This window comes from Mesoplodon mirus, assembly GCF_964341445.2.
Source record: "Mesoplodon mirus genome assembly, chromosome: 3".
NCBI classification, from domain to species: domain Eukaryota; kingdom Metazoa; phylum Chordata; class Mammalia; order Artiodactyla; family Ziphiidae; genus Mesoplodon; species Mesoplodon mirus.
The window spans coordinates 89,767,867-90,056,224 of NC_138978.1; the positions used below are offsets into that span (position 1 = coordinate 89,767,867).

Consider the following 288,358-nt stretch of genomic DNA (forward strand, 5'->3'; position numbering starts at 1 on the left):
TATCTTCATGCCGTTGTCATGCGCTGGCATCACTCTGACCAGTAAATAGAAGTGCCCACCGTTCTGGTAACCTTATTAAGTGATTTCTAATCGTTTTTTATGTGTTAATAGTTAGTTTTCACTAAGAGGTAAGTCTCCCCTATAATCCTCATCTCCAAAGAGAAAACTGAAGCACAGAGAGGCAACTGCCAAAGGCCAATGACTGGTAAGTGCCAGGCCTGGGACGTGAGACACAGGCATGTGCCGGCCCCCACTCACTCCTACTTCCCACTACCCGTAACTCTACTAAGACTCTGGGCATGATTTCAGTGACTACTGTCATCCTGTTTTGATTGTCACTGTTTTTATAGCCCTTTAGCAATGTCACCTAAGTACTTGTTAAACTAAACACCTCTTAGTGTTAGCCCAAAAAGTACCTGAGGAATTCCCCTTTTGAAATGGACTTTAGATTGATAAAATTTGAAGTGCTGTGTAAGCTATATTGATAAAGTGTCGTTTTAACCTCAGAAATGGAAATAAAGGAACTTGCTCCACATTTTCTGCATTTGTTAAGAACCACAAAATTTTAAAGCTGGCCAGCCAAGGAACTGGCATAATATCTGTGCTGTTAATATAGGACAGACCCTACAGGACTTCCCAACTTCAGCACTATTGACATTTGGGGCCTGATCATTCTTTGTGGTTGAGGGCTTTCCTGTGCATTAAGATATTTAGCAGCATCCCTGGTCTCTACCCAATAGATGCCAGTTATAAAAATGTCTCCATTTTGGGAGGAGGGCAGCGGAAAGGCTCAAATCTTCCTGAGTTGAGAGCCACTGAGACAGAGTACACTCTGAAAATGTAGATACGAAATGGAGAAAATAAAAGCATCATTAGAGCTGGTATAACTTTAATTTTCCCAAATGGTCCTGAGGCAGAGGAAGAAGAATGAAAACAATGAAACAAATGCCACTGGCCCAGCTGCAAGATCGGCCCCCAGAAAAATGCCACAAATCTATCATGTTTCTACCATCTGCAGACTGAGAATGCACCAACCCCCTTACATTGCATGTTGTGGAAATATCAATCTTGAGTATGTAAGACTTTCATGATTGCATTGTGTGACTGAGTCATAAAATGTCACTGTTATGTTTCCAGAAATTCTGAAGAAGACACTCTCATGATTTCCTGACCTTCAGGTTCTCTTTGGGCTCTACCTTTCAACTTAATCTAATATGTCATCTGTTTTTTTCTGCCTATTTCTTCTTGAGCTATTCTCAGGTAATGATCGTAATTCTTCTCCATTTTGGTATTAGCTCAAAGATTTAGATCTCCTCCTTCCACATATAGAGTCTTCTAAGAGCTTCCAAGTATAACTTCATCTGTTCCACCATTCTCTATGAATGTCTCAATATCCTAACTTTAATATTTCAACATTTCACCCCCCTTCTGCTACCACTTTTTTTTTTTTTTTGCTTTATAACAAATTTAATCAGTTATACATATACATATGTTTCCGTATCCCCTCCCTTTTGCGTCTCCCTCCCACCCTCCCTATCCCACCCCTCCAGGTGGTCACAAAGCACCGAGCTGATCTCCCTGTGCTATGCGGCTGCTTCCCACTAGCTATCTACCTTACGTTTGGTAGTGTATATATGTCCATGCTGCTCTTTCACTTTGTCACAGCTTACCCTTCCCCCTCCCCATATCCTCAAGTCCATTCTCTAGTAGGTCTGTGTCTTTATTCCTGTCTTACCCCTATGTTCTTCATGACATTTTTTTTTCTTAAATTCCATATATATGTGTTAGCATACAGTATTTGTCTTTCTCTTTCTGACTTACTTCACTCTGTATGACAGACTCTAGGTCTATCCACCTCATTACAAATAGCTCAATTTCATTTCTTTTTATGGCTGAGTAATATTCCATTGTATATATGTGCCACATCTTCTTTATCCATTCATCCGATGATGGACACTTAGGTTGTTTCCATCTCCGGGCTATTGTAAATAGGGCTGCTATGAACATTTTGGTACATGTCTCTTTTTGAATTATGGTTTTTTCAGGGTATATGCCCAGTAGTGGGATTGCTGGGTCATATGGTAGTTCTATTTGTAGTTTTTTAAGGAACCTCCATACCGATCTCAATAGCGGCTGTACCAATTCACATTCCCATCAGCAGTGCAAGAGTGTTCCCTTTTTTCCACACCCTCTCCAGCATTTATTGTTTCTAGATTTTTTGATGATGGCCATTCTGACTGGTGTGAGATGATATCTCATTGTAGTTTTGATTTGCATTTCTCTAATGAGTAAACATGTTGAGCATCCTTTCGTGTGTTTGTTGGCAGTCTGTAAATCTTCTGTGGAGAAATGTCTATTTAGGTCTTCTGCCCATTTTTGGATTGGGTTGTTTGTTTTTTTGTTATTGAGCTGCATGAGCTGCTTATAAATTTTGGAGATTAATCCTTTGTCAGTTGCTTCATTTGCAAATATTTTCTCCCATTCTGAGGGTTGTCTTTTGGTCTTGTTTATGGTTTCCTTTGCTGTGCAAAAGCTTTTAAGTTTCATTAGGTCCCATGTGTTTATTTTTGTCTTTATTTCCATTTCTCTAGGAGGTGGGTCAAAAAGGATCTTGCTGTGATTTATGTCATAGAGTGTTCTGCCTATGTTTTCCTCTAAGAGTTTGATAGTGTCTGGCCTTACATTTAGGTCTTTAATCCATTTGGAGCTTATTTTTGTGTATGGTGTTAGGGAGTGATCTAATCTCATACTTTTACATGTCCCTATCCAGTTTTCCCAGCACCACTTATTGAAGAGACTGTCCTTTCTCCACTGTACATTCCTGCCTCCTTTATCAAAGATAAGTTGACCATATGTGCGTGGGTTTATCTCTGGGCGTTCTATCCTGTTCCATTGATCTATCTTTCTGTTTTTGTGCCAGTACCATACTGTCTTCATTACTGTAGCTTTGTAGTATAGTCTGAAGTCAGGGAGCCTGATTCCTCCAGCTCCATTTTTCGTTCTCAAGATTGCTTTGGCTATTCGGGGTCTTTTGTGTTTCCATACAAATTGTGAAATTTTTTGCTCTAGTTCTGTGAAAAATGCCAGTGGTAGTTTGATAGGGATTGCATTGAATCTGTAGATTGCTTTGGGTAGTAGAGTCATTTTCACAATGTTGATTCTTCCAATCCAAGAACATGGTACATCTCTCCATCTATTTGTATCATCTTTAATTTCTTTCATCAGTGTCTTATAATTTTCTGCAAACAGGTCTTTTGTCTCCTTAGGTAGGTTTATTCCTAGATATTTTATTCTTTTTGTGGCAATGGTAAATGGGAGTGTTTTCTTGATTTCACTTTCAGATTTTTCATCATTAGTATATAGGAATGCCAGAGATTTCTGTGCATTAATTTTGTATCCTGCAACTTTACCAAATTCATTGATTAGCTCTATTAGTTTTCTGGTAGCATCTTTAGGATTCTCTATGTATAGTATCATGTCATCTGCAAACAGTGACAGCTTTACTTCTTCTTTTCCGATTTGGATACCTTTTATTTCCTTTTCTTCTCTGATTGCTGTGGCTAAAACTTCCAAAACTATGTTGAATAAGAGTGGTGAGAGTGGGCAACCTTGTCTTGTTCCTGATCTTAGTGGAAATGGTTTCAGTTTTTCACCATTGAGGACGATGCTGGCTGTGGGTTTGTCATATATGGCCTTTATTATGTTGAGGAAAGTTCCCTCTATGCCTACTTTCTGCAGGGTTTTTATCATAAATGGGTGTTGAATTTTGTCGAAAGCTTTCTCTGCATCTATTGAGATGATCATATGGTTTTTCTCCTTCAATTTGTTAATATGGTGTATCACGTTGATTGATTTGCGTATATTGAAGAATCCTTGCATTCCTGGAATAAACCCCACTTGATCATGGTGTATGATCCTTTTAATGTGCTGTTGGATTCTGTTTGCTAGTATTTTGTTGAGGATTTTTGCATCTATGTTCATCAGTGATATTGGCCTGTAGTTTTCTTTCTTTGTGACATCCTTGTCCGGTTTTGGTATCAAGGTGATGGTGGCCTCGTAGAATGAGTTTGGGAGTGTTCCTCCCTCTGCTATATTTTGGAAGAGTTTGAGAAGGATAGGTGTTAGCTCTTCTCTAAATGCTTGATAGAATTCATCTGTGAATCCATCTGGTCCTGGGCTTTTGTTTGTTGGAAGATTTTTTTTTTTTTTTTTTTTTTTTTTTTTTTTGCTGTACGCGGGCCTCTCACTGTTGTGGCCTCTCCCACTGCGGAGCACAGGCTCCGAACGCGCAGGCTCAGCGGCCATGGCTCACGGGCCCAGCCGCTCCGCGGCATATGGGATCCTCCCAGACCGGGGCACGAACCCGTATCCCCTGCATCGGCAGGCGGACTCTCAACCACTGCGCCACCAGGGAGGCCCTGTTGGAAGATTTTTTATCACAGTTTCAATTTCAGTGCTTGTGATTGGTCTGTTCATATTTTCTATTTCTTCCTGATTCAGTTTTGGCAGGTTGTGCATTTCTAAGAATTTGTCCATTTCTTCCAGGTTGTCCATTTTATTGGCATAGAGTTGCTTATAGTAATCTCTCATGATCTTTTGTATTTCTGCAGTGACAGTTGTTACTTCTCCTTTTTCATTTCTAATTCTATGGATTTGAGTCTTCTCCCTTTTTTTCTTGATGAGTCTGGCTAATGGTTTATCAATTTTGTTTATCTTCTCAAAGAACCAGCTTTTAGTTTTATTGATCTTTGCTATCGTTTCCTTCATTTCTTTTTCATTTATTTCTGATCTGATTTTTATGATTTCTTTCCTTCTGCTAACTTTGGGATGTTTTTGTTCTTCTTTCTCTAATTGCTTTAGGTGCAAGGTTAGGTTGTTTATTCGAGATGCTTCCTGTTTCTTAAGGTGGGATTGTATTGCTATAAACTTCCCTCTTAGAACTGCTTTTGCTGCATCCCATAGGTTTTGGGTCGTCGTGTCTCCATTGTCATTTGTTTCTAGGTATTTTTTAATATCCTTTTTGATTTCTTCAGTGATCACTTCGTTATTAAGTAGTGTATTGTTTAGCCTCCATGTGTTTGTATTTTTTACAGCTCTTTTCCTGTAATTGATATCTAGTCTCATAGCATTGTGGTTGGAAAAGATACTTGATACAATTTCAATTTTCTTAAATTTACCAAGGCTTGATTTGTGACCCAATATATGATCTATCCTGGAGAATGTTCCATGAGCACTTGAGAAAAATGTGTATTCTGTTGTTTTTGGATGGAATGTCCTATAAATATCAATTAAGTCCATCTTGTTTAATGTATCATTTAAAGCTTGTGTTTCCTTATTTATTTTCATTTTGGATGATCTGTCCATTGGTGAAAGTGGGGTGTTAAAGTTCCCTACTATGAGTGTGTTACTGTCGATTTCTCCTTTTTTTTTTTTTTTGTTTTTTTTTTTGTTTGTTTGTTTTTTTTGTTTTTTTTTTTTTAATTTTTTATTAGTTTCTGCTTTATAACAAAGTGAATCAGTCATACACATACATCTGTTCCCACATCCCTTCCCTCATGCATCTCCCTCCCTCCCACCCTCCCCATCCCACCCCTCCAGGCGGTCACAAAGCACCGAGCTGATCTCCCTGTGCCATGCGGCCGCTTCCCACCATCTATCTACCCCACGTTTGGTAGTGTATATATGTCCATGCCTCTCTTTCGCTTTGTCACAGCTTACCCTTCCCCCTCCCCATATCCTCAAGTCCATTCTCTAGTAGGTCTGTGTCTTTATTCCCGTTTTACCCCTAGGTTCTTCATGCCATTTTTTTTTTTTTAAATTCCGTATATGTGTGTTAGCATACGGTATTTGTCTTTCTCTTTCTGACTTACTTCACTCTGTATGACAGACTCTAGGTCTAGCCACCTCATTACAAATAGCTCAGTTTCGTTTCTTTTTATGGCTGAGTAATATTCCATTGTATATATGTGCCACATCTTCTTTATCCATTCATCCGATGATGGACACTTAGGTTGTTTCCAGCTCCGGGCTATTGTGAATAGAGCTGCAATGAACATTTTGGTACATGTCTCTTTTTGAATTATGGTTTTCTCAGGGTATATGCCTAGTAGTGGGATTGCTGGGTCATATGGTAGTTCTATTTTTAGTTTTTTAAGGAACCTCCATACTGTTCTCCATAGTGGCTGTACCAATTCACATTCCCACCAGCAGTGCAAGAGTGTTCCCTTTTCTCCACACCCTCTCCAGCATTTATTGTTTCTAGATTTCTTGATGATGGCCATTCTGACTGGTGTGAGATGATATCTCATTGTAGTTTTGATTTGCATTTCTCTGATGATTAATGATGTTGAGCATTCTTTCATGTGTTTGTTGGCAGTCTGTATATCTTCTTTGGAGAAATGCCTATTTAAGTCTTCTGCCCATTTTTGGATTGGGTTGTTTGTTTTTTTGCTATTGAGCTGCATGAGCTGTTTATAAATTTTGGAGATTAATCCTTTGTCAGTTGCTTCATTTGCAAATATTTTCTCCCATTCTGAGGGTTGTCTTTTGGTCTTGTTTATGGTTTCCTTTGCTGTGCAAAAGCTTTGAAGTTTCATTAGATCCCATTTGTTTATCTTTGTTTTTATTGCCATTTCTCTAGGAGGTGGGTCCAAAAGGATCTTGCTGTGATTTATGTCATAGAGTGTTCTACCTATGTTTTCCTCTAAGAGTTTGATAGTTTCTGGCCTTACATTTAAGTCTTTAATCCATTTTGAGCTTATTTTTGTGTATGGTGTTAGGGAATGATCTAATCTCAGACTTTTACATGTCCTTGTCCAGTTTTCCCAGCACCACTTATTGAAGAGGCTGTCCTTTCTCCACTGTACATTCCTGCCTCCTTTATCAAAGATAAGTTGGCCATATGTGCATGGGTTTATCTCTGGGCTTTCTATCCTGATCCACTGATCTATCTTTCTGTTTTTATGCCAGTACCACACTGTCTTAATTACTGTAGCTTTGTAGTATAGTCTGAAGTCAGGGAGCCTGATTCCTCCAGCTCCGTTTTTCGTTCTCAAGATTGCTTTGGCTATTCGGGGTCTTTTGTTTTTCCAAACAAATTTTGAAATTTTTTGTTCTAGTTCTGTGAAAAATGCCAGTGGTAGTTTGATAGGGATTGCATTGAATCTGTAGATTGCTTTGGGTAGTACAGTCATTTTCACAATATTGATTCTTCCAATCCAGGAGCATGGTATATCTCTCCATCTATTTGTATCTTCTTTAATTTCTTTCATCAGTGTCTTATAATTTTCTGCATACAGGTCTTTTGTCTCCTTAGGTAGGTTTATTCCTAGATATTTTATTCTTTTTGTTGCAATGGTAAATGGGAGTGTTTTCTTGATTTCATTTTCAGATTTTTCATCATTAGTGTACAGGAATGCCAGAGATTTCTGTACATTAATTTTCTATCCTGCTACTTTACCAAATTCATTGATTAGCTCTAGTAGTTTTTCGGTAGCATCTTTAGGATTCTCTATGTACAGTATCATGTCATCTGCAAACAGTGACAGCTTTACTTCTTCTTTTCCGATTTGGATTCCTTTTATTTCCTTTTCTTCTCTGATTGCTGTGGCTAAAACTTCCAAAACTATGTTGAATAAGAGTGGTGAGAGTGGGCAACCTTGTCTTGTTCCTGATCTTAGTGGAAATGGTTTCAGTTTTTCACCATTGAGGACAATGTTGGCTGTGGGTTTGTCATATATGGCCTTTATTATGTTGAGGAAAGATCCCTCTATGCCTACTTTCTGCAGGGTTTTTATCATAAATGGGTGTTGAATTTTGTCGAAAGCTTTCTCTGCATCTATTGAGATGATCATATGGTTTTTCTCCTTCAACTTGTTAATATGGTGTATCACATTGATTGATTTGCGTATATTGAAGAATCCTTGCATTCCTGGAATAAACCCCACTTGATCATGGTGTATGATCCTTTTAATATGCTGTTGGATTCTGTTTGCTAGTATTTTACTGAGGATTTTTGCATCTATGTTCATCAGTGATATTGGCCTGTAGTTTTCTTTCTTTGTGACATCCTTGCCTGGTTTTGGTATCAAGGTGATGGTGGCCTCGTAGAATGAGTTTGGGAGTGTTCCTTCCTCTGATATTGTTTGGAAGAGTTTGAGAAGGATAGGTGTTAGCTCTTCTCTAAATGTTTGATAGAATTCGCCTGTGAAGCCATCTGGTCCTGGGCTTTTGTTTGATGGAAGATTTTTAATCACAGTTTCAATTTCAGTGCTTGTGATTGGTCTATTCATATTTTCTATTTCTTCCTGAGTCAGTCTTGGCAGGTTGTGCATTTCTAAGAATTTGTCCATTTCTTCCAGGTTGTCCATTTTATTGGCATAGAGTTGCTTATAGTAATCTCTCATGATCTTTTGTATTTCTGCAGTGTCAGTTGTTACTTCTCCTTTTTCATTTCTAATTCTATTGATTTGAGTCTTCTCTCTTTTTTTCTTGATGAGTCTGGCTAATGGTTTGTCAATTTTGTTTATCTTCTCAAAGAACCAGCTTTTAGTTTGGTTGATCTTTGCTATCGTTTCCTTCATTTCTTTTTCATTTATTTCTGATCTGATCTTTATGATTTCTTTCCTTCTGCTAGCTTTGGGGGTTTTTTGTTCTTCTTTCTCTAATTGCTTTAGGTGCAGGGTCAGGTTGTTTACTCGAAATGTTTCCTGTTTCTTAAGGTGGGATTGTATTGCTATAAACTTCCCCCTTAGAACTGCTTTTGCTGCGTCCCATAGGTTTTGGGTCGTCGTGTCTCCATTGTCATTTGTTTCTAGGTATTTTTTAATTTCCTCTTTGATTTCTTCAGTGATCACTTCGTTATTGAGTAGTGTATTGTTTAGCCTCCATGTGTTTGTATTTTTTACAGATCTTTTCCTGTAATTGATGTCTAGTCTCATAGCATTGTGGTCGGAAAAGATACTTGATACAATTTCAATTTTCTTAAATTTACCAAGGCTTGATTTGTGACCCAAGATATGATCTATCCTGGAGAATGTTCCATGAGCACTTGAGAAAAATGTGTATTCTGTTGTTTTTGGATGGAATGTCCTATAAATATCAACTAAGTCCATCTTGTTTAATGTATCATTTAAAGCTTGTGTTTCCTTATTTATTTTCATTTTGGATGATCTGTCCATTGGTGAAAGTGGGGTGTTAAAGTCCCCTACTATGATTGTGTTACTGTCGATTTCCCCTTTTATGGCTGTTAGTATTTGCCGTATGTATTGAGGTGCTCCTATGTTGGGTGCATAAATATTTACAATTGTTATATCTTCTTCTTGGATCGATCCCTTTATCGTTATGTAGTGTCCTTCTTTGTCTCTTCTAATAGTCTTTATTTTAAAGTCTATTTTGTCTGATATGAGAATTGCTACTCCAGCTTTCTTTTGGTTTCCATTTGCATGGAATATCTTTTTCCATCCCCTTACTTTCAATCTGTATGTGTCTCGAGGTCTGAAGTGGGTCTCTTGTAGACAGCATATATATGGGTCTTGTTTTTGTATCCATTCAGCCAATCTGTGTCTTTTGGTGGGAGCATTTAGTCCATTTACATTTAAGGTAATTATTGATATGTATGTTCCTATTCCCATTTCCTTAATTGCTTTGGGTTGTTATTGTAGGTATATTCCTTCTGTTGTGCTTCTTGCCTAGAGAAGTTCCTTTAGCATTTGTTGTAGAGCTGGTTTGGTGGTGCTGAACTCTCTCAGCTTTTGCTTGTCTGTAAACGTTTTAATTTCTCCATCAAATCTGAATGAGATCCTTGCTGGGTAGAGTAATCTTGGTTGCAGGTTTTTCTCCTTCATCACTTTAATTATGTCCTGCCACTCCCTTCTGGCTTGTAGAGTTTCTGCTGAGAGATCAGCTGTTATCCTGATGGGGATTCCCTTGTGTGTTATTTGTTGTTTTTGCCTTGCTGCTTTTAATATGATTTCTTTGTGTTTAATTTTTGACAGTTTGATTAATATGTGTCTTGTCATATTTCTCCTTGGATTTATTCTGTATGGGACTCTCTGTGCCTCCTGGACTTGATTAACTATTTCCTTTCCCATATTAGGGAAGTTTTCAACTATAATCTCTTCAAATATTTTCTCAGTCCCTTTCTTTTTCTCTTCTTCTTCTGGAACCCCTATAATTCGAATGTTGGTGCGTTTAATGTTGTCCCAGAGGTCTCTGAGACTGTCCTCTGTTCTTTTCATTCTTTTTTCTTTATTTTGCTCTGCAGCAGTTATTTCCACTATTTTATCTTCCACCTCACTTATCCGTTCTTCTGCCTCAGTTATTCTGCTATTGATTCCATCTAGAGTATTTTATATTTCATGTATTGTGTTTTTAATCGATGCTTGATTCATCTTTATTTCTTCTAGGTCCTTGTTAACTGTTTCTTGCATTTTGTCTATTCTATTTCCAAGATTTTGGATCTTGGAAATAGAATCTTGGATCGTCTTTACCATCATTATTCTGAATTCTTTTTCAGGTAGACTGCCTATTACCTCTTCATTTGTTAGATCTGGTGGGTTTTTATCTTGCTCCTTCTCCTGCTGTGTGTTTTTCTGTCTTCTCATTTTGCTTATGTTACTGTGTTTGGGGTCTCCTTTTTGCAGGCTGCAGGTTCGTAGTTCCCGTTGTTTTTGGTGTCTGTCCCCAGTGGCTAAGGTTGGTTTAGTGGGTTGTGTAAGCTTCCTGGTGGAGGGGACTAGTGCCTGTGTTCTGGTGGATGAGGCTGGAACTTGTCTTTCTGGTGGGCAGGTCCACGTCTGGTGGTGTGTTTTGGGGTGTCTGTGGACTTTTTATGATTTTAGGCCACCTCTCTGCTAATGGGTGGCGTTGTGTTCCTGTCTTGCTAGTTGTTTGGCTTAGGGTGTCCAGCACTGTAGCTTGCTGGTCGTTGAGTGAAGCTGGGTGCTGGTGTTGAGATGGAGATCTCTGGAAGATTTTTGCCGTTTGATATTATGTGGAGCTGGGAGGTCTCTTGTGGACCCGTGTCCTGAAGTTGGCTCTCCCACCTCAGAGGCACACCACTGACTCCTGGCTCCTCAATTTGGGATGATGTGTTGTCTATTCATGTATTCCACAGATGCAGGGTACATCAAGTTGATTGTGGAGCTTTAATCCGCTGCTTCTGAGGCTGCTGGGAGAGGTTTCCCTTTCTCTTCTTTGTTCTCACAGCTCCTGGGTCTCAGCTTTGGATTTGGCCCCGCCTCTGCGTGTAGGTCGCCGGAGGGCGTCTGTTCTTCTCTCAGACAGGACAGGGTTAAAGGAGCAGCCTCTTCGGGGACTCTGGCTCACTCAGGCCAGGCGGGAGGGAGGGGCACGGAGTGCGGGGCGAGCCTGCAGCGGCAGAGGTCGGCGTGACGTTGCACCAGCCCGAGGCGCGCCGTGCGTTCTCCCAGGGAAGCTGCCCCTGGATCCCGGGACCCCGGCAGTGGCGGGCTGCACAGGCTCCCAGAAGGGCGGTGTGGACAGTGACCTGCGCTCGCACACAGGCTTCTTGGCGGCGGCAGCAGCAGCCCCAGCGTCCCACGCCCGTCACTGGGCTCCGCGCTTTCAGTCGCGACTCGCGCCCGTCTGTGGAGCCCCTTTAAGCAGCGCTCTTAATCCCCTCTCCTCGCGCACCAGGAAACCAAGAGGGAAGAAAAAGTCTCTGGCCTCTTCGGCAGCTCCAGAGTTTTCCCGGACTCCCTGCCGGCTAGCTGTGGCTCATTAGCCCCCTTCCGGCTGAGTTCTCGCCGCCAGCCCCAGTCCTCTCCCTGCGCTCTGACCGAAGCCCGAGCCTCAGCTTCCAGCGCCGCCGGGGCGAGCAGACAAGCCTCTCGGGCTGGTGAGTGCCGCTCGGCACCGATCCTCTGTGCGGGAATCTCTCCGCTTTGCCCTACCGAGGTATGTGGGGGGTTTCTTGCCTTTTGGGAGGTCTGGGGTCTTCTGCCAGCGTTCAGTAGGTGTTCTGTAGGAGTTGTTCCACGTGTAGCTGTATTTCTGGTGTATCCTTGGGGAGGAAGGTGATCTCCGCGTCTTACTCTTCCGCCATCTTTAGGAAGCTCCTAGCCATTCATTTCTTTTTCCTCACAGTCTGCTACCACTTTTAACCTCTACCTTTTTTTCCATCATCAATATTTTATTCAACCATTCATCACTCATTTGATGATTATATTTCAGGCACAGTGTTAAATGCCAGGGATACAAAATTATTAAGCTGCCCCTTAAGGAGGGGCACCTGCCATCTAGTACTGAACAGGAAACAGAAAAATGACAATGCATTGTATGTAGCAAGTGATAGGATGCAGGTGTCAGTGAAGGGCTCCAGAAACCTAGAAAAAGAAATAATTCTGCCTTAAGGTAGTTCAAGAAGATTTCTTGGAGAAGGTAGCAATTAATCTGGGTATAGAGGGATGAATAGGAGTTTGCTAGGCAAAGAGCCCGCCAGGCAGAATGAATAACATACACAGAGACCAGATCTGTGAATGAGTCTGAATAGTTTCTATTCTCGCTTTCTAGATACTCCTCACCAAAGATGGGAGGCTTTTCCCTTCCCCTACGTGTGGATGCACTCCATGTCAGAAGGACTGCCACCACATCACTGAAGTCAGTTTCTCTAGCCATGCTATTATTCTTGCTCCCGGCTCTGCCACTTTCCCCCCACTGCTTCCTCACCCCACTTCTCTCTCCCTTTCTGTTCACATCCTGTTGCCAGAGCATGTCATTTCCATCTCTGTCTCGTCCACCCCTCATCTCTTGTCCTATGACCATTATTGATATTCAGACACAACTTATCTCTGTCCTAGAATTGGGCAAAAGCCTCCTGACTGGCCCTTGGCTTGTAGTCTCTCCCCTTTCCAATCTACCTAATCCTAAACTGCAATTTAGGGAAGCAGTTTAGATTTTGGATCACTTGCTCACGCCCCAGCTTCAGGGCAGGCAGGGAAAACAAGTGTCTAGTATTTGCAGACATTAATGGCAGATGAACTCTGCAGCGAGGAACAAGTGGAGATGGCAGTGACATAGCAACCAACGGTCTGGCAACCATAGCTTAAATATCAGGCCCTGGGACTTCCCTGGTGATCCAGTGGTAAAGAAATCCACCTCCCAATACAGGGGACGCAGGTTCGATCCCTGGTCGGGGAACCAAGATCCCACATGCCATGGGGCAACTAAGCCCGCGTGCCTCAAAGAGAGCCTGTGTACCTCCAACTACAGAGTCCAGGTGCCCTGGACCCCGTGTGCCACAACTAGAGAGAGAGAAAAAAAAAAAAACCCGCATGCCACAACTAGAGAGAAAAAAAAAAAAAAAAACCCACATGCCACAACTAGAGAGAAGCGCACGCACCGCAACTAGAGAGAAACCCAAGCAGACCGTGCCGTAACGAAAAGATCCTACATGCCTCAACAAAGATCCCGTGTGTCGCAACTAAGACCTGATGCAGGCAAAAAAACCATAAGGAAAATAAATAAATTATATAAATAAATATTTTTAAAAAATCAGGCCCCTGGCCTTGAAGACATGGTTCATTTCCTCCCTACTTCCCATTCTCAGTCTTTGCTGTGGTCCACCAGGCCCCACATGTTTGGCCCTCACTCCTTGTGCTTCCTCAGATGTGACAAGCACTCTCCCACCTCAGGCTTTCTGTGCTTACTTAGTGCTCCCTCCCTTATTTCTTCTAAATCACTTCTCAAATGGGCACCTGGTGACTGGAAAGCTTGGGTGCAGGGAACATGGGAGCCTTGCTGGGGGGAGGGCAAGAGGGCCTGATGGGGTGGCAGGCAGGATGGGAGGGTTATTGGTTATTAGGGCTAACAGGCTGTAGAATGTTCCAGAAATTTGGATAAGTCTCAAAGAAAGGAAGCACGCCTATAGTGAATTGGGTGGGTGGGCCGGGAACTCCCCCTTCGGACAGTCCCCTCATTGGGGGTGGGCTTCTGGAGTGCGGCCGGGCCTTGGGGTCACCCCTCAGCTGCCAGGAGAGGAGAGTCCACATGCTGCTTTGTGGCTCCCAGCATAGGGTCTGGGCACCCCTCCAGAAACTCTGAATCACTGTGTCTCCAGAGGAAGCAAACTGGAGGCCATACCACCCACTGACGACGTGGTCACCGAAAGGAACAAAACGCTAATCGAATCGGTCTCCTCTGATGATTAGAAATTAGGTTTCACACGTGATTCCAAATTTCTAGCTGGGAAACGAGTGGCTCTACCCTCCGGAGCCCTGGGGCCTCTCAGCAGCAGTCAGCTGAAGCCCGGGCGAGGCCGCCTGTCAGGCTGATGCCTTTGCCACAGTTCCCACCTCTCCCCAGCGTCCACCACCCAGTTGGCTGCCTTCAGCAGGTGCATTCTTGCCTGGCCCTTGGATCCTGAATGGATAGATGGACGGAGGAGGGCAGAAAGGGACAGAAATGAGGCCAGAGGTATTTTATTTATTTAATTATTTTTTTTTAAAAAAGGCTGCAATCTTTTTAAAGTAAGTTATTTATTTATTTATTTATTTATTTATTTATTTATTTATTTATTTATTTTTGACTGTGTTGGGTCTTCGTTGCTGCGCAGGGGCTTTCTCTAGTTGCGGCGAGCAGGGGCTACTCTATGCTGTGGTGCGCAGGCTTCTCATTGCAGTGACTTCTCGCTGCGGAGCACGGGCTCTAGGCTCGCAGGTTTCAGTAGTTGTGGCACATGGGCTCAGCAGTTGTGGCACACAGGCTCCATAGTTGTGGCTCGCGGGCTCTAGAGCGCAGGCTCAGTAGTTGTGGCGCATGGGCTTAGTTGCCCCGCGGCATGTGGGATCTTCCCGGACCAGGGCTCGAACCCGTGTCCCCTGCATTGGCAGGCGGACTCTTAACCACTGCGCCACCAGGGAAGTCCCAAGGCCAGAGATATTTTAGAATTTAGAATAAGAAAAGGTGTCATTTCAAACAGTGGGACAGGAGGGATATCTGAAGAATGGTTGAGGTGGAGCAGCCCTTCGGAGAGCTGACAGCAGCAGGAGCTGGCCCACGGGAGGGCCCGGCATGTGCACAGGGCAGCAGGGGCTCCTTTTCGGCTCAGCCACCTCAGTGCACAGCCCCCACCCCACAATGTCACCTTTCCTGAGAGGTCTCCCCAACTACCCTCTAGAGAATAGCAGTGCCCCATCATTTTCCAGAGTTCTTACCCTACCTACTTATTTATGTGTTTGTTTATTTTCTGTCTCCCCTCCCTGACAGCAGGGACTTTATCCATTTTGTCCTCGGCAGTATTGCCAGGGTCTAAAAGAAGATCTGGCACACAGTCCTGACTGAATAAACACAAGCTGAAGACCTGATAGAAAAGTCAAGTTCCCTTTCCTCTCTCCCTAGCACGCTCTATATGTCCCAGCTATGGGATATGACTGAGACTTTCCTACCTCTAGGTGCTGAGGAAAGGGAGGATTTGACTGGCTTGGAAGCCGCCTCCTCTTGGCAGCAGTCATTGGCTCAGAAGTGGGCACCTCCACAAGTCATTGGCTCAGAAGTGGGCACCTCCACAAAGCAAACAGGGCAGACAGTGGTTGGGTCAGGTCTGGAAAGGTGGCCCAAGTTGGTCTGATCCAGCCAAAGCCCCTTCGGCTTTGTGCTTAAGGAACGGGAAGCTCTCCGTTCTCTGCGTGGGCATGACTTGCCTTGATAAGAGTGGAATGGCTGCGGGTACTTTGTTAACAGGAGAAACCCCTGCCTGAGGACCAGGTCCGAAGCTAAGCCGAGACCATGATAGACAAGCAGAGCCAGAGCCCGTACCACAATGTAAACCTCTCCTTCCAATCCTGTCAGATCTTTACAACTTCTAGACTCTTTGTTCTGTGAACTAATGAATTCCATTATTGTTTAACTCAGCTCGAGGTCAATTTTTCTTTTTTGTGTAATCTAAAGCATCTTAACTAATACACTGTCCTTAAAACACTACCATGCCATGATGATGTTTTGAGAAGGACATTGATAAATTAGAATATTTATTACCAAATGAATGAATTCACCCTCAAGTATTATGGAGTACAACTACTTTAGAGAGTGACCTAATGATAAAGGATATAAAACCTATCTCATTTGAGGGAAAATGGTAAGAAACGGGGAGTGGTTAGCCTCAAGATGAAAAGACTTAGAAGGACCATGATGAATGTCTTCATAACATGTGTAGTCGAATGTGTTTGAAGGGGGTGACACATTGAGACGTGGATTTAGCTCAGACCTGCTGGAATACAAGATATCTTAATTCTGTTTCAAATGCCAATCCCTTCGTCTAAGACACCAAGAGAAAATATAGTCACCGAGAACAAAGCAAGAAGAAACAAAATCTTGCAGTTAGCTTGGACTTCAACTCTAGACCACCGGTGTTTTCTCTCAAAAGAGAAGAGCTCTTACCTAAATTAGCCTGGCCTGGAGAGGCTAAGATCAAGACAGGACAGAAGGCCTCCTCTGGTTCCTTCCACTCTAAAGCCCAAACCCTTGTTGTGAGTCTTATTACTCCAACAGGAAGAGAGGATACCCACGCCCATCCAAGCCACATGGGGAGCCCAATGCAGGAGTAAAAAAGGCTTATCTTGATCTATGTCTTGTCCTCCCCCTTTCCCTTTTTGAGCCTTCAGATGGCTCACAGCCTTGATCAATAGTACAACTGCAACCTCATGAGGGGCCTTGAGCCAGGGGTACCCAGCTAAGCCATGCAGGGATTCCTGCCCTGCACAAACTGTGAGAAGATAAATTTTTGCTGCTTTTAAGCTGCTAAGTTTCTGATGTTTCAGAAGATAATTTGTTACACAGCAATAGATAACCAGCACAAATGCGTACATAAAATTCCCTTATATAAATTCAAGTTATTTCCAACTTTTCCCACTTACAGTATGGCATTGAATATCTTTGTATATATATAGTCTTATGAATTCCTGAAAGTAACTGTGTAAGATAAATCATTAGACATGGAATTGTTTACTCCTATTTTGAAGTACAATACTGTCAAATTATCCCCCCAAAATGTTGTACACCAATTCATACTCCCAATAAAATGCGTCTGAGAGTGTCCTTTGCCCCACAACCTTGCCATTTCCAAGTCTTATAGATCTTTACCATTTACCAATTTGAAAGGGAAAAAAGTATCATGTATTGATTGCTTCCCCCATGCTGACCCCAGCCCAGGGCTTTACATACCTTTTTCCATTTGATCCCTACAGTAACTCTATGATATAGGTGCTATTATTACTCCATTTATTACCCCCAATGATGAAAACAAGACCTCATCAAGATTCCATAATAAAGTAGCAGACCAGGTAGTCTCAGGAAGTCTGACTTCAGAATCTGAGCTTTTAATGATTGGTGAGATTGAGCCTACATCATGTGGCCAATAGGCCCTTAATATTTCTTTCTCTGTGTATTTCATTTTCATATTCTTTCCTTCAGTGATGAATATCTTCTGTTTGCCTCTCTTCCCCTTCTCCATTCTGCTCTCACCCTAGAAATTTGACCTCCATGGGTTTCATCAACATGGCCCTGGTGCCCTCTGGCTCCCTGCTGGGTTCAGCCAGTGGAGAGGCTGGCAGGAGATTGGAGGTGGGAAGGGAATAAAGTCAAAGTGTTTACTCCCTTGGCCCTCTACTGGGAGGTTGCCTCTGACGGGTTGTGTCTTCAAAACAGAGTTCATTGCTCTTCTAACTTGACCCTCTCTCAGTCTGGGTTCCTGTAACCTTTCCCTCTGACTTTTCACACAGAAAAGGTATATCTGATAACTTCACTGGTTGTTCCTAACTTTACAAGTAGTCCCTTGCAAATGAACACTCCTCACTTTATCCTGTTTTGTGCATGCTGTCATTTTCAGTTCTCTGTTATGTTGTCTTTTCTCACTGAATTGGAGGTACTTTCTCTATATTGAGATCATAACACTTTGCTTATCACTTGGTGTGGAACATCTATCCCAGCTTGTTGCTTCTTAGTTTTCCTTAATATAGTTTTTGTGTAAATTTTATATCCTCACCCAAAGCTCCATTCTAGAAAATGTGGCCTTGACCTTGACAAATCCACTGCAACTTGCTTCCCTACATTGGGGCAAAGTAAAATGTCTATAACCTGATCCACTTGTGGCCCAAATATCATCTTCCCCTCCTTAAAAAGTTACTTTCTTCTGCAAGTATTTGGAAAGGTTTTGTCTTGTGCTCCTCCTGAGTTGTCTATCAGGAGCTGTTTGTTCTTCAATGTCACGTGCTTCCCTCTGCTCCCAGCTCTGCTGGGGACCTCAGGAAATCTCACAGCTGCTCCCTGCCTGGAATTCCTAGGCATAGTCCCTCCCCTCAGTGGGTCCCTCCACTTGCACCGGTGGAGGTGTGAGTGTGGGGCGGGCCACACTTTATTATACACTCCCTTTATTTTCTAAAATACCATCACACAAGCCAGTACAGATGGTCAGACTGTGCTTTGTGGGCAAGAGAGAAGTGGAGGGTGGATTTCCATTAAGGTGAAGGGAGTTATAATACAAGGTGGTGGAGGAAGGGGATTAAAACTGAGGGTTAAAAGTGATTTTCCCAAGAGTCCACTTAGGAAGTTAAGTTATTCATAAAGAGTGCCTCATGGGCATGCCTGGTCTCTAACATCACTCCCTATCTTTGCATCTTTCTTCTAATCTTCTTCTAACCTCTTTTCCATGTATTCCTCTCCTTCTCAAAGAAACCCTGCTACCTGTCCACTGGGTCAGTCTTGTCCCAGAATCCTTTCCCTACCTCCACCGGCAAATCTTGTTCAGCACATCAAAGGGAGAGCGGGGCCCTAGCAGCATACACCACGGGAGTGATCTGTTGCCTTTGCAAGTTCCCCAGAAATGTAGGGGGCGGGGTTCAATACTCCAACCCCACCCAGGAGTCTTGGTGGACAGCCAAGCCCAGCCTCCTTTGAGGTGGTCCAACCTGTAATACACGGCACACCCATCTTCATTTTTCCATGATTGAATGTGTTCATTTCTTTCCTTAGTCTCCCGTTATCAGATTGTGTCCCCTCGGGCTTCACGAATAGGAAATGGGCTCTAAATGGCTACTCCCTTAGGCAGACACTCCACAGCTGCTTTGATAGCACCTCTTGTGAAAAGATGGGATTTCTTTTTTAACCAAGCTCACCCTGGCCCTTAGCTTGGGGAAAAGGAGAGAGGAAGGCTTAGGGAGAAGAGGGGGAAGGCGAGTGGATAGGGAGAGGAACATTCTACACTGTCCCTTTAAAGGACAGAAAGACCAACAGTCAGAGTCTAATAGTTTTTGCTACAACAATAGAATAGGACACTTTGGGCAGTAAGCTCCCTCTCCTCGGGAGGGTGAGCTTAGACATAGGTCATTATAGAAGGATGACATAGAAAAGATTCCTGTCTTTTTAGGAGAAAACACGAAGTCTTTCTCTTCCCGTGGCCTTTAAATCAGCTTTATACTATTTAAGATATAAGTGTGAAGTCCGAGTTGGACTTAGCTGACTATTAAGGAGGAAATAATTGCTAAGGGAAAGGGGGTCAGGGACCTGCGGGTGGGGGAGACATACAAACAGGTCGTGTCACTATTGAAGGGAGAAGCTGTTGGGGTGTGTGTGTGTGTGGAGGGGTGTTGCTCAAAGCTAGACCCTGGTAGGCTGGGCTGAGCAAAAAGATGCGTGGAGAGGTGGAGAGAGGGAAGAGATGTCTTGCTGTAGAGATAAGGACCAAAGAGTAAAGTCCTCAGATAACCTGGGGAAGCCATGCACTTGTGTGCTTTGTGGATACTCTGGAGAGGAAGATGATCTCCATGGCCTGGGCACGCAGGGCCGGAGCACAGAGAGAAATCACAGGGGCGTGTACAATATGAGGCTACAAAAATTACCTCAGCTAGGGAGTAGGCAGGGGGACAAGATGGAGGCAGTTAATTTTTTTAATCAGCTTTATTGAAGTATAATTTATGTACAATAAAAGTCATCCTGGGGGAAGAGGGAATGGGGAGTTATTGCTTAATGGGGACAGTGTAAAGAAAAACTTTCAGAGTAAAGAAAAACTTTTTGTGATGTTTGTGCAACACTGTGAAGATAAGTAATGCTACTGAACTGTACATTTAATGGTTAAAATGGTAAGTTTTATGTATATATTTTACCACAGTAAAAAAAAGTCACCAATTTTAAGTATACAATTTGATGAGTTTTGACAAAGGTATATGGTCATTTAACCACCATCTTAATCAAAAAATAGAAAATATTCATCACCCCCAAAAGTCTCCTTGTGCCCCTTAGGAGTAAATCCCCTTCCCTCATGGCAAACACCATCTACTTTTTGTCACTATAAGTTTGCCTTTTCTAAAATTTCCTGTAAATGTAATCATAAAGTATGTAGTTCTTTTATGTCTTGCTTCTTTCATTTAACATAATGCTTTTGAAATCCATGCATATTGTTGTGTGAAGCACGAGTTTGTTTCTTTTTATCGCCAAGTGGTATTTCATTGTATGGATGTTCCACACTTTGTTTATCCATTTCCCAGTGGACGAATGTTTGGATTGTTTGTTGAGTTGTTTTAAATGCCAGCATGGATTAAATGCTAAGCTCCTGAGGAAAGAATTTTTGCAGTCACACAAGGATGAGATGTAAATGCTGACTACCTGTGGTTATGAATCAAGGTCCATAGATAAATCCTTTGCATTTCTTATGACAGCTTAACATCTTGAACCTGCAATCATGGCCTGCAAATGATTGCCAAATCTCAGATTTTCCAGTTCCCTAGTTCCCAGATTTTATTCTATGAGCCATGCTCCACGTGGGCAGCTCTGCGGCTGGGGGTCTATGTTGACAGACTCTAAGAACTCTGTGTAGCAGCAAAGACATTCTCCTGTTGGGACTTTCTACATTACTTCCCTAGTAATTGTGCGGAGATCCAAGGAGAAGTGCGCCAGTAATAGTTTTACACCATATTATATGTGACATAATAAATTTTGTTTTATATAATGTGATATATAATTTTATCACTTACCTACATACCTGATGCTCTTATGCTTACATAAGAAAAAAATTTCATTATATGTTCACAAAGTTATCATCATTTGTTCAAAATTACTTTTTTTTTCTATTCCTTCCCACTCACAGACTCCATAAATGACTCCCTCCCCTGGCTTTGGTGTCTCAAGAAATGTCTTCAGACTCTACCTGTAGGTACCTGGCCTTTAGGGGTCCTTGGCTGGGATCTGGTTTTAGAGTTTTGCTGTGACACTTCACCCTAGTTCCCACCTCCAGCTTGTCCTGTGAACTAGACATTTTAGACTGAACTTCTTTTTGCAGAGTGGCCTGGGATGAGAGGAGGTCCAGTAAGCTCCTTGCCTCTTCTGGCCCTTCAGCCCCAGGTGCCAAATGGCAAACCTGGCTCCCTGACCCTGTCCACCTCATAGATTTTCTTCAGCTCTCTGTTGAGAAGCTTGTGGCATTTAATGGAAGACTCCTCAGGCTTGGACTCTATCTTCCAGTGGCCCCAGAAAGGCCTTAAGTACCCAGTGATGAAATGTCCAAGATCCCACAGCCTTCTGCTATGGCCCTATGCTGGCCAAAAGGAGAACCCATCCACCCTGGCCTGGGCTGCTCCACCTGTGAAAAGTCACCAGCAACATCTTTAGTTTTCTTTCTCCTACAGATATGCTCAAATCAGGACTCACAAAATTTGAGGCTGGAAGGAAAGATAGTGCAGGGTTGGTGACCATGATGGAAATCTGTTGTTTTCCTCGGCCCAGTATCACTCTTGCTCCCTTCTTTTGGTAGTGACACTCCCATTCTTTAGGGAACTGTTCCCTCCTTATTTCTCTGTATGGTTCTGGTACAGGAACCTGTCCTAATGCCCTACCCCACACCCAAACCCCACATGCAGAGTAGTGACCCAGCCTGGCCGCTCAGAGCTGTTCCCTGTGATTCTTTTCCCTCACTCATAATGGAGATGTGATCCCAGAATTCCTAGCAACTGTGTCCCCCACAGTATGGAGAAGATTGAGAAAATGAATCTTGTAAACAGGGAAATGTCTTGATATTTCTTTGGGTACTCCCCCTTCACAATGAATGCAGTCTTGGTTCAGTTATCTGTTAAGATCCCTACTCTCACCTGCCCAAGACATGGGTATATGATCCAATAGAGGCCAATCAGACTCTCTCACAGGAAAATTTGAATCTTGAGCTGTGTGACACAAGAATTTAAATGTTGGAGCTGAGTCATCCTAACAGAAACACCCTGGAGAGACTGTCCATTAGTTCTTAGATCTAAATCCCTAGATTTGCCCTGCTTTCTGACCTCCCAAAGACCCAATTGTTCAACTTTTTTCTTCATTTCTCTGAGCTATTACATAATTTTTTAATAAATTATCCTTTTTACTTATCCTTTTTACTTTGTTAACCAAAGTAGATTTCTGCCATTTGCAACCCCAAAACCTTTAAACTAATAAATCTTGTGTTGCCTGTTGCCTCCATCTATTAATGTCTCCCCCAGTCATCACCATTGTGGGCTCCATGCCATCTACTATTATCCCATCACCAATCTGTGACAAACAGGGTTGGAAAATAGACTATGTCTCACAAGAGATTTAGGGGAAATGCTGTGACTCAGAGAGGTAGTTGCTAAAGCTCATTTTTGGGAAGCAATTCTCCATGGATCTTTCATGTTTCTGTACATCTTGCAAGCACAAGGACTGATTATTGTTGTTATGGATTATCTTTTTAAGGATGTTTGTATAACAAACAATTTTGGAAGATAGAGACAGTACATGTTTGCTTTTGTCCATTATAAGAGGTCTGGGTGCCGTAAACTCAGGGTTTCTCTCTTGTAACACAATCTGTCACATGTATAGGTATCATCTGGCCTTCACGGAATTGCCCGTGGGAGCTGGGGCTTGCAAAACTGGCACAAGTGCTGAGACCTGGTTACTGCTAGTGCTGTGAGTAGCAAAACCCTTTGTCTATGATCCAGCCTTGTGTGTTCTCCCAGCATCCATGAAATTGTGGCAGGCTGGCTTAGATTGTAAGGATGGTAAAATCTCAGACTCTTCACAGTTCTTGACAGTCTTGGTGACCACAAGGGGTTGTAGAGAGACATGTGAATGAGGAAGGATGAGAACCTCATAGGCCACCTGATTTTGAGGAAGTCCCTGGGAATTAGGAGTGAACATGTTGAACAAGTTTTATGATCAATCAGGCATTTAATAGTTCTCCAATGTTTTTGTTTTTGTTTTTTTGCCAATTATAAGGAGGAATTGAAGTGTTGCAGGCTGAGTACTGGGAAGTAGGTTGAAGGTCAACTGTGTGAAACAGTGCCTGGGGTGTTGCTGACTCTCCTCTGTGCAGGGGACTTTCTCATCAATCTGGTGGTCAGTTTCAGGTCTGTCCCCACTGTGATAATTAGTACTAATATTCACCCTGGATGGCAACAGCTGGACTGTTTTATGGCTCAGTCACTCCTACAGTCTCTCATGCCAACCTTAGACCCATTCAGACAACAGCAAAGTGTCTCAGGGTATTTTGCAGCTGGTGCTGGCTGCTATAATGGAGTTGTGGCTCTTTTCGGGGAAACTCCCTTGGGAATCCATAGATGAGGCATTAACTAACATTTGAGTTCTTCCTGCCTGGGATTGGGTTTCTAATGCTGATGCAGGTGACCTACTGGAGAATGAAAAACTGACACAAAGAATTCTACATATATTCTTACTGTCAATTCTCAGCCCTGGAAAATTTACATTGGAACTAAATGAAGCCAAAGGGATATTTTTTTAAAGTGGAGCAGCAAATACCTCAGGTTGAAGTAATCTCTTAAAAAAAAAAAATTGCCACTGTATGAGCCAAGCCCAAGTCTGCAGAAGGAAGGAAATCCAGTGACACCAGCCAGAAAAGAATGTGGCCATGGCTGCTGAGCCAAAGGGCTCCCAAAGCCAGAGTAGGCAGTATCAACCATGAGGGTCTTTACCCACTTTAAATTGTTGAACCAGCCGAAAGCATTGCAAGTTCACTTGATGGAGCCATGAACAGCCATCACCCTGTTTGAAACTAAAAATAAATGTAAAGCCTTACTGGCCTAGAAGGCTCCTTCCCTCTGTACCCCTCCTCCCCTCTTCCCCCTCTACCCTCACCTCGGCTGCTGATAGTATAGATTTGTGTGTGTGTGGTATTAAATTTTTTTTATATCTTTATTGGAGTATAATTGCTTTACACCAAAGAAGACATACAGAGTACAGATATTTGATGGACATTCCATGCTCCCTACCATCCACAGACATCTAGCACTGGAATGACCTCCTCAAAAATTGACTCAAAAAATTTCTAATTCTACTTCCTTCACATTCTCCTGGTCCATACACTTTAGTAAGGCAGTTTGGTCACTGAATGCTGCTATCCTCAGAAAGGGGTCACTTCCTCTTGGCTGCTTTCTGGGTAATGATCAGGACAAAAGGGGTGGGGGTTGATATAGACTCACTTTGAAAAACTGAGATTTTTTTCCTGACCACTCCTGGGCATGATATGTCTTTCTCTCCCCTAATAACAATCCCAGGCCAGCCTGGTTGGTACACCCTCCAGATGGCAGCTCAGCCAAAATGGAGCCTGGGAGATTCAAACTTAATTCTGATTCAGCCACCTGGATTCTGTAGTTGGATGGACTTGGTCCTAGATCATAAGGATAATTGCCACTTGGCTGATCACACTATCACCAAATCCCCCTGCAGTGGTCCACAGGCCAATGAGGGGGCCATCATGGGTTTATAACTTTTATTAAAATGTCCAAGTCTTGCACCTTTTTTTTTTCTGAATGGAAAGTCTGGGTGTGATTAGGGGATAACTGCAAAAAAGGTGAAATTATCAGTACTGCAATTGGACACATTAATTTTGAAGCAATGGAGGGCTGACAACAGCAGCACTTGGGATTGGGAGCACTTTAGACCCCAAGAGACACAGAGCAGAGATGGATTTGAATGATCTTTGTTTTCAGAATCACCCCTGGAGCCTTCTTCATGAAGTAAAACCTCCTGGTAAGTTTCTCCCAAACCACTGCATGTGCATTAGATTTTACTGACTCCTGGATCTGTCATCCTCTACCAGATGCCTCTGACCATGATTTGACCACCATTTCCTCTAACCTTACTGAGAAGTCAATCAGAAACAACAGAGGATATCCCCAGTTCCTGTATCTTTCAGAAAAAAATCTGTTAACACCTCCAGATATTTTCCCTACCCTCAGTTTCTTAACTAAGCTATTTCCTCTGATAGGCAAATGCCACCCAGCTGACAGTGTGAACAAATGGGACAGCTTGTACTGACTGCCCTCAGGCAAAAATAAACGAATGAAACTACATCAAACTAAAAAGCTTTTGCACAAAGGGAACTGTCAACAAAATGAAAAGGCAGCCTACTGAAGATATTTACAAATGATATATCCAATAAGAGGTTAATTTCCAACATAAACCAAAAACTCAGTCAACTCAACATCAAAGACAAACAACCTGATTAAAATATGAGCAGAGGACCTGAATAGACATTTTTCTGAAGAATATATACAGACAGACAACAGACACATGAAAAAGATGTCAACATCACAAATCATCAGGGAAATGCAAATTAAAACCACAGTGAGATACCACCACTCACCTGTCAGAATGACTACCTTCAAAAAGACAACAAATAACAGGTGTTGGTGAGGATGTGGAGAAAAGGGAACCCTCATGCACTGTCAGTGAGATTGTAAATTCCATAGCAGCCACTGTGGGAAACAGTATAGAAGCTCCTCAAAAAATTAGAAATACAATTACCATATGATCGAACAATTTCACTTCTGGGTATTTACCCAAACAAAACAAAGACACTAATTTGAGAAGATATACACACTCCAGTGTTCATAGCAAAATTATTTACAATAGCCAAGACATGGAAGCAGCCAAAGACTCCATCGATAGATGAATGGATAAAGATGATGTGGTATATGTACAGTGGAATATTACTCAGCCACACAAAAGAGAAAGCTTGCCATTTGTAACAACATGGATGGATCTAGAGGGTATTATGCTAAGTGAAATAAGTCAGACAGAGAAAGACAAATACCATATAATCTCACTTACATGCGGAATCTAAAAAATCAAACTAACTAAACAAAATGAAAAGAGACTCATAGGTACAGAGAACAAACGGGTGGTTGCCAGAGGGGAGGGCCATGGTGGAGGGGTGAAATAGGTGAAGGGGATTAAAAGGTACAAACCTCCAGTTATAAAGTAAGCCATGATGATGTAATTTACAGCATAAGAAATATGATCAATAATATTGTAATAATTTTGTGTGGGGACAGATGGTTACAGGCGTTCATTTCATAATATATGCAAATGTCAAAGCAATATGTAGTACTTCTGAAACTAATATAATATTGTATATCAACTATATTTCAATTTTAAAAAGCAACATACGTTTAATGTAGAGAATAAAAAAACACTTCATTGAAACAAAAAATATTTCTAAGATCCTACTGCATTTATGCATTAGGAATGCAATACCAAACAAAAACGGACATGGTCTCTGTTCTCATGGGGTTTAGAATTGAACAGAAAGTACACAGAAGAAAAGTCATTCATTTATTCATCCAAGAAATATGTGTTGAGCATCTGTTTTTATAGACAAGTGAAATTTGCTTATAATGCCAGTATTTACACTTCACTGTTACATTTTGTTAAGTAAGTAGGCAGACAGCAGGTAGAAAGGTAGAAAGATACATAGATAGATAGATAGATAGACAGATAGATAAAAGATGATAGATGATAGATACATAGAGCGAGCACATATTCAGATTATGTGGACAGCCACATTCTGGGTCCCAGCTAGCCCTAAAAGAGCTGTGTCAGGTCAGAGCCCTGAATCTCTTGTTTTCCTCTGGGTCCATCTAAAACGTTTGTCTCAGGATAGCCTCATCCACCAAAGGGTAGACAGCAGAAGCAAAAAGAACTACAGTCCTACAGCCTGTGGAATGAAAACCACATTCACAGAAAGACAGACAAAATGAAAAGGCAGAGGACTATGTAGCAGGTGAAGGAACAAGATAAAACACCAGAAAAACAACTAAATGAAGTGGAGATAGGCAACCTAAAGAAAAAAGAATAAAGAGAAATGAAGACAGCCTAATAGACCACTGGGACAACATTAAACGCAAGAACATTCACATTATAGGGGTCCCAGAAGGAGAAGAGAGAGAAAAAGGACCCAAGAAAATATTTGAAGAGATTATAGTGGAAAACTTCCTTAACATGGGAAAAAAAATAGCCACCCAAGTCCAGGAAGCGCAGCGAGTCCCATACAGGATAAACCCAAGGAGAAACATGCCGAGACACATAGTAATCAAATTGAAAATAACTAAAGACACAGCAAAATTATTAAAAGCAACAAGGGAAAAATGACAAATAACATACAAGGGAACTCCCATAAGGTTAACATCTGATTTCTCAGCAGAAACTCTACAAGCCAGAAGGGAGAGGTGCAATATATTTAAAGTGAAGAAAGGGAAGAACCTACAACCAAGATTCCTCAACCCAGCAAGGATCTCATTCAGATTCAACAGAGAAATCAAAAGCATTACAGACAAGCAAAAGCTAAGAGAATTCAGCACCACCAAACCAACTCTACAACAAATGCTACAGGAACTTCTCTAAGTGGGAAACACAAGAGAAGAAAAGGACATACAAAAACAAACCCAAAACAATTAAGAAAATGGTAATAGGAACATATATATTGTTAATTACCTTAAATGTGAATGGATTAAATGCTCAAACCAAAAGACACAGGATCACTGAATGGATACAAAAACAAGACCCATAAATATGCTGTCTACAAGAGACCCCCTTCAAACCTAGGGACACATACAGACTGAAAGTGAGAAGATGGAAAAAGATATTCCATGCAAATGGAAATCAAAAGAAAGCTGGAGCAGCAACACTCATATCAGATAAAATAGACTTTAAAATAAAGAGTGTTACAAGAGACAAAAAGGACACTCCATAATGATCAAGGCATCAATCCAAGAAGAAGATATAACAATTATAAATGTATATGCACCCAACATAGGAGTACCTCAATACATTAGACAAATGCTAACAGCTATAAAAGAGGAAATCAACAGTAACACAATGATAGTGGGGGACTTTAACACCTCACATACATCAATGGACACATCATCCAGACAGAAAATTAATAAGGAAACACAAGCTTTAAATGACACAATAGACCAGATAGATTTAATGATACTTATAAGACATTCCTTCCGAAAACAGCAGATTACACTTTCTTCTCAAGTGCACACTAACATTCTCCAGGAAAATTCACATCTTGGGTCACAAATCAAGCCTCAGTAAATTTAAGAACATTGGAATCATATCATGCATCTTTTCCGACCATAATGCTATGAGATTAGAAATCAATTACAGGGGAAAAAATCGTAAAAAACACAAACACATTGAGGCTAAACAATACATTACTAAATAACCAAAAGATCACTGAAGAGGGCTTCCCTGGTGGCGCAGTGGTTGAGAGCTCGCCTGCTGATGCAGGGGACATGGGTTCATGTCCCGGTCCGGGAAGATCCCGCATGCTGCGGAGCGGCTGGGTCTGTGAGCCATGGCCGCTGAGCCTGTGCGTCCGGAGCCTGTGCTCCACAACGGGAGAGGCCACAACAGTGAGAGGCCCATGTATTGCCAAAAAAAAAAAAAAAAAAAAAAAAAAGACCACTGAAGAAATCGTAGAGGAAATCAAAAAATACCTAGAGACAAATGACAACAAAAACACAGTGATCTAAAACCTATGGGTTGAAGCAAAAGCAGTCCTAAAAGGGAAGTTTATAGCAATACAATCCTACCTCAAGAAACAAGAAAAATCTCAAATAAACAATCTAACCTGACACCTAAAGGAGCTAGAGAAAGAACAAACAAAACCCAAAGTTAGTAGAAGGAAAGAAACCATAAACATTAGAGTAGAAATAAATGAAATAGAAACAAAGAAAACAATAGCAAAGATCAATAAAACTAAAAAGCTAGTTCTTTGAGAAGATAAACAAGATTGATAAACCTTTAGTCAGACTCATCAAGAAAAAGAGGGAGGGCCTCCCTGGTGGCGCAGTGGTTGAGAGTCCGCCTGCCGATGCAGGGGATACAGGTTCGTGCCCCGGTCTGGGAGGATCCCATATGCCGCGGAGCGGCTGGGCCCGTGAGCCATGGCCACTGGGCCTGCGCATCCGGAGCCTGTGCTCCGCAACGGGAGAGGCCACAACAGTGAGAGGCCCGCATACCGCAAAAAGAAAAAAAAAAAAAGAAAAAAAAAAAAAAAGAAAAAGAGGGAGAGGACTCAAATCAATAAAATTAGAAATGAAAAAGGAGAAGATACAACAGACACCACAGAAATACAAAGCATCATAAGAGACTACTACAAGCAACTCTATGCCAAACAAAATGGACAACCTGGAAGAAATGGACAAATTCTCAGAAAGGTATAACCTTCCAAGGCTGAACCAGGAAGAAATAGAAAATATGAACAGACCAATCACAAGTAATGAAATTGAAACTGTGATGAAAAATCTTCCAACAAACAAAAGTCCAGGACCAGATGGCTTCACAGATGAATTCTATCAAACGTTCAGAAGAGAGCTAACATGCATCCTTCTCAAACTCTTCCAAAATATAACAGAGGGAGGAGTACTCCCAAACTCATTCTACAAGGCCACCATCACCCTGACACCAAAACCAGAAAAAAACACTACAAAAAAAGAAAATTACAGACTGATTAACATAGATGCAAAAATCCTCAACAAAATACTAGCAAACAGAATCTAACAACACATTAAGAGGATAATACATCATGATCAAGTGGGATTTCCCAGGGACGAAAGGATTCTTCAATATATGCAAATCAACATGATACTCCATATTAACAAATTGAAGAATAAAAACCATATGATCATCTCAACAGATGCAGAAAAATCTTCTGACAAAATTCAACACCGATTTATGACACAAACTCTCCAGAAAGTGGGCATAGAGGGAACCTACCTTAACATAATAAAGGCCATATATGACAAACCCACAGCAAACATCATTCTCAATGGTAAAAAACTGAAAGCATTTCCTCTAAGATTAGGAACAAGACAAGGATATCCACTCTTACCACTTTTATTCAACATAGTTTTGCAAGTCCTAGCCATGGCAATCAGATAAGAAAGAGAAATAAAAGGAATACAAATTGGAAAAGAAGAAGTAAAACTGTCACTGTTTGCAGATGACATAATACTATACATACAGAATCCTAAAGATGCCACCAGAAAATTACTAGAGCTAATCAATGAATTTGGTAAAGTAGCAGGATACAAAATTAATGCACAGAAATCTCTTGCATTCCTATACAATAACAACGAAAGATCAGAAAGAGAAATTAAGGAAACAATCCCAATCACCATTGCAACAAAAAGAAAAAAATACCTAGGAATCAACCTACCTAAGGAAGTAAAAGACCTGTACTCAGAAAACTATAAGACACTGATGAAAGAAATTAAAGATGACACAAACAAATGGAGAGATATATCATGTTCTTGGATTGGAAGGATCAACATTGTGAAAATGACTACACTACGCAAAGCAATCTACAGATTTAATGCAATCCCTATCAAATTACCTATGGCATTTTTTACAGAACTAAAACAAAAAATCTTAAAATTTGTATGGAGTCACAAAAGACCCCGAATAGCCAAAGCAATATTGACAGGAAAAAAACAGAGCTGGAGGTATCATACTTCCTGACTTCAGACTATACTACAAAGCTACAGTAATCAAGACAATATGGTCCTGGCACAGAAACAGAAATACAGATCAATGGAACAGGATAGAAAGCCCAGAGATAAACCTACGCACCTGTGGTCAACTAATCTTTGACAAAGGAGGCAAGGATATACAAGTGGAGAAAAGACAGTCTCTTCAATGAGTGGTGCTGGGAAAACTGGACAGCTACATGTAAAAGAATGAAATTAGAACACTCCCTAACACCATATACAAAAATAAACTCAAAATGGATTAAAGACCTAAATGTAGGACTGGACACTATAAAACTCTTAGAGGAAAATATAGGAAGAACACTCTATGACATAAATCACAGCAAGATCCTTTTTGACCCACCTCCTAGAGTAATGGAAATTAAATCAAAAATAAGCAAATAGGACCTAATGAAACTTCAAAGCTTTTGCACAGCAAAGGAAACCATAAATAAGATGAAAAGACAACCTTCAGAATGGGAGAAAATATTTGCAAATGAATCAATGGACAAAGATTAATCTCCAAAATATATAAACAGCTCATGCAGCTCAATTAAAAAAACCAAAGAACCCAATCAAAAAATGGCCAATGACCTAAACAGAGATTTCTCCAAAGAAGACATACAGATGGACAATAGGCACATGAAAAGCTGCTCAGCATCACTAATTATTAGAGAAATGCAAATCAAAAGTACAATGAGGTATCACCTCACACCAGTTAGAATGGGCATTATCAGCAAATCCACAAACAACAAATGCTGGAGAGGGTATGGAGAAAAGGGAACCCTCTTGCCCTGTTGGTGGGAATGTAAATTGATACAGCCACTGTGGAGAACAGTACGGAGGTTCCTTAAAAAGCTAAAAACAGAATTACCACATAACCCAGCAATCCCACTCCTGGGCATATACCCTGAGGAAACCATAATTCAAAAAGACACATGCACCCCAATGTTCATTGCAGCACTATTTACAATAGCCAGGTCATGGAATCAACCTAAATGCCCATTGACAGACAAATGGATAAAGAAGATGTGGTACATATATACAATGGAATATTACTCAGCCATAAAAAGGAATGAAGTTGGGTTATTTGTAGAGACGTGGATGGACCTAGAGACTGTCATACAGAGTGAAGTAAGTCAGAAAGAGAAAAACAAATATCGTGTTTTAACGCATATATGTGGAATCTAGAAAAACGGTACAGATGAATGAGTGTGCAAGGCAGAAATAGAGACACGGATGTAGAGAACAAACATATGGACACCAAGGGCGGGAAGTGGAGGTGGGGGGTGGGATGAACTGGGAGATTGGGATTGACATCTATAGAGTAATATATATAAAATAGATAACTAATTAAAAAAAAAGAAAAATAAATAAATAAAATAATTTGGGTATCTCAACCCACAGTGAGAAATACATTTACTCAACCCAATACATGCAAGCACACACTCACACATGCTTATATAGATGAATTTGAAACAAAAGTTTCACAAAAGTTACCCTTAGTATAAATGATCCATACTGATACATTCTTTCTCTACTCTGTCATTCTATTAAAAAACTGATTGTGATCCCTTAATGGTTCAACACCTATAGTTTGAAAAACATTGATCTAACCTTTGTCCAGCTTTTCTTTTTTTTTTTAACATCTTTATTGGAATATAATTGCTTTATCATGGTGTGTTAGTTTCTGCTTTAAAACAAAGTGAATCAGCTATACATATATATATATCCCCATATCTCCTCCCTCTTGCTTCCCCCTCCCACCCTCCCTATCCCACGCCTCTAGCTGGTCACAAAGCACCGAGCTGATTTCCCTGTTTGGCCAGCTTTTCTATTTAAACCTCGAAGTCACAGAGGATCTGGTTATGGCCATTTCCTTGGACAACAGAAATAAGGTTAATCCTCTTTAGGTGGCTACATTTAGAGGCCCATAGGCCCTGTTCCCAGAATCAGGAAGTCATGCTTAGTGGTTTAAAGTGATGGACTCTTCAGCAAAGCCCCAGCGTGACCCTTGCACAAGTGATTTCAAGGCACTAATACCCTCTCTTAGAGTGGGAGCCTACTTTCATTGATTACAAGTGATTTTCTGGCACAGCTGTTGCTAAAGAGAAAAAATAACATCAGGTCTCTTCTGACCTCAACAACAATAATAGTCAGGCACTGCTTTAAAAAATTATGTAGTATTTGAAATAAAAATAGCAGTTACCTTTGGGGCATGGTGACTGGAAGGGAAGAGGAAGAAGACTTCTGTTACTTGACTTCTGGTTACTTGGGTGTGTTCAGTGTGTGAAAGTTCAGTACACACCACTTAATCCCCAAAACATCTCTATGATCTTAAATGCCCATCAAGAACTGAATTTTAAATACACTGTGGAATATTCACACAATGGAATACTATACAGTAATGTGCGTGAAGAGTTTATAATTACATACAATGGAAGAATCTCTGAACATAGTGTTAAGGAAAGATGCCAAATACAAAATAGTATGTGTTACATGACTCCATTGACATGAGGTACAAGGCATGCAAAACTAATCTGTGCCATTAGGCATTAGAAAGGTCGGGACTTCGGGACATAATGACAGGAAGAGAGCACAGGAGTATGTCTGGAGTCAGGGAAATGTTCTGTTTCATGATTGAGGTGCTGGTTACATGGGTGTGTTAAGTTTGTGAAACTTCAGTGTAGCTTAAAAACTGCAACAGCTTAAAGAGAAAATAGTTACTATTTCCATTCACAGATGGGGAGTCTGAGTTTCTGAGAGTTGATGATTTAGTCAAGGTCACACATTCTTTAAGCGGCAGAGCCAGGTTTCAAACCAGGCTACCTGCCTCCAGGCCCAGGTGCATAACTTTCTGAGGATTCCCTTTACTCCACATGCTCAGCAGCATTTGGTGTTGTCAGATTCTTGGATTTGGGCCATTCTAATAGGTGTGTAGTTGTATCTTTACCACTCTAGGTAGCATATATCTTGGTATATGTTCCATACGTATTTGAAAAGAATATGTGTTCTGTTGTTAAGTGGAGTGTTTTGTAAATGTTCGTTTGATCTTGCTGGTTAATGGTCTCGTTGAGTTCTTCTGTATCCTTCCTAGTTTCCTGTCTACTTGTTCAATCAGTTGTTGAGAGATGGGTGTTGAAATCTCCAACTGTAATTGTGAACTTGTCTATTTATTTTTGCAGGTCCATCAGTTTTGGCTTCACATATTTTGTAGCTCTGACATTTGTGCAGTGTTTGTTTTAATACACAGACTGTGAAGAGAGACTTAGTTAAAATAAGGACACGAACTTTGTTCTATGGAGTGATAAGCTGATATGACTATGCCAGGCACTTGGGAAGGACAAGCACTGAAAGTACATAGGGCAAGGGCAAGTGCTTACTTCACTGGATAAATCATCACTTCCCAGACACCTCTCAATATTGCTATTTTCTGACTGAAATCTCTGAAATGAATCTCTTATAATAGAAGTCTCCAAGTTCTGCCATGTCATTTATTATATTATCTTTTTTTTTTTTTTTTTTTTGGCTGGGTTGGGTCTTTGTTGCTGTGCATGGGCTTTCTCTAGTTGTGGCAAGCAGGGGCTACTCTTCGTTGCGGTGCCCGGGCTTCTCATAGCAGTGGTTTCTCTTGTTGCGGAGCACGTGCTCTAGGCACGTTGGCTTCAGTAGTTGCAGCATGCGGGCTCAGTAGTTGCAGCACGTGTGCTCAGTAGTTGTGGCTCACAGCTCTAGAGCACAGGCTCAGTAGTTGTGACGCACAGGCTTAGTTGCTCTGCAGCATGTGGGTTCTTCCCAGACCGGGGTTTGAACCCATGTCCCTTGCATTGGCAGGCAGATTCTTAACCACTGCACCACCAGGGAAGTCCCTATTATATTATCTTGAAATGGAGTCAGCCCCAAGTTTCTTAGTAAGGGTTCTTAAAAATGAGTTTCTAAATTTATAATTTAAACAATCAAAAACTAATTTAAAAAGTATCACTGTCATATGATATATAACTTTCCCCAGACTACTTCTCCTACTTCCACACAAGTATATTATCACTTACACTGAAAAAGGTATAATCCTAAAGATGTGAACATATTTCAGAGGGGTAGATTTCCTTCCTTTCCATGTGTAGGGAAGAAATTTTCCTCTACCCTTTTAGGTTCTTCTGGCTGGTCTAAGAATTAAATTGACATAATACAAATTAACCGAAGGAAATCACATAAAAGTTTAATAACATGTATACAGCGGAGAGACCCAGGAAAACTGAGTAACTTGCCAAAATAGCCTAAACTCTCACCTTAAATACCATCTTCAGTTTAAGACAAAAGAGGATGTTGGGGGTAGGGGTTTGGGGATTCATAGGGGAGGAAGGCAATTCATATGGAGATGAAAAAGCAAATCTTTGGTAAATAAATGTTTGCTGGGCCATGCAGAGACAGTGGGACACAGCGTGGACTCTGATCTCTAGGTCCTGCCTGGTTTCCCCACACACACTTAGCCCATATTCTTTGCAGATATCTCTGGTGATAGCTCTATTCCGAAAACAAGCTCTTTATTTAAATTCCTTGGGCAGCTAAGGGGGAGGCAAAAAGAAAGACTAAGAAAGACTTCCTGAGTCTTCTATTTTCTGATTGTCTTTGGCTTGAAAAAGTCTGCATGCCAAAGAGACATTTTGAGGGGGCAAATTTTTCTTTCTTATCCATGATAATGACACAATAAATGTCTTTCATACAAATGTGTATGTGCAATGTGCCATCCTTGTGACTTTTTTGCTTTCTCATTTACTATAATATTCTTTAGGAAATGAGTTTAAACTATGGATAGAGTATTTGTATTGAACTTGAATTGAAGTCAGAAGAAAGTTTTGGATAGCTGGGGTTGGAGGCCTTTGGTATCTACCTTAGTGAGGTCTCTCTCCCTAACTTCCCTTAGAAAAACCCATCTCTCTGGGCTTACTGTGGTCAAGGGGGACGGCCTGGACTAAAAGGAGCAGATACGCTGTATCAGACATGTCTTATATAAACAGCCGTGCTGCCATGATGAAAGCCTTGCAAGCTTAAATCAGCTTTGTCAGGGCTTCTCTGATGCTGATACCCCTGGGGACTTGTCCCATGAAGGGTTGTTAACTCTCCAAGTGGCAACCTTTGTTCAGAAGAGGCCAGGAACCTATGGATAAATGCTTCCGTCTTCCTCCCCTGAGTGAATAGGGTTTTTTTTTTTTTAGCTTTTTAAAAATTTTATTTATTTAATTTATTTTTTTGGCTGCACCCGGTCTTAGTTGCGGGATCTTCATTGAGGCATGCAGAATCTTTCGTTGCAGCATAGGCTCTTCATTGTGGCATGCAGGCTTCTCTCTAGTTACGGCATGCGGGTTTTCTCTCTCTAGTTGTGGCGCATGAGCTCCAGGACACATGGACTCTGTAGTTTGCAGCACGCGGGCTCTCTCGTTGAGGTGCGCAAACTCAGTAGCCGTGGTGCAAGGGCTTAGTTGCCCCACAGCATGTGGGATCTTAGTTCCCCGACCAGGGATTGAACCCACGTCCCCTGCACTGGAAGGCGGATTCTTTACCACTGGACCACCAGGGAAGTCCCAAGTGAATAGTTTTGAGGTATGCTTCATGATTCTCAAAAGAGTCTCAAAATAACTGGCCACCCTTAGGAGTAACCAACCCATAGGGATAATGCATTCCTGTATTGGTTTTCTCTTCTTCCCTTTTTTACTCTCATCCCTCTTTCTGTGTTCCTAGGTATCACATTTCTACATCAACTAAGGGTACACAAGCCTTTGTCTCAGGCTCTACTGCTGACAACAACCTTCCAGCACTCCTCTTTAGACCTGTTATTGAGTAGCTATTAATGTGGTAGCAGTGATGATTGTTATAGGTCTTATTTACTAACATCATTTCAGCTATATTTTCTTCCAATTAAATTATCCTATTCTTAGCAAAGTTCCCAATAGATTACCATTCACAATCAATGTTCATTTTTACTGCATTTCTTTATGTTGTGTTTCATTTCTACACCTGAAACTGAAGAATCTCTCACAAATGGAATAAGTAACATAAAAGAGGTCTGAGTAATGCCTGGTATGGTGGGTTTGTTTCTGCAGGGATGTTTCTGCATGGACCCCCATGAATATCCTAACTATGTGGACACAGAAAATCTGAGTTTCTGGGTTGTATGAAGACCACAGTGGGAGCAGCAGACTTTCAGGGACCTACTCTACAAGGCTTCCTGCTCACCTCACTCTGCTCTTCCTCACTTGTCTGCTCCTCTTGGGATCTAGCTGTTTTTGAAACTAGCCTATTTTTGTCCCTTGTTTCTCTCTCCTCTACCTTGTAGCACCTGCTTGCTCACAGTTTCCATTTTATGATAATAGCTAGGGCTTGTTCTGACTCAAGGCCTCTCTACTCTTGTTTCCTCCCTTGTCGCCCTGACAGTTACTACATCATGGCTGCTCCGTGTGCTTCCTTTCAACATCTACTTCTGCTATCCTCAAAACCTATTTCACTATTTCCCAATGAGATGGGAGGGGAGAGGGAAAGGGGGGGAGAGGGAAAGGGAGAGAGAGGGGGAGGGAAGGAGAGAGTCCCATTTCATCTTTTTGTGCTGAGTCATGTCATAAGCTGCTGATCAGCCCATAAAACAGCTCTCTCTGATAAAGCTTAGAAAACCCAAAATGTTACATTTGTAACCCTTATTATAATCTCAAAAGATTCAGAAAATATACAGTTTGTATAGGCATCCTAAAGCATTTTTTTATTGTGGAAAAATAGACATAACATAAAAAATTACCATCTTAACCATTTGTAAGTGTACGGTTCAACGGTGTTAAGTACATTCACATTGTTGTGCAATCATCTACCCATTGTCGGCAAGGGGGAAAATTCTCCCTCTACCTCTCTTGAATTCTTGTGGTTGGACTAATAATAAAATTAACAAAAGGTAGATTAGCAGGAGAAAAAGAAACAAATTTTAATTTATGCACATGGAAGTTCCATAGAAAGGGACTTAAGAAGTGGCCAAAGTAGGCAGCTTTTATAGTTTTTAGAAAAATTTTTTTAATTTGTGAGGACTTGACAGGACAAAGAAACTTAGGTTTTGGGTGGTTAATTAGTGAAGAATCTAAATAGAGTTTGGGCTTGAGGTAGTAAATTAAAGTAAGTAACAAGGTTTGTTATTAATACAGGTTTCTTGGCTCCAAATTCCCTATCTTTGGTGATAAGGGTATCCTCCTACCTCCAGATGTAGAGAATACACCCTGCATATGAGAGATTTATTTCCTGCTTTTTTTAGCTGGACAGAGGAGGGTCAGAGTTTCCTTCTTGAATTGGCTGCTTTTCAAGCAACTTCAATTCAAAATAATCAATATGCCACTGTGGCATGTTTTGGGGTGCCCCCCCCGAGTCCTAACACCATCTTTAGAGTTTCTTCATTAACCCAAACTGAAACTCTGTACCCATTAAACAATAATTTTCCATTTCCCCTATCCCATAGCATTTTGCCTGCCTTAGCTGAGTTTATCCCATTCTGACTTGGGAGAGCGTTAGTCTGTCATTAACCTTCTTTTTTTTGTGTGATTGCCTGAGCGTTCTCCCTTTAGGAACTAGAAACTGTGAGTTTAGTAAAACAATGCTAGCTGTGTTGGATTGGGGCACTGGTTTCTCAGTGAGTGGGTAGACATCTAAGCTGAGGAGTCATGGGCTGAAAAAGAAAAGAGAAACAAAAAAAAATATTTTTATTCTCAATAACAGGCATGATGAGTTCCATTTTTCAACTAAGAATACTGATGTCCAGAACATTTAAGTAATTTGCTGGTGGTCACAATGTCAGAGTGGCTGAGTCCAGACCAGGGGCTTGTTTCCCTTTCATTCCAAGCATCCCTGCCTTTTGGTTCCATTCCATCCAAGAGGCCATATTTTCAAAGTTTTGGATGACTACTTGGTGCTGGGCTCCAAGGGAGACAGAGATAAAAGAAGCCAGAGGGCCTCCCTGGTGGCGCAGTGGTTGAGAGTCCGCCTGCCGATGCAGGGGATACGGGTTCGTGCCCCGGTCTGGGAGGATCCCATATGCCGCGGAGCGGCTGGGCCCGTGAGCCATGGCCGCTGGGCCTGCGCATCCGGAGCCTGTGCTCCGCAACGGGGGAGGCCACAACAGTGAGAGGCCCGCATACCGCAAAAAAAAAAAAAAAAAAAAAAAAAAAAAAAGAAGCCAGAGATTTTGCTTTCAAGGCGATCAGTCTTAAAGCCTCATTTAAACATTAGTGGCTCCAGGCCAATTCTTAACTGCTCCTGCTGTCATCTACCCAGACCTCAGTTGAAAGAATCACTGGAGGAGGTAAAACAGTGAAAAGGTGAATTGTCTTTAGACAGTGTTGATGAATGACTCCGTGAAATATAATGTAAGGAAATGGTCTGTAGTCCACGCTACAATAAACAAGGAATGACATATTTAAGAGCCAGTCTTTCTAGTGCACTTAAAATGTCATTTGATTTAAAAAGTTAAATGTACTACAGGTTTTGGGGGAAATGTATATTATTCAGCTTTCAAAGCCCTTTAATCCTCTGGACTCAATGGCTGTGTTTAAGGAAGTGCAGTCCTGACAAGGCTGTGTCTGTCAAGCAGGCTGTGGGGAGCTGCTTGGGTCACTGCTTGCCTTACTTTTTCAGCAGATGTTTTGTTTGGCATACGGTCTCTCTTGTGGAAAATGGCTCACCCTGCAGGTCCTTATGTAACTCTTCCCCTCAAGGCAAACCCGGTCCCCACCTTTTCACACTTTGGCTCTTGTAGCCCACGGTTTATTTCAATCTTTCACTTCCTATAGGGTTCAGAGCCAGAGCCACAGCTGCCATGAAGAGCTCCTCTCCCAGTCCAACCTGTGGGGATTTCCTCCTTAGACATACTTAATTAAGTTAACTGTACCTTTCACTTAAAAACATAGGGACAGCAGAGCATAACGGCTAAGACTTCAGGCTCTTTCCTCAGGCTTCTGGATTCAAATTTGCTACTTACTGGGCAAGTTCTTTAATCTATCTCAGCTTCAGTTTTTTCATCTGAAAATGGGGATAACCTCAAAGGTAAAGTTAACCCTTGTAAAAGTGCTTGGAACAACCCAAATGTTCACCAACAGACAAATGGACAAAAAAAAAAAATGTCATAGAAACATATAATGGAATATTTATTATTCAGCCTTAAAAAGGAATGCAATTCTGATGCATGCTGCAACATGGATCAACCTTAAACCATTACACTCAGTGAAATAAGCCAGACACAAAAGGACAAATATTGTATGAGGTCCCTAGAATAGTAAAATACATAGAGACAGAAAGTAGAGCAGGAGTTACCAGAGGCTGGAGGGAGGAAAGAAAGGGGAGTTATTTTTTATTGGATACAGGCTTCAATTTGGGTTGATGAAAAAGTTCTGGAGATGGAAAGTGGTAATAATTGCACAGCAATGTGAATGTATGTAATGTCACTGAACTGTACACTTAAAAATGGTTAAAGTGGTGAATTTTGTTATGTATATTATACCACACAAAGGTTAAAAAAAGTATATTATACCACAATAAAAATGTTTTCAAAGGAACAGGGTCTGATACATAGTAAATTTTCTGTTTTATTTGTGGTATCTCTTACATTGTTACCTAATGTTCTCTTAACTCTTGCATTTTGATTCTGCACTCAGTTTGATGCCACCTCTCCAACTGCAGAGCAAGGACCGTGTCACACTTTGGCTTGTCCTTTACTGTACCTGCTGATGTATCTCGCATATAGTTGGACCCTGTGAATCATTGACTGATTCGTGCAGATTCCAAATAACCTGTGTTAAAATAATGTGACCCATGCTTTCATGCTAATGGAGTGGATCTCAATGTTTTCTCTGTGGGAGGCTGTTAGCATGGTGACTAAGAGCCAGGATTTGGAGTCAGTCTATCCTAGATTTGAGTTTCAGTTTTGCCATTTATTAACTCTGTGCCTTTGGAAAGTCAATCAGTCTTCTCAGCTTCTGCTCACCTGTGATAGGATAAATAATATCTATTTTCCCATATGCTCTGTGATGATAAAAATGAAATAACATGTGTGAGAACATGGCCCAACCTGAGAACCAAATAATTAGCAGTTAATACAAATATTTCTTTTTCTTTTTCTTTTTTTTTTTTTTTTTTTTTTTGCGGTACGCAGGCCTCTCACTGTTGGGGCCTCTCCCGTTGTGGAGCACAGGGTCCGGACGCCCAGGCTCAGCGGCCATGGCTCACGGGCCCAGCCGCTCCGTGGCATGTGGGATCTTCCCGGACCGGGGCACGAACCCATGTCCCCTGCATCGGCAGGCGGACTCTCAACCACTGCTCCACCAGGGAAGCCCTCAGTTAAAGCAAATGCCAATCCCTGGACTACTGTGGGCATTTCTGCAATGAAGAACAATGTCTTAAGAGCATAACATCTCAGGAGGATTGTGGGACTTTCTTTGCTCCCCAGGCCCAGCAGTCTCAGATATACCAGGAAGATTCTAAAAGCCCAGCAGAGTGAGAAAAGAGGCTTTCTCAACTCAGAGGTAGCTGCCTCTTAATACAGGCAACCACTTTTTGGAGTGAATGGTTGCTCAGAATCCTTAGTGGAAGCAATGCAGGCAAAGATAGAGCCAAAAGCCTGGGTCTCTCTCTAAAGTCCGGAGTAGATTGAGAGACAGGAGCAGTAGAGCTATTGGCCCACCCAGCATTAAAGGGCAGTGAACATGTAAAGACCAGGTACTTTGCTCAGAGACTGAACTTGGTTTAAAAAAATGGTGGCCACTGTGGATGACATTGAAGACATCCAGGAGAAGCAGCAGAGTGGAAGCCACAAAGATGAAGCCCTGAAAACAGTTTTTTTCTGTAGCAGGAACCAGATCTGGGCAGGTTGAATCTTGTCCTCCCTGAAACACCTTAGGGGGTTTATTCCAGAGTGAGCATTGAGGCATTCTCTCTTAGCCCAGGGGAAGGGCAAGTGGTCATACCTCAAGGTGATTGTTGGCAAACAAAGGAAATTCTCCTGGAATTGGCATTCCAGGAAGTCTAGAAGTCTTGACCAACTAAAATGTAATCGTGGACTGGAATGTGAGACCTTGATTTTACAGCACCTGATGTGACTCCAGAATACAAAGCAGAGACAGAGAGCAAGCCAAGAAGGAAGGAGGGTAGCAAACACTCTTGTGGTTCAAGAGACCACACTTGAAGTGGAGCAGTTATGAAAAAAGAGGGCCAGAAATCTATAAACACACTCTTACACAAAGTACTTACCACCTGATGGGCAGCCACTGTCACCCATCCTCTGCCATCTGTCAACATTCCTTTCACTGTCATGCACCTGATGGTACAAAGGTACTCTGTTATGTATCAGTTACTGGCTCAAACAGGGACAAATTCTATTTTCCTGCCCATGGAAAATATTTGAAACTAATCTTCCAAATAACTTTGCATTTCAAAGCCTCTTTGTCTGAGTTATGAATCTTCTATCAGTCATTACCTACAACTTGAGAAATGTCACCCTAATCCAACTTCAGGAGATGTTTATCTGTGTCACTAAGGACTTGTCTTGAACAGTGAGGAAATACACACACACACACACACACACACACACACAGATACCAATAGACCATATAGTATATAACTGTAACTATGAAATAAAAGTTCAGGAAAAAAGAATCTAAAGATTCACCAAAATGTTTACAAAGGTTATAGTCATTTTCTTCTTCATATTTAATACGTATTTGTATCCCCCCCACGCCCCCTCCACCCCCCAATGCAGGAGCCGCTTCTCCATTCCAAGCAAAACATCTCTCTCTGAGCCAGGGGTGGTAGAAGTCTTTGTGGGATCAGCAATGGCTGTGTATTACTTAAATGGTGGCCTTGAAGCCCACGGGGAGCAATGAGCTCCTTAGAAGAAAGGTGTGATAATTCAGGTGATCCTAAATTATATTTTAATTTCATAATAGAAACAATAAAATTCTAAGAGTTTCAAAAACACATTCGTACTCTTTTCAAGCAAATGTTAAATTACTAAGATAACTTAGGTTTTATTCTCTTCTACTACATGTGATTAGCACTGGGAATACTGTCAATTGAATTCAGCATCTATTCATCATTTACTATATACAACACAGTTTGAAGGAGTGCAAAGCTGAACTGAAATCTAGTGGAAGAGAAAATACAAGTACATAAATAACAATATCACAGATCAGAAAACAATCAATTCAGCAAAGGCAGTTATAATGCTATAGGATGCTCATTATAACTTTTTATACTTTCTGAATCCTTCAGAGTCATTAGGAGGTTTACAAATATAACTATTTGGGTTTTCTAAGCAGTCAAGTATTTTATCATTACATTAAAGAAATTTATGAAAAAAATTCACTGGAACAATTAAGGTTTTCTATGAGCAACATTTCTTTTATTCGACTTAATTTTCAGAGTTCAGGGTCTCAGAGAGTCTATGATGATCATTTTGAGCTGCTATAAGAATTTTAACTAGTTCTTTGATTTGCTAACATTTTCTTTTCAGTAGTTGTGCTCAGATATACTATTTGCCTTTGGTTCTATACCTGCAAACTTTTTTTCTATGTGAAACGTATCCTACTAAGATATGCTTGAACCTCCATTTCACAATTTAAGGAAAGTCTGATGCCCTCCCCAAGGTTTCTGTCAAGTCCTGGGGTTAGACAGCCTGGGCATGCTACTGACAACACCACTTAACACTGTCATCTTGGGTGGGTCACTGCATTTCTCTGAGCCTCTATTTAACAATAGACCTTGAGTGGTTTGACATTGTTCATATTATTTATTTACTGTTGGTTGGTTGGAGACCTGAAGTGGTGGTGGTGGCTTCACTGGGGGAACTACAATAACAAAAAAAGATGCAAAGTCAGTGATTTCTGTCCCTACAAGTTCTTAGAGCTCCCTCTTCACCCTATATGGCAGCAGGCTATGACCATTATCTTGCTATCTCTCTCTCTCTCTTGCTCCTCCTATTTCTCCTCCTCACCCCACCCCTCCCCTTCTGGGTTCCCTGAAGAACTCCAAACTCTCCTATTTTGAAAAACAATTCTATTTCTTGAACACTTTCCACAAATTCAGTTTTGAATTTACCTTTGCAAAACAAAACCCATTAAGGTACTTAACTCAAACAAAAAAATTCAAATACAGGATCAAGTATTCATAAAACATTGTTGTAGAAGAAAAAATAGCAACTTTTAATCTGCATGGGTGTAGGTGTCAAGTGGACATTGTCAAGTGTGTACAATATTCACTTTTTGTAGATAATCCATGTTCATAAAAGGATATCTGCAAAATAATTTGTAAATAATTTATCCTGGATATATCTTAAACTTTTCTAAAGATGTTTTCCATTTAAAAATAATTTTAAAGGAAGAATTTATTACTAAAAGATCTCTTATTTCAAAGACTTTCAAATCTTGACCCCAGCCACACTTCTAGACTTATCGTCAGTCAATTTACTTAACAAATATTCATTAGGTCCACTCTGTGCCAGGTGCTTCTTGCTCCCTGAGGACACAATGGTGAGCAACACCAGATCCAGTCACTGACCTCGCTGAACTTCATCTGGGACATGCTTTCTTGCACTCCCACTGAATTCTGAACCCCAAGCCACTCATCACTCTCCAGATAGGCTTTATGCTTTCTTCTCTCTAGGCTTGTCCTCAACTGGAATGTATTTTCCTTCCCCATAGTCACCTGTTGGTTATTCAAAAGGTCAGACGTAAGGCTTGCTTCCCCCAAAATGGTTCCCAGATTCCCCCAACTCAGATTAATTCACTTATACTCCAAAGGCCATTTGTACTTCTGTTATAACTCATCATGGTACAGAGAAAAGACCATAAATTTTGAAGCTAAAAAACACTGGGTTCAAGGACTACTTCTGTTCACTTACCACACAAATGAGACCAAAATACATAGTTCTTCAAAGCCTCTTTCTCCATCTGTAAAATGGAGATAATAATGTCTATCTCACAGATTAAATAATACCTTCAGCAATAATATAATGGCACAAAAGATGATCCATCTTTTATGTTACCTGTTCATAGAAATGGCTGATTATTTTATCCCTTTAGAATTGTTAAAGGGAAATAGGCCATAATAGATATAGTCTTTCCCCATGGCAATATAGCTTTTCCTGTTTTTTTAGTTGAATTTGCTGTCATATATTTAATTCCTACCCTGAACCAGCCATATGCATATAATCTCATTTAATCATCCCCAATCCTATGAAGTATACACTATCTCCCATATTGATACTGTCTATTAGCAATCGACATTGATTTCCACCCTCTTCTATGCTTTCCCCTGTATTCAAGGGACTGGAAGCTCAAGAACTATATTTCTGGATGTGATTTAAATGCCTCAATAAGATACACTCAAAATATTTTGGAAAGGGAGGGGAGATCAAATGCATTCTTCCAAAGAGGTGTAAACAGACATGGCAGCTTTAGCAGATACAGGATTTTGCAGGTCTGGCCAGACTCTTTGTTCTGCTAGTAGTGCCCAGGCTTGAGGCTATTTTTTCCAATAACTCCAGATAGAGAAAATTTGGAGAAGAACTCTACTTGGCCCATTTTGTGTCCCATATCCATCCCTTGATAAACTACTATGGCCAGGAAAACGAAGTTCCCTAAGAATATGGCAGCTTCCATTCAAATAATGTGGCCACCGAAGGTAAAGGTATAGTTCCCCCAAATAAGTGGAATAACACAGACAAGGCCACTGAGGAATCATCTTATCCAAAGTCTCCCCCAAATCAGTCTTGTATGCAGGTAGTTTATTTGAGAAGTAATCCCAAGGAGCAAGATTGAAGGTCTGGAGGAGTGAAACAGGGAAGGAAAAAAATAACCCCCAAATTCCATGATGTATTATTGATTTAGCAACCATGCTGGGTAGCTGGTGCACAATTCTGCCAGTGTGTATTATTATTTTAGCATGCTAACTTGCCTGAGGGAAGGGACGGTTTCAAATTTCTTGCCATAATGGCTCTTCACAGGTTGGGAAACCAATATGAGGGTTCTCCCAGCTACTAACTGTATACATCCCAACTGCATACTCAGAAACCAGAGAAATAACCACAGGGTAGATCCAATAGATCCACTGAACCCATCTGAGACATACTGAACTCCATTTCTAACCTGGCCTCCCTATGACCCCTTTCAACTGGAGGATAATGAAGATACTTCAAGACCCTTGAGTCAGTATGAACACGGAACCATAGTCCCTATATTCAGCAGTTCTTTAAAAGTCTGAGGATTCCCTTTTTGTCAGTATATATTAACCCTGATAAACCTTAGATCCCCTTTGGGAAGGATCATAGGAATGTTTACCATATGTACTTGCAGTAGCATTGCACTGTCTTTCCTCAAGGGGATCCACCTCTCCTTCAATGAGTGGGCTTTGGGTCTGTGAGATGACATATTTGGAAACAGGGTAAGGGACTCTTTTCCTCTGAAGTGAAAGCTGGTGAAGGTTTTTCTGTTCACCAGCTTTTGATTTTTTCTTTTTTTGCAAGTCGAATAACATGATTGGCTCTCCATCTCCCTCTCCCCAGGGAATACCATGACTTATTAGTTATTGCTACTGATTCCTGAGGGTCAAGGCATATTGACTCCTATTACAGGTAGCTTTGATGCCCATTAAGGTTTATATCCCCTTTATTCTGAGTTAAGCGCTGCCATTGGTCTCTGCCATTCCAGAATCCTATCATCTCCTTGATGTTAGTAATCTCAATTCCCTTGCAACACCTTCTTCTCTCAACCCCAGCCTAAATGGGTTACTTATCGCAGAGCTTCTTAAATTAACTGGTGCTCCTTAGCAATGTATTCCTCGTTGCTTTAGTGAAAGAAGTGTCCTCTTGGTTCTCCCAGAGAACATTGTCAAGTGCCAGTTTTTCTGATCATACATAATAAGTTTATTCTAATATTTTTACCTCTTTGAATCTTTGGCTTCTTTCCTCAGTACTTTGCCAAGGCAGTTCCAGCATCTCCACCTCATTTATAGTAGGCTCTTATCGTGCACAAGCTTCAAAGATCCATCTTAGCAGCATGTTAGACGGGCTCCTTGTGTCATTGCCAGAACATTGAGCTCTAAGTCATGGAGGAGTGCTCCCGTGTCAATAAACTATACTCCACGCAGCTTTATATCCCCACCTGCCACCACCATCCCAGATCCAGTATCCTCAAGATCCCTATACATGTGTTCTCCTGAAATATTCATACTCACCAGGTCCTGAAACTTCTTTGGCACGTAGTCTACTCCCTCCCAAAGCAAGAACTGTATTTCTGCTCTGGGACTAGCTGAGCTCTTACTATAGTAATCGGTCTGAAGGCAATGAGGGAAAGCAGATCAGATCTTGAGGAAGATAAGCGTAACATTGAGAAGAACCTGCCTCAGGTATGATTTTTTTCAAGTGTCTCCAGACAAGGGAATGTTGCTTTCTTCTACAAAGGTCAAGAACTAGTGAAGAGAGGGTTGGTGCCAGTTGCCACTATGGAAAAAAGCAGTCTATCCCATTTACTGTAGATCTGTGAGAAGTCGGTTTGGCTCTCTAGGACATTGGCATGGACATCCAATACTCCTGGTAAGGTTTGTGCCATGTGGGAAGTTAAAAAAAGAATATAAAATCCTAACATAAGAACAAACTAAATATATATAATCAAGCTTATAAAATACTCCACAAAAGAGAGGACACCAAACACATAGGACTAAAATATATCTTGCAGTGGAGTCATTTTATTCAGACATGGGAGTCAAGGTGAAGACCCTGAGTAAGCAGAAGGGTTTGACTACATTTTTTACATTTTGGTTAAAGACGGACTCTTGGAAATGGAAGTGCTTTTCATTGAAATTACAGTCAAAGTTTCCTTGACAGCACTTCTAGAAGCAGTCCCCCTTAATAAGCCCTCTAATCTATAGTAACTCCCAACCACGTGGAGAAGGCAATGTGTTTGTGGATGTCTATGTATGTAAACAGGTGAGCAGCTATGAATAAAATTTAGTGAATTTAGAATTCCGTGTAAACAGTAATTTGCTTGAAGTCATTTAAAATCTAGCTTAAGGAAGAATTTGTATACAATTTTTATACACAATCTGTATTTTAACTGAAAGCATTCAATATTGAGGAATTTGCTGAATTTGCCTGAAAACATTCTTTTCAATAATTTAGTTGTATTGAAAGCAGTTTAAGAAAAGCTATTTGGACTTATTGTTTTAGGAACATTTGTGCCCTCCACAGAAGAATTCAGTATTGTGATGCCATCTTAAGCTTTTCCCTGCTAGGAGGGAACCAATCCCCTACTGTGTGACACTGGGGTAGGGCTTACCTAGGTAATTAAATTTTTTGCTTGGAGCTGGAATGGGGTGAAATAAACTTTAAGTTATGGAATTTGGAATAAACAGGGGAGCCAAGACAGTGTCTTGGACAAAGATGGGTCAAGGAACCAAAGGAAAGACCTAAATGTTAACACATAGTAAAGGAGCAATCTTGCTTATGGTAAAGGAGGGAGTTTGTAAGGTCACCAGTCCGATTGGAACAGAAATACCAGAATTGCTTAATCTGGTTTTTAATACAATGTAAATATTGTCCTCCCTTTTAGTGAAAGCAGTTTGATCGGAGATCATCCAAGATGTCTAATCACTGACATCTGCAAAGGGTGAAGAGTTCAGGGACAACAATCAGTATTTGTCCTATAATCTTGCATATTTTTATAACATGCTTTATATATGTTTCTCATTGTTCACGTGTATACTACTTGTCTCCCAACTAATCTGAAAGTCTTTCAAAGGGAAGGACCAGAGTACTAATTTTTCAATAAACAACCCCATGCCTATTACTGTCTCTTATAAAATAGTCATTTGACTAAATATTTTTCATAATTCAGAATATTGCAAAAATATTCTAGTTTTGCTTTTAGATTAAAGTTGATCCTGTTGCTAAGAATTGTTACAGACATTCTGCATTGAAATTAATTTGCCTATGTATCAGAAAGTGTGTCTTGACTTTGGAGCAGAAAGACCATGGTATTCATTTACTTATCAGGCATATAAATTCAACCTCTATAAGATCATCTTAAATGCACAAGAAGAAGAATACTATTTACCCTGGAGGATTATTATGACTATTCAATGAGGTAAATGCTGATTAACAAACACTTTTAAAATACCTATTATGTGTTAGAATTATCATACTGGGCAGTGAGGATAGAATGAAGGGAACATTTGATAAGGTACTTCACATTCCATAGCACAGGGATTTAGAACCCTTGTACCTCACATGGTCTAAAGAATTTTAGAGCTCAGAGGGAATGAAAAGATCATCTTGATAAGTATCTTCACCTGTCAGACAAGTAAACAAGGCCAAGGGAGGGTAAATGAATTGAACAAAATTACAAACAGTTCAGCTGTAGGGTTAGAATTATTATCTAGGTCTCCTTGTTCCTGGTCCTTTGTTTGTTCTGCTATACCTTGTCAACTTTAATAACATAATGGCCAGTTATTTTACCAGAAAAAGCAAGTTTACTTGGGAATTGAAAGAGGAATTGCAATTTGGGATATGAGAACTGTGGCAGACTATAGGCAAATCCATAGAACAAGGAAGGGAATCTTGCTTTTATAGGGAAAAGGGGGAGCTGGGATGGGCTGTATAACCAAAGAGTCCATTGGAGAGAGCTGGGAGTACAAAGTTAGAAGCTTCTCATTAGTTGGGCTGCTATAGTCTCTGATTGACTGGGCTGTTGGGTGGAGAGAAGTTTTCTTCTGCCTGCTGGGTGGTAAAGTAGTCGACACTTTCCTGTCAGAGATGTAGCTGTACATCTCTTCCTGTTTGGAGTAATTTATGATGCATGGCTGAGAGGGAGAGCTCACCGTACAGGCCTGTTCCAACTCCAATTTTAGCTGAAGTTTCTTTAATTAATTCTACATTTCCTCCTTTTGGTCAAGATCTTTCCTCTCAGGATTGCTGGTTTGTCCCTTCGTGCCAGGAAGGACCTTCCCTAGTATCATGTCCCATATCAGAGGGAAAGTACACAAGTCAGAAACCTCATGAGGCTGCATCAGAGTAACAAGGAAAGTAGTAGGGAGAACTCTTAGGAGGTTTTTGTTAAAAGTCCGTTTTAAGTCAAGGTTGTAAATGTTCGAAATTATCTCGAAGCGATGAGCTAGCATCACCTTACTAGGCATGTCATTTTTACAAAGGCTTGACAAGCAATAGATGCAGAACTTAACAAGTATAGAGAGCAGAATTTAAAACATCATAATAAACCCAGTTTGCAAGATAGTTCTAAACCGGGAACCCAGACCAAAAGGTAGCCAGGTGAATAAATCAAAAGACAGTAGGTTGTCTGGTAAAAGTTGCTGTAACCAGTGTGTTGCTCTTTAATTTTATGTAATTGGGTCTCTACTATCTCAGAGGCTTTTATCCAAGTGCAACAAGAGGTGTTTGCTATTGCACAGACACCTGCTTGCTCAGCAGATATGTTATCAGGGGCTATGTGGGTATCTAAAACCACTTTAGCCAATGACTTAGCAAGGATCATTGCTGACCTGAAATTGTGTTGGCTACAGAGTAAGCTAACTTTCCTAATATCAGGGAGAGGCTCTTGATCGTTTGTTCATTGGCACTCACTCCAATCCATGGAAGAAAGCTCTCCCTGTGGAGACAAAGCCAGAATAATGTCACCTCCCAGAAGTTCTCACTTCAGGCAGTTATAGAGGCTTAATGGTACAGACCAATGAGAGGCTTCTGTTCAGTTATGTAGGGAAAACAGAACAGTGAATACAACAGAGGCACGTTGTCCTTGTATTCTCCAGCTATCAAGGCAATGTGTTGCCCAAGCATAAAGACCACTCCCCAGACTTCCACATGTGAAGGTATAACCAGTGGGGGTACATAAGGTGCCTGCATAAGGTATGGTACCTATGGATCCATTCACTGGCATAGAGGGATTAACATTACTTAACCAAGGCTTAGCCATTATGTTGTTATACTCTGAGAGGTTACCTAGATGTACAGATATGTCAGCAAGTTTACAAATAATCCAACTTGCATTGCCAACTCTGGAGAACCTTTCATATAAATATTCAAAAGATCTTGTTTTCCCATTCCAGGATTGGGTCAAGTTGAAGCAAGGAATAAGTTTAGGTAGGCACTGACTCTATAAAATGGGACCACAGAACAATCTGGACAGATAACAGCCTCTGAAACCCCAGTGAAATTACTTCTAGGGTGAACCAAAGGGTCATTGCAATCTTGGACAGAGTAAACCAAAGTGTCATTGCTATCTTGGATGGACTGAGGTTTCCAATGGCAGATCCAGCAATTGGAGAGGTTTCCTTCTTTCAGAAAGGACTGGGAAATATGGACAAGGGCCTTGTCCTTCCATGGAAGGGAGTGAGAAAATAAGTTAAAAAAGATTATTGAAAGAAAGGTATACAGGCCTGGTACAGACATCTTGGGAAAGCTGTCAGTCTCAGATGTCATCTGCTTCAGATCCTACTGAGCTTTATCTTCAGGTTGCCATGAAGTGTGCAGGTCCAGTTGGGGTTTTGTGTCTCCTTTGGTGTGACATGTGGATCTAGGAGTCTATTCCCTGGAGTTTGGTGGCATAGGGATTAGTTAATGGAACCTGATAATTGCCCTTCCAGCAATGCTGGACATAGTCCTCTTGGAGGTGCCTTTTCCAGTATACAAAATCTCTAGGTTATAGGGTGGATGTTTGGGGTCTTTGTCTTCTGGGAGCATGTTGTAAAAAGAGTGCTCTACTGGAGCAAGATTGTTTTTAGTAGAAGCAATTTAGGCATTTACAGTGTAGAAGTCTGTCTCCCCTTAACAGTTGTAGATGAAAAGATGTAGAACTAAGTGCATTGGGCACCCCATTACAAGGAGAACAGCCTCCCATTGAACCTATGTATGTAGGTTGCAATGTATGCAAATACATACATTGTCATGAAAAACAAGAATATTGAACAAGAGCTTCAGAACTCTTGAGAGATCAGGTAGGGAGAAAAAAATAATTGCTTCCACCTTTGCTGTGAAGATATAGTTTAGCAAATTGCTGTAAGTTATAGATAGCTTACAGGAGAAGAGAAAGAGGGGTCCTTTACATCTGGAACATAAAACATTAAGGTAATCAGATTTCTACTGAAGTTTTAGAAATTCTTACCCAGTTCAGTGTTATAATCTTAAAGTTATCAAAAAAACCCCTGTATTCCAGAATGTCTCTCAGAATCCTTTCCATGAATTTTTCTGAAGATGAAACCCATTTGCAAAAGCATCTGAGTAAAGAAATAACTCTGTAAATGACAAAAAGACTTGAAGATGCCCATTATTAAAGATATGTTGAGAGTTCATTATAATGAGATTGACAAGGGGATCTGCTTATTTCTGTGACATACATTTTAAAATTATGGCCAGTAAGATTATATCAGGACAACTTAAAGTTTTAGGGATTTCACACAACTTTAGAACACTTATATTGACATGTACCTATACAAATATAAGGTAAAAAGTTTTAGGAGGACCTTCAAGATGACAGACGAGTAAGACGTGGTGATCACCTTCCTGCCCACAAATACATAAAAAATACATCTACATGTGGAACAGCTCCTACAAAACACCTACTGAATGCTGGCAAAAGACCTCAGACCTCCCAAAAGGCAAGAAACTCCCCGCGTACCTGGGTACGGTAAAAGAAAAAAGAAAAAACAGAGACAAAAGAATAAGGACAGAACCTGCACCTCCGGGACGGAGCTGTGAAGGAGGAAAAGTTTCCATGCACTAGGAAGCCCCTTCTCTGGCGGAGACGGGGCGGGGTGGTGGGGGGATGTTTTCAGAGCCATGGAGGAGAGCGCAGCATCAGGGGTGCAGAGGACAAAGTGGAGAGATTCCCGCACAGAGGATCGGTGCCGACCAGCACTCACCAGCCTGAGAGGCTTGTCTGCTCACTTGCTGGGGCAGGTGGGAGTTGGGAGCTGAGGCTCGGGCTTCGGAGATCAGATCCCAGGGAGAGGTCTGGGCTGGGGTTGGCTGCGTGAACACAGCCTGAAGGGAGCTAGTGCGCCACAGCTAGCCGGGAGGGAGTCCAGGAAAAAGTCTGGAACTGCCTAAGAGGCCATTGTTTCTGGGTGCGTGAGGAGAGGGGATTCAGAGAACCGCCTAAACCAGCTCCAGAGATGGGTGCGAGCCGCGCTATTAACGCAGACACCAGAGATGGGCATGAAACGCTAACACTGCTGCTGCAGCCACCAAGAAGCCTATGTGCAAGCACAGGTCACTATCCACACCTCCCCTCCAGGGAGCCTGTGCAGCCTGACACTGCCAGGGTCCGGTGATCTAGGGACAACTTGCCCAGGAGAACACACGGCACGCCTCAGGCTGGTGCAACGTCACGCTGGCCTCTGCCACCGCAGGCTTGCACCGCATTCCATACCTCTCCCTCCCCCTGACCTGAGTGAACCAGAGCACCCTAGTCAGCTGCTCCTTTAACCCCCTCCTGTCTGGGCAACGAACAGATGTCAGAGGGCAACCTACATGCAGAGGCAGGGCCAAAACCAAAGCTGAACCCCAGGAGCTGTGCAAACAAAGAAGAGAAAGGGAAATTTCTCTGTGCAGCCTCAGGAGCAGTGGATTAAATTTCCACAGTCAACTTGATGTACCCTGCATCTGTGGAATACCTGAATAAACAATGTATCATCCCAAAATTGAGGCAGTAGACTTTGGGAGCAACTGTAGACTTGGAATTTGTTTTATGCATCTAATTTGTTTCTGAGTTTATGTTTATCTTAGTTTAGTTTTCACTGCTGGTTATCATTGGTGGATTTGTTTATTGGTTTGGTTGCTCTCTTTTTTCTTTTCTTTTTTTTATTACTTCTTTATTATTTTATTTTAATAATATATTTTTTTTAATTTTTTAATTTGAACAACTATTTTATTTTATTTTTTTCTCTTTCTTTCTTTTTTTCTTCTCCCTTTTTTTCTGAGCCATGTGGCTGACAGGGTCCTGGTGGTCCGGCCTGGTGTCAGGCCTGAGCTTCTTTGGTGGGAGAGCCAAGTTCTGGACATTGGACCACCAGAGACCTACTGGCCCCCTGTAATATCAAATGGCAAGAGCTGTCCCAGAGATCTCTGTCTCAACGCTAAGACCCAGCTTCACTCAATGACCAGCAAGCTCCAGTGCTGGATGCCCCAGGGCAAACAACTAGCAAGACAGGAACACAACCCCACCCATTAGCAGAGAGGCTGCCTAAAATCCTAATAAGTTCACAGATACCCCAAAACACACCACAGAAAGCAGCCTTGCCCACCAGAAAGACAAGTTCCAGCCCTACCCACTGGAACACAGGCACCAGGCCCTTCCACCAGGAAGCCAACACAAGCCACTGAACCAACCTTACCCACTGGGGGCAGACACCAAAGACAACGGGAACTACAAACCTGCAGCCTGTGAAAAGGGTACTCCAAACACAATAAGTTAAGCAAAATGAGAAGACAGAGAAATATTCAGCAGATGAAGGAGCACGATAAAAACCCACCAGACCAAACAAATGAAGAGGAAATAGGCAGTCTACCTGAAAAAGAAATTTAGAGTAATGATAGAAAAGATGATCCAAAATCTTGGAAATAGAATAGAGAAAATATAAGAAACGTTTAATAAAGACCTAGAAGAATTAAAGAGAAAACAAAAAATGATGAACAACACAATAAATGAAATTTAAAATTCTCTAGAAGGAATCAATAGCAGAATAACTGAGGCAGAAGAATGGATAAGTGACCTGTAAGATAAAAATAGTGGAAATAACTACTGCAGAGCAGAATAAAGAAAAAAGAATGAAAAGAACCGAGGACAGTCTCAGAGACATCTGGGACAACATTAAATGTACCAACATTCGAATTATAGGGGTCGCCAAAGAAGAAAAGAAAAAGAAAGGGTCTGAGAAAATATTTGAAGAGATGATAGTTGAAATCTCCCCTAACATGGGAAACAAAAGAGTCAATCAAGTCCAGGAAGCACAGAGAGTCCCATACAGGATAATTCCAAGGAGAAACATGACAAGACACATATTAATCAAACTATCAAAAATTAAATACAAAGAAAAAATACTGAAAGCAGCAAGGGAAAAGCAACAAATAACATACAGGGGAATCCCCATAAGGTTAACAGCTGATATTTCAGCAGAAACTCTGCAAGCCAGAAGGGAGTCCAGGACATATTTAAAGTGAGGAAAGGGAAAAACCTACAACTAAGATTACTCTACCCAGCAAGGATCTCATTCAGATTTGATGGAGAAATTAAAATATTTACAGAGAAGCAAAAACTAAGAAAATTCAGCACCACCAAACCAGCTCTACAACAAACACTAAAGGACCTTCTCTAGGAAGGAAACACAAGAGAAGGAAAAGACCTACAATACCAAACCCAAAACAATTAAGAAAATGGTAATAGCAACATACATATCGATAATTACCTTAAGTGTAAATGAATTAAATGTTCCAACCAAAAGACATAGACTGGCTGAATGGATACAAAAACAAGGCTTGTTTACATGCTGTCTACAAGAGACCCACTTCAGACCTAGAGACACATACAGACTGATAGTGAGGGGATGGAAAAAGATATTCCATGCAAATGGAAATCAAAAGAAAGCTGGAGTAGCAATTCTCATATCAGACAAAATAGATTTTAAAGTAAAGATTATTACAAGAGACAAAGAAGGACACTACATAATGATCAAGGGATGAATCCAAGACGAAGATATAACAATTGTAAATATTTATGCACCCTACATAGGAGCACCTCAATACATAAGGCAAACACTAACAGCCATAATAGGGGAAATCGACAGTAACACAATAAGAGTAGGGGACTTCAACACCTCACTTTCACCAAAGGAGAGATCAACCAAAATGAAAATAAATAAGGAAACACAAGCTTTAAATGATACATTAAACAGATGGATATAATTGATATTTACAGGACGTTCCATCCAAAACCAACAGAATACATTTTCTTCTCAAGTGCTCATGGAACATTCTCCAGGATATATCATATCTTGGGTCACAAATAAAGCCTTGGTAAATTTAAGAAAATTGAAATCATATCAATTATCTTTTCCAACCACAACAGTATGAGACTACATATCAATTACAGGAAAAAAACTGTAAAAAATACAAACACATGGAGGCTAAACAATGCGCTACTATACAACCAAGAGATCACTGAAGAACTCAAAGAGGAAATAAAAAAATACCTAGAAACATATCACAGTGAAAACATGACAACCCAAAATCTATGGGATGCAGCAATCGCAGTTCTAAGAGGGAAGTTTATAGCTATACAAGCCTACCTCAAGAAACAAGAAAAATCTCAAATAAACAACCTAACCTAACACCTAAAGCAATTAGAGAAAGAAGAACAAAAAAACCCCAAAGTTAGCAGAAGGAAAGAAACCATAAAGATCAGATCAGAAATAAATTAAAAAGAAATGAAGGAAACAGTAGCAAAGATCAATAAAACTAAAAGCTGGTTCTTTGAGAAGATAAGCAAAATTGATAAACCATTAGCTGGTCTCATCAAGAAAAAAAGGGAGAAGACTCAAATCAACATAATTAGAAGTGAAAAGGAGAAGTAACAACTGACACTGCAGAAATACAAGGGATCATGAGAGATTACTACAAGCAACTGTATGCCAAAAAGTGGACAACCTGGAAGAATTGGACAAATTCTTAGAAAAAAACAACCTTCTGAGATTGAACCAGGAATAAATAGGAAATATAAACAGACCAATCACAAGCACTGAAATTGAAACTGTGATTAAAATCTTCCAACAAACAAAATCCCAGGACCAGATGGCTTCACAGGTGAATTCTATCAAACATTTACAGAAGAACTAACACTTATCCTTCTCAAACACTTACAAAATATAACAGAGGGAGGAACACTCCCAAACTCATTCTTTGAGGCCACCATCACCCTGATACCAAAACCAGACAAAGATGTCACAAAAAAAGAAAACTACAGGCCAATATCACTGATGAATATAGATGCAAAAATCCTCAACAAAATACTAGCAAACAGAATCCAACACCACATTAAAAGGATCATACACAATGATCAAGTGAGGTTTATCCCAGGAATGCAAGGATTCTTCAATATAGACAAATCAATCAATGTGATACACCATATTAACAAATTGAAGGAGAAAAATCATATGATCATCTCAATAGATGCAGAAAAAGCTTTTGACAAACTTCAACACCTATTTATGATAAAAACTCTCCAGAAAGCAGGCATAGAGGGATCTTACCTCAACATAATAAAGGCCATATATGACAAACCCATAGCCAACATTGTTTTCAGTGGTGAAAAACGGAAACCATTTCCTCTAAGATCAGGAACAAGACAATGTTGCGCACTTGCACCAATATTAGTCAACAAAGTTTTGGAAGTTTTAGCCACAGCAATCAGAGAAGAAATAGAAATAAAAGGAATCCAAATCGGAAAAGAAGAAGTAAAACTGTCACTGTTGCAGATGACGTGATACTATACACAGAGAAACCTAAAGACGTTACCAATAAACTACTAGAGCTATTCAATGAATTTGGTAAAGTAGCAGGATACAAAATTAATGCACAGAAATCTCTGGAATTCCTATACACTAATGATGAAAAATCTGAAAGAGAAATTAAGAAAACACTCCCATTTACCACTGCAACAAAAAGACTAAAATACCTAGGAATAAACCTACCTAAGGAGACAAAAGAGCTGTATGCAGAAAATTATGACAGTGATGAAAGATATTAAAGATGATACAAACAGATGGAGAGAAATACCATGTTCTTGGATTGGAAGGATCAACATTGTGAAAATAACTATACTACCCAAAGCAATCTACAGATTCAATGCAATCCTTATCAAACTATCAATGTCATTTTTCACAGAACTAGAACAAAAAATTTCACAATTTGTATGGAAACGCAAAAGGCTCCAAAGAGCTAAAGCAATCTTGAGAAAGAAAAACGGAGCTGGAGGAATCACACTCCCTGACTTCAGACTATACTACAAAGCTACAGTAATGAAGACAGTATGGTACTGGTACAAAAACAGAAATACAGATCAATGGAACAGGATAGAAAGCCCAGAGATAAACCCACGCACATATGGTCAACTAATCTATGACAAAGGAGGCAAGGATATACAAAGGAGAAAAGAGAGTCTCTTCAATAAGTGGTGCTGGGAAAACTGGACAGCTACATGTAAAATAATGAAATTAGAACACTCCCTAACACCATACACAAAAATAAACTCAAAATGGATTAAAAACCTAAATGTAAGGCCAGACACCATAAAACTCTTAGAGCAAAACACAGGCAATACACTTTATGACATAAATCACAGGAAGATCCTTTTTGACCCACCTCCTAGAGTAATGGAAATAAAAACAAAAATAAACAAATACGATCAAATGAAATTTAAAAGCTTTTGCATAGCAAAGGAAACCATAAACAAGACGAAAAGACAACCCTCAGAATGGGAGATAATATTTGGAAATGAAGAAACTGACAAAGGGTTAATCTCCAAAATACACAAGCAGCTCATGCAGCTCAATATCAAAAAAACAAACAATCCAATCCAAAAATGGGCAGAAGACCTAAACAGACATTTCTCCAAAGAAGATATACAGATTGCCAACAAACACATGAAAGGATGCTCAACATCACTAATCATTAGAGAAATGCAAATCAAAACTACAATGAGGTATCACTTCACACCTGTCAGAATGGCCATCATCAAAAAATCTACAAACAATAAATGCTCAAGAGGATGTGGAGAAAAGGGAACCCTCCTACATTGTTGGGGGGAATGTGGATTGATGCATCCACTATGCAGAACAGTATGGAGGTCCCTTAAGATACTAAAAATAGAACTACCAGTAATCCCACTACTGGGCATATACCCTGAGAAAACCATAATTCAAAAAGAGTCATGTACCACAATGTTCACTGCAGCACTATTTACAATAGCCAGGACATGGAAGCAACCTAAGTGTCCATTGACAGATGAATGGATAAAGAAGTTGTGGCACATATATACAATGGAATATTACTCAGCCATTAGAAGAAATGAAATTGAGTTATTTGTAGTGAGGTGGATGGACTTTCACTCTCTGTCACTCTATATGACAGATAGAGAGTGAAGTAAGTCAGAAAGAGAAAAACAAATACCATATGCTAACACATATATATGGAATCTAAAACAGAAAATGTTTCTGAACAACCTAGAGGTAGGACAGGAATAAAGAAGCAGATGTAGAGATGGACTTAAGGACAAGTGGAGTGGGAAGGGTAAGCTGGGACGAAATGAGAGAGTGGCATGGACATATATACACAACCACATGTAAAATAGATAGCTAGTGGGAAGCAGCTGCATAGCACAGGGAGATCAGCTGGGTGCTTTGTGACCACCTAGAAGGGTGGGATAGGGAGGGTGGGAGGGAGACACAAGAGGGAGGGGATATGGGGATATAAGTACACATATTGCTGATTCACTTTGTTATACAGCAGAAAGTAACACAGCAATGTAATGCAATTATACTCCAATGAAGATGTAAAAAAAAAAAGTTTTAGTATTCCTTCTTGACAAGCTTCCCATGTAATTCTGCATATAACATAATATTGATTAGTAACATTTTACCAGGTGAGAGACAAATTCTTTAAGATTTTTGGCCCTCTGTATGAACCCAAGGTTAGTTCAAGGACAAGAAGACTTCATTTAGAACCCAGCTTTTGGGAAATTTTTCAAAAACATCAAAAAGTTTTGGACACTTGACCAAACAGGACCATAGATCATTATGAAATGGTACTTAATTTATCTATTTGATGAAAGTAACAATAAAAGATTTCAAAGGCAAACACAAATACCTTACATAGTTGTAGCAAATCTTAGCTCTTTGAATATTGAGAAGATTCAGTTTCCTTTAGTAATCAAACACCTGATTAAGACCACATGAAGGGTGGGAATTCCCTGGCAGTCCAGTGGTTAGGACTCTGTGCTTTCACTCCTCAGGGTTGGGGTTCAATCCCTAGCTGGGGAACTAAGATCCCACAAGCCATAAGGCCCGGACAAAAAAAAATACCACATGAAGGGCAAGAAATTATTTTCATAAAACACAAATCTTTGTTTTCTAAGCAGATTACTTAATAGGTAAAGAAAAATCCTTCACAATCTGTCATCAGGAGCGGACCAGAATAAAAGTATATTTCCTTCATAGTAAATTTTCCAATGTGGCACCAAAAATGTTTACCAATATACCCAAATATCTTTAGTTTCTTTGTAAAGAAAGCCAAAAGTTGATGAATCTATTTTTAGTAATGTTTCAGTATTTTAACTTATTTGGAAATGATCTCGATATTTCCATATATAGAGATCTAGACTACTCATCATTTAATTTAATCTTAGCAAGACTCCAAAGTTTCAAGTTACCAAAAAGTTTTCGGGAATTTACTTTTCAAGTACATATACCTCAAAACATAATTATTATACCAAAAACTCTTATTCTATTTTCCTCTACCTAAATCATTTGTTTCTAACAATTATGTTTAGATTATTCACAAAAACTTTCATATGACATTAAAACAGTTAGCCATCTTAAGTTATTTTTCTGGCTGACAAATTTTGTAAAAAAAATAACACGAACTTCTCTGGTCAATACATCCAGATAGAATTAAAATTGTATGCCTGCAATTACTTTCAGATTTGATAACTCCAAAGACATGCTTGTTTTTAATTAAACCAACAACTAAATTAAGTTTACTTGCCCAGGTAGTCAAAGTTTTTTGTTTGGTTTTTGTTTTTGTATGCTGTAAGGATCCTTTTAGAGATGTTTTTTGGAGTCAGTTTGTCTTTCAGAAGCTTCTGCATAAAAATTAAGAAATAGATTCCATTGTCTCCTCTCTTTTAAGGATGTCCCTTAAGGTAGACTTATTTAAAACAAAGTTTCCCCGTTTTGAAAGGAATGGGTGACTTACCAAATGCCTTCAACAAACAGACTGACAGAAACAGAAAGCAAGTTTTCTCCTAGGAGTTTTGGAGTATATTTGTCTATTATGAAAAATCAAGGGTAATTGCTATTTTAATCTTTCCTTCTAGTTGTTTATTTGCTCGTTAACTTAGGAGCAGAATTAGGGGTTTTGCATTTGGATTCTCAGAGGGTCCGATTTTAAGGTGTCAGGTTTTTTTTTTTTTTTTTTTTGTGGTACGCGGGCCTCTCACTGCCATGGCCTCCCCCGTTGTGGAGCACAGACTCCGGACGCACAGGCTCAGCGGCCGTGGCTCACGGGCCTAGCTGCTCCACAGCATGTGGGATCTTCCCGGACCGGGGCACGAACCCGTGTCCCCTGCATCGGCAGGCGGACTCTCAACCACTGCGCCACCAGGGAAGCCCAAGGTGTCAGGTTTTTACGGAGGAGGAGAGAGGAAGATGGCACGGGGGTAGAGTTTGAGCACAAGATGCCTTCTGGGGAAGACACACAAGATGTCACCTGAGACAAAGAGGTTGGGGAAGGGGATCATGAGAAGCATGAGGCTTTGAACACCATTTTGTTCTTCTCTAGTTTTTTAGATGTTTTGGCCAGTTTAGAAGCAGTATCTTGCTGGCAGGTGTGAGAGCAGCAAACCACTTCCAGATACCACTCTGTCTTGGTGAAAGAGTTCCCAGTCACTATCCAACCAGCTTCGACTCTGCCAAGTTCAAGGCCCTCACAGGATGGAGCCAGATGGAAGGTTGGACCTAGAAAAGGAGAAAAACTGCTTCTATAGGTGTGTGTGTGGTTACATGTGGTGGCTCCAATTCCATATCCTCTGTGAGGCTAAGATTTCTCTCTCTCTGTGTGTGTGTGTGTGTGTGTGTGTGTGTGTGTGTGTGTGTGAGAGAGAGAGAGAGAGAGAGAGAAAGGGAGCATTTTTACGTCTCTATATCCACTGAATTTTCTTTGTTTGTGCCAGTGATAACCCAGCAACCTGGAAAATCCAGCAGCCATTAGAAGTGAATCTCAGGTATTTGAGGCAAATGCTAAACTCTCTCACATCATTTCTGTCCAGCCTTTCTTTCTGTTCTTCGTTTCTGTGTCTGCTCAGCTATTGACTCCTTCTGTGTTGTGGTTAAGAGCTCCAACTCTGAGGTCACATAAACCTAGGTTCCAGTTCTGGCTTCCCCAGTTACTGTGTGACCTTGGGCAAGTTCCTTATTGTCCCTAAGCTTTAGTTTCCCTAAAAATAAATAAAATATGTTCCTATAAGTGGAGGCTCTAGTAATTACTCAGTCTTTCCCTTTTCACCCCTCAGACCAGATAACAAAATCTTGATAGTGAACTTTAACACTCTTCTTTACCAGGACACCGACTGCAGCTACTCTCTCAAGGGCTGCTCCATATACACACCTCATCCAACCTCATTCTCTAGGGCACCACGAGAAGTTTAGCCATGAGGTCAGTGCCCATCTTAGGGCAGCAGGCAGCTAATCCTCATCTCCCTTCCTCTCCCCTTTCCTTCTCACTCCATACACTGTTCCTAGTGTGGATAGAAGTTTGTTGGTCTTTTTTTTCTACATTTATGGAACAATTTTATGGAAACTCTTAATTTTAGATGCACATGAATATAATGTTACACATTTCTATCTCTAAAAAAAAAAAACTAACAACTGAAATGGCATTAAATTGTTTTGTCCTAATGCTTATGTTTTTCTCTGGGTCTATGCGTGTGGATGGGAATGAAACAGTCCCCCAGCCTGGGACTCAGTGATCTCCTGAGGTTCTTTTAGAGATATGAAAAGCAAGCTTATGACAAAATAATGAGTTCTAGCCTTACATGATGTGCAAGGTATGTGCCCAGGCTTTGTTGATAAGTCCAAGATGTTGTTGGCTGGTATTCCAAGAAAAAAGAGTGTAGTTGTCTATATTTCTTTACATTTAACCTTTTTTTAAGGATTTTTTTTAATGCTAGTTTCTTTCTTGATTTCTGAGTTCAACAGTAAGGCTCCTGATTAGACATGTATATTTTGTATATCAACACTGAATGCATTTTATCATGACATTTTTCTGAACTTTAATTTTGAAACAATTTAGATTTACAGATGTTACAAAGATAAGTTACATAGTGCAGAGATTAAGTTACAAAGATAGTACAGAGAATTCTTGCATATGTTTCACCCAGCTTCCCCTAATGTTATTACATTGCGTATTCTATTTATCAAAGCCTAATAAATCAACTTTGGTACAGCATTATTAACAAAATCACAAACTTCAATTGAATTTCACCAGTTTCCCCACTTCTGCTTTTTCTGTTCCAGGATTGAGTGGGATTCTATACTGCATTTAGTCATCATATCTCCTTAGTCTCCTCTAATCTCTTATGGGTTCTCAGTCTTTCCTTGTGTTTCATGAACTTGATGCTTTTGAAGAGCACTGGCCAGATATTTTCCAGAATGTCCCTCAATTTGAGTTTGTCTAATGTTTTCTCATGATCTGACTGGAGTTGTGGAGTTTTTAGAATACCACAGAGATGAAGTGTCCTTCTCATTGCATCATATCAAGGATACATGATATCAGCATGTACTAATCAACTTATTACTGGTGATCACTTGGTTACAGTGGTGTCTGCCAGGTTTCTACACTGTAAAATTACTATTTTTTTTCCATTTCCATACTGTATTCATTAGAAGCTATTTTCTAAGTCCAGTCAACACTCAAGATCTGGGGAAATAAATGACACCTTTTGGAGGGAGGAGTATTAAAGAATTTGTGGACATATGTTAAAACCACTAAAGCATTTAATAAATATTTGGGGGGAGATATGGTGAGGCTGTGCAACTATTCTGTTTCTCCTTAAAGTTTCACCCACTATTTTAGCACACATCCTTGAATCTTGCCCACAGTAGTTATTACTCTGGTGTTCAAATAGTGATTTTTCTATTGCCCTCATTCCTTCTATATTTATTATTTGGAATTTTGGAATTTTTCTGTAAGGAAGAGTTTTCCCTTCTCCATTTATTTATTCAATTATTTATTTATATCAGTATGAATTAATAGATACTTATTTTATTCTTTGAGTTATAATCCAATACTATTGTTATTAATTTTATTGCTCAAATTCCTCCAAGTTTGGTCAATAAAGCTCTTTTTATTTCTGTATCATTTATATCTATCTATCTATCTATCTATCTAACAACTATGTGAGTTTATGCTGATATCTTTGACTCATTCAACTCCACAGGGTTCATTCTAGCCTTTCCTCCCTTACTTATTTGTAATTTACTTTCTCCGACAATGAGAAACATGATTTCCATTATCTACAATTTACTTACTTTTGTTCAACCCTAGTATACTTGTAATGCAGTATTGGAATTGCTAAACTGTACTCTTGTGTGACACACATTTACCAAGTAAAATATATCAGTGTTTTCATCAGTTCTTTTTGTCTTTAGTCTTACAGTTTCCAGTAAAAACACTCTTCTCCCAGATGGGTCAGCTCTTCTCCTATCCCCATGGAGCTGAGTCATTTATTTTTCATACATTCTTTCCCCTGCTCTAATGCCTTCTGGTAAAATAGTAAACATTTTTAAGCAATAAAGAATATTAGGAATCAACTTGTCCAAAATTTTTCTATTGTATAATTTTTTTTGTATTTTTAAAATTTATAAAATACACACACATTTTTGTTTAATGGTAGAGAAAGGTATAACGTGAAAACAATTCTCCCTCAGTTGTTTGTATGTGTGAATATGTAAGGGTTTGACTATTTCTGTAGTTCTTTTTATCTCCATTGGTATGTCCATATCTGGCCTAGTAGTTAATAATGGTTCCAAGCCCCACTCTCAGAGTTAATTGGTATTGACTCTTTTATTTCACATATCAGAGTTTAAGGTCACACAAGTTTTGTTATGACAAACCGAGCTGGATCTCAGACTCAAGACTACCAGATCATTTTTCTTTCTACTTCCTGGTGTTTTTGTTCAAAGGCATGTACTCAGATCAATCTGCAACCCAAATATAGATGAGTGTGAAATGGACAACTTGTAAAACACCCATGAGGTGGTAAGTAGACCGTTTTGACCTCAGCTGCGGTAGCTGTGGATAAAGGGGCAGTCATGTGTTGGGGGAGTATGATTTTTATCTTCCGTGTTATGCCATGAAGGGCTATAAAAAACCTTTCCACTCTGGCCGCAGCAGGGGTTTAGTAGGGATTCATAGAGCAGCTCACAGACAGAAGGCACCAGCAAGGATTTTCTCATGGAAGTCCCTGTTTTGCAAAGATCGGAGCAGTAGCAATTAGAAGCACAATATGCTAGAACAATAAAAGAACCATTGATAAAACCTGTGCCCTTGAAACTGAACTTTGACGAACAGGACCGGAATAGAGCATCACCCTAGTGCCTCTTGGATGAAGCCTACACCAGCATCTAGAGGAGAGGCGCTGCTGCAACTCTAAAGCTATGCTATGATTATAGCTGTGAGTACTTGAAATATGGCACAGACATTTAAACTAGCATTATTTCCATTGCACAATTTAGTTTTTGTGGACTAATCCTTTTATCATTTGAATAAAATGAACTCCTTCATGTACTGCTAAAGACAGATGCCTGAACTGGGTGGACTCAGGTAACACACGTAGTTGCAGCCCTGGTTTGGGCCCAGTGTGAGCAAACGAGGAGAACATTCCCAGCACAGAATGGTGCCCAAACAGGCCCCAGTTCTATGAAGACATGCCACTCCTTATATGTAAGAGAAAAATAAAAACCATAGCAGCAAAATCTGGGCATCCTCACAAGTGTAGCAATATATGCATCTTTTGGGGTTAACAAACTAGTTAGTTATGTTTTGAAATTAACCATACATCCCACAGGACATTCTTAAATATTCTAAAGGTTGTTTGAGGGATGGTTAAGATAAATTATTTCCCTTCCATGTTTTCAGATACCCTAGGTCTTCTTTTTTTTTTTTTTTTTTTCGTGGTATGCGGGCCTCTCACTGCTGTGGCCTCTCCCGTTGCGGAACACAGGCTCCGGATGCGCAGGCTCAGTGGCCATGGCTCACGGGCCCAGCTGCTCCGCGGCATGTGGGATCTTCCCAGACCGGGGCACGAACCCGTGTCCCCTACATCGGCAGGCGGACTCTCAACCACTGCGCCACCAGGGAAGCCCCCTAGGTCTTCTTAAGATAAATTATTTCCCTTTGCTATTTTTAGAAACTCCAGGGCTTTCTCAGGACATAATGGTCTTAACACTGGAACAAATTCCAGGGATGTTAACTTCTCTTTGAACCTGAATTTACCTTAAGTTATTGCCCTTAAAAAAGAATTAGCTTGTTTGTTTGTTTATTCGTTCATTCATTTAGTTGGAGTTATAATTTATAGACCATAAAAGACACAGATCTTAAGTGTTCAGTTTGATGTTTTGACATCTGTAAACACCCATGAAACCCTGACCCCAAACAAAATATAGAACACTTTAATCACCCCGGAAAGTTCTGGTCGATTTTACCCCACTTCCAAATGCAACCATTTTCTGACTTCTATGATACGTTTATAGTATTTTGCCTGTTCTTGCACTTCATATTCATTGAATCAAGTAGCGTGTGTGTGCGTGTGTGCACATGCATGTGTGCATGTATCTTCTTTCAGTTTCTGAGATTCATCCATGTTGCTGTACTTGTCAGTAGTTCTTCATTTTTGTTGTTGAGTAGTGTTCTAGTGTATGGCTATATCACAGCCTATTAACTCATTCTCTTGTTGATGGACACGAGGGTTTCCAGTTTTAGGCTGTTATGAATAAGGCTGCTACGGATGTTCTCGAATGTCTTTAAATTTTCTCTTTTTAAAAAACTTCTTTTTAAAAAATAATTTCAAACTTACCAAAAGTAGCAAAAACTGAAGTTGCACAAAACACTTATATACGCTTTATCCAGATTTATCTATTGTAACTATTTAAACTTTGCTTTATCATTTGTGTGTGTGTGTGTGTGTGTGTGTGTGTGTGTTTTCCCTGAACAATTTGAAGGTCCTTTGCTCCAAAATTATGGCCTTTTACTCCTAAAAAGTTCAGTCCATACTTCCTTAGAATGTGGATCTTCTCTAATATAGTCACAGTATAGTTACCAATTTCAGTGACTTTAACATCAGTGTAATACTCTAATCTAGCAATTGTATTCCAATTTTGTCAATTATTGACCCAATAATGTCCTTAACAAAGTCCCCTACTCCCCCAATAAAAAAATCCAGTTTAGGATCAGCTATTGCTTTTAACTGTCACCTCTCTTTAGCCTCCTTTAATCTGGAATATTTCTAAAGCCTTTTTTTCTCTTTATAACATTACATTTTTGACAAATTGGTACCCCCCTCTCTTTAAAAAAAAGTGTTCCTCATTTCAGGTTGTTCTGATGTTTCCTCAGAATTAGATTTATATTATGCAGTCTAGACCAGAATACTGCATGGGAGATGCTATATCTTTCTCAGGGTAGCACAGTTAGAGGCATGAACTGTCCATCTGTCCCCCAATGGTGATGTTAATTTGGATTGCCCTGTCAAGATGTTGTCTAATTTATTCAGTGTAAAATTACTAGTTTCCTCTCTGTTGTAAATCATAGGTGGACTATGCAGAGATAATTTAGAATCAAGAAAATATCCTACTCCTTATGAAAATTTCCTCCTAGAGTTAGCATCATTGGTGATTCTTACCTGATACAATCTTTACTGTGATTGTTGCAAAATGATCATTTTCCAACTTGCTTACTCTTCCACATTTACCAGTTGGCCCTCAACATTCAACTGTAATCAAGAGCTCTTTCCTCTGCACTATTATTTATTTATTTATTATAGGTACAAACTCATTAATTTCTATTTTTTCAATGGTTTACAATTCATTACTCTACATATTTTGACACACAAATTATCCCAGATTTGGCTAAGAAAAGTCTCTTCAAGATGGCTGTTGTGTTCTTGTGACATTCTTTCCCTCATGATTTTTTTAATCACTTTCTTATTTTCTGGTATAACTAGATGTTTCAGGTTTATCTAACATCTACTTTGCTCCATTCCTGGTATTAGCCATTTCTTTGAGGAGCCCTGGTTCGTCTTATTGAAGAATGGTATTAAAGACCAAGACCTAAGTACTAGGTATGATCATTGCTGCCAGTATCTTTGCTTCTTGGTCCTTTCAGTGGACAGAATTAAATACCTATACCTACATACTTACACACATGCACTGATATATGCACACACACCCCATATGCATATTTTAGAAATCATAAATTCATACCTGAGATATCCAGTTCCAATCCATGCCCTTAGGGTTCTTTTTTGTCTTCTTCTATTCCGTATTTGTATGTCCTTTCTTCCTCTGTGAGATCTCCAGCTCCCAGGAACATCAGTACATTTGTTCAATCCTGTAATATATTCTAAAATAGCTTCAGTATTTTCCCATACTACTACAATAAACAAATCTCTAAAATGAGCTCAGGATTCACTTGTAATTCTTTCCTAGCCCCCACCCTGTCCAAGACTCAGGGTGTGTAGTCAAATATTTGTTCATAAGTATCTAGGCTTCCTTCTTCCTTGGCTCTTTCCTTCCTTTTTCTTCCCTCAGTGTGGTTATGGTATTCATTTCAAGTACAATTAGATTCATTTGTTTTATTTTGCTTTAAGTTTTTGATTTTCTCCCCGTTCTTAGTGGTTGAATTTAATTTTTGAATATGTAGAACATAAACATGCTTTCAAGTATCAAAATTATGCAAAAAGGTATCCTCAGAGAAGGGATACTCTCTTCACATTCCTTCCACCCTATTTCCTCCTATCCTTGTATGCCACCACTTTTACTGTTACCTGGTTTCTCCTTCAGTGTTTCTTTTTGTAAAGATAAGCAAAAATGGGCTTCCCTGGTGGCGCAGTAGTTGAGAATCTGCCTGCCAATGCAGGGTACACGGGTTTGAGCCCTGTTCCGGCAGGATCCCACATGCCGCGGAGCAACTAAGCCCGTGCGCCACAACTACTGAGCCTGCACTCTAGAACCCACGAGCCACAACTACTGAGCCCGCGTGCCACAACTACTGAAGCCCGTGCGCCTAGAGCCCGTGCTCCGCAACAAGAGAAGTCACTGCAATGAGAAGCCTGCGCACCGCAACGAAGAGTAGCCCCCGCTCACCACAGCCAGAAAAAGCCAGCGCGCAGCAACGAAGACCCAACGCAGCCAAAAATAAATAAATTAAAGGAAAAAAAAGATAAGCAAAAAAAGTATGTATCCTTGTTTTCCCTTTTTTCGTACATAAAATATAATATCCTATGTAAGCCCTTCTGCTTTTTCTAAACTTAGTCATACCTCCTAAAATTACTCCATTTCAATTCACAGAGATCTTCTCTATTATTTTTTTTAAAGCTGCATAGAATTTCTTTGTGTGCCTGTATCAGAGATTCTTCAATCAATGTCGTATGCTTGAATCTTTGGCTGGTTTCCATTATTTTGCAATTTCAAATAATGCTGCAAGAAAGAATTTTGTGCACATGGATTTTTGTATTTCTGGAAGTGGATCCACTTCCTTGGGCATTTAAGTTCCTAGAAGTAGGATTTCTGGGCAAGGGGTAAATGCATGTATAATTTTGTGTTTGTATTTGTATTGCCCAACTTCCCTCATTTTTTTTTTTTCCATTCCCACGGTGATGTATGAAGGTGTCTGTTTTCCTCATATTATTGCCAGAGGGTAACTTGATAAGCTTTTGAATTCTTGCCAATGTTATTGGTAAGAAATTTACTTCCATTAATTTCTCTTATTAAACATCTTTCAATATGTTTAAAGGCCATTTTTTATACCTCTTTTTGTAAATTGTCTGTGTTTTGTCATTTGCCCATTTTTCTATAGGCTTTTTTTCTTTCAGGTTTTATACATTATTTATAAATTAGGGATATTATCCCATCAACTGGAACGTAGGTTGCAAATATTTTCTTCTAGTTTATCACCTGTCTTTTGACTTTACTTATGCTGTTTTTTGGACATATCAAAATTTTAAAATTTTTAGTCCTTATATTTATCAATCTTTTTCTTTTACTGCATCTGGATTTTTAATTATAGTTAGAAAGACTTTTCTGATATCTGTGTTATAGAGGAATTCACTCAAGTTTTCTTGCAGTACTTCTGTAATTTATTTATTTATTTATTTATTTTTATTTAATTTATTTTTTTAGTGGTACGTGGGCCTCCCACTGCCGCATCCTCTCCCGTTGCGGAGCACAGGCTCCAGTCGCGCAGGCTCAGCGGCCACGGCTCACGGGCCCAGCCGCTCCGTGGCATGCGGGATCCTCCCGGACCTGGGCACGAACCTGCGTCCCCCGCATCGGCAGGCAGACTCCCAACCACTGAGCCACCAGGTAAGCCCTGTAATTTATCTTTTACATTTAGATATCTGATCCATTTGAAGTTTATTCTGGTGTATGGTGTGAGAAATGGACTTAAATTTATCTTTTCTCAAATGGTTATCCAGTTGTCTCAACACCATTTATTAAAAAATAATTATATTTGCCCAGTGATGAGAGATAACACATTTATCATATGCTAGACTGTTATATGCAGTTGGCTCCATTTCTGGATTTTCTATACTATTCCATTGGTCTATCTATTCATGTGTCAATACCACACTTTTAATTATAGAGGCATTATAGTGTATTTTAATATCTGAAAGGGTTAAACGCTTTCTTGTCAGCTATTCTTGCATGTTTATTTTCCCATATGAACTTTGGGATTAACTTATCTACTTCCAAACAAAGCTCGTTGGGATTTTTCTTGAAATTGCAGTGTTTACTAAGGGAGAACTCACATATGGATGATGTTGAAACATCCTAACCAAGAATGGGGATGTCTTTCTATTTGCTCAAAACTACTATTGTGTCTTTTGGGAATGTTTTATAATTTTCTTCATATCGGTTTCGAACATTTATTACTAGGTTTATTCTGAAATATTTTTTCTTTTTTGTTGCTATTGTAAATGGGGTTTTCTCATCCATTATATCTTCTAACTGGTTGTTATTTGTGTATATGAATGTTATTGATTCTTGCATGGTAAATTTATATCTTGCTACCTTTTGTAATTCTTTTTTTGTTTGAGATAAATTTACCATTGATTCTCTAGGGCAGAAGTCAGCAAACATTTTATGTAAAGGACCAGAGAGTAAATATGTTAGACCCAATGGTCTAAAGGTCTCTGATGCAACTACTCAACCCTGCCATTGTAGTGCAAAAGCAGCCATAGACAAGTCACAAATGAGTAGACATAGCTGTGTTCCACTAAAACTTTATTTAAAACACAGATGAGGGGATGAATTTCACCTGTGGTCCATAGTTTGCTGACCCCTATTCTAGGGTTTTCCAGGTATATCACCATCTTATCTGCAAATAGATAGATTTACTTCTTATTTTCTTCTGCCTCATTGTTTCCAGTAGTCTAATTACACTGGATAGTAACTCCAGAGAATGTTAAATAATAGTGGAGATAGCAGGCAACTGTTGTTCCTGACTTTAGTGAGAATGCTGCTAGAGTTTCCTCATTTAGGAGCTGACTTTAGGAGTAAGGTTCATATATTTTGTCATGATGAAAAAATATCCATTCATTCTTGTAGCACAAATGAAACTATGAACAAAACTGCTCCAAGATGCTATCAGGGATATTAGGAAACAATTAATTGAGACCAAGAGAATAGAATAAATAGATCATAAGATGAAAATAAACAAAAATTTTAAACAAAACTATCAAAACCTTCTTAATGGTCACGGATTGGTAATCAAGTCAACTTTCCTATGTATAGCTTTCTTTAAAAAGATATATTTAATTGGCAATTTCTTAATTTGTTTAATGAATCTCATTATTTATTTTCTAATAATCCTGCTTTGATTATTAAAACCTCAAGTTAACAACCTTAAACAGAAATATTTGAATTCAAGTGGGTACCAACATTTATACACTACTGTGAATGGGTCTGTCTTCCTGTAACTATATTACAGAGGAAGGAACTGGGAAGAATATAGAAACAAAAAATAGAATTGGGAAAATTATACTGATTTTGTCACTAATTAGTCACAGAACATTGGCCAAGTCACTTCACCTCTCCTTAACTCAGTTTCTTCATCTGTAAATAAGGCCATGGGTCTAGATGTAAAGGTCCATTTATCTGTCAATGGACATTTAGGTTGCTTCCATGTCTTGCTATTGTAAATAGTGATGCAGTGAACATTGGCGTGCTTTTTGAATTATGGTGTTCTCTGGATATATGCCCAGGAGTGGGATTGCAGGATCATATGGTAGCTCTACTTTTAGTTTTTTAAAAACTAAATGCCCATTGACAGATGAATGGATAAAGAAGATGTGGTATATATACACAATGGAATATTACTCAGCCATAAAAAGAATGAAATTATATAATTTGCAGCAACATGGATGGACCTAAGAGATTATCATATTAGGTGAAGTAAGACAGACAGACAGAGAAAGACAAATATCATATGATATCATTTATATGTGGACTCTAAAAAAAGTGATACAAATGAACTTATATACAAAACAAATAGACCCACAGACATAGAAAACAAACTTATGGTTACCAAAGGGGAAAGAAGGGAGAGGGATAAATTAGGAGTTTGGGATTAACATACACATACTACTATATATAAAATAGATAATCAACAAGGACCTACTGTATAGCACAGGGAACTCTACTCAATATTCTGTAATAACCTATAAGGGAAAAGAATCTGAAAAAGAATAGATATAGATACATGTATAACTGAACCACTTGCTATACACCTGAAACTAGCACAACATTGTATATCAGCTATACTTCAATTTTAAAAAAGCATTAGCATCAAAAAAAGGTCCATTGTAGCTTTAGAATCTTCTGCTCATGCTTACCTTTTTATAGCTTTCCCCCTCATAGTTATCATTATGATTTAAATAATCATCTTCTTGAACCTGTTTCACAAAGTAGGACCCAAGTAAATATAGGAATAGACATGAAGGCATAAAGTAAATAAAGTAAACTAAGTCAGTTGAATAAAGTAAAATACCTACATGTTGGTGGTATTTTTCTTTTTAATCAGTGCTAATTTTTAGGCTTTAAAAATTGTTCCACACAATCAAGGATCATGAGCACACAATCAAGGATTATTAGACATCCAAGGAAAATCTCCTATGTGGAAGATAAAGGCATGATAGAAATAACAACTTGGGGAATTCCCTGGTGGTGCAGTGGTTAAGAGTCTGCCTACCAAAGCAGGGGACATGGGTTCAAGCCCTGGTCCAGGAAGATCCCACATGCCGCGGAGCAACTAAGCCCATGCGTCACAACTACAGAGCCTGGACTCTAGAGCCTGCAAGCCACAACTACTGTGCCTGCGTGCCACAACTACTGAAGCCCGCGTGCCTAGAGCCTGTGCTCCACAACAAGAGAAGCCACTGCAGTGAGAAGCCCGCGCACCATAATGAAGAGTAGCCCCCGCTTGCCGCAACTAGAGAAAAGCCTGCACGAGCAACGAAGACCCCATGCAGCCAAAAATAAATAAATTAAATAAATAAATTTAAAAAAAAAGAAATAATAACTTGGAGAAAACAGAGTGTGCAGAGAGAAGACAACTTAAAAATAACTATCATTCGGGCTTCCCTGGTGGCGCAGTGGTTGGGAGTCTGCTTGCCGATGCGGGGGACGCAGGTTTGTGTCCTGGTCCGGGAGGATCCCACGTGCCGCAGAGCGGCTAGGCCCGTGAGCCATGGCCGCTGAGCCTGAGTGTCCGGAGCCTGTGCTCTGCGGCTGGAGAGGCCACAGCAGTGAGAGGCCCGCATACCACAAAACAAAAACAAAAACAACTATCATTCATAGTCTCAGAGAGATAAGAAATGATACCACAACCATCATGTAAGAATAAGAGTCTATAAAAGGAACATTCAGAGAACAGAGAACTTTTCACCATACTAATTCCATTCATATTATTCTGCTCCTTTTTGAAACTTCTAAGGCATTTTTGCCTATGCTCATTTTTACATTAAATAAGTCACCTTACAGTTTTAAAGGTTTTATGTTTCAGTCCTTTTTCCCTAAAGGTCACTGATAGATCTTTGAAACATTTTATGAATAGGCAATTGAGTAAACAGAGGATGAATTAATTTAGATCTACAATTTTATTATAAGCCAATTTACATTTTTCTTATCTAACAATTTATCACTACAGTATGCAGCTACACAGTTGACCGTTGAACAATGTGGGAGTTAGGGGCACTGACCCCCCTGCCCAGATGAAAATCAGTGCTGCTTTCTCTGCCTCAAAAACAAAGGAATTCCACAGCTAGCCGGGAGGGAGTCCGGGAAAACTCTGGAGCTGCCGAAGAGGCAAGAGACTTTTTCTTCCCTCTTGGTTTCCTGGTGCGCGAGGAGAGGGGATTAAGAGCGCTGCTTAAAGGAGCTCCACAGACGGACGCGAGCCGCGGCTGAAAGCGCGGAGACCAGAGACGGGCGTGGGACGCTGGGGCTGCTGCTGCCGCCGCCAAGAGGCCTGTGTGCGAGTGCAGGTCACTGTCCACGCCGCACTTCCGGGAGCCTGTGCAGCCCGCCACTGCCGGGGTCCCGGGATCCAGGGGCGGCTTCCCTGGGAGAACGCACAGTGCCTTGGGCTGGTGCAACGTCACGCCGGCCTCTGCCGCTGCAGGCTCGCCCCGCACTCCGTGCCCCTCCCTCCCCCCAGCCTGAGTAAGCCAGTCCCCGAAGCGGCTGCTGCTTTAACCCTGTCCTGTCTGAGCGAAGAACAGACGCCCTCCGGCGACCTACACGCGGAGGCGGGGCCAAATCCAAAGCTGAGACCCAGGAGCTGTGAGAACAAAGAAGAGAAAGGGAAATCTCTCCCAGCAGCCTCAGAAGCAGCGGATTAAAGCTCCACAATCAACTTGATGTACCCTGCATCTGTGGAATACATGAATGGACAACACATCATCCCAAATTGAGGAGCCAGGAGTCAGTGCTGTGCCTCTGAGGTGGGAGAGCCAACTTCAGGACACTGGTCCACAAGAGACCTCCCAGCTCCACATAATATCAAACGGCGAAAATCTTCCAGAGATCTCCATCTCAACACCAGCACCCAGCTTCACTCAACGACCAGCAAGCTACAGTGCTGGACACCCTATGCCAAACAACTAGCAAGACAGGAACACAACGCCACCCATTAGCAGAGAGGCGGCCTAAAATCATAAAAAGTCCGCAGACACCCCAAAACACACCAACAGACGTGGACCTGCCCACCAGAAAGACAAGATCCAGCCTCATCCACCAGAACACAGGCACTAGTCCCCTCCACCAGGAAGCCTACACAACCCACTAAACCAACCTTAGCCACTGGGGACAGACACCAAAAACAACGGGAACTACGAACCTGCAGCCTGCAAAAAGGAGACCCCAAACACAGTAACATAAGCAAAATGAGAAGACAGAAAAACACACAGCAGGAGAAGGAGCAAGATAAAAACCCACCAGACCTAACAAATGAAGAGGTAATAGGCAGTCTACCTGAAAAAGAATTCAGAATAATGATGGTAAAGATGATCCAAGATTCTATTTCCAAGATCCAAAATCTTGGAAATAGAACAGACAAAATGCAAGAAACAGTTAACAAGGACCTAGAAGAACCAAAGATGAATCAAGCATCGATTAAAAACACAATAAATGAAATGAAAAATACTCTAGATGGAATCAATAGCAGAATAACTGAGGCAGAAGAACGGATAAGTGAGGTGGAAGATAAAATAGTGGAAATAACTGCTGCAGAGCAAAATAAAGAAAAAAGAATGAAAAGAACAGAGGACAGTCTCAGAGGCCTCTGGGACAACATTAAACGCACCAACATTCGAATTCTAGGGGTTCCAGAAGAAGAAGAGAAAAAGAAAGGGACTGAGAAAATATTTGAAGAGATTATAGTTGAAAACTTCCCTAATATGGGAAAGGAAATAGTTAATCAAGTCCAGGAGGCACAGAGAGTCCCATACAGAATAAATCCAAGGAGAAATACGCCAAGGCACATATTAATCAAACTGTCAAAAATTAAACACAAAGAAATCATATTAAAAGCAGCAAGGCAAAAACAACAAATAACACACAAGGGAATCCCCATCAGGATAACAGCTGATCTCTCAGCAGAAACTCTACAAGCCAGAAGGGAGTGGCAGGACATAATTAAAGTGATGAAGGAGAAAAACCTGCAACCAAGATTACTCTACCCAGCAAGGATCTCATTCAGATTTGATGGAGAAATTAAAACGTTTACAGACAAGCAAAAGCTGAGAGAGTTCAGCACCACCAAACCAGCTTTACAACAAATGCTAAAGGAACTTCTCTAGGCAAGAAACACAACAGAAGGAAAAGACCTACAATAATGAACCCAAAACAATTAAGAAAATGGGAATAGGAACATACATATCGATAATTACCTTCAATGTAAATGGACTAAATGCTCCCACCAAAAGACACAGATTGGCTGAATGGATACAAAAACAAGACCCATATATATGCTGTCTACAAGAGACCCACTTCAGACCTAGAGACACATACAGATTGAAAGTAAGGGGATGGAAAAAGATATACCATGCAAACGGAAACCAAAAGAAAGCTGGAGTAGCAATTCCCATATCAGACAAAATAGACTTTAAAATAAAGACTACTAGAAGAGACAAAGAAGGACACTACATAATGATCAAGGGATCGATCCAAGAAGAAGATATAACAATTGTAAATATTTATGCACCCAACATAGGAGCACCTCAATACATAAGGCAAATACTAACAGCCATAAAAGGAGAAATCGACAGTAACACCATCATAGTAGGGGACTTTAACACCCCACTTTCACCAATGGACAGATCATCCAAAATGAAAATAAATAAGGAAACACAAGCTTTAAATGATACATTAAACAAGATGAACTTAATTGACATTTATAGGACATTCCATCCCAAAACAACAGAATACACATTTTTCTTAAGTGCTCATGGAACATTCTCCAGGATAGATCATATCTTGGGTCACAAATCAAGCCTTGGTAAATTTAAGAAAATTGAAATTGTATCAAGTATCTTTTCCAACCACAATGCTATGAGACTAGATATCAATTACAGGAAAAGAGCTGTAAAAAATACAAACACATGGAGGCTAAACAATACGCTACTTAATAACGAAGTGATCACTGAAGAAATCAAAAAGGAAATTAAAAAATACCTAGAAAAAAATGACAATGGAGACACGACGACCCAAAACCTATGGGATGCAGCAAAAGCAGTTCTAAGAGGGAAGTTTATAGCAATACAATCCTACCTTAAGAAACAGGAAACATCTCAAATAAACAACCTAACCTTGCACCTAAAGCAATTAGAGAAAGAAGAACAAAAACATCCCAAAGTTAGCAGAAGGAAAGAAATCATAAAAATCAGATCAGAAATAAATGAAAAACAAATGAAGGAAACGATAGCAAAGATCAATAAAACTAAAAGCTGGTTCTTTGAGAAGATAAACAAAATTGATAAACCATTAGCCAGACTCATCAAGAAAAAAAGGGAGAAGACTCAAATCAATAGAATTAGAAATGAAAAAGGAGAAGTAACAACTGACACTGCAGAAATACAAAAGATCATGAGAGATTACTATAAGCAACTCTATGCCAATAAAATGGACAACCTGGAAGAAATGGACAAATTCTTAGAAATGCACAACCTGCCAAGACTGAATCAGGAAGAAATAGAAAATATGAACAGACCAATCACAAGCACTGAAATTGAAACTGTGATTAAAAATCTTCCAACAAACAAAAGCCCAGGACCAGATGGCTTCACAGGCGAATTCTATCAAGCATTTAGAGAAGAGCTAACACCTATCCTTCTGAAACTCTTCCAAAATATAGCAGAGGGAGGAACACTCCCAAACTCATTCTACGAGGCCACCATCACCTTGATACCAAAACCAGACAAGGATGTCACAAAGAAAGAAAACTACAGGCCAATATCACTGATGAACATAGATGCAAAAATCCTCAACAAAATACTAGCAAACAGAATCCAACAGCACATGAAAAGGATCATACACCATGATCAAGTGGGGTTTATTCCAGGAATGCAAGGATTCTTCAATATACGCAAATCAATCAACGTGATACACCATATTAACAAATTGAAGGAGAAAAACCATATGATCATCTCAATAGATGCAGAGAAAGCTTTCGACAAAATTCAACATCCATTTATGATAAAAACCCTGCAGAAAGTAGGCATAGAGGGAACTTTCCTCAACATAATAAAGGCCATATATGACAAACCCACAGCCAGCATCGTCCTCAATGGTGAAAAACTGAAACCATTTCCACTAAGATCAGGAACAAGACAAGGTTGCCCACTCTCACCACTCTTATTCAACCTAGTTTTGGAAGTTTTAGCCACAGCAATCAGAGAAGAAAAGGAAATAAAAGGAATCCAAATCGGAAAAGAAGAAGTAAAGCTGTCACTGTTTGCAGATGACATGATACTATACATAGAGAATCCTAAAAGATGCTACCAGAAAACTAATAGAGCTAATCAATGAATTTGGTAAAGTTGCAGGATTCAAAATTAATGCACAGAAATCTCTGGCATTCCTATATACTAATGATGAAAAATCTGAAAGTGAAATCAAGAAAACACTCCCATTTACCATTGCCACAAAAAGAATAAAATATCTAGGAATAAACCTACCTAAGGAGACAAAAGACCTGTATGCAGAAAATTATAAGACACTGATGAAAGAAATTAAAGATGATACAAATAGATGGAGAGATGTACCATGTTCTTGGATTGGAAGAATCAGTATTGTGGAAATGACTCTACTACCCAAAGCAATCTACGGATTCAATTCAATCCCTATCAAACTACCACTGGCATTTTTCACAGAACTAGTACAAAAAATTTCACAATTTGTATGGAAACACAAAAGACCCCGAGTAGCCAAAGCAATCTTGAGAACGAAAAATGGAGCTGGAGGAATCAGGCTCCCTGACTTCAGACTATACTACAAAGCTACAGTAATGAAGACAGTATGGTACTGGCACAAAAACAGAAAGATAGATCAATGGAACAGGATAGAACGCCCAGAGATAAACCCACGCACATATGGTCAACTTATCTTTGATAAAGGAGGCAGGAATGTACAGTGGAGAAAGGACAGCCTCTTCAATAAGTGGTGCTGGGAAAACTGGATAGGGACATGTAAAAGTATGAGATTAGATCACTCCCTAACACCATACAGAAAAATAAGCTCCAAATGGATTAAAGACCTAAATGTAAGGCCAGACACTATCAAACTCTTAGAGGAAAACATAGGCAGAACACTCTATGACATAAATCACAGCAAGATCCTTTTTGACCCACCTCCTAGAGAAATGGAAATAAAGACAAAAATAAACACATGGGACCTAATGAAACTTAAAAGCTTTTGCACAGCAAAGGAAACCATAAACAAGACCAAAAGACAACCCTCAGAATGGGAGAAAATATTTGCAAATGAAGCAACTGACAAAGGATTAATCTCCAAAATTTATAAGCAGCTCAGGCAGCTCAATAACAAAAAAACAAACAACCCAATCCAAAAATGGGCAGAAGACCTAAATAGACATTTCTCCACAGAAGATATACAGACTGCCAACAAACACATGAAAGGATGCTCAACATCTTTACTCATTAGAGAAATGCAAATCAAAACTACAATGAGATATCATCTCACACCAGTCAGAATGGTCATCATCAAAAAATCTAGAAACAATAAATGCTGGAGAGGGTGTGGAAAAAAGGGAACACTCTTGGACTGCTGGTGGGAATGTGAATTGGTACAGCCACTATGGAGAACAGTATGGAGGTTCCTTAAAAAACTAAAAATAGTTCTACCATATGACCCAGCAATCCCACTACTGGGCATATACCCTGAGAAAACCATAATTCAAAAACAGTCATGTACCAAAATGTTCATAGCAGCCCTATTTACAATAGCCCGTAGATGGAAACAACCTAGGTGTCCATCATCGGATGAATGGATAAAGAAGATGTGGCACATATATACAATGGAATATTACTCAGCCATAAAAAGAAATGAAATTGAGCTATTTGTAATGAGGTGGATGGACCTAGAGTCTGTCATACAGAGTGAAGTAAGTCAGAAAGAGAAAGACAAATACTGTATGCTGACACATATATATGGAATTTAAGAAAAAAATGTCATGAAGAACATAGGGGTAAGACAGGAATAAAGACACAGACCTACTAGAGAATGGACTTGAGGATATGGGGAGGGGGAAGGGTAAGCTGTGACAAAGTGAAAGAGCGGCATGGACATATATACACTACCAAACGTAAGGTAGATAGCTAGTGGGAAGCAGCCGCATAGCACAGGGAGATCACTCGGTGCTTTGTGACCGCCTGGAGGGGTGGGATAGGGAGGGTGGGAGGGAGACGCAAAAGGGAGGGGATATGGAAACATATGTATATGTATAACTGATTAAATTTGTTATAAAGCAAAAAAATAAAATTAAATTAAATTAAAAAAAAAAAAAAAAAAAAAAAAAAAAAAAGGGAGGGTATATGGGAACATATGTATATGTATAACTGATTAAATTTGTTATAAAGCAGAAAAAATAAAAAATTAAAATTAAAATTAAAAAAATAAAAATAAAAAAATAAAAAATAAAAAAACAAAAAAACAAAAAACAAAACAAACAAACAAAAAAAACCCAAAGGAATTGATCAGTGACTCACCTGAGATGAAAGGTGAAACAGTTTGGATAGAATCAGGACTCAAACCCTACTTCTTTTGATTCCATATATTGTGACCCCTTATCGAAGATAAACTTCCCCCCAAACTTTTTAATTTAAAGACCTGCAAAATGAAAGTACAGGTATATATTTACTGAGAAAAATTTGTATGAAAGTGGACCTACTCAGTTCAAACCCATGTTGCTCAAGTGTCAACTATATTGGTAAAACAGTATGCATTTTCAGTTTTTAAAAAATTATATAAATGAAAATAGTAAAGACTTCATTGGCCTTTTTATAGCTTTTATATTTCATATCTTTCTGGCTTTATTATGGTTTTTCTGATACACCAAATTTTAGCAGCCTTTTAAATTTCCATTCTGGTGGATAGCACAGAGTGGTAGAGAATCCAGGAATCAGACAATGGCCAATAGTCATATAAAGAGACTGGGGAGCAGGATCCTAGGCTGGCCGTGGAATTGTGCAAAGTTCTATTCCTGTGAAGGAGGCCTGAGAAGACTCAGCATAGTGTCCAGTCCCAGCCTGGGTCAGGGCAGCACATTAGTCTTAAAAGACAGATGGTGGTATTCAGCTGAATAATGAATCAAACTTTGCTTTACTGAGGCCCAGGAGCTGTGTCTGGTTGACTGGATCCCATATACAAGTGGGTGACTGAGAATTTAGCCTGTCAGATAGGGCATCAATACTGTAACTACTATTTGAGTCAGGATTTGCTTAAAAATGATTGGAACTGAGCATGCAAGTGTGGGGCACAGTGGACCAGACAGAGAACTGAAGTGAATGTAAATGTAAAAGTAAATACAGAAATAAATGTTATCAGAAACTTGGTGCCTTATAAATCCCTAGCCTGTGTTTGTCCTTACATTGTTAATTTCAAGAGGGTGAGGACTATCTTATTTGCTTTCAAATTTCTTGTAAGTAGGTTCCCAATACATGGGTAGCAGCATAATATCAGTTTATGTTTTCCCCCTATCGTTTTCCCTTTCCCTTTCCCATTCATGGAGCAAGCTCTATGCTTCATTGTTTCAGTTGGGCTTGGTAGGATGGCTTTATGACTTTTGATTGTCAAAGCTTAAACTGAGACTGTCATACAGAGTGAAGTAAGGTCTGAAAAGAACAAAAAGATCTTGCCTGAGACAGGAGGAGAGAGGGGTTCTTTAGCTGCAGAGTGTACCAGGTCAGCTAAATACTAGGTTCGAAGATACTAGCCTCATCCAAAATCTCCTGGCATGGAAGGAACTGTGCAGGCTGAGACAATGATGCTTCAGTCACAGCTAGTACAGACAGAGAACTGATAAATGAAGGGGCCTCTACAATTCCTTAGTGATGTATGAGACCCCAAAACTTTTACACCCCCAAAAGGAGGAAAGCCTGAAAAGACTAAGTTTATCTATTTGTTTTATACTTAAATTTCATTTTAAAAATATAATAAGTTCAAAAATAGTTCTGGGATAACTGGATATCCACACAAAAAAGAAGAAAATTAGACAACTTCATACCATATGCAAAAATTAACTAAAAAAATGGATCAAAGGTCTAAATATAAGAGCTAAAACAATAAAACACTTAGAAGAAGATAAATCTTCATGACCTTGGATTTGGCAATAGATTCTTAGATATGTCACCAAAAGCATAAGCAACAAAAGAAAAAACAGATAAACTGGACTTGGTCAAAATTAAAAACTAATGTGCATTAAGGGACATGATCAAGAAAGTGAAAAGACAACCTAAAGAATGAGAGAAACTACTTGCAAACCATATATCTGATAAAGATCTAGTATCCAGAATATATGAAGAACTCTTACAACTCAACAACAAAAACAACCCAATTTTAAAAAGGACAAAGGACTTGAACAGACATTTCTCCAAAGAAGATACACAAGTGGCCAATAAGCACATGAATATGTACTCACCATCATTAGTCACTAGGAAAATACAAATCATTACCACAATGAGTATTCACACTCACTAGGATGGCTATAATCAAAAAACCAAACAATAACAGGTGTTGGTGAGAATGTCAAGGAATTGGAACCCTCATTCATTGCTGGTGGAAACACAAAATGGTTCAGTTGCTGTGAAAAACAGTTTGGCGGCTCCTCAAAAAATTTAAGCATAGAATTACTATATGTCTAGCAATTTTACTCCCAGGTGTACACCCAAAGGAATTGAAAACAGGTACTCAAGCAAATACTTGTACATGGATGTTCATAGCAGCACTATTCACAGTAGCCCAAAGGTAGAAAGAATCCAAATGTCCTTAGCTGACAAGTGGATAAATAAAATGTGATCTATCCATACAATATAACATTGTTCAGTCATAAAAAGGAAGGCTACAATGTGGATGAACCTGGAAAACATTATGCTATGTAAAGGAAGCCAGACACAAAATGTCACTTATTGTATGATTTCATTTTTATGAAATATCCAGAATAGATAAATCCATAGAGAAAGAAGATTGGTGGTTGCCAGAGGCTATGGGGAGGGGACAGTGGAGAGTAACTGCTTAATGGGTATGGGGTTTTCTTTTGGGGAGATGAAAATATTTTAGATCTAGATATAGGCGGCAGTTGTATAATATTGTGAATGTACTAAATGCCACTGAATTGTTGACTTCAAAATAGTTAATTTTATGTTATGTGAATTTCACCTCATTAAATTTTTTTCTGAAATGTAATAGATGATATATTCATATGGTGAAAAATATAAAAGGTACAAATTTATTCAGTGCAAATATTTCTTCCTGCCTTTCACCACAATTTTACCCTTCCTGCAACTAGTCAATATGATCAACTTCATGAGTATCCTTCCAAAGATATTACATTCATCTATAAGCAAGTAAGTATATATTGCTCACCTCTCCACTCCTTTTATGAATGGTAACACATTTCACATACTATTCTGCTCCTGTTTATTTTTTCTGCTTAATATTATATTTTGATGTCATTCCATAGTAGTACATACAGAATTGCTTCATTATTTTAATGCATGTACAATACTCCATTACATTTATTTAACCAGTTTTTCACTGATAGAAATTAAAGAATATTCCCAATTCCTTTGTTTTACAAAGATGCATTATATCTATGACATTTCACTTATATGAGAGTACATCTACAGAATCAATTCCCTGAAGTGAATTACTAGGTCATAGGGTATGTGCATTTCTGACTATTTTAAAGCTTTTTTAAAACAATTAATTAATTTATTTATTATTTACTTTTGGCTATGTTGGGTCTTCGTTGCTGTGTGCAGGCTTCTCATTGCGGTGGCTTCTCTTGTTGCGGAGCATGGGCTCCAGGCGCACAGGCTTCAGTAGTTGTGGCTTGCGGGCTCTAGAGCGCAGGCTCAGTAGTTGTGGCGCACGGGCTTAGTTGCTCCACAGCATGTGGGATCTTCCTGGACCAGACCTCGAACCCATGTCCCCTGCATTGGCAGGTGGATTCTTAGCCACTGAGCCACCAGGGAAGCCCTATTTTAAAGCTTTTGATCAATTATTTTATAGTTTGCTCTAATTTACCTGCCCCTCAGAAATATTAATTAAAAATTTTCATAATATGTTTTAAAAAATTTGGGATCTTGTCAATCTGGTAGGTGAAAATTGCATTTTAGTGTAGTTTTATTTTGTATCACTTATCATGTGTGACAAAAAGCATCGTTTCATATTAATTTTAATTTTTTATTCTATGAACTATATTTCATATTATTTACCCATTTTCTATGTAGCTATGGTCTTTTTCTTACTGATTTAATGTACTTTTAGGAAAATGAACCACTAGTCTATGAAATAAAGTGCAATTGTTTCCTACAGTTTTCTTTCTGCTCAGTTTATTGTGTTTTTTGTCATGAAGAAATTATTTTTAGTAGCCAAGCATCAATTATTTTCTTCTACAGTTTCTGGATTTTAACACTTGTAAAGGTCTTCCTCATGCCAAGGTTATAAGATAATTATTTCATGAATAATTATTTTATGTTTCCTTCCAATAGTTTTATAGTTTCTTTAAATTTCTTTTTTCTTTTTATTCATTCTTTGATCAATTTGGAAATTATTCTCTTTATTTTGTTTGGAGTATGAGGTATGGATCCAATTCTTTTTATTGAGATGATGCAGGATTAAAGAAAAATAAGACTTGGTTTCTTCCCTTGTAATGGTTACTGCCATTTAAATAAATAAGCATTATAGGAGCTGTGACAGAAATCAGAACAGTGTGCATTGGGGACACCAAAGAGGAAAAGAGAGTCCAGAAAAGGCTTCACAAGGGAATGTATCTCCAATACTTACTGATCAGAATTAATGCTCCTATATACTTCTGGAACTCTCTTTTATCTTGACTTCTCTGATTCTCATGTCTCTGCATTCCCATACTACCTTTTAAAATATTCTCACTGTCCTGGCTCCTTTTCCTTCTTTTATCCTTAAAATGTAGGTGTTTCATAGGATTACACTCCACTTCTCAACTGCCCATTCTTCTTTTTAACTCTTATTCACTTCCAAGGATTCATCTGTTTTGTATATGGAAGACCTCTAAATCCATGTATATTTTTTCTAAATGTGTGTTTGAAACTCTTATTATATTTGGGATTTTATATTTATTTGATTATTTGTTTAGTATCTGTTCACCTACTAGACTGTTCTGGGTTAGGACTATTCTGTTTTTCTCACCTCTGGCCTCAGTTCCTGGCACATAGTAAGTCATTAACAAATATTTTCATATGAATAAATGTTTAGTACTGATCTTTTTTCCTATGAACTAGATCTTAATTTTCTGCTTACCTACTGGGCATTTCCACTTGGCATTTCTCTTAACACTCCAAAATATTTGTTCAGGTTAACAAACATTTGCTGTGTGCCAACAGTATATAGGGCCTAAGGATATATCTATCCTAAAGAAACAAAAAGCACAATTGTGTGTGTGAGTGCTTTTAATCAGTATGACCTGCTCCATCAGTTTGGGGTAAAAGTCACATATCATTTCATATCATTTATTTTTCCAATTAATTGCTCAATTTAGGTCCTTATTAGGAAAACCTGTGTCTTACCCTTGAGGCTGCCTTTCTCACCTAATTCACCAAAAACCACAGGCAGTAATTTAGTCCAGAGAAGTTAAAAGTTGTCTGTCTCCAGGTAAGAGGGAACTACTGCCAAAACTCTTTGGGTACTAGCTGCTGTTGCCATTGCCAGTTGGCCCTCCTCAGCATCCTTGCTCCCCTGTCATGTTGTCCTGGGTGCACAGCTTGTAGAGTGGCTGAAGCATGGACTCCCAAAGTTTTCCTACACTTGGATACTGTTCCCAAAGAACACGGGTATTCCTAGATGGCTGAATTTGAATGGCCTTCATGACTTAGCCAAGTACTGTGCTGGAACCAGCTCTCCTTGTGGCCATGAGGCTGTTTTTGAACTAGTTCACCAGCCCAGGCTTCCTATTTCCCCTGGGAGTTTCTCTTTAGGATCCCGAGCTTATGAGACAGGACTATCTCAGTCTATCAGAAGGTTCTAATAATATGGAACCTCAAAAGGAAAGAGGTTGACATCTCAGTCTTTCTTCCCAGAAGGCAATCCTAGGCAAATTTTCACATTACCAGTTTGGGCTAACTAGGGTTATTTGGAGGAATGGTCTTGTCCAGATGTCCTGTTACATACTTTCCCCAATCCAATGGGTACCAAACTCTCCTATAAATGTGTCAGTAAGAAGCGCTTCTCAAGTGTTTCTTTTCTAAGCAAAGATGAATTGTTCCTTGTGACCAGAGGTGTTTACCTTGTCAGAGAAATGATTGGCTGTTTCTCTTTAAATATGTTTTAAGATCTGCCTCCCCGACACCCTACTATACATTAATAGAATTACATGTGAACATAAGTAGTACAAAGGGGGGAGTGATTAACTTTGCAGGGAGTGGGGGTGGCAGGGGGGGAAGTGGTCAGAAAACAGTTTGGGGTCGGAGACCATCAAAGCTTCATCGTAAAGGATGTTAGGGCAGAACGGGATTGGTATTTCAGGTAGAAGGAATAGCATGCTCGAGGGAAAACCACAGAGGGGAATAGAAGTGCGTCCTGGGGCAGGGGTAGAATATACCTGCTGGAGGGGAAGAGTGCCAGGTTAGGAATTCAGAGAGGTAGGCAGAGCTTATATCATAACTGCCTTTCCGTAAGATGCTAAGGATCTTGGGGTCTATCTTGGTGATGAGGAACCAGTGAGGAATTTATTCATCTGCATCTCAATATCTTTCCTGACAAGCATGTGCCATTTCTGTGCCCCTGCTCTCTGGTAAATATTATTATCCTCTCAGGCACTCAACCAGGAAATTTTGGAGTTAATAAAAATTTTTTCTTCCTACTAAGTAATGATCTCACCCATCCCCACCCAACTTGAATCCACAAAGTCCTTTCCTTCCTGTTTGCTCTGTGCTGCACTCTCTCAGATGCCCACAACATTTTACCTAGATTATTTCAGGAGTGTTCAAACTGGTTTCTCTACTTGATGTTTCGCTCCTTCAATCTGTCCTACACACTGCCACTAGCATGGTCTTCCTTAAATGATAGCTGAGGTCACTACCCTTCCCCCAAAGCTGCAATACTCCCTCTTACATGCAGAATAAAATCCCACCTGGTTAACTTAGTGTTTTAGATCTTCCATTAAACATTTCGTCCTTTTCTCTCATTTCACACCCTTTCTTTTTTTTTTTTTTTTTTTTTTTTTTTTTTTTTTTTTTTGCTGTACGCGGGCCTCTCACTGCTGTGGCCTCTCCCGTTGCGGAGCACAGGCTCCGGACACACAGGCTCCGCGGCCATGGCTCGCGGGCCCAGCCACTCCGCGGCATGTGGGATCTTCCGGGATCGGGGCACGAACCCGTGTCCCCTGCATCGGCAGGCGGACTCTCAACCACTGCGCCACCAGGGAAGCCCTCACACCCTTTCTTGAACCTCCATCCACACCAGAGTTAATCACCTTCCTGAATCTGCTTTGTACCTTCTTGTCTCTGTAGCTTTGCTCCTATTATATCTTCTCCTAAAGCCCTTTTCTTCCATCCATTTTTCAAGGCCTGGCCCAAATCACATCAGCTGCATAACATATTACTCCAAAATTTAGTAGTTTAAAGCAACGACCAGCATTTATTATCTCCTACAGTTTGTGTGAGTCAGGAATTTAGGAGCGTCTTGGTTGAGTGTTCTGGCTTGGGATGGCTCATGAAGCTGCAGTCATCTGAGGCTTGACTGGGGATGGCAGATCTGCTTCCTAGGCTGGGAACCTGGTGCTGGTTCTTGGTAGGAGTCCTCAGTTCTTCCCTAGGGCTATTTGTTCTCTGCGCAGCTGGCTTCCCAAGCAGCAGCAATCTGAGAGACCAAGGCAGGAACCACAATGCCTTTTATGATCTGGTTTCAGAAGTACATACCATCACTTTTGCCATACTCTTTTGGTTACACAGACCAGTCTTAGCATGAGGGAGATTACACAAAGGCATAAATACCAGGAAGCAAGGATCATCTGGGACAGTGTTGGAGGCTGGCTGTCACAACATCTCTTCAAGAGGCTTTCTAGATTCCCTATCTCCATATGCCCCTCTCCTCCCTATTCCCAAAAGTTCAAATTCTTTAAAAATCAGAGCTCCTGAAGATCTCCCAATTAATTCACACTTAAAAAAATCATTGAACATTATAAAGTATAAATCCAAAAAATTGTTTTGGTTAATTATCAAAGGACACAGTGCTAAGGAACCTTCTCTAAAATCCTAGGTTGACAGAAACTTCATTGTTTGGGACTCATATTAGTGAGCAGAACACTCCTTTCTTGCCTGGGGGATTTATACCCTCCAGGTCACTTTGATTTAGAGAATTGGCTTCAATTTTCAGTGCGGGGGGTTTGGACACAATACTCTACATTAATCTTAAATTTATCTTTCAAGAAAATAGAACCACTAGTCTGCTTCTCAAGCCAGGTCTGATATTAACCCCTTTACATACAGATCTGATTTGCTCTGAGCCTATTAACTACTGTTTTATTTAGAATCTACCTAAACTCTTCCCTTCCCCTGATACCATAATGATCCCCATTTCCTCCCTTTTTTGGAGACATACCCACAATTCCTCTGCTTCCTCTGCTGTGTGGTTTCCTTTGCTGCAGCAAGTTAATAAACCTAACTTTGTTGGGTTACAGGTTTGTCCCTGGTGGTCTTTATATGATGGGCTTATGAAGAACTAAAATTATTTGAGCTCATTATTAACTAATTTCATTTTTTAAGAATCACTCATGCTCCTTGAAGAAGGGTATCTTTTAGAATATCTTGCCCAATGAGTCATTCTTATCTTTCCTCTGAACTATAGTCTACTTCTTAAATATATCTTTTCTTTGAAATATAATCTGTTTACTAATTAGACATGTTTTGGACTAACCTTGCATGCCCTTCCTTCAGTGCTACAAACTCCAAGATGATACAGTCACTTTCTCCCAAGGTCCCTAACACTTTCACAGTACTATGCAATTTATTAGTGAATTAGTAACTTTCCCTCTTGTCTTACTGAGTGACTCTTGTAATCTTTATTAGGCAACTACCAATTTATATTGAGAAAACACCTAGGAAACCACTGTTTTGTGGGCTACTTTAAAGTGGGCTACTTTAATATGTGTATTATGCAAGGTTTTATGTACTTATTTTCTGACTGACACACTTGCTTTTTTCTCGTTTCCTCAACTAAAGACAGGGACTTGCTAGTCACTGTACATACCCGAGTCTAAATGCTAAGGATAAGAAATTCTGTATCATAGGGCCTGACAGAAGAATGCTGTAATCTGTAATGCCCTTCTGATTCTGAGAGTAAGGCCAGCATTAATACAATGCACTCTTGTTATGTCTGAATGTCCCTCTGCAAAGAACAGTGTTTCTCAAACTTTTTGTTTGATCAGATCCACATTAAGAAATACATTTTTTTTTTTTTTTTTTTTTTCTGTACGCGGGCCTCTCACTGCTGTGGCCTCTCCCGTTGCGCAGCACAGGCTCCGGACGCGCAGGCTCAGCGCCCATGGCTCACGGGCCCAGCCGCTCCGCAGCATGTGGGATCTTTCCGGACCGGGACACGAACCCGTGTCCCCTGCGTCGGCAGGAGGACTCTCAACCACTGCGCCACCAGGGAAGCCCAAGAAATACATTTTGTATCACCCCTCGGGACACATAGATATAAAAGACTGGTATAAAAATTTCTCAAAACAACTCCTTTACATGTAATGCACTCTGAGATTGTTCTATTGTGTTCTATTCTTCTAGATTTCATTAAAAAAAAAGTGGTGGTCTCCATCTATCAAACCGATAACACAATCCCCTAGAGATTATAATCGATGGTTTAGAAAACACCGCCTTGGCAAAAGGTTTTTGATTTGTAGTCATTCTTTCCACATTTCCGTACACCTCGGAGAGTTCCCCACAGCTGTTTTCATCTAAAGGATTACTGTGCCCTCAGTTTTGTGTAAATGCTCTGTGACGGGGCCGTTTCCCTTCTTCCTGGCTCCTTTAAGAGGGTGGTAACGGCCCATACTGGAGGTGGAGTGGCAGGTCCCACCAATCCCCCGGCGCAGGCCAGGCCCGCTTTTCCAGTTCGTGTGAAAGCCTGCGCGTGTGTGCGCGCGGAGGTGGGGGGTAGGGGTGAGCCAGTGGCGACACACTGACCCAGCAGTAGCCAGGAGCAGCAGAGGGAGGCCCAGGGCCGTTTCCGAGCCCGCGTTCTCGGAGACCCTGCGAGGGTCCACGCGTGCGCAGAGCGCGTCCCGGGACCTTTCCGGCCTCCGCGGCGCCCGCGCGCGTTCCCCACGAGCTAAAGGCCGAGGTGGGCTCCGGCGCGCGGCCGGTGCGGCGGCGCGCGCCAGGGGGCGGTCCTGCGCGGCCGGCACTGCCCGCCCCCCGCGCGCTCCTCTCCTCCCAGTCTCCCCCGCGCTTCCTGCAGTACGGTAGTCGCCGCCGCGTCCCCGTGCCTGTCCGCGTCTCGCTAGCACAGGCTGTGCCATGGCGGCCTTCAGCAAGTACCTGACCGTGCGAAACTCCTCGCTGGCGGGGGCCGCGTTCCTGCTGCTTTGCCTGCTCCATAAGCGACGCCGCGCCCTCGGCCTGCACGGGTAAGAAGGCCCGTGGCCGCGCCGCCTTCCCGGGCCCGAACGTGAGCTCCCCGCGTTCTCTTCTTCTTCGTCCGGCGGACGAGTCCCTTTGCCCCGCGGGGTCAAGTGGAGAGGTGGCCGGCTGCGGCCGCTGCCAGGCTCCAATGTCAGGATGTCCGGTGTCCCCGCGGCGCGGGCGTCCCCCGTGCTCCCTGCGCTCCGCCGGCCTCCGGCTGCTCACTCTGCCCCCGGGTGTGCGAATCTTTTTCCTGCGCCCGCTAGCAAACCCGTGCCTCTGCCCCGAGGCCGTCGCCCCTGATGTCCTCCCCTTTTTTGCATCAACACCACCACCTCCTTTTTGCATCAACTTTATGGGTGTATTTTTGTTTTGCCATCTCATCTCCTGACAGACCGTGGATTTGCTTTGTGGACGTGTATGTGTGATTTGAGGATGGGGATTGGACTCACCAGGCTGGCGGCTGTTGTCTAAGTCATTGGATGAGTGAGATTTGGCACGATTCCTTAGTAGTTGCTGGTGAAAGTCTCGAGGATGGTTCGTGTGAACTATCCTGGGTCCATTTGGCAAAGTTGCTTTCTAAAGTGGTGTCCCCTTCGAGTTGGCCAGTGAACGCCCTAGCATTTCATCGGAAAAGCTGAATCGGTTCCGAGGTATTTGGAGGGCAAGGTTCGTTTTCCCTGACTCGCAGGTGGAACGTGAAAGTGTGTTCTAGATAAGGGTCCAGATCCCTTTTGATGATATGCCGCTGCTTCTCCCTCGAGAATTTTAATGTTTAAATTTAACTTTGGGAGATTATAAGATTAGAGAAGGAAGAGAGAGAATTGAGTTACTGTTGTGGCGTTACAAGACATTTTTTATTTGCTGGGAGTCACTTTCATTCAGCAAATGAGTGAGAAAAGGCTACTTCCAAAGCATTCTTGCTACTATTGGATATTTCATATTAAATCTTAGCATAGTGCTTTCATCCATTTTACTTCATTTCTTTGGGCAGGTACTGTTGCCTTCTGTTCTGATTTGCCTAATATATCTTATTAGTAGTAGATTTTGGACTAAAACACTGACAAGTGGCCTTCCTTCCCATGAAGTTCTTACTAACCTTCCCCTGGCTTCTTTATCTTATTAGTCTGGAGCAGCGGTCTTTCTTTTCCTTCCTAAATCTGCTTAACAAAGTTGAAAATGATTTGCTTCTTTGTCAGGACAGTACAGTACCTATTCACTTTTCCTCTCTTCAGTTTGCTTTTAAAATGATTTATTCTGGAAAATATAAACAAAATTTTCTGTTAGATTGTGTGCTTTCTGATCTCCCAGTTGCAAATGGAAGTTATTTGTTATCTGGGAATATGCCAATAGAAAATGCTGAATGCTATAAAATAACTTTGAATGACATTTTTGCAGAGAAGTGTTTTAGTGCATAGAACAGGTGTTTTAGTATGGGAGAGGGGGATTTGAGGACAGCCCTAACAGCTCTGGCTTGCTTTTATGATGTTTTTAATTAAAAACTTTGTTTTATTGGAGTATTACATACTTGTAGAAAAATACACATAAGTGTAGAGCTTGAAGAGTTTTCACAAGTAGAACTCACTCATGTAATCATCACCCTCATCTGCACCCAGATAAAAATATTATCAGCAACCCAGAAGCTCTTTTCAAGTCCCTTCCAGTCACAGCTAAAGTAGTTACTGATTAATAAGGCCATAGATTATTATTATTATTTTTTTTTTTTTTTTTAAGGCCATAGATTATTGAGCGAGGGAAATTTTAAACATAATCTAATGGGAAATAGTAGCAATAATAGCAAGATGGTATAATGCAATCAGTTTTATTAAATAATTTAAGTGTTTATTCATTATTATGTAAAATGCTTTACAAACCTCTTTTTGAGAAACTGTGTAAACTTTTGGGGGGATTAAATTATGCAGCTGTTAATTTACTGAACAAAAGATTGTTGTTAATCTTTTGCACTGGCAGTAGTGAGGAAAATCTTTATTTTACACATTAGTTTGTGGGAGGAGAATGCAAATTATGAGCAGATAAGCATGTTTAAATTACTGAGGTAAAATGGTTGAATTACTATAAAACCATTAAGAATGGTGTCAAATCTATCTTTGTAGATAATATACTTCCATAATCATTTGGATATCTTTCAGCTGCTATCTTTGGCATCATAGTTTGAAGATCAGAAAATTCTAACTTTATATTTTACTGGCTTTTCGGGTAGCTTTGGTAACAGGGCTAATTAATTTTACTATCTAGTGCCTAATTAAGGAACCTGTGACTGCTTGACCTTTATTTGTCTATGCTATTGACAGTAGATTTGTCTTAGAAGATATTCCTTAGAACCAGATAGTTAATAAAGATAATAAAATCACTTTAAAAGTTACAGTGTCATTTTATTCCAGACATTGGGAGAATGAGTAATTTAATGTTCTGAGTAAGTTTTTAGTTACAAATGATTTGACTGGGTGAAATTTACTTTTTATTATGGAAAATTTTACACATATTCAAAGTAAGCAGAATAATATAATGGACCTCCTATACACTTCACACAAGAAGTACCATTAACATTTTACCATTCTTGTTTCTTATAGCTCCTTGCTCCCCACCCCTTATTTTTACAGATTTTTAGGTAAAATTTATATATATTGAACTGTACACATCTTGTACATTTTTAAAGTAAATGGATACAATAGTATAACACATCCCTTTCATAAATTAGAACATTTTCATCTCCCCAGAAAGTTCTCTTGTATTCATTCTACATGACCACCATACTAACCTTTTTCACCCTAGTTTTGCTTAATCGTACATCTTATTTTGTTTATTATTTATATGGGGAATAGTGGAATCTTTTTACTCATGGATAAAGGAGACCATGTATTTCAGTTCAAAGGAAGTATCTGTTTCAGAATGTTGTATTACTAGGTGCTATGGGTTGGAGAGGTGTGTGTGTGTGTGTGTGTGTGTGTGTGTGTGTTACACATACATTAAAGAAATATATGACATCTTTAAGTGTGAATTAGTTAAAAATGTAAGATGATGACAATGCAGTGTACAGACAGTCATATTAAAAATTTTGAGAAAGAAGAGATTAATGTGTTTGGGAAGTGTTAGGGAAGGTTTTATGAAGGCTGTGAGCTAAGCCTAGAAAGAGGGTAGGAATGAATAACTGGAGATAAATTGAATGTCAGTAGCAGCCTTTATCAGATTTTTGTTGCCTTTTATGGGAGGAAGAAGCTTGGTGGTACTCTTTCAGTCCAAACACAAATATAATCATGTTATTTCTTCATTAAAATCTTTGAGCTATTCTAAACTACAAAATTCTTAGAATGAGTGAATGATGTTCATGATCTGGTCCTTTGCTACTTCTAGTCAGCCAGCCATATGGAATTAACACACTCTGAGTAGGAGAGGCTCTGCCCAGCCGTTGCCCTCTTATTGTAATCACTGTCATCCCCACCACTTTTTCCCACCCTCTGATGTTTATTTTCCTTCAAGACTCAGTTCAGTTAGCACTTTCGTGTCTTTTCCTTATCTCCAAACTGATGTTGTTGTCCTCTGCTCTCAGGCTGCTCTAAGCATTCCCCTACTCAAGTTACCACTCTGTATGGTAGTTTATTTTCTTGGCTTCTACCTGCATCAGACTGTGAGTTTCTGGAGGGCATGGACTGAGTCATCTTTAAATTCCTAGTTTGCACATGTCATAGGATAAACATTCAGTAAGTATTTATAGGGTGGACAAATGATGTAGAATAGTTGAAGAATTTTTAAGGGTAATTGTCTGACAGGCAGTTGGAGATGGGGTACTACTTCAAACATGAGTAAAGGCATTATCTTCAGAGAAGTGATAGTTGTGTACCTGAGATTATATAACAGGAACTGGGGGTAGGAAATCAGTGGGCCAGTATTAGAAGGCAGGGAAGAGACCAGTCTACATTGCCAAACTATTTTATGATCTTAATAAAACCAAACAAAGAACAAAAACAGAACAAAGCAGTTTTCTTTCTCTTCCCATGAATGCTTGTCAAAGTTCAGATTTCTCTTCCTGGATTTCAGAACCTTCCTTTATCTGGTCTCACCTTACCTGGCTAATCTTTTATTCCATTGCCTGCCAGTGACTACTCTCTGTTCCAAATAGGCCAGTTTCTGCACTGTTTTCTTTTTTTTTTTTTTTTTTTTTTTTTTTTTTTTTTTTGCTGTACGTGGGCCTCTCACTGCTGTGGCCTCTCCCGTTGCGGAGCACAGGCTCCAGACACACAGGCTCCGCGGCCATGGCTCGCGGGCCCAGCCCCTGCGCGGCATGTGGGATCCTCCGGGATAGGGGCACGAACCCGTGTCCCCTGCATCGGCAGGCAGACTCTCAACCACTGCGCCACCAGGGAAGCCCTGCACTGTTTTCTGAACAGGCCACACTCATTCCTGGCTTTGGAGCCTTATTCATGATATTAGCCATACCTGGAATATCTATCTCTTCCTGTATCCTCTGTTGTTCAACTCTTATCCTTTAAGGGTTACATCAAGGTCACCTTTTCCATGAAGTAATTTTAAACAACCCCTTTTTAATCTTATGAACCATGTATTTAGGTACTTTTCTCTTTTCATCTATTAATTGTTTGACTGGGTATGATCTAGTTGTTAGCCATCAGAGTGTAGCCATGTCCACCAGCTTATGGGGTCCTCCTTCGTCCTTTTTCAAATCCCCAATCTATAGATGGTAGGAATAACCAAATATTTTTGGAGAGTTTCAGGGAGCTTTTGTTTCTCTTAGTCATGCCTTACTTCTATGCTTCTGCTCTATTTTAGATCCCACTTGTATGTTGTCTCTTGAGCCTGTCATTTTGGTATCTGCCTTGATTCCTCCAAAGCATCAGTCACAAAGCAGGTATTTGTAGTAGAGCTTTACTGAAAATTTGGGAGTAGTGGCAGGGATTATATTGCAACATAGGGAACAGCTTAAAATGGAGAAGTTCTTTTATTTACAAGTTTCTTTTTTTTAAACACAAAGGTGCTTTATTTCAAGTCCACGCCATCTAAATCTACTGAGTACAGTAACCGGGACCGGAGAGGGGACGTATTAGAACCTAAACAATGACATTTATAAGTTTCTTGTACATTCCCACTGTTGGAAATTTGTTAGCTATTTTCCCCTGAGACTCAGCCCTGTGGCCTGTTGCTGGGTCTTTTCTGTACCCCTTGGATGTTTCCATATCTCTAGCTTCTACTCCCTGTACTCTCTCTCTCCCCACTAACCTCCCTACAGCTTTCCTGCATACTGAATTCAGCTTTCCTTCTTGAGATCTGCTCCTTTCATATCAAGCTTTAGAAGGGGCTGGCTTCACTTTTCTCAGTTTCACGGGCTCACTGAATGTTCTGCAAAGTACAGGCGTGTGTCAGGTGAGGGGCTGGAGTTGAATGAGACTCTTAGGATGAACCATGAGTGGATGTTGTAGGGTTCATCACCAAATGGATCCTCAGAATAAAAAGGAGATGCTTAAGCAGCTATAGGTAAAGAAGGCCTTAAAGGATTTGCCAGGAAAAGCAGCTCTATACAGAAACAACTGATGCAGGTCATGTTCTCAGAACTGTGCAGCTGTCTGTGGAATGCTGGGGGTAACTGGGTACTGACTGTTTAATTATTATAATTAAACTTCTCAGCTTTGGGCACATTAGCATCATTGGCCAGGCATTCCATTTTAGGGCTTTTGCAGTTGCTATTTCCCTGCCTGGAATTCTCTTTCCCCATACATCCTCATTGTGTTCCCTCCCATTTTTCTTAGAGCTGTGGTTACTGTTTGTTTAAATAACAATTTTTTTCTTGCTACAAATGTAAATGTTGTCTCCTGAAGTATATTATGAGCTCTTTAGGAGCCAGGCCCCTTCTATATGCATGGGTAAAGCAAGTCTTAGAAATTTATAAAAATAGTATCATTATTTTATGACCTGCTTTTGACACTTAACAATAGAGTAGAAACACTAAAGACAATATTAAGAAATTAAAAATCATGTACTTTGGTGTACAACAGACACTAACACAGTATTGTGAAGCAGTTATACTCCAATAAAGATCTATTAAAAAATCATGCATGTCATCACCATAACACACATATTGTTTTATTTTTATTACCTTTTATTATTTATATGCATATATTTTTACACAGTTATATACATGGTTTGCTATTTTCATTTAAAGCATAGACATCATTCCTGTGTTTCTACATGAACCTCATTACTATATTTTAAAAGAAATACATACATACTCCTTTGTGTGACTATATCATAATTTATTTTACCCTTAAATATTTGGTATCTAGATTGCTTCTGTAATTTTTACAGATAATACTATGTGTGTTTGTGAGTGAACATTTCTGTTTCTGCTGAGTTATTTCCTTGGAATAAATTGCCAGAATTAGGATTAATGAATGAAGGTTATAAGCTTTCTTTAGTGCTTGTGGAAAAGGAAAACATAAACATTCTGGAGCTACACAAATTCCACATATTACTTTTTAAGAATTGTGCCATAGAATACTATGAATGGGTGCTAATTTAATTCTCTAATCATCATTAAGGGATGTTTGAATTTTTTTGGAGGGGGAACTACTTTAGAGATGTAAAATAATGTTTCAGGATTATTTTAATTTCCAAGAATGCATATTTTTATATGCAGAAACCTGTCTTTATTATGGAGGCACTCAGCATAGTATAAAACATGGTCTTTGGTGTTAGATATGGGTTCAGGTTTTTATTCAACCATCTGCTAGACCTGTGATCTTGGTCAATTTACTCAGCCTCTTTGAGCCTCAGTTTTCTCATCTGTAGAACAGGGTAATAGTATTTACTTAATCAGTAGTTGTGAGGATTAAATGAGAAAATGTCCTAACTCAGTAGCTGGAACAAAGGTCAGTAAAAAGAAGATAGCTTTAGCTTTCCCTGTGCTTACCAAAGGACAGCAAAACATCCCATTGTTATGTACTCAGTAACTATTGAGCCTTCATAAAAATTTCCTCAAATGTGCCCACGAAAATCTCCCTAAAGAAACCTTTCGAATTGATAGACTCATTCAGAGTTGGAAAGTATTTAAGTTACTTTTATGTGACATGGTTTCAGTCCTCTGTTTTTTTTTTTTCAGTTGTTGCTTCCTGAATATGATACTCTATTTCTCCACCCCTTAAAGGGAGGTGTGAAACTGAATTCATTATTCTAAGTGTGGTCTAACTGACAGAGTGGAGTGGGCTGTTACCTGCTTTGTAAATCCAAAACTTTTGTTAAAATAGGTGAGGTTACATTCATTTTTGTGACAGTCAGTATTCTTCACTCATATTTTAGCTTGCACAATTGTTTTCCCTTCCTTTCCCCTTCTTAGCTTGCTGTGTTTGATTTTTTTTTTTTTAAACCTGGGTGTGGGTATTTACAACTTATCTTTGGGCACATCACTTTCTCCTAAATATTTTTTTCATCATGCACATTTAAAAAAAATTTATTGGAGTATAGTTGCTTTGCAATGTTGTGTTAGTTTCTATTGTACAGCAAAGCGAATCAGCTATGCATATACATATATCCCCTCTTTTTTGGATTTCCTTCCCATTTAGGTCACCTCAGACATTGAGTAGAGTTCCCTGTGCTATACAGTAGATCCTGCACATTTAATTAGTATCCTTTCTGTATATTTTGTCAATAAGTTATTGGACAGGACTAAGTATAGAACAATGTATTTATGTCACTATAGCCTTTCTTTTAAATGATACCTTTTGGGGGTTGTATTGGTTCTCATCTTTAACTTACCTGGTACCTTTTCACACCTTTCCTTCTGGTGATATTTTGCACTCGGACAGTAGGGCTAGGCGTTTGATCCATACTGGGCCAGTCAGAATCCTTCCTCCTCTGCGATGTTTCTGCTGTGGAGTCAGTGGGGAATGGTCTTCCTTTTTCGGTCATGGATGATGAATATCACCACCTTCTAATCTGTTGCAATAAAATATAAACTGGAATTATTATTATTATTATTTTATTGGCCTCACCACGCAGCTTGCAGGATCTTAGTTCTCTGACCAGGGATTGAGCCCATGCCCACTGCAGTGGAAGCGTGGAGTCCTAACCATTGGACTCCCAGGGAATTCCCTAAACTGGAGTTATGAAGAAGAAAGATAGGCGCTCTTTATAATTTTCTTTAGAGTTATATATGGCAAATTAAATTTTATGCAAAATGGGTACTGTATTTCCCTATTGTTATTTTTTTTGGAGTGATTTTTTTACAGAATGTTAGAGTTGTTTATAAATGACATTTGTAGTCATTTCTACAAAAAATTAGACATAAGGCCCTTGCTTAAGAATATGGCTTTTATCATAACATTCTTTTTATGAAGAAATAACTTTTGTTTTAGGCATCTCTTTTAAGAATATAGCCTTCCATAAGCATTAGGATAAAATGGTCTGGATAACTGATGGTTTTGTGTTTTTAAAAAAAAACATGCATTTGTTGTTTGGCTAATTAGCAGTCCTGAATGATTGCAATTAAATTAATAAAGTATAAAATTGAAAATAAAGCTCATCAAAGCATTCAGCTAATTTGGAATCTGTGAATAGACGCAACAATCTCACATACCACTGTAATGGTACCATAATAATAGACATAAACATGGGTTGTATGATTTACTCTCTGCTGAAGAAGTTACTGGCATTAATTTAGTACCAGTAGTTATCTGTTGGCATTAAAAATAAATGTACTGTGTGGAATGAGGCAGCTTCTCTAGGTAAATCATAATTTGGTTATTTAATCAGCATACTGTGTCTGTAGGTCACTACATGTCGCTATTTAAAACATTTACACTTTCATAAACCTATGAAGTAAGCAACAAGACACATAGTGTCTCCTCAGAAGGAAAAAGTATGGTCCTATAAATTTATCATACTTTAGTGAGTAGGACTTTTTTACATTTCAGCTTCTCTGAAATTAGGATGCAATTTACAGCTGATGCATCTTAGCTTTGATTAATATGGTATTGGCATATTGTTACATTTCCTTTTTACTATGCATGTTTTTAATTTGCTTATAAAAATGCTTCATGGTAATTTACATCAAACTCAATCTTCTGACTCCATATTCAGTGTTACTGTCATTCTTTCTTCATTATATCTTAGAGGTTAACTTAAGTTAACTTAAGTTGAGGTAGAATCAGATCTTTTCCTCATTCCAGAACAAGGACTGGAGGAAGTAGGGTGGCATGGGAATCAATGAACCACTCAAAGAAAGGGACCCAAAGATCATGCACTAACTCATAAAACATCTCGTGCCTGCTACGTGTCAGATGCTGGGTTTATAGAGATGAAAAAAAGGTCCTATTCTCGAGAGTTGGGAGGTATGATACAAGTCTGTACCTTCATTCAACATTTAGTGCTAGGTGCTGAGGACACACAGTAGTGAATGAGAGTAGGTCTGTTTCCTAGATGGATCCTGTAGTGAGAGAAGACAGCCCATTTCATTTTAGTTTTGTATTGGGCACTTGGGAAGATTAAAAATTAAATCAGGCAAGATTTTTGCTGTTAAGAAACCCACAGACCATTAAAAGAGAGAATCCTGTGTCTGGACATTTCACACCAAATTTCTAGTTAAGAAAAGAAACTCCTGGTATATTTTATTTAAAATATTATTCTCCATTTACCTGTGATACAATTTTGTTGCATCAGGAAATTAGATTTAAGGTGTTTTCAACTATGGTATTCATTTTCTTTCCCCTGCAGTAATGCCCAAGATGTGTTGTTTAGTAAAGCAGTGGAGGCACTGGGGGAGGCAAGTGTAGGACAGAATCAATGAAATGATCCCATTTTTAACGAAAGTATCAGATAATTTCCAATTTAACTATTGATGAGTGAATGCATTTCTCTCTGTATTTTATCACTGGTTCAACAAAATAGCTACTTCCCCTTACTTCATTGAAGAAAATTTCAATGTGGAAGGAAATACAATGTTTATCCAGTACATTCTATTGAATGCTTCTTGTATGTCTCTAAGCTAGGCATTGAGATACCAAATTGATGAACATTATTTCTAACCCCTGTCTTGTGGAAACACAAATACATAGAAAAGTTGTACAAGTCAGTATGACTAGACCTGTGGTCTAATAATAATCCTGTGGGAGGGAGCGCTGAATTGGGAATGTTTGATTGTTTTGGTTGTTACCTGGGGAGGTTTCACTTTTGTGCCTGATCTTAAGAGATAAGGCGTAAAAGACATTCTAGGTAGAGAAAATAGCATGAGCAAGGCATGGTGTTAGTGGAGTTATGATTTGAGAAGAAGGGACTGCAAAGACATGAAGCTGGTAACCTTACTATTAACTATTTATTGAGCACTTGCCATATTATAGGTTCTAAATATTTTACATTTATTCCTCACAACAGTCTTTTGAGATAGTTGTTTATCTTTATTTTATCGATGAGTAATCAGAAAGGTAAAAATGGTACCTGATTATAAGAGTTCTTACGTTTGAATTAGCCAGGTGGAGGGTAAAAGACAGAATAAAACATTTTTATCAGATCCTTCAGATAGATTTGTAACCAAGCAAGGCCTCATGCGCCCATGGACAGAAAGCCAAACTCTTGACAGCAGGTGTTTTCAGCAAAGTAAGGGTTTATTGCACGGCACCAAGCAAGAAAGTGAGAGACAAGCTTCAGATCCACTCCATCTTGGTCTTTGAGTTAGGGATTTTTTTTTTTTTAAAGGGGAAAAACAAAGGCTGGGACTAATCATCATCTTGTGACATTTCTTCATCATAGTTTCGGGAGTTGGAATGTTCTGGTTTATGAGGCTCAGACCAGGTGGTCCGTGGCTTGGGGGTCCATTAGCTCATCTTGTCCTGGAGAAACAACCTGGGTTTGTATGTTAATGATGATATATATAATAGCAATTTTAGTACATTAACGATGTTATCGACAATAGCAGTTTTCGTCATCTGACTCTGGTTGATTAGTCTTCAGTTAGCACAGGATTGAGGTCAGAGGGGACAAAAAAGGCAATAAAGAATTGGATAGAGAGAGTAATCATAAACTCAGTGAGGGAACTCGGTTTCAGATTCAAAAGAACAGTCAAGAATCATTCAGGGGCTAAGAAAAAGACTTATGTTAAATTCAAAGTTATGTTAATTGTTAGATTAACAATTTTATTGTATATTAATTTTAAAATATAGTCATGGTGAAATACTCTTAAGATTTTAAAAACATTTTTATTGTATATTATACAGCAAATATAGAAAAGTGCATAAAACACATATATAAATTAATGACTTTTTTTGTAACTGCCACCCAGGTCAAGAAATATCTTTGCCATCCACCCAGAAGCCACATGCCCCTTCCCAGTCACAGCCCCTTCCCTGTACTATCCTGACTTCTATAGTAATTACATTGTGGCATTTCTTTATAATTTTATCACCCAAAGGTGCGCTCCTGAGCACTATAATTCAGATGTGTTTGTAGGATTTTTTGTTCAAGTCTCTCTTAATCTATGAGTCTGCATGCCATTTCTCTTTCCCCTTTGTTATAGTTTATTTGTTGAAGCAACCAGGTGTTTTCACCTATACATATTCTGTAATTTGGATTATGCCAGTTGTATAATTTTTCTTCATTCTCTGTATTTCCTGTAAATTGCTAGTTGGATCTAAAAGCTTGATCAAGTTTAGATTTTGTTTTTATTTTTTGGACAAGAATGCTTCCTAGGTGTTGATGTGGTATACTCTCTGTCATGAGGTATATAATGTCTGGTGGTTTCTTTTTGTGATTTGAGCAGCCACTGATGTTTGATACCTAGAACGATGAGTTTATTAGGTCTTACAAAATGGTGATATTTGAATTCGGTTATTACTTCATTTATAAGGTGGAATGCTTCTGTAAAAAGGAAGTTTTCTTCATCTGTTTGGTTCCCCAGTGGTACAGTTCAGTTAGGAAAGGCAGGATGGATATTTGCTTCTTCATTATACATCAGTTTCTTGTTATTCTCTGGAGGTGACCAATGAATTCTTCTTAAGTGTCATTATGAACCTAATGATTCACTACTTGTAAATAAGTAGTTAATGCTCTGTTATAGATGCTTTGGAGGAACCTTTATGAATGCAGTGAATCTTATAAAAATATGAAATGTGCCTCAGTTATCAACTCTTGCATTGGTTTTATTTCTATTTAAATTTTAGAATCAGCAAGTTGGGATTTTGATGAGGATTTCATCTAATTTATAGATTAATTTCTAAAATTGGTTATAGTGCCCTTTTTTGTTGATCAATCTTGCCATGAGTTTGTAACGTGTCAATTTTTTTAAAAATCTGACTTTCAGTTTTGCTTACCTCTGTTGAGTGTCTTTTATTTCATTTTATTTGCTTTTATCTGTATTCTTTTATTCTTTATACTTCAGTTAATTTTGTTCTTTTTCTAATGTTCACATAGATGATGAATTTTCAGTCTTTTCTAATGTATTCGTTTAAGGTTATTTAAGCTCTCTAAGCACTGTTTAGTTGCATCCCACAGTTTTTTTGATACGTAAACTCTTATGTTGTAAACATATCATTTGATATGTATATCATTCGTTTCAAATATTTTAAAAATTCCTTTGACCCATGACTTTTCACAAACCAAAGCGAATCTCTTTATTTATGTCAGTTACCTATTGTTGTGTAACAAACCACCCCAACAGTTATTTTCCCCCCTTATTTCTATGGATGGCTGGGTAGTTCCTTTGCTTGTTTTGTTTGGGTTCCCTTATGAGGAACCCAGTAGAGGATTGGCTACACTGGAAGGTTCATATCTGGTAGTTGGTGCTGGCTGGTGGCTGGATGCCTTGATTTTCATCTAAGTGACTATATCATTCAGTAGGCTGTACCAGTTCCTCACATGGTGGTCTCAGGTCAGCATTCCAAGAAGCCAGGGTGAAAGCAGAAAGGCTTCTACCCATTCTGTTGGCTAGAGCAAGTCACAAGCCTGGCCCAGATTCAAGGGTGGGAAAAAAGATTCCTCCTTTTTAGGAATTTGTCGCAGTATTTAGTATACTAGAATTTCAAAACATTTGGGAATTTTTCTTGTATTTTTCTTTTTGCTGTTAATTACCAGCATAATTGCTTTGTGGTTAGAGTATTGATTTTTTTCCTCATTTTATTTTTACCTCTTTTAGTTGTTTGGAAGTTATCCTCTATATAATGTTTTTTTTAATTTTACTGGTTACCCTAGAAATTTTGCCATCTGTTTACCTTTTCAAGTCTAAATATTAATCAATAAGAAATACTTCATCATTCTCCCAGGCAGTAAAAGGACTTCAGAGCAGTGACCCCATTAACTTTTCCTCCTTATTTAGATGCATTTGTTGTGGGGGTTTTTTTAGTACTATAAGACATTATTATTATTGTTTTATATAATATTTACTTAGAGTTAGTTATATATTTACCACATTCTTTGCTTTCCATTCCTTCTTGCAATCTATACCTTTCAACTGAGATCAACCCTCCTCTCCCCCATAATATGTCCTTTATAAATTTCTTTAGTACAAGTCTGCTGATGATGAACCCTCTCCATGTTGCCAGGGAATGTCTTTATTTGCCTTCATTCATGTAAGTGTCTTTTTTCCTGAATGTTTAATTCTAGATTGGCAGTAATTTTCTTTTTGTACATTGAAGATTTGATGCCACTATATTCTGGTTTCCATTATTAATGTTGAGAAGTCAACTGTTAGTTTGTAACTGTTGCTGCCTTGAAGGTAATTATTCTTTTTTGCTCCCGTAGAGGCTTTTAAGGATTTATGTTTGTCTTTGGTTTTCTGAAGCTCACTATGATTTGGTTAGGTGTGGATTTATTTTTTATCTGTCTTGCTTAGAATTCACTGGGCCTTTTAATTTTGGTGGATTGGTGTCTTTCTTCCATTTTGGAATATTCTCAGCCATTACCTATGCCTTGTTTTCTTTCTTTCTTTTTCCTGGACACCAACTAAGATAGTCTTATTGTAACCACTGTCTCTTATTTCTTTGTTTGCTGTCTTTTTGTTTTCTCCTTGCTATACTCTGTATAGTCAATTCTGACTTAGCTGCTAGATTATTAATTTTCTCTTCAGCTATGTGAAATCTATTAAACCTATTGATTAAATATTTAATTTTAATTTTATTTTTATTTTTAAGAATTCCATTTGGTTTTCTTAAGTCTGTGTAGCTTTTGATTATTTCCTTATCTTGGTAGATATCTTTGTTTTATTTTATCTATTTATTTCTTGAAATATAGTCTGCCTTGTTTTATAGGGTATGTTTGGAAATTCCAACATCTGAAATCTTTTTGGGTCTGCTCCTGTTTTCTGTAATTTCTACTGGTTCTTGGTTATGGAGTGTAGTTTCCTGTGTGCTTGGTTATTTTTGATTATGGTCTAGACATTTTATTTAAAATTACTTGTAGGAATAATTTTGAGGCTTATAGTAAACATACTTTCATTTTAAGAGGAAAGTTTACTTGTTAAAGTACCTGGGAACAGTATCAGTCAGGGAACAACTTAAACCAAGTTTCTTAAGAGCACATACTAAAATTTTTAGTACAGTAGCTTAATAAACAGGTGCAAGACTCGCATTTCAGATTTCATATTTTTGTTTCCCAAAGGAGTTATATCATTGTATATTCACGGTATTGTCATGTTAATTCCTGTCAAATCAACATCTCCACTCTTGAACTTCAAATCTAAACTTAAAAAAAAAATCTTCTGGACAATTCCATATAGTTATCTTATTGGAACCTGAAATTTAACACATTTATAATGAGTCCAATGATTATTTCCCTGAATGCTTCTACTTTATTATGGTAAATGGAATGACTGTCCTCGGGTCGCTTAGGGTGCAAACTGTTTGTGAGACCTGAGGAAAAATGATCTTTGCCTTTCAGGGCATAAGTTTGGAGCCGAAGGTTTCTAATACCTCCTGTATCTTTACATAGTTCTTTAAGTCTTTGCTCGTCTTCTCCTCTCGTTTCCATATTCAGTTAGGTCTTAGCTCTTATCTATTCCCTCACCCTGTTATTTCTAGCAATTTTCTTTCATCTTTCCATTTCCATAGCCACCACCTTTGTTCAGGTCTTCATCATTTCTGGGCCCTGATTGACCTTGGTTGTGTGCGTGTGCATGTGTGCCCACACACACAAACACATACTCACACACACACAGCTATATTTGATATGGCTAAGGAAGTGAATTGGGGGACAGTAGAAATGATAAGGAACCTACTTAGAAAGCAGGTGAGAAAATTGTTAGTTTACATGAGAAATTTTGATAGCCTGAACTGAAGTCGTTGCAATAGAGGAAAAGGAGAGCATGGAGAGAGATTGGATAGGGAGAGTATGAGAAAGGGAGAATATCTAAGAATAATTCCCAAGTTTGTGGCTTGGGTGATTGGATAGAAGAAGGTACATTCACTGAGTTAGGGCCCAGCTCAGAATGAGAAGGTGGAAGGGTAGATTTGGGGTGGAAAGGTAAGTTCAGACATAGAATGCATGTTGAGTTTAAAATGATTTCAGTAGATCCAGGTACAGATACCTTATTTAAAGTCAGGAGCTTAGGAAAGATGAGGGAGCTAGGGATTTGGGGAGTCATTAGAGAATGGGTGATAGCTGATATCATGGTTTTGACCGAGGTGTTCTAAAGTAGTATCTCTAGGGCCTAGAGATAATGGATCTAATGATTCATTCTTCAGGGTCCTAAAGTCTATGAGAATTTTCTAACTTTGTGTTTTCATCTTGGTGATAAATTATAAATAAATTAGTATAAGCACATTCTGGATCATCTGAATGACTACCATAGTATTGCAGATTTTTGTGCCCGTATTTGTGTTTGAATTGTTGCTTAAGTGATCATCGAAAGAGACCACATGTATGGTAGACAAATCTGCTGCATTAGAACCTATATCAGGCTGAAGGGTAGTAATGTAAAACTAAGAAAATCATCTTCAACCTTAGTATTCATACTGAATTATTTTGCTATTAACTTTTTCTTTTGTAGTGATAATTATAGGTGAAAGGTGTTTTCATAGAATTTCTAAGTAACTGAAATCTTATAATGAAGCTTTGGTTTGAAATCATGAAAAAGACGTAGAGCAATTGAGTAGTGTATTACTTTGTCACCAACTGATAAAAGAACGTAGGGCTAACATGTAGATTATGTGTTTACACCAAGTGAATGCCTCATAAGATGTCATGGTGTACTCTGAATAAGGTATTTCATGGTAGCTTGAAGAGAGAAAAGTGATGGGAGAGCTGACTGATCATGTGGCCCGTTGTGGGTGTGTGTATGTATATGTATTGTGGGTGGATATGTGTGTATATATGTATATGTATGTTTTATATATATATGCAAATTATATTTTTGTGAGCAGTTACATTGCACGGATCTCCATTTGTCTCTATAAATACCAATTTGTAACACTTATTATTAGTAGTATTATTAGCAGTAAGTTCTATGACATTTTCACTGAGTATTTTAATTTTTAGAATTTTGTTTTGGGGTATACTAATAAATTGATTATCCCATCAACATTACTGAAGCAGTGATTTAAGGCCAGTTCATTGTTTACAAAAGAAAAATAATGAAGATTATTTAAAAATCTTGGCTATTAACTGGAACATATAACACATAAATAATTCCTTCTACTCTTTTACCCCAGCACTGGTGATTAGTTGTAGCAATGTTATCTCATCTATCACTTTAAATGAATGTTGATTCCATTTTTATTGGCTTTAAAATTTTTGCAAGTTTTTAAGTGATAAATTTTATTTTGTGGTTGTAGAAGAGCTGTAAACAAAAGGAATGTATACAGTTGACCCTTGAACAACATGTTTTCGAACTGCGAGGGTCCACTTATGTGTGGATTTTTTTCACTACATATGTACTTCCATACTACATGATCCATGGTTGGTTGAATCCAAGGATCTGGAACCTCGGATACAGAGGGCCTACTGTATAGTTATAGGTGAATTTTCAACTGCAGTGAGGGTCAGTGCTCCTAACTCTCATGTTAAGGGTCAATTAACTTAATTTTATGCTTATACATTTTTTAAAAAATTATTTATTTATTTTTGGCTGTGTTGGGTGTTCGTCGCTGTGTGCGGGCCCCCCCTAGTTGAGGCAAGTGGGGGCTACTCTCCGTTGCGGTGCGTGGGCTTCCCATTGCGGTGGCCTCTCCCATTGTGGAGCATGGGCTCTAGGTGCATGGGCTTCAGTAGTTGCGGCGCCCGGGCTTCAGCAATTGTGTCTCATGGGCTGTAGAGTGCAGGCTCAGTAGTGTGGCGCACAGGCTTAGCTGCTCTGTGGCATGTGGGATCCTCCCGGACCAGGGCTTGAACCCGTGACTTCTGCATTGGCAGGTGGATTCCTAACCACTGCACCACTAAGGAAGCCCGCTTATACATATTTAAGGAAGCACCAAATTAAGTCAATGCTGGGGTCTGTAAGAATTTTTTTCCCTTCAGGAGAGGTTCATATATTATCTGGAGTCCAGGAAACACTGGCCTAGAAAAATGAACTAAGTGAGAAATTTTAGGGTCACAGTTATTGTTCTGGGTAACTAAACTCTGATCAAAGTTTTCAGAATTGTTTTCTTTTTTTTTACTTAGTCTGAAAGTTATCTGAAAACTTCTCTTTTAATTTTTGTCAGTTTCTTTTTCCTAGTCTCATAGTTTGTTGGGGGAAGTTTCTGCTTATTAGTTTTACATATTTTGTTGGCATTATTAAGGAATAGTTAACTCCATCTCCTTCTCCCTCACCCCTCCAACAATAAAGAACAAACAAAATGTACTTTTCTATCGTGTTCTTAGGAAAAAGTCTCCCCTAGGTTTTGGTCATCTTTTTCTTTTATAGCTTTATTGAAGCTTTACTGATGTACAAGAAACTGCTTATGTTTAAAATACACAACTTAATGAGTTTTGACATGTAAGCACCCGTGAAACCATCAGTCCCATCAAGATAGCAAACATTTCCATCACTCCAAAGATCCCTCATGCCCCGTTGTAGTCAGTCTTCTCCCTTGCACCAGCCTGAAGCGACCACTGACCTGCTTTCTATAACTGTAGATTAGATTTGACTGCTCTAGAATTTCATGTAAGTGGGATCTACACTGTGTACATTTTTGTCTAGCTACTTTTAGTCGGCACAATGATTTTGAGATTCATCCATGTTGTGTGCATCAATAGTTTTTTTTTTTAATTGTTGAGTACATTTTATGGAAATAACTACAATTTTTAAAATCCATTCACTTGTTGATGAACATTTGGATGTTTCCAGGTTTTGGCTATTAAAAATAAAGCAGCTATGAATATTTGTGTAAGGTTTATATATGGAAATATGCTTTTATTTTCCTTGAGCAAATACTTAGTAGTGGAATGGCTGGCTTGTATGGTAGGTGTATGTTTAACTTTTTAAGAAACTGTTTTCCAAAGTGATTGTACCATTTTATATTCCCATCAGCAGTATAAGAAAATTCCAGTTGCTCCACATCCTTGATAACACTTGCTATGATCAGTCTTTTTAATCTTAGCCATTCTAGTGGATGTGTATAGTGGTTTCTCACTGTGGTTTTAATTTGAATTTCCCTATGAACTAATGATTTGGAGCATGTTTCCTGTGTTTATTTTCCATCCATACATTTTCTTTGACAAAGTGTCTGTTTAAATCTTTAAATGAATTGCCACCTTATTTGATTGTAAGAGTCTGTTATGTATTCTGAATACAAGTTTTTTCTTGGGTATGTATTTTGCATATATTTTCTCCCAGTTGGTGGCTTGTCTTAATTTTCTTAGTAGTATATTTTGAGAAACAGACATTTAGAATTTTGATGAATTCTAGTTTATTGATTTTTTTTTCTGTGTGTAGTTTGTACTTGGTTCTATTTAACAAGTCTTTAACTCAAGATTACTGAGATCTTCTGTTTTCTTCTAGAAATTTTGTAGTTTTAGCTCTTACATTTAGGTCTCTGTTTCACTACAGGTTAATTTTTGTATATGGTGTGCAATAACATCTGAGGTTCCTTTTGATTTTTTTGCATATGTCTGTCCAGTTGATCCAGTACCATTTGTTAAAAGATTATCCTTTCCTCATTGAGTTGCCATGGCACTTTTGTCTTAAATCAATTGACCTTATATGTGGAGGTCTACTTTGGACTTTTCTGTTTCTTTGGTCTCTGTTTATACTCCAGTATCAAACTCTTGATTAGTATAGCTTTATGATATGCCTTGAAATCAGGTGCAATTCCTCCAACTTTGTTCTTCTTTGTAAAAATTTATTGATTGTTCTATGTCCTTTGCATTTACATACGGATTTTAGATTCAACTTGTTATTCTCTATAGAAAAGTCTGGTACGATTTTGATTGGGATTTCATTGTATTTCTAAATCAATTTGGAAAGAATTGACACTTTAATAATATTGAGTCTTCTGATCCATGACCATGATATATATCTCTCTATCTAGTCTTCTTTGAACATTTCTTTGCAATGTGTTGTAGTTTTCAGCATGCAAGTCTTGCACGGCTTTTTTTTTCTTTTTAATTTTAGCCCTAAGTATTTAATATTTTTGATGCTTTTATAAATGGTATGTTTAAAATTTCAATTTCCAATTGTTCTTCACTCATATGTAGAAATAAAATTGGTATTTATATATAGATGTTGTATCCTGGAAACCAGTTGAACTCACTTAGCTTTTTTGTAGATTCCTTAGGCTTTTCTATATAGTGTTTATAGAGTCTGCAATAAAGATAGTTTTACTTCTTCGTTTTCATTCTATGTGCCTTTTGTTTGTTCTGCTTACTTTATTGCACTGTGTCCTTCAGTAACAATACTGAATAAAAGTGGTGAGTGTTGGCATCTTTGTAATGTCCCAGATCTTACAGAGACTCGGTCTTTTGTTAATTGGTATGATGATAGTTGTAGGTGTTTGGTGATGTCCTTTATCAGACTGAGGAAGTTCCTTTTATTTCTAGTTTGATGAGAGTTCTTAGGATGAGTAGGTGTTGGGTTTTATAGGCCTTTTCTGTATCTATTGATGTGATCATATGTTTATTCTTCTTTAGACTGTTAATATGATGAATTACATTGTTTTCTCAAATGTTAACCTGACTTTACATTTCTTGGATGAAACCTTCCTATACTTTTTATAGCTGGTTACTGATCTTGTCTTTTCTTTTTTGTAATGTCTTTGCCAAAGAAAAACGAGAAATTTGCAAAAGCACTTCTCGTAACATATCAAGTACAGAGGTTGTCTTGAGGGAAAGCACTGTGCAGTTGTTTGAGTTGTGAACTGAACTAGCCACCTTTTTTTTGTTGTTTTTTTGGTGGAACATCATTTTTACTTGAAAGAAAGACTGAATAACTCTGGTTATTCAGCCTTGAATGTTGCAGACATTTTCTTGTAATGCCTTCAAGGAAAAACAGCTGGCAGTGTTTGTTGCTAATGTTACAGTTTAAGTTTTCAAGTGAAAATTAGAATTTGGAAATCTTGTCTGTTACCATGAGCTTGCTAGCTTCCCAGTGCTTAAGACCTTTCTGATGAGATTGGTGGTAATGTTAACAAATATAATTAAAAAAAATTGTATAATAAAATGTATTACATTTGGATGGCCTACTATATAACTCAGTGAACCAGCATTTTCCAAATGACTAATGCATGATCTTAGAAAATTTTGAGTGGGTTAAAAGAGCCACTGAAAGTGTAATATAGGGGCTTCCCTGGTGGCACAGTGGTTGAGAATCCGTCTGCCAATTCAGGGGACACGGGTTCCATCCCTGGTCTGGGAAGATCCCACATGCTGCAGAGCAACTAAGCCCGCGAGCCACAACTGCTGAGCCCATATGCTGCAACTACTGAAACCCGTGTGCCTAGAGCCCGTGCTCCGCAACCAGAGAAGCCACCACAATGAGAAGCCTGCACACCAGAACGAAGAGTAGCCCCTGCTCACCGCAATTAGAGAAAGCCCGTGAACAGCAACGAAGACCCAACAGAGCCAAAAATAAATAAATAAAATAAATTTATTTTTTTAAGTGTAATATAATATAGACCAGTGAATTTTATTGTATCAGAGTACAAGTTCATTGATATAATTATCAGACTGCATTACAGCATTATAGTATCACAGAAGAATATCCACAGTTATTAGAATACTCCTGTTTTACAACTACCTATCTGAATTGCAGTAGATAGAACAAATACAGACTCAGATATGAGAATCCATTTGTCGTCTGTTGAGCCAGACATAAAGGAGATTTGCCAAAATGTAAAAACAATGCCACTTTTCTTACTAAATTGTTTTGTTTGAGAAAATATAGCTGTTTTTATAAAAAATTTATTTAACATGTAATGTGTTTGTTGTCTTTAAATGAGTAAATAAGTATTTTTTAAATTTATGAGGTTGAAATTTCATATGATAAATATCCGTGTAACACAAATATATAAAAGTTCTTGGGGATCCTGAGACCACGAGGTTTGAGAAATGCTGATCTAGAATAGTGCCTAGCATGTAGTAAGCAATTAGTAGATGTTTGAATGCTTCTTGACCATGTCACTTTTATAATTTACCTGTCTTTTCAGTACCACATGCACTTGATAATGTATCTTTTCTGTGTGCCTTTGTTTCATACTCTAGCAACCAAGTTGTTTTTATATATCTTATCCTGGTACTGCGATTCTCTTTTCCTTGCCTTTGCCCATGCCTGGATGTTGGGCAAGGCAATGAAAAGGATTGATGCAGGAGTGCCGTCGTATTTTGGAAAGTGTGCTGATTTATTGAGTGAGAAGAAGATAGATGAGCAGCTCCTGACTGAACATGACATTGATATTGGTATAATAGATTGGTTTAAGGTCATCATTCACATAGTCACAAAATTAGATTTAAAAATAACTTCAGTTGGTTATACCCTGAAATGTAGCAAGATAACTGATATTTAGTGATTATTCTAGATATTATAGACACCTCGCCATTTTGTGTGCATATTGATAATATATTTCAAACATGTTGAATACTTTTATTTTAATGGATTTAGCTCATAAATATAGTATACTGCTCTAATTTATCCTAAGTAATTTATATGTATTTATATAGCTGGTATCTTCAAAATTGAGGAAACATTAAAGAATTCTTTAAAAAGAGGAATTTAGAAAGCCTTATTTATAAAAGGGGCTCATAATTAACTGTGCATGCTTGAACATATATATAAAAGGCATTCTGTGAAACAGTTTTGCGGTCTCATGGAAATTTAAAAACAGATGAACAATCCTGCAGTATAATTGAAACTAGAAACAGTAATAAACCTAAGCACTTTAAAAATGATAGCATCTACCGAATTGTATCAATAGTTGTTTGCCTTTCTAGCGTTATTCAGTGATGTGGTATCCTATTACTGAAAACGTTCACTGATTGCTGTACAGATTGCTGTGGCTCAACTAGGTATTGAACCTATAGGGTTGGGTAATATATGACCCCTGTAGTAGACAAGGAGATATGCTACCCAGATTCCCCTTCAAAGAAGGGCTCATTGTCCAGCCATGAGGAGTGCGGATTACCAGGTAGCCCCTTCTGCACACATCTCTAGGGTCTGCCTTACCTGCAGAGCTACCTCCCTCAAGGTCATGATCTCCCTGGAGCAGCATACATTTGCATGCTGAGCTAGAAAAAGGTTTAAAGACCTGACCATTTCATCCCATCACAGAGCACTATGATGGACAGTATTTGATTCAGGGCTTCCCACTTGGTTGGCTGAAATTTTGTTGGCCTATATCACAGTTTGAGTTCTGCCCAAACTTTCTTTCTTTGCCTTCCTCTCACAGATACTGATCTCTAATAAACATTTTGTACTCCAAACACCACCTCACCTCTACTTTGGAGAAGCCAACCTGCAATAGCTCCTGATCTCATGGAACTAATATACTGGGAGGAAATATATGTTAAACAAGAGATTTAAAATGTGATTAATGTTATATAGAAGCATAGGGTGCTATGGTAGTGTGTATAAAAAGAAGCCAAGCCTGGTTATTATATTGTTTTGGGGGGAAGCCTGGGTTAATAGTCAGACCTGCGTTCAAGTGCTAGATTAACTACTTTGAGTAGCGTGAACCTTGGGCGTGGTACTGACTGGCTGCTCATCTATCTTCTTCTCACTCAATAAATCAGCACACTTTCCAAAATACGACGGCACTCCTGCATCAATCCTTTTCATTGCCTTGCCCAACATCCAGGCATGGGCAAAGGCAAGGAAAGAGAATCGCAGTACCAGGATAAGATATATAAAAACAACTTGGTTGCTAGAGTATGAAACAAAGGCACACAGAAAAGATACATTATCAAGTGCATGTGGTACTGAAAAGACAGGTAAATTATAAAAGTGACATGGTCAAGAAGCATTCAAACATCTACTACATCTACTACAGTTTTTTTTTTTTTTAAATTAATTTATTTATTTTTGGCTGCGTTGGGTCTTTCTCTAGTTGCAGTGAGCGGGGGCTACTCTTGGTTGCGGTGTGCGGGCTTCTCATTGCGGTGGCTTCTCTTGTTGCGGAGCATGGGCTCTAGGCACGTGGGCTTCAGTAATTGTGGTGAGCGGGCTCAGTAGTTGTGACTCAGGGGCTCTAAAGTGCAGGCTCAGTAGTTGTGGCACACGGGCTTAGTTGCTCCGCAGCATGTGGGATCTTCCCAGACCAGGGCTCGAACCCATGTCCCTTGCATTGGCAGGCGGATTCTTAACCACTGTGCTGCCAGTGAAGTCCCCCAAGCCAGTATTTTCATTTGTAACATAGAAATGACACATGGTCTCCCATCCTTTAGGCAGCTAACCTGGGATTGCTCACGTGGCTGGGAAAAGATTCCCAGCAGCAAGAGAGTGAGCCAATGCACAAACGTTTTTCAAGCCCTTCCTTGTGTCAATTGCTAATGTCACGGCCAAGCCTTGATTCAAGGATGGAAAAACAGACTCTGCATCTCCATGGGAGAATTTGTAAAATAAGTGTATTTGTGTGTGTATGAAAAAATTACAGTGTAATGCCTGATATATTATAGTAGTAGTTAACATTTATTGAGCACCTTTTGTGATTTATACTTAGTAAGAGGACTGTGGATTATACAGTTGGACTATTGTATTTAATATATTCTATCTCAGTATGAAATGTAAAAGAAGAAATTCATTTGGAGGATTTGGTATATTCTTTTGATATCTTAAAATAATATTTTATGATGGGAACAGTTTGCAAATAAAGCTGTCTTGCTCTTTTTTCTTTTTCTCTGCAGTAAGAAAAATGGAAAACCACCATTACGGAACAATGAGGTAAAATTTATGTTGTCTACTCTTTGGGATTTCGTGCATTTATTTCATTTGTTTCATTATATATTTTTGAATTAGGATAAAATCATGGAATTTAAGAATTAGAAGGGAACTTAAATATCACCTCTAATCCACTACATATTATAGGAATTCTTCCTAAAATAGGAATCCTTGGTAGGTCACTTTTCGTATTTACTTGAATCTGTTCATTTGATGGAAAGTACTACCTAGGAGATAGCTATAACTGTATTAGTTCAAGTCCATGATGGAATTAATCTTCCCTCTCTAAGCCTCTATTTTGTCGTTTGTAGAAACACAGGACAAGTTTACTCTATTTTCTCTTAATAGACTCTCATATTGTTTGAAGATGGTTGTATTTTCTGAATCTTTTTCTCCCGCTAAGCAATCCTCATTCCTTCAAGTGTTTCTCAGGTGACATGGTTTCTAATTTTTCTTCAATTATGTATACATTCCTCTGGATCTATACTAGTTAGTTCCTCTAGACATCATGTTTAGGATAGAATGTAGTCTATGGTCTATAGAATGTAGTCTAATGTAGACGTGGTCTGACTAGCGTGGAATGCATCAGCACTACTACATTTCTTGATATGATGTGTTGATATGTTGCTAAAATTCAGCCTAAAGTTGCTTTTACTTCTTTAGCCATTACTTCTGTTTATATTAAGTGGAGTTTGTGATAAATTGTAAGCCTTCAGGTGTCTTTCTGATGAACAGCTCTTTTGACAGACGTCTGTATTCATTAGTTGATTTCTTTATTTCTTTTTTTAATAACAATTTTATTGAGATGTAATTCATATACCATAAAATCCATCTATTTAAGTGTACAATTCAGTGGTTTTACAGAGTTGTACAGCCATCACCACTATCTAATTTTAGAAAATTTTCAATTCCCCAGGAGGAAATTCCATACACATTAGCAGTCATTCCTCATTACCCTCTCCTCCTGGCCCTTGGTAACCACTGATCTACTTTCTGTCTCTATTGATTTGCCTATTTTGGACATTTCATGTAAATAGAATCATGTAATATGTGGCCTTTTGTGACTGGCTTCTTTCACTTAACATGATGTTTTCAAGGTTCATATGTATTGTTGAATGTATCAGTATTTCATTCTTTTTTATTGCTGAATAGTATTTCATTGTTTAGATATACCACATGTATTTATCCATCAGTTGAGGGAAATTTAAGTGGTTTCCCCCTTTTGGTCATTATGAATAATGCTGCTATTAACATTCATGTACAAGTTTTTGTGTGGACATATGTTTTCATTTCTCTTGGGTATATACTTAGGAGTAGACTTGCTAGGTCATATGGTAACTCAGTTGTTTCCCTGTAAATGTCAGCCTATAGGGTCTATACTATTAGTCTATTCTATAATATGTCTATTCTATTACTGTAATTTTCTTTTCTTTTTTTTTTTTTTTTCTTTTTGGCCACACTGCACAGCTTGCGGGATCTCAGTTCCCTGACCAGGGATTGAACCCGGGCCATGGAAGTGAAAGCCTGGAATCCTAACCACTAGGCCACCAGGGAACTCCCTAGTGTAATTCTGAATGTAATTCTAACATCTAGTTTGTTAAGTGGAAGGTATTATCTACAAACTTAATTTGTCTTCTCTATGTTCCTCACAATTGCTGATAATATTGACTAGGTTAGGACCAGAAAATTCCTCTGTGGCATCTCTTAATCTTTGTTTTTTTAGTTATGGTTATTCAGCTGTGACTATATCCAACTGCAGAAAAATCTGGTCTTTATTTCTCCATTAAGGCCACAATAGTTTTATAAGAAACATCAAATTCCTTGATTAATTTGTTAATTCATTTATTAAGTCAGCCTGTCAACAAATATTGATTGAGCCCCTCATATATGCCTGGCATCGTTCTTGGTTCTGCGTGTATAGCAGTTAACAAAAGTTCCTACCCTCGTGGAGCTTAATGTTGTGCATGTCAGCTAATATACTAGCACAGTATCCTTAACAAAGAAGGAAATTAGAAGGCTTTGACATGACTTCTTCCTAGTAAACTTCTGCTGGCTTCTAGTGATTAGCGTCTCTTAGGTCTTCCTAAACCCTCAATATTAATGTCTATTCTCTGAATATCCTGGAGATTGACATCAAAATTGCTGTACTTCAGTTTCCATAATCTTTGAAAAATGAGACAGGATATGCTTATCTCCAGTCATTTGGCAAATTTCCATCTTCATAATCTCTCATATCTAAATTATACTGAGTAATCAAACCTTAGTTATCTTAGTTATAGCTACTATTTGTATACCGCCGTATCTGAAAGTTCTAGGACATCAGTGAAACTATCCAGTACGGCAGTATTCATTCACTCATTTTTTAATTCTTCCTATTTTTTGGGTACATTAAAAAAATATATACTTGTTTGCTAGTCATATAGTGTAAGCAAAATAAATTTAGTTCAGATCAAATGGTTGGCCAAAAAAAAGGTTTAAGGCAGTGTACGTCCTGATACCACATTTGTGAAATCTATAGGAAGTGCACACACAGACATATGCTGAAATGAAATTTGGCAAGAGATGAGCCAAATATTAACAGTTGATGTCTCTCAGTAGTAGCCATAGGCTCCTTATTTTTGCTCATCAGAATTTTCTAATTTTACGACAGTGAACATGTGTCACTTATGAGGGGACGCAATTGAAAAGAATTTTTTATTGAAATTTTTTATAATCTTTGGTGGGATGGGTTGAGGTGAGACAAGTTTCATAAGACATGAGATTTAAGGAGAAAAATATTTAGATAGAGAATAGTATAAAGAGATAGTTGACTTGATTTTAAAATATTAATTCTTTTTGATGTAATACACAGGGTATAAAATTCAAAATATACAAAGGTAGCACTGTGCTGGGTTTGGTCTTCAGCATTCCTATGCATATTTTTGTACTTTTGGGGTGTGTGTATCTCCATAAACAATATAGGTAGAATTATTTTGCTTATTGAAAAATTTTATAAACTGAATCATTGTATGTATCATTCTCCTTTTTTTTCAGCATAATGTTTTTTTAAGATCCATCTATGTTGATAGCTATAGATCTAGTTAATTAACCACTCTATAGTATTCTCTTGTATGAATATGAGCTGCTTCCTTTTCTACAGTTGTGTAGAATCTTCATTGCATAAATTTACCATGATTTATGTAGTATCTCATAATTGATGTACATTTAGGTTTTTAATTTTATAGTATTATAAAACAATGTGCAAGTTTTTTCATTTATGTGTTTAAGCATATGTTCAGGAATACCTCTAGGATAAGTTTCTAAAAGTAAACTTGCTGGGTTGTTTTACATTTTGCAATGAGTGTACATTTTATATTTTGACAGATGCAACATAATAGTTATGTTGATTTATACTTCCCCTAACAATATACAGAAATGCTTACACATTTGTCAGCACCACATGACCTTTTATTTGCTATTTCAGACATCTGTCTTTTCTGGTCAGTTCCGTTCATGTCACCTTTCTAAGTTGATTGACACATCAATAGGAACTTCTCATTGCCCTTTGACCTTGTTGCCTCCTGAATGTTAGGTACATTTTTTTTTTCTGACTGCATTATTACTTTAGCTTCTTAAATGGTCTTTAATGGTTGTTGTTTTTTTTCTATGATTTGCATATTATATTTATATCATAAAAGTGTTTTTTATATTTTTAAAAAATTACTGGGAAGTTTAAAGGTGGGGAAAGTCAATTGTGGTTAAAATGAATTCTTAGGAGAAGCTAGTAGTATTTATGAGATGTACTGTCTCTGTAAGTATTTGCATTTAGATTGGTTTCAGGTATAACTTTTATTATGTATCAAGAATAGTACAGTGCTCGCTTTGGCAGCACATATACTAAAATTGGAATGATACAGAGAAGATTAGCATGGCCCCTGCGCAAGGATGACACGCAAATTCGTGAAGCGTTCCATGTTTTTTTTTAAAAAAAGAATGGTACAGCATCTTGATTATTTCTTCAGCCTGAGTCAGCCCTCCAGTCCAGATGTTTGGTGTTTCCTGACTTTAGGAAGTATATCGTTCCCTTTATGGATTCAAATGTAATGAAAATAATAAGGTCAGCTTTCAGACAGCTTAAGAAATAGGAGCAGTGACAACAGGGACAGAAGAAAAAGAGGAGGAGGAATTAATACCAGGTAAACTGCTAATTGTATACGACATGCTTCATTGTTACTTTCTTATAACTTTTTTTTAAACCTACCTCATTGTTGGCCCTAGATCATTTCTTGAGAACAGCTGGAAATAGTTATCCTCAGTTTAAATCAGAGGGTGGCCGTTTCACCTTGGAATTATTCTGTCTAAGGCTCAAGCTAGGGATGGAGAAGGTACTGACTTCTCCATTATGAAGGTGGGATGAAGTGAGGTAGGGAGGCAGTGACAGGAGGGAAACGAGAGTAGAGGTCTAACTTTCTTTAAAGGTAGTTGATGTACATAAAGCGCTTTCTCTTTATTCTTTTCTTCCTATACTTTCTCAGTTTGGGGAGGTGAAAGGGGAGATTTAGGTTGAAGTTGTAAGGTTTAGCTTGAGGAGAATAGGCTAGCTAGAGTAAATAGACTGTGAGTAGGGCGTTTTGTGTCTTGTTCACTGGTGTGTCCCCATGGTTTAGAACAGTGCCTTGGGCCAAGTAAATATTGAATGAATGAATACATACATGTGTGAATGAAGTAGACTAGGCCTGTGACTCAGGGGGATGGGGTTTACAACCTTTGTACGGTTTGAAAGACCTGAACTCTGTTCCAGCTGTTACACAGTAGGTTGGTTCTTATCCAGTTCTTTCTGTCCTAGTCTTTCTGATCTAACTCTACACACCCAGTGCCTTCATCTCTTGCCTACAATTCTGTACGATATGCAGTGTCTATTTATTAGGATTACATATATAAAGCCCTTAGCACAGTGAGTGACATATGGATGGTAGCTTATTATTCTAATTCAATACACAAACAACTCATTTAAGGTTTATCAAGTTAGATATTAATTTAATTAAAGCATATTTACAGCAAAGTTTGTCTAACTAATAGAATTTTCTATACCATGGGTATTTGTTTATCAAGAGCACAGTAGTTAATACATAAGTGAGCTGTGATTATAGGAGTTGGGGAAAGGAGCTCAACTGGGGATGGAGTCCTTCTGGAGAGTCTTGCCTATTAAGTTTCTTCTGCCTGTTCTTCCAGACAGCCCAAGGGTAATGAAGTAAATAACATCCACTATACCCAGTTTGTGTCACTCTTTCCTTATCCTTGCAAATGGTTTTATAGCTCTATTTCCTTGGACCAGTGAAAATGAAGAAATATCTGAGGGTAATGATTTACTGCTCTTAATTATTGTCAGTGGTTTCCCTCTACACTAACAGTAAACTCTAAATCCTTCTATGGCTTCAGGGCTCTGTTTTTTTATAGGCCCTGCCCATCTCTTCAGCTTCTCTCCTTTTGTCCGCTCTGCTCTAGCGGCACTGTCATCTTGCTCTTCAGTGTGCATACCAATTTTATTCCTGAACTGGGTTTTGTGCTTGGTGTTCCCTGTGCTTTACTACCCTCCCCCAAAGAGACCTTTCTTCTCATACTTTTCTGGATCATTCTTTTTCTCTTGACCCTGCCTAGTCTATCTGTAACAGTTTATTTATTGGTTTATTTTTATCTGGATTTCTCCTGCTAGAATGTAAGCTGTATAAGTGAGGGAACCTTGTCTGTCTTTGAATTTGTAAGGAAGAGTGCATATTAGAAATGTTAAATGATAAATCTAGGAATCCAAAAGTTTCCTGTAATAGATAGCAGGAAAACTCCTATTCAGGATTTTTTTAAAAATTCTGTTAATAAGGAAGTGAATGATGAACAAACAGTAATGATATGGATAATGGCCATTTCTTAGCTGTCCTCTGACCTCATCTTCTACTTTCTCTTGCTTACAGCTCCAGCCAGATTGGCCATTTTGTTATTAAACGAGCTTTTACCTTGGTATTTGGCATTTGCTGTTTCTTCTGTTTGCAGTGTTCTTTTTCCAGATATTTCTGCAACTTTACTTCTGAAAGAATTTCTCACTTCCTTATTCAGTTTTTGGTAACAACTTAGTTTCTTGAAAGCATGTTTGAATATGAAGACTATGTTCTTCAAATGCAGTATCCATCTTAGTAGTTGTTTATGTTGCCTTAGATGAAGCATGGTTCTTTAATCTTATTTGTTATAACTATTTTAAAAGCTTTCTTTCTTTTTTTTAATGTAGAAAGAGGGGAAAAAAGAACGAGCTGTGGTGGACAAGGTGTTTTTTTCAAGGCTCACACGAATTCTGAAAATCATGGTCCCTAGAACATTTTGTAAAGAGGTAAGTCTTATGAAACGATAATGTTAAGTGTTCAACTTTAAAGCTTATGTGAGATCAGAACAATAGAATTATAAAGCCTTTGTTCTACTGCAGGTCAAGTGTCTCCTCGGTAGGTAATGAAGACTAAATTTTTGTCTGAGTCATTGCCTGTCATGCAAGTACCCTTGTTGTTCAGCGCCAGTTTTTAAATGATTTTCTCTTGTTTATGAAATATTATTTTATTATATTTTATGTGAAATACTAGAGTACTTCAGTACAGCCAGCCTAAATGGTGTTGCTTTATTATAATATAATGAAAACGAGATTAAATTTAGAAAGACCTTTTTATTACATTAAGATGTTAACAAGTAGCATTGATATGGCATATGTTTGAGAGTTGCTTCATATTTGATTAAATATGTTTTTAAGATACCTGAATTCTTTACGTATTTTCAGGAAGTGAACTGGTTGTAAGAATAAAGTTTTATTATTCTTTCATTTGCTCTTTTGTCAAGATTATCTTTGTCATGATTTTTAAAGTATTTTAATGATTAAAAAATAAAATAATGCTGTGTTCTCCATCTTTAATTACCTTAGTATTCTCCTTTTGTACAACTAGAAATATTATCACTGTTGACTCTTTCTCCTCCCCATACCTACCTCTCATCCTTTCAGTCACTGGTATCTGCTAATTTTTCTTTCTAAATATTCTTACCTAGATATTACAGTGTTCTTAATTAGTCTCATTTCAAAGAATCTCTCCTTTTTAAATCTTTTTTGCCAAGTTTGTCTTCTTCAAACATAATTGTTTCCCACCGTTCAAATTTTAAAAAGCATTAGGCTTGTAATCTATTGATAGCAGGAAAAGGATAAGATGTTCCAAAAGCACTATAATTCTCAAAGGAAAGGCACATTCCTCCATCACACTGGACTTGCTCTCCTTCCCCTCACTTCAGCGTCATGTCTTGTTGACTCTGCCCTTAGAAGAGACTCTAAAAAATAATTTAATAACATTTGGTTTTTTTCTAATTAGAGATCCTATGTGTTTCTTGACGAAAAATTGGAAAATGCACTTTTAAAATCTGCTTCGTCCCTTATATTTTAAATGTTTTTTCCAAGCATCCTTGAGTTTCTCTTCGATTAGTCCCTTACTTTCCATTTTTACTGTTCTCACTTGCTTGGATTATTATAATCTCTTCTCCTTTTCCAACTAGTCTTCTTTCTAAAACCTGAATAAGAACACTTGGCTTCTTTTCTCCTGTGGGGTAAATCACAACGTGACTTTGCCCTTCCTTTGCATACCATCTACTTGGAAGGTTCTTTGCTGTTTTGTAGCCAGGCCTTGTGCCCTCGTACTTTCATGACACCATTGTTTGTGACAACACCCCCAACAAAAACAAATATGTTTAAAAAACAGCTTAATGCTCTTTATCTTCTTTGTGAAGGCATCCCGTGACTCTCTGGATATAATTAATTGTTTTCTCATTCTACAATTTACCTGACTTTGAAGAATCTTTATTTAAAATACAAGCTCTTCTCTGGAAAGATTTTTGTATTACCCCCCCCTTATCAGTTAACAGCTTAATGTTCATTTAACCTTTTAGCAGAGGTTTGCTGAATATGAAATGATTGTGAGACATTGAATAGATCTCTGGGAGTTAGTAAGAAGGTAGATGGGCCTAACTTGGCCAACCTCCCAGTTCTGTCAAGGTATATCCATGCCACAGAGCCATTTTATGAACCATCTTTGAGGGATATAAAAATCCGGGCTTAACCCCAGTTCAAGAAAGTGAAATAAACTCCAGTAGAAATCACAGATAACTGGAGGTAGAGATAGAGAGATTAATTTAATCAATTTATGAAATAAAAATACTGCATATGGGGCTTCCCTGGTGGCGCAGTGGTTGAGAGTCTGCCTGCCGATGCAGGGGACACAGGTTCGTGCCCCGGTCTGGGAAGATCCCACATGCCGCGGAGCGGCTGGGCCCGTGAACCATGGCCTCTGAGCCTGCGCGTCCGGAGCCTGTGCTCCGCAGTGGGAGAGGCCACAACAGTGAGAGGCCCATGTATCGCAAAAAAAAAATAAAAATAAAAAATAAAATACTGCATATGAACATATGGAAGTTCATCTGTATCATAAGGTGAGGGACTGCCTAAATCAAGCCTATCTTTAGTTTCTGACATATTCTACGAACCCAGTAATGGAATTATGGTGATTCTGAGGACAGCCTTTGCATAAAAAGGCATTTCAGGACTGTCAGTAATCAAAGTTCGGCAGATTTTGCTAAATGAGGCAATAAACTTGATACTTATTTAAAGAAAAAATTAAGCAAAGTATATAAAATAAAGGAAAAAATAAACTATCTTTGTCTAATGTTACCCTTATTCCTCAAATGATTAATTTAGGATTGAGGCTGTACTTAAGGTCTGAATTAAAAGTTAGCATTACCGTTAAAGTGTCATCTACAGATAGGATTTATTAAGATCAGTAGGTTCTTCTGTTGTCAGTTTAATACCTAACTTCGAGATGGTGGGACAGGGTAGGAAGATGGTATCTTCCTTGCTGGACAACTCTGGCAAACGTCGGGGGAGCAGCTGTCACAACTCAGTCGTGTAGACTTTCTTTGACATTGTCCTCTTTCTTATGGATTCATTTATTACTTCCGTGTTTATGACTCCCTGCCTTGTCTTTCACTTAAGGGCTGTATTTTCAGTACCTTCACCTTTTTTAAAAAACAAGATTTGTTTTGCAACAATTACAGAAGTCACAGATGCATTTGCCCCTCAATTCCATAACTTTAAAATCAAACACCTTATCCAACAAACACTCCCCCTGCCACACACCCTCTTCTCTGACTTTAGCTTCTATGCTGCTGTCGTATTTTTCCCATTTAGAAAGTTTAAGGTCACCTTTGAATGGGTGTGTGTTGCAATTGGAGGCTGGAGGGTAGATTTTCATCCCACACAAAGACAATTGACTCCTATCCAGCCACTCAGCCTCTCATCTCTCCCCCATGATGATCCATCTTGCCCAGCATTGCTTAAGTAAACAACACTTTTTAATATTTTGTTCTACCTAAAAGCTTGCAGTAGTTTTATAAGCTCTGCTGGATATGCAATACCATAATTCATATGGTTTTAATCTATTTTTATTTTCCGTTAAATCTTTTTTTTTTTTTACTCATAATCTTCATTTTCTCCTTTGTTTTACTTGGTTTATTTAATGTATTTCTAATGTCATAAGCCTTTTTTGCTACCTCAGACCTTTCGATCCTGCCACGTATCACATGAAGTGATGCAAATATCCTTACCTACACTGGTCTGTTTTCTTACATTTTATGTGTAAATTTGCCTTAATAAATAAATTGAAAGCCCTGCAAGGGCAGGGGCACTATTAAGAGATTTTTCTAACAAACCGAACCAAATTTATTCTACTTAAGCAAAATTTTAGGCTTCAGTATTTGTTCTTAACTGTATATTGGTAGTTGTCATTTTTCTTTATTAGAGTTGTATATTAAAAACATAGGACAATCACAATACACTGTGATTTAGGTAGTCTAAGTTATACTGCTGGTTTCTGTCATTGACTAATTATATGAAGGGAAGTCATTTGACCTGCCTGGGATTCACTTTTGAATCTGGATGAAAAATTAGATTAAATGATCTATACGGCCTTTTCCATTTACATTATTTTTTAAACTTCTTTCAAACTTATATTTAAAAATAACCTGTAGGTAAAATGTCAGCCAACTACATTAAAGCTAGAATAAAGCTTTGAATTTAGAAACCAAACATCTTTACCAAAGTACTGTTTCTTTTCACTTTCTTAAATGCATTTCATTACTTTACCTGGTCTATTTTAGACGGGTTACCTGATACTTATTGCCGTTATGCTGGTGTCTCGAACATACTGTGATGTTTGGATGATTCAGAACGGGACACTCATTGAAAGGTATTTTTCATCTTCCTCCTGTACGTATGAAATACTAATTTGTGTCATATTTAAGTATTATTTTAAGCAAGAAATAGATTCTAAGTTAGGTATAAATACTTAAGTCAAATTATGTCTTTTTTCATTTACTTAGTAGATATTTATTGTCTCCCTTGTGCCACAGGCAGTGATAGGGATGTACCCATGAGTGAACAGGAGAGAGCCTGTACCAAGCCCTGCAGAGCTGCCCGTTTATAGAGGGTCAGAGACAAGTAAACAGAAAATTATGGAGCTTCCCTGGCGGTCCAGTGGTTAAGACTCCATGCTTCCACTGAAGGGGGCACAGGTCCGATCCCTAGTTGGGGAACTAAGATATCGCATGCCCCCGGGGCCCGGCCAAAAAGAAGAAAGAAAGAAAGAAAATTAATATGCAGTATAATAAATGCTGTAGGGGGAACTTACAAAGTCACCAAGCTGGATGTCTGAAATTAATGAGATAATTTGAGGAAAATATCAAAGCATTTCAGGGAATCATGTTGAGAATGTTTATTAAACAGAAAAAAATTCTTAGACATTTTCTTCAGTTTCTGAAGTTAGTGCTTTATATATTTTTTCATTATAGTCTTTGTACATATATTAATCACTGCAATTGATGATTTGGAATTTAAAAACAAAAAAACAGTTGGGATATTAACATTTATCTGTTAATAAAGGATTTATTCCTCATGATACCAATTTGAATGTCAGTAAAAAACTTTTTCTTGGAATTTTGTTTCCTGGCATGCAGTATTTTATCAGAAAATTTCTTAAAGTACTTAATATAACATAACTGTTTGAATGACAGTACTTAAAATTTTTAAATGCTCCCAAATTTTGTAAGTTTTTTTCTGACATCCTTGATTTGTGTGTGGCTTAGAGGATTTGTAGGAGAGGCAGAATGCTTTATGCAGGCGTTTTCTGACTCATCTCTCTAGAAGAACAAAGACTGTTATCTGCATAGGATTAAAGCCATGACCATGTGCCTCTGAATATGTGTAAATGGTATAGATGCAATTCAGGTCTCCCTGAATCCTTTGGTCAGTCCCATGCCTTTTTATTTTAATCAAAATAATATATGAAAAGCTTAAAAAGTAAAACATGAATATAGTTTAATATCAAATAGCCTTACAGGACTTAATCACAAAAACATTAGTTCTGTGCCCCATTCCTCCCACCTGTAACTGTCATTCCTGGAGCCAGTTGTCTTCTGTTCTTTTTACTGTTTCATCTCTTATTTTGTCTCTGCATTTCATTGTAACACACTTATGTTACTGCCTCTAGATTTTTCAGTCTTAAAGAATATGCGTGTATTTATTTCTCTTTGGAAGATGAGAATTACCTCTTTTACACTCCTACCCATGTCTGTGCTCATTCTCTCAATGTTATATCACAGTTTTTTGTTAAATCAGAATTTATTGTTTACATGATTTTGACTTTTGTTTATAGCTGAGCCAAATGCTCTTCTTGGGTAGTTTCTTTTATATACAACTTCTTTTCCTGGCATTTATAAATTGCAGGTTTTTGTGTACATTAATATTTTGCCTACTTCTTACTAATTCAGCTCAAGCTTATTGACAGCACTATAAAATCTCACTATTTGGGGGCTTCCCTGGTGGCGCAGTGGTTGAGAGTCCGCCTGCCGATGCAGGGGACACGGGTTCGTGCCCCGGACCGGGAAGATCCCACATGCCGCAGAGCGGCTGGGCCCGTAAGCCATGACCACTGAGCCTGCGCGTCCGAGCCTGTGCTCCGCAACGGGAGAGGCCACAACAGTGAGAGGCCCGCGTACCGCAAAAAAAAAAAAAAAAATCTCAGTATTGTAATATGTCAAACACTAGATAACTTACTGATTTTTATCTATTACCACCCCACCCCATACCTCTTGTTAGTTTTCTGTCCTCCGGCTCTCATTAGGATTGATTGTGCTTTAGCTTCACTAAATAGCAGTCATGTTTGAATTTACTTTTATCATGATCTTAGGAATTTTTTTCTTCTTTCTTTCCTGCATTAAATAACTCCTATGTTCTGGATCTTTTGCTTTCCTCTTCCTCAGTTTACGTTCTCATTTTGGCAGATGCAGTCTTTTTCTGAGAAAAGGTTACAAGGGAAGTAAAATTTTGAGACCTTGTGGGTCTGATAAAGTCTTCTACTCTCACACTTGATTGATAATTTAGCTGTATTTATTCATTCTAAATTGGAAATCACTTTTTTTCAGAATTTGGAAAGCATCACCCTGTTGTCTTCTATAGGACTCTGTGGTTCTCAACCTCGGCTGCAGTATAATTAGAATGATCTGGGGAATTTTGAGACCTACTAATGCCTGGGCCCACCCCTAGAGATTCTGATTCAGTCATTACTTTTTGAAGCATCCCAGGTGATCCTAACCTTGATCCCAGCCAAGGTTAAAAACTACTGATCTAGCTTCCACATTTGGTGTTGAGTCCCATTCCTGTGCTGATTGCCCGCCCTTAGCAGCGGATCTCTTTTACCTGCTTTGGAAGGTTTTATTTCTTTATTGTTGATGTATTGCTGGTGTTATGGGAATTTCACTGAATGTTGGTGTGAATTTTTTTTTATTCCTTGTGTTTGTGCTAGGCATTAGGTGGGCTCTTTGCAATCTAGAAACTCATTCTTCATTCTGAAGAATGAAATTTTCTTGTGTTCTTAAAAAAGTTCTTCCTCTCCAGTTTTTTCTGTACTTTTTCTGGAATCTTAGTTGAGTGTTGGACTTCCTGGACTGATCTTCTGACTGTAATTTCTCTGTTTACATCTCTGACATTTTATATTATATTATAGGAGATTTCTTTTAACTTTATCATCCAGTGAATTTGTATTTGTTTTAATTTTATTTTCAGGAGCTATCTTTTTGTATGAATGTTCATTTTTGTAGCAGTCATTCTTTCAAGTCTGTGACTTTCAGTGTCCTTTGTTGTTCTGATCTTTGTCATTCAGTTTAGAGCTTTCCTTAAGCAGTCACTCTTGGCTGTGTATTCATATTTAACTTGCTAGAAGCCAAGTTGTGGGATTGTTGATTGTCTGGTTTCCCTGAAGGGAATTTGTAGGGGGAGTCTGGTCAGTTTTGTGTGTTTGTGCCCCAGTGAGGAATCCTCTAACGAATTCTAAGAAGTTAAGCATGGGTGTAATTGAAGTATTTGTTCATTGCTGCTAGCACATCAGCTTTAGCAGGATCAGTTTTGTTAAGTTCTCTTTCTATGAGCTTTGTGCACAAGTAATTTGAGTCATTTGTATAATTAATATAGAGAAGACATTTATGTCCTTTTACATGATTATAGAATTTTATATTTTTTTCCTTTGATGGCTTTACTTATTATTTAAATGTCATATCTGTTAATAAAAATACAGGCTCCCCAACTGTAGTGTTATTAATTACCTGTGACAAAAATAACAGGTTACATCCACTGTGAATAACATTATATTAGATATCTGTGTACAGTCAGTCACATGATACATATAAAGAACCCTGTACAATCATGGTATAGTATAGAAGATTATTTTTTAAAGTTTTTTCCCTTTTATTCAGATTTTGTGATTTCATGTTTTTGTAACCTAAAAGAATAATATTTAATTTTCTAAACTAGGGATTCCCAACTTTAATTAAATAGGTGCTTATTTTAATTTTCTCAAAGACTGAATGCTCTAGAGAAAATCCATCACTAAGAGTATGTGGTGCATTAATTTAATGGGTAATGATGAATAAGAGGAAAGTTATTATGTAGCATGAGCCAACTTATAATTCTACTAATCAACTTGTTGGGTACTCAGCCTTAAAATTCAGTTATGAGATGTAGAAAAAAATAAAAAAAACAAAAACTTTTAAGAGTTTTTAAGAAACATATGATTTTGACATAATTTAAGCTTGCAGAAAAGCTGCAAGAATAGTACAGGGAGCTTCCTTATACTCTTAACCCAAATTCACGATTCCGAAGCAGTCATTTTATTTATTTGTTTGTTTGTTTGTTTATTAGCTGCATTAGGTCTTTGTTGCTGCGTGTGGGCTTTCTCTAATTGCGACGAGCAGGGACTACTGTTTGTTGTGTTGTGCGGGCTTCTCATTGTGGTGGTTTCTCTTGTTGTGGAGCACAGGCTGTAGGTGTGTGGGCTTCAGTAGTTGCAGCAAGTGGGCTCAGTAGTTACAGCACGCAGGCCCTAGAGTGCACGGGCTTCAGTAGTTGTGGCGCGTGGGCTCAGTAGTTATAGCTGCAGGCTCTAGAGCACAGGCTCAGTAGTTGTGGCACACGAGCTTAGCTGCTCTGCAGCATGTGGCATCTTCCCGGACCAGGGATTGATCCCGCGTCCCCTGCATTGGCAGGCGGATTCTCAACCACTGCACTGCCAGGGAAATCCCTGAAGCAGTCATTTAAAAATTAATTGTTGAGGACTTCCTTGACAGTCCAGTGGTTAAGACTGCGCACTTCCACTGCGGGGGGCATGAGTTCAATCCCTGGTCGGGGAAGATCCCGCATACTGTGCAGTGTGGCCAAAATAAATAAATAAATAAAATTAATGGTTGAGTTTGGGGTTTTTTTGAGCATGAGCCACCTCTTCTCCTTGCTTGGCCCTGCAATAAACCTTTCTCTGCTCCTCCTTCAAAAAAACAAAAACAAAAGTTAATTGTTTACTTTCTCCTGAGTAAAGATTTTTGAGCTTCTGCTATGCATGAGATCTTTTGATATTTGGTCAAATTAAAAGTTTTAAAATATTGTGAATTCATAATATAGAACATTTTTATTTGAAAAATTAACACATTTCTCTAACTTGCTACTAAAGCTACATTGTAAACTTTATTTGTCTTTTCCATTTTGCCTATTGCAAAGTGTGTTTAGATTTATGTTCTTCTGCTAAAATAGAGTCACAAAGAGACTTGTTATGGTCCTTAATGTACTTAATTTTAATATCCTTTACATCTTTTAGGCTTACTTGTTAGCAGTGACTAATGACTTCGGAATGGGGCAGATTTTAATAGGGCAGATCCCTTCTTTAAGGTAGAAACTGGCAATTCTGTGATATGGAAGGTAATATTTCATATCTTGTTGCTGCTGCTGGGGAGGAAGAAATTCCCCTCTGCCCTTCTAGGTTATTCTGGCTGGTCTAAGAATTAAATGGGCGTGAGACAGATTAACAGGAGAAAATCAGACAAAAGTATAATAACATGTGTACATGGGAGAGACCCAGGAGAACTTAGTAACTTGCCAGAATAGCCGAAGCCCTCATCTTGAATACCATCTTCAGCTAACGACAGAGAGGATGTTGGGGGTAGGGGTTTGGGACTTCACAGGGGAGGAAGGCAATTCACATGAAGATGGAAAAGCAAATGTTTGGTAAACAAATGTTTGCTGGGCCATGTGGAGACTCTGGGACACAGCATGGACTCTGATCTCTAGGTCCTGCCTACTTTCCCCACACACACTTAGCCCATATGCGTTGCAGATATCTCTGGTCATAGCTCTGTTCTGGGAGCAGGCCATTTTATCTAAATTCTTTAGGCAGCTAAGGGGGAGGCAAAAAGAAAGACTTCCTGAGGCTTCTGTTTCTTAAAAATAATCAGTCTAAAATAATCCTTATGCCAAAGAAACACATTTTGGGGTGGCAGAGTTTGTTCCCCTGTACTGCCGTATGTAATCATATATATGTATTTTATTTTTAACCACTTGGCTATAAGTAGCATTTCAAAATTACCAAACTATCTTAAGATTCCTGTATGTTTTAGAAGTAACTATGATTGGGACTACTCTAAAATTACTTTATTGATGATTATTTTTCTTTTGCAGCGGACTAATAAGCAGAAATAAAGCTTTATTCAAGAAACCATTTTTTAAATTTGTAGCTGCTACTCCAGTGGTAAACCATTGTTGAATGATGGCATGTGCTTTACCAAAGTTTGATAATCTTGTGTGTTTCACAGCTTGGGCAGCACTAAAGCACTTTGGTTTTATGTAAAGTTTGGTTCAAATAATTTTAATTTAAACCTCTAAACTTTTGTACTTAATTATTTTTCGTCTCTAATATTCTTATTGCTGTAAAAAGCATTTTTGTGTGGCTCTATTTTAACTTTTTTCTAGTTCAGCTTTAAAAAAAATTTTTTTTACACTTTTTAGCAGCTGTGTCAAAATTGGACTATTAATTTTTCTATTGGTCTAGAGTAACATTTCCCAAAGTATGTTCTTTGGAATCTTAGCTATGATGGAGGAAATGCTAGTGCTACAAAGCCCTCTCAGAGAGTTTTACAATGCATATTATACATTAGAGCTTTGAGAGGGCCTTTGGTAAAGACATTTGTTAGCGTTAACTCAGGTTTTTGCAAATTTATTTGACCATGGAACTTTTTCGCTCTAAAAGATCAGTTCATATTACTTGGCATTATTCATCTACTCCCTCATAAAAAGAAATTATTTATCAGTATGTATACCAGTCATTTTTTTTGTGTAGAGCTAGGTTTGAATCATTTAGCACATTGTTTTTCAAAATATGGTTAATTTACTTCTGGGAATATTAACATTATCTTTGCACTAGACCACAGACATTTGGTAGTCAGAGATCCTTTACTTATAATGATATAATGGCTTTCTAGCTTTTTAAAAAAGTAGTGGAACCCTTTAAATAAGTTCTTAGTGGATATTTTTAAAACAGATAAATATTTAAAATAGATTAAAAATAGATAAAAGATCTGGTTTCATTGAAATCCCGCTGCCATCTTTTTTGGTAAAATTTTCTTAGGACCACAGTCAATCTCATTCTTAGCTGTTTTAGCTTTACAATAGCAGAACTGAGTAGTTGCAACAGAGACCTTATGGCCCACAAAGCTTAAAATGGTTGCTCTTGGCCCTTTATAGTAAGAATTTGCTCATCTGTCATTAGTCTGTCTCCTTGCCATTAGTTCATACAAATGACAGGATGTTAAACTATTTAAAAGAAAACAAAGAAATAGTACTTTGTTTTATCCACAGTAATCCATTCCTGGGTGTATAAAGTTGTTAATTGTTTCATCATATAAAACCCCTTTTGTGACTGCTTAAGTATAAGCCTGCTGGGGGTTTTTTTGTGTGTTTTTTTTTGCGGTACGCGGATCCCTCACTGTTGGCGGCCTCTCCCGTTGCGGAACACAGGCTCCGGACGTGCAGGCCCAGCAGCCATGGCTCATGGGCCCAGCCGCTCCGCGACATGTGGGATCCTCCTGGACCAGGGCACGAACCCGCGTCCTCAGCATCAGCAGGCGGACTCTCAACCACTGTGCCACCAGGGAAGCCCAAGCCTGCTGTTTAATTACCATTTTTACGAAGGAAAGAACTAGCTATCATTCTTATTTAATTTTGCCGTTTGTAGAGTGATTTCCAAGCAAGCTGTTTAAAATGACAGAATTTCAAAAGTTAATGTTTTTGTAAGAAAATGCTTTTAGCATCTTTTTTCTTATTGATTCATTTGATTCAATGAAAATTTCCAAAAATAGTTTTAGAGATTTAGAGAGGTTTTTTTAGTGTTAAATATTGCTTCTTTTGCAACTAATGCATTGCATGTGGTGGTTTGCAGTGGTATCATTGGTCGTAGCAGAAAAGATTTCAAGAAATACTTATTCAACTTCATCGCTGCCATGCCTCTCGTAAGTGTTAATTCTTTAAAGATTTTTACATAGGGAAAAAATTGCATCTTACTGAAATCTTTTAGGATTTTTACTTATTAAGTTCTTTGAAGATTTATATACTAAGTTTTTTCAAGTTTAGTTTTGTAACTTATAGTGGAGTTTTTCAGTGCGCAAACCTTTACACTAGATAGAAAAATTTAAAGGAATTATGTTTGGATCAGTTTCTTTGCGTACATATGTAGGTGTATACAAGTGTAGATGATTTTTTCTTTGACCATTAAGCCAGGGTTTCTCAAATATTTAGTAACATGCCACTAGATGGAAATAGTACCCCCCCCCAAGTTGTGACAACAAAAAAAAATGTCTTCAGTGTCTCCAAACATTGCCAAGTGGCCTGTGGGGGGCTAAGGTGAGGTTGTGGGGCAGTGAGCTGAGGGCAGAAATCCTGGGTGAGAATCATTGCTGTAGGCCATAAACTGTTACAGTAACTCGAACCACTAATGTAATGTAATGTAATTTAATTGGAATTTATTGTCCGAATTTACTAAAAATAAATGTTAAGTGGTCCAAATCATAAGTAATTTTCTTAGCTTGAGTCTTATCTTTATTCTATTTTATCGGCACGAAAAGAATTTTATTATTGTATGTGTGGGAGTAAAAGGGAGGAGCTTGATTATACAACTTAATTAATTAGAACATATGTCAGATTTAATAAAGCTTGAGGATAGACGTACATGGAAGACCTTTTAAAATAGAAAATTGAGAAAAGCAGCATTGATGTCAATCAAAGATGGAGATTCAGCAGAAGACCAGTGTTTTCTTGAGAAAATTTTTTTATAAATGTGACCTCAGAACTATGGAAGAATTACTTTTAATATAATGGTAGAAAAGAGTAGTAAAGTTGACTCCAGAAATAATCTAGAAGATGGCATTAGTTGGTATAAAACTTGTAGTAATTTTTTTAGCAAATGCAAATACAGTGGGTATAGAGTTCCATTGTCTAGGGTTGTAGTGCTGGTAGCAGGAAAGAGAAGATATACTAAGCATAAATGTCAGTACTCCTAAAGTAAGTTCTTTACACTGGATAGAAAGGTGACAGATTTGCTCTTTGGCTTGTTTATATCTCCACCCCCCCCCCCAAAAAAAGAGGTAACAAGGTGCTTCTCATAATTAATAATATTAATATGTTCTAAAATTAATTTCCAAGTAAAGGGTAATATAACTAATTGCATTTGATTTAGCATGTTCTCTTTGTGTCTTTGGAAATGTTAAGTAAAACAGAACTGAATTATATCAATTTGTATTATCAGTTATAAAAAATTTATAGGATTTGGAGACAAAATCAATGATAGGGAAATAAATTATAATTTAGTAAGTAGAAATGAAGCAAAACCAATAATATGTGTTTGTTTGTTTTAGATTTCTCTGGTTAATAACTTCTTGAAGTTTGGGTTAAATGAGCTCAAACTGTGCTTCCGAGTAAGACTAACTAAGTACCTCTATGAGGAGTATCTCCAGTAAGTGATAACCTACTTTTATATTAAAAATACTTAAACAATAATACTTATGATATTGAGATGTAGAAGTTTTTCTTTTTTATTTGATATGTATTTCAAGAGGATTGCTCTTAGACCTAGAAGCATATAGGGAAAGACATCAGCTATTTGGAATCTAATCCTAGCTCTTCCATTAACTGGCCAGTGATCTTTCTCCAGACTTGCATCTGCATCTCTAAAATAAATTAGGACAATCTTTAGGGCCTCTTCCAGCTCCAGCTTTTTCTGTTTCTATGAATTTGCACTACATAGTATAATGTGAATTTTTTTGTTTTTAAAATCATTTGTTTTAAAGTCGTCTTCTTATTGTTATTTTAGAACTTTCACATATTATAAAATGGGAAATCTGGACAACAGAATAGCCAATCCAGACCAGCTGCTTACACAAGATGTAGAAAAGTTTTGTAACAGTGTAGTTGATCTGTATTCAAATCTTAGTAAGGTAAGTTTTTCTATTTTTATTGTTGTTACTTTGCTTATTTTTGAATCTAAGCAAATTTATATGGAATTGATTTGATGCACATAACAGTAGCATGTAAGTATTTAATGCTTTTATAAGAAAATTATAGAGTTGTTATAATAGTTTTAACTACAGTTCCTTAATTTTTTATATTATTGGTGTGAGGTGCTTTGGCCAAGAACTGAGAATTTAGTGTCTTATAAAGATTTTATAAGAACTTTGCAGGCTGATTTCAGTAAAACGACAGAAACTTGGATTTTTATCTCTTGACCTGTGTACTTCTGGCAGTTGTTAGAAATTCATGATCAATTTATTTTTAATTCCACATTCATAACCCTAGGCTAGGACATATTCCTGCCCAATTCTCTGCTTCAGTATCTCTAATAGATCATTTAAGTAATAGTCAAAAAATTTTCACAAGATATTAGTACATTTCAGTTTTTTCTAATTACTGTTTTTTCCCCCTTTCCAGAATATTGCCAAAGCTTTTGACTCTGACCTTAACTAGTTTTCTTCCTGCTGATTATGTCAGCTCTTTAACTTCCTCTTCTTACCTCACCACCCCTACAGTTTTTGCTGTGGTCTTCTCATTAAGCCATCTTCTTTGCTGGCTAGCACATGTAGAGGGCATCTACAAGACTGTCTGCCCAGCATTTCCCCCGCCACTCTTCATCTTAGATGCCCCATTTCCCATCCAGTCCACATGACTGCTCTTGGTTTGTGGTCGGAGCTTGTCTCAAACTGGACCATTTGTAGTATCTTGCCTCTGACCACAATTGATCCAAATACCCAGTTTTGAGGCAAAACACTATATACTACAAGGGGCTGGGTCACATTGTAAGAATAGGAATGCTCCCATTTCAACCATGTGGATGGAAGGAGGATAGGCAGTTCTAAGAAAAGCGATGTGTATCTATAAGAACTTCACCCCTCTTGATAGGCCCACTGCTAGGACACCTTTTCACTTCATGCCAAACTTTGTTCTTTATTTAGCTCTCTTTAAGTCTTTACTGATCCAGACTCTAGAAACTCAGACAGCTGCAAGTTGTTCAGTAATTCAGCTGCTTTTTTCCCTCTGCCCATCACCACATTTTAGTTTGTTCTCTGTGTGTGTGTAGGGGGGAGGTGCTGTATATAATATTCTTCATGTAATTCTGTAGACATTGTTGTGTATTCTTTATTACATCTTGGCACTTGAGTAAGTCCATAGCTCAGGACTTGTCACAGCTGCAGTAAAGAAAAATATTATCAAATTAATTGATTGTAGTGGTGCTATATACTACAGTATATTTAGTTTATAAAATATCTGATTGTTTGAACTCTGACTTAAATTGAGTCAGTAACTTAAGTGTACTTGAATTTTATATATCTAAGTATATGTCTAAATATATCTAACTTCTTGATAATTCATAAGACAAGAAAGAAAAGGTTCATCTTAGTACAAGCCAATTAATAAACCAAGCCACCTATCCTAATATAGTCAGAAAGGAGTGGCTATGGACTTAAAGTAAATGAACACAGTTTGGGTTTCTTGAAAAACAGTTCAAAATATGTACAACTTTTGGTATGTCAGTTGAGTTGTCTCTGTGTGAGGAGCAGTAACATTAATGTATTATTTTAGTTCTAGGAGCTTGAGTTTTAGGTCAGAAAATTAGATTCATAAGCTCACTCACCATATTTCAACATATAGATGTTGTGATAAAATCAGACAACGTTAAGAGCAGAAAGAGTCTCTCATTTTTCAGGTGAAGATACATAGAAACCAGAAAAGCTGTTAGTAGATTCGGGGTTAAAACTCAGGTCATTTTATTCAGTGTCTTTATACTACATTGAGAAATTGCTAAGTAAGTAATGGCTAATTATCACAGTAGAGCTACCTTAGTTGATAGAAAGTGGTAAATACTTTTCCCAGTTGATGGTCAGTAGACATTGGTCAGGCTGTTTCCATTTTGAGTTTCTTGAGAGTAAGAACTGTGTCTTTTATGTATTCATTGAGCTGCATACTGTTCCAGTACATTATACATAGTGGGAACTCTGCATGTTGACAATTATGTGTTAAATGTTGAATAGCATTTTGTATTTAACATGTTTATTGGCTATCAGTCTAGGCAATCTAGTTCTTTTTAATTCTGAACCTTCTGATGTTTATTTTACAGCCATTTTTAGACATAGTTTTATATATCTTCAAGTTAACAAGTGCAATAGGAGCTCAGGTAAGTTTACTTTTATTCTGTCTTTTAAATGGCTACAGTACTGGGCTGTGAATAGCTGGATGGTTTGTAAGAATTTTTATGTATCTCAAAGAATGTATTTTTTACAAGTGTAGCTAATAAAGTCTGTTTATAAAATAATACCATACTAGAGATTTTTAAAGTTTTCTAATTTAGCTTTTTAATTTTGCTTAAGCCAGACACTGGAAAATTTTTGTGGCTTTAACAACCAGAATTGCTTAAACATTGAACATACATGTATTTATTGTTGCAAAGTAATGTCTAAAAAGAAATTTGGAGACAGCTATTTTACTATGAAATTTGAATGTTTAAATACTTTTAGAGTGGCCATAACAGTTTCAAGAATATTTTATAATAATATAAATGGTTGACTATCCCATGAGCCTTATTAGGTGTCTCTCTGACATTTGTGTTAGTAAGAATGACCTTTATATTCTGAGTATTCTCGTTGAAGTCTAACTTTAGTCATTTAATATGTAGTATTATTGTTATATATTTATAACAATCATATGATAGTGTGGTTGTTTTATGTATATATGTACATGTGTATGTATATACTTTCTGTAGTTGATTAATAAATAATTTATGTAGTGATTTTTGTTCTGTTCCAGAACATTGGGGAAAGCAGTTTTTTATTTTAATTTTCATGTCTATCTTCCTAACCTTTTGATATCCCATAAGCCAGGTTTAATCATTCTTAAAACTTGTTTTTACTGTAAACAAGTGAATAGGCTTAATGCCTCTTATCGGTATATTGTAATATTTTGATGGTACTTATTACATGTTTATAATACTTAAGTATTATATTTATATTTAAATATATCTCCATGTGTTCTTATTTTCTGATTTTGTGTTTCTTAGGTGGAAACTATGTTTTAGTTATCTCTTTTGCCCATACTTCTAGTAATTGTTGAAATGCATTGAATCAATCATATTGAATTTAAAAATAATACACACTATATTCCATACACACTGTCTGAATAAAAAGATGAGTAAGACACAGTTCCTACTGAAGAGGGATTATGATCTGGTGAAAGGGTAGATATTCAAACAATTGTAATGCAGAGTGATAAGTCCAGTAATGGAAGTGTGGAAATGTATTTATTGTCCAGAAGAATTGGAGGTGATATTTGCGCTGCTTTGAGGATGATGAGTAGGCCTCCATTAGACATGTCAGGCTTGCCAGACATAAGAACAACTTCATTGAAAGGCATGTTCAGAAAACAGTTATTTCAGTATGGCAGAACATAGGATATATATATGGGAATGAGGGAGGTACTTTCGATGAGCTTGGAAAGGCAAGCTTGAGGCTTCTCTCTTAGAAGGGTCAATGCGTGATGAGGTACTTTACCACATTAGAAAGTACGGCAGCTAGAAGCAAGACGCAGGAGAAGGGAAAGGCAGATTGAGCTCATTTGGGGGAATTGAGCTTGAGGTTCTACAGAGTAGTAAGCTTCAGATGTACAGTAAGTATTTGGAAATAACATCTTGGATTCTTAAGAGTGGTGGGATTAGAGGTATAAATTTGGGAGAAACGAGTGAAAGAGGAAACCTCAGGGAGTATTAACATTCAAAGAGAAGGCAAAAAAGAGGTTTGCGAGTTATTGTGGAATTAAGAGAGTATCAAGAAGAGTTCCATCAGAAGAGTTTTAGGTGCTGTAAAAGAAAGAGTGAGGACTACAGTTAGGAGTTTTTAAGTGAGCAAATTTGGGAGAGCTGGGGAAAGAGTGGTGGGAGGAGGAGTAGACGAGTAGTAAAACCAAAGAAGACCCAGTGTGTAATTTCTCGGAAAAGAAACAATTAAGGGAAAAAATGAGTCAAAAGAGTAATTTCTCTCAAAGTAACTGGAGTTAATTATAATAAATTGTGAGTGTTGCCTTCAGTGAATTTATTATATCCTTGACCTTTGTATATCTTTCTCTCCCAATAATAACAGGGCCCAGCAAGCATGATGGCCTACTTGCTTGTTTCTGGGCTATTCCTAACTCGAATTAGAAGACCCATTGGTAAGATGACAATAACTGAGCAAAAGCTTGAAGGAGAGTATAGATATGTTAATTCTCGGCTCATCACAAACAGGTGTGTACAAATGTATTAAATGTAATTGGCTGTACTAAAAATTCCTTTGTATGGATACTGAAGTCCTGTAAGCTGACTCTAAAAAGTCTAGTAACACTGTTACTGAAATTATGTCTGTGTGTATTTACTTCTTTTGAAAATATACATTATGAAGGATATCAGTTTTTTAAAGTAGTAATCCTCTACGTTTCTAACCCTTTTTCTTGTTAAACTGTTTAGTATCCCTGATTTACCTCTTCATGTCTTCTATTGACTAACTTTCTGTTGATTTCACTTTAAGCAAAGTCAAAAAACAATTTCAATTCAAATTTACCTCTTCAAAGAAAATTTTGTCTCAATTTATCCACAAATGTTTTTTGTTTGAGACTATATTTGGAATACTCAGAGTTAATTCAGTCTCACTGCCTGTGTCTCTACCTATTTTCCAGACAGTTTAAAAATCCAAAGAAGGAAGAAGTATTGGGCGTTGGAGCCAGCCTGACTAGTTTCAAAATCTACCTTCTCCACTTACCAGTTATATATGACTTTTGGCAAGTTATTTATAGCCTCACTTTTCTTGTTGATGCTAGGTAGATAATATAGGGTTGTCATGAGGATTAAATATGAAATATATATAAAGCTTCCAGCACTGTTTTTAATATGTAGCAAGTGCTCAATAAATTTTCTTGTATATTGATGATCTGTCAACCTTAGGTCATCTTAAGGTTCGTAATATTTATTTACTACCCTGTGTTGGCATTACAAAATTATTTAGGAAATTATTCTTTTAACAGTTCCCTCTTCCTTTATTTCCTTGGATTGCTAAAATAGTACCAATTCTAAATAGGGTTTTTGTGCTGTAGGGAGACAGAAGAATAGAAGGTTGAGTAGAGCAGTGATCTGCCAAGTGAATGAAAGATGGTATCAGCTAGGATGCTTTCCATTGCAAGAAACAGAAAACCCTGACTCAGGTGGCTCCAACAATAAAGACACTTACTACTTCACATAAAAACTCTTAAAGATAGAGCAGTACCAGGCGCAGCATGATTGGGGTGTCTGGGTCTTCTCTTGGCTCTGTCCTCCTCTGTATGTTACCCTTTTCCTCTGGCTAGTTCTTTTTGTGATCACAAGATGGCAAAAGCAGTTTTAGATCTCACCAGCCCTCCTCCCCTGCAAAAAGTCCAGAAACAAAAACAGACCATTTCTGCTGTCTCTTTAAGAGAGCAAGGAAACTTCGCCAGAAGCCCCACAACAGACTTTCTTTCACATCTCATCGGCCAGAATTATCACTAAAGCAATTACAGCAAAGTGATTGGCTTAGACCATTGGGAACTCTTCCCCTGTGGATGGGGTTGAGGCCATTCCTCAACCATTTGGATGCATAGAAAAGGAGAGAGAACTTTAAGAAAATTGGGGTTCTCTTAGGAAGAAGGACATGGAAGAGAATAGATGTTGGATAGGCAGTTGTCAGTATTCTGGGATGTTCTGTTCTTTCAGGTTTTAGGTTTAGGCTAAAACGTTCAGGAGAAGTAGAATTATCACCTCATCTTTCTCCACTGACTTAAATGTGCAGATGAAGTAAAAGGAAGTAAGAAAAGAAATTATAGATATAGAATTGTGTTAAACTGGGATTCTGATACCCTGGGGCCCTGTATTATTGTGTAAAGGAAATTGTGAAAGGCAGGTCAAACACGAAGCAACTTTATGGAAAGTTAATTTTACTTGAATGGGTTGAGATAGGGGCTACCTTGTTTTTATGATGGAAAAAAATACAGGTACATTTTGGGCTAGAATATAAAACTCACATAAATTTTTAAGGGAAAAAGGAGACTTTAAAGAAATATTGTGTGTTTATTAAGAGCTGTTTTAACTGTGCCTTCTAGATGCCTATGTAAATCTTTACTTTCCTCTGCTGTAAGAGGTACTTTGCTGGGAGAGTTTACATTATACTGAATAGAGTGGAAAACTAGACTTTAGTGTCAGATATGAGTTATAATTTCAGCTATTTGACTTGCCAGCTCCATGACTTCTGCAAATTTAGTTAACTATATTTAACCTTTCTTCATCCGTAAAATGACCCTTTTTTCCTAGTTAAGATCCTTGTGACCCCTGTGTACCCATTCACATCAGCTCAAAGAAATAGGAGTTGCGAGGCTATGCTGGGGTTCCAAGAATAAGAACAACTGTTCAGCTAGGCCTCTTGGGAACTGGCACTGTGAGGCGGGCAGGACTTAGTTTGCTGTTCTGTCTTTTAAAGGCTGTATGTCATGGCATCACTACCTTATTTTTTTTCTAACTGTTGTTTTCTCCTCTCCCTTCTGGTTAGATCTGAACTCAGTTTGTAGTAACGGCTGCCCTAGTCCTCCCTCCCTATATGTCATGGCAATTTCCTTCTTACTTCTTATTTCTTATTATATTTCTTATTCCTTTATTCACATTTCTGAGAATTAACCCAGCACATCTTTTCCATATGCAACCTATGTCAGTAGTGCAGTCTGTGATCCAGTCAGGTGTGTATTCCTGTGCTCTGATCAGTTGAGCTAGGTACAGATAGTGGCTTGAGATGTACCCAGTAAGCTCATAGTCACAAAATGTCCAGTTATATACAAATATTCAGTCATTAAATATGGTATTTCAGTTATTTTTCAGGATTAGGTAACATTAAAATTAATTGCTAAATTATTTTCTTTAATAGTGAAGAAATTGCCTTTTACAATGGAAATAAAAGAGAAAAGCAGACAATCCACTCAGTCTTCCGAAAACTGGTAAGATAACATGTTGGAGGTTCATGTGTTTATGGAAAAAAAATTGGGGGCCTTTGCCAAGATACATACATATACCTTTAATCTTTAAAATATTTATTTTTTAAATAACTAACTATGAAGAATTTTTATACTGTGTTTTCCTAAAAACTATCAAATCAATGTATTATTAAGCTGTCCAACTATAAAAATGGGTAGGTTTTATTAACATAATTGTCTGTACTTTTAAAGCGGTTACTTAGGAGTCTTATTTAGTGATAAATTTAGTGATTATTACAGAAAGAATTTGTTCCTATAGCATTCATGGAAATACTGTGAGCACAGTTCAGCAAACATTTTCTGTAATGGGCAAGATAATACATGTATAGTTTAGGCTTTTCAGGCCATATGGTCTCTGCTGCAACTGTTCAACTCTGCCACTCAAGAGTAACCATATTCTATATGTAAATGAATGGATGTGGCTATGTTCTAATAAAACTTGATTTACAAAAATAAGTGACAGGCTGGATTTGAACTGTGGGCCATAGTTTGCTGACCCTTGATTTAGAATATAAACGTTGTTTCTTATGAAAACTATATCTTGGTTTTTATTTACTTGCCACTTGGAAACTTTGAATTTAATTAATTTTATTGATTATTCATTCAAAAGATATGGAGCACCATCTAGGTGTCTGTGCTTGTCCAGGTGATTAGTGTGGTAACAGTGGTGTGTGTGATGGGCCACATCCTCCCTTTAAGGAGCTTACATTTTAGTGGAAGTCTTTGAAATTAAATACATATTTGAGGTGATTTTTAAAGGTTAAAGAAGTTATTTTAAATTATTTCAGAAATTGAATTTTTGCCTTTTTTATATTTAACATGACTGAACTTTGATAGTATTCACTGATAAAATGCATTTAAGGTAATGTTCTAGGGGACTGCTGTTAACTAGTTCGCTCTTCACATGGCTTGCCCATGCTTATCCTTTAGATTTCAGCCCAAAAGTTAACACCTTTTTGAGGCCTTGTCTTCTCTGATGGCCTCCACCAGTTATTTTCCCATTTTAATGATCTGTTTCCTTAAAAACGTACATTGTGATTTATAATTATCTTGTTTGTTTACTAGTTTGTCTCTTTCATTAGTATGTGAATTCCAAGAGCTCAGGGACCTTGTCTGCTTTATTCATTGTTGTATCTCCAGCATTGAGCTCAGTGTGTAACGTCTGTCATTCATTGAATACATGTTCCAGCCATTGTTCTTTTACAGAAGATATTAAGAGCAAGCTACCCTGTACTCAGGAAATCCACGTTTTAGTGGGGGAGACAATAAACAAGTAAACAACTGGATATTTTACAATATATGATTTTAGGTTGTAGTGAATTTTGTGACCCAAAATAAAATGGAATAAAGTGGTAGAGTATGATGGGGGCTGTTGCCTAGCTATTTTAGGTAGGGGATGGCAAGAAGGTCTTTCTTGAAGAGGTGGCATTTTATCAGAAACCCATATGAAGTGAGGGAGTTAGTCACAGAATATAAATATCTAGGAAGACAATAATCCTGGCAGAGGGAACAGCAGGAGGAAAGCCTTAAGGCAGAAGCATGTTTGAGGAACCAATATTTCTGGAGCTCAGTGAGAAAGAGCAAAGTAGAAGCAGATGAGGTTTAAGATAGAAACCAGTGCCGGATCATGCAGGGCCTTGAGTAATATGATAGATGGAAAAGTCAAGAACATTAAAAATGCAGAATAAAATATATTTTTAGACTTGTAATTTTGAGATAATGCATGCTGAGATTAAAGCTACAGACTCGGGCTGTGCAGCATCATTAGCGCTTGGTTCAAATTGAGTGTAATATAATTCTTAGAGAAAGCACAGACCAGAGGTTTCCAACTAAGGCAAAGCATTGAGTGCTATTTCCAGACAGCTGGTGTTTCACCTAAATTAGCTCATCTTTCTGTTCTTTTTCTTTTGATTATTGATCAATTTTAACATGTATGTATCTGACAATATTATGAATACAGTATCATTGTACTGTTACATGCAAGGGACACCACATTAATATTCTTTAAGTAGTTTCCATTCTGTTTGCATAAAGATGGTTTCATGAAGTATTTGTTTGGCACCTGTTCTGTGATCAACATTGTGCTCAATGAAATGTGATATATAATGTAATCAGAGATCACAGGCACTCAGTTAATATTTGTTGAATACAAAAGTTACTTAGTTTCTTTTGTCCTCATGGTAGATTCACTTTTTTAATATACAGAAAGTATATATATTTTTTGTTTTTGCTTTCTGCCAGGTGGAGCACCTACATAATTTCATTTTGTTTCGGTTTTCTATGGGCTTCATTGATAGCATAATTGCCAAATGTAAGTATGCTTTAAAAGAGATAGTGGAATGGAATTTGTGGGAAAAGTGAAGTATTGTTGATGTTTTTAAGTCTTAACTGTTTTGTTTCAGATTTCGCCACTGTGGTTGGTTACCTAGTTGTCAGTCGTCCTTTCCTAGATTTGTCTCATCCTCGACATCTCAAAAGCTCACATGCAGAACTTCTGGAGGTAAAGTGATAGTAGTCATACTCAATTGAAATTTTAAATATAACAATAAAGAAAAGCTCATTTTAATCTTAGAAATATAAGTGAAAACTAATATTTATTTCTATGTCAGGATTACTACCAAAGTGGAAGAATGCTTTTGCGAATGTCTCAAGCTCTGGGTCGAATAGTTTTGGCTGGCCGTGAAATGACAAGATTGGCTGGGTAAGTAAGATTAGTAATAATGAGCAATTGCAGAGAATAATTTTTTTCAAATATGTTATCCTTAATGATTGTGCCCAGTTGAGGTTGAGATAAGGGGCAGTGAAGCCCCGTATTTCTTGCTCTTGCAAGCTGGTTTTGATAGAAAATTAGGAAGATTTTCTTTGATAGTGAACTTTTCATGTTTCCTTAAGATAGCTGTTTGGAGCCTTAAACTAGGTTACTTGTTCTCAAGCTGTCTGTTCTGTGGACACTGGTATTCAGTAAGCTGGGAAATGTCGAATTGTGGCAGTCTTTCCTTGATTCATAGAAAATTAAGTTAGTGAATAGAATTTTCTCGTTTGAACTTTTTTGTCCCCTACCATACTTTTTTTTTTCCTTAGTTCTTTGATACCTGGCAACTCAGCAAAAGATAAACAAGGATGAAGTTGATTTTAATGAAAAAAATGAAAAGTTACCTTATGGTAGCTGTAGGTCCAGTTGTAAATATGGTCAGGGTGTCTAGTAAAATTGTTCTTAAACCATCAAATGGAGTTAAATATTTCAAAATTTCAGGGTCTAATATAAAGGGCTTGGTATGGTGTCAAAAAAACTATAATGTAAAAAAAAAGCACTGTAAGTTTCAGGTCATCTGAAGAAATTAGATGTCTTTGGATCTTTCCCAGGCCTGTGATTAGTCTGCCTATTTCCTCTGTTCCTTCTTTACTCCTTTGGCAGTTAAGGTCTTCATGGCAAGATAGAAGAAGTTATAAACTACTATGAGGAGTCTCTCTCTTGAGGATGCTGACATTCTTCCTACTTGTTAATAACTTTCTCATGCCTTTACAGTTCCTAGCATATGGGATGCTTCTGTTCCTTTAGGAAGTTTCTGCTTGTTATTCACAGAATGATCCTGTTTGCTTCTCTGGTTAGACTGCTTTCTCTTCGACCATCATATCATTCTTCTACTCCTCAACTTCTTGTCGTTAGTTTTGATTTCTATCACCACAGTGATTTCTCTCTAATATTAAGAACACTTCATCGTTTTCCCTCTTCAGAGGAAGAAAGAGAGGAATCCTTCAAATTCTTTCATGTTTGCAGGGAAGTAGTGTGCATTTGGCATACTTAAAATAAATGATGTCCTCAGAGAGAAAAGCCAACTTTATCCAAGGCTTTATAACTCACTCCAGCAGGAACTCAGGGTCCATGCTTCCTGGACCTAAGGAATGCACTAGCATTAGTCCTTTTATAGTATTTACTAGAAAATTCCTTAAAATTCTAGTGGCAGAGAGCCTTCTTGATTTGCCTATTAATGAAGTATCTGTTGAGATGGGATCCTATGAGACCTCTTTCCTTAGCCACGTGTTCCTGCTCTCCTATTGAAGCATAATAATAAAACGTGTACTGTCACTAATACTTCATGTTGATGAGATGTCTTTTAAGTTATCTTATTTAAACTAAATGATAAGTTTAGAAACTTCAGTTAGATTTGTATAAAGTAAAAAATATGAACTTAATGTTATATGTCAGTTATATTCAAATAAATAAATAATAAAAATTAAAGATATAGCCTTTGGAGTTTTGATTATGACTTCTTTTTTTCTTTAGCTTTACTGCTCGGATTACAGAATTAATGCAAGTACTAAAGGATTTAAATCAGGGCAAATATGAACGCACCATGGTCTCACAACAGGAAAAAGGTAAATATGAATGCACTAGGTCACATATTATAAGTTTTTGCTGACATGACATGATGCTTTAATACTGATTTTTCCATTTAATGTATTGAAGGAGCACAAGGCATTCCCTTGATACCTGGTGTTGGAGAAATCATCAATGCAGATAACATTATAAAGTACGTACAGAAAAGGGTTCTTTAGCACCATAAACATCTGTTAAACTACACAGTAGCCTTTCTCTTACAGCTACATCTGCTTAGTGTTTAATGTAAAATTATTCTCTTTTTATTAATTTCCTCTATAGATTTGATCATGTTCCTTTAGCAACGCCAAATGGAGATGTCTTGATTCGAGACCTTAATTTTGAAGTAAGTTTTTACATGGTTATATAAAAGCTTAAATCATCTTCAAAACGTGAAATGAAGAACTGTTGTCTGAATATTTAACATAATTTTAAGGCTTCACTTAGTTTCTGAACCCACAAAATTGCTTTAAAAAGTAAGCCTTTATAAAGGAGGACTGCCTTTGATTAAGGTAGTCATAAGGTACTGTAAATTTCCAGTTATAAGATAAATAAGTACCAGGGATGTAATGTACAACATGATCAATATAAAAACACTGCTGTATGTTATATAGAAAAGTTGTTAAGAGAGTAAACCCTAGGAGTTCTCGTCACACACACACATTTTTTTTCTATTTCTTTAATTTTGTATCTGTATGAGATGATGGATGTTCACTAAACTTACTGTGATAATCATTTCATGGTGTGTGGAAGTCAAATCCTTACGCTGTACACTTTAAACTTAGTGTTGCATGTCAATGATATCTCAATAAAACTGGAAGAAAAATATAAAAAGTCTTTGAAATAGAAATTTATTTTTCTTATTTGACAGGACTTTAAAGTTTCAAATACTACTATCAAAAATCTTTTGCAAATAAAGTCCATCTGAAGAAAGCCATAGAAGATATAGATAATTGGAATCTCTGATGTAAGATGAATATTTAAACATGCAAATATAACATTAGTCTCTTTAAATTAAAATAATTTACCATTTGGTAGTATTTTGATGGTATAGGATGATCTGTACCTATAAAAACAAAACATAGATTTTCATATTACTGATGAAAACAGTGGAAGAGCAGCACAATAGCACTGCAGATTGCCACTCACCCAAGACACATAACATCTCGAGCCAAGTGAATCGTGATGCTGATCAATATAGTCTGTCAACCAAATGGGAATATGGCAGGCCAAATTAAAAAGAAAAAGCAAAAGATGAGAATTATTGTTATTGTATGATTTTATAAGGCTCTTGCAGACTTAAGGGTTACTATTTAGGTTATGTGTCTATTGTGACTTTACGAATAGTCCACATCTGAAAATCTTGAAGATTAGTAACAGATGTCTATCATGTGGGCTGTCTCTCCAGTTCCAGATACCATTACTCTAGAATAACACTGTCCAATAGAACTTTCTGCCATGATGGAAATGTTCTATATCTGCATTGTCCAGTATAGTAGCCACATGTGGATATTGTATTCTTGAAATATGGCTAGTACAGTTGAGGAACTGAATTTTAGATTTTACTTAATTTTAATGAATTTGACCTTAAATAGCCATGTGACTAGTGGCTATTGTATTGGACAGCACAGCTCTAGAATTCTCTACATGCTTATGTTTATGGTCCTCTGTAATTTATGTTGTATATGGAGATTCTTTTCAACTGCTGTTATTGAAGGAATGTTGTCTGATAGTTTATAAAATAAGGAGTATAATTATTGGATTTGTTTTCAAAGTGTTATAATTATAGGTAAGTCTTCAGTTTTTCTACTCTTAGTCATGTATATTTATTATGTACATCTCCACTTTCTTTTTAAGGAACTGTAATAATGAAAAGTGTTGGTTATGCAAAGTACTTTGGACTTATTCAACAATGAGTATTATATATTGTCATGTTTATTTTGAAGCCAGGAAACAAAAAGGGAAGTACAGAAAATGTGAATATAGTTGGTAAATATTTAATGACACAAGTATTACAGAAGTGTTTTCTCATTTAGCTCCAGGTGCTGCAGTCAGAGCTACAGCTCTAGGTGCTGCTTTGCTCCCTTGGCAAAGTAGGTGGCCACCTACAGGGCTTGATTTCAGGAATAAAACAGAGCTCAAAACTCCACCTTTGATAGATTTCCAGTAGCCCCTTTATTGTCACTACCCAAGAGTAAAAAGGGCCATGATATTTCTCCATTGAAGAATCCTCTTAGCCCTTTCTCCTACTTTCCCCCACTTGTGTCTTTACACAGACATAGAATACGCCAACAATACAGATGCACACATGGCTTGAGCCTAGTGAGGAGAGATTTGTGATCTGTATGTACAGCCACATGGAATAAATAGATCATGATTATGGTCTGTGATATGCTCACTTTGTCATAGTGTTACCACACTAATGCTGTCCCTTTTATTTTAGTCCAAAGCCGCCCTTCCCTTTAAAGCCTTTATGTTTGAATTTTAGTATACTTCTGGCCAGTCCTGATAACTTCACTCTTTTAGTCTCAGAAAGGACCTAACTTTTTTGCTCTTATTTTGGGTTCATTTTGGAAAGTCTTATTTTAGTTATCAGTTACACCCCTGCTTGTTTAAGTTTTTTTACTCTGTGACCATGTTCTATATCACTGTTGTCTATTCTGTGATTCTTGTATTGTTTTCTCCTCCACTTGGAGCTGTTTCTTTGACTTCTGTACTTTTGGTCCACTGTTATCAATTCCTCTTCTGTCTCTTTCTGACTTAGGGTATTCTAAGTTAGACTTGGCTTTTTCTCATTTATTTTGTCTTTCTATCATTTTTTTAACATTGTTTTGTTTTGTTTTTTAATTCAACAAACATCCATCACTTCTTTGTAACATCTGATTGTTTTCTATCCATCTGGCTTACTTGAAAATAAAGAGTCCTTTCTCCTGCAAAGAGGCATGATAAAACTGAGACTTGGCCATCACAAATAAATGTGTCCTACTTTATGATCAGTTTGCCTTTTGGGTTACCTGATAATCAAATAATGTAAGCTTCTTTGAGATAGGAGATTTTATATCTTATTCCTTTATAAACTCCCTCAGCAATGGCATATTTATATAGACTGGAGAAACCCTAAGAAATAACTACTTGTATGTTATAATGTGGGCATTAAAATAGTACTTTGTAACTTACTAAAATTTTTACCTTTTCAGTAAGCGAGCATATTTTAATGTTTAAAGAAGCCTAAGTTAATCTTCATAAACAGCATACTTTCATGTAATCTCTCTTTTATTTAAGTCATATTTATGTGTAGAATATTTTGATGTTTTATTATAGTAAATTCATAGGAAGTAGGATTTATCAAGAAGTGATATTTCTGGGGGAATATTTTTATTGGTAAAGATATGGTGGTTCAAAGCGTTCGTTGCCCCAGTAAAGCAATCCAGGATCCTCAATAATAGAGTGTTATTGGGACTTCCCTGGTAGCACAGTGGTTAAGAATCCGCCTGCCAGTGCAGGGGACACTGGTTCCAGCCCTGGTCCGGGAAGATCCCACATGCTGCGGAGCAGCTAAGCCTGTGCTCCACAGCTACTGAAGCCTGTGCCTAGAGCCCATGCTCTGCAACAGGAGAAGCCACCACAATGAGAAGCACACCGCAGCAAAGAGTAGCCCCCGCTCACCACAACCAAAGAAAGCCCGTGCACAGCAATGAAGACCCAATGCAGCCAAAAATAAATAAATAAAATAAATTTATATTAAAAAAATTTAAAAATAGAGTGTTATTAACTTAATAACTGGTTTTCAGTGAAAGTTACCCTTGGCTTTTAGTCTTAATTCAACCCAGAAAAAAAATACATGTTTTCACAAATCTTTAATTTGGAAAAATTATCACTGGCTTACCATAGCTGATGTCATAATTGGAAGTTTTGTCCAACATTATCAAAAGCCACGGAGTAAAGAAAAGTTAATGCTGAGTCTAAGACATTTGTGTGTAGAAGACTACCTAAGGATTTCAGTAACTCTAGTTATTATTTATACACATCATTACAAACTTGGTTTTTAGGTTTCCTGGCATGTTGCACCAAATAATGTGGAGGGGTATTGGGTATCAGTGAAAACCACAAAAAGCAGTTAGGTGCAGAAAACAGTACATATGGCTAACATTACCTAAATAAATCAGAGTGATAGGGAACCATTTAATTAATCGTTCTCTGAACTTTAAGGTGCTCCTAGGGGAAACACTTTTATAGTAGAGTACAATTATATATAATGTATTACTAGGAATATTCACTGTATTCAACTTTATAGGAAAAAGAAATATGTATTTAGAAGAAGTCCATCAAAATAACTCTTTAAAATAATTTCTCAGAAAAAAAGACAAATACCTGGAAAAGTCATTCAGAATAGCTCATTCTCTAATACACAATATAAAATTTACCATTTTAACTATTTGGAAGTATACAATTCAGTGGCATTAAGTACATTTAGTGTGTTGTGCAACCATCACCACTATCTTCAGAACTTTTTCATCACAGCAAAGAGAAACTCTGTACCCATTAAACAGTAACTCGTTTCTCCCCGCCCCCCCTTAGTCCCTGGTAACCTCTGTTCTACTTTCTGTCTCACTGAATTTGCCTATTCTGGGTACCTCATGTGAATGGAATCATAATATTTGTCCTTTTGTGTCTGGCATATCTCACTTAGCATCATGTCTTCAGATTCATTCATGTTGTGGCATGTATCAGAATTTCATTCCTTTTAAGGCTGAATAATAATATTCCATTGTATGTATATGCCACATTTTGTTTGTTCATTTATCCACTTGGGTTGCTTCCACTTTCGACTATTGTGAATAACGCAGAAGGCTCTGCATTCCATCAGAAAAAGTTCTTTCAGTGGCTTACAGCACCCTATAGTGTTTACCTGCCATTACCCTACCACCACCTCTGACCTCTCTGAGCTCATTTCCTACTACTCTTCCCTCCTGCTCATTCTTCTTCAGCAGAATCCTTTCTGGTTTTTGAATAGGACAGGTACATTCCTGCCTCAGCCTTTGTAGCTACTTTTTGTGGGTAGGGTTGGGACTGCAACAGTCCCTCCAAATAAACTTCTGGTTTACTCTTTCTTTCACAGCTTTGCCCAGTTGTCATTATCAGTGAGGCCTGGCCTGACCACCTTAAAAATGCAACCCCCCCCCCACAGTTTTTTTTACCTTTATCTATTTTTTCCCTGTAGCACTTATTTTCTAACTACTGTTTAATTATTTATTATGCATGTTCCTTATTGTATATCTCTCCCACTAGAATGTATACTGGTAAGGGTAAGGATTTTGTTGTGTTTTTTTGTTGTTCTTTGGGTTTCTTTGGTTTCTTTTAATCACTAATGTACCTGCATTGCCTCGAACAGAGCCAGACACTGAGTATTCAGTACATATTCATTGAATTAAAAAATAGGAACCTAAGGTTCAACAGTTTAAAAAGGCAGGTTCCACAGCCAGGGTAACTCATATCTCTCTGTTGTCTTTTCCTGCTGTGATACATTGCTGTGTGAGTTACAATTATGACTCAGGTTTTTTGATTCATCACCAGGTTGATTAACTCAGATAAGACCATAAGCTTAGAAATCAACCACTCTTGATATTTTTCATTTAACTTTACGTTGTTGCAGAGCAATTTGGTGGCACTTATAAATATTTATAATACATATGTACTTTGATACATAATTTCTAAGAATCTAATCTGTAGAAGTATTTCTCACTAGTGCATCAATTTGCTCTCTCAGAGCTTCATTGCAGTATTATTAAAAGAGCAAGCAAAATCAGATGACCTAAATATTTAACAAAAGGAGAGTATTTAAATAAGTTATGATACATCCTTACTATGGAATACACTGCAGGCATTAAGAGAGGAATGGGGAGAATCTGAATATACTGAAGAATATCTGTGATATATTGTTTGTTTGTTTATTTATTTATTTTAAATTTTATTTTTATACAGCAGGTTCTTATTAGTTATATCTTTTATACATATTGGTGTATATATGTCAATCCCAATCTCCCATTTCATACCACCACCACCCTGCCCCCCACCCTTGACCCCCACCTCCGCTTCCCTCACCTTGGTGTCCATACATTTGTTCTCTTCATCTGTGTCTCTATTTCTGCCATGCGAACCAGTTCATCTGCACCATTTTTCTAGATTCCACATATATGCGTTAATATACGATACTTGTTTTTCTCTTTCTGACTTACTTCACTCTGTATGACACTCTCCAGGTCCATCCACGTCTCGACAAATGACCCAATTTTGTTCCTTTTTCTGTCTGAATAATATTCCATTGTATATATGTACCACATCTTCTTTATCCATTCGCCTGTTCGTGGGCATTTAGGTTGCTTCCATGACCTTACTATTGTAAGCAGTGCTGCAATGAACATTGGGGTGCATGTGTCTTTTTGAATTATGGTTTTCTCTGGCTATCTGCCCAGTAGTGGGATTGCTGGGTCATATGGTAATTCTATTTTTAATTTTTTAAGGACCCTCCATGCTGTTCTCCATAGTGGCTGTATCAATTTACATTCCCACCAACAGTGCGAGAAGGTTCCCTTTTCTCCACACCCTCTCCAGCGTTTGTTGTTTGTGGATTTTCTAATGATGCCCATTCTAACTGGTGTGAGGTGATACCTCATTGTAGTTTTGATTTGCATTTCTCTAATAATTAGTAATGTTGAGCAGCTTTTCATGTGCCTCTTGGGCATCTGTATGTCTTCTTTGGAGAAATGTCTATTTAGGTCTTCTGCCCATTTTTTGATTGGGTTGTTTGTTCTTTTTAATACTGAGCTGCATGAGCTGTTTATATAGTTTGGAGATTAATCCTTTGTCCATTGATTCATTTGCAAATATTTTATCCCATTCTGAGGGTTGTCTTTTTGTCTTGTTTATAGTTTCCTTTGCTTTGCAAAAGCTTTGAAGTTTATTAGGTCCCATTTCTTTATTTTTGTTTTTATTTCCATTACTCTAGGAGGTGGATAAAAAAAGATCTTGCTGTGATTTATTTCAAGAGTCTTCTTCCTGTGTTTTTCTCTAACAGTTTTATAGTGTCTGGTCTTAAATTTAGGTCTTTAATCCATTTTGAGTTTATTTTTTGTATATGGTGTTAGGGAGTGTTCTAATTTCATTCTTTTACATGTAGCTGTCCAGTTTTCCCAGCACCACTTATTGAAGAGGCTGTCTTTTCTCTATTATATATCCTTGCCTCCTTTGTCATAGATTAGTTGACCATAGGTGCATGGGTTTATCTCTGGGCTTTCTATCCTGTTCCACTGATCTATATTCTCTTTCTGAGCTAATACCATATTCTCTTTATTTTATTTTATTTTTTTATTTTTGGCTGTGTTGGGTCTCCATTGCTGTGCGCAGGCTTTCTCTAGTTGTGGTGAGCCAGGGCTACTCTTCGTTATGGTGTGCGGGCTTCTCATTGTCGTGGCTTCTCTTGTTGCAGAGCACGGGCTCTAGGCGCACAGGTTTCAGTAGTTGTGGCACGTGGGCTCAGTAATTGTGGCTTGCAGGCTCTAGAGCTCAGGCTCAGTAGTTGTGGTGCATGGGCTTAGTAGCTCCGTGGTATGTGGGATCTTCCTGGGCCAGACTCAAACCCATGTCCCTTGCATTGGCAGGCGGATTCTTAACCACTGTGCCACCAGGGAAGCCCCTACCATATTGTCTTGATTACTGTAGCTTTGTGATATAGTCTGAAGCCAGGGAGTGTGATTCCTCCAGCTCCGTTTTTTTCCCCTCAAGCTAGCTTTGGCTATTCAGGGTCTTTTGTGTCTCTATACAAATTTTAAGATTTTTTTTGTTGTAGTTCTGTAAAAATTGCCATTGGTAATTTGGTAGGGATTGCATTGAATCTGTAGATTGCTTTGGGTAGTATAGTCATTTTCACAGTATTGATTCTTCCAATCCATGAACATGGTATATCTCTCCATCTGTTTGTGTCATCTTTGATTTCTTTCATCAGTGTCTTATAGTTTTCTGAGTACAGGTCTTTCACCTCCTTAGGTAGGTTGATTCCTAGGTATTTTTTTCTTTTCATTGCATTGGTAAATAAGATTGTTTCCTAATTTCTCTTTCTGATCTTTCATTGTTAGTGTATAGGAATGCAAGAGATTTCTATGCATTAATTTTGTATCTTGCAACTTTACCAAATTCATTGATTAGCTCTAGTAGTTTTCTGTTGGCATCTTTAGGATTCTCTATGTATAGTATCATATGATCTGCAAACAGTGACAGTTTTACTTCTTCTTTTCCAATTTGTATTCCTTTTATTTCTTTTTCTTCTCTGATTGCCGTGGCTAGGACTTCCAAAACTATGTTGGATAAAAGTGGTGAGAGTGGACATCCTTGCCTTGCTCCTGATCTTAGAGGAAATGCTTTCAGTTTTTCACCTTTGAGAATGATGTTTGCTGTGGGTTTGTTATATATGGCCTTTATTATGTTAAGGTAGGTTCCCAATATGCCCACTTTCTGGAGAGTTTTTATCGTAAATGGGTGTTGAATTTTGTCCAAAGCCTTTTCTGCATCTATTGAGATGATCATATGGTTTTTTTCTTCAATTTGTTAATATGGTGTATTGCATTGATTTGCGTATATTGAAGAATCCTTGCATCCCTGGGATAAATCCCACTTGATCATTGTGTATGAGCCTTTTAATGTGTTGCTGGATTCTGTTTGTTAGTATTTTGTTGAGGATTTTTGCATCTGTGTTCATCAGTCTGTAATTTTCCTTTTTTGTAGTATCTTTGTCTGGTTTGGGTATCAGGGTGATGGTGGCCTTGTAGAATGAGTTTGGGAGTGTTCCTCCCTCTGCTATATTTTGGAAGAGTTTGAGAAGGACAGATGTTAGCTCTCCTCTAAATGATAGAATTCACCTGTGAAGCCATTTGGTCCTGGATTTTTGTTTGTTGGAAGATTTTTTTTTTTTTTTTTTTTTTTTTTTTCAGTACACGGGCCTCTCACTGTTGTGGCCTCTCCTGTTGCGGGGCACAGGCTCCAGACGCGCAGGCTCAGCGGCCATGGCTCATGGGCCCAGCCGCTCCGCAGCATGTGGGATCTTCCTGGACCGGGGCACAAACCCATGTCCCCTGCCTCGGCAGGCGGACTCTCAACCACTGCGCTGCCAGGGAAGCCCTGTTGGAAGATTTCTAATCACAGTTTCAATTTCATTACTTGTGATTGGTCTGTTTATATTTTCTATATCTTCCTGGTTCAGTCTTGGAAGGTTATGCTTTTCTAAGAATTTGTCCATTTCTTCCAGGTTGTCCATTTTATTGGCATAGAGTTGCTTATAGTAGTCTCTTATGATGCTTTGTATTTCTGTGGTGTCCATTGTGACTTCGTTTTTGTTTCAATTTTATTGATTTGAGTCCTCTCCCTCTTTTTCTTGATGAGTCTGGCTAAAGGTTTATCAATCCTGTTTATCTTCTCAGAGAACTAGCTTTTAGTTTTATTGATCTTTGCTGTTGTTTTCTTTGTTTCCATTGCATTTATTTCTGCTCTGATCTTTATGGTTTGTTTCCTTCTACTAACTTTGGTTTTGTTTGTTCTTCTTTCTCAAGTTCCTTTAGGTGTAAGCTTAGATTGCTTATTTGAGATTTTTCTTGTTTCTTGAGGTAGGATTGTGTTGCTCTAAACTTCCCTCTTAGAACTGCTTTTGCTGCATGCCATAGGTTTTGGGTCATTGTGTTTTTGGTTGTCATTTGTCTCTAGGTATGTTTTGATTTCCTCTGTGATTTCTTCAGTGATCTCTTGGTTATTTATTAATGTATTGTTTAGCTTCCATGTGTTTGTGTTTTTTACGTTTTTTTCCCTGTAATTGATTTCGAATCTCATAGTGTTGTGGTCGAAAAAGATGCTTGCTATGATTTCAGTGTTCTTAACTTACTGAGGTGTGATTTGTGACCCGAGGTGTGATCTATCCTGGAGAATGTTCCATATCTACTTGAAAAGAAAGTGTAATCTGCTGTTTTGGGATGGAATGTCCTATAAATATCAATTATATCTGTCTGGTCTGTTGTGTCATTTAAAGCTTGTGCTTCCTTGTTAATTTTCTGTCTGGATTATCTGTCCATTGGTGTAAGTGAGGTGTTAAAGTCCCCCTCTATTGTTGTGTTACCGTTGATTTCCTCTTTTATAGCTGTTAGCAATTACCTTATGTACTGAGGTGCTCCTGTGTTGGTGCATAAATATTTATAATTGTTATATCTTCTTCTTGGATTGATCCCTTGATCATTATGGAGTGTCCTTCCTTGTCTCTTGTAACATTCTTTATTTTAAAGTCTATTTTATCTGATATGAGTGTTGCTATTCCAGCTTCCTTTTGATTTCCATTTGCATGGAATATCTTTTTCCATCTCGTCACTTTCAGTCTGCTTGTGTCCCTAGGTCTGAAGTGGGTCTCTTGTAGACAGCATATTTATGGGTCTTGTTTTTGTATCCATTCAGCGATCCTGTGTCTTTTGGTTGGAGCATTTAATCCATTCACATTTAAGGTAATTATCAATATGTATGTTCCTATTACCATTTTCTTAATTGTTTTGGGTTTGTTTTTGTATGTCCTTTTTTTCTCTTATGTTTCCCACCTAGAGAAGTTCCTTTAGCATTTGTTGTAGAGCTGGTTTGGTGGTGCTGAATTCTCTTAGCTTTTGCTTGTCTGTAAAGCTTTTGATTTCTCCACTCAATCTGAATGAGATCCTTGCCAGGGAAGTAATCTTAGTTGTACTTTAGATATATCATGCCACTCCCTTTTGGCTTGTAGAGTTTCTGCTGAGAAATCAGCTGTTAACCTTATGGGAGTTCTCTTGTATTTTTCATTTTTCCCTTGTTGCTTTTAATAATTTTTCTTTGTCTTTAATTTTTGCCAGTTTGATTACTGTGTGTCTTGGTGTGTTTCTCCTTGGGTTTATCCTGTGTGGGACTCTCTGCACTTCCTAGACTTGGGTGGCTATTTTCTTTCCCATGTTAAGGAAAGTTTTAGACTCTAATGTCTTCAAATATTTTCTCGGGTCCTTTCTCTCTCTTCTTCTTCTTCTTGGGACCCCTGTAATGCGAATGTTCATGCGTTTAATGTTGTCCCAGAGGTTTCTCAGTCTGTCTTCATTTCTGTTCATTTTGTTTTCTTTGTTCTGTTCCACAGCAGTGAACCCCACCATTCTTTCTTCCATATTCTGTTCCACTGCAGTGAATTCCACCATTTCTTCCAGGTCACTTATCAGTTCTTCTGCCTCAGTTACTCTGCTATTGATTCCTTCTAGTGTACTTTTCATTTCAGTTATTGTGTTGTTCATCTCTGTTTGTTTGTTCTTAAATCTTCTGGGTGTTTGTTCTTTAATTCTTCTAGGTCTTTGTTAAACATTTCTTGCATCTTCTCAATCTTTGACTCCTCCGTTCTTTTTCCGAGGCCCTGGGTCATCTTCACTATCATTATTCTGAATTCTTTTTCTGGAAGGTTGCCTATCTCCACTTCATTTAGTTGTTTTTCTGGGGTTTCATCTTGTTCCTTCATCTGGTACATAGTACTCTGCCTTTTCATTTTGTCTTTCTTTCTGTGAATGTGGTTTTTCATTTCACAGGCTGCAGGACTGTAGTTCTTCTTGTTTCTGCTGTCTGCCCTCTGGTGGATGAGGCTATCTAAGAGTCTTGTGTAAGCTTCCTGTTGGGAGGGACTGGTGGTAGCTAGACTGGGTGTTGCTCTGGTGGGCAGAACTCAGTAAAACTTTAATCCACTTGTCTGCTGATGTGTGGGGCTGAGTTCCCTCCCTGTTGGTTGTTTGGCCTGAGGTGACCCAATACTGGAGCCTACCCAGCTCTTTGGTGGGGCTAATGGTGACTCTGGGAGTGCTCATGCCAAGGATTACTTCCCAGAACTTCTGCTGCCAGTGTCCTTGTCCCCAGGGTGAGCCACAGCCACCACCCCACCCCCCGCCTCTGCAGGGGACCCTCCCACACTGGCAGGTAGGTGTGGTTCCGTCTCCTGTGAAGTCACTGCTCCTTCCCCCTGGGTCCTGATGTGCACACTGCTTTGTGTGTGCCCTCCAAGAGTGGAGTCACTGTTTCCCCCAGTCCTGTTGAAGTACTGCAATCAAATCCTGCTAGCCTTCAAAGGCTGATTCTCTGGGAATTCTTCCTCCCGTTGCCAGACCCCTAGGTTGGGAATCCTGACGTGGGGCTCAGAACCTTCACTCCAGAGGGTGGACTTCTGTGGTATAATTGTTCTCCAGTTTGTGTTCTCCCAGTGGCTATGGGATTTGATTTTATTGTGATTGTTCCCCTCCTACCGTCACATTGCGGCTCCACCTTTGCCTTTGCATGTGGGGTATCTTTTTTGGTGAGTTCCAGTGTTTTCCTGTTGATGATTGTTCAGCAGTTAGTTGTGATTCTGGTGCTCTTGCAAGAGGGAGGGCACGTCCTTCTATTCCACCATCTTGATCCCTTCCATGAAATTCATTTTGTTTATATCTGTTCATATATTTTGTACAAGTCTTTATTTATACCTTTCCTGAGCCGTTTTATTATGGTATATTTCTTGTAAGCAATATATAACTAGATTTTTTTAAAGTACATTTTAAAAACCTCAAAGGCAAAGCAAAATAAAACATTATAGTTCTTTGCTGACCTCCCCAACTAGGCAGGATGAGTCTATTCAGCACCTGATACACTGTTAAATAATAACAAGTTGTAGAGCAGTATATATAGTATAATTCTATTTTTTAAAACAAGACTGTGTTTACATACATAATTACTGTTTTCAAGAATTCAAGCTTTAGATCTTTGTATTCTGATTGAGATTAAGTTAATATCATTCAATAGTGATATTTAAGTGGGAAAAAAAGTGACTGAGTAAAAATTGAAAGTAAACAAAAATAAAAGGTCTTCATCCATACCCTCCACTGCTTCTACCTAATATCACATTTATAGACATAATAGAAAGCTTATCATTAGCAAAGAGCTATTTGACTCTACGGAAATGTTCATTGAGTGTATATTCTATTTAATTAATTCATAGACTCATTTCCTTTCAGGTTCGATCTGGGGCCAATGTTCTAATTTGTGGTCCAAATGGCTGTGGAAAGAGTTCACTTTTCCGTGTTCTTGGTGAAGTAAGTAAAAATTGGCCTCAAGGTTTTGTAGTCTTATTTTGCCATATAATCTACCACATTGTGAAATTTACAGCTCTTCTTCCCCCTCCTCCTTTGCTTTTATAGTTATGGCCTCTTTTTGGAGGACGTCTAACTAAACCCGAGAGAGGAAAGTTATTTTATGTTCCCCAGGTAAGACCTTGTTTGAGTTATTTTATAATCTTTGATTTCAAGATCTTTTAACTTATTTTTTAAAAAATCACTTCTAATGATTTTTGCTCTGTTACTATCAGAGACCTTATATGACCCTTGGAACACTTCGAGACCAAGTGATATATCCAGATGGAAGAGAAGATCAGAAAAAGAAGGGGATTTCTGACCTCGTAAGGAAATGTTTATATCCTAGACTTACTGAAAATACTCCACTTCAGAGTCTTTATCTTAATCAGTTAAGTATTTTAGATTTCAAGTAGTTTGTAACCTTTTGTAAAGGCTTCTACAGCCTAATCATTAATTATAACTTTCCAGGTTGAGGTAAAACGTTAACCATTTTGCTTAAATATGACTTGTTGAATGTTTAACCTTGTCTTTACACTATTGTTTGTTTTCTCATTGCCCTTGTCCTTTAATTATGTACAATAGTATTATTTTCTTTATGCCTCTAGATATATTTTGTCAAAATTAGTATAAATAGGAAGTAAAGAGTTTGTTTACCTATGTGCCACATTCTTTTGTGAAATGTGCCTTTTTTAGTGATATTGACAATAGTATTATAGTCCTTCTAGTTTAAAAAATAAAGCAAGATAGAGAATATTGGTTTATATTAAGCATGATTTCACCTTTAATCATTTTGCTGAAAGGTACTGAAGGAATACTTAGACAATGTCCAGTTGGGTCATATCCTTGAACGTGAAGGAGGCTGGGACAGTGTTCAGGATTGGATGGATGTACTCAGTGGTGGAGAAAAGCAAAGAATGGCAGTAAGTGTGCTCTGAAAACACTGCACAGTGGTGCATCTGGTTGCATAAAGTCACTCTTAGAATCCAGCATTTTGATAATCAAGGCATACAGTTTTGTTTTAATCTTTTTATTTAGCAATTATTATAGTGTGGCTTAGTTTATATGATAATAGAAGTATAGCTTGCATGTAAATTTGGAATTCTGAAAAATTCAGAAATATCCCTATGAAAGGAAAAGATGCAGATCCAATTATATACCGTTAATCCGTTTTTCCAAAAGTTGGGGGAACTTTGTAGCACATAGGTCCTGGTTGGGTTATGAGATCCCTTTCAGTATTTTTTCCCTATAGACACCTCTCTGTCTTAGCCTGTTCTCTCTAAAGTAGCTGAAGGTGTTAGAGATGTTAATTTTATTATCATTTTATTCTTTATTCCGTTCTTGTCCTTTCCCTCTATCATTATATTTATCCTTGTTTCAGGGCTCAGTATCTACTACCTAAAGTTATTTAGAATTTAAAAATTTTCCTAATATAAAGAAACATTTCAAAGCAATTATTTTATGATCAACTGAAGTTATCTCAATCAAACATGACTACAAAATGTGACACATTAAGAGTGATTCTTTGAGTACTCTGTAAAGGGGGATAACTTTTATTTTTTTATTTTATTTTTTGTAATTAATTAATTAATTTTTGGCTGCATTGGGTCTTCATTGGTGCACGCGGGCTTTCTCTAGTTGCGGCAAGCAGGGGCTGCTCTTTGTTGTGGTGCACAGGCTTCTCGTTGAATTGGCTTCTCTTATTGTGGAGCATGGGCTCTAGGCACGTGGGCTTCAGTAGTTGTGGTGCACCGGCTTAGTTGCTCCATGGCATGTGGGAATCTTCCCAGACCAGGGACTGAACCTGTGTCCCCTGCATTGGCAGGCGGATTCTTAACCACTGAGCCACCAGGGAAGTCGCAAGGGGGATAGCTTTTAGGGAGTAATTTTCTAACTAGACATACCATAGTTTGAGCAGATCCAGAGGAATTTTTTGGTGAGGGAGTGTTATAACCTTGTGGAAATTAGAGAAAATTGTAGCCAAGGAAAGGTAGCAGAAGAATGTACTTATTTCAGAATTGTTTACTGTTTATCTTCAGGTTATATTCTACCTTTTGGTTACCTCCTATTCCCTGATTGTTTTGCATGTTGTTTTTCTCCAGATCATACCCATTCTATATGAACTTAATATCAACTTAATATTGTGATTTGTCTGGCTAGTGAGATGAATCTAGAGTGATGAATGAATCATAAACGAAAGAGAAGAGAGATATCAGCCATACTCAAAGTGGAAATTGGGCTGAAGGCGTGAGAATTTAAAGTGATTGGGCATTTCGGGAATCAGTTTAGAAGATGCCTATAGAAATAACTGCAATTCAAGAAAACTAATTTAAATTCCTATCCTATGACTTCAAAGAAACTGGAAGGATAAGGCAAGATTCACAAGTGGACACAATGGAGACTCAGAAAGAAAAATAAATCTGCTTAAACTAAGGAATTCTATATGTGTGGTATAAATGTTACACGGAGGCTAGTTTTTATTAGAAGATATGAAATTTAAGGGTATGCCTAGAGGAGTGAGAGGTTATTTTGGAAGAATAGGTAGTGGGGGAAGGAACCCTGTAAAACTAGATGAACCATGATAGAGCTGGGAAATGGGGAGAGCTCATGCAACACAGTTGCATGGCCAAGCCCTTGACAGGGTGTGTTCTGTATAGGCCAATATTTGGAGAATTGAATGTGAAGTTTAAAAGAGAGCATATTGTTTTGCTACTTTAGAAGGGTTTGGAGGGAGATAGAAAAGGCTAATGCAATAAATATTAACATGGCTGAAGTTGGGTAGAGTAATCATTTATTGTTCTTTCATTTTTTTGGGTAGGATTAAAAGTTTCAAAGTAAAAAGTTGATGGGAAGAGAAGACATAATTTTTATAAGTTATAAAAACCTATAATTTATAAATTATAAAAATTATAGTTTTTAGGAAGAACAGACGTGAGAGGTTTAACCAAAACAGTGAATCTATAAGAGTGAAGGTTGGTATAAGACAGATGAACCAAGGCTTCCCTGGTGGCGCAGTGGTTGAGAGTCCGCCTGCTGGTGCAGTGGACACAGGTTCGTGCCCCGGTCCGGGAAGATCCCACATGCCGCAGGGCGGCTGGGCCCGTGAGCCATGGCCGCTGAGCCTGCACATCCGGAGCCTGTACTCCACTACAGGAGAGGCCACAACAGTGAGAGGCCCACATACCGCAAAAAAAAAAATAAACAGATGAACCAAAGGAACTCTTAGGTAAGGAGAATCAGGATTTGAATTTGAGGGAATGGAATAAAACTACTGAATAAAGGGAGATCTGGTGAACACATTTCTAAAAGTCCCTTGAAAAATATCAACATAAATATAGGGGGAAATATTATTCCATTATTTTAACAGCAAAAAAATTAATTATGGTATGCTTGCCACAGAGTCTAGGATTAGCTAAGAATCTATTCTGTGCAAGGCACTTAGCTAGGTGCCTGCCTTTATAATCTAGTTAGGAGAGCCAGATATGCTCCTTTAATTATGATACCAGACAGGCAGTCTTCAGTGATAATTACAAAGAAAATGCACTAGAATATTGTTGAGGGAAAGATTGATTTGGAATGGCAGGTCCTGTTTAATTCTCCTAAGAGCCCTGTGAAGTAAGGTACAGATGAGGGAAAGACTTGGAGAACTTAAGCAGCTTTCTGATACCAAACAGCTGCTGCATGGCAGAACTGAGATCCACGTGCAGGTGGGTCTGACCCCAGAACTCTTGCTCTTAACCAGTACATTACAGTATATGGCCTTCAATGTGCAGGTGGACTGTCTGACCAATTCTCTTCTCTCACTGTGCCTTGAAGTCTCAAGTGACATGTCTTTTTCCCCCATTGTACCCATTTGGGTCCAGCCATCAGCTAGTCCAACCCTGACCCAAACATCAGCCAGGGTTGCTCCACCTAATCGTAAATTGGGCTGTCTTATTTCTCTGACCCATAGTTTTCTTTTCTACTCTTCTGTTCTTGCTCTTCCTCTTTAGTGATGGTTTTTTTTATATTGAATTATGAAAAAGTATATATGATAGAAAAGTTGGAACATTTATAAAAGTGTAAAGAAAGGCCCAGGGCTTCTCTGGTGGCGCAGTGGTTGAGAGTCCGCCTGCTGATGCAGGGGACGCGGGTTCATGCCCCGGTCCGGGAGGATCCCGCATGCCGCGGAGCGGCTGGGCCCGTGAGCCATGGCCGCTGAAGCCTGTGTGTCCGGAGCCTGTGCTCTGCAATGGGAGAGGCCACAACAGTGAGAGGCCCACGTACTGCAAAAAAAAAAAAGAAAAAGAAAAGAAAAAGAAAGGCCCAAACCACCTTACCAGACATACCACTGTCATAAGATTTTTAGTGTTTTTTAAATTCATTTTTGTAATTACTTCTTTTTCTTTTACCTAATTGGCAACTGTCCCCGTTCTTCAAACTCACTGAGGTCTCTCTATTATTGACCCATTCCTTCTCTATAATTGATCAGTTCCCTTCTGACTACCTTCTTTCCTGTCCAGCACAGACTTAACAATCCAGGGCCTAGAACATAGGAGATACACAGGAGATATTTCTTAAAGGAATGAACAAATGATCCTTCCCCTTAACTTCCTTTCCCACTTTTTGTTTTCTCATATTATTTAAACACCAATCCAAGAGCAATTGTTTGCCTTGGCATTTCTGTACATTGGCTTCTGAGCACAGCTGGAAAAAAATCAGAGAATGAGATAGATTGGTAGCACTGCACTTCAATGGTTTCCAGTCTTACAGGGATTCACAGCATGGCTTGGCAATCCTATTACTGATTTTTGTCCCTCTGTCTCATTTTTCATGATAATCATTTGAAAACTACCAGTCTCAGGCTTTCTACCCCATTACCTACTCCACCACTTTCAGCAGAATAACTCTCGTCCTACTTCTTAAAAAAGAGATACTGTTATTTCAGTTACATGACTGCTAATTTTTATTTAGTGCTAAATAGGCGATAGGCAGTATGCCAAGCACTTTACACAGGTTATCTCATTTCATTCTCGCCATAGTCCTGTGAGATGAGAGCTGTGAGTGTCCCATTTCACAGAGGAAATAGAATGTAGAACAGTTAAGTGGCTTGCCAGGCAAAGATATCTAGGAAATGTTAAAGCTGGTGGGGGGTGGGAGTGGCCTGTCATGCTCAGTCAGCAGTATGACTGCAGAGTTCATATACTCCAAAATCTCCTTGTATTGAGAAACCGAGTAGCTGACTACATAGTGGGAGAGAGAAAGACACATGATGAGAAAATTACCATATAATGTGCTAAGTGTGGTGACAAAGGTATGCAAAGCATTGCATGGGAACACAGAGGAGGGGCATTTGTGGAATGCCTTCAAATAATCACTCCTCTTAATAACTTTGCACCGGGCTGTCCTGACCTCCCTGCTCCCACTGTTAGTGGAGGATATGTCATCCTTCCTCTTGAGAAAGGCTAAATGTCTCCATCTATGTTTTTGGACCCTCCCTTCTCCAACTTTATCACATCCCTCTCCCTCAGTTATGCACCCTCTCCGACACCCCCCCCCCATATTTAATCTCTTCTAGTCCTCTTATAGAAAGATATTTTCAGGTCTCTGTGATCTAAAAAGCAAACTCTGCCTTAACCAAAGGTCCCATGTAGTCTATACCTTTCATTCTCTGCACAGCTGAAATTCTTGATGGTCTGTCCTTGCTGCTTCCCCTTCCTCACACCTCTTATAAATAAGATATAAACCCCAAGAAAGCTGTTTTTATGTTTTAGTCAGTCATTTATCAAATATTTGGATGTTTCCTATACTATACAGGTGTTGGGTGTACAGTAATGTTTAAAACGGAGTCTCAGCTTTTGTGAATATTATAGCCTAAGGGGTAGACAAAGAAGCAGACAACATGCAATTTACAGTATGTGAAGAGCTGCAGAGATGTTACAGAAGGGACCCACTTGGAATGGGGAAAGGGATCAGGGTAGGTTTGTCTGAGAAGGTGACATTAAGCAGAAATTTGAAAGATGCAAGGAGCAGAGTAAGGCGTTTGAGACATAAGGAAAGTGACATGTGCTAAGCCTGTAAGACCTGTGACACATTGTGTCCTGGTAGTTGAGAGGAGATGGTGGCTGGAATGTTGAAGTTAGAGAGTGAGTAGTAATAAGGTTGTGTGGGGACTTGTAGACCATGGTAAAGAGTTTGAATTTTATTCTAAGTGAAATGGGAAGTTATTGAAGGGTTTTAAGCAGAAGAATGAAATTCTCTGTTATGTTTCTGGAAGATCCTCTCTGGTTACATGGAGAATGGGTTAAAGAGGTGCAAAAGAGGAAGCAGGAGGCTATTTGTGGTCATCCAGGCAGGAGAGGATTATGCTCTGGGCTAAGGACATGATTGTGAGCTGGGGGAAAGTGAGTAGGGTCCACAGGACTGACTTGAATGGACTGAAAATGGGGGGGGGAAGGGAAGGGAGGAGGAGAAGGGAAAGATCAAGGAGGACTCACAGCTTTCTAGCTTGAGCAGCTGTTTGATAGCTTCATTTCTGAAATGTTCAAGATGGGGTGGGGGAAATGGATGAATGGATTTAAGGGAAAAATCTAGAAAATCCGTTGAGTTTTAGATTTTTAAAGTCTGCGAGTCCTGTAAGATATCCAAATAGAAAGATCAAATAGGAATTTTTATGTATTAGTTTGGAAATTAGAAGAGAAGTATGGGTGAGGGAGATATATTGGGAGTTTACAAATGTAAATAATATTTGAAATCATGAGATTTGATGAGATCACTCAGAGAAACAACATAGGAAAAAGCGGAGAGGACCTAGGAATTAACCCTCGGGGACCCCAACATTTAATGGTCAAGTGAAAGAGAAAATGCTGGAAAAGAAACTGAGAAAACAGCATAAGAAATGGAAAGAAACTTAAAACCATGGTTTCACTCTCACTTTCTCAAGAAGGAGGGAATGGTCACCTGCGTTGAATGTTGCAGAGAAGATAAATTGGGCAAGGATAGAAAGTGTCCATTGGTCATGCAACATGGAGATCATTATTAGGAGCAGATGACAATTTGAACTATCTGTTAGACAAAGGATCAGAATAAATAATTCCCAGAAAATAAGATACATATGGAAAATAAACAGCAAAATATTCAGCATTACTGCTAATCAAAGAGATGTAAGCTATAATAACCTTGATGTTAATTTTCACTTATAAAATTAGCACAGCCTTTTAAAAATGAGCATGCCCAATACTGACCACAGGGATATATACAACAGGTACACTCAAACATTGTTGGTGGGAATATTAATTGGCAACATAATATTGACATTACTTTAGCAACAAAATGTTTAAAAATAGTCAGTTTTTGCATGAGTCATCTATAGTCTGAATTCTAAGATTTCATCAAAAAGTGTACCCTCTAACCTCTTTTAGAGAACTTTCTTTAATACTAGTTTAAAACTCAACTTCATCTCCCATCAGTCTTAAAAGTTTTTGCTTTACTCTTAACAATATTTCCCATGTGTTACATTTTTCCCTTTGTTCGGGAAGACAATAAAAACAATCAGGTTTCTTTATATTGTTTTTGCTTCTGAGGAGTCGATTTTTTGAGTTAGAATAATTTCCATCTTTGCTTTAGAAGACTGTAAATGAGTATTTAAAGTAAATCTATTTTCGCATATTAATTTTAGCTCTCTAAATGATTATACAGAATATTTCTTTTTATGCTTCAGATGGCAAGATTATTTTATCATAAGCCCCAGTTTGCCATTTTGGATGAATGCACAAGTGCAGTTAGTGTGGATGTGGAAGACTACATTTACAGTCATTGTCGAAAGGTAAGTGTGATAAATTCTCAGTCCCCCCTTTCAGTTTACTCTGTGTCCAACCAAATATCTACCCAAAGAGAAGATTCCAAGTTATAAAGTGACAAAATTACTATCATAGGATGATATCTTGCTTTAATATTTTAAACTGATAATTAGTAGATATGAGTAAAAAAAATTATCAGTGAATTCTGAATATAATTCTTTTTAGCCGTGTATTAGATATAAAATAAATGTTTAAATTTATTTTCCTTTTAACTCATTCTCTATACTCAGAGTTAATAAACTGATATTTTCTTAATTTGTTCCATCAACTTTACCTAAATATCATTTGTTTTTTTATAAAGAAAATGCGAAAAATAAAAAAAAATTTTAATAAAAAAAATTCAATAGTAATTATTTGGCAACTTTTAATTTATCCATTTTTTTCTCTGGCCTGGCCAGTATTTTACCAAGGCTTCTTTTGGTAGCCTTTTCTTAGGCTGTCTACATTGGTTCCATTCTTTAAGTAATTATTCAGTAATCTCAGTTTTTTTGTTTGTTTTTTTTTCCTGTGAGGAATTGTCACCATCATCTATACTTGTTTTGGATTTTGAGAACAAGAGCAATGTATCCTAACTGTTTTAGAGTTTCAGTGTAAGCAAATGAAGTACAGGAGTCTTTTAACATTTTGTAACTGCTCTTTGGGAGTTCACAGTAAATATAAAAAGTCATGATACATATATACAGTGTCAATTCCTTCTGCTCAAAGTGTGGTCATAGCTCAGCAGCGGCAGCATCGCCTCGGAGCTTGTTAGAAATGCAGTCTCAAGCCCTACTACTAAATCAGAGCCTGCATTTTAACAAAACCCCCAGATGATTCAAATGCACATTAAAGTTTGAGAAGAATTGGCATAATGATGAAGGCATAAATTTGCTACATTCATCTTTTAGGAAGATTTTATAGGTACTGATTTTATTTCTTTAATGGTTTTCTGTTCTTAATCAGTTTTAGTCATTTATAATTTTTTATCCGTTTGTCCATACACATTTTCAGATTTATAGGCATTAGAGGTGTTTGTGGAATCTCTTACACATAAAACCATGTAGTCTCTACTTGATTAGTGATTTAGAGGCTCTTTGCTGGTAATTTTGTCCATGCAGTTTCCTCTTATATCTAGCTGTAGGCCGCAAGTCCCCACAAAGGATGCAATTCTCCTATGTATAGATTCCACTTAAAAGAAAAAATTCTTATGGAGCCCCCAGTTGATAAATTGTATTACTATAATGGCACTTGAATATGGATAAGCATGAAATGAAGTATGAACTTAAACTTAAAACTCATTTACAAAAGCTACAAAACCAGTATAAACTTATAAATTAAGTACAGATAAAACTTTAAAACACAGTTTCAAAACTGCAGCATTAGAGAGACCTATGATACTGTTTTGCTGAAACTAAATCACTGGTTTAGGTTTAATCTGAGGTCCAAAAATAATAGGAGGTCCAGATCTTATGTTTTGAATTTTGCTTACGTATTTTGACTTAAGTAATTCTATTATAAGAATGCCTTCATTAAGTTGAGATCTAATCCAGTTATTTTAGAGTTGTAAGAGAAATAATATCTGAAGTGAGCTTTCAAAAATCAGATGTGTTTTACCATCGAAATATATGTTTTATTAATAACTGACCGTATACTTGTCATGCAGTTCCTAACCTGTTTGAAAACCTTTCCCATGGCAGCCAAACTTATGATACATTAAAAGTTTTAAATGATACCACTTTAAGTCACCACTTGGTGCCAACAGAAGTGTAAACACAAACTTGGGCACATGATAGAAGTGATAAGAACATACTTACTCAAAATTCTTTTTAATTATCAAAAGGAATATAAAAATTGGAACTCATGGTGGAGATTTCCTGGCTACCCTAGCATGTATCTCAGCCTCGAGAGATCCATTTTGAGAAACGCTGATCTAGAGCAAGTTTTCTCAATCTCAGCACTATTGACATTGTGGGTTGGATGACTCTTACTTGTGGGAGGCTGTCCTCTGCTTTGTAGGATGTTTGGCAGCATTTCTGACATCTACTCATTAGACTTCTGTAGCACTCTCAGTTGCAACAATCAAAAAGACCTTGCCAAATGTCCCCTATGGGACAAAATCCCCTGCCTCCCCTCCCTGGTTGAGAATCACTGATCCAGAGCAACTAGCTATATCTCTTAGTGTTGTTTTGAAAATTTGAAGAACAACCCATAAATCCTCATTCACAGTCTGAAATCCAGTAAGCTTGTAAAACCAAAAGATTTTTCATTATTTTGTAGCAAGCTCACTGGGTAGCCAGACCTGGCCTGAACTAACAGAAGATTTTTAAGCTCTTATTTATCTCACTGAATGTTCATGTCCAAATGTGTTGTTGCAGAAACATTGATGTGTTTGATTTCAGAATTCTGCCTCAGAACCCTCTGGGGGTGGTAAATACTACTTTTCCAAAATCTGAATTCTAAGACATTCCAAAATAAGGGTTTCCAGTAAAAGATTATGACCCTGTATTTGAAAAACAGATTTACTGTAGGCAGTACTATATTGATTTAATTTTCCTGTTTTTGACTTTTTGCTACTTTTACCACCTTTATACTCTTTTCATATATTTTTCACAATAAAATATAAAATGTGCTAGGATATATATTTTCTGCCCCAAACAAAATAATACACTTAATTAAGCTAGTACCTATTAGTTTAGTTTTTTTTTCTTAAAGATTATATTGATACTTGTTAGTTTTTATTCTGTGGTCAATGGCCTGTACTTTGCATTACCTTAAACATTTGGCGACGGTTATGGTTTTTTCTCTTTGGCATTGATTTTTAACTATAGCTACTGAAGACAGTCATCTTAACAACTTAAATTATATAGACTAGTTTAATTTGTGACTCTGTGTTATTGATATAAACCTAAATCATTTTCCTTGTATTAGGTTGGCATTACCCTCTTCACTGTGTCACATAGAAAGTCTCTTTGGAAACACCATGAGGTTTGTATTTCTTATACTGAATGGTATAGTGAGAGTTTATTTTCATATATGAATTCAGGTGATTATGGTTTTAGATTTCTTGGTGTATGTTCCCTTATAAATATATAACTTAAGGGAAAAAGGTGATTCTAATTCATTTTTATAAAACAGGATTTTCATAAATATTATTGTAGTTGTTAATTTTGAAAGCTACAATATATGTAAACAGTCCTTAGTTACATATGATAGATATTAGAGAACCAGTTAGTGGTTCTCCAGTTTTATAAATGACTGTTGTATAATAACTGACTAAAATGTGCATAATCTTATCACAACTATGGCCAAACAAACTTTTTCTTACCATTCTGTATTGACAGAAGGAGAAAGTCTTAAGAAGGATCAGCAAAAAGTTGAGAGACAGTTTTAGTAGAGATCAGGACTACAAGGAGGAAACTGTATAATGTCAGCTATGTTTGTCATCACACGGTACTAAACAGAATTCATTAGGTGGTCACTGTAATTTACAAAGATATTGCAGTGAGGTTTACATGGGTACAGGTGCTCCAGCAGTACCGTAGTGCCATTCTCAGTATGGGAGTCCTTTTCAACTCTTAATGTAAAATAATCAAACCCTAAAAATAAACCCAGCTTAGTTCCTCTTTTCTTTTTTTTCTTTTCTTTTCTTTTCTTTTCCCTTCCTTCCTTCCTTCCTTCCTTCCTCTCTCCCCCCTTCCTTCCTTCCATCCTTTCTTTCTTTCTCCCTTCCCTCTTCTTTCCTTTTTTTCCTTCCTAATTGATACAGAAAAGGGTTGAGAAAAATTGGAACATGGTAAGGGTGTTTCGTCCCATAAAATACATACCTGATTGATTATCTTTTTAACCAGATACTGGGCTAAGTGTCATGAGGGATACAGAGTACTGTCCTTACACTCAAGAACCTTACGGTTTAGTGGGAAGCAGCCGCATAGCACAGGGAGATCAGCTCGGTGCTTTGTGACCGCCTGGAGGGGTGGGATAGGGAGGGTGGGAGGGAGACGCAAAAGGGAGGGGATATGGGAACATATGTATATGTATAACTGATTAAATTTGTTACAAAGCAAAAAAAAAAAAAAAAAGAAAGAAAAATTAAAAAAAAAAAAGAACCTTACGGTTTAGATGATAGTGTATAAATGGTTAAATGAAGAACATGGGATTTGAAGTCAGAAAACCTGGGTTCAGGTATCACTTTCTGGCATTAATTGCTTCCTTCGTTTAATAAAGCATTGATCCTTGCCTAACTGTCTCAGATTACCGTGAGGATCAGAGAGGTAGCCTGTATGAAAGTTCTTAAAAAACCGTAATGAAGTTCTATATAGCTGTTGACTTTTAAAGATACTTTTATTATCTTAATGACATATTATAATTTGCCCATTTTCATGAATTGAATGAAAAACTAAATAACTAGAAATCAAAGCAGTTTAAAATATACCCAAGCCTTTGTGTTTTCTCAGAAGTTCATAAACATTACAGCCATAGGACAGTGAAAGCACTTGGGTTTCCCCTCTCCTCTTCTCCTGGAGGTGTAGACAGTTATCAAAATAACCATCAGGCCAGTGACCATGTGAAGGAGGGGTAACACAAAGAACTGCAATGTTAAAGAGTCCAGAATAGCTTAAAAATAACAATATAGAAAATGGAAAAACAAAGGTCTTTTCTGTAAACAAAAAACCACTAAATAAAACGGAAGGCTTTGTAACTGCTGTCCTAAGCATCTTCATAGGATGAGATATTTGAGCTCACTCTATAGTTCTCATCCTCCTCTGCTAAGTCAAAGAACAAATGAACAAAAAGCCTTAAGTTAGAGGTTCTGAGCTGATCTGGGAAACCAGCTAAAGTAAGTATTTTAGAGGCTCTCCTGTACGACAGGCTTGCACTCAGTGCACTTGCACCTCTGTAGATCAGATCGTTGGTTGTGGAGTGGTAGAAGCATTCTAATTTGTGGGATGCTTACAGATTTGGTTCCTTTAAAATAATAAGAAGAAAAATAATAAGGAAGTCTGGTGTTTTAGTTCTCTTAATGGAAAGTACTATATCCACTACAAGCAGATGTATATTGTGGCTCCTTTTAAAAAGAGCGGACATCTTCTTTTAGTCTTTCCTTGGAAAATGGTATGCATTTCTGAGTATAAACTTTTGAAGATTTTAGTGGCTTAAAATAATTATTTTCAATCATTTTCTTGTATAATAACCCCTACATAAATTCCTGACAAAAAGGAGATTCTCAGTTATTGATTTTTTCCCCCCTTCTTTCCCATAGTACTACCTGCATATGGATGGCAGAGGCAATTATGAATTCAAACAGATAACAGAAGATACAGTTGAGTTTGGCTCTTAGAATCCAGAGAACTGTATTGAACCAGCTTCAATGAAATAATTACACAATACAATTAGAAATACAAAGTACATTGTAAAATAAACTTGAGCTTGTTTTTTTAAAGAAAACAACAAATTAACTAGATTTAAGATAATCATGAATAAGTTGTTGAAACATTTAATATTATATAGGATATTGCTAATTGTGTATATGTTGGTTTAATTATTAATATGTACTAAGAATGTCCTTATTCTTGTGGTTAAAAACCTGCCTAAATTAAATTGGGCTTAAATCAGTGTAACCTGATTCATCCTGGGATGTAAACCATTTGAAGTCAGCTACTTTGACTTTTATGGCTCTATCTTTTCCTTCAGTGAAGAACCCTGTTTAAAACTAGGGTCATCACTTGTCCTGTTCTAACAAGATAGTCTTGAGTTTCATTTTCTTGTGGCCCATGATAGTGGGAAACAAACAAATCATAGTGTATTATCAAAATGTACATCTTGTCATAATGGCCTTTATTACCCTGTGGCAGATGTCTTCAGCTGCCACAGTTATACTCATTCCTTATGTCTTGGGGTACATTTGAATCCAGGAAAGCCATTTGGATTTTCTTTGGCTAAATAATAAATATGCCCCTCGCAATCTTCATTATTGAGTTGTTTTGAGGGTTATTTGTGGTGATGCAACAGAAGTACATGTGCAGCCTTGCTTACAGGGAATGGTTACTGTGTTTCACACCTAATCTTCTCAGTGATGGAATATGAAAACACAAAGTCCTTACATGTCAAGCTCAAGGTCTTATAAGATTTTTAGAAGTTTTTAAAGAATTAGATGGATTTGTATATGTTAGGAGCCCATTCATTAGAAGTGTGGTGGTTACATGGCATTAAACTCCAGATGAGCCATAGGAATGTACTACGTGAAGTAAAGCACTGAGTATGCAATGTTATCACTGTCTTTGACTGTGATTTTATGTTTAAAAAATATGTTATAAAATTATGCACATGAGTGAATTATGTTTCCTAAGGCACTGGTTTACCTCTGTGACTCTTTAATAACCTTTTTATATTTGGGTCATTATGTTGAACTATATCCTAAGAGGAATCAATTTCATCTCACCAGACTACCATTAATGACTGTGTATTATTTGCACAGGGAGAACTGAAATTGAGTATTATCAATAAGCTAGATATGAAATCAGTTTTATCAAACTGAGATTCAGAAAGGGGCTTTTTATATTCTTGTTTCTGCATAACTGGTTTGGGTTTTTTTTTGCAGAATTAACTGTAAGAATCACTGACTACCAAAGTTAAAACTTGATGTACTGATTCCATAATACATAACATTCAATTTTTACCACTTCTCTTTAGCAAACTTGTATACTTACCTATTTTCTGTTCAGATTAAAAAAGAATCAGATATCCTATACAACCTTTGCTTGTTCTTTTTATTCTGGTATATAAATCCTAGGTAGTTCATACAGAGTTATACAGTCTTGACTTGAAAAATACAAAAATAAACATTCAGAAAGCCCTTTTAGCATCCAGTATCTCTTTTTTAAAAATTTTTGTCAAATGTGGTTTTAATGGAATGAATTTCTTCTTTAGAAAAGCCAGGAAAAAACCTTCAGTGTACTTCACAAATGCTACCAAATAGACAGGAGACCTTAAAAGCTAGTATCAGTCCTGGGAAACATTTTATGGCATAGGGGAAATTTCAGATTTTCAGATTTCTAGGTTACCCTAAGCCTACTACTAATAGAAGTATTTTCCTAGCTGCCTCCTTATTTCTCTGTAATGAATTCTTGCAATCAAAAAAATTTTTTTGTTTTTGTTTTTTTTTCTTTATTTTTTCTTCCCTTTTTAATTTAACAAATGTTAAAGTGCCTCACCATATGAGGTATAAAGAAAGATCCCTTTCCTGGAGAATCGCAGTATACATTAACTTGTTGGTTCTAGGAAGGCTTGCAGTAAAGGAATCCAGTGTTTCCAGAACGTGATTGACCATGGAACATCTTTTCCCACATAATTCCTGTTAGTATCATCCATAGACTGAACTGGGAAATGGCAGTTTAATCTGAAGAATAAACTGAAGATTAGGACTTTCATCCATGAGCAACACACTGCATATCAAGTGTATCAAGTGTATCATACCAAGCTTCTGCTTTTTCTGTGAGAAAATAGGGATGCAGACACCTAGGGTTGTATGCTATGCACTAATAGAATAAATGTATCTGGGGTTTGCCTCTATAGGGGAGGCAAAAGTTTACTTCTACCCTCTTAGGGTTTTTGACTGGGCCTAAGAATTAAATTGACATAAGACAGATTAACAGGACAAAAACATATACATTTATTTAATATAAGTTTTATGTGACACGGGAGCCCTCGTAAGGAAGTAAAGCCCCAAAGAAGTGGCAAAACCTGAGGCTACAAAGCTGAACAGACAAGCAATTGTGGAAAATAACTATGTGGAAAGGCTAAAAGAAGGTAAGAATTATTTTTTTAAAGTTTTGTATAGAATTCTCTCAGCCTCAACATCCTGTCCTTGATAACAGTGTTATTCTCCTTCTGGTGTAGTGAGGACATGCTCCATATGGGGGTTTTTTCTCCTGTTTTTAGGAAGAAAAAGGGGAGAGTAAGAGTGCCTTCCCTGCACCTGCTGTTTAAGTGCCTGTAGCTCAGACTAGTCCTTATGCCAAAGTGGCATATTTTGGGATAACAAATCCTACCACCCTTCACCTCTTCCCCCTCCCCCCTTAATGATTAGCATTTGGCTTAAAACTGTGGTGATATTATAGCATATATCATTTCCTTATATAATTTTTTAACTTTTAAATTTGGTGTTTAAAACCATAGTTTGCCTAAAAGCAGAGTGAGTTTTCTCCTATCAGATGGGACTTTAGCATTGTTAGTTTTAGGAAGCTGTTTATATTTTTACCTCCATCAGTAGTTTTTCTTTTGTGAAGAGTTGAAATGCTCTGACCTATAAACGTATGCAAGCCACTTAAAAAAATCTAGTAGCAGAAATTCATAAATAACAGTCCCTCCCCACACCCTAGGGGCAATCTCTCTCTCTCTTTTTTTTTTTTTTTTTTTTTTAAATTGGAGTATAATCACTTTACAATGCTGAGGTGGTTTCTGCTGTTCATTGGGGCAACCATTTTTAACCTGTAACTGTTTTGTGATGGTTTTATTTTTAAGCAGTGTATTATATAGCTACTTCTTTCTTTGTCAGTTCTAGGCATCCCCTGCTGCCTGTATTCCAGCCACAGCCACCACATATAACACTTTATTGCAATATAATACATAAGCAGAATGGCCCACAAATCTTACGCTCATTGGATTTTTAGAAAGTGTTCATGTGCATTACCACCCCCCAGATCAAGAAATAGGACGTTGTCACGCCTCCGGGCCTCCTTCATGTCTTCTTCCAATCGTTAGCCCATAAAAGCCACTTTATCCTGACTTATAAATTAGGTTGCCTGTTTGTGAACTTTATATGTAATTGGATACCCTTTGTGTACTCCCTTCAGAGTACAGGTCCTTTGCATCCTTAGGTAGGTTTATTTTTAGGTATTTTATTCTTTTTAATGCAATGGTAAATGGGAGTGTTTCCTTCATTTCTGTTTCTGATCTTTCATTGTTAATGTATAGAAGTGCAACAGATTTCTGTGTATTCATTTTGTATCCTGTAACTTTACCATAATTCATTGATGAGCTCTAATAGTTTTCTGGTAGCATCTTTAGAATTCTCTATGTATAGTATTATGTCATTTACAAACAGTGACAGTTTTCTTTTTCAGTTTGTATTCCTTTTATTTCTTCTCTGATTGTCATGGCTAGGACTTCCAAAACTATGTTGAATAAATGTGTTCTGTTCCTGATCTTGGAGGAAATGCTTTCAGCTTTTTACCATTGAGTATGATGTTAGCTGTGGGTTTGTCATAGGTGGCCTTTATTATGTTGAGGTAGGTTCCCTGTATGCCCACTTTGTGGGGAGTTTATCATAAGTGGGTGTTGAATTTTGTCAAAAGCTTTTTCTGCATGTATTGAGATGATCATATGGTTTTTATTCTTCAGTTTGTTAATGTGTATCACACTGATTGATTTATAGATATTGAAAAGTCCTTGTATCCCTGGGACAAATCCCATTGGATCATGGTATATGATCCTTTTAATGTATTGTTGGATTCAGTTTGCTAGTATTTTGAGAATTTTTGTGTCTATGTTCATTAATGATATTGGCTGTAATTTTCTTTTTTTGGCATATCTTTATCTGGTTTTGTTTTCAGGGTGATGGGGGCCTCATGGAATGAGTTTGGGAGTGTTCCTTCCTGTGCAATTTTTTGGAATAGTTTCAGAAGGGTAGGTGTTAACTTTCTCTAAATGTTTGATAGTATTTGCCTGTGAAACTGGTCCTGGACTTTTGTTTGTTGGGAGTTTTTAAATAACAGTTTCAATTTCAGTACTTGTGATTGGTCTGTTCGTATTTTCTGTTTCTTTATGGTTCAGTCTTGGGAGATTGTACCTTTCTAAGAATTTGTCCATTTCTTCTAGGTTGTCCATTTTATTGGCATATAGTTGCTTGTAGTAGTCTCTTATGATCCTTTGTATTTCTGTGGTGTCAGTTGTAACTTCTCCTTTTTCATTTCTAATTTTAGCGGTTTGAATCCTCTCCCTTTTTTTCTTGATGTGTCTGGCTAAATGTTTATCAATTTTGTTTGTCTTTTCAAAGAACCAGCTTTTAGTTTCATTTATCTTTTCTGTTGTTTTCTTTATCTCTAATTCATTTATTTCTGCTCTGATCTTTATGATTTCTTTCCTTCTACTAACTTTAGGTTTTGTTTGTTCTTCTTTCTCTAGTTGTTGCAGGTGTAAGGCTAGGTTTGAGATTTTTCTTGTTTCCTGAGATACACTTGTATTGCTATATATTGAATACTTCCCTCTTAGAACTGCTTTTGCTGCATCCCATAGGTTTTGGATCATCATATTTTCATTTTCATTTGTCTCTAGGTATTTTTTTGATTTCCTCTGATTTCTTCAATGATCCATTGGTTATTTAGTAGCATATGGTTTAGCCTCCACATGTTTGTGTTCTTTACAGTTTTTTACTTGTAGTTGATTTCTCTCTTCTTTTTTATTTAATTTATTTTATTTTTGGCTGCGTTGGATCTTTCTTGCTGCGCATGGGCTTTCTCTAGTTGTGGCAAGTGGGGGCTACTCTTCGTTGCAGTGCGCATGCTTCTCATTGCAGTGGCTTCTCTTTGTTGTGGAGCACGGGCTCTAGGCATGCAGGCTTCAGTAGTTGTGGTGCACGGGCTTGGTTGCTCCATGACATGTGGGATCTTCATGCACGAGGGCTCGAAGTTGATTTCTAATCTCATAGTGTTGTGGTTGGAAAAGATGCTTGATATGATTTCAGTTTTCTTAAATGTACCAAGGCTTGCTTTGTGGCCCAGCATGTGATCTATTTTGGAGAATGTTCCATGTGCACTTGAGAAGAAAGTGTATTCTGCTGCTTTCGGGTGGAATGCTCTATAAATATCAATTAAGTCCATCTGGTCTGATGTGTCATTTAAGGCCTGTGTTCCCTTGTTGATTTTCTGTCTGGACAGTCTGTCCATTGATGTAAGTGGGATGTTAAAATCCCCCACTACTATTGTGTTTCTGTTGATTTCTCCTTTATGGCTGTTAACATTTGCCTTATATATTAACGTGCTCCTTTGTTGGGTGCATACATATTTACAGTTGTTTTATCTTCTTGGATTTATCCCTTGACCATTATTTAGTGTCCTTCTTTGTCTCTTGTAACATTCTTTATTTTAAAGTCTATTTTGTCTGATAGGAGTGTTGCTACTCCAGCTTTCTTTTGATTTCCAATTGCATGGAATACCTTTTTCCATCCCCTCACTTTCAGTCTGTATGTGTCCCTTGATCTGAAGTGGGTCCTTGTAGATAACATATATATGGGTCTTGTTTTTGTATCCATTCAGCCAGTCTGTCTTTTGGTTGGAGTATTTAATCCGTTTACATTTAAGGTAATTATTGATATGTATGTTCTTATTGTCATGTTGTTAATTGTTTTGAATTTGTTTTTGTAGGTTTCTTTTCTTCCTCTTTTGTTCTCTTGTGATTTGATGACCATTTTTAGTGTTGTGTCTGGGTTGCTTTTTCTTTTTGTGTGTGTATATGTATTGTAGAATTTTGGTTTGCAGTTACCATGAGGTTTTGATATAGCAGTCCATATATATATGTATACACACACACACAAGATTGTTTTAAGTTGCTGGTCTCTTAATTTCAAATGCATTTGCAATATCCTACATTTGTACTCTCCTCACGATTGCTGGTTTTGATATATTTGTGTGTGGATGATTCCTATCTTTACTATATGTTTGCCTTTACTGGTGAGCTTTCCTATTCGTAATTTTCTTGTTTCTAGCTGTGGCCTTTTCTTTTCCACTTAGAGAAGTTCTTTTAGAAGTTCTTTTGTTGTAAAGCTGGTTTGGTGGTGCTGACTTCTCTTATCTTTTGCTTGTCTGTAAAGCTTTTGATTTCTCTGTTGAATCTGAATGAGAGCCTTGCTGGGTAGAGTATTCTTGATTGAAGGTTTTTCTCTTTCATCACTTTATGTTGTGCCACTTCCTTCTGGCCTGCAGAGTTTCTGTTGAAAAATCAGCTGACAGCCTTATGGGGATTCCCTTGTATGTTATTTGTTGCTTTTCCCTTGTTGCTTTTAATATTTTCTCTGTGCCTTTAATTTTTATCAATTTGATTACTATGTGTCTCAGCATGTTCCTCCTTGGGTTTATCCTGTATGGGACTCTGCACTTCCTGGACTTGGGTGACTGTTTCTTTTCCCATGTTAGGGAAGTTTTCAGCTATTATCTCAGGCCCTTTCAGATATTTTCTCAGGCCCTTTCTCTCTCTCTTCTCCTTCTGGGACCCCTATAATGTGAATGTTGGTGTGTTTAATGTCCCAGAAGTCTCTTAAACTGTCCTCATTTCTTTTCATTCTTTTTTCTTTATTCTGTTCCATGACAGTGATTTCCACCATTCTGTCTTCCAGGTCACTTATCTGTTCTTCTGCCTCATTCTGCTATTGATTCCTTTTAGTGTATTTTCATTTCAGTTATTGTATTGTTCAACTCTGTTCTTTATAGCATCTAGCTCTTTGTTAAACATTTCTTGTATCTTCCTGGTCTGTACCTCCATTCTTTTTCTGAGATCTTGTGTCATCTTTACTATCATTACTCTGAATTCTTTTTTTGAGTAGATTGCCTGTCTCCACTTCACTTAGTTATTCTTCTGGGGTTTTATCTTATTCCTTCAGCATATTCCTCTGCCATCTCATTTTGCGTAACTTTCTGTGTTTGTGGTCTCCGTTCCACAGGCTTCAGGGTTGTAGGTCCTCTTGCTTCTGGTGTCTGCCCCCTGGTGGGTGAGGCTGGTCTAGAGACTTGTGCTGGCTTCCTAGTAGGAAGACTGTTGCCTGCCCACTGGTGGGTGGAGCTGGGTCTTGACCCTCTGATGGGCAGGGCTATGTCAAGGGGTGTGTTTAGAGGTGGCTGTGGGCTCAGGAAGACTTTAGGCAGCCTGTCTGCTGATGGGTGGGGCTCTGTTGCCACCCTGTTGGTTGTTTGGCCTGAGGTGTCACAACACTGGAGCCTACAGGCTGTTGGGTGGGGCCAGGTCTTGGTGTCAGAATGACAGCCTCCAGGAGACCTTACGCCCATGAGTAATCCCCAGTACCTCTGCCACCAGTGTCCATGTCCCCATAGTGGGCCACAGCCACCCCCCGCCTCCCCAAGAGACTCTCCAAGAGCAGCAGGTAGGTCTGGCCCAGGCTCCTATGAAGTCAGTGCTTTTTCCCTGGGTCCCAGTGCACATGAGACCTTGTGTGCACCCTCTAAGAGTGGAGTTTTTGTTTTCCCCAGTCCTATGGAGTTCCTGCCATCAAGCTCCGCTGGCCTTCAAAGCCAAGTGCTCTGGGGGCTCCTCCTCCTGATGCCAGATCCCCAGGCTGGGGAGCCGGACATGGGGCTCAGAACTCTCCTGTGGGAGAACCTCTGTGATACAATTATTTTCCAGTTTGTGGGTCACCCACCCAGCAGGTATGGGATTTGATTATATCACAAATACGCCCTCCTACTGTCTTGCTGTGGCTTCTTCTTTGTCTTTGGACATAGAATATCTTTTTTTGGTAGGTTCCAGTCTTTTTGTTGATGGTTGTTCAGCAGATAGTTGTGATTTCGGTGTTTTCATGTGAGTAGGTGAGCTCAAGTCCTTCTACTCTATCATCTTGTCCCAGAACCCAAAGTAGACGTTTAAGATAATGAGCATTTCTAAAAATTAAAAAGGACATTTCATGATGATAAAAGGTTGATCCACCAGTAGTGGGGGGAAAGAAAACCCACATAAATATTGAACACAATTAACCAACTTGACCTAATTAACATGTGTACCCAGCAACTGCAGAATTCACCAAGCATGATAAATCCCTCTACTTATTTAAGACTTCTTGAATTTCTGTCAGTAATATTTTGTTGTTTTCTGTGTAGAGGTCTTGCACATCTTCATTGCTAGGCATTTGATGTTTGTTGATTCTAGTATAGTATATTTTATTTTCTACTTGTTAATTTTTGTAAATTGATCTTTGTGACAGATTGTATTTTCCAAGGATGGTCCCATCCCACATGCTCTTTACAGTGTGGTATGAACATCCTCCAAGGAGAAGTGAGATTTATAATCCCACCCCTTGAACCTGTGAAGTTCGTAAGTTCTTGTGGTAAGTCAGGGGCTTGGGTGTTGATCAAGGAGGAGACAAGATAAACTTTAAATGCATAAACTTTATTTGGTTGGCAGTTGGACAGGATTGCATGAGAGAGGAAGTCCTTCAACACGTGAAAACTGACAGAACTTAAGAAAAAATTAGTTCCAGAGATGGTGGCGTGAGACCACTGCCTATAAGCAGAATAGGACAAGGGGACTCCCAGGGGCAACAGGGAAATCAGAGAGGGGCTCAGGTGTCTAGTGATGTCCCTCAACAGCAATTGCTCTGAAAGACAAGCAGTGGTTTGGGGTCTTACAGCTATAGGATTGTCTTATCTATGGTCAGCAGATGTTCAATACAGTTTCATGGGGTATGTAAAGTAGGTAGGCTCTAATCGGCTAAAATTATGGTTTGGAACAATAATTAAAGCAGTCGATGTGTGAGGATTTGAGTTTGTCACAGGCGGGCTTTTAGCTAATGATCCTAGCCTGCTTCACAATGTTGTGTTAGTTTCTGCTCTACAGCAAAGTGAGTGAGTTATACACATATCCATTAGAAATTTAAATTTTAAACATAAATTAATTGGCCAAACTATTTAGCCAAAGATATTTTGCCAAATGGCTTTGACTTTGGGATGCTTAAGGCAATACAAAACTCCAAGCTTTTTCAAACACATATTTATTTTTGGCATTATCCTATGTCCAAGACATTGTTTTGTGATCAAGCCTTCCGTCTTCCTGGAACACTTCTCACACTCTCTCCTCTCCCTTTCCTCCATCTGCCTGGTTAACTGTGTCCTTCAGCTGAGGTTTTAGGTAGCCCTTCCAAGTCCAAGTTAGATGGCCCCACATGAGTTCCCAAAGCACCCTATACTTTCCCTATCATAATGTTTATGTTCTATTATCATTACTTGTTTGACATTTTACCCTGCAAATACATGAGCTCCACAAGAGCTGAGATTATACCTGTTGTATTTTATCAAATCCAAAATGCCTGGCACATAGTAGGTGCTTAATATTAGAATAAATGAATGAATTCAAATGCATAAGCATGGTTCTTGCCAGAAAAATTACCATCTAGAAAGGGGCCATAACAGGTAAAGATCTGTACAATACTAAGTGTGGTAAGAAAGAATTGTGAGAATGCAGTAAGGAGGTAGGAAGAGTACACTGGGAATATGGGAGAGGAAAGCTCCTGGGTGAGATCCAGGAATTATTATCCAGTCTGGAAGGATGGGTAGGTAGAAGCAGGGCACATGAATCAGTGAAATTGAGGCAGGAAAGCTTTTGGTCTTTAGAAAACTGTGGATTAAAGCAGAGGTCCTCAAAGTATTGTCCTAGTGAAATGTGTAGTATTTACAATATGATCATGGCTCTGCTTTTACTTTTGGCACGGATTAATAACTTGCTAAAATTTAAGTTTAATAAATGGCAACTTCTTGTCAAGGCTGTGCAGTTCTATCCATTGGTGAGGTGTCTCTTCCCTTTCTCCACCTCACTTCCCCTACCCTGCCTTTGTGAAATCAGAAGAGTGGGCTAAATGATTCGGGAAAGCACAGAGCACAGAGCTTCTCAGACTTCAATGTGCATATAAATCACCTGGAAAATGCAGATTCTGGTTCAGTAGGTCGGGGGTGGGGTCCGAGAATTTCCATCTCTAACTACCTCTCAAGTGATGCTCAAAGGCTGTCCCGAGACCACACTTTAAGTAGCAGGATCTGGGGTGGAGCTCTAGCTGTGGACTAAAGAGACCATCACAGGTAGAGTTGCAGCAACTTGGAGAAGGTTCTCTGGTTCAGTGATTTTGCCCACCCCTCCCACCATGTTCCTTCATTCTTAATCATTTACAGGTGTTTTGGGTTTTATTTACTATTCCTTTGCTTTTACAATCCAGTTCGTGAATTCTGGTTAAGTTGCAATCCTCCTCAGGAACTGAAGATGGCACCACAATCTTAGTCATTAAAGGACACTTCCATCCTAAATGCTGTTATGCAAAGGAAAAGCATTTTCCTGCCCCTCTGAATGTTTCTTATTCTCCGGCCTGATATATGCTTAGAGAAGACAAGTTTCTTTGCAGATGGAGCATAGTTTTCCAGTGATTTTTGAAAAACAGGCTGGATTAAGATATGTCAAAAACTTTTTTCTTAAAGCTTTTTTAAAACCCTGTTTTAAATGTTTATTAAATTTTGTATATTCAAGATGAATTGCAATTTCTGTTACAAAATTCCTGGATTGTTTTGAAGTGTTTTCATTTCTCCCAGAGAAAGTGTTGTCTTTCGGTTGTTAATTATTCATGCTATATCTAATGAATACATAATCATGGAATTTAGGCTAAAAGAGATTGAAGAGCTTTCAACCAATTAGCTCACTTGACAAAAGAGAAAACAGGCTCCCCAATTTTGCTTAAGTTCCCTTGGAAGAGTTTCGGTACGTTGCAACAGAAAAAATCCTAACAGACCCATATATGACAGACCTTCCAGTGCAGCTAAAGACAGAGGATCTTGTCTATGCTTTATGTATTCTTAATTTGATTTTGGCTTCACAGCAAGCTGCTTTCTGACCTCTCCCAGGGCTAGGAATGCCCCATTTGTGTCTAGAGCTACTTGTACTCTCTCATTGCAGTAAATTATAGATTAAGCCAGTGGTTCTGAAACTTCACTGGGCATTAGAATCACTTGAAAGGCTTCTTGTTAAAATGCAGATTTCTAATTCAGTAAGTCTGAGGTCAGGGTTATGAAGTTGAAGTTCTAACAAGCTCTCAGGTGATGCTAATTCTTATTCCATCACCTGAGATGCAGGACCACACTTTGAGAACCATCAGATTAAGCTAACATTGGGGCTACATGTTTCTTCATTATGTTCATCAAGAAAGAGAGCACCCCAACATTCCCACAAAGAGTGCTGAGATTCACCCTTCCTAGACCAAGTTAGGGCATGTGCTTACCCCTAAACCAGTTTCTGCAGTCATGAGGAAGGAATGTGCTGAATGGCAAAGCCAGAATCACCTCTGTCTGCAGTTGAAAAGCAGGGCTGTGGGAAAGAAGAACTAGAGTCCACTATAAGTGTGTGGTATGAATGAAAGTCACCTTGTAACCATCACAAAGCTTCTCAGGCAACCACCGAAGAAAAATAACGCATGCTAAATACACGTGTCTTAGAACAGGTCAGAACTGCATTTGGTAATGAGTTTATTTACTATTTGATAGAATTGTTCCTTTGTTTATTTGAGACAAGTCCTTAGGTTATTGGCTCTCAGCTGTAACTAAGGTAAAATGTCTTTGGATTTCACAAGTATTAGTCTCTTATATGTAAGTCAAACTTGGTTAATAATATAAGATGGTAAAAATCTGTCTTCAAAGCATGAATGTTTAGTTTACTAACAATTAGCTTTATGGGATACTTTTAAGGACCGGGATAAATAATGAAATATAATTTGGCCCACTGGAGGGCAGTAGTTTCTGGATACCAGCCAACAATTTAGAGTATGGTTTTCTGCTCCAGTGCTGATTACGATGTTGATTTGAGCAGCAGCTCTTTAGTCTCAGGGATAAGGGCGGGGGTGGAAACCTGAGTCGTGGTTAAAATTTGCAATATTGAAGCTTCCCGATCATTGCAGTGCAGCCTCATTTGGATCTGTAATGAATTCCTTCCCTGTGAACAGCCAGACACCTCATTACTACCCAGACCTGCTTTCACTCTGCCAGTACTTTCTTTAGTGGGACCATTCAAGTTCCTTAGATTATGAGACCATGGAATTGCATAATGCTGTACTTATTCCTGGCAGGGAGAGAGCAGCCTGATGGAACCACCCAGTCAGATACCCTCTCTGGGAGCTTGTTCTACCCCCATGCACTGAGCTCTTTGTCCCGGATAGCCCCATGTGAGCAGGAATTCAAGATAACAGCCAAAGCATACTTCTTTGGGGACATGCTCCCATGCCAACCTCTCCTTTGTTGACTCTGCTGCAAATGCACGCCCTCTTTCTCTGGCTTGAATGCCACTCCAGCATTGACACAGACTGGCAAACAACCCATCAGAACCAGCCAATAAACCAACCACTGGTCTGTTTCCCTTAATTTCTCCAAAATATATATATATATATATTTTTTTTTTCAGGCTGCCATCTTTCTGAGGACGTGAAAGGTTGTTTGGCCCCATTCTTTCTAAGAATATGGTGTTATACCTAACATTTCATGTTTAGATTTTTATTGACAATGCTTTGAGTTCTTTGGAGCAAAGGAACAAAATGCACTTAATTCATGAACAGCTGGACAGTGAGCTGAGTCTTGGCTTTCAGTGCTTGCTCAGTGTCTCCTTGGTGGGACCACGTCCAGGCGGGGGTGGCCTCTGGAAGCTTTCCCCAGGCCGCGCTGGCCCAGCCTTCCACAACAGGAGGCAAACACGGCTGGGCTCAACCAGGTGCCAGGAGCCTCATTTTCATCTCTACTTAGAATCCTCTTTCAGTGCAGTTGTGAGATCAAGACTGTTCTGCTAGATTTTATTTGCATTTGAATGGAGAACTCACTATTTCTACATTCTAGATGGAGGAAGTGAAGTCAGTTCGACTCAGCCATGTCTAAGAGCCCACTGGCACGGTCACCCTCAAGGAGCAGCAGACGTGACCCCCCATCCTGCCCACAAAGAGCTCTCAACCTAGTTTGCTTCTAATAACTCTAGAAACTCCACTTCTCTCTCTCCCTATCTTACATTGTCCTTTTATCAAATTTTCTTTCAATAATCTGAAGAATTTTTCTTCTGTTCTCCTCTCCCTCATCTGCAACTCAAACTAATGCCCATGGGAAGATCTCTCTCCCGCTAAGCCTGCAGTAGATGGTATAAGATCCTCCCTTCCCTGGAAACCATACATCCATGCCCATTGCTGTGTGACTCATGGTGCCTCCCGGCAGGCAGAGTGTTACCAGGCTTGGTCATATGTCTTGCTTAGGCCAGTGGCATGTGACCAGAAGTGACACTGAGCCACTCTGGAGTGGAGTTTTAGGAGGAGGCTTAAACCTTGAAGACATGGCTCCCTGTTCTACTAGTTTTTTGCTTTTCCCTCTGCCCTGATCCAAATAGGGGCTTCACCTTTGGTTTTGGTCCAAGAATGAGAAGACATTAAGAAGAGCTATAGTCAATCTACAGCCACCAAACTGTAAGTGTAATGTAAAGATACCATTGTCATAAGCCACTGAGAATTTCAGGGTCATTTGTTACTGCAGCAGAGCCAACTAATACAAAGGCCAAACCATAAATAATAACTAAATAAGATAAATAAGATATAATAAATAGTCACAATTCCCAGTTACCTTTATTTATATAAAAGTATATTAAATAAATTATCTCAATATATACAAACAGAACAATATTACCTCTATAAATAGAAAATCCCCATATATAAAACCTTTTTTCAAATTATATAAATATGTACAATGTTGATCATAAAGTGTGAAGTACCTTAAATCTTAAACTCTATGTAATTTGTTGGTATAGTGGTCTTATAAAAATACAGCTATCTGTCAAGTGTTTCATCAACAGCATTTAAGTCAGTTAAAGTGCTAAACTGTAATGCATGTTAGGAATGTGCCCCAAATACAAGTCTTCTGCTTTTAACACATTCATATAAATGTTTGCTAATTGTTTCGAACCTCCAAAAGTACTCAAGAAAAAACCCCTAAACACCATATTACAAAAGGACAGACATACGTTAGAAAGTACCCAGTTTCCATTTCACTCTCCCACATGCTTTGAAGTCGGCCTCTCAAAAGTTCTCCAAAAATCCACCCAGGATTTTTTAGGGCATTTGTTCATTTGTTTTTCCTTAGATGATCTGTCTTCAACTTGAGTGTAGAAAATATACAGTCTAGAGCACGATATGTGCAAAAGGTGCTGTAGCATTAAAATAGAAATTTTAAAAACTTGAAATTGGTTGTACCGCTCATTACATTCCAAAGTGTCTAATGCTGATGTTGAAACCAGAATGCTAATTGTGAGAACAGGTCGGATAAGAGCTTTCTTTGAGCCCAAGGGTCTCTAAGCTCCAAACAAACACTCATTTGTGTTTCCATGTATTCTACTGCCTTAAATGTTCTTGGTCACAGTGCAACACGAGCTCTGCAGAGTTGGCAGATCCAAGAGCAGGATCTTTCATGCAACATTGAGGGGCAAGCTCTCCTTCCCACTTCGCCCTGCTCTCGCCTTCCTGCACTTATACAGAGACACAGACAGGACGATGATGAAGATGATGACCACAAGCGTCACTGCTACAACGATGAAGAACATTTCTGAAAAATAAAAGGTACCAAGTCAACTCAGACAGAGAGCTTGAATCCCATTTATCAGTGGGCAGAACTGAAGGCATAACCCCAAATTACACCATCCGGCTTTTGCGTAACCTGAAATCTTTCCTGCACTCTTTCCACCACAACACATTTCGATTAGAAAAGAATCTGTCAAACCCTAGATGTTTGCAGGCAATTGACAATGGTGAAAATGATTTAATAAACTGGATAATGCTCACAGTCTAGAAAGATACATGAAGATGGAAGCAAGAACGGCTGTTAGAAACAAGTGGCTAAAAATGATGCTGAGTTTGGTGGCAACGATTATAGAAGCTGAACTATGAGTGCAAAGAGAGATACCGAGCACTACCAAGATTCAAGTAAAGAAGAGATGATAACTGGTTGGGGCAGTAAGAAGGTTTCCTGGTAGAGGTGGCATCTGAAATGATTCTCAAAGGACCCAATTCAGCAGATAGAGAAGAGGCAGGGGAAGCAGCGATCTACGTGTGCGTGAAGTCAGAGAGCAGCGGAACTCAAGCTGGCTTTAGGAGGATGGACCTGAGGGCTGTGGGTATGAGGGCCCAGACAGTGCAGAACCAGAGGGAAGGAGAGCCCTTTCCTTCTGTCGGTGTCAATAAATGGGAGGGAATTTTAAAAGTGTTTTTAAAAGGCTTAAATTACATCTTAACAAGGCACTAGGTCATTATTGCTATCCTTTGACTTTTTTGTTCCCAAAAGTACTCAGAGCACTATCCCGCTCAAGCCTGGTGGGAGATTCCTGGGCTCTCATCCTCACGCACGTGTCTGAGCCTCCATGGCATCTCCAGATAAGATCCACTCCTCACTTGGTGTCAGGGCCCTGGTGTGGCACGTATGTACACACACACGTGCCGGCCAGGGACACACACATGCACGTGGTATACCTGACAGACTCAGTCCCTTCCCTTCGTGGGTTACAACCTTTGTGGCAACAGCCCACAGTAGGTGCTCATAAATGTGCATCAGGTGCTACTGCACCTGGTCCAGAAGCTCCCCCCAAGCTCCCCAAATCAGAATTTAAGTATGAAGAAATGCTCAGAGAAATCTGCATTTGATGCTAAATTCTAAACACGTACCATGGGCCCAGGGCTCAGCAGAGAGCTTAGCGCATGGTATGTGCTCAAAAAAACACTTGCTAATACAAGGGAACAACATAGAAACATCTCTAAATGCCTAAAATTATGAGTACCCCCAAACCCACAAAAAACCAAGGCAGTTTTCCCCTGAAGAAAGTACATCCTGGTCCTGGAAGGCACCCCTCCCTCCCAGATGGATCAGGGGTAGAGCCACTCACCCGTGTACGCAACTTTCTCTTGGCTAGTGCACTCGATGGGACTTTCTGGACTCTTCTGGTTAGCTCTTCGTGATGGAATCACTGCTTGAACATTGAAACAGTAGTTTTCTCCTTCATCCACATCAACCAAAAACTCATTAGTGTTTGTCGTGGCCTTTTTCTGTTAAAAGATAGAGTCCTTTATTCATCTGGGCTCAGAGTGAATTCTGCCCCCTTTACTAAGTCACTGTGATAGTTAAAGCCTACATGGACACATCTGACATAAAGGATTGGAAGTGAGTTGGCTCATCAAGTTCCCCCGATAACTGCTAAGGATGTTTTTTTTCCAAGGATGAAGATACCCAGTTTGGGCACATCCAACCCAGTTTTTAGCCCCTTTAGAAGATATCTGGGGCTTCCCTGGTGGCGCAGTGGTTGAGAATCTGCCTGCCAATGCAGGGGACACAGGTTCGAGCCCTGGTCTGGGAAGATCCCACATGCCGCAGAGCAACTAGGCCCGTGAGCCACAACTACTGAGCCTGCACGTCTGGAGCCTGTGCTCCGCAACAAGAGAGGCCGCGATAGTGAGAGGCCCGCGCACCGCGATGAAGAGTGGCCCCTGCTTGCCGCAACTAGAGAAAGCCCGCGCACAGAAACGAAGACCCAACACAGCCAAAAATTAATTGATTAATTAATTAATTAATTTAAAAGATATCTTCAGTAAAGGAAAATAGGAATGAAGTATTAATTGTTGAATGGAAAACAAATCTTGTCTCTGGGATCCTCCGTAGAGGAAGAAATGCGGGAGCCGGTGGGAACTTTGGAGATGACCGGTCCAGCCCCTTGGCTGAGGAACTTGAGTATCCGAGGAGGCCCTGACCAAGGCAGCTGGAAGTCACAGGTAAAACCAGGACAGCGGCCCCTCCCACTCCGCCACCCTGTCCTCTCAACCACCCGCTCTGATATTTGAGTTGGAAAAGAAGTAGGCTGTAAAATCAAGGATCTACAATTTAAAACGAGTCATAAAAACAAAAGAAGGCTCACCTTTCCCGTACTTGAAGCTCTCCAATAATAAAGTACATAATTCAAGTCCTTGCCAAAAACATCGCGGAGGCTTAGGAATGTGCTGCTCACTCTGACTAAGGTACGTGCATCTTGTACGGTCACATTCAGTTTTGTCCCAACTTGTTCAGAACTCCGAATTGTTGGCTGTCCAAGGTTTGCTAAAACACAGAAAATGAGCTTTGTTGGAACCAAAGAATTCTAGACAAAGTAGAATGCCATTAATCACGGTTAATAACAACTTGGTCATCCCTCATGAAACAGCTCATAGAACCAACTCCCTAGCCCCAGAGCTGGGCCCTGAGACGTTCTACAGCAGTGCTGTCCAGCGGAAATGTAATGGGAGCCACAGATGTCACCTTAAGTTTCCTAGGAGTCACATTAGAAAACATAAAAAGGAACAGGTGAAGTTAATTTTAATAATATATTTCTTTTAACCCCATATGGCTAGAATATTATCATTTTAACATTTAATCAATCTAAAAACTTTTGGAGATCTTTCTCAAAATCCAGTGTGTTTTACACTTAGGGCATTAGCCATATCTCAAGTGCTCAACAGCCACATGTGGTTAACCAAACAGCTGCATAAGGTTCCATATCTTAGATAAAATAAATTAGAGGCTGTGGGAAACCCCAAGAAATGTCCTTGGTACCTCAAGGAACCAGTTTTAACCACCAGGTCTCTCTCTTTTTTTTTTTTTTTTTTTTGGCAGTACGTGGGCCTGTCACTGCTGTGGCCTCTCCCGTTGCAGAGCACAGGCTCCAGACGCGCAGGCTCAGCGGCCATGGCTCACAGGCCTAGCTGCTCCGCGGCATGTGGGATCTTCCCGGACGGGGGCACGAACCCGCGTCCCCTGCATCGGCAGGCGGACTCTCAACCACTGCGCCACCAGGGAGGACCCCACACCAGGTCTCTTTGATGGCTCAATTATCTCATGTGCTTTGGTTGAAGGACGGTAAAACAAATCCCAATAATTTAACAGGAATTATATGCAAGTATGTGTGTGTGTGAGCACACACAAAAACATAAACTATTTTCCCTCTTGCACTGAAAAAGGATTTGAAGTGGCTGACAAAAAACTCAAGAAGTATAAAAAGGAATCATGAGGATGCTGCCAGTGGAGGGAGAATAAATGTCAATGACCCTGCAATTACTGCAGGCGGCTGTGGGTAGGGTCGCTAGTCTAGCTAAGTGCTGGGAGAGACACACAGGTAGAAGCACTAGGGGAGTTTGAAGATGGGCTCTGGCACACAGGGGCTCAGGGCAGGCAGCCAGATTCACCTGGGGTGAGGCTGGCCCTATTTCCACCCTCAAAGTAGGTGCTAAGGGGAAAGGCGGCTGCCTGTCCCTCTGGCCTCTTATCTCCATCCCTGCTTTGAGAAACTCCCCTCTGGGTCTCAGAAGGGTAAATATAAAAGCACCAGTAACACTACACTTTCATTCCACGTCTTCTTGCTGGAGCAGCTGCTTTCACTCTTCTCAATGTGCTACACGTGTTTATTTAGAATACCTCGTTCAGAACCATAGCCGTGACAAAAAATTTACGTCTCCTGCTTGGCAGGAATCCTCTGCTCTCCCTTAGTAGATGCTCAAGTCAGTTTACTGGGCCAAAGGCTGGGGAGAAAAGCATTCTGTGTTTTCAAGACCAGCATGAAGGAAGCAGGATGGGAGCTGGCCCAGCAAGTGCCAGCACATCACAGGACTCAAATCATGGTCAAGTGATTAAAAAGGTCAGCAAGCCCAATTATGAGATTGGAGGGAAATGGAACTCTCCCCATGGAATTGTGACCATCTGTGGAAAAACCCTAAACTGGGACTTCTGGTCTGATGGGACTTCTGAAAATTCAGAAGTGAGGTATATAAAATCTCCTAAATATATATGGGGAAATACTGGAATATATATGGGAAAATACTGGAACCTCAGGCTTGGTGAATTTCCTACTCCCTGCCCCTCATCCAGCCAGTTACTGGTAGGGTCTGGGGACAGACTGGTGGAGAAACCTACTTGATGACATTGTTATCAACTCCAAAGTTCACGTTCCGTGAACCTCCTGCCACATCCGGAATGAGTGAAGAGGGCTGTGGCACTTACCAGTTTCTGAGAAAGAAGATGTGTTTATGGATAAATATTTTTTTATGTCATGGCTCCTAAGGGTCACAAGCTCACAAGAATATTCAGAAGTTTTTGAAAACAAGAATGAACGGTTACTACAAACCGAGCTACTTACTCTCTAGGTAAGGTGTGAACTCCAGGGAGTTGGTAAACGGAGGCTCCCCAGTAGAACCGATGGCATCCGATGGGTAGGAAAAGACCCGGGCCAAGTATGTCTCTTTCACATTTTTCATGATCTCATCGGTGACGTCACACTCTGTGTCTGTTGTGTAGAAGCATTTGTTTTTCCAATTTCCTAATCTAGGGCTGAAGGAAGAGAAATGGAACATTATGATTTGCATCCAACAAAACAAGCTGTTTTCTGGCTGGGGTGCTGTGTTACAAGAGCAGCTTCCACAAGCAATCCCGAGGAGGCGTTTGGTATGCTGAGCACTTTAGATGAGTTTGAATCCTCACAGCAACCTGCGGGTGGCTCTGTAATTGTCTCTGTTCTTACAGATAAGGCAACAGAGGTAAAGTAAAGGGAGACTGGGTGACCAGCTCCAAGTCACACAGCTGGATTTTGAGCCAGACAGCAATTTGACTACTGGGTCTGTGCTCTGAACCGTTTTGTTAAATATCTTTCTTAAAATGTAGATGATCTGTCATGACTATGTGGGAGAAAGGGCAATTTTCCATCAAGACCCAATTATTTATTACAGTCTACTTATTATATTCTGTTTACCACATTCTATATTCTATGTAATATATTCTATCCTATTACATTCTATTGTGACCATTCTTGGTGTGGTTATTTAACAGTTATTGAATCTACTATAAGCCAGGCACTGTACTGGACCCTCAACCATGTTACTTCGTTTGGTATAATCCTTCCAAGAAGGTACTGGATCTTCCTCACATATGAGGACCCTGAAGCACAGAGCTGCTTGTACAAGTTACAAGGTAACTTGTAACAAGACAATTCTCACAGCTTATGTGGTGAGAGCTGGGTCTGTTCCTCTCATTATACTACATGCCTCCCTCACTTTCACAAGATGTGCTGTCAAAAACTATAGAGAACAATACAGGTGGTTATCTGTCAAAGTCTAAGACTAAGAGACAGATCTGACGAAAGACAGAGCTTTTTTTTTGTAAGATGTCATTGAAGAGGAAATGATTTAAAGAACTGCCAAAAATGAAAGTATCCTGAAATGATATAAAGAGCTTCTAAAAATGAAATTATTCTACAGAACCAAGATAATTCCTAGACAAATGTCACTGCAGCTGGATCCACACACATCTGTCCCACATAAGTTGACAGCTACCCTGCCCATCCCCATCATCAACCACCAGCGTTCCCTACCCTTCATTCAAGGCCACTTTCCAATCCCACCTTCTGCAGGAATCTCCAGATCTCCTTGCTCAGAACTGATCTCTCCCTTCCCCATCCCCCAGCACTGACATCTCATTAAAGCACTTAAGGTGAGGGTGGTACCAGGGCTCCATGCCCTTGTGCTCCCCCATCACGCAGTTGGGCTTTAGGGCTTGCACATGGCCAGGCCTTGCTGGGTATTAGATGGTTTACATTTCCAGGTTGAACTGGGGGAAAACAAGCTGCCATATGGATTCAGTTGTCTAAATCCAGGCATGAGAACCATAAATAAGTATTTTTTTTTAAAGTCTGAACTAAGTAATCGGGCTAAGAGGGTGTGAGTAAACACCTCTTGGTCCTTAAATTCACAAACAAAGATTGATACAGAAATATCAGTTTACATATTCTTAGATTTCTCTAATTTTCTGTGATAAAAGTAGAGATGCAGTCTTAATTCCAGAATGACCAGAATGCATTTTTTAAAATTACATCATTTCTATTTTAAAAAGTGAATGAGAACCTGATGATTCTTCTCCACTGCTATGGCAAACAAATGGTTCAGATAACAGGAGCAACACTGCTGGGTGCTGAGGCTACACTCCGTCTGAGAGATAGCATTTGGTTCCTCCCAGCTCACAGTAGCAACCACAGTCCTCTGACCAAATTTAGCACAAGCAACTAAATCATCAAAAGTACTAAAGCCATAAAGTGCTGTGAGCAGGTTAGGAAGGGGCAATTCTGCAGTTCAGTTTCTCTGAATGCTATAATCAGCATGAACAATATAAACGCCTCCAAGGTTCCTCTGGGTATTGCAAAATCTCCTGATTTGGAAATAATAAAAGTTCCGCCTGAACTTCTAAAAACTCCCAACAGAATCCAGACTCACCAATTAAGAAGCAAGTTGTTTTCTACAAGCTTGGGGAGTTCTGTTTTAGAATTCAGAACCTTTCATGGAATCAATACTACAAGGGCTGGTCGGTGCTAAGGCTTGAGCCAGTAACACTTTGCAACCACCGGTGAACACTGTTTCCAAAGGGGAAAAAGGCAGTTGGTGCTCCAAGGAGGGGCTTCAGACACAGCAGCGGCGCCCTGTGTTTGAGGACAGGCTGGTGGTGAGGTGGGTGGGTCAGAAGGTGCAGCAGGTCAAGACGCTTTCTCTAGGGAAGGAAACTGGGAGGGAGGAAGGCACACTGAGGAGACTAGTGGGAATGACTTTCTTTCCCCCTCCCGGCTTTGGAGCCCCACATCAGACCCGGGGAGACCCACTGAGGGGTGGTGGTGCGCCTTGCTGGGTAAACCGTGGTACCCGACCCTGCTGGGCGAGCCCCATCAGCGCAGTCATGAATAAGTCCCTCACCTTCCCAGGGCCAGTTTCCTCTTCTATAAAATGATTGCTACGGTCCCTTCACCCAGGAATCCCATTTACCCGTGGGCTGGTCGCCGAAGAGTGCGGGTCTCCGGCAGGGGCGAGGGACTGCTCACACGTCCTCCAGCACAGGTGTGGAGACGGCCGGTGCGGCGGGAACCACCCCCAGCCCGGGTCCGCGGGCGCCCCCAAGAGGCAGCTCTGCACTAGGATGTTTGCACAAGGGGACTGCGTCCACTTTAGTAACAACAGCCTAGCAAAGTCCAAGAACTTTGAGTTGACAAAGGCTTATGTTTAAAAAGCTGGTAAATCAGAAATATGTTTCCTCGTGTTCACCAAACTTAATATATTTCGGAGGTAAGCATTCCTCCTAAAATCTTATTTTCACTACCCAGAAGGAAAGCGTCTACTAAGGTAAACTTCAGCTCTGTATCAGTGGAATTACTAACTCTCAACCAGTAGAATCTGATTTGACAAGTTTGACCATAATCGTAATTATTACCTCGAGTTATGAAATTCCTTTAAATCTTTCTATGTATCTATACAAGCATGCATGCACACACAAATTCTCTTCCGTGTTGCCTTGGCAATGGTTGTCACGAAGTTGATTTTGGAAAAAAAAAAAAAAAAAAAAACAACACCTAAAAGCCCCACTCCATACTTAGCAGCTGCATTCCAAATGCTACAAAAGGCTTGGCACATGCTAAACAAAATAGCAAAGCACCTTTAATTTTAGCCAGCGATACTTTTGTGCCTTTTACAAGCAGTGTTAATTTCCACAGCTGCTCTCCTCTACTTAATAAGAGCTCTACCAAACCTCCTAGAACATTTCAGAAACCAAAAACTTGCTAAGAATATGGTGACAACCATCAAAAAGAGGACATTGAGACTGAATATGCTGAATTAGGGGCTCTTGGGGACAGCTGCCAATCAGGGATGGAGACGGATGAGCAGAGCAGCCCTGACAGCTCAGGGTGCAGACAGAGGAGTATTCTGTTCCTGCTCAGTGAGTCATGAATTTGACCGCCTCCAAGATCACGTATGCAACCGAATTTTGAATCATGAATCCAAAGATTAATAAATCAAACACTGTTTAAGGGCAATGTATACATCCGAACTCCTCCCCACCTCTTCTCTAACATGTTAAATCCCGCTAGCAGTCTAGACAGCACGGAAAAAGAGCTGTGTACTTAGATGAGATGAATTATCAGCGATCAGTGCCACCGTGGCTCGCTCAAGAAGGTCTCCTATCCACAGCTTATACTCCACTTACAAATTTCCCCATCATCTCCAAAAACAATTAAAATGTTCTATCAGTTTAAGGTCTGGAAATGTTGCAGGCTTGATAGAGTATGGCTCTGGCCAGCAAATTACGATGAACGCCCTTTTCTTTGTTATCTGTTAAATAATCTCATCCAACAATCAGCTTTAAAGACATTTATATTCAGCACAGGAAAGTGGAAACAGCAAAAATCTTATTTTTCTTTTTTGGTACCTAGCTTACCTTATCTGAACAGTGTAGACATGATTGATGGGTTTGGGTTCCCACTCCAAAATGGTCTTGAAATTAGTTGACTTCCAAGTTAAATTATATGCTACTACTACATCTGTAGTACCTTTAAACAACAGAGAAACAGCTATTAATGTTTACATGAACTTCTCAGCACACGATTTCATGTTGATGGTATAAAACATCTTCCCACTCCCCAACATCATCATAAACCTCACATTAATATTTTTCCAACCACAAACGCTTTAACTGAATTATCATAAGAAAAAATCTGCAGTTTTTTCCTAAACCCAGAATTTCCTCATGGCAGGATTGACCGGGTAATCTGAGGAAACACACAAGGATCTTGAAATCCTTGTTTGAAATTATTCATGGGGGAAGCCCTGTGATAATGACCTGGAAGCACAGCCCAGGAGCCATCAGTGGCCCAGGGTGTCCAAGGGCAGGACTCCAGGTTCAACTTAGCAGGGAAAGCCGGCTAGGAAGGGTTTTCCATAAATTACGTTAAAGGGCAAAGCCCACATATGTAAGAAGGGTTAGGACTGCATCCAATAAAAAAAACCCAAACCTTGACTTTTTTCATTTGTATCTAAAATGTCTCTATACTGAAACTTCCACAGACACCCATGCAGCCGTTAAGCCTGTTACACCGTCGGATGTATTCGGTTAGGATGCCTTAGTGTTAAGGTCTGCTTGGCCAGTTCTCAGCAGATCAGCCTCTGCCCTGCCCGCACACAGAACAGGCTTACAGGGCACGCACAATGTGGTGCCTGCTCCAGTCCAAGCGACATTTTGCAAGGACTGCCTCTAACGCAATCTAAAACACAGACGATCAAGATAAGACCGAGAGCCGCTTTTTATTATGGAAAGTGCATATATAATGAAGGATAACATTCAAACATTGCACGCCGACCCGTGCAGGTGAGGAGCCACGTCCCACCACCTTCAAGGCGTCGGCTCCCTGGGAAGCTCTTTCCCTAAACTTCAAGCGAGAGCCCCGAACGCACTTAGGCAACGCTGGACGCCACGAGCAAGCATCTCTAGCAGAAGGGGCGGCGGGTCCCGGGCGGGTGGCACCTCAGGGCGGCAGGGCGAGCCTGCTGCCAGCCAGGACTGTCCTCTCTCCTCACGATGGCGGGCCCCAGGGCTCGGAGGCGGGGGGGGTGGTGGGGTGGAGGGTGACACTCACCTGTGGCTCCGGCCACCCGGACCAGGACCCAGCCGAATAGGAGCGCCCGAGCGACGGCGGCCTCGGAGCAGGGCACCCAGGGCCCGGTGGGGGTCGCCATGTTCACGAGCTGACGGCGAGGTCGGGAGGATTCCTTGCGCCCCGGAGGCTGGGGAGGCGGGGAGGCTGCGGAGGTTGGACTGAAGGCGCCTGGGGCTGCGGGATGGAGCAGGAGGGGCGCGAGGAACCCCGAGTCTGTGGGAGCCCGTGCCCGGCGCGCTTTAAAGAGCCCCGCGCACGCCCGCGCCTCCTCAGGTCCTGCGCCAGCCCCCGCCCCTCCTCCCGACTCCCCGCCCCCAACCAGGCTCCAGCAGCCTCCCTGGGCTGCTCCCGGCGAATCCACATCCCGGCCCCGCCTCCTCCCAGTAGGAAACTCCGAAACTCTGCAGGGCCTGATTCACCCGTGATTCAATCGGCCGCCAAGCACGAGTGTCCTTCGGCCACTGGCGGCTCCAGGTGCTGAGGGGAACCAGGGTCCCAGCCGCCCAGACCCCCTGACTCCCAGCTCTGGCCCCCAGGCCACCGACCCCGATGTCCCGCCTGAGTGGGCGGCAGGTCTGTTGGGAAGGAAAAGGTGGCGGTTGGAAGGAGTTCGAGGTGGAGGAGAGGGATCCCTCCCTTCCATTTGGCGATGCAGTGTCCCCGCCGGCGGGAGCGCAGTACTTAACGAGTTTAATAGAAAGTACTGGCTCCGGGCTCCTCTCCGGCCCCCAGGGCATTTCCCGGGCGCTTTGCGCGCGTCGGGCTGAGGCTTGGAATCTGCAGCCAAGTAACAGCGTGACTAGGAGGAGCAGAGCCCGCTCCTAGCCGTGATTTCGGCTTTCGCCCCGAAGGCAATGATACCTGGCTCGCCGACCTCCCCGGGCCCTTAGCCTGGGTGCATCCTATGAGATGGTGCCAATGCAGGTGTTTCTACGGGTTCGAAGGTCATTCAGCTCAGGCACAACCCAGCCCAACTCGGGTTAGTGACCGAGGAAGAACTACCCCAAATCTGGCACTTTGCCTCTGGGAGAATTCCAAGGTGCTATCTTGAAGATGACGTTGAAGAAGACGTTTGCGGGACTGAGTTCTGCTCAAGTATAAAGAAACCAGAAATGAAATTTAAAAATATAGTCAGACTTAAGCTTTGGTTTTTCTGAATTTTCTGGCTTCCTCTTCTGGGCTTTGCTGTAAAGTTGTCAGGCAGGAGAATGTTAACTCTTATTCTACTGAGCTGCTCTGTAGGCGTTCTCGTCAAAGTATTGTCATCATTCTGTACTGTACTCTGTAGTTGCCTCCGAGACAGACTGGAGAGTTTTTAGGAGAGTGGAGTCTGTTTTCTCTCTCCTTCTCTCCCAGTTTCTTTCTAGGGAAATTAGCCTTGAGTTTTAGTGCACACTCTATACACACTTCCATATAGCCTGCTGAGCCATAGCATTACACTTATTTTAAAAGAAATGAAACTTTGCAAAATTAAATTTTCCCCCTTTCCTTGAACTGAAATAGCACATCCACGTTTAGCTCTTGTAGTCCTTCCTTCCTGGAGGCTGAAAGCTGCACTTGCTGGTTTCCTCTTTGAGCTCTCCTCCAACTCTAAAACGAAATTTATATTTGCAAAACTAAGCCATGCAATCCTCCTTTTTGCAGTCTCTGGCCTGAGTCATTTTTCCTAACAGATCTTTAGCCCCACATGGGTTGTGATTCTTTGTGCTCTGGAGTTGAAGGTAGCTGGGAGAAAATGTTACACTTCAATCAAGTGCCTTACAAGACCCAAGGAATTGTTGCTCTGTCTGCAGAGTAATTGATTGTATTTGGAGCCACTGACTGTCCTGAAATCATAAAGGGCTTTAAACAATCAGCATTGTTTAAATTGTCAAGATCAGCAGTTTAATAAGAAAAATATGTTTAACATTATATTGTGATACCAAAGGTGCCATAAATTTTGACAAAGTAGAAGAATATTTATTTTGCATATTCACTAAAGTTATCAGGCAGGAAAGAGAAGAATTTGTAGGGTGTTAGCATAGGTTTTTGAGTGAATATAGAATGACATTCTTGAAGATTTGAAAAATGCACAACAGCCAGGACATGGAAGCAACCTGAGTGTCCATCGACAGATAAATGGATAAAGAAGATGTGGCACATATATACAATGGAATATTACTCAGCCATAAAAAGAAACGAAACCACGTTATTTGTAGTGAGGTGGATGGACCTAGAGTCTGTCATACAGAGTGAAGTAAGTCAGAAAGAGAAAAACAAATACTGTATGCTAACATATATATGGAATCTAAAAAAAAAATAAAGAATGGTTCTGAAGAACCTAGGGGCAGGACAGGAATAAAGACACAGACTATAGAATGGACTTGAGGACACGGAGAGGGGGAAGGGTAAGCTGGGACGAAGTGAGAGAGTGGCATGGACATATATACACTACCAAATGTAAAGTAGATAGCTAATGGGAAGCAGCCACATAGCACAGGGAGGTCAGCTGGGTGCTTTGTGTCCACCTAGAGGGGTGGGTTAGGGAGGGTGGGAGGGAGACGCAAGAGGGAGGAGAAATGGAGATAAATGTATATGTATAGCTGATTCACTTTGTTATACAGCAGAAACTAACACACCATCGTAAAGCAATTATATTCCAATAAAGATGTTAAATAAATAAAAAATAAATTTAGAAAAAGAGTTAAATGTAGACAAATCTAAAACACATGTACAATATAGGAATTAGGAATACCTTTTTAATTAAAACTGCAAACCCCAAAGCTATGTAAGAATGTGAAGGCATATTTGAATATATGAAAATTAAAGTTTTTGTGTATACAAAAAACTCCACAAATAAAGTCAATTATCAAAGGTTAAAAAAAATAAAAGATTTGAAAAATGCTAAAAAATAATTACCACTTTCAAGAAGAGGAAGAAAACTGGCTATGGTAAGTAACATTTCATAGAAAAGTTTTTTTCCTGGTTGATCAGACTGTGGCCAAATGATTTCTAGTGCTGCTCTGCACAGTTAAAATTTCACTATTGATAATTTTTTGCACAGAAACAGATTGATTATTAAAACAGTTTTTTTTAACCCCCTTCAATAAAGTGGAGCTCAGCAGTTACCAAAGTTTCCTCCTATATGATACACCTTGGAGAATCAGAAGTTTGAAAAAGTCCTAAACAATAATAATAATCAGGCTGGCCTGACCAATCCCCTTATGATTAGATCTTAGAATGTCACATGACTGGGGGGACCTCACAGACATGCCTTCACAGGTGATGATCCTGTGCTCAGCTTGCCTGAGTGAACCCCACTTGCCTAATCTCACAATACATATCTGGTTTTCTGACCCCAGGAGATTTCTTTGCACGACCATGCTTTCTTCTCCCAATGCATGGAAGTAAGATTAGGTCATAAACCCAAGCTCACTTTAATTAGTTTATCCATCCGTAGGTGCCCAGCAATGCTCTGCAATTAGTGTAGAAAATATTTGCAATTTGGGGACCTCACTGTTCTCCCGCAGAAATATTCTGATGGTTTCTCCTTCAAACATGCATGCATGGAGTCATGTAGCAGGGTTGCATTGCCTTTGCATAACCAGTGATGAAATGTGGTTGGTGAAGAGTCTGAAGGTGACTGGGGCAATGTTGCAGCGCTTCCTCTGTACTTTCATAGCACTCCCCATCTGTTTCACAGACTTGACTTCATTGAATACTTTACTTGATTTCAACTGTGTGTTTGTCATCTGTCTTTCCCACTAGAGCTCCTTCGGGGAATAAGGACTGGGTTTTTTTCTTCACATTTCTCACACAATTACAAGCACCTGGTAGGCTTTAATACATTTTGAACCAATAAACACTTTGAAACCATGCATGCAGCCAGATATTTTCACTGGCATTCGAGAGATGAAATTTGTCGTCGAAATTCTGGCCGGCAGTGAATGTTCCGTAAGAGCTCAACTTGGTAAGAAAATACAAATCCACCATGTGTTACAAGGTCTCACTTGACAGTGAGCCCCAGCTGTCTAATGATTAATGATCCTTGCTACAGCCAGAAAATCTAATCAGGAGAAGTGGCTGAAGAGCAGAAAACAAATGTCAAAGTTTGGGAAATGGTTAGCATTTTCCTAAAAGACTCGATATTAGAGTGATTCAGAAGATTTTCAGTCATCTGATGAGCTGTTGCTAGCTTTCCTTGCTTAGAAAGGCTTAATAACTTTTCAGAATAAATTGCACAAAATGTATCTCTCCCCAGGAAAGGGATAGGTTAAGCGTTATGATAGAAGGTGAAATTGAGAGTAGTTTATATGAAACTATTATATTCATATGAAATAGTAAAAAGAGCAATAAAACCATTTACCCAAAATTCATGTAAAAGGCAAAGTATGAAAAAAGACCAGAGGGAATAAGTGTGGGAACACAGAGCTCCGGGGGAAAAAAAAATGTGACTTAGCAGAACCTAAAAAACATCTGGCAGGGTATAGTTAGTCATGGAAAAGTTGACAGTCATGATTATGCATTTTGTGAAAATAATTATACACTAGTCTAACAGTTAACATTTAGACCGAAATTAAATAGTTGAGAGTCCATAAAATGAAATCTGTTGTCCTGGTCATTCAAAATACTAGCTGTCTAGAATAGTTTACAAGAAACTTTGCCAAATGTTATCCCATAGCACCAGTATTCTGAAAAGTGTAATTTTAGAGAAAAATCTTCCAGTTCAAATCTTAGACAGGATTATTATTTTCAGCACACAACTATCTTTATAAGCTTAAGGCTTATCAGACTTCCTGCCAAATTTCATTTTGATGAACAGTAAATATTCATCATACATTATCTACATACAATGTTGACAAAATAAATAAATCATAAATGTAATTTGTGGACATTGTTTTAGTAAGAAAAAGTCATTTAAAATTAAAGCCTTTAGCATATGTTCTTAGTAATATAACACATATGATTTAAAAGTTTTTATATGGTATCATGTTATGAAAACATCCCTTAATTCCCCATTTCTATATCTCCTTATACCTGACTGTTGGGCTGGACCCCACAGGCCTGCAAGCCGTGCAGTTGCCCAGTCTGGAGATGGAGATCGAAGAAGAGCCTGGAGACAGCGACAGAGACATTAATGGTTTAATAGATGGGAAAATCTTACCCAAAGTGTCCTGGAGCAACACCCCACCAGCAGACAGTGAGCAGGAAATGGCAGCAGTCTTTACTACTTGGGGAAGAAGGAGGCTACCATTTATAGAGGGAATTGACATCAGGTTGTCTCATCAGTTACCAGGGACAAATTAAGCCCTATAAGTAAGGACTGGATAGTCATGTGAGTGAAGCAGGCACTAGTCAAGTAGAGGATGTACCGAGAGCAAGAGACCAGGCGTCTTGAGTGTCCTGGACTTACCCTGACTTATGCACTAATTTGATGAACAGAAATCTATTCATTCAATAAATGCTTGAGTATCTTGCCTGATGCTGAGTTCTCTGCTAGACTTTGGATATAAAACAAAAGAATCCTTCCTATGTACATACATTACATCCTATGTAAAGATTTGTATGATTTTCTGCCAGCATTTTAGTTTGGATATGACCAATCTTAACAATGTTATTTATTAATAAATTTTGTTCCATGCAAATTAAAAAAAAATAACCTTTAGGTATGTCATGGTCAGCCCATCATACAGGTGTCTTTAACTCAGAAAATTATCTGTGGGCTTGAAGTATATACACTTTATCTGGTTGGATGTATCGATGAACTCTCAAAGTTTTGTACATGGAAAAAAATGAATTAAAATATAGAAAGACAATCCTATTAAAAGGCAAGTCTAATAGAAAAAGATAATTAGGTGTGGAATTCCTCAGATGAAAATTTTTTAAAAATAATGAAATAACCACCTCAGATGAAAAATTTTTTAAATAATGATATAACCAGTTTAAAAACATTTGCATAGGAGGATTCATTCTTTTTTAGATAATTCATTTGCTGACATTTTATAAAATAGCATAGGTCACAAATGCTCCAAAATTTTAGCCCATCACTCATCCAATCACTTCCTGAATAAGCCAAGTTATTTCCACACTGGAAGCATGTTTATAATGTTTGGCTAGTTGTAATTGCTGTCCTAAACTATTACCCTTTAAGTTACTATATTGTAGCAACTCACAGTTCTAAATCAGCTACAAACAAACCATGAAATGACTTCTATTCCCTGTCATCAGGGGAGTAACAGGACATATACTCTAGAGGGTGCTTGTGGTACCAAGGCAGTAGTTTTCAGAATTTGGTAAACTTTATACACAGCTGTTAAAATGACCAAATTGAAAGGATTAGTTTTAAGCCTGGACCTTAATTTTAAGAACAGTATTTGTTTAAAAAAAATGAATGAAATAATGCTATTTGCAGCAACATGGATGGACCCAGAGATTATCATGCTAAATGAAGTAAGTCAGAAAGTGGAAGACAAATACCATCTGATATCACTTATATGTGAAATCTAAGATATGACACAAATGAACTTACCTGTGAAACACAGACTCATAGACATAGAGAACAGACTTGTGGTTGCCAAGGCGGGGGGTGCTAGGAGAGGGCTGGGTTGGGAGTTTGGGATTAGCAGATGCAAACTCATATTTAGAATGGATAAACAACAAGGTCCTCCTGTATAGCACAGGGAACTATATTCAATATCCTATGATAAACCATAATGGAAAAGAATATGAAAAAGAGAGTGTGTGTGTGTATATATACATATAACTGAATTTCTTTGCTGTACAAGCAGAAATTAATACAACATTATAAATCAACTATACTTCAATAAAATTAATTTTAAAAAAGAATAGTGTTGTTTTACATCTCTTACCCTTTATGGATTTGTTAACCAAGACGTTGCTTTATATAGGTTAGTATTTATTGAGGAATTCCTATGTGTAGGGCCGTGTGCCAGGAACTATTCTATGGGTACTTTCTCTAAAATGTCTTTCAATCTAATCAGGGGAGTGAGACTAATATGGAAGCTTCCACAGGAGGAGGCGGTATAAGTGAAGCGGGATATGTCGCCATGTCTCTTGCTAGTCCATTGAGGGCTCAGTGCCTGCAGAGACTGCGTTATCCTTAAGTCAGGTCCCCGGGGCCTGGCACGTAATAGTTGCTCCATAGCCATAAAACTTTGTTTAAAGACCTAAAATGTATTTGGGACCTTTGAGGAGAGAGTTCACTTTTCACCGGGGGAAGAGAGAAGGTTCCCTGGAGGAGAGCAGTATCTGAGCTGGACCGCAGAGGAATGGCAGGGCAGAGGAGGGGTGAGCAAGGGCTGAGGCCTGCGTGAGCAGAGTGCTATGCGCGATGGGTTTGGGGCGCAGGGGTCCTGTAGGTGAGGAGTGTGGCCAGAAGCTAGGACGATGGCTGGCAGGCAGCTTTGTGGGCTCCGCTAAGAAGCCTGGACTTGATTCAGCAGAGAGAATCTCAAGAAGCTTATTCCTCTGACCATGCTGTGCCAGAAGAATTGAGTTAGGGGGCCACATCAAGAAGCTAAGCCCCTAACCCACGTGGTGGCCAAAGAATAGAAAACAAGGGCAGCTGTAGGAAACAGTGTGAAGGAGGAATCTGCAGGACTTAGCCCCTGATTGTGGGTGGTGGAAGGAAGAAGAGAGAGGAGGAAGGCCTCGGGGGAGAGAAACGAGGCACCACAGTTCAAGGTAGAGCATGGAGGAGAAGGTCTGCAGCTCAGCAGCGAAGAGCCTGACACAAGTTGAAGTTGAGGGGGGCAGTGGCCGTCCAGGAACTGTGCCCTGCACGGAACGCTGGAACCGGGGCACAGGCTTGTGGAGAGACTGAGGTTAGGGATAGAAATTGGGAGCCATTTGCTTAGAAGTCTGGTCAAAGCTGTAAAAGTGGACAAGGCCCCCAAGGAGGGTTAGGGTGGCAGCAAATCCCTCTGCAGACAGCAGCACCCCAGTCTGCCCAGCTCGGTTAAAGGGGAAGGCACGGGTTTATGCGTCTGGGAAGCTCACAGCCCAGTGCAAGGGCTACAGAAACCAGAGCCCTCTGAGGCTGGGTTTCTCTCGCTCTCTCTTTTTTTTTAATGTATGTGGTCATATTTATTTATTTATTTATTTTTGGCCTTGCACCTATGGCATGCAGGATCCTAGTTCCCTGACCAAGGATCGAACCCGTGCCCTCTGCGTTGGAAGCTTGGCATCTCAAACACTGAACCACCAGGGAAGTCCCAGAGACTGGGTCTCTCTCTCATTCTTGTCTGCTCTCTCTCCCATCTCCCATTTCAGCTGGCCTCCACTTGTCTCTGCAGGGAGACTCCACTTGGTATGGCCTGGTTGCTGCCAACAGCCCCAGGGCCACGTCCTCTCAGCTTCATCACCCCAGGGTGCAGCCGTCATGCCAGGGAAGGACTTTGACTGTCCCTGCTTGAGGCTCACGCCCACTCCTTGGGCCAGTCAGCATTGCCAGAGGAACATGTGTCGGCTCCTGGGGCCAGGGTGTGGGTCTGCTCTTGGAGGGAGGGGGTTGATAGCGTTAGTGGCCCGACAGCAGCAATGGCAACCGCTGGGCTTAGGACTGAGGCCAGGAGATGGAGGGGGGAGATGATAGGGAAAAAATGGAGAAATTTCCAGAGAGATGGGGGAGGGCAGGTGGGACCCTAACCCTAAAGAGAGAGAGTTTTCATAAGAAAGAGGAGGTCGCGGCAGCTGAGCGTGAGCAGAAAACCAGTTACATATATAATTTTAATGGGTATGAAAAGATTCAGCTCCTAAAAATAACTTGGCTACCCATCTTGTCAAGTTTCTCACTTCTTTGGGTTAAAGCAAGAAAGGCCTCCACCATTGAACAGGGGGAGAGACACATCAGGCTTATCAATCATTCATATCAATTCAACAATTATTTATCACCCCCTACCCTATGTGCTAGGCGTGACGTTAGTTGCTGGGGTCGCAAAAATGAAGGCGATGTGTTCCCGCTCTGAAGAGTAGGAGATAAAGGGCAACACGAGACACACAGTCCCACACAATAAGTACTGTATGCATTAGTTCCTTGAATGTTTATTGAGCACCTACTATGTGTCTAGCCTGTGCTGGGCACCTGGGGGGCTGGGGCTGTTAAAGACACAGTCTTCCACCTGGTCAGCAGCCAGAATCCCGTACCTACCCTCTTGCCACCTTCATTGCCCTGTATTGAGGTTATTATGATGATATTCTGTTCTTTCCTGGTCTAAGCACCACACAGGTGAGAATATGTCTGCCTTGCTCCTCCACGGAAGGCCAGGACCCATCAAATATTTGCTAGATGAATGGACAACACACTAGACATAGCTCTGACATGATGTCACTTTCTGAGAATCCAGGAAATCTGCAAGCTAACTTTGTTCCCTCTGTAAATAGCCCTTTATTTCTTCTTAGCTGATGTCATGATGCCAGTGGAGAAGCAAATGATCATTTGGAAATATTCATCGATCTATTTCTATTATTTGCAACTAGTGAAAATGGCCGGAAAATATCATTCTAGCATCCTCTAGGTATTAGCTGATTTAATCCTCATGACAACCCTGTGAGAAGTAGATAGAATTTTATAACATGAGTTAACCCAAAGGCCAGAGAGGTTAAGGAGTTTGCCCAAGTTTCCACAGCTGAGAAGCGGCAGAGCTGGGATTTGAAAGCAGGCAGTTGAGCTCCGGGGTGCGACTCCCTAACCATCACACATGCTACTCTGCCCAAGGACAGCACTAAAGCATGCACATGTCCTATGAAAGCTCCATAGAAACCAACGCTTGGATTCAAGTCCCTTTCTCTTTTTCCTCAGTGTTTCCTACCTTGTGAAGCTGGCCCTCTCTGAAGTTCCAGGCTTCGAAAAAAAGGGAATTTCCAAAAGAAACCTAAGCCAAAACCTGGTCTTATTCAAGAATAAAGGGTTCCTTCTTTTGCTTTGTTTCCAACTCATTTAGTCCTTAATGTTTTTCCACATTCCCCCTCTCTAGAGCAGAATAAAAAGAGATTCTACCTGAAAATGGCTTCTTTTTGCCTTGACAGCATGAAATAAATGTTCCTCAGCATTTCTGTTACTCATTAAGAAACATGGGTCATGATTATGATGAAGAAACTAGAGTTTGGGACAGGAGGGCCCTTCTGACCTACTTCTTGCTATGGCATAATGGAGCTGATGAGTTCGTTTAAACCGTAATCACCTCCACTTATCTTTTCTCACACCTCCACTTTTCTCACACATGATGCAAATGTCCAGGCTCAAGAGGGAACTTGTTGGACTCCCTTGTATTTCCACTTGTCTGTGTAGGATGGTTGCTCCTTACCTGAGAGCCCAGGAGGGAGGCTTCTCAGCTGAGTTCCTCCCTGTGGGATACAGGGGCTGCCTGCACCACGGACTTGACTCCTCTGTGGGCGTCACTTCCCCAAACCCAGGCTAGGTTGCCTCATGCCAATCTCTGAGCCTGCCTCTGGGAGCAGGTCAGGTGGCACCAGCACCTGGGTGTCTGGGCCTTGCTTATTAAACCATCACTAGTCTTGTGCCCTGCCTATGTGGTCATTTCTGTATCACCTTTAAAGCTGCTTAGAAAAATGTTGATGGTGCCTGAGAACCCATGACTGAGGCTGATGCTAGGAAAAGTCACCTTGGGCCCTCTCCCTCTCTCCCATCAGAAACATGATTATCATGTGGCAATAATGTTCCAATCATCATTAAGGGCAGCCAGGAGAGAAAAAACCCACGGGGGCAGCAGGAGTTGAGTGAGATAGTGTATGGGAGGTCAGGGAGCTGTGGAGTCAGATGGACAGAATTTTCTTTTCATAATGAAGAGGAGCTGGGAGCTGACTGTATGGCCATGAACTACAAGCTCTCACCAGCTGCCCCCAAATACCCCGAGAGAGGGAAAGGAGTGCCTTGTCCCCATGCCTGAGAAAGTCACTTTACCTCTGTCTTCATAGGGCAGAAAGGTCACGTTATGACTGGAAATATTACTCCAGTTCTGCCGGGCAATACTCATAGATTCTGATTCCCAGCTGCTCGTTAACCCAGTGGGGCAGGGATGGTTACCACAGCCTCATCAGTGATGGATAACAATAACAGCAGGCGTGTGAAAGGCACCATCTCTGTGGTTCTCCTTCATGGAGAAGTCCACCCACTCTGAATTACCCAAGAGGGCTGCTGCAGTCACTGAAGTCTTGGCTGTGGCCGCGATGCTCTTTCCTGATCGTATCTGGTGCCTCCTCAGATAACCTCCACTATCTCTGTCTCTGCCTTGATCTCTAACCCTGGTAGGCTGGCTCTGACACAGGCGCCATGACAAACTGGTCCCCAGATCTCCGACCCAGGCTCTATCTGTTGCTAAAATGTGCATGCTGGTTGTTTGCTTCATCTGTGCCTGGGAACTGTTGGGCGGGGCGCTAATTCTCTAAGTCAGCATTTCAAAAAGAGGATTAAGAACAAGTTAAGCCTTTAGTTCAAATAGCACAGTTAATCCAAGAGCAAAGCACACTGGATTTTGAGGCCTCGTGAAATGGTTGAGTCTTAAAATCAAAAGTGGTCATGGGGGCTTCCCTGGTGGCACAGTGGTTGAGAGTCCGCCTGCCGATGCAGGGGACATGGGTTCCCACATGCCGCGGAGTGGCTACGCCCGTGAGCCATGGCTGCTGAACCTGAGCGTCTGGAGCCTGTGCTCCACAATGGGAAGGGCCACAGCAGTGAGAGGCCCACGTACCACAAAAAAAAAAAAAAATAAGTGGTCGTGGAAAAGTGACATGCACTTCTTCCCACAGGAGAGAGAAATTTATGTGTTGTGTGTGCATGTATGCAGGTATGTAAGCCATTTGATTTCTCAGGGTTTTAGTTTTCCTACCTGTAAAATGGGCACAATGGAACAGTGGTCCAAACCTCATAGTCCATTTTTCGTTTTCTTAGAGACTTGGAAATGTGGGCCAGAGCTTATATTCATGGCTGATATATACTAGTTGTATCAAATATTATTCTTTTCAAATTACTTTTTAAAGTTTTTAATATTTATCTTCTAAGATTATAGTTCATAGTTTCTGTGAATATACCTTTTAAACTGACATGGTTCAAAGCACCCAGACTCACCATTTCTTTGTCACTAGAAGTAACTCAGATATTACGGGCCATTTGCTTGTGGGTCTGCTTATTTTATTTCCGCATTGGCAAATGCATTGATTCTGGTTATTGCAGGCTTAGCAATGTCCATTATTACTGAGATCCAGCCATGCGGTCGGCACACAATGAGCACACAGCTCCCAGGGCAGAATAACGTAATCAGGTACACCTGTGGGGCACATTACACATAGGAGACAGGGTGGGCGATGCCCTAGGGCAAGACTGGGAGGCAGATGACTGCATGACAGGCTCTGAACCTGCTCCTCGGTGTCCATCCCTTTCCAAGTTCAGCAGCGATGTGCTCTTCTAGGAAGGGCTTTAGGGAGGAGAGAACTTGAGAGGGGGAGTTCAGAGAGCGAGACGAAGAGCAATTTTCTGGGATCCTCCCACTTACCTATAAGACTCTCCAGGGCAAGCTCCCTTCAACGAAGAGCTCCTGAAACCTCAATTCCTTAAAGCCTTCTTGATAATACTGGACACGTAATGGAGTTTTTCCTCATACCCACCTCCTAACACTCCCATCGGTACTAAACACCGGTCTAAAATGAGTAGGTTTCCCTTTGCCTGGACATTTCACAAGGACGTACTAATTGTTTTACCAGCATTGATAAACTTTTCTGTCTAGGTCATCATGATTTAGTCACAGGATGTTTTGAGTGCTTACCATGCACTGGGATTATCTAATTTACTTCTCATGAAAATCCTGAGAAGCAGGTACTGTAATTCCTCCACCTTAGCCTTTAGCAAGGCTAAGGAAACTTGCTCAAGATCACACACTGGGATGCATCAGAGCTGGGGGCTCAAAGCAGGTCATTTGAATCCAGAGCACGTATATTTGACCATGATCCAGCCTGCTAGCACCCTACCCTAAGCACCCACTATGCGCCAGCTCAGGGCAAGGTACTGCAGGGGCACCAGGAAGACCAAGATACTCCCCCTGCCCTCAAGGTGATCTAGGGAGGTGAAGGCAAAAATATGTGCTATAACGCAGAAGATGCTGTCCTAGACGAAGAGAGAACAAAAAGTGCTGCAGGTGCTCGAGACAGGAGTGGTCAGTTCTGGGTGGAAAGCTATTTTATCTTTTCAATCGCACTTGGCGTCCTTAAATTAAGGTATATTAAAATGATAACTCAGGGGGGTTAATGGCAGACTGTGGGAGGGCTCACACCAAAGAGTATTTCCCAGAATTTCTGCTGCAGTGTCCTTGTCCCCACGGTGGGCCACACAGCCACTCCCCACCTCTGCAGAAGACCCTCTAGCACTAGAAGCCGTGTGGCGGACAGCGTCTTGGTGCTCTGGCCTTGTGTCAGGCCTGAGCCTCTGAGGTGGGAGAGCCGACTTCAGGACACTGCACCACCAGAGACCTCCTGGCCCCATGTAATATCAATTGGCGAGAGCTCTCCCAGAGATCTCTGTATCAACACTAAGACCCAGCTCCACACAACTGTCAGCAAGCTTCAGTGCTGGATGCTCCATGCCATATGACTAGCAAGACAGGAACACAACCCCACTCATTAGCAGAGAGGCTGCCTAAAATCATACTAAGTTCACAGACACCCCAAAACACACCACCAGACACAGCCTTGCCCACCAGAAAGACAAGATCCAGCCCCACCCACCAGAACACAGGCACCAGTCCCCTCCACCAGGAAGCCTACACAAGCCACTGAACCAACCTTCCCCACAGGGGGCAGACACCAAAAACAACGGGAACTACGAAAATGCAGCCTGCAAAAGGGTACCCCAAACACAGTAAGTTAAACAAAACGAGAAGACATAGAATGTGCAGCAGATAAAGGAGCAAGGTAAAAACCCACCAGACCAAACAAATGAAGAGGAAATAGGCAGGCTAACTGAAAAATAATTCAGAGTAATGATAGTAAAGATGATCCAAAATATTGGAAATAGAATGGAGAAAATACAAGAAACATTTAACAAGGACCTAGAAAAACTAAAGAGCAAACAAATAATGATAAACAACACAATAAATGAAATTACAAAACTCTAGAAGGAATCAATAGCAGAATAACTGAGGCAGAAGAACGGATAAGTGACATGAAAGATAAAATAGTGGAAATAACAACCACAGAGCAAAATAAAGAAAAAAGAATGAAAAGAATAGAGGACAGTCTCAGAGACTTCTGGGACAACATTAAATGCACCAACATTTGAATTATAGGGGTCCCAGAAGAAGAAGAGGGAAAAAAAAGGGTCTGAGAAAATATTTGAAGAGATGATAGTTGAAATCTTCCCTAACATGGGAAAGGAAAGAATCAATCAAATCCACGAAGTGCAGAGAGTCCCATACAGGATAAATCCAAGGAGAAACATGCCAAGACACATATTAATCAAACTATCAAAAATTAAATACAAAGAAAAAATATTAAAGCAGCAAGGGAAAAGCAACAAATAACATACAAGGGAACTCCCATAAGTTTAACAGCTGACCTTTCAGCAGAAACTCTGCAAGCCAGAAGGGAGTGGCAGGACATATTTAAAGTGATGAAAGGCAAGAACCTACAACCAAGACTACTCTACCCGGGAAGGATCTCATTCAGATTCAATGGAGAAATCAAAAGCTTTACAGACAAGCAAAAGCTAAGAGAATTCAGCACCACCAAACCAGCTCTACAACAAATTCTAAAGGAACTTCTCTAAGCGGGAAACACAAAAGAAGAAAAGGACCTACAAAAACAACCCCATAACAATTAAGAAAATAGTAATAGGAACATACATATAGATAATTATCTTAAACGTGAATGGATTAAGTGCTCAAACCAAAAGACACAGGAACACTGAATGGATACAAAAACAAGACCCATAAATATGCTGTCTACAAGAGACCCACTGCAGACCTAGGGACACATGCAGACTGAAAGTGAGGGGATGGAAAAAGATATTCCATGCAAATGGAAATCAAAAGAAAGCTGGAGTAGCAATACTCATATCAGATAAAATAGACTTTAAAATAAAGAATATTACAAGAGACAAGGAAGGACACTCCATAATGATCAAGGCATCAATCCAAGAAGAAGATATAACAATTATAAATATATATGCACGCAACACAGGAGCACCTCAATACATAAGGCAACTGAAAACAGCTATAAAAAAGGAAATCAACAGTAACACAATAATAGAGGGGAACATTAACACCTCACTTACACCAATAGACAGATCATCCAAACAGAAAAATAATAAGGAAATACAAGCTTTAAATGACACATTAAACAACATGGACTTAACTGATATTTGTAGGACATTCCATCCCAAAACAACAGAATACACTTTCTTCTCAAGTGCTCATGGAACATTCTCCAGGATAGATGATATCTTGTGTCACAAATCAAGCCTAGGTAAATTTAAGAAAATTGAAGTTGTATCAAGTACCTTTTCCGACAACAATGCTATGAGATTAGATATCAATTACAGGAAAAAAACTGTAAAAAATACAAACACATGGAGGCTGAACAATACACTACTAAATAACCAAGAGATCACTGAAGAAATCAAAGAGGAAATTCTAAAAAAAACTAGAAACAAATGACAATGAAAACACGATGACCCAAAACCTATGGGATGCAGCAAAAACTTCCCTCCTTCTAAGAGGGAAGTTTATAGCAATACAATCCTACCTCAAGACACATGAAAAATCTCAGATAAACCACCTAACCTTACACCAAAAGCAGCTGGAGAAAGAAGAACAAAAAACCCCCCAAAGTTAGCAGAAGGAAAGATATCATAAAGATCAGATCAGAAATAAATGAAAAAGAAATGAAGGAAACAATGCAAAGATCAATAAAACTAAAAGCTGGTTGTTTGAGAAGATAAACAAAATTGATAAACCATTAATCAGCCTTATCAAGAGAAAAAAGGAGAAGACTCAAATCAACAGAATTAGAAATGAAAAAGGAGAAGTAAAAACTGACACCGCAGAAATACAAAGGATCATGAGAGATTACTACAAGCAACTCTATGCCAATACAATGGACAACCTGGAAGAAATGGAGAAATCCTTAGAAAAGCACAACCTTCCAAGACTGAACCAGGAAGAAATAGAAAATATAAAGAGACCAGTCACAAGCCCTGAATTTGAAACTGTGATTAAAAATCTTCCAACAAACAAAAGCCCAGGACCAGATGGCTTCACAGGCAAATTCTATCAAACATTTAGAGGAGAGCTAACACCTGTCCTTCTCAAACTCTTCCAAAATATAGCAGAGGGAGGAACACTCCCAAACTCAGTCTATGAGACTACCATCACCCTGATACCCAAAACAGACAAAGATGTCACAAAGAAAGAAAACTTCAGGCCAATAACATTGATGAACATAGATGCAAAAATCCTCCACAAAATACTAGCAAACAGAGTCTAACAGCACATTAAAAGGATGATACACCATGATCAAGTGGGGTTTATCCCAGGAATGCAAGGATTCTTCAATATACACAAATCAGTCAATGTGATACACCATACTAACAAACTGAAGGATAAAAACCATATGATAATCTCAATAGATGCAGAAAAATATTTTGACAAAATTCAAAACCTATTTATGATAAAAACTCTCTAGAAAGTAGGCATAGAGGGAACCTACCTCAACATAATAAACCCATAGCCAGCATCATTCTCAATGGTGAAAAACTGAAACCATTTCCTCTAAGATTAGGAACAAGACAAGTTTGCCCACTTTCACTGCTATTATTCAACATAGTTTTGGAAGTTTTAGCCACAGCAATCAGAAAAGAAAAAGAAATAAAAGGAATCCAAATCGGAAAAGAAGAAGTAAAACTGTCATTGTTTGCAGATGAACTGATATTATACACAGAGAATCCTAAAGATGTTACCAGAAGACTACTAGAGCTAATCAATGAATTTGGTAGAGTAGAAGGATACAAAATTAATGCACAGAAATCTCTTGCATCCCTATACACTAATGATGAAAAATCTGAAAGAGAAATTAAGGAAACACTCTCATTTACCATTGCAACAAAAAGACTAAAATACCTACGAATAAACCTACCTAAGGAGACAAAAGACCTGTATGCAGAAAATTATAAGACACTGATGAAAGAAATTAAAGATGATACGAACAGATGGAGAGATATACCATGTTCTTGGATTGGAAGAATCAACACTGTGAAAATGACTATACTATCCAAAGCAATCTACAGACTCAATGCAATCCCTATCAACTACCAAGGGCATTTTTCACAGAACTAGAACAAAAAATTTCACGATTTGTATGGAAACACAAAAGGCCCCTAAGAGCCAAAGCAATCTTGAGAAAGAAAAATGGAGCTGGAGGAATCAGTTTCCCTGACTTCGAACGATATTACAAAGTTACCGTAAACAAGACAGTATGGTACTGGCACAAAAGCAGAAATATAGATCAGTGGAACAGGTTAGAAAGCCAGAGAGAAACCCACACACATATGGCCACCTTATCTTTGATAAAGGAGGCCAGAATATACAATGAAGAAAAGACAGCTTCTTCAATAAGTGGTGCTGGGAAAACTGGACAGCTACATGTAAAAGCGTGAAATTAGAACACTTCCTAACACCATACAAAAGAATAAACTCAAAATGGATTAAACCTAAATGTAAGGCCAGAAACTATAAAACTCTTAGAGGAAAACATAGGAAGAACACTCTTTGACATAAATCACAGCAAGATCCTTTTTGACCCACCTCCTAGAGTAATGGAAATAAAAACAAAAATAAACAAACGGGAGCTAATGAAACTTAAAAGGTTTTGCATAGCAAAGGAAACCATAAACAAGATGAAAAGACAACCCTCAGAATGGGGGAAAATATTTGCAAATGAAGCAACTGACAAAGGGTTAATCTCCAAAATATACAAGCAGCTCATGCAGCTCAATATCAAAAGAACAAACAACCCAATCCAAAAATGGGCAGAAGACCTAAATAGACATTTCCCCAAAGAAGATATACAGATTGCCAACAAACACATGAAAAGATGCTCAACATCACTAATCATTAGAGAAATGCCAATCAAAACTACAGAGGAACACGTTAAAAAAAAAAAAAAGATTTACAAATGTGTAAAAAAAAAGAGTTATAATGTAAGAAATTTGCTTAGGGACTTCCCTGGTGGCGCAGTTGTTGAGGGTCCACTTGCCAATGCAGGGGATACGGGTTTGAGCCCTGGTCTGGGAAGATCCCACACGCTGCAGAGCAGCTGGGCCCTGTGCACCACAACTACTGAGCCTGCGCTCTGGAGCCCACGAGCCGCGGCTGCTGGGGCCCATGCACCTGGAACCTGTGCTCCGCTACAGGGGAGGCCGCTGCCATCTGAGACCCGCACACCGCGGCGAAGACCCAGGGTGGCCGGAGGTAAATAAATAAATAAATGAGTAAATAAATTTATTAAAATAAAATAAAATGTACCAGTGATTTGAAAACCAGGAATGCAGAGAATATAGATACATTCTAAAAAAAAAAAAAAAAAAGAAAGAAAGAAATCTGTTCAGATATATTTTCTCCTAGTTATTAATAAATCAAAACGTAAATGATAAGATTGGACTAAGTTAAATTACTCAGGTGCTTTTTGCAAAGCATTAGTGTAAGAGGAGAGAATTATAGTCTACAATACACTGGCCTGCACTCCCTGCCCCTGCCAGATGGGGAGACAGAGCTGGACTAGGAGGACCCCCTTCTCCCCCTCTGTGGAACCGTTCCAACTTCCTCAGGCCCCTGCAGAGCAGTTCAGGAGCCTGTCTGTCTCTGTCTGTCTGGCTGTTCCAGGGAGTTTACTCAGCTGCCTGATGTTCTTTTTTAGTTTGTTTGTTTTTAGTCCTTTTTTTTTTTTTAAATTAAGGCTTTTTTTAAAGAGCAGTTTTAGGTTCACAGCAAAATTGAGCAGCAGGTACAGAGATTTCCCATAAGCCCCCTGCCCCCACCCCCAGCCTCCACCGTGATCAACATGCCCCACCAGAGTGGACATTTGTTGCAGTAGATGAATCCACAGTGACATTATCACCCAGAGTCCATAGTTTACATTACAGTGCTCTCCTGATGCTGTACATTCCATGGGATTGGACAAGTGTATAATGCCATGTATCCATTATTATGGTATCATACAGAGTATTTCACTGCCCTAAAAATCCTCTGTGCTCCACCTATTTACAAAACTATGAAACGTTTTGTTTGAATTTGCACGTTATTCTTACATAGTAGCCATGCTAATCTTCTCTGTATCTCTCTAATTTTACTGTACGTGCTGCCGAAGAAAGCGCTGAACTTCTTTTTATGAGGCAAAGTCAAAAAGCCTTTCCCTTCTTGAAAATCAGCCCTCAGACGTAGTGACCAGAGGGCTGCAGAACTGGCACAGGTCAGCTTCACGTTGCACTGACCAATATCACCACCACTCTGAGCTAGTGGGGAAATCACTTCCCACCCTCTGCATGAACCTGCAGAGGACTCAGGTCTCTGGCAGCAATTTCTGGATAGAAACGGCATGGATTTGCCATTCCTACTCGGCTGAGGGCAGGAGCAATGCTTTTTGAAGAAAATGTTTGTCTCTGTACCTCCAGTTCTAGGCGTAGAATTGGCACACAATAAACGTCTGTTGAATTAAACTGAATAAACTAGAACCCAGGAGGAAATATTGTTCTTTATAGTAGTATCTCTATTAATGACACAGATGTGTCCCTGTTGCATGTTTTTTTTGTTTTTTTGTTTTTTTGTTTTTTGCGGTACGCGGGCCTCTCACTGCTGTGGCCTCTCCCGTTGCGGAGCACAGGCTCCGGACGCGCAGGCTCAGCGGCCATGACTCACGGGCCCAGCTGCTCCGTGGCATGTGGGATCTTCCCGGACCGGGGCACGAACCCGTGTCCCCTGCATCGGCAGGCGGACTCTCAACCACTGCGCCCCCAGGGAAGCCCCCTGTTGCATGTTTAACTGCCATAAATGTGTCTACCAGGACTAGGAGTAACCCAGGAAGCAGGGATGGAGGGTCCTCTCTGACCACACACTACCAGGAACACCCCTCCCTCCCTCTCCTCCCGATGGGGTGGACTATATTGATCTGGCTCCCATTAAGGCTTGGGGTGCTCCTATTATTTGTCTGCTTTTTTCTCTGCAGTGCTTAGGATAGTGCCTGGTACACTGCAGGGGTTCCAGAAATTTCTGTGGAATGAATGACTAAATGATGGTTACTCACCCCAGGGATGGGAAAGCCTTGCATAACGGCAGCCTGGGAAGTGCCCTCTGCAATCCTGGAGCGAGACGTGTGGGGGTCCTAACGTATATCCTTCCACCCTCTGTGGAGCCGGGGCTGACTCTGTCCTGATTTGGGAACTCCTCCTCAGTCAGTTGCTGCTTTTAGTCTCCAACCTTCTAGACCAGCTTTGTTATAATGAGTTGTAACCACAAGAAGTTAGTTCTGTTCTGCTTCTAAATCTTCTATTTTGCAAACCAAGCATGCATTATTCTTTAATACTTCCTTGGAGCTTATGTTTCCTGGATTTTAGCCCATTATGACACTCTTCCTCACTTTCCTAAAAATGCTTTAAAGTATTTGATAATCACTTTTGCTAGGGATGAGAAGAAGAAAGCCTTTGTGTGCCACCTACTCCTCTTTAATCAGTGGCTACAGTAGAACTTTCAGCCTCTCCTTTTCCCATCCCAACCCGCCCCTTGCCATATTTGCAGCTTATTTACCACCACGTTGTTGATTTTTGCACAGTGCATGTTTGTGCTTAGATTCAAGATTGGTCCTTCTCTGCGCAGCCCTTTAAGGTAGGAAAGTATATTTCCCAGGCTCCCTTGCCTTCTAGCTGCTAAATTCAGTCGTTGGGAGGAACTGGTAGAAGACCAGAGGGCAAGAGGAAGGGAGAAGCTGGGGTATTTCTCACCAGCCCCCACTTTGGCTGGTATGCCCACTGTCGGCTACCCCTCCTCCATGGACCCAGCGAGGCAGTCCTGCCCCCAGTATGTAGTAACACCACCTGTGTGCACCCAGAGCTAGGTTCAGGGTAGATATCTCAAGGGACCTAGAAGATGACTCAGGGCCGCATGTTTGGGCTGATGAGGCTTATTGGGAAGGGCATAGTCTTTGGGGACAGATACACCTGGGTTTGAATCACAGCTTTGCATCTTCTGAGCTGTGTAAGTTTGAGAAAATTACTTAACTTCTTTAAACCTCATTTTTTTCTAATGTCAAGTGGAGAGAAGAAAGCTCTATACTAGGCTTTACATTAGGTGGTTACCTCAGAGAAAAAGACCTGCCTTAAGGCCTCAGCCAGCATTTACAAGTCTTGTCTACTGAGAGTTGCCTCTTCTCCTTTCCCAGCAACACAGAACATGAGGTAACTCATGTTTTGTAAGGTCTGTCGAGAACCCAAACCCTGCTCCCATCTATTTCCTGATATGCTCAGTGGTGACCCAGAACCTAAGACCTTTCAAGGAATACAATAACTGTTTCTACTAAAATGTCAGCCTCCTTAATTTATTTCTTTTCTGTGTTTATTCATCTTGCCTGTTTATTTAATCACATTTGATTGCTTAGTCTTTGCAAGTAAGGAAAAAAAAGGAAGTGATCAGGAATGTTTAACTTTGCATAGCTCTGAGCTCAGGTCTGATAAATATTGGATGGTGTTGACAGCAATACAGGTCCTGAATGTCTGACCTTGAGGGACTAGACAGGTGTTTTCCACTATGAGAGGTAGTATATGTTTGATCAAGCTTGAACCAAACTCTAAAGCATCATGTCAGGGTTATGCTTTTGTTTTGAGTTCCCTTGAAAAGAACTGATTTCTGCTGTTTGGGGGAATGGGCAAGCTATAGCATTCACTGAATTTTATTTAATAACTCTTAAATGTTTTTAGCCATTGCTTTTACTTCTTAAAAGGGAAAATGTAGGCCAGTCAGCTCACATTATGATCTTCTAAAAAGCAGACCCACGAAGATGAATGGGAAATGTGGGAGAAGAGGAATCCTTTATCTCAAACCACACGATTAAGTGCTGATTTGCATAGATTTGAAAAGCATGGTTAGCAAAGAATCTGGAGCACAGCTTTATCAATGAGCTATCACAGATATAAGGACTGAGATGTTCTGAGATTAAGAGGCACAGAACTTCAACCCTCATCAAAGAGGGGCTTTAGCCATGGGAGGTGGTCGAGGGACTTTTTCAGCAGCTGAAATGAGCATTTCCCCTTCTTATCGTTTGAGAAGGAAAGGTGGGAAAGGGTGGGCCAAAGTTGTGAGGAGTTGCTGGTCTGTCAGAATGCAAATGGATAAATAGCAGCAGAGACAAAGTACTTCTGACTCTGTAACAGTAGTTAAACAAGCAGCATGTATGTGGGGACTGGTCCCAAAGCAGCTCCTAATGAGACTACAATGAGGGCCCACGGGAAATTGCCCTTATTTAGAATAGATGTGATCAATATACTTAGCTTTTCAGCTTTCTTCCCTGGTCTGCAGGTTTTGCAAATTAGCCTTAAAGAACATGTGTGGTCACCTGTTTACTCTCATTGGGCCTGGGCTCAAAATGGAAATAAGCCGGACAGCACTCAATCCAGCCTTTTTAGTTCTGCAATCTGTCCGTCAAGGACCTTGATTCTCCTTACCCTACTCTGTTGTCATTTAAAAATTTAAACTAACACTTATCTCTTTCCAAAATACTACATAATTTTTAAAACTTACATTTATTAAGAGACATCTTAAAAGACAATCATCTCTTTCCTACGCACCCTTCTGGACTGTAACTTCCTTGAGAATAGATATCTCTGTGTGTTTTTTCCACTAACATATGTCCCCAGCACTTAAAACAGGGCTTGAAACATAGCAGATGTTCAATAAATATTTCTGGAACGCACAGGTTGGGCTGCACCCCACAGGCCTACAAGGCTTGTACTTACCCAGCTTCAAGACGGAAGAAAGAGCCCAGGATCAGCGACAGTGATCATCACATCAGTGGTTTAAAGGATGGGGGAGCTTACATGTCTGAAAGCAAGGCCCTGGAGCGACACCCCATCATGTGCGGCAGACTGGGAGGCAGCCTTCGGGGAAGGGATGGTTATCAGTTACAGGGGGAATTGATGACCGATTGGCTCATCGGTTACCAGGGAAACCAGCAGAGGGGCGTGCCCCTCACCACCCCTTTGATAAGCACAGTGGAGAATTCTGATCTGAAGCTAGAACATGCTGTACACCTGAAGCTAACATAACATTGTAAATCAACTATACTTCAATAAAGATAAAATAAATTTAGAAATAATAAAACTTTTTTAAAGTTATATGAAATACTGATTACAAAAACAATCAGTAGCTGGGGCCTGGGGTCAGAATGCAGGAAGGTCAGTCACGTGAGTGGGGCATAGGTGAAGCAGGCACTGGTCGAGCCGAGGATGTACAGAGAACAAGAGAACAGCCATCCTGAGTGGCCTGATCATACAGCATGTGTGAATAAACCACAACACTGGTTTTATATTTTTACACATCAAAATGCTGATAATAGAGACTTACATTTAAAACACATCCAAGAGCCGTTTTGGGTAAGTAAACATTCAGCTTAGTGTCTTTCTCTTCTCTACACCTATAGTCCCCACAACTGTCCAAGGTGTGAGGCTGTGGTCAGCTGATTGGACTCTCAGATTCCAAGATGGTCATCTTAGTCAGACTGGAATGTGATTCTTTGTACTCACTGCTGAAGACTATACTGGAAGGCAGTGGAATTCAGTTACACACAGGGATCTCAGTAGGAAGGTTGCACTAGCTGGACTTACTGAATCTGTCACTTGAGTAAGTCTTGTGGACTTGGAGACTCAATTCATTTAAGTGCTTCATTATGTGAATGAATTCTATGCTTCAAAATGCTGCTATCTCCAACCATAAATCCAATTAAATTACCGGGATAGAAAAATAAAACTCTTGGGCAGACTAGATAATCAAAGTGAGTTCACCAGCATGGCCTCTCCCAGGGAAAAGCTGCACAGGATGTCAAATTATCAGCTTAGTGGTCCTGGATTCAGAACCTGGGAACATAGTTCTAGGACTCAGATGTTGGATGGTCCGGGCTCTGACAGCTGGATGGGTCCTTCTCCACGGTTGGGGACTCTATGTCCTCATTGGCTTTCAGTCCACCTCCAGTAAGTTCACCCTCTATTCTCTTGGAATGGTACCAATCAGTACAGCCAAAGTTTGTTTCCGAAACTCCCCCTATTTCTGTGCTTCTGTGGGTGATTAACTCATTCCTCCATGAAGTATGTTAATACTTCAGTCAAATCTTGCTCTGCCCTGGGAATCATTCTGTCTCACTAACTCTTAGACTGGACGTACATGCAGACCATAAATATTTCGTGAATATTTACTCCAAGCTAAGCAATAGAAATGGCGCTTCTCTGACCCACTGATTTGGCTTTATGGTTTAACCCTTCAGAGGGTACCCATTTCTCCCTTTTCCAAATGTTCGGGACACCCTTCTATCTCCCCTGTTCAGTCTTTGCCTACCAAGCAACCTCCAAATACTGATGGATTTGCTCTCCTGAGCAGTCTCTCCCACAGAGAGCAGAGCTAAGTGATTCTCTGACCCAAATATTCTGATTCCTGACGACTTGTTTCTTCCTATAAATCGGTAAGTTGTTTTCTGAGTGTGTGTGGCCACCTCTAGAGAACCTGAACAGTTTGACTTGTTCCTCTAGAGCTTGATCACTCCTGGGAAATGAGATGTTGGAAAGTCATGGTAGGATTGGGAGAGATGCAGACTGAGGTGAGCTCACATTAGTGGCTGTCTCTGCGAGGTCTGCCCACCCCATTCCCATGACACAGCCTCGCTCGTCTAAAGCTATTTGTCTTTAGAACCCCTTGGCCCCTGTGCAGTGGATCCACACTGTAGCTTGCATTGCCCCACCTGGCTCTGGGGCCCAATCCATGACACAGATACCTTTGGGAGGTGAAAAGATAAATTAGCAAGAAGCCAGATAGAATGGCCCAGAAAAGCCTGTCCTTCTGGAAAGTCACTGTTCTCATATCAGCTCTTGAGAAATGTGTCCCTAGGATCTCAGCCAGGACACCTATCAAGTTTGTGTCCTGAACATGTGAAGCTGAGGACCCCAGGCCAGGCGCCCTTCCAAGGGCAAAGCCAGTGTGGAAGGACCATTTTACCATCTTCCGGACAATGGGGCCACTGAGAGATGTTTAGAACAAAGCTTTGGTGATGCAGAATCACTGACACACTCACCCCATTAATTAAAGTAAATCCAATTACATTAGCTATACTTTGCATAACTTTGTTTATTAAAACCAGAAAATGGACAACACATTTTAGAAAAATGTTCAAGTCTTAAATCACAAAGGATTTCTTTGTATAATTCAGTTCCTAATAGCAGTGATGTCCAATAGAAATACAATGTGAGCCACAAATTTTAATTTTAAAATTTCTAGTAGCTCCATTTTATAAAGTAAAAAGAAATAGGTGAAGCTAATTTCCAGAGTAGATATTTCCAAGTCTGGGGATGACTTGCTTCCTCCCAGTTGAGGAGATAAACTTTAGTCCTAATATCTGGATTCCATGAGCCCTAAGGCAAGTCATGTTTACATCCATCAACAACAGGGTATATTCAAGACTGAACTCTGTCACAAGGAAAGAGATTTGCAGGTCTTGGGGCCAGAGGTAGCAGGAAAAAAAAGGAAGAGCCTGTAACCAAAGCCTTTGACTTTATTTGGAAAATGTGGTCCTAATATAAGTGAGATGACTTTCCTTTGTCATTACTTTGCTAAATTATCTCATTTGAGAAGAGAAGCCCATTATTCTTTTTATCTCAACTTGTCTACAGGTTGCAGGTCTATGAATGACCATATTAAGACGAACTTGATAATTCTGAGAGCAACTTGCCAACAGCTTGGCACTCATGACCTTCCTTTCAATCCAAGATCAAGCATTTACACTCTGTGACTAACAGGGTACTGGGCCCTATAACAATACAATATCTAATAAAAGGCTTAACATGTGGCATGCATGCTATTATATAATAAAGATTCTGAGGAGAGAAAAAGAAAAGAGTATGTTTTATTTAACCCAGTATATTCAAAACATTATCATTTCAATATGTAATTAGTGTAGTATAAATTTTTTAATGAGATGCTTCATATTCTGGTTTTGGGGTTTTTCTTTTCTTTCTTTTTTTTTTTTTTTTGGTAACAGGTCTTTGAAACTCGGTGTGATTTATACTCATAGAACATCTCAATTCAGACTAGCTGTATTTCAAGTTGTCAGTATACACATGTGGCTAGTGGCTACTATGTAAGACTATTGCATCCCACTGACTTTCTGATTAACTGAAATTCTACAGTTTTGAAATGTGACTCAAGGAACTCATTCTTAACTCACCTTGACCTGAGCTTCCTGGTATGGATGGGGAATCTCATGTTAATAACGTGCTAATGATCTACCACCTTCGTCTCCTCCCTGGGCTATTCCTGCTTCCTCTCTGTTTTGCACACACAGCCAGAGTGACCCCTTTAAAATCTGAATTCGATACCATCACTTCTCTGCTCAAAACCTTTCCACGGCTCCCATCCCAGGCTTTTTGTGGCCGCACATGATCCGGCCCCTGCCTACATCTCTGACCACATTTCCTACCATTCTCTCCCTCATTTGCTCAGCCACACGGCTTTCTTGCTGTTCCTTGACCGTGACAAGAAAACGCCTTGACCCAGGGACTTTGTGCTTGCTTCTCCTGTTCTGCCAGGAATCCTCTCGCCTACATCTTCCCAGGGTTTACCCTGTAATTTCTATACAAATGTCACTTATCAGAAGGACCTTTCTTGACCTCTCTATATAATAGCCCTTAAAAAGGGTTTCTCTGAAGGCCCCCTTCTCATCACCCTGCACCCTCACCCCCTTATTACCTGCTTTATTGTTTTTCATAGCACTTGCTTATTAGTCTATTTTCTGTCTCCCCCATCCCACCCCACTAGAATGTAAGCTCTGTGAGGCCAGAGACTGCCTCTGTTACCTTGAGAGGCACTGAAGACAAAGCAGCAATAGTACCTGGCACATAGTACGTGCTCAATTAATTTTGGTGAATGAATAAAGGGAAGAATCCAACCTTGGTGAGAAATGCTTATGGGAATTATAGGCTCTCATACCAATGATAGATTTATATCTAAGGTCCTTATTTGAAGAGAAGTGCAATGGCCGCGCAGCTGGGTCACTCAGCACCACGCAGCGGTCTCTGCTCGACTCCCTGATTGCTCTTCTTGTCATTCCTCACCTGTTACAGACCTGGATTAGAAACACTTTGTTTTTATTTGATGAACCACAAATTGCTAGTTGTCCAACGACCCTAGACGTACTTCTTTGCTGGTGGCTCCTGCTCATAGCACCTCAAATTGCTTAAAACCAGCGCAGTAATCTCTGTCAAAGAAGTCCTGTTCTGTGACTATCTGAGTGTCCTTCTCTTTCTTAGTATTTCCACATTCCCTTCAGGAATGCAGGGAGGGATGCTCCACATTTGTTCTTTGGTTGCTGGAATTCACAATAATTTCTGTCTGGGCTGGGCATGCACAGACACAGCTATCCATGGCTGCTTTGTGCCTCTCATGCTCCTTTGTTTCCTTTTCCTCCTCCTGAGAAGATCAGGGGAGCTGCTTCAGAAGGAACCATTTAATTGGACTCATAAGCACCCTCCTGTATTAACCCCATGAGGTCAGGAAGTATCTGCTCTAATTAATCTGCACTCTCCTGTGGTCCCCACAGGACACATAGCACAGGGCTTTGAAGTCACTGGTCAAGGGTGGAATGAAGCCCGTGGCCATGGGACTGACATGGTCACCGAGCTCCAACCTGAATGTCCCCCAGGTGTTCCACAGACACCATATTCTAACCAGGTGAACTGTGTGACCTAAAGGGTGGATTTGACCCATGCAGTAGTTCTGCAAGCTTAGAACTACTCAGAGGTATGGATGTCATTAGGAAACACACTGTCACACTATGCAGCTTAAATGAATGGTAAAGAATATGCTTTAGAGACATGAAGAACAGAGCATCATCTCCTTGGTGAGTATTCTTACACTATAATGATAACATACTATAAACACACAGTGAGTGGTGATTAGCTGTAGGGCAAAGCTAAAGCATCTTTTTAAAAAGAATGTATAAAAGTAGAATGGCCACAGGACATTGGAAACTACCTGTCAGAATTAAGAAAATTATTTAGAATGTAATAAACGCTGTGAGATCCATCCCTTTTTCTGCACAGTTGAGTCAACGTTTAAAGGTAAGGTGTTCCCTGACCACACTATGCAAAATTCTCCCTGTTATTCTCTGTCCTGTATTCTGTTTGTTTCTTTAATAGCATGCATCACAAGCCATAATTATACATTTATTTGTCTCTTTTCTTGTTTCCTAACCTGTATTCCTGACAAGATTGTAAACTCTATAGGGGCAACAGAATGTGTATATTTTATTCACCCTTGTATACCCAGGAATAGGTACCATACCTAACACATAGAAGTGCTTAAAAAGAATATTATTAATAATATTAATTCAATGAATAGATCAGTGATAGTCTTTCAGTAAACATCTTTAAACAAAACTACTAAGTCAAGATAAAGCATTTTCCACAAGTCACTGTTGTCAATATCAATTTCAAAAGTTTAAACGATTTTTGAAAGAGTTGACTAAATCAATCCAGCAGGTAAAGCATGTTCATTCTTGAGAGAATTATCTAACTAGGCAAACAATAACTTGTTCCAGAAATTTATATTCACGTAATATTGATTTGTTAAAATTTGTAAACTTTGCCAAGTTTTACCCAGAGAGGGCAGGAGCAGACAGGATACTGGCCTAACAAGATCTGGGAATGTGAGTTAATGTTGGATTAGACCTCGACACTCTGTGACTCCACCTGCCAGATTAGGACACTGGACTTGATTCAGTTCAGTTCCCCAGGTGGTCACCAGTGACTCACAGTACTCCATGTGGCCTGGTAAGAATTAGGCAGGGTTCTTGTGCTCGATGGACTTGTGGTCTGCAGAAGGGAGACAAACTTGTCCATCTGAGAATCACTGGACAGAAGAATGGACGCTGCTTTAGTCACTCAGAGGAGAGGTGGCTCGTTTCCCTGGTGTGCTGGGGAGACTTCCCCAAGGAGATGGCGTGGAGGTCAGCCCCTGCAGAGCCCCATGTTAGGGCCTAGGCACCTGATCTTCCCACTCCTGGAACAAACCCCAGCCCCAGATTTTCCAGAAAACCTCAGACCTCCTCAGGTCACCCCCTCTGTCACCCTTTCTCTGTTTTCTTCTTGGCACTTACTCACATCCGAAATTATCTTGGTATTTGTCTAGTGTCTGCCTTATCCTTCAGAAACGTTAAGCCCTATGAGAGCAAGAAGCTGGTCTTCATGGTGCATTGGTGTAACCATGGTGCCTAGAAAAGTGTCCAGCACATAGTTGTAAACCAGTAAATGCTGTGGAGGAGCTGAGGGCTCGGCTGCAGTAGGAGGTCACTGGAACTCTTTGACTGTGAGGTGACAAGAGGAAAGTGTTCTGGAAAATTTTCTGGTAGTAGAGTTTAGGATGAATTATGTGGGACACAGACTTGGGGCAAGAACAGTGAAGAGATTTTCAAAGTGACTTAGATGTGAGTGCTACAGCTAAGGACTGGGTTGTGGTAGAAGGCACAGAGGGCAGGTTGAATCCAAGTTACATGTCGAAAGAAGAGACTACACTCACACCCGCCTCCTTCCTAATCCTCACAGGCATAGCGCATTTCCGCCTCAGCTTTTGCAGTTGTTCCCTCTTCCTAAAACTCTCTTTCTCTAGATCTTTGCATTAAGGTCTCTGTTCATATGTCACCTTCTTTCCTGATCAGCTTATCTAAAAGCACTCCCTCCCTATACCCGGGTTTTGTTTTTCTTCCAAGCACATTCACCTGCTGCCGTTACATTATATATACTGCACAACATGACAGTACATGCAAGTTCCCTGAGGCCCGAGGGCAAGAACTCCATGTGCCTTGTTCACCACTGTATCACCGATGCATGGCACATAGCAGGAGCTCAACACAAAATTCTGAGTGAATAAATAGATTAGATTAGATCTGAACATGATTAATGAGAGAGACTATCAAGGGAGACCCGAGCCATTAGGAAATTAAAAGAACAGAAATAGACAACTTGCTAGAAGTTATGGGTTCATGAGGAAACCCTTCATTAATACAGATTCAGCTAAGCCTCTATGTTGCAGCATTAAATGGTACCTGACACATAAAAGACCCTCAGTCTAAAGTGAATGAAAGTATACCTTGTATGCTCTTCTAGTTACTGTGTATTGAGAAATGAATAAAATGATGTCCTCAATGAAGAATTTCCTTTCTTTAGTGATTTCACTAATTCATACCGACTTTACCACTGTTTTGTGGTATACTAGTGAGGCTTTGCTGGATTTAATCATCTGTACCACAGATTTTTCAAAAGTTATTTTCTTAATGGTTGACTTGGGGGTTACAATTATCATTTTAACTTATAACAATCTAGTTTGAATTAATAACAACTGAACATTAAAAGTACACAAAAATTTGCTCCTATATAGCTCCATTCTCTTCCACCTCCTTTGCTGGTATCATACAAATCACATCTTTATACATGGTATGCCTGTAGACACAAATTTATAGTTATTGTTTTATGCAGTTGTCTTTTATGTCAAATAGGAAAAAATAGTTAAAAACAAAAAACACAGTTATACTGTCTTTTATATTTATTATGTAGTTATGTTTTAGTTCTTTGAACATATTTAAAATAGCTGATTTAAAGCCTTTGTCCAGTAAGTCCAGCATCTGGGCTTCCTCAGGGACAGTCTCTACTGACTGTTTTTTTCCCCCTAAGTATGGCCATATTTTCTTGTTTCTTTGCATGTTTCATAATTTTTATGTTGAAAATTGGACATTAAAAAATATAATGTGGTAACTAGAAATCATTCTCTCCCCTCTCAGCATTTATTGTTGTTGCTGATTTGTTTAGTGACTTTTCTGAAATAATTCTGTAGTTTAATTCTGTATACTTTGTCTTGTGTGGTTACTAAAGTTTCTGGTCATTTAACTTCATGGTCAGTTAATGATTGAACAGAAACGTGATTAAATTCTTGGGACTGGTATGTGTCACAGTCTTTGCTGAGGAGCTCTGTGTAAGTCTCTGGGGCACACCTTCAACATTCAAACAGGAAGATTCCAACTCCGTCTTAGCCTTCACTTCCTGCTTGTGCAGAGCCTCAGGGTCAGCCTGGGTCTTCTTGGGTCTTTTCTGAGCATGTGCATAGCCCGGGGCATGCATGTAGCATTCTAGATTCCCAGGAACATGCCAAAGCTTTTCAAACATCTCATTCCCCAGATTTTTCTTTTAAGCTATTTGGTTAGTCTACTGTTTGACCCAAATGTTATTTGCCACCTTAGACAGCTATAATGTTTTCAACTAATGCCTCTGGGGAAAGGCTTTTCATAATGAATAAGCTCCAAGTCAATTTAAATAAAGACAGCTTTGTGAGTGGGGTCTTCCAAGAACCTCCAGATGGATCAAATAATAACAGTTCTCTGGGAGTAGTACTTTGAAGGCGTTCCAGCCCCATTCTGCCCCCTCCAGTGGTTGCCACTGTGCTTGTGGGCTGTTGATTATCAAAGCTACCGTTGAGTTGGGGAGGGGAAACAGAGCAAGTTAAAATGTCACAAAGTTTGCTGCTCTTTCTGAGATTCAGCCTTTTTCTTGAATAAACTCTTCTCAGATTGCCACAAGTCTTTGATTAATTTCCAGAGTTCTGAAAAAAGTTGATTCTGACAATTTTTTGCCAGTGTTCTCATTGTTTTTATAGAAACGATTATTACAGATGTCTTTTCTGTGCCGTTTTTGCTGACATCTCCTACAGATTCTTCCAATGGAATCCATCCTTTTCTTGACATAAACTATTATTTTCTAAACATTGATGATCTAAAGCCCCAAATAGTTTAGATTTGTTCTAAGTTTTCAAGAAATGAGTTTTCTGAGACAACTATTTGTTCTTGTAAAACCACCAAGGAGACAAGGCAATTAAAGTATGTACAAACAGATAAGCCACAGAAAAAAGGTAAATTGTTCATGGCTTTCTACTGATGAATCATTACTTATGTCTTTTTACTTCTTTGTTTCAGCATGGACCTGATTAACTTGAAAATACCTGGTTAAGGTTCAGTTGCATGTGTCAGTTCCCCATCTCCTCCGTGGGCCTAGGCAAACCTGGAGCAGAAGGAGACTGAGATAGAATTTGTCCACAGAAGTCCTTCACTGTTGTTCATCTTTGCTGTATTAGTTTACTCGGGCTGCCATATCAAACTGCCACAGACTAGGTGGTTTATTTATTTATTTATTTATTTATTTTTTTGTGGTACGTGGGCCTCTCACTGTTGTGGCCTCTCCCGTTGCGGAGCACAGGCTCGGGACGCGCAGGCTCAACGGCCATGGCTCACGGGCCCAGCCGCTCCGCGGCATGTGGGATCTTCCCGGACCGGGGCACGAACCTGCGTTCTCTGCATCGGCAGGCGGACTCTCAACCACTGCGCCACCAGGGAAGCCAGACTAGGTGGTTTAAACAACAGAAATTTGTTTTCTCACAGCTCTGGAAGTTTAAAGTCCAAGATCAAGGTGCCAGCAGGTCTGGTTTCTCCTGAGGCCTCTCTCCTTGGCTTACAGATGGCCACCTTCTTGCTGTGTCCTCACATGGCCTTTCCTTTGTGCACACGTGCTCCAGTTGTGTCTTCCTCTTCTTATAAGGACACTGTTCCTGTTTGATTAGGGCCCCATACTGATGACCTCATTTAACCTTAATTATCTCTCTAAAGGCTTTGTCTCCAAATAAAGTCACATTGAGGATTAGGGCTTCAACATATGAATTTGGGAGGGACACAGTTTAGTCCACAACAAGGGTTCAACACTCCATAAACATTTTCACTGATTATATGCATCTTCTTTTGTCCCTTGCCCTTTATACTTCTGTACCATCCTTTACCCCTCGGTAAGTACTTCACAAACTAGGCACTATGGCTTCTGGTCTATTGGGAGAGCAGCATCATGTGAAGCTGCCAGACTAATTTTTTTTTTTTTCCTTGCGGTATGTGGGCCTCTCACTGTGTGGCCTCTCGTGTTGCGGAGCACAGGCTCTGGATGCGCAGGCTCAGTGGCCATGGCCCATGGGCCCAGCCGCTCCGCAGCATGTGGGATCCTCCCGGACCGAGGCACGAACCCTCGTCCCCTGCATCGGCAGGCGGACCCCCAACCACTGCGCCACCAGGGAAGGCCCCAGACTAATCTTAATGCCAGAGTTCAGATCCCCACTCTGGTACCAACCAGCTGTGTGACCAAGTCAGTTAAGTCACCAATTTTCTCCAGCCTTTGTATTCTTGGGTGCTTTGGTCCAATTCTCTTTCACTTCTCTCTATCCCCTATGCCCTAGATTTGACACCAACCCCTACTACTGAAAAATTCTTGTTTCAGCATCTGTGTGGCATGTCTAGGGGTCAATATATCCTTGTAAATGAGCTGGTTAAATAGCTCTGAGTGGTCTCCACCTCTGCCCAGGTGATATATGTATCTCTTTGGATGCTGTCCTTGCTATGGCTGCTCAGGCAAGATGGTATTAACATTTTTGAGTAATTTAGTCCAAGAAGGTAGGGGAGATGCAGCACAGGAGAGGGCTAATGGGGAGACCACTGAGATTAGACCAGAAGCTGGGAGTCCCCTCACCTGTATTTACTCAACCAACTTTCACTAAGAATCTGTCTGCTCCCAGTACTGTGCAAAGTGATGGGTCAGAGCTCACACCAGGGGCTTTTCTGACCATAGGATTGAACTTGACATGAACTATAGGGTTGTAGAAAAAAAGATGGCCTAGGTTTAAATCTTGGATTTCTTGGCTGTTTCTTTCTGACCATAGGCAAGCCACTTAGCTTCTCAGAGTATCAGTAATTCCATTTTCTAAAGAAGAAATGAGATCAGCTGTTCTACATGGTTAGTTCCACTACTTTGGCTCTCACCTTCTAGAATTCTGTTTCACTGGGAGTGGAGTGTGGATCCTGCCTAAGGAAAAGTCTATTTTTGAGCTTGATTTTACCTCAAGGCTGCCCTACCTGGCAAGATGGGAGGAGAGAGTTACATAAATGTGGGAAAACTTTGCAGGAGAAAATTAATCCTATAGTTCACTCAGAAAACTTGCAAATAAACCTTTAAAGGAACAAAATATTTGCATTCTTATACTGTCATGTGATGGTGTTATTCATGAATACCTCACAAATGGTAGGAAAGAACTCACTTTAGCAGTTTAAACAAAGAGGGGTCCATCGTGAATTATTTTCTAAGGAGATTGACTAGGTATTCATAGTAAATACAGTCTTAAGAGGCAAAACAATCATTTGCCCAGTGTCACAGATGCAATAGTCCATGTTTATATGTTTTGATATTGGAACCAGTTTTGTTAACTTCTCTATTCCTAGCACCCAGCAGCACAAAGTAGACATTCAATGGACATAATAGTCCTTGTTCTCCAAATGGAATTCCCTTCATGTCACCTGCTTAAAAAAGAGAGACAAAACAACCAAATTTTAATACTGACATTGTCCCCTAAGTTGTTAGAGAACTAGATTTCATTATTTTCAATAAATTCAGTGGAAGTTGTCCTCACCTTCGGAGTTAGCAATTTAAGCTTCTGACTTTCCCGGGCATGGTGGTGCCTCTGTGTTCAGTCTAATTTGGCCTAGATGTCAGTCTTCATGGGCAGTTTACATGTACAAGGGCAGTGGACATAGCAGAGGTGGAGGCTCAAGCTGCAGGCCAGGGTGGGATTCAAGTTCCAGCTCTGTCACTCACGACCTCGTAATTTCTGCAAGGTGCTAACCTCTCTAAGCCCAGTTTCCTCATCTGTAAAATAGGGAAGATACTATTATCTACCTCATAGAGTCATTGTGAAGATTAATTTTGAAAATGCATTAAAGTACACAGTGACTGGCACAAAAAGTTAAAAGCACAGAAGATGTTGGCTTAAAGAACTGACAGTCATGGGCAGGAAGGAAAACTCTCTATTTCTTTTATGTTTTCAGGGTCCACACAGCACATTATAAATTATTGTTATATTTTTATAATTCTTTTCAATATTATAACTATTCTAAATCTTATCATCAAACAACCTAAGTGTCCATTGATGAATGAATGGATAAAGAAGTAGTGGCACATATATATACACAATGGAATATTATTCAGCCATAAAAAAATTAGGAAATCCTACCATCTGCAACAGCATGGATAGACCCTGAGGGCATTATGCTAAGTGAAGTAAGTCAGACAGAGAAAGACAAATACTATGTGATCTCAAACTCATAGAACCATGGAAAAAGAGATCAGACTCTTGTGGTTACCAGAGGCAGAGGGTGGAGGGAGGGGGAATTGGAAGAAGGTGGTGGCAAGGTGCAAACTCCAATTACAAAATAACTAAGTACTAGGGATGTAATGTACAACATGATGACTATAGCTAACACTGCTGTATGATATATAGGAAAGTTAAGAGAGTAAATCCTAAGAGTTCTCATCACAAGGAGAAACTTTTTTTCCTTTTTTTCTTTTCTTCTTTCTTTTCTTTTTATTGTATCTACATGAGAAGATACTGTTAGCAGAATCTATTGTGGTAATCATTTCACAATATATGTGAATCTAACTCTCATGCTGGATGCCTTAAACTTATACAGTGATGTATGTCAATGATTTCTCAGTAAACTGGGAAAAAAGAGTTATCATCATATTTTTGTACTTTAAGCCCCTCCATGGACTTTATCAGGAGCTGAGGCTCCTGAACCACGGAATAGGTACCCGCTCAACCTGAGAAGTCATTAATTTGTCTTCCAGATGTCCTTTTAGAAACCACCAATGCATCACTGGAGTGCTTACAAAGTTTGGAAAAAACCAAGTGTAAAAGGTGTATGTGGTTCGAGCCCTGGTCTGGGAAGATCCCACATGCCATGGAGCACCTAAGCCAGTGTGCCACAACTACTGAGCCTGCGCTCTAGAGCCCGCAAGCCACAACTACTGAGCCCGTGCACCTAGAGCCCATGCTCTGCAACAAGAGAAGACACCGTAATGAGAAGCCCATGCACCGCCACAACTAGAGAAAGCCCGCATGTAGCAATGAAGACCCAACACAGCCAAAAAAAAAAAAAAAAAAAAAAAAAGGTGTATGCAGTAAAGAGAGGCAGGAAAAAGAAAAAATACAATTAAAGCCTTAATTCTTTAAGAAGTCATCTCATACATTTGTGTTTTTAAACAGTAACATATTCTTTGTGAAATAATGCTTAAAATCTTTGAGGATATACATATAATTTCTTCAAAGCCTTGCCAAGAAATGAAACATAAATAAGTTCTTGATACTAATATAAATATTTTAAAAGTCTTTCCAGTGAATCTAAATACTACACTTTCTTGTATTTTCCCAGTCTCCCTCCTTCGAGTGAGCACTCTTGTTTTCTTTAGATGCCAAAGGCACTTTGAATTTACGTACTGGTGATCAGAGAGTAAAATTTTAAGAGTTTCCTCACTAAAGCATTTAGGAATATATTAAACCGTTGTGCCCAGATAGACAGAAACTGTGTGGAAATAAGCTAGCTTGACCTCAAGTTACTGGAAACGTGGTGAGCAGAGGACAGCGAGTTCTCAAAAGAGATCTCCAGCAGGGTGACTGCTGTGTTCTTGAAGAAGGGAGAAAGATATGAGCTGTATGCTAGGGAAGGTTTTGGCCATAGTTATATTGAAAATAGAAAGGTAAATCTGTCTCATTAAGCCTCATTGCTTGTTGAATCAAATACGCATCTCATGATCTCACTTTCTCTTGAGAGTTTTGGAGTGGCAGGGGAGAGGTGGCAGGATATCTTCACTTGTTGACACACTGAGACTGAAGTTACAGTAACCTGGGGTGGAGTGAAGCATCCCAGCTGCTCTGAGATGTTTGAAGAGGATTTTCCAGTGATCAGAGGGCTTCTCTGAAGTTTACACACATGTGCAACCTCCTATGTCCACTCCTACAGACCCAAGGTTTCCCCTCATTTTCTGGGATTCCAAATCTCATCCTCCTTGTAACAGTTATGTTCTCAGAAGCATGACTCACTTTTTTCTCCTGGGTCTGGCGGTTGGAGGGGGGAAGCAGAATAGAACAAAGCTAGAGATCTAAGCAAGTGAAGTGGCCCCTCTATTTTCTTTGTCTACGTTGGCATAAAAATCTTGACTTGGGACTTCCCTGGTGGTGCAGGGGTTAAGAATCCACCTGCCAATGCAGGGGACATGGGTTTGAGCCCTGGTCCAGAAAGATCCCAATGCCGTGGAGCAACTAAGCCCGTGCACCACAACTACTGAGCCTGTGCTCTAGAGCCGATGAGCCACAACTACTGAGCCCACACACTGCAACTACTGAAGCCCGCGTGCCTAGAGCCCATGCTCCTCAACAAGAGAAGCTGCCACAATGTGAAGCCCATGCACCACAATGAAGAGTAGTCCCCGCTCACCACAACTAGAGAAAGCCCGCGAGCAGCAAAGACCCAATGCAGCCCGAAGGAAAATAAATTAAAAATGACTATCTTAAAAAAAAAAAAAAGCTTGACTTTTCTCTCTCAAATACATGATTATTTTTTGAAAACTTTCCCAAACCAAACAATAACCATTGGTTCACACTATATGGCCCAAACACCCATCAGTAATAGAATGAATTATCTGGGGCATGTTCCCCACAGTGGAGAGTGTATTACAAGGGTTGGAAGGAACAGCCCTCACTGGTGCATCAATACGGTGACTCTCAAACATGAGGGTGAGTGAAGGCAGACAGATACCAAAGGGGGAACTCTATGTGCTTCCTTTTACAGAAAACATAAAAACAGGCAAAATAATCAGTTTGGGATTGCCCTTTGGGAAAGAAGTCTAAGTGGGTCTTCTGGGCAGTTGGTGATAGTCTGGTTTTCTTTGTTCTGAGTGCCAGTTACACAGCCGTGTTCTTTGTAAAAAGTCGTCAACCTGTACACAAATAATATGCACCCTTTCTGTACATTTCAGTTAATTAAGAAGCAAGCTCTTTTTTAAAAATAGGATATATGGAAAGTGAATCTCAATTCACTGGCCAAATTCTTTTCTGCATTCAGTCCCCCCCACTTATGCTTTCGCCCTTTCTGCATTTACAGTTTATGTGGAGAGAAATCCCCTTAAGACTTTTCAAAATTTTCCATGATGGCTTCTCTGGCAAACACGATCAGGTGTTTGTGGTTCTTGGAGTCCTAATGATTTACAGCTTTTTTTTTCCTTTAATAAATTTATTTATTTATTTATTTTTGGCTATGTTGGGTCTTCATTGCTGCACGCAGGCTTTCTCTAGTTGTGGCGAGAGGGGGCTACTCTTTTTTGCAGTGCACGGCCTTCTCATTGTGGTGGCTTCTCTTGTTGCGGAGCACAGGCTCTAGGCACGCGGGCTTCAGTAATTGTGGCATGTGGGCTCAGTAGTTGTGGCTCATGGGCTCTAGAGTGCAGGTTCAGTAGTTGCGGCGCGCAGGCTTAGTTGCTCCACGGTATATGGGATCTTCCTAGATCAGGGCTCAAACCCGTGTCCCCTGCATTGGCAGGCAGAGTCTTAACCACTGCGCCACCAGGGAAGTCCTGGTATCTTTTGTTATAATATTTGATATTTGTCCTCAGTTCTTGAAATAGCTTCAGAGTAAAAACATGAAACTGATATCTTTTGTTATTCATAACAAACTACTTTCAACCACGTCTGAGTTTATGTTAATGGGACAAATTTCGGAAAGCCCCTAGATAAACACAAGACGGGAGCTGGTTGCTAAGAGAACCAACCACACTATTAGAGGGTTGGAATTTTCAGTTCCTCCCCACCCACTTCCAGGGAGGGGAAAGGGTCTGGAGGTTAATTAATTGCCAATGGCTAATAATTTAATCAATTGTGCCTTGGAATGAAGCCTCCATAAAAACCCAAGAGGCGTGGTTTGGAGAACTTCATGTTTGTGGATGCCTGGAGGTGCTGGGAGGGTGGTGCACCTGGAGAGGGCATGGAAGCTCCGTGCCCCCTTCCCACACACCTTGTCCTATACATCTCTTCCATCTGGTTGTTCCGGAGTTGTATCCTTTTATAATACATTGTTAATATAGTAAGTAAATTGTTTTCCTGAGTTTCGTGAGCAGCTCTAGCAAATGATTGAACCCAAAGAGGGGCCATGGGAACCTCCAATCTATAGCCAGTGGTCAGAAGCACAGTGTGAGATAATAGAAAAAATATATATTGGTTTCTGTCCTGGGTTCCTGGCACAGAGCTCCTAAAACTTTTAAATTTCCTCAGTGAGAAAAGCATTAGGAACATCTTTTGATCTAATATTTGGTCTTTGACCCCAGTTCCTGACACGGAGCTCCTAAATCCCTTGGAATTTCCTGGATGATAGGAGCATCTTTTTTCTAATGAAATCACTCTTGGTGGGCTCCTGGATGGGGGCTGGTGACCAGAAAGACCAAGCCATGTGTTAGAAGCTTGGAATTTTCAGCTCCACCCCTTCATTCTCCAGAGAAGGGACAGAGACTGGAAATAGAGTTATCAGTCATGCTTATGTGATGAAGCTTCCATAAAAATCTCAAATGTATGGGGGCTCAGAGAGCTACTGGGGTGAACACACTGAGGTGCTGGGAGAGTGGGGCACCCAGAGAAGGCATGGAGGCTCTACACCCTTTCCCACATACCTTGCTCTATGCATCTCTTCCGTCTGGATATTCATCTGTACCCTTTATAATATCCTTTTCTAATAAATGGGTAAACAGTAAGTGAACTGTTTTCCTGAGTTCTCTGAGCCACTCTAGCAAATTAAGTGAACCCCAGTAGGGGGTCATGGGAACCTCTGGTTTATAGCCTATTGTTCACAAGCACAGGTAACAATCTGGACTTGTGATTGGTATTTGAAGTGGGGGACTGAGTCCTTAACCTGTGGGATATGACGCTATCACCAGGTAGAGAGTGTCAGAACTGAGTAAATTGTTGGACGCCCAGCTGGTGTCTGAGAATTTCTTGGTGTGGGGAAAAACCCACACACCAAGGGAAGGGAAGTGACCAGAAGGGAAGTGTTCTGAGTGTCAGAAGTGAAGTATTGACAGCAGAGTGTTGAGAGGAGAAACACAGGAGGTTTTTCTCCTTTATGAAGCACAAAGGTTTTTCTCCTTTCTTTGTGGGGATCAGGCTGAGGAGCGTGAGAGCATAACTCCTACAAGGAGGCTAGGACTTAAAGCCCCCAAATGTGATTTTTCTAAAAGAACAAACTGTCATAGTCAGGCCTTCCTTTAAGAATGGATGAAGTCATCTGACACGGGTGTGTGGCATGTGGGAGTGAGGGGAGGGGCAGGGTGGGGAGAGCCCCGGCTGTCTGGCACAGCACATGGTGCTCTCCTTTGGCTGGACCCTTAGCTTTGACAGTTTCTCTCCCTTGATCCTGACCCAGAGGTCTCCTTATTTCTCCAAAATTCCTTGGCTCCAAAGTAGAGCTAGAAAGCTCCTTCCAGCAGGACCAGGACTCCTACGTCAAAAGCTGAGACACTCTAAGCCTTTTAGTTCTGTGCCACTGCCCAAACTAGCCCCTCACTTAGATTTGGTCCTTCCCAAAGACGGTCAATTCACTGAACACTGAAAGCATTTCAGTTTGTCCATGTCTGTACCGTTGGATGTGAAACAGATTTCATGCAAAATGAAATAATTTCTTAGGATGCTTGCCTACAATCCAATACAGACTGCCAAAAACTGGTGCTGTCTTATTCAGCCAGAGCCAAAGGCTTGTTCACATTAAACACTAGATAACTGGGGGCTTCTGCTAAAGGGTCCACCTTAGCCATATCTGATACACAGGATTCTCTTTCTCTTGCCCCTCCCCAAGGCTCTCCTCCAGCCACAGGAAATGGCCCAGGACAGGCTGTTGACTCAGGATCATGTATAGTCTGTCCAGCAAACTCTGACATGACTTAGTTCAAGATGATGGGCTCACCCAGTAGTTCCAACTAAAAATATTGAGAGGCTAAGTTAGCACCAGGAGTGGAACCCAGAAGGGGCACATTCAGAAGCAGATGAAGCTTGGACCACGCAGGTTCCATAGTCTTGCAATCCAAAGTTAAAGTGGTAGTAGGAGGAGGTAAAACCCAAAGCATGAGCCAGGAGCAAAAATAAGACTGAACAGAGGGAAAGAACATGGTAAAACGTAGAAGAGCAGAAGAAGAGTAGCTGAGAACATTCCCTTCATATTCTGTTTCTTTTCCAAGGTTACTGTGCACTTCTTATAATAAACCTCTCTTCTTTTGATTTGACCTGGATAAATATCTATTTCTTGCACTCCAAACTGGAAGAGTCAGAGCAGATGCCCGACTCCATCCTCCACCCTTCCTTCTTTCCAGTAATTGGCATGGTGTTGGGGGTGAGGTGGGGAGGAAGATCTCACATTATTCTTGTAATGGATTCTCAGTGCTAATAGGGTTTGCTAACTCATCAGTGACCGTACAAACCTTCCAGGCCTCACACTGACTCATCTCTAAATTACAGGACTGAATAACGATACTTCACTCCCCTCATCTCCGGTTCCCTTAGGAGTTTGTACACAGGGTTCTCCTTCCGGTTGAGAAACAACTGAGGGGCATAGAGGTTGTTGCATCCCATGATTTTTTAAAATTTAATTTTATTCATATTTTTATACAGCAGGTTCTTATTAGTCATCAATTTTATACACATCAGTGTATACATGTCAATCCCAATCGCCCAATTCATCACACCACCCCCCACCCCCACCGCTTTCCCCCCTTGTTGTCCATACGTTTGTTCTCTACATCTGTGTCTCTATTTCTGCCCTGCAAACCAGTTCATCTGTACCATTTTTCTAGATTCCACATATATGCGTTAATATACAATATTTGTTTTTCTCTCTGACTTACTTCACTCTGTATGACAGTCTCTAGGTCCATCCATGTCTCAACAAATGACCCAGTTCTGTTCCTTTTTATGGCTGAGCAATATTCCATTGTATATATGTACCACAACCTCTTTATCCATTCGTCTGTCGATGGGCATTTAGGTTGCTTCCATGATGTGCTTATTGTAAATAGTGCTGCAATGAACATTGGGGTGTATGTGTCTTTATTTATTTATTTATTTTTTTTGTGGTACACGGGCCTCTCACTGTTGTGGCCTCTCCCGTTGTGGAGCACAGGCTTCGGTCGCTCAGGCTCAGCGGCCATGGCTCACGGGCCCAGCCGCTCCGCGGCATGTGGGATCTTCCCGGACCGGGGCACAAACCCGTGTCCCCTGCATTGGCAGGCGGACTCTCAACCACTGCGCCACCAGGGAAGCCCTGCATGTGTCTTTTTGAATTATGGTTTTCTCTGGGTATATGCCCAGTAGTGGGATTGCTGGGTTATATGGTAGTTCTATTTTTAGTTTTTTAAGGGACCTCCATACTGTTCTCCATAGTGGCTGTATCAATATACATTCCCACCAATAGTGAAAGAGGGTTCCCTTTTCTCCACACCCTCTCCAGCATTTGTTGTTTGTAGATTTTCTGATGACATCCGTTCTAATTGGTGTGAGGTGATACCTCATTGTAGTTTTGATTTGCATTTCTCTAATAATTAGTGATGCTGAGCAAGTTTTCATGAGCTTCTTGGCCATCTGTATATCTTCTTTGGAGAAATGTCTATTTAGGTCTTCTGCTCATTTTTGGATTGGGTTTTTTTTCTTTTTTTTTTATTGAGCTGCATGAGCTGTTTATATATTTTGGAGATTAATCCTTTGTCTGTTGATTCATTTGCAAATATTTTCTCCCATTCTGAGGGTTTCTTTTCATCTTGTTCGTACTTTGCTTTGCAAAAGCTTTTAAGTTTCGTTAGGTCCCATTTCTTTATTTTTGTTTTTATTTCCATTACTCTAGGAGGTGGATCAAAAAAGATCTTGCTGTGATTTATGTCAAAGAGTGTTCTTCCTATGTTTTCTTCTAAGAGTTTTATAGTGTCCAGTCTTACATTTAGGTGCCTAATTCATTTTGAGTTTATTTTTGTGTATGGTGTTAGGGAATGTTATTCTTTTACATGTAGCTGTCCAGTTTTCCCAGAACCACTTATTGAAGAGACTGTCTTTTCTCTATTGTGTATCATTGCCGCCTTTGTCATAGATTAGTTGACCATAGATGAGTGGGTTTATCTCTGGGCTTTCTATCCTGTTCCATTGATCTATGTTTCTGTTTTTGTGCCAGTACCATATTGTCTTGATCACTGTAGCTTTGTAGTAAAGTCTGAAGTCAGGGAGTCTGATTCCTCCAGCTCCATTTTTTTCCCTCAAGACTGCATTGGCTATTCGGGGTCTTTTGTGTCTCCATACAAATTTTAAGACTTTTTGTTCTAGTTCTGTAAAAACTGCCATTGGTAATTTGATAGGGATTGCATTGACTCTCTAGATTGCTTTAGGTAGTATAGTCATTTTCACAATGTTGATTCTTCCAATCCAGAAACATGGTATATCTCTCCATCTGTTTGTATCATCTTTAATTTCTTTCATCAGTGTCTTATAGTTTTCTGCATATAAGTCTTTTGTCTCCCTAGGTAGATTAATTCCTAGGTATTTTATTCTTTTTGTTGCAATGGTAAATCAGAGTGTTTCCTTAATTTCTCTTTCAGATTTTTCATTCATTAGTGTATAGGGATGCAAGAGATTTCTGTGCATTAATTTTATATCCAGAAACTGTACCCAATTCATTGATTAGCTCTAGTAGTTTTCAGGTGGCATCTTTAGGATTCTCTATGTATAGTATCATGTCATCTGCAAACAGTGACAGTTTTACTTCTTCTTTTCCAATTTGTATTCCTTTTATTTCTTTTTTTTCTCTGATTGTCATGGCTAGGACTTCAGCCACTATGTTGAATAATAGTGGTGAGCGTGGACATACCTGTCTTGTTCCTGATCTTAGAGTAAATGCTTTTGGTTTTTCACCATTGAGAACAATGTTTGCTGTGGGTTTGTCATATATGGCCTTTGTTATGTTGAGGTAGGTTCCCTCTATGCCCACTTTCTGGAGGGTTTTTATCATAAATAGGTGTTGAATTTTGTCAAAAGATTTCTCTGCACTTATTGAGATGATCATATGGTTTTTATTCTTCAATTTGTTAATATGGTGTATCACATTGATTGATTTGCGTATATTGAAGAATCCTTGCATCCCTGGGATAAATCCCACTTGATCATGGTGTATGATCCTTTTAATGTGTTGTTGGATTCTGTTTGCTAGTACTTTGTTGAGGATTTTTGCATCTATATTCATGAGGGATATTGGTCTTTAATTTTCCTTTTTTGTAGTATCTTTGTCTGGTTTTGGTATCAGGGTGATGGAGGCCTCAGAGAATGAGTTTGGGAGTGTTCCTTCCTCTGCAATTTTTTGGAAGAGTTTGAGAAGGATGGGTGTTAGCTCATCTCTAAATGTTTAATAGAATTCACCTGTGAAGCCATCTGGTCCTGGACTTTTCTTTGTTGGAAGATTTTTAATCACAGTTTCAATTTCATTACTTGTGGTTGGTCTGTTCATATTTTCTATTTCTTCCTGGTTCAGTCTTGGAAGGTTATACCTTTCTAAGGATCTGTCCATTTCTTCCAGGTTGTCCATTTTATTGGCATAGAGTTAGTTGTAGTAGTCTCTTAGGATGCTTTGTATTTCTGCGGTGTCTGTTGTAACTTCTCTTTTTTCATTTCTAATTTTATTGTTTTGAGTCCTCTCCCTCTTTTTCTTGATGAGTCTGGTTAATGGTTTATCAATTTTGCTTATCTTCTCAAAGAGCCAACTTTTAGTTTTATTGATCATTGCTATTGTTTTTTTTGTTTCTATTTCATTTATTTCTGCGCTGATCTTTATGATTTCTTTCCTTCTACTAACTTTGGGTTTTGTTTGTTCTTCTTGCTCTAGTTCCTTTAGGTGTAATCTTAGATTGTTTATTTGAAATGTTTCTTGTTTCTTGAGGTAGGCTTGTATTGCTATAAACTTCCCTCTTAGAACTGCTTTTGCTGCATCCCATAGGTTTTGGATCATCCTGTTTTCATTGCCATTTGTCTCTAGGTATTTTTTGATTTCCTCTTTGATTTCTTCAGTGATCCCTTGGTTATTCAGTAACGTACTGTTTAGCCTCCGTGTATTTGTATTTTAAGTTTTTTTTCCCTGTAATTGATTTCTGATCTCATAGCATTGTGGTCAGAAAAGATGCTTGATATGATTTCAATGTTTTTAAATTTACTGAGGCTTGATTTGTGACCCAAGATGTGATCTATCCTGGAGAATGTTCCATGTGCACTTGAGAAGAAAGTGTAATCTGCTGTTTTGAATGGAATGTCCTGTAAATATCAATTAAATCTATCTGGTCTATTGTGTCATTTAAAGCTTGTGTTTCCTTATTAATTTTCTCTTTGGATGATCTGTCCATTGGTGTAAGTGAGGTGTTAAAGTTCCCCTCTATTATTGTGTTACTGTTGATTTCCTTTTTTATAGCTGTTATCAGTTGCCTTATGTATTGAGGTGCTCCTGTGTTGTGTGCGTATATATTTATAATTGTTATAGCTTCTTCTTTGATTGATCCCTTGATCATTATGTAGTGTCCTTCCTTGTCTCTTGTAACATTATTTTAAAGTCTATTTTATGTGATATGAGTATTGCTACTCCAGCTTTCTTTTGATTTCCATTTACATGGAATATCTTTTTCCATCCCTTCACTTTCAGTCTGCATACGTCCCTAGGTCTGCAGTGGGTCTCTTGTAGACAGCATATTTACAGGTCTTGTTTTTGTATCCATTCAGCGATCTTGTGTCTTTTGGTTGGAGCATTTAACCCATTCTTGTTTAAGATAATTATCGATATGTATGTTCCTATTACCATTTTCTTAATTGTTATGGGGTTGTTTTTGTAGGTCCTTTTCTTCTCTTGTGTTTCCCACTTAGAAAAGTTCCTTTAGCATTTGTTGTAGAGTTGGTTTGGTGGTGTTGAAATCTCTTAGCTTTTGCTTGTCTGTAAAGCTTTTGATTTCTCCATTGAATCTGAATGAGATCCTAGCCGGGTAGAGTAATCTTGGTTGTAGGTTCTTCCCTTTCATCACTTTAAATATATCATGCCACTTCCTTCTGTCTTGTAGAGTTTCTGCTGAGAAATCGCTGTTAAACTTATGGGAGTTCCCTTGTATGTTGTTTTTCGTTTTTCCCTCGTTGCTTTCAATAATTTTTCTTTGTCTTTAATTTTTGTCAATTTGATTACTATGTGTCTCGGCATGTTTCTCCTTGGGTTTATCCTGCCTGGGACTCTCTGCACTTCCTGGACTTGGGTGGCTATTTCCTTTCCCATGTTAGGGAAGTTTTCAACTATAATCTCTTCAAATATTTTCTCAGGTCCTTTCTCTCTTCTCCTTCTGGGACCCTTATAATGTGAATGTTGTTGCGTTTAACATTGTCACAGAGTTCTCTTAGGCTGTCTTCATTTCTTTTCATTCTTTTTACTTTATTCTGTTCCACAGCAGTGAATTCCACCATTCTGTCTTCCAGGTCACTTATTTGTCCTTCTGCCTCAGTTATTCTGCTGTTGATTCCTTCTAGTGTATTTTTCATTTCAATCATTGTATTTCTCATCTCTGTTTGTTTGTTCTTTAATTCTTCTACATCTTTGTTAATCATTTCTTGCATCTTCTTGATCTTTGCCGCCATTTTCCTTCAAAGTCCTGGATCATCTTCACTATCATTATTCTGAATGCTTTTTCTGGAAGGTTGCCTATCTCCACTTCATTTAGTTGTTTTTCTGGGGTTTCATCTTGTTCCTTCATCTGGTACGTAGCACTCTACATTTTCATCTTGTCTATCTTTCTGTGAATGTGTTTCCCCCCCCCCCCGCCACAGGCTGCAGGATTGTAGTTCTTCTTGCTTCTGCTCTCTGTCCTCTGGTGGATGAGGCTATCTAAGAGGCTTGTACACGTTTCCTGATGGGAGGGACTGGTGGTGGGTAGAGCTGGCTGTTGCTCTGGTGGGCAGAGCTCAGTAAAACTTTAACCCACTTGTCTGCTGATGGGTGCGGCTCAGTTCCCTCCCTGTTGGTTGTTTGGCCTGAGGTGACCCAACACTGGAGCCTACCCAGCTCTTTGGTGGGGCTAATGGCGGACTCCAGGAGGGCTCATGCCAAGGAGTACTTCCCAGAACTTCTGCTGCCAGTGTCCTTGTCCCCAGGGTGAGCCACAGCCACCCCCTGCCTCTGAAGGAGACCCTCCAACACTAGCAGGTAGGTCTGGTTCTGTCTCCTATGGGGTCACTGCTCCTTCCCCTGGGTCCTGATGTGCACACTACTTTGTGTGTGTGCCCTCCAAGAGTGGGGTCTCTGTTTCCCCCAGTCCTGTCAAAGTCCTGCATGAAATTCCGCTAGTCTTCATGTCTGATTCTCTAGGAATTCCTCCCCCCGTTGCCAGACCCGCAGGTTGGGAAGCCTGACGTGGGCTCAGAACCTTCACTCCAGAGGGTGGACTTCTGTGGTATAAGTACTCTTCACTTTGTGAGCCACCTACCCAGCAGTTATGGGATTTGATTTTATTGTGATTGCACCCCTCCTACCGTCTCACTGTGGTTTCTCCTTTGTCTTTGGATGTGGGGTATCTTTTTTTGTGAGTTCCAGTGTCTTCCTGTCTGCTCAGCAGTTAGTTGTGATTCTGGTGCTCTCACAAGAGGGAGTGAGTGCACGTCCTTCTAGCCCACCATCTTGAACCCCAGCCAATTATTTTCTCCTTGGGATTTTTAAGAAAGGAGAGGAGGAAATTCCTCAAGAAGGCATTTTGGATTTCTAGACTACAGGAGAAGGAAACTAGAAAAGGCTCATCACCCCATGACACAGACTAGTCTTTGATTTTGTATATCAGGCTGTTGGACATTATTAAAAAAAATTTAAAAGGCTCAGGTAGCAGCTGTGAACTTTAGGGCAGTTTCAGCTCACCTGGTGCCTACAGATCAGCCTGATATCCATCAGGGACAGTCCCAGCTGAATGGGTATAAATTCCGCCCCAAGCAGGGAGAGCAGGGCACCACACCTGCTTAGGGCAGGGCTGCCCGGGCCTGTGCTTCCGGGACATGTCCCAGTGGGCTCGGCATCCTTCTATCTTCAAGGCTGGGTTTTACTGTGCAATTGAATGCTTTATGGTTTATTTTTTTCCACTTAGAAGTTCACTGAAAATTGATTTCTTTAGTTGCCCTTAAGAAGAGTCCTCTAATTGTAAACTCGCATTGTGAGATGAATTTAAAACAAGCCAGGCTGCTCTGATTAGCTCTGCTTCTTTCATTGCTTTCCTCCTTGAAAAGCATTTAAAGCAACTGACCGAGGAAATCATGTTTTCTTAAAACGCTGCAGCTCATTTCTTTTCATCTTATGGAAAATCAGACTGTTATGGCCTTACTGCTTAGTGCTTTCAACCTTCAAAAGCAACTGCAGGACTAAACAGTGTGTTCCCTCCCCAGGGTGGATGGGACAGGACAGCTCTGGGAGGCAGCTCAATGGGAACAGTCCAGAAATTCCGAACTCACAAGCCAGGGCAGGTGCCTGCAGGCAATCTGACTCATCTCCCTCAGCCCCACTCCTGAGGGGCTCAGGAGCCGGTCACGTCGGGGGGCAGCACAATGGCTGGGACTTAGGAAGACTTAAAAAGAGAAAAAGGGGACTTCCCTGGTGGCTCAGTGGTTAAGAATCTGCCTGCCAATGCAGGGGACACGGGTTTGAGCCCTGGTCCAGGAAGATCCCACATGCCGTGGAGCAACTAAGCCTGTGCACCACAACTACTGAAGCCCTCATGCCTAGGCCCCGTGCTCCGCAACAAGAGAAGCCACCGAAATGAGAAGCCCGAGCACCTCAATGAAAAGTAGCCCCCGATCGCTGCAACTAGAGAAAGCCCACACGCAGCAACAAAGACCCAACGCAGCCAAAAATAAGTTAAATAAATTAATTTTAAAAAGAAAAAGAGAAAAAGGACTCCTGTACTCTCCCTGCCAAGTATGAAACAAAGGCCCATTTGTGCAGCTTCTCTTTGGTCACCCTTCCTCTGTTCCGGAATAATTTGCTCCATGAATAGGGTGGGCAGGAGCCCCAAGTTGCAGCTCCCATCCCATTCCCCCCTCCCCCCTCCCCCCCCCACCTCTCATAGCTCTTCTTTCATCCCAGTGGTAATTCCCATCAGAGGAATGTCCCTAGTTTACCTCAGAATAAAACCCCCTTCAGGAGAAAGTGTCCAAATAAATCCTCACAAATGAGAGCTCTGACCGGCACTGAGGCGCTCAGCACCCCTTCCCTGGTGGGAACCGGGGGCCTTGGCTCGACGCTCCCCTGGATTAGGGCTGTCGCTAAGCAACCATCCCTAACCCCAGCCGAGGGCCCTCAAGAGGAGAAAGACCAAGGCTGCTCATTTCACCGTCTCTGCTCATTACCAGTCTCAGCCTTGTCTGAGCAGACGGCCTACGTAACGATGTCCTCGGGCTTGCTCTGGCCCTAATGGTGTCTTGGTGACAGAGCGGCCAAGATCAGCGGTAGCCTCAAAGAATGCTGGGGGCACTTGCTGCAGCCCTCGTGAGCTGTCCAGGGCAGCAGAGCAGTACCAGGGGCCCACCACGTACAGCACAGCTTTAGATACGGTATTGCCTTTAAGCCACCGATCCCTGGGAAGAGGGTGTTAGCTCTGCTGTACAGATGGTGGACCCCAAGAGGTGAACAGACTGCGCTAAGATCACACAGGGAACAAGCTGCTCAGTCAGGGGTGCAGGGCCCATTCTCGGCATCCATTGCAGCTGCTGGACTTTGGCAGCACTGTGGGGCAGGAAATGCGGCAGCCACTACACAGGTACAGGTGTTTATTAACAGATGAAATATTTGCAGATTGAAAAATCCTGTTAAGTTACTCACCAGCCGATCATGATTTGATTTCTTTCTGGCCACAGGAGTTTACTGTTTATCCACATAGTTATGCTCACCTTGTGTTCATGGAACAAGCTGAGGCTCCCCCACTTCACACAGAGGGGATGACATCAGGTCTTCATGGTGGGTGAGGAGACAATTACCCTCTCACCTCCCCTCAACACACCGTCCCCAGTCCACCATGCAACAATAACCCATGTTCACTGTAGCTCAAATTTATGCCCCTCTTTGTCTGCCTGAAAGCACTTCTCATCTGAGACTCTTCTCAGTGAAGCCGTCACGATTCTTCCGGGCAGTCTGTTCCTCCCCTCCCTGTTCTCAGAGCCCTCTGGGTGCTGTGGTGGGCACTGCAATACACCACCCTGATCCCCCTAATCCCTGGGCTTGTTGCCCCGGCTGTTGGAAGTGCTGTCGGCAGACAGCCATCAGAAGTCCAGCTTCCCAGGGCTTGTCCCAGCTGCCCAAGTCATGCCCCATTCTGGCGGCTCACAGCCAGTGGTTGATCAGTGCAGAGCGTGAAGTGATCTCAGCCTAACCCTGAAGGGCCTTTCAGAGCTCCCTGTGGGTCACTGACACCGTCGTCAGGCCTGCATTGCAGCAGGACCTCTCCCTCTGCTCAACCTTCTTCCTCCTCTGCCCTTTCACAGATGTTGATTCCAAGGGCACACTTCGTGCTCAGCTCCATCTCAGAGTCTGCTTCCCTGGGGTTGGGGTGGGGGACAACTGCCACATTCTCCCTTAGACTTTCTCTGTACATGACTATCTTGCTCTTTCTTAAAAAAAACTTTTATGTTCTCATTCATATTATATTGTGCTGGAAGACAGACAATAAACAAAATAGGTAGTATATTAGACTATGATGAATGCTACAAATAAAGGAGCAAAGTTAGGAGGTGATACAGAAATTAAAATTTTAAATAGGGTAGGAGAGTATATTAATTAACTCAGGCTGCCATAACAAAACACCAGAGACTGGGTGGCTTAACAACAGAAATGCATTTGCTCACAGTTCTGAAGCCAGAAGTCTGAGGTTGGGGTACCAGCACACTCAGGTTTTGGTGAGGGCTCTCTTCCTGGCTTGCAGACAGCTGCCTTCTTTCTGTGCCCTCACATGGTGGCAAGAGAGCTCTGATGTCTCCACCTCTACTTATAAGGGCACCAGTTGTGTCAAATCAGGGCTCTACTCTTATGACCTCACTTAACCTTAATCACCTCCTTAAAGGCCCTACCTGCAATGTAGTCACATAAGCATTTAGGGCTTCAGCATATGATTTTTGAGGGGGCACCATTCAGTCCATAGCAGTGATTTAGGGAAGACCTCCCTGAAAAGATAGCATTTAAGGGCATATCTGAAGTATGTAGCAGAATGATCCAGGGGATTATGTGGGAAAGGATAATTCAAGGAAGAAGAAAGTGTAAGAGCAAAGATCCTGAGGCAGGAGCATCCTGGGCAGCTGTAATGGATGAGAGGCAATAGGGAGGTCAGATTATATTCAGCTGTTAGGCCATTATAAAGAAGCTGGTTTTTATTGTAAGTGAGATGGAAAGACATGGTAGCAAATACATAACAAGATGTGACTAAGTTTTAATGAGATCCCCTTGATTACTATTCTGAGAATGTACTGAAGGGGAAAAGTTGAGAAGTAGGAAAACTAGATAGAAAGCTGGTAAAATAATCCAGAGATTACAGTGACTTGCCCTTTAGATCTGACCTTCTCAAAGGCAGGAGCTGAACCTTATTTATTTCCACCAACAGTGCCTAACCCAGGCCCTCGCATACAGTAGGTGCTTAGGAGATGTTTGTGGAATGAATGAATGTCACATAAAAGCCATTGTGAGATGAGAGGAATTGAGAGACTGGTTGCCTATGGATGGGACATCTCCATTGGTGTCTTCTATTTATCACTGCCTTCCTAGAAGAGTATGAATTTCTGTTATCCCCTCAAGCAAATCTATTGTTCAAACTGGGACTTGACTGGACTCCTTCTTCTTCCCCCAAACTCTATCTATAATCTTTCTGGACTGAAAACTGGGCTTTGGGATGTGGTCTCTCAGGGGCTATTGAAGTAAGGGAAGAAGCCAGGACCAGAAGCAGTGTCAGCAGCCCTGACAATGTATGTCTAGAGGCTGGTTATTCCAGAAAAACCCTGTGCTCAGTAGCACTCTCCATTTGTAGATACTTTGCTCTTAGTTGATTTCTATTTATTTTAATCTTTGTAATTTTTAAAAACACCCCGTTTCAGGTGTGATGAATGTGTTGCTCACACCTGGCCAGGTAAGCCCCAGGGTGCCCCGTGGTGGCAGCCACAGTGCTGATCCAGATGGAAGAATGTCTGGTAGGGTTGGGGCAGTGTTAGCAATCAAGGTAAGAAACTTGGGAAGAGCAGCGATTCCCTTCTGGGATCTTTCCTTGAAGGCAGCTCAGATGCAGAGGTTCCCAGCTCCATTACCCCCAACAGAGTAAGGAGGAATGAGCAGTCCTCCAAGGGGAAAAGCTCCCCAGTGCGTGCTTTGAAGCTCCATGGGTCTCAAGTCATAACCCTTCATAACCTCAGGAATATTATATCCAGGCTTCAGTACTGTTGCCCCAGGTCTACTTCTGAAGCAGCCCGGGCCCAGCCTCAACCAGCTGTAGAGGCTCCTTGCTGGGCCTCCTTGTGTGTTAGAAGGAACTGAACCAAAGGAAAAATCAACAGAGAGTCACAGGGATCGGCCTCCTCCCCTGATCAGCCAGTCACATTACTTATGACTTCTCAAGCTCAAAGTGGCTCCCTCTCATGTGACACCTGAGGCCTTCCTGAGGGAGGACACGCCTCTGATTTGCTGCAGGGCAGCTGTGTTTGTATGAGATGCAACATATCAACAGGAGTCGCCTGTGTGATGCACAGCAGACTCATCAAGTAATCAAAATGCATCTTTATTTGTAGTCTCTCAGCATTCTTTACGATCTGTTTACTATTGGTAATCCTTCCCTGTCCCTGAAGGAGTACTCCAGCAGGCCCCAAGAATGTGTTGCTTCTTTTTAGGTAAGGGACAATCTGAGAGTCATTTTAGGCAGTAAGTATTGACTTGATTCAGCAACGAACATGTCGGTCCAGGAGAGCAATCAAAACTCTGAATGTGATAAGATGCCAAACCCTGTCTCCTTCCCCAGCAGGCCCCTGTGGGCTGGCCGCCAGCTGTGGGGGACTGAGTGCTGGTCTGTGGACTTCTCCTCTTTCTCACGGCCCTAAGAATAAGGAATATATTTTATTTTAAACATATTTACTCCAGAAAATATGTTTATTTCTTTGGCACTCACTGAAAATATGGTGCATGGACATGAAAAAGAGTAAAATGTTGCACTGACCATATGAAAGCAGTAATTCACATCAATATGTAATTCATAGCCAACAATTTGAGAATTTTGGAGGCTTACTGGGAAAAAGAAGACTTTATTTTTGTTTTAATAGAATAAAATACTTTAGGCTTGTGGGAAGTTCGTAAATTTTTTCGTTGTTTATGGCAACTTTGAATAGATTTGTAAAAAAAATTATTGTTCTGGAGCTTAGGTTTGGAAGATTAGTAGGTATATATGGTAACACCTCACTTATCTGGGACCATCAGGGGATGAGGCATTTCAGAGAAATCAAATATTGAAGTATTTAAGTCCTATCCTTTGAGAAACTCAACGCTTGTGTTAAACTTTTTTTTTTTTTTTGCGGCATGCGGGCCTCTCACTGTTGTGGCCTCTCCTGCTGCGGAGCACTGGCTCCGGATGCTCAGGCTCAGCAGCCATGGCTCACGGGCCCGGCCGCTCCGCGGCATGTAGGATCCTCCCAGACCGGGGCATGAACCCGCGTCCCCTGCATCGGCAGGCGGACTCTCAACCACTGTGCCACCAGGGAAGCCCGTGTTAAACATTTCTGATGGAAGATTCTCTGCAATCCCTTGTGTACTCACTGCTTTCTGAAATAAGAGTGCAGTGGAAGTTGGGTCCTGTTTGCCCTGCTGACTTAAGAGCAACATTATGAAAACCAATTACGGGGGCATTCTGAATTTGCCCTCTTAGGCTACCAGAGTGTGTTGGCGTTTGCCCCTGCCTTCAGTGGGCTGGTGGCTGTGATCCAGTAATGCCCCTGTGTCATTGTCTGGACAAGAGCCTGAGGATGCTTTGTAAACTCTAAAGTGTGGCACCCTTTCTATCATTGGCAGTAGGGGTCTCCACCCCAAGAGAGCCAGGTTTGCTTAGGCTTGCTTTCATTATTCCTGCTTGCTTGTAATATGATGTCAAAAGTGATTGGAATTCAAACTGCAATCTTCATCTTGATATATGTTCTCGGACAAGTTATCAACTCCTATACGCCTTGGTTTTCCCACTAAAAAAATGGTAGTAAGAATACCTAGGGTTAAGGATTGACCCATGTCATAAGCCATAAGATGCTATGTCATCTGGGACTTCCCTGGTGGTCCAGTGGTTAAAACTCCGTGTTTTCACTGCAGGGCCGAGGGTTCGATCCCTGGTCAGGGAACTAAGATCCCGCATGCCGTACGGCCGTCATGTTAGCTCATTTAACTAAAAAACACCTGCTCGGGCTCAACTCCAGCCCTAGACAAATATTTAATCAGAAGTACGTTTTGGATAATGTGGAGAGGAGTTGTTTACAGGAAGGGATAACTCTGGTAGACATAGCAGCAGGGTTCGAAGGGGAAGGGGTCTCCCCAAAATTTCCTCCTGTGAAGCTTCATGTGGTAGGTGAGAACCGTGGCTCAACAGCATATGCAAATTTCTTTTCTCTTCATCAGGTCACAAAAAGGGGAATGAGCACCCAAGGTATCTCTCTGAAGTGACACTGGTTTACCATTTCCATTCTCCTTGACATTTTTCAGGGGTTAAGTGCCTCTGGTCAGGGATGTGTTATTATTTCAGCATTACTATCCCTTTAAGAGCTCCCGGCACCTCTGAAAAGCAGCCCATGGGCTGCTTCAGCACTAAGTGAATCTGAGCTGTAATAGGGTGACCTCTGACCCTAATCCTAACCCGCCCCCAACCCCGGATTTATGGGCTCCCACTGGTACACAGAAGGAGGGATGGAGAGACCAGTCAGGGTCACCAGATGGCCAATCGGCCTAGGGAGCTGTCAGATTGGGGCTTGCTACATAAACTGGGACCCAGCTCAAAGCCCAAACCTCATCAGATTCCCCCATTTTGCACAACCCTGCAATAGTAGCCACATCCTCATTGCATAAGTTCAGGTTTAACCACAGACCAACCAATCAACCTGTGCCTTGCTAGGCAAGGAGGCAAGGAGAGGCCCAACCCACTGAAGAATGCTTTCTTTTAATAAACAGGGGGCTTCCCTGGTGGCGCAGTGGTTGCGAGTCTGCCTGCCGATGCAGGGGACACAGGTTCGTTCTCTGGTCCGGGAAGATCCCACATGCTGCAGAGCAGCTGGGCCCGTGAGCCATGGCCGCTGAGCCTGCAAGTCCGGAGCCTGTGTTCCACAATGGGAGAGGCCCCAACAGTGAGTGGCCCGCGGACTGCAAAAAAAAAAAAAAAAAAAAGCAGCGAGGATTTTTTGTCAGGGGCTCCTGGGATTTCAGATTACGACCCTGCAAGATTTTGTCAGGTCACTGTTCCAATATGTGATTAAAATGATCAAGTGATTAAAATGCTGTTGTAATGCTAGTATAAAATGATATTTTAGTTTGGACACATCTTTAGAAAAACTCAGGCTCCTTCTCCGTAAAAGTTGACAAAACAATTTATGGAGGAAACTCACAGGCATCCAGAGAATTGAATCAATACACGTAAACCATGGAAGAAGTTCTAAAAGCTGAGTTGAGGGAAGGGTAGATGTTAGAAATAAATCTTTTATCTTGAAGTTATAGTAAAAGTAAACACAATAAATTAAATAGCCTGCAAGTTTCATGAAGCTGAACCATAAAAAAATAAACACAAAATTCTGTGGTTTGGGCTACATAAAGATAAGCAATTGGGAATCTGTTTTTATAATAACACGCCCTTTCCTGTTATAGATAAAGAGTTTACCAAGGAATTGATGCAAATGTGTTTCTGCCCACTATTCTTATATTTCCCCTTTCTCACTAAAATTACCTACTTCACGGAATATGAGAATTGAATGAGATACTGTGGGTCACTAAGTTTGATGCACAAGAAAAACTAAATAAACAGTTAAATTGGAATCCGAATAGGACTTTTCTGCTCCCCTCCTTCTTCCTTCTCCTTTTGTTGGTTCTTATTGAGAACTGTGTGCCCTGGGCAGGTGCTGAGGTAGCCCTGCTCTCCAGGGACTTTGTTTATTCATTTACCCAACCTATATTTATTGAGCTCCTACTATGTGCCAGGCTCTCTTCAAGGCTCTGGAGACTCATAAATCTATGGTATCATTTCGATTACTGTTAAATGCTATGAAGAAAGACAAAGGAGGGTAATGAGATAGAGAACAGCAGGTGGGAGTCGGGGATGATTTTATGTGGAAAAATTAGGGAAACCTCTCTGGAGAAGGTGGCATTTGAGCAGAGGCCTGAATGAGGTAAGGAGTAAACCCAGGGGAGGATCTGGGCAAAGTATGTGGCAGAGACAAAAGAAACAGCATGTGCAAAGGCCCAGAGGTGGGAAACAACTAGACATGATCTTAGGAAAACAAAGGCCAGGGTGTCTGGAGCTGAGTTTTTCAGCATCCTCCCCACAGTATGTTTCCCACCTAAAATGATAAGGGTATGTAGTATATATTTTATAGAGTGATTGCAAAGATGAAATGAGACAGCATGTAGAAATCCCCCAGATTAGCACCTAGTACATTTTAAGTTCTAATAAATGTAAGCTATAATCATCATCATTATCACTTGGGCTGCTCAATGTTCCTGCTTAACCAATGCACAAACCTAGGACTTCACGGGAGAGAACTCAGTGGCTGTGGAGTAGGAACCTTAAGTAGCTGTGGGTAGCTGCTGTGCCCCCTCAGGCCTTAGGTCCCAGTCACTTTTGTGGTCTGGTTACTCATGCCCCATGAGGTAATCTCCCCATTTTTTTTTTTTTTTTTTTTTTGTTCTTGGATGTGTGAGCCATATAATTCCTTCTTCAGAAGTTGTGAAGATGAGACTTCAGCCAATAACCTGACATGAAAAGAGGCCATTTTCTCATCCTCAGGCTTGGTAATGATTCCTGCCGTGAGCCAGTCATTATGGAAATGACTCAGCCTTTCTCTCCTGTGTTAACAAGATCTTACTGTCTTTGGTCTTGACTCAAACTGGCGGGGAACGATGTGGGGATCACTGAAGCTGTGCCCATGTGTCACTGTGTCACTGTTTACTTGACTACCCAGATACCATGCAAACAGGGGCCATTCCAGCTCATTGTCTTCTTTCCAAGTCAGCTACAGTCCTCGCCCAACTCATACATGGGCGCCTGATACATCCGTCCTCACCTGCCAGGAAGCTGAGGCCACAGTTCTCTTTTCTCTCTGAGGTCTAATTGGGCAGTGAAAGATGGTTAGTGGGCTGAACTCAAAATAAGGCATCCGAGCTCTCTTTGCATCCCTAACATCAACAATGCTTAGTGTCTTCTTGGGGGGGGCCCCACTGTGAGAACTGATCCAGGCCCAGATCTCAAATGAAACCTTCTATTAGAGTTATGAGGCGGCCCTCTGGTCTTTTTTCAGTTGAAATTATCCTGGCAGTTTTGAAGCAAACCAGAGTCCATTCACGTGTTTGACAGATGTTATGCATTAACGATCCAGTGCCCGGCAGTGCTAGGCATCAAGGGCGGGGAGACAAAAGGCAGTCTCTAATGCCAGGGACTTCAGGGTCTAGTGTAAGGAGACTGATGAGAAAATACATAGCTGTAGATCACCGTGATTGTTATTGTAACAGATCTCTGGGTGCTACAGAGGCATGCGGTGTGTACCTGACCCACTCTGGTGGTCAAGAAAGAATTCCTAAAGGACAGCATGCTTACATGACTCTGGAAGGGTGCACAGGCACCATATAATCAGAGAAGGGCCAGGAAGGAGGCAGAGGGATATTCCTAGAGAGAGAGAAAACAGCCTGAAAAGCACACGTGACAAAGCGAGCTAGCTGTGACCACTATCATCCATTTTCTCCTTCTTTCTGGACCCACAGCTGGATTATACTTCCCAGCCACCCTTGCAGGTAAGTGTGGCCACATGACTGAGTTCTGGCCAATGGCAGATGTGCAGAGGTGATGGGCGAGCCTGGCCCAGAAGATCCTCTCCTGTGTGCCTTTCCCTGTGCTTTCCCACTTCAGCTAATTGGGAGCAGGGAAGAATCAGGTCACAAAGGGCCTGTGTGATGTTTGAAGGAACTCCAAAGTTCAAGGGCAGGTAATAAGCACAGGGAAACAATCACATTTCGTTTTTAGAATAATGGAGGTGGGATGATATTATTGACAGTGATCTAATTAGTGATTAGATATTAGTTGAATTTTACCTGAGCCCTGTGCTTCCGGAAAACAGCAATGCTTAAGAAACCCTCTACCCTTTGGCTTTTCAAAATCCCCCATCTTTTGTGTTCCAGAGGCTAAACCTCAAAGGATCACCACCCTCAAATATTTTGAGATAAGACATCTCCATCCCCTCTCAAGGCTCCTGTAAGACTCAGGATGATTCCCTGTTTACCTGCCTGTATGAAACCCTAGGCCCCTTCCTTTTCTTTGAGACATTCCTCCTTAATGAATGTTCTCCCCACTGCAATAACCTGAATAAAAGCATTTCCTTCATTGTCTGGGGAGTTTTGTCTTTCACATTAACACGATAGCACTAGACTAGGAGTCAGAAGCTTCTGAGTGAAACTAGCTTCTATTTGAGAGTAGACCATCATCTGCTTTATTTTTCTTTAACAACTTTTATTATATACTAATTTATTTGTCATCAGTCATCCATGGGAATATAAACTCCTTGAGGAAAGAGCTTGTCTTCTTGACCACTGTATCCTCAAGGGTCTACAACAGATCCTGGCACACAGTAGGCGCTCAAGAATTAGGACAAGTTATGGCATGGCAACCCCCACCCCTCCTGAGCTGTCTGCCATGCTCCCCTGGCTCCTCTGTCTTTCTCTCTCTCCTTTGTCTTTCTCCCCCCTTCTCTGTGTCCTCTGATCCAGTCTCCATCTCCCCCACCGCCTCCTCTTTCTCTTTTTGGGATCTCTTTCCTAATCTCTCCCTTCCTCTTGTTTCCCCTGTCTCTTCCGTGAGCCTTGGGCCTGGCAGGTCCCTCTTATTCCTTCAGTCCCTTCTGCCTGGATATTTATTGGGGAGGATGCAGGGTCCAGGGAGAGCGCTCCAGCTGCAGAAGGAGGGCTAAGCCAACCATGTCTGTGGATCTGCTGGATGGCTACAGGTCTAACTTTGGATATGCATTTGGTCAAGGGCTCCTTGAAAGTTAAAGATTCACTTGGAATTGGTCAAGTTGGCATTTTGGAAACAATCAAGTGGACACTAAGCCTTGATCCAAGCAGGGTGCCGACAGCTGAGATGGAAAACACCCAGACCAGAACCCTGCCCTCCAGGAGCTCCTTATCTCATTAGCCAAGGGCGTGAGATCCATACATGGTCTTCAAGGAAATAGTAGGGGAGCAGACAGAATGAGGGGTGCAGGCAGTGCCAGGCCATGAGCTCTGGAAGGGATCAGCCGTTGCTAACTTCGGGGCATGTGATCTGTGTGTGAATGGCGGCAGCCAGACAGATCAGGGCTCCAGCTGCAGAAGGGGAAAGCAGCCCATCTGTGCCTGCGAGGCTCCCAGGGCCACCTGGGCCCAAGCTTAGCTGAGGAGCCTCTTCTCCTGTCAAGTCCCTGCCCTGACTCCCTCCCTGCCCCCACCAAGTCCCAGGAAAGCCCAAGTCAAAGCCTGCAGATCTCCCCAGAGCACAGAGGGACGTGGTCAGCTGGACAGCTACATAAAGCATCATAAAGACAGCGTCAGGCACTGCGCTAAGTAACTCAGTGGCGAGACAATGCCTCAGCAGAGTCTGGCACAAGCCTTCCTGCTAGTTTCTGAATAAATATCAGCTGAATTGATTTAGATGCTAGGATGTGGCCCACAAATCTTGATGAATAAAACCTGCAGCCCCTCCCTCTCTGGCTCAGGAAATCGTTCACATTAGCGTGCGAGGCTCTGGGGGCTGAGTGGGAGGCGGGAACCAGCTGGGGCTCAGAGGGAAATAAGGGGGTTCATTTGTGCCCGGCGTGGACACTCCAGGCAGATGGTGATCCATCCAGCATGAAACCTGTTCATTCTGCACGCAGCATGGGATTCCTTTTGTGACTCTTTTATAAATAGGATGGGCCAGAATCTCTCTGGGAAATGCCTGTGGGATTCACGTGGTCTTCTAAGGTGGGTCCTTGTAGTTCTGTTAACTCTGGGGAAGCAGAGAAGGGAGAGACTCTTTTCCTGAGCCCTGGCGTTTATAAGTGTGGTTTGGGGAAGAAAAAAAAGGAGAGTGGCTGTAATGAGTAAAGTGAGAAAATGTTTCCCCAAGAGGATGATTCTTGGAGCAAAAAGGGAATTGAGGGCTGAAGGGGTTGGCAGAAAGCGGTGCGTGGGTGTTTGCTGGAGCACCTCCCGGGTTCCTTCAGGAAGAAAGCTCCCACTTCATAGCCATTTTTTTTTTTTTTTTTTTTTTTTTTTTTTTTTGGGCGCACAGCATGTAGGATCCTAGTTCCTCAACCAGGGATAGAACCACACCCCCTGGAAGCACAGAGTCTTAACCACTGGACCACCAGGGAAGTCTCAGCCCACTTCATAGTCTTAATGACTTCTGTCTCCTCTCCCCAACAATTTGGCACAAAATACTCACCTAAGTGGTATTTCGTTCAGATCATCATACCTAATCAAAGACTAGTTCACTGAGTCATCCCTTCCTTATCAGTGACGGTCTCCCTACTCACAGTTCACTCCTGTTGCTGACTCACAGGTTGTCTCTGAAGCTGCGGTCTTTGCACCTTTGGAAGATAATTTTGTAAAACCACGTCTGCTCCCTGGCCTGAGCACCACTCGGAGAGTCATAACAGCATCTGGAACCAAAGCTCAAGGCCCAGGTTGATTAGGGCGAAGTCTTCAATTCCTTTTCCGGATCTCCCTCCCCCATCAATCAGGATATTTAGAAAATGTGTAAATAGCCATGTGAGAAAAGATTAACTCAATTTACTTTTGTCTCTGTAAAAATATAGCATTTTCCAGGTTCCACATTTCAATATTAAGATATCTTAAGCTATTAAAAGTTCAGCAGCAATACAGCAGCACCATGAGTCCAGGAGGCAGGGGAGAGAGAAGGAGTAACTATTTCTAATATTTATTGACTCTCTGAACTGTGCCAGGCATCATGTGGGCTTTGCACACACTTTAACGCTCACAGGAATGGGGTGTTAAGCAGTGTGATTAACCTCATCTCTCAGATGAAGAAAGTGGGGCCCAGAAAGGCTAAGTGCCATGTGCAAGTTCACACTTTTCCTTCCTCAGCTTCCTCACTTCTCTCAGCTTGCACAGAACTGAAGAGAGTGAGGGCCTTGCTCTGCATTAGGCTTTGGCTCGAGGGAACGTTGTGACTGGTTTGACCTTCTATCCAGACCACTGACACTGTCTCCATATCAGCGATAAGCCTGTTTCACTTTCTTATTATTCATGTGTTCACTGCAGTAGCATTTTTAATTTCCTTTAAGAAGTTTTCTTTTGCCTTCACAACCTGACTAAGTGTTTGGTGCAAGAGGCCTAGATTTTGGCCAGTCCTCCTTGGACATGCCTTCCTCACTAAGCTGAATCATTTCTATCTTTTGATTGGAAGTGAGAGACAGGCGACTCTTCCTTTCACCTGGACACTTAGAGGCCATGGTATGTTATTAATTGGCCTAAACTCAATACTGTTGTGTCTCAAGGAATAAGGGAGGCCTGAGGTGAGCGGGGGAGAGGGATGGAGAGTGGGAGGTCAGTGGAGCAGTGGGAACACACACCACATTTATGGGTTAAGTTCATCGTCTTATACGGGCATTTTAAACATTCACAATTGGAACATCAAAGACCACTGATCACAGGTCACCATAACAAATATAGTAATAAGGAAAAAGTTTGAAATACTGAATTACCAGACTGTAACACAGAGACACGAAGTGAACAGATGCTATTGGAAAAATGGCTCCCAGAAACTTGCTCGGTGCAGGGTTGCCACAAACCTTCAATTTGTAAAAAACACAAGATCTGTAAAGTGCAAAAAAGTAAAGTACGGTAAAAGGAGGTCTGCCTTTAAAGCTTTTGTGGGAGAGAGAAAGGGAGGGAGAGAGGAGAGGTTAAAGAAGTAAAAACCTTTTCTACAATTACTTGTTTATTAACCCCCCAAATACAGTTATGGCTTCAGAGAAAAATAGGAGCACAGGAAAAGAGAGAAAAACAATGTGATGTGTATGGAATTAATTAATGGAATAGCTTTAAGAAGCAAGAGTTTGAAAGCCTTTGAATTTAGATGCTAGAATTTGTAGCAGATTTCCTTGCCCACCAAGAAGGCTTGTTAATCCAGATTCTTTAGGGATCAAGGGGATTTCTTACATTCCTCTGGGGGCAGTGGAGTTGCTCTAGCCTGCCTCAGCCCCACTTAAGGGCAGAGCCTCCAAAGCCCCCCTGATTGAACTGCGGATAACAAAGCCACCTCTGGATCAGCACAGAGACCAGGGTTTGCCTCTTTCAGAGAGCAGGTGGGGATCTGCTCATGAGGCAGTGCGGTTTACGGTTAATGCCTGAAGAAATGCATGAGCACTGAACTTGGTTTTAACTTTTAAAAAAATCAGCTGACAGTTGTATTTCCTGTTAGAAAGCCTTGTGGAAGTGTGAGTCTAAGGGTTCTGGAGAATGAATGACAAGCATACGAGTAGCTTCGTAGGGACACAGGTGGGGATGTGATGCACATAGACTGCGCGTTAGAGAAGCAAAGAGCTCTTGGGTGGAAGCTCACCTGCCATTCACTGAGCCCCTCCCCTCCTTGGGGTCCCTCTCAGGTCTCCTCTCTTCTGAAAGCATTACTAATGCTGGCCCATGCTGATAATAATGGTGAGAGTATATTAACAGCAACTACAGTCATTCCTGTAGGGGAGGGAAAACGTTGCCTTCTTCCCTTCTGCGTTCTTCGGCTGGTTTAATTATTAAATTGCCCTGAGACACATTAATAGGAGAAAAAACAAACAAAAGGTTAATAGCACGTATAACTCTTGTATCCATGGGAGAGACCCAGGAAAACTAACTCCCTGAAATGGTGGAAACCCTCATCTTAAATACCATCTTCAGCTGAAGACAAAAGAAGACGTGAAAGGAGGAGGGAGTTATGAGAGGGTATCAGGAAAAGCACAGTAATAAGAGTAAGCTTATTATGCAGATTGAAGCCCTTGCCTTCTCCACTGATAAGAGTTTCTAGAGATTGAGTCATCCCCCTCTTCCTGATACAGCAAGGGAGACACCTTTACAAATACAGATTTCCCTCATACACGTAAGCATCTTTTACAAGGCATAACTTCTGCTTGGTTTTCAGAGCTACTCCTGTGTCTGTTGTTTTTCAAAAATAACCAGCCTATACCAAAGGGGAAAGGGTGGGGGGAGGGATAAATTAGGTTGACATATACACACTACTATATATAAAATAGATAACCAACAAGGACCTAGTGTATAGCACAGGAAACTCTACTCAATGTTTTGTAATAACCTATAAGGGAAAAGAATCTGAAAAAGAATATGAATATATATTATATATGAATCATTTTGCTGTACACCTGAAACTAACACAACATTGTAAATCAACTATACTTCGATATAAAAAAAAAAGAAAAAAATAAAAACAACCAGCCTAAAATAATCCTTATACCAAAGAGACCTATTTGGGGGTGGCAAATTCTGCTCCCTTACATTACCAGTTATTTAATACCTACCAAGTGCTAGGCACTGTGCTGGGAACTTGACCTATAATACCTATTTTTTAATAACAATCCAATCCTAGAAGTAGTCCAACAAGCTTTACCTATATTATCTCTGATTCTCATAACAAGCAAAATTGGTTTCATTTTTCCCTTGTTTCACAGATGATGAAATAAGGAGGTGGCTGTGTGTGCAGGGCCACACAGCCTGCTGCAGACAGGGCCCCGACCTCCTTGAGGGCAAGGGTCCTGATGTAGTTACCTTCTGTACCCCTCATGACACTGCCCCTCAGCTCACTGTCTGTAGAAGGTTCTCAGCAAATACTAACTCATTAAATGATTTAAATCAATATTTGCTTACACACCCGGGGGCAGTACTGTGGGATGTGCTTTTGGGTGTACAACCTGGTGATGGCAAAATGGGAATTCTGACATGGTCTCTGAAGAGCCCTGGGCCCCAGCACCCAGCTGCCCAGTGCTGCCAGCAGCCGGCCACCTCCCTCTGACCTCACTCTTCCACGTCTTAGAGGATGCCAGGATTTTGAGCTAGAACTGGCCTCACAGACTGGCCCAACCCTCTTCATTTTATAGATGTTCCCATCTATAAATTGAGATCAAAATCCATGCCAAGTTTCATGAATTCACTGCTTGTTCTTTCTCGGAGGAAATCTTCTTACACAATAGGAGATCAAAGTAGATCAACACATTCTTGGGCACATGTATGAAACGCCCTGTGGGAGATAACAAAGACCTGTGAAAATTAGCCTCTGTTCTCAAGGGATGTAGAGTTTTGCTGTAGAAAAACACAATAACCGGTGATATTAAATACTTCCCAGGGGCCACGTCCCATGGGGACTGTGTTCCCCCTGGAGTATATCATCTGTAACATTTAAAGCCATCAGAACCGTTTCCCAGCAAACTTTTAATTCCTAAGCAGAAGGGCCTGGAAAAATTCCTGTCTAGCCTTCCCTCCCCCTCCCCTTTTACTTTGATGCTTCTTTTTCCAAGAATACAAGGGCACTACCTGTGTGAGTTGGCCAGGCCACTCTGCAGCCAGAGAATCTGGGGGCTGGCTGGGTCCCAGCAATGGAACGTCCAGGCCTGCATGCCCTCTGCATTTCTCCACATTTCTCGGGAAGGTTAGGTGAGCTTGCCTGGCAGGACTCAGGCCAAGGAAGTGAAAAGCCCAGACACAGTGGTTCATCAATTCCTCTGAAGTTTACTAACCAGGCAACGTATACAGACACTGACATCTTAAGGCAGTAACTGGAGGTCCCTGGGGACCAACTATCTAATACCGATGGGTGACAAATATGACTTGATGATCTGGTCTTCATTGCAAGTGCCAGGGGCTCTTTTCTCTTCTTCTTCTTTTTCCTTCTTTGACTTGTTAGGGAATTTTTCAGTAGGTTTACAGAAAAGCTTATTCCCAAGCTCAGACCTAATCAGGATTTTTCAACATCCTCCCAGTTCCCTGCGTAATAATAAATTATGTGTAATAAATAAATGCTATGACCAAATATTATTACATCGTGGGAGTAGTGTCCAGAGTGAGCCTTGCAGAAGCAGCACATAAAGGAACCCTGGACATCCTGGTCACAGTTCTGGGGACAGGGCAATATTCAGTTCAGGGCTTGGCCCTCTGCCCTGGAAGGAGGCCAGGCTCCAAGCTTCTTTCTCCTGAAGATGACCCCACAGTCCTCACACAAGGAGCCCTACGTCCATTCATGAGCCTGCATGTTGACTGCTCCAGTAATAGAGAAAAATGGGGTGTCAGTATGCTTAAACTATTGTTCATTGGTGGCTTTAGATGGACAGAAAGTCCAAGAGCCACTCTCTCGCCCTGGAGTCTTTGGAGAGCCCTTTCCAAGCCTCCCTGGAGTGAGCTGTGATGAGTTTAGCATTTACTGAGAACCTATTAAGTGCTGTGCCTGTACCAGGCACCTTAGGAAAAGGAAGACTGTGTCACAGTTTGTATCCTTGATGGCCTCAAAAGATAGGCAACCCTGAAGCTGCTGAGGCGGATGTAATTATTAACCAAAAACAGGATAAGAGCCCACTGCTCAAATAAAGTACTCACCAAGGTCTGCTCTTCATTTGGATTTGGGTTTGATGAGGTCCTAAAGGAGGCACTTTTTCTCTGATGTTCCCTCTTTCTAACACTTCCTACCCACTGTGGATTTAAGTGGCTGATGAGAGAAGGAAGCAAATTCAAAGTGCATGGGATGGGCAGGTTACTGTGTAGACAGATGCTCGCATTCCCACTGGGGACCTCTAGGAGATGGTGTAGACCTTGCCTGGCCTTGACCCGCCAGCCTGCGTGAGGAAGCTGGGGGACGAGTTGGCCAATTCCCTCTGTCACCAGTGGAGAGAACCGACCTCCGGCAAGTCTGCCCAGCCTGTAGGCCAGCAAGTTTCCTCAGACAGAGAAATCCCTCAGAGTCCCAGAGTGTGTAGGCCTGCGGAAGCGGGAGTGGGAGTGGAGCTGGACAAGGCCTCACAGCATCTGCCTCGTTCCCACAGGCCGGGGCCTGGAGCAGCGTTGCACGCCAAGAGGAGAGCCAGCAGGCGCGTGGGAAAGGTGAAATGAATACCCAGCCCAACCCCGGGAGAGGAATGCGGCCCCATGGGTGTGGGCCTCTCACCTCCACCAGGGGGTAGGGAGCCGGGGGGACGGAGGTGTTGTTTCATACAACTCTCTCTCCAGATAAGTTTCTTTATGAAAACACAGAAGGGCTCTGGGAAACAGGTTTGAATTAAACGTACACATGGGTCCTTCACAGCCTGAGGACAGGCTCAGAGTGTCCTGTCTCACACCATCTTCCAGTGTAACGGGCAGATGCTGGGTAGGAATGTCTTGTGGTTCCTGCTTTCCATCCTCACATAAGTGTTCTCTGAGACCAGGGTCCGATCTTGGGCCTTCTGGAACCTGCTCCACATTCCAAGCATCAGGGAGGGCTCAGTGTTCACGTCTATCTGGCAGGTGGAAGTTTCTGTGACTTAGAAACGGGTCTGTGAGAGGCTGTAATGAGCCAGCTTCCTGGGCACGGTGATGAGCCTTTCTGCTCATCCCACACCAACCAGGCTCGACAGGGGCTAGAAAACCCTGAGACTGCGCTGAGGCCGAGACTTGGCCCACATTCACATTGGAAGTGATGCTGCCTGGATTCCGGGTGCCAAGGAGTTTGTTAGTACTTATGAGCTGTTCATCAGAATTGGGGGAAGTCAGCCCAAACTCTGGCAGGAAGGGAGGGCTGGGGAAGGAGGCTGAGTGTGTGTTTGTGTAAACATCTGGGCACATGGTCAGCAGCCCTCCAGGTGGTGGAGTCTGTGATGCCACTCGGGGGCTGCCAGGTGGCAGGGGGACCTAGGAGGAGCTGGCAGCCACTCCCTCCTCTCTTCCCCCAGGTTCTGCGTGCAGCAAAGAGAACTGTCCAGTGTAAACCCCCTTCGTCCTCACACTAGAGCAGACTGAAGCCCCCCAAGGCATCCTGTCAGCTCTGTTTTCAACTGCATCACAGGTGAACTGTTTAATCAGGAGAGAGTAGAGGCAAGGGAAGGTACATTTTCCTTCCTGACCGAGCGCTCACTCTGTGGTTGGGCGCCCGGCACAGTAACTGCTCTGTCCAGGGGTCTCCACAGGTAGGGGATCGTCTGGGGACACAGAGACACCTGGGACTGGGAGGTAGGCGCTGGGAGAGAGCCCTGTACAGGGGGGTAAGAGGCAGGTACGAGTGGATACACGTTCCTGTTAATGTGGTTTCATCTACACGGACAGCACTAACTGGTGGGGCACAGGTGGAAGCCCCAGTGTGGCTCCTCTCTCAAAGCCAGTTTCTTAGCAGCTGGAAGCCCAGAGGAGGTGATGGCTGTGTCCTGGGAAGTGCCTAGAGCTCAAAGGTTTGGCTTTTCTCCACCAGCTGTTATTTTATTGTATTTGAAAAACTCTTCAGTCCTTTCCTATTTCTACTTGGATAGGGCTGGGCTTTTTCTATCTTTATACACCTGAAACCTAATTCTTATAGACCTTGCTCACAGAGAACTTTATTTCAAGTCGTCTATCTTACTAGTTAGAGTGGTTGTTAAAACTGACCAAGAAGACTTCTAGAAGAGGCATCGCCAAAAGATGAGAGTGGAAAGTTGAACGAAAAAGGAGGCCCACGTTGCGCTTGGCAACAGGAGCCGTAGGGACCTCATTCTAAGGAGGGGCCAGACCACTCACTCAGGCTTCATAAGAGGCTTCTGAACTGGCCCCGCTGGCTTCCCCAACCTTCACCTGGCTCCCCCCTGCAACATAAGCAGGGAACCAGGGGAGGGAAGACAGAAAGTACAAGTTTTCACCAGTGCAGTGTTCACAGGGAGGGGTTACTTCCTCCCCAAAGCTACGTGGAGAGTTGGATGTGCTGGAAGACCGAGGGGGCCATGTGAGTGGGACAGAATGTGGTGAAACTGGGAAAGTTCTCGGGGGGCCCAGCATGTGTGCCTGGAGTGTGGAGACCAAAAGCTGGAGGTTTCTGAAGGCAGAGGCCTGCAGGATCAGCTTGGGTAGAGGTGGGAGGGGGCTGTCTGGTAGTTGCTTGGCAATGAGTCAATGAGCCAACGGGCCAAGTGAGGCAATACCCACCCAGAGAGGAGGGTAAAGGCACAGACCAATGATGGCCAAAAGGAGATACAGCTGCCCTAAGGGGGCCTCAGTTCAGGGGTGTGACTGGACAGGGCCCAGAGAAAACCTTGCCCCCATTTATGTGGAGACCAGCACACCAGCCCAAATTTCCAGTATCATAGGCACCCCGACCGAGCCAAGACAAGACTAACACCACCTTCCCAGCACAGTTAGATGACCAGTCATGTTACATCAGCCTGATTCTCCCCTGTCTTCTTCCCTGTCCACCCCCACCCCCAACCTAGAGCAAATTGACCCTGAAAGGGAAGGTGAAGAAAGAGAGGGCAGACTACACACACCATCCTACTTCAAGTCCTGAGTTGAAGCCTGACTTTCCCATTGAGACAGGAAAGGGGAGATTTAAATTGGATCTGAGATTGGAGTTTTGACTCTGACTGGGCTGGACACTGAGTGTGACCAGTGAGTTATGGAATCTCCTTAAGACATCAGTACAGGATGGGCAGAGGTGGTGACTGGGGAAAAGAATACCTTCTTACACTTGTTCCCCACTTAGTTGAGATGCCTCAAACTGTTTTTGCAGCCAGGAATTCTAGGAACTTTAAGAACACACTTTCCTCTTGAAACACAAGATCTTGAGAAAGCTAGAAAATGGAGCAAGAGTGGTTTCCTTGTTTGAGGCAGAGATCTGAAAACTCTGAAACATTCCTCAATGCCTGGAGAGCTATTTCTTGAAGATTTGTTACTACACAGTGTATTAGTTTCCTATGGCTGCTGTAACAAATTACCACAGACTTAAAGGCTAATACAACACAATTTTATCATCTTACAGTTCTGTAGGTAAGAGGTCCAACACGGGTCTCCTTGGGCTGGAATCAAGGTTTCGGCAGGGGTACACTGAGTGCTCACAATGCACCTCTTCAACCTCCTCTCTTGCCTCCCTCCTCCACTTTTGAGGACCTTGTTATCATATCGGGCTCACCTGGATAATCCAGGATTATCTCCTGATCTTTAAGGCATTTGGTTAGCAACCATAGTCATTTCATCTGTAATCCTGATTCCCCTTTGCCATGCAACCTAACACAGTCACAGGTTCTGGGGATCCGGATGTGGACAACTTTGGTGGCCATTATTCCCCTCTCACATGTAGCTTACATATTATTGAATTCAGTTTAATTAAACAAAAATGCATGTGATCCTCACAATACACAAGCCAAGATTCAATCACATTCCATCACCTGCCTCACAGGGGTTCTGTGAACTAGAGAGGCAGTAGCCAAGGGATGGCCGGACTTTCATCGTGTCTGGAGGGTCACACCAAAGCCGTTCCATCCCACTGAGACCCCAAGCAGGGGCGACAGCAGGAACACGCGCCCTGCACACACCCCGGAGGTAAGGGGCTCGGCACCCCTTGCTGCACTCACCGCTCTACTGACACCTGGACTTACCCTTTCCACTGATAAGCATCTTCTGTTGCAAGGTTCTGGACTGCAAAATCCCAGGCGGCCTTCACCAGTTTCAGGAGCTGCAAGACGCTGCTGACTTAGGGAAGAAGAAAGGTGGTGAAGGGCGCTGTCACTGGCACGCCTGAGTGCTGAGGCTCACCTTTCTCTTAGGGTGGAATGTTCTGGCTAAAACCTGCATTTGCACAGATGTTACAGCCAGTGTTGGAGAAAGAGTTGGAGCCCACTCCTCCGGATGTCCAGGGAGGGCTGAGGGTGGAAGTCTCTCCAGAGCCCAGTACTGTTAACTCCGCCTGCTGGGATGGGGAAGGGTGCGAAATCCTTACAACTTTCCATATGTTTCAACACCGGTGTCTGTTCCCCTCCCCTCCTTGCTCAGGCTCCACTAGCCATTCTTGTCTGGCCTCCGAATACAGAAATGGGAATCCACCCCAAGCCAGGACAAGGTTCCCGGGCCTTACAGGTATCCTGGGCTGGGGGAGGTCTGAAGAGCAGGCTTCTGTAAAGCTTCACTCCCTCACATGTCGCTCTATCAGCCAGGCACTCTAAGGTCAGGGGGCCCTTCTCTTATTCATGGGCCCGGCAGCTTAGGTTGGCCCTTCTGGTCCAGCGCAGGCCCTGGACATCCAAACTTTCCCCCTAATGCTCTCTCCCCTGTCCTGTCATCGGGCACTTTGAGGACACGAGCCCAGCTTCAGACCACCCTCATCTATGGAGTCTGGCCGCTGAGCCATCATTAGTGGTCCCCTTCCCCCTGGAGCACTGCCCACCATCCCCAGCTCTTTTACACAAAAGTTCTCATTCTTTTTCTTTTCTTGCACAATAAGCCTGAAGAGCTTGTTGGAAAGGACACGATGTTCTGTTAAGCCCTTAGGAACATAAGGACTTATTTACTCTCCTGCAGAGTAAAAAGGGCCCAGTCCTCATCGAGACCATGACCCAGCCCTCCCCCAGGAGCATTCATTCATTTAAGATGAGGTCATCTTCTCCAAAAAATGGACCAAAGGCTTTCCTCCTGAAGCACAGAAATCCACTCTCTAAGCACATTTTCTGTAATGAGCATTATTACTATCATCCTGGAAAAAATAATCACCTGTATTTGTAAATGTTTGAATAGCAAGGCTGTGTGGATAGCAGTCAAATGCAACTGTGTTTCCAATTAGAGAGACCCGTTTCTCTCATTTGGCTGTGGAACCATAGCCCTACATGACGATTTTGTCACAATTGTTTTAGAGATGAGTATACGAGGACGTTTCCCACCCCAGAGAGAACTCTGCACTAGGTCAGAAGACCCGGTTGCTAGCCTAGTTCTTTCACTGACTTGACCTTGAGCATCAGTTCCTCCTTCTGTCAGGAGGGAGAACAGCATGATCCTGCCCGCCTGCCTGCTAGGTGTGCAGCAAACCCCTGATGAGGCCAGTGGCACAAGCACGCTGGAGGCTACACAGTGCCCTGCATCACACGTTGGCATTAGTGGCCCTGGAGAGAAGTGGTGGAGCAGCCCTGAGGTTTTGGCGATCCCGCCAGGCTAGGTTAACAGAGAGCATCCTGCCCATAGCTCTGGCCACCCCCAGGGATGCCCTCCACAGAGAATAGGACAGCAGCTACAACGGCAGGGTGAGTCAGGGAGAAGCAGGGGCTGGGAGGGGGCACCGAACAGGAGGCCAGACTTGCTGTGACTTCCTTTCTGGCGACAGTGAGAGAGCTGCCCAACCTGGCAGCCAAGCAGGCAGGATCCGCTGCAGGGATACTTTTCCAGCAGAGGAGTCATTTAGGAAACGTCTCCCGGCTCTCAGCCTGCCCATTGGGCCCAAGGGCGGGGGGGGGCTCCAGGGCCATATGCCCAGTGACAGCCACAAAAGCTGTCACACCCCTGCACGCCAAGACTTCCCCTCTAATCCTGCTCCTCCTCGAAGATGGAACCTGTGCACATTTTTTCCCTATTCAGTAAGAATTATGGGCACCTGGGCTGCATGTGGCTGACTTCCTAGAGAACTACTTTTACTACATCATGTTTCACTGTGTGACATCATACACTCACACTGAAGGTGTGAACAGAAACCATTTCGGCCCACACAGTTTTACTGCAACATTAGCAGGGAATTCCCAGCCCACAAAACACTCACTCAGGAGGATTAACGTTGCAAATCACTCTGCTCACCTCAGGAACTTCCCCCTCAAAACCATTAAACAAACACATGACTTTTCAATAACAAGACTCTGGAACTCTCACCTCAAAACCCTCGCCTTTCCGTGTTCGTTAATCTTTATTACATTGTGATCCTTAGTTCTAATCAGGCTCCTGCATGGAAAGACTTGCTTTAAACTAGACCTCAGACCCACCAAACTTCTCACTTTTGAGATGCTACTGAGACTCTGTCAAGTTTGTGATAAGCAGGCAACTCAGTTTTGCCTTTTCAAAAGGTAGTTTTGGCTGTATTTTTGGAGAGCCAGAGTTTAACAAAGGATACGCTGAGAAATAGCACCTGTTTTCTGAGTCTACTAGGATATTCGTGCCTTTACCAGAAAGGCTTCTTTCCCTTTACATCTTTTTTCTCTTCACATTTACCTAATTCGTGGCATTTTGTGTATTCCTGTACACCATCCCCAGGGTGTGGAAGGAGGAAGGTATTGTAGCTGATGCTGTCAGTGTCCCACCTGGATCTCCGGGAGCACAGGTCCTGCCAAACACCAATTGCTAGAATCTGCATTTGTGCCTGAGGGTTCTCCCCTCTCCCAATTTAGATCTGGGGAAGGCTGCATAATCCGTGCTTCCTTCAGCATCCAAAGATGCTAAGAAGTAACACATCTCCAGCCTGAAAGCTCAACCAGGCTCTCTGAATTTAGCGCATAAATATCCCAGCTCCCTGGCCCTTGGGTGGAATACGTTTTCAGGCATGTGTTTTACACCTTGTCTCAGAGTTTCCCCTCAGGATTAAGCTTTAGTGGCTCACTGTGGTAGCTGACTACTTGGCTTCCTTTCCTTCCCTGGATCTCTTTCCCACTTTCCTTTGAGTGCTACCTCTACTTCCCAAATAAACTATTTCCACTTGATTCTTTGCCTCAGGGTCTTCTGGGAGAACCCAAACTAAAACAGGTATCAATAGACACAAAGGAATATAAACCAGTAAAATGTCTTACACATTACAATATTCAAATAAATGTTTATTACATTAAAGAGACAACATTGCAAAGTATATTTGCAGTGCTTAGCTCAGAGCTGGGCACATAGTAGGTATTCAACAAATGCTTGGAGAGGAAGAAAAAGAACCTACTCAGGCATAGGCTAGATGATCACCTGGTGGGAATATTATAGAGGTGGTTGAAGAATCAATAGCTAAGTAGACAACCTTTAAGGATCCATGCAGATTTATTTCTGTGGCTCTGACTGTTGCCACCGTGGTGGTGGGAGCCTTCTGGGTGCTAAGAATGGGGGCTAGCCTGGGCTTCTCCATTAGCCTCTCATTTCCCTATTGAATTTCTTTGGTCCCATAAAATTTAAACAGCTTTATTGAGATATAATTTATATTTTATAATATTCACCCCTTTAAAGTGTAAAATTCAGTAGTTTTTAGTGTATTCACAAAGTTGTACAACTATTACCACGATTCATTTCCAGAATATTTTCTTCACCACTCCCCCGCAAAAACGTGTACCCATTACCAGTCACCCCCATTCCTCACTTCCCCAGCCCCCGGCAAACACTATTCTCTTTTCTGTTTCTGTAGATTTGTCTATTCTGTACAGTATGTATAAATGAAATCATATAATATGCACACACTTTTGTGACTGTATTCTGTACAGTATGTATAAACGAAATCATATAATATGTGCTCTTTTGTGACTGGCTTCTTTCACTTGCCATAATGTTTTCAAGGTTCATCTATGTTGTAGCATGAATCAGTATCTCACCTTTTTTTAATTGCCAAATAGTATTCCATTGCACGGATATACCATATTTTGCTTATCCATTCATCAGTTGATTGAAATTTGGGCTATTTCCACTTTCTGGCTATAATACTGCTCTGAACATTCCTGTGTAAGAGTTTGTGTGATCAAATATTTTCATATATATACACCTAGGAGTGGAATTGCTGGGTCATATGGTAACTCTGTGTTGAACTTTCTGAGGAACTGCTAAACTGTTTTTCAAAGGAACTGCACTATTTTACATTCCCACCATCAATGAAGGAGGGTTCCAATCTCCCTCATCCTCATTATTCTTGTTATTGTCTTTTTTATTATTGTCATCCTAATGTGCATGAAGTGGCATATTATTATAATTTTGATTATATTTCCCTAATGACTAATGATGTTGAACAGCTTTTCATGTGCTTATTGAACATTTATGTATCGTCTTATGAGACATGTCTATTCAAATCTTTGGCCTATTTTTAAATTGTGGTTTTATATGTTCTGGATATTAGACCCTTATCAGATATATGATTTGCAAATATTTTCTCCCATTCTTTGGCTTGTCTTTTTACGTTCTTCATAGTGTCTTTGAAGCATAAAAGTTTTCAATTTTGATGGAGTCCAACTTGTCGATTTTTTGCCTTTGGTTGCTTGTGCTATTGGTGTCACATATAAGAAACCATTACCCAATCCAGGGTCATGAAAATTTACACCTATGTTTTCTTCTAAGAGTTTTATAATGTTAATTCTTATATTTAGGTTTTTGGTCATTTTGAGTTAAATTTTGTACCATGGTATGAGCTAGGAGTCCAATTTCATTCTCTTGCATGCGGATATACACTTGTCCCAGTACCATTTGTTAAAAGACTATTCTTTAACACTCCCATTTATCATTGCAACAAGAAGAATAAAATACCTAGGAATAAACCTACCTAGGGAGACAAAAGACCTATATGCAGAAAACTATAAGACACTGATGAAAGAAATTAAAGATGATACCAACAGATGGAGAGATATACGATGTTCTTGGATTGGAAGAAGCAATACTGTGAAAATGACTATACTACCCAAAGCAATCTACAGATTCAATGCAATCCCTATCAAATTACCAATGACATTTTTTACAGAACTAGAACAAAAAATCTTAAAATTTGTATGGAGACACAAAAGACCCCGAATAGCCAATGCAGTCTTGAGGGGAAAAAATGGAACTGGAGGAATCAGACTCCCTGACTTCAGACTATACTACAAAGCTACAGTAATCAAGACAATAGGGTAATGACACAAAAACAGAAACATAGATCACTGGAACGGGATAGAAAGCCCAGAGATAAACCCACGTACCTATGGTCAACTAATCTATGACAAAGGAGTCAAGGATATACAAGGGAGAAAAGACAGTCTCTTCAATAAGTGGTGCTGGGAAAATTGGACAGCTACATGTAAAAGAATGAAATTAGAACACTCCCTAACACCATACACAAAAATAAACTCAAAATGGATTAGAGACCTAAAGGTAAGACCGGACACTATAAAACTCTTAGAGGAAAACATAGGAAGAACACTCTTTGACATAAATCACAGCAAGATCTTTCTTGATCCACCTCCTAGAGTAAAGGAAATAAAAGCAAAAATAAAGAAATGGGACCTAATGAAACTTCAAAGTTTTTGCACAGCAAAAGAAACCATAAACAAGATGAAAAGACAACCCTCAGAATGAGAGAAAATATTTGCAAACGAATCAACAGACAAAGGATTAATCTCCAAAACATATAAACAGCTCATGCAGCTCAATAGTAAAAAAACAAACAACTCAATCCAAAAATGGGCAGAAGACCTAAATAGACATTTCTCCAAAGACATACAGATGGCCAAGAAGCACATGAAAAGCTGCTCAACATCACTAATTATTAGAGAAATGCAAATCAAAAGTACAATGAGGTATCACCTCACACCAGTTAGAATGGGCATCATCAGAAAATCTACAAACAACAAATGCTGGAGAGGGTGTGGAGAAAAGGGAACCCTCTTGAACTGTTGGTGGGAATGTAAATTGATACAGCCACTATGGAGAACAGCATGGACATTCCTTAAAAAACCAAAAATAGAATTACCATATGACCCAGCAATCCCACTACTGGGCATACACCCAGAGAAAACCATAATTCAAAAAGACACATGCATCCCAATGTTCATTGCAGCACTATTTACAATAGCCAGGTCATGGAAACAACCTAGATGCCCACTGACAGACGAATGGATAAAGAAGAAGTGGTACATATATACAATGGAATATTACTCAGCCATAAAAAAGGAACGAAACTGGGTCATTTGTAGAGACTTGGATGGATCTAGAGACTGTTATACAGAGTGAAGTAAGTCAGAAAGAGAAAAACAAATATCGTATATTAAGGCATATATGTGGAACCTAGAAAAATGGTACAGATGAACTGGTTTGCAGGGCAGAAATAGAGACACAGATGTAGAGAACAAATGTATGGACACCAAGGGGGGAAAGCAGCGGTGGGGTGGGGCTGGTGGTGTGATGAATTGGGAGATTGGGATTGACATGTATACACTGATGTGTATAAAATTGATGACTAACAAGGACCTGCTGTATAAAAAGATAAATAAAATAAAATTTTAAATTAAAAAAAAAGACTACTCTTTCCCCTACTGAATTGTCTTGACATCCTTGTCAAAATCAATTGGCCGTAAATGTAAGAGTTTACTTCTATACTTTCAATTCTATTCCACGAATCTATATGTCTATCCTTATTCTAGTAGTACACTGTCTTTATTACTGTAGCTTTGCAGTTTTGAAATCACGAAGTATGTCTTCTAACTTTGCCCTTCTTTTTCAAGATTGTTTTGGGTATCCTGGGTCCCTTGCATTTCCATATTAGTTTTAGTATGTTCATCAATTTCTGTAAAAAAAGCCAGGTGGGTTGTTGCTAGGGATTGTGTTGGACCTGTAAATCAATTTGGTAAGTGTGACCATCTTAACAGTATTAATCCAGTTCACAAACGTGGGATGTCTTTCCATGTATTTAGATCTTCAATTTTCTTCAACAGTGTTTTAAAGTTTTCAGTCTTGCACTTCTTTTGCTAACTTGTTCCTAAGTATTTTATTCTTTTTGATGCTATTATAACTAGAATTGTTTCTTAATTTCATTTTTGATTTTTCATTGTTAGTGTATAAAGATACAATGGATTTTTTATGATCCCACAAAATTTTAAAGTCTGTGTTTTTCCCTACAAAATCAGGAATCATCATTTTCAATAAATATTTCCTGCATCCTAAGGCATGAGATTCTTTGAGGCCTGCTACAGAGCACTCAAAGCTTGCTGCTGTTCTTGAGACAAAACAGAGGAAAACAACATCTGGGGTTGGGAAGTGAAGTGTGTATGGTTTCTTTAGCATAGATAAGGCAGGTTTATAGGGAGTCATGAACTTTAAAAAATGAGAAGTCTTTGAGCATCAAACATAGATCTGAGGGTGCTACAAATAGGTTATAAAATGAAACATTAAGATCCAAGAGCTGGTGGTATAATAAGGGCAAAAGAAATGCATGTTAAAAACAACAACCCATAAAAACCCTCTCAGAGAAAATGAGTATATGCATTCTAGTACCAGCTTTGGACATTGGCTATGAAATTTAGAGCTTGGAGGGATCGTAGAATCATCCAGTCTGCTCCTCTGAATTTACAGATGAGAAAACTGGGTCTAGAAAGGTGAAGTAGTGTGGGGTAGTATAAGGGAGGAAAAAGCCAAGGGTTTGGAAACAAATGACCAAAGTCATCACTCCTAGGAGACCTTAGGAGGGGTTACTTAGTCTCTGTCAACTTCAGTTCTTTCTCTATAAAAGGGGAAAAAATGCCTGCATTTTAGGGTGGTTTTAAGGACAATTATTCAATGAGTTATAGTCTTTCCCAGCACCATGTGCCAGGCTCTGTGCTTGGTGCTGAGGACAGAGTGGAGAACAAGAGACACAGCCCGTGACCAGAACAGTAGATTTAGGGTGAAGATGAAACGAGATAACAGGGCACAAGGCTCAGCATTGTGTTTCTGTGTCTCATTCCAAGTTCCAGGTAAATTTCCCAAGGGCAGGGGGCCTAGTGCCTTCAGTTTTGAGTCCTGAGTGCCGAGTACAGTACCTGACACACTGAAGGTGCTCAGTAAGTGTTTATTGAACTAAATGAATTTTTTTTCTTCTTACCCCTAGGAAAAGGAGAACTTTAGACACAAAAGGGGAGAACAACGTTTGCCAGGCGAGAAAGCAGAGCATTTCAGGAGGATGTGACGACCAGCATGGAGCTTGGCGTAAGACCAGGTCCTGGGCCAAAAGAAAAGGCAAATATTATCAGTTGAGCCAGGGATTATTTTGTTTTATTTTTAAAAGAAAGCTTTTCTCTTGATAAGTTAAAATGAAAACAAACAACAACAACAAAAAACTCTCTGGTCCCTTTTCCCTTCTAGTGACATCCACATACAAATGTCTTTTCTTACCAAATAAATCAGTTATTCTTAGCCAGCAAGGCTAAGTTTTAAAATAGAAGTAAATGCAATTTATGTCAATATTACTCTGAGCGAAAAATAAAAGCATTTCTGTGCATACCATTACAAGTTTGAGCCCACCCAAACTGGGATGGTAAGAACCACGAGGGCAATATATTGTAATTACAGGGAGAAGGGAATAACTTCAGGCTCTGGATCAGTAATTCAGGCCCGTGGGCATCACTGTAGATTTCTGCATTGAGAGGACCCCTCATTCTTCCTTCTGGGTCCACAATAGCTTGAGGCATGCAGTCCTCCTGGGAGTGGGGAGAGGGAGCCGGAACCAGGCAGAGACCACCAGAGCAGCTGATTCCCGTGAGCCGTGTGTCAGGCATTAGATAGAGCGAGCCAGCTCCCTGGTCTCTCCTTGCCTCACTAACCCAGCCCTCTTCAGACCTTATGAAAGAAAGCAAAAGAGTTGGTGTTGAAAAAAATACTCAGATGGAAAGCTAAAGGGCTGGATTCGGAGTCCAGTTCTGCTTCTCATTGGGGTACAGTCTTGATGGGGGCACCTCAACTCTCTGAATTTCAGTTCCCTCATTTGTAAAATGAGAGGTTGGCCCTAGATCAGGCATGGTAAATACCCAAGAGGCATGCTCCTTTACTGCATCTCATCCATGCCAGACATTGCTAATCGATCACCCATCACTTCCTTTCCCACCCAGCTGCCTGAGACTCCTTCACAGACATGCTACAGGGAGCCAACACCAAGCACTGGAACAAGTGCAGGATACAACCTACTTTCCGTCCTCCACCAGACAGTTGGGTAAGGCCTTTTTACCCCGACATTATGTGATTCTAAATCATTTTCTGTAGGCTTGCTCAGACTTCCTACTAAACTTGTCATAAGGGAGAAACTGATGATTCCATGAAGTCAAGAAACAGCCCATGGTGGCTCTACACAAATGCAAGTGTTGTGAATACTAGTATTTATGTGAGTCCTCCTGACAAAGCTATCACACAGTCAGGGCTTTCAAGTTGCTGAGGGAACTCCCTGCTGAGCTTGGTCCAAGATGGTCCCTGGGGATGGATTAGGGCAGACAGGGAGAAGGAATTTTGAAAGGTTTTTTTTCGAAATATAAACTTCTATTTCTATGCCAGGATTAATTCCATTCCATACAAGAATGGCCAGGGCAGTGTTGCTAGGAAATTAGCAGCTGTTTGTCTGGATGATTTTGGACAGGAATGTGTCACTTGTGCAATGCAAACAGGGAAGGGCTTTGAAGTGTGAGAAACTGGTCTCTGTCCAGTGCTGTTTAAGGAAACACAGCGCAGGGCATTTTAGACAGGGCCAAGGTGGAGAATCTTTCCCAATGTGATCTAATTCCCTGGGGCAATGAGCACTGCCCCAGAGTCTCCTTCCATCTGCCCATCTGGTCAGTGCTCATCCTCACAACTGCTGCCTAACTTTCGATCCTAAGCCTGTCTGCTGGGCGCCTGGGGCCAGAGTGACCACTGAGCTGGAAGATGACGCCTCTTTAGAAATGAGCCCTGGAAAGCTAACTCACCCCCAAAGAATCCAGCCTTTGGAACTGTAAAGTAGAACCCTCAAGAATACCCTGACCCTCTGATGATTCCACTATATAGAGTTTAAAGACAGGCAAAGCTAATCTATTTTATTAGAGATCAGAATAGTACTGACCTTTAGGGAAGAGGGAAGGAAGAGTGATTGGGAAGTATCTTAAGGAAGCCTTCTGAGGTTCTGGTTATATTGTATATGTTGGGCACACTTATATTTTCACTTTGCAATAACTCACTGAATTGTACACCCATGACTTTTCTATGTGTATGCTACACTTCAATAACTTTTAAGTATCTAAAAAAAAAAAAAAGAGAGAGAGAGAGAGAATACCCTGACCCATCTCTAGCCTCACCTCACTCCTGCCACTCTGCATTCTCCTCCCCTGGTTTATTTTTGTCTATAACACTCACCTCTAGTTAACATCCATTTCGTTTTCATGATTTATTATTTAGAGTCTCTCTCTCCTTTCTAGCATGGAAGCTCCATGAGGGCATGGATTTTTGTCTGTTTTGTTCACAGCTATCTCTTCAGTACCTAGAACAGTCTCTGGAACATAAGAGGCACCCAATAAATATTTGTTAAATGACCAAATGCACTCATCTATTCGATATTTTATTCAACCAGAAAACTGGATTTGTTTCATCCAAGAAAATTTTTATAGAATACCTTCTGAATGCCTGGAATTATTCCCTAGGTTTGGGGTTGGGGTCTGGGAGAAGTTTGAGGAGAAAAACAAAACAAAACAATGCAGGTGCTCTCTTCATTGTTTATGTATGTCTCAAATCACCCTTTTGAGGTAAGTAACCTTATCTTGGTTTTTCAGAGGAAGAAATGGAGGTTCATAGAAAGTAATTTTCCCAAACCACATAGCCACTAAGCGGTAAAGGCTGGACCATTTATAAAATATATAAATGCCGCCTACAGCAGCTGTCACTGGCCCTCCTTTCTTCTCTTATTGTCTCTCCAGTTCGCTGCTTTCCAGAGTGGCAAAGATGTTCTAACACTCAGGTTTTGACACAACTCCCTCTGAGAACAGAATTTTGTGTAAACAACTGCAAACTTCTTTTTTAAAAAAATCTGCCTTGGTTTGAGATTTCTACTACTATAAGCTCTAAAAAGCAGAGTGATGCATCATGACACTCACAGGATGACAGAATGTGCCTGGAGAGGGGACATTTAAGTTTAGAATTGAATTTCCCAAGCAACGACAAAGGTTCTGGAACCTCCCAGAATATCCTCCGTAGGATTCCCACTGGATTTGCAATCTCATTTTTAGGGAATTCCTGATTTGCAGTATAAGTGAAAATCGAATCCATTTCCCATCAAGTTTAGGCTTAGAGATTCTTAGTGATATACTCCCCTTTCCAGGCCCCCAGGAATTTAGCCTTCTAATCCCCAAACTGCAGACTGGGAACACTTAGAAATTCTTATGATTGAGAAACTGAGGACTCTAAATAAGCCCCTCAGCAGTCAGGAAACATCCTGTGGGTGGGTTAGTCGTCATGAGATCTCTCTGAAGGAAGTTTAACTCCTAGTTCCAAGAAAATGCCTGTTTATCTTTTTATATTACAGGATCACTGGATGTCCGGGGTGTCAACTGAAAAAAAGTGTCCAACCTAAAAGCTGACAATTATGTTTTATCTGGGGCATTACTGAGAACTATAGCCCGGGATGGCAGCCTCTCAGATAGCCCTGAGGGACTGCTCCAAAGAGGTAAGGGAGGAGCCAGGATATATAGGAGTTTTTGCTAGAAACAAAAACAAAAACAAACCAACCAACCAACAAACAAAATCCCTGTGTAGTCGAACAGCAAAAGATTACTGCTAATCACAAAAAAACCCAGACATCTCAAGTTAATGATTGTAGTGCTTTTCTGTGTATGAGAAGATACAAAAGTCTGGGCATATTGAAATTATTCCTTCCATATGCATCTTAACCAGGGCCAGTATCCAGTTTTACTCCATCCTAAATTCCCCTCAGAATGCACTGTTGGGTCAGCTGCAGTGGCTGATGCCTTTATGGCCGCAACATCCTTTGTTTACTGAAATGGCAGGCGACATTCTTTGTCCACAGGGACAGTGGTGCCACTCATCATGTACAGGAGGGTAAGGCAGGTCAGTGGGTTTCACTGCAAGTAAATATCTTTCTAGAAAGTATTTAAATAATAAAATTTCTTCCAATAGAGTTTCTCCTACACCTTATTTATGTTAGTTTATTTTCTTTAGCTACTCATTTAGTTTGTGAAATATCAATCATTTTTAAACTTGTTTTGCTGTTAATTTCCTTTGCTATGCTCTCAGGCAAAAACCACATCTGTTGCAGAAAGAGCCTAGATTTTGCTCATACTCTGATAAAATATGCACCCCTTTAGGCTTGATAGGAAGGAGTCAAGGGCATGTTGTAAATATCATCATGTCCTGATAGCCCCAGTCCGGGGACCCAAAACCTGGCAGGACCGGAAAGTGACAGATGAAAAGATTCTCAACATCAGTAGTAAAATACAAATCAACACCACAATGAGATACCACTTCACACACACTCGGCTGGCTAAAATAAAAGAGACATTATACAGAAAAGTGTTGGTGAGGATGTGGAGAAATTGAAACTCTCACACATTGCTAGTGGGAGTGTAAAATGGTGAGGTTGCTTGGGAAAACAGTTCTTAAAAAAATTTGACATTGAGTTACCATATGGGCAGGCAAATCTACGCCTAGGTATATACTCGAGAGAAATGAAAGCATCAGTCTACACAAATATATATATACAAATTTCATTGCAGCATGATTCATAATAGCCAAAAAAGTGAAACAACCTAAATGCCTATCGACTGATGAACAGATAAACTCAATGTGATATACCCATACAATAGAAGCTTACTTAGCTAGGAAAAAACCCCCAAAACTACTGGTACATGCTACAAAATGGATGAACCTTGAAAGCAGGCTAAATGAAAGAAGCCTATCACAAAAGGCCATATACTGTGAGATTCCGTCTACATGAAATGTCCAGAAGAGGCAAATCCATAGGAACAAAAAGGAGATTAGTGGTTGCCAGGGGCTGGGAGGAGAAGAGACTGGGAAATGACTGTAATGGGTATATTTTGCTTTCTCGGTGGATAGTGATGAAAATATTCTGGAATTAGGTAGTGGAGACAATTGCACAACTTTGCCAATATACTAAACAACACTGAATTGCACACTTTAAAATGTTGAATTTTATGGTATGTGAATTATATCTCAATTAAATAATCTAGTGGTGGGAGATATATCAAAAGAAAGTAATAGGGAAAAATCAATAGTACTGTTCAATTACTCTCTTTGTGTTCATTGCAAGAGCTCAGTGGATTCTTTTCTAAACACAGCACACTGAAGAGTATGAAATTATGAATCAGGGAAGAGTACATTATTCTTTACTCCCATTTTTCTCTCTGTAGTACATCACACCTTGCCCTGTTCCTGGGTGCCCATTTTTGCCTTATAGTCCAGGGTTTCTCAAAGTGTCACTTTGTTCCCATTGCATCAAAAATCTCTTGTAGTGCTTGTGAAAAATGCACAAAAATTCAGTGGGGTTCACTGAAACAGAAACTCTATGTGTATGACTCTCTTTTAACAAGTCATCTAGCTATAAAAACAATACTATTATTAATAATAGCTTTTACCTATAGAATACTATGTGCAGGCACTATTCCAGGTACTTTACATTAATTAACTCATTTATTCCTCAGTACAATCTATGATTGGGTACTCTTATTATCCCCATCTTACAGATGAATAAACTGAGGTACAAAGAGATGAAGAAACTTTCCCAAAGGCACATAACTAGTAATAGAGTCTGGAGTCAAATGCAGGCAGTCTGGCTTCAGATTTCAAGCTCTAAATCACTTCACAATACTGTCTGCTATGGTTAGAATGTTTGTGTCCCCCACATTCATATGTTGAAATCCTAACCCCCAAATGTAATGGTATTAGGAGGTGGGGCCTTTGGGAGGTGCTTAAGTCATGAGGGTGGAGCCTCATGACTGGGATTAGTGCCTTTATAAAAGAGGTTCCAGAGGGATCCCTAGCCCCTTCTACCATGTGAAGACAGAGAGAAGGTACCAGCTATGAACCAGGAAGAGAGCTCTCAACAGAACCTGACCATGCTGACACCTTGATCTTGGACTTCCCTTCCCAGCCTCCAGAAACATGAGAAATAAATTTATGGTATTTATAAGCTACCAGATATGTGGTATTTTGTTATTGCAGCCCAAGTGAACTAAGATACCACCTCTTCTCCCCACTGATGGTTATGCTTAAATTTGAGACTCACTGTTACAGTTATTATTTAACACATCACTTTCATCTGCAAAGTAAATATCTATATTTCTACCTTTGACGTGAACATTTACAAAAATAAATTTTCTTCAAGGGAATGCCAAACTGGGTTGTGAGATTGTAAATTTGGAAACAGGGACATGAGAGGCTATAGCCTTGGACAAGGGGCCATGCCCACCCCTCCTGCCCCCTCATTAATTAACTCCAGTGAAGCCAACTGCCCAGAGGAAAGGCCTGGCTCCTGCAGAAGAAACCTGGCCTGGATTCCATTCCTGAAGCCTGAGCCAACCTTCCCCCATGGTGTTTCTGACTCAGAGCCAAGGAGAGGAGCCTTGCCTGAGGGTGACATTGCTCTTGTCACAGAGCTGGGTCAGCCTGTTTGGAAGCCCTGGCCAGCTTTGGGCTGCCTACTGATGGCCCCGACCACTTCAGGCTGGAACTGGGTCCGCAGCTTCTGGCTGACCAGAGTTACCCACCATGTGCCCAAGGGCCATGGTTGTTTCCACATCATGTGGGACGTTCTGTGACAGCTCTCTCGGGGGCCTGCAGTGTGGGATAGTGGAAAAAGCACAGGTACAGGGTCTGGATCTGCCCCTGGGGCGGGCACATTGGTCCTGCAGACTCTTTCTGACATAGATCCTTCACCTATAAAGAGAGATCATCGTTCCCAGATGACTGGTCACAATGGCATCAGTGACACTGCTTCCTAAGGTGTTATGTTAGCATCATCACTCTGACGCGAATAGCCGATCTTTAACTCCCAGCCTGGCCTCCCTCATCCAGAAAGGGTTGGCGTCCACTCACTCATTCTACAAATATTAATTGAATGAATGTGCGATTTCCTTTGCAGACAACGTGCAGAATTGCAAAGCGGCTAACAGGCATCTCAAATTTAACATCATCTCATAGAGTCATAGTGAAACTCTCCATTTCTCCCCCCAGCCTGGCCCTCTTCCAGTTTGCCCCATCTCGTAACCAGTGCCAACATCCATTCAGTCGCTCAAGCCAAAACCTAGGAGTCATCGTTGACTTTCCTCCTCCTTCATGCCTTCCGTCAGCCAGGCCTTCAAACGACACCAGAGCCCCTCCCCCACTTGTACCATTTCTGTCCTCATTCCCTGTGACCCACCCCTCCGCCCCGCCCCTGGCCATGCCAGTCTCCCTGCTCCTCTACAGGCCGTGCTACACTCAGTAGTCAGGATAAACCACAGCCCACCACCACTCGCCTGCTGGGAAATAAAACCCAATGCTCTTGCCAGGCCAGCAAGACTCAACCTGGACCGCCCAGCCCCTTGCCCACCTCTCTAACCTTGTCCCCTACACGGCTCCCCCTTTCACTGCATCACCGCCACACCAGCTCTCTACTTTCTGTCATCCCGAGGCAGCCTAGCTCGTGCCCATCTCAGGCCTTGGGACTGGCTGCTCCCTCGGCCTGGAACTCTCCTTCCTCCTCCTCCGAACATGGAGTGCCTCCTTCTCATCACCTTGGTTTCAGTTCAAAGAACATGTCCTCAGTGAAACCACCGTTCCTGTCCTGAATTACCCTCTCCTCCTTTATCCGTTCTAGTTTCTTCACAGCCCCTGCTGCAATTTGAATTTATCTGGTGTGTTTACTTACATGTCAAGTTGTGTCATTTTCCTCAACGGTAACAGAAGCTTCTCGGGGCCAGAGGCTGGCTGGTTATCCCCAGCTCCTAAAGCCCACACGTAACGGGCTCTCAATAAGGATTTCTTCAATGGATGACGTGATGTCACTGCTACAGCACTGGTTTCAATGTATTTGACTTGTTCTAAGAAGAATATAGGAGGTTTATAGAACTGAAAATAACAAGATTTGTTAAATACAGCCTAGGAAATTAGGTTTAAAAAAGGAGGGTAGGGGCTTCCCTGGTGGCGCAGTGGTTGGGAGTCCGCCTGCCGATGCAGGGGACGCGGGTTCGTGCCCCGGTCCGGGAGGATCCCGCATGCCGCGGAGCGGCTGGGCCCGTGAGCCATGGCTGCTGAGCCTGCGCGTCCGGAGCCTGTGCTCCGCAACAGGAGAGGCCACAACAGTGAGAGGCCCACGTACCGCAAAAAAAAAAAGGAGGGTGGGATGCTTTGGTGAACTCTTAGCTTTGCAGTGCCCCAGGGCTCTGTCCTTGGCTGCCCCTGGTCTACCTGCATTCACCCCAGTGGGCATCTCCTCCAGTGTCCTGGCTCCAAACACCGTCAGATTGTTTACATCCAGCCAGAACTCAAGCTCGCTCATCCTCACTTGGTGTCTAACCAGCCCCTCAATCCTGGCATGTCCAAATCTACTGCCCCATATTCTACTACCTGGGAGGGTATGGAGCTCAAGACAGCTCCAGCCTTCCAACAGCTTCAGAGTCATCCTTAACTCCTCCCTTTCTTTCATACCCTCATTGCATCTGTCAACAAGTCCTATTAGCTCTACCTACGAAATATATCCAGAATACGACCCTTTCTCACCTGCTCCTACTACCAACCTGGCTCAAGGCATCATCACCTCTGAATCCTTGTCTCCTAATTGGTCTCCTAATCGGTCTCCTAATCGGTCTCCAGCTTCTACTCTTGTCTCCTTTGATCTCAACTCATTAGTTAGAGTGACTTTTTTTTTAACTTTTGTCTCTCCTCTGCTCAAAACCGTCAAATGGCTTTTCATCTGATGCGGTGTAAAGTTCAAGTACATCACAGCCTTCCAAAGCCCAACATGGTCCTGCTTCCGGATCTGTCTGACCACGTCACTACCCCACTCACTGGCCCCACTCCAGCCACACCAGCCTTCTTGCTGTTTCTTCAATATGCCAGGCACACTCCTGCCTCAGGGATTTTGCACTTGCTATTCCTTCCATGTGGAATGTTCTTCCCCCAGGGATCCACACAGCACACTCCCTTGTCTCCTCAGGCTTTGCTCAAGTGGCATCTTCTCAGAAAATCCTTCCCAGATCTCTACTCTATTTAACATTCACCTCCTCCCACTCTCTTCCCCTTCCCTGATTTATTTTCTACTTCTTTATCACCATCTAATATAATAGTACATATATGTAACACAGATATAACATTACATATGTGCACATATGTAATTTGTTTATCATGTATTCCCCTCACTGGAATGTAAGCTTCCTAGGGGTAGGAACTTTTGTCTGTTTTATTCAGGGTGGTATCTAGAAGAGTGCTTTGGGCATGTAGAGAAATTTTCAGGTAATCTATGAGATGGGGCTTTCCTGGAATATTGCGGAGGCTGTACCAATACAGCTTTGGAGGTTCCACTGTGGTCCATGTAAATGGCACTCCTTGGAGTCATGCAGTGTACAGCCTGCACAACTGTATGAGGCATCCCTGTTTATGAGGCTGCTTATGTGTAGAGCCATAGGTTTTGTCCAGCAGCTAAAGCAGAGGAAGGTTTGCCTCGTTTATGAAGGTTCCAGTGCCAGAAAAGGACACATAACATCTCACTCACTGCAGAAATGGACTAAAGGAGCAGCAGTGGGCAGGACCAAGATGCTTGGTAAGAAAGAACTTGAAGTTTGATCTAACACAGAGAACAGCCACAGAGAATGTTAGTCTGAAAAATTTTAAAGCAGGTGAAACAAAATATATCCTCCCTTGCCAAACCATACCCACTGTGAAATATCTCAGCAGGCCTCCCATTGACCAGTTCACTTGAGCAGTGTGGTTTTCCCTTCAATGCACAAATTGTAAAATCAACACCATGGTAGATGAGTGAATTACACTGCTATTTGAGATTGGGATTAGCCATAAACTAGTTAAATAGGGGCAGTTACCACAACTAACCACGGCAGCAAGTTTTTCCACTACGAAATCTGATTCTATAAACTTAACGCAGAATAGAAATATTCGCTCCACTGGGCACCCCAGTCAGCTCTTGCACCCAAGGCTCTTAACTTGCACACGACAGGAGAATCCACATTTCTGTGTCCATGTGTAAGAAGCACATTTCTTGAATTTTTGTGGTGAGTCAAGGATTTTTATGAGAGTTAATTTTCACACAACCCCCAATACACATTTTTTCTTTCATTTATTGGAAGATATGAAGAAACTGCATGGTAATTAAGCTGAAAAATATGTAGCGGTGATGACTAAGCAAACACCTCAGCTTTCATGATTGTGGCTGGCTGAAGTTTCCAGTAATGCATTCACTTGGGGCAAACCCTCCCGGAGAGCCTACCATGTGCCAACACCATGGGAATAAATGTCAAGAAGACATGACCCTTGACCTCAAGGGGCTCCCAACCTGGTGGGGGAGTCACAGCTTTCTCACCTGCAAAGTTATCCAGCCCTGCAAGGCAGTGCGTGCAGTGTCCACTGAGGAGAACTGACCGTGTGTGATCCCTGTGGACAAGAGGGATCTGGGGCCTCCAAGAAAGGTGGGCTCTGAGCTGGTCTTAAAGAAGAGCAGGATGTGGAAAATTAAGGTTTCACAGAGCAGAGCTGCTCACTAGCCTCCTACCTCTAGCTTATGACCTCTGTTAATCAGAGAGAATTTTTTTTTTTTTTTTTTTGTGGTACGCGGGCCTCTCACTGTTGTGGACTCCCCCGTTGCAGAGCACAGGCTCCGGACGCACAGGCTCAGCGGCCATGGCTCACGGGCCCAGCTGCTCCGAGGTATGTGGGATCTTCCCAGACCGGGGCACGAACTCGTGTCTCCTGCATCGGCAGGCGGACTCTCAACCACTGCGCCACCAGGGAAGCCCATAAACTTGAACACATTTGAGCCATGTATTTTGGGGTCTCTTTGTTACAGCAGCTTAGCCAATAAGCCTAACCGATACATCTGTGGAACAGTCCTTGAGCTTACCTCCTCTGAACACATCCAGCCCAGTATGACTCCATCAGCAAGAAGGAAGGAAGGGAGCCAACAGCTCCTTGGCTACATCAATTCTAACCTCCCAATGACCTGGCCCAGCAGGAGCCTTCACTTTCTTCTAGCAATAAAGAAGCAGAGGTGTAAAGGTTTTCCAAGGTCACACACAGCTAGGAGGCAGCAAAGACCAAGAACCCAGATAGTTCTGCCGCTCTCTAGGACTCACGCATAATCAACTGTAGGCAGGAAGAGCCTCAAAGGACTGTATCTGGTATGCCCCAAGTATATCTTCACTCAAGAGAGCAACATACAGAATCTCCGACATTCTACTGAATCCAAAGAGTTTAGCAGTCTTTTAGCACTAGAAAAGAACTTGGAAAATTTCCTGTTTAACCACTCATTTTACAGATGGAGGAACTGAGGCCTGGAGGGGTTAAGTGGTTTGTCCAAAATTCCATGTGCCTACATAGTTCATGGTCCTATTCAGCATAGCATACTGTGAACCTTATGTCCATGGCTTCAGGGGCAAAAGGCAAATTAGGGCATGTGTTTTCTTAAAGACCTTCTTCGAGTCTCTCTGGGCTCAAGAAGCAGACAATGATGGAAGGTGCCCTGCATGGATGGGGGAGGACACGGGCAAAAAGGGGCCTCGGTTACTGTGGTCCAGAGCTGATGCTTGACCGAATTCTAAAGTAGGTCAACCTAGTTCTTATCCCTAAGTTTCCCTTTCTGGGCCCTTTGCTCTCCTCCAGGTACTGACAGGTGACAGCTTGGTAGTAATGTAAGCTATATCCTGGGGTATGTATGTTCATTTAGGCTCTCTCTCCAACCATCAGTGCAAAACTTTGTCTTCGTCAGAGAGACTTCAGGCCCAGCCAGCAAGCAGGCACGGGGCGTTGGGAGAGGAGGAGGGAGGAGGGCTGCTGGGAAAATCTGGTATGCATAATAGGGAGGCCATCTCTGCAAGCAGCCTTGGCCCCTGAGGATTGTGTCCAAGCTGGTCTGTGTGCTGGGGCTCAGCACCGCCTTTCAGAAAACATGTTCCGGTGATGAAATAGGAGCTCTCACATCTGTTTAGGGAGCTCGCTGCATTTCCGAAAAGCTCCTGACTTGGGCAGGCTGAGTCAGGTGTGGGCTTGTTTGTTAGATAAATCCAGAGAGTTATTGATTTCTCAAGGCTTTGTAAACTGATCCTGTGTGGGAGTATTTCCCTTTCCTTATATGGATCATTAGGGAAGACTGGACACGGATCAGGAATTCAATTTCTAACCAAACAAATTTCTGCCCAGGCAGACAACTCAACTCATTTTAGTACAGGCAACATCTAATAAATAAAATACTTTCTTCATCTTCGAGACTGATTTGTCATTGGAACATAGGTGACGGTCTACATGGGTCCTTTAAGTGTCCCTGTCTGGGCTGCTGTAATCCA

At 40.3% G+C, this 288,358-nt stretch overlaps 2 protein-coding genes across 3 annotated transcripts; one reads left to right on the forward strand and one right to left on the reverse strand.

The window, feature by feature from the left end:
• The first annotated feature begins 90,566 nt into the window (after positions 1-90,566).
• On the forward strand, positions 90,567-173,677 carry ABCD3 (ATP binding cassette subfamily D member 3). Of its 2 annotated transcripts, XM_082614621.1 has the most exons (23): positions 90,567-90,750; positions 114,998-115,034; positions 121,288-121,386; positions 125,229-125,317; positions 132,881-132,950; positions 134,352-134,449; positions 134,807-134,930; positions 137,105-137,161; positions 139,116-139,258; positions 141,933-142,002; positions 144,280-144,349; positions 144,441-144,538; positions 144,648-144,739; positions 146,324-146,415; positions 146,507-146,570; positions 146,699-146,762; positions 159,478-159,555; positions 159,661-159,726; positions 159,828-159,917; positions 160,395-160,514; positions 167,291-167,395; positions 170,337-170,393; positions 172,669-173,677. In XM_082614621.1, exons 1-23 carry the CDS (start codon positions 90,641-90,643, stop codon positions 172,744-172,746), a joined length of 1,971 nt encoding a protein of 656 aa, XP_082470747.1. In that variant the 5' UTR covers positions 90,567-90,640; the 3' UTR covers positions 172,747-173,677. The 2 variants fall into 2 exon arrangements, with proteins under 2 accessions (XP_082470747.1, XP_082470748.1); XM_082614622.1 differs by lacking the exons at positions 159,661-159,726; positions 159,828-159,917; positions 160,395-160,514; ... (1 more) ...; positions 170,337-170,393; positions 172,669-173,677 and adding an exon at positions 147,288-147,383.
• Positions 173,678-186,788: 13,111 nt separating this feature from the next.
• On the reverse strand, positions 186,789-197,953 carry F3 (coagulation factor III, tissue factor). The gene is made up of 6 exons (XM_082614312.1): positions 197,682-197,953; positions 196,487-196,598; positions 192,381-192,571; positions 190,134-190,312; positions 189,111-189,270; positions 186,789-187,780 (listed from the first exon to the last, which is right to left on the reverse strand). The coding sequence occupies exons 1-6, from the start codon at positions 197,779-197,781 to the stop codon at positions 187,644-187,646; spliced, it is 879 nt and encodes a 292-aa protein (XP_082470438.1). The 5' UTR covers positions 197,782-197,953; the 3' UTR covers positions 186,789-187,643.
• Positions 197,954-288,358: the final 90,405 nt, after the last annotated feature.

Coding starts and splice junctions, on each gene's coding strand:
- ABCD3 (XM_082614621.1), top strand. CDS start 90,641: ATGGCGGCCTTCAGCAAGTACCTGACCGTGCGAAACTCCTCGCTGGCG. Junction 132,951..134,351: donor TCATCGCTGCCATGCCTCTC/GTAAGTGTTAAT, acceptor TGTTTGTTTTAG/ATTTCTCTGGTTAATAACTT. Junction 134,931..137,104: donor TGTATTCAAATCTTAGTAAG/GTAAGTTTTTCT, acceptor TTTATTTTACAG/CCATTTTTAGACATAGTTTT.
- F3 (XM_082614312.1), bottom strand. CDS start 197,781: ATGGCGACCCCCACCGGGCCCTGGGTGCCCTGCTCCGAGGCCGCCGTC. Junction 192,572..196,486: donor GTCTACACTGTTCAGATAAG/GTAAGCTAGGTA, acceptor CTCTTCCTTCAG/CCCTAGATTAGGAAATTGGA. Junction 189,271..190,133: donor GAGCTTCAAGTACGGGAAAG/GTGAGCCTTCTT, acceptor ATCTTTTAACAG/AAAAAGGCCACGACAAACAC.